This window comes from Salvia miltiorrhiza, chromosome 4, assembly GCF_028751815.1.
Source record: "Salvia miltiorrhiza cultivar Shanhuang (shh) chromosome 4, IMPLAD_Smil_shh, whole genome shotgun sequence".
NCBI lineage: Eukaryota > Viridiplantae > Streptophyta > Magnoliopsida > Lamiales > Lamiaceae > Salvia > Salvia miltiorrhiza.
This window is the reverse complement of record NC_080390.1, coordinates 25,325,145-25,613,502: the sequence shown is the minus strand read 5'-3', so window position 1 is coordinate 25,613,502 and position 288,358 is coordinate 25,325,145. Positions and strand designations below refer to the sequence as shown.

At 38.1% G+C, this 288,358-nt stretch overlaps 10 protein-coding genes, 1 non-coding gene and 2 pseudogenes across 11 annotated transcripts; 11 read left to right on the top strand and 2 right to left on the bottom strand.

Annotated features, from left to right (window-relative positions):
• The first annotated feature begins 27,139 nt into the window (after positions 1–27,139).
• LOC131023208 (uncharacterized) lies at positions 27,140–27,973 on the top strand. Its single transcript, XM_057952749.1, has one exon. The coding sequence runs from the start codon at positions 27,140–27,142 to the stop codon at positions 27,971–27,973; it is 834 nt and encodes a 277-aa protein (XP_057808732.1).
• A 4,079-nt stretch (positions 27,974–32,052) lies between these two features.
• LOC131023207 (uncharacterized) lies at positions 32,053–34,524 on the top strand. Its single transcript, XM_057952748.1, has 3 exons — positions 32,053–32,635; positions 33,078–33,923; positions 34,012–34,524. The coding sequence occupies exons 1-3, from the start codon at positions 32,525–32,527 to the stop codon at positions 34,522–34,524; spliced, it is 1,470 nt and encodes a 489-aa protein (XP_057808731.1). The 5' UTR covers positions 32,053–32,524.
• Positions 34,525–34,952: 428 nt separating this feature from the next.
• LOC131023205 (uncharacterized) lies at positions 34,953–37,579 on the bottom strand. Its single transcript, XM_057952747.1, has 2 exons — positions 35,481–37,579; positions 34,953–35,403 (listed from the first exon to the last, which is right to left on the bottom strand). Exons 1-2 carry the CDS (start codon positions 37,577–37,579, stop codon positions 34,953–34,955), a joined length of 2,550 nt encoding a protein of 849 aa, XP_057808730.1.
• Positions 37,580–41,646: 4,067 nt separating this feature from the next.
• Positions 41,647–43,150, top strand: LOC131019984 (uncharacterized). Its single transcript, XM_057948622.1, has 3 exons — positions 41,647–41,750; positions 41,960–42,313; positions 42,398–43,150. The coding sequence occupies exons 2-3, from the start codon at positions 42,143–42,145 to the stop codon at positions 42,818–42,820; spliced, it is 594 nt and encodes a 197-aa protein (XP_057804605.1). The 5' UTR covers positions 41,647–41,750; positions 41,960–42,142; the 3' UTR covers positions 42,821–43,150.
• Positions 43,151–43,225: 75 nt separating this feature from the next.
• Positions 43,226–44,606, top strand: LOC131023204 (uncharacterized). The gene is made up of 3 exons (XM_057952746.1): positions 43,226–43,798; positions 43,872–43,955; positions 44,001–44,606. The coding sequence occupies exons 1-3, from the start codon at positions 43,226–43,228 to the stop codon at positions 44,604–44,606; spliced, it is 1,263 nt and encodes a 420-aa protein (XP_057808729.1).
• An 8,011-nt stretch (positions 44,607–52,617) lies between these two features.
• LOC131019983 (transcription factor MYB25-like) lies at positions 52,618–55,932 on the top strand. Its single transcript, XM_057948620.1, has 2 exons — positions 52,618–53,029; positions 54,670–55,932. The coding sequence occupies exons 1-2, from the start codon at positions 52,768–52,770 to the stop codon at positions 55,671–55,673; spliced, it is 1,266 nt and encodes a 421-aa protein (XP_057804603.1). The 5' UTR covers positions 52,618–52,767; the 3' UTR covers positions 55,674–55,932.
• A 29,595-nt stretch (positions 55,933–85,527) lies between these two features.
• On the top strand, positions 85,528–89,180 carry LOC131019982 (uncharacterized). The gene is made up of 2 exons (XM_057948619.1): positions 85,528–86,579; positions 88,715–89,180. Exons 1-2 carry the CDS (start codon positions 86,182–86,184, stop codon positions 88,944–88,946), a joined length of 630 nt encoding a protein of 209 aa, XP_057804602.1. The 5' UTR covers positions 85,528–86,181; the 3' UTR covers positions 88,947–89,180.
• Positions 89,181–133,270: 44,090 nt separating this feature from the next.
• Positions 133,271–135,385, top strand: LOC131019981 (uncharacterized). The gene is made up of 3 exons (XM_057948618.1): positions 133,271–133,663; positions 133,793–134,137; positions 134,684–135,385. Exons 1-3 carry the CDS (start codon positions 133,388–133,390, stop codon positions 135,299–135,301), a joined length of 1,239 nt encoding a protein of 412 aa, XP_057804601.1. The 5' UTR covers positions 133,271–133,387; the 3' UTR covers positions 135,302–135,385.
• A 14,504-nt stretch (positions 135,386–149,889) lies between these two features.
• On the bottom strand, positions 149,890–221,054 carry LOC131023203 (uncharacterized; annotated as a pseudogene).
• A 1,459-nt stretch (positions 221,055–222,513) lies between these two features.
• On the top strand, positions 222,514–222,620 carry LOC131024059 (small nucleolar RNA R71). Its single transcript, XR_009101653.1, has one exon. It is a non-coding gene; the product is annotated as a small nucleolar RNA R71 (small nucleolar RNA).
• A 21,314-nt stretch (positions 222,621–243,934) lies between these two features.
• On the top strand, positions 243,935–249,077 carry LOC131019979 (7-deoxyloganetic acid glucosyltransferase-like). The gene is made up of 3 exons (XM_057948617.1): positions 243,935–244,502; positions 247,842–247,948; positions 248,063–249,077. The coding sequence occupies exons 1-3, from the start codon at positions 244,028–244,030 to the stop codon at positions 248,867–248,869; spliced, it is 1,389 nt and encodes a 462-aa protein (XP_057804600.1). The 5' UTR covers positions 243,935–244,027; the 3' UTR covers positions 248,870–249,077.
• A 15,200-nt stretch (positions 249,078–264,277) lies between these two features.
• Positions 264,278–266,985, top strand: LOC131019978 (7-deoxyloganetic acid glucosyltransferase-like). The gene is made up of 2 exons (XM_057948616.1): positions 264,278–265,017; positions 265,929–266,985. The coding sequence occupies exons 1-2, from the start codon at positions 264,522–264,524 to the stop codon at positions 266,852–266,854; spliced, it is 1,422 nt and encodes a 473-aa protein (XP_057804599.1). The 5' UTR covers positions 264,278–264,521; the 3' UTR covers positions 266,855–266,985.
• Positions 266,986–282,849: 15,864 nt separating this feature from the next.
• LOC131019977 (7-deoxyloganetic acid glucosyltransferase-like) lies at positions 282,850–285,335 on the top strand (annotated as a pseudogene).
• Positions 285,336–288,358: the final 3,023 nt, after the last annotated feature.

Genomic DNA, 288,358 nt, shown 5'->3' with positions numbered 1-288,358 from the left:
GAAGTGTTGTGTGGAATAAAACAATAAGGAAGATGGGTGTGGAGTGAATAGTGTCGATGTTTATGTGAGTTAGAATAAGGAAGTAAGTGTGGCTTGGTATCGGGTGTTGGTTTTTGTAATGAATCTCTGATTTTTGCTAATTAAATACTTGTCGTATTTATATAAATTAAATCCTCAATCTTGAGATTTAATACGTGAAAGTCGGAATTAATTCGCGACTTAATACCTTAACTCATATAACGCGAAATAATAAAATTATTATGCATATGATCTCAAGTTATAATTCTAGCAATTTGATTTAACTAACACGATTTATAAAATCGGTTATAAATCTAAAATTCTAATATTATTGATTAAATCAATAAACTGGTAAAACAAAGTCTCAAACGTATAGTTAAACCAATAAATTTAATTATTGGTTTCATTCATGACTGAATATTAAATCGCAATTCTGTATCTCTTATACAGGTTTTTGCTGAAATAATATTATCTAGATAAAATTATATCCATTAATAATTATATATGCACAAGAAAAATATAGTAATTATGCACATATTTAATCTAATATGTATTTAAAAGAGCGGGGCATCACATCTTCTGTAACCTTCACGAAGCCCAACCTCTCAATTTGATCCAAGATTTTTGTTCCCTATCTCTGTTCCGGTGGATTCACATTGCAAGTTTTATTCTTCAAGAATGAAGTCTTATTTCTCCTAAACACATGGTTACGAGGTAAGAACTTCCGATGATTGTCAAACCACGATTGTTTTCCACTCTTCGGTAGGGTGAATGCTTATGTATTCTCCATATAGTGTGGACAGGCCAATCTCCCAGCTATACCCCACCCAGACAACATAACGTACGTTGGAAAATCACTTATAGTCCATATAAGAGCTGCCCGCATGTGGAAATTTTGCTTCACAGATACGTTGTAAGTGTTCACACCTACGTCCCACAAATATTTCAACTCTTGTATAAGTGGCTGCAAGAATACGTCCAACTTCATCTTTGGGTTAGATGGCCCAGGCACGAGAACTATGAGGAACATGAATTGTTCTTTCATGCACAACCACGGAGGTAAGTTATATGGCGTGACAATTACCGACCAAGACGAATATTGACGTCCTGATTGTGCAAATGGTGCAAAACCATATGTATAGAGGCCTAATCTCACATTTCTGGTCTTTTGAGCAAATTCAGGATAAACTGAATTCAAGTGTTTCCATGCCGGAGAGTCTGTCAGGTGGCGCATAACCTTATCGTCTGTTGAAGTCTCATGCTAACGCATATTCTCGGTTGTTGTTGCAGATGCAAACAACCTCTTCTGTCAGGGCGTCAAAGGAAAGTAGTGCATCTGTTTAGCGGGAACAGGTTTCTTTCGTAATATTCCAGATGCACGCCGTGTCTCCTTATATCGTGACTCGCCGCAAAAGTTATAGCTGTGCAACTCACTATCGTCCCCCCAATACAACATGCAATTATTAACACAACAATCGATCTTCTCTACCGGCAAACCCAAACCGCGCAGAATTCTCTTCGTACTATAGAAGTCTTCTGGACAGTTGTTATCCTTCGGTAAAGTCATTTTAAACATCGACGACAACTGATTGTAGCATCTCTCTGACATGTGGTTTTCAGCCTTTATGCTCATGAATCGAGTCATCCAGGAGAACTGTGAGTAAGTATCACAGGATGGGTGCAATGGATTATCGGCTGCGTTCAACATGTCATAAATCTGTTGAGCGTCATGATTGGGCGGCTCCTCCAAATTTGGAAGATCTTGGTAATTACTAGGTCCAGCATGATCATGCACCATCCTTTCTTAGTTATTATATGGCCCATCATCCTCATCCATTACTTGGTAATTACTAGGTCCAGCATGTTCTGTCGGCATATACCGTGATAAACACAGGTTGTGTAATTGAGGACAAATCCACACCTACTAACATGTTCTCTGACTGTAGGTACAGATAAAAAGGCTGCATTCTTGTACTTCTTACACGGGCACCTAATGTTATCTTCCCCATCTGTGTACGCCGTTTGATTTATCGCATACTCAAGGAAACTCTCAAGCCCCGTTAGAAATGCAGAACGATCATTGTATCTCGCGTACATCCACATACGATTATCACTTATTCTTGCAAATTCTAATTAAAAAAATAAATAAAAGATCATAAATTACTTGAATCAAACGAAATTTCGACAACATAACCCCACTATCCTAAATACCAAGTGCTCGACCTTACCAACAGCTATAGTGACCATAGTGGTCCTAATTTACTAAGCCTAGACTAGGTCTACCCGGCCCCCATTGTTGAAACAATACAATACATATAAAGCCATAAAAATAAAGTAATTAAATTAAAAACAATAATTTGTTGAGAGAAGATCCTTAAGAAATAATCAATTTCTATCCCAAAGGGAGAAGATCCTTAAGAAATTGATTAAATCTATCCCACAATATATAATAACATATCATTTCATCATAAACACATACTAGCATACTTAAAATTCAATTAATCATACTTAATTTAACAAAATTATCTAACATAAATAAATCTCTAACAAATTCATACTTAAAATTAATCATGCTTTATAATTAATCAAACTTTAATTTAATTAACATGAATTAGATTCTAACAAAATAATTGTAAAAACATATTTAAAATTAATCTAATTAACATTAATTAGATTCTAACAAAATAATAGTAAAAACAAATTTAAAATTAATCTAACAAATTAATCTAACTAATTTAAATTAATCATACTTCACATAATGCAAATTAATTAAAATTAATCTAATTAACGTTAATTAGATTCTAACAAAATAATAGTAAACACAAATTTTAAAATTAATCTAATTAACATTAATTTTAATCTAACAAAATAATTAATAAATAAATAGAATAGCGAGAACGAGAGCATACGGTAGTGGTCGGTGGCGGGGCGGTGGCGGTGGCGGCAGCGGCGTCGTCTAACTGAGACAATAAAGAAAGAAAATGAGATGTGAAAGTGAGAGAGAAAGAGAGAGAAAGAGGACCTGCAGGGGTGGCTGGCCGGCGGCAATGATCTGACGGCGACGGCGACTGGAGGTGGGGTGAGGTGGATCGGCGACTGGGGGTGGGGGGTGCGGCAGGGAGCATGTGGGGGGGAGGGCTACGTGAAAAGGGGATCTAGGAAGGGGAGACGCGATTTAATTTAACAAATAGCGGCGGCAAAACGCCGCCGGTAATTACCGACGGCGTTGCCACCGGTAAATAATATCCACAATTAAAATTAAACTTAAATTAAATTATTTTATAAATACAAGCGGCGATCATGCCGCCGGTAAATTAAAAAAGGCGTGTCACCTTGTTTGCCGTCGTTGTGCCGCCGGTAATTACCAACGGGAGCTCCGCCGCGGGTAATTCTGGCCGGTATTTCGGCGTTTTTTTATTGTGAACTCAAATTCACAACCAAGATAACTAATTGTTAATTTGAGTTTTAAAACTCGAATTCACAACCAACACTAGCCGTTCAATTGTGAATTCATCAAGCTGGTTGTGAATCCGAGTTTCAAAAATCGGATTCACAACTAAGACAACTAGTTTTGAATTCGAACTTTAAAAATCGAATTCCCAACCAATATATATTCGAGTTGTGAATTCTAGTTTTAAAACTCGAATTCTCAACCAACCCTAGCGACTTAGTTGTGCATTCATCGAGCTGGTTGTGAATTCATGAACATTAATAACAGAAACTCACTTCCACAAAAATTTGACAACACACAACTTCAAGTATTTGATTAAATCTATATCAAATTTTCTATCACTTGTACTTTTTTATTTATTTATTATTGGAAAAACTAAATTTCAAAAGCATCTTGGACATCCTTTCTTCCGGTGAAGAAGTTGGTAAAATTAGAGTCCTCTAATGAAGGTAGTGTTGGGAACATAATGAAATATCTTAATCCTTGTTTTGATGATACCAAAAATCAATATGTTTTTTTGTAATAGACTAGAACTGCTCGAACTCAAGTATTAGAGTTCTTTTTCTAGTTTAGGTGCTGTTCTGAAGACTGAAGACTGAAGAACGAAGGACTGAAGACTGAAGACTGAAGTTGCCGACTGAAGCATCAGTCGAAGAATCAGTTTTGACTGATTACTTAATGCGTGCCACGTGGAATCAGCGGACTGATACTAAAGTCAAGTATCAGTTAAACATTCTTCCTCGGACTGAACCTCCAACGTTCAAAGGAAGCCACATACTCCAGAAGTACAGCCGCATTAAATGCAGAGATCTCAGGATCGTCCTTTCTCTGCAGAGGTCATTCCTCTTTGGTGATTACCTTTTCAGAGATGTCGCATCTCCTGCTCTTCAAGATAGCCGTTCTCACCAAACAAGGAACCTCGAAGATTGAAGCCTCAGCCCAAGTTCAAATTACTCTCTAACGGAAGAAATCTTGAAGACCTTCTCCGCCAACGGATCTATTCAAGACTTCTCCTATAAATAGTGCTCGAGGATCACTTCAATCTTCACCGATTCAACAACATAAGCTGAAACTCTGTCAAAATTGTTTCTCAGCTAAAGCCCAGACTCTCCAAAGTTTGAATCGAAGAAAATAATCCCAAAGTAAAAAATCAGTCACTGCTGATTACATAAATTCTCTTAGACCTTAGGCAAACCTTGTTTACCTAATGCCTAGGTCAAACTAACTGCAAAGAACTTGTTCTTTGAAGTTTGGTTGGCAAGTTTTCAAACCTCCCTTCAACCGACTGAATCGAGTGTTTATGTTGTAAAGGAGTTCAGAAAGGTGTTCTGTCTCCGTTAGATCCTAGTGCCCAGTGCGTGCTAGGAGTGATAAATCCAACAAGGTGTGTTGGTACTGAAGATTGGATCTTCAGTTGTTTCGGTTGTGTGCACCTGTAAGCACATGTTCAGGTTTGCAGTGCACCAGCAAGCACTTGCCGAGTGAAGTTGTTGGTCTGATCAACCGACCGTGGATGTAGGAAGTATTTTCCGAACCACGTAAAAATCTTTGTGTTATTTACAGCTTTCAGTATTTACTTTCTTACTTGTGCTCTTCCTTTCGTAAACTGAAAACTGATTAATTGCAAAGAGAAACTTAAGACTAACAACGTGCTCAACTCACAGGCTATTGCGAAACAAAAGTTTTCCGCTGCGTGTGTTATCAGCCTGACTAATCTATTTTCTGATAGTCAGCAAGATTTATAACATCTCTGTTTATCAAACTCGACTGAAGCCTTACGTGCATCAGTTAAGTTCTTTTGACTTAACTGATAACTCCTTACTGAAGAGTATTCAGTATCAGTCGTCAACCCTGTTTTGGTCAAAACTCTTTTCAGTAAACAGGTGTCTGAGTTTGTGTTTGAAGTTTCGTTTTGATCTCTTGTAAAGATCAAAAATAGCCTATAGGTGTATTCCCCCCATACACCTATTCGAGACCCTCCGGACCTAACAGGTAGAGAACTGAGGTAGAGTGAAAAGATTCTAATACTGAGTGGACTTGTTCAACTTCGGGACTTTGAAGTGCTAGTGCACGTGAACTCAGTCTCCGACCTACTCAACCCCTTCCTAACGGCGTAGATGAGAGCGGTTCAGTGCAAGAACCACAACAAACATTGTATATATACAGTAGGGAATCAATCTCTTCTTTTATTTTTGTGTGGTTTTCATGAGCAAACCAATTCTTTTTTGGTATTTGATTTCGGCACAAATATGAATAATTCACGAAGAAAAAGGGAAGGGGAGAGAGAGAGAGACTATTCACGAAGAGAGAGGGATAGAAGAGTGATAGAAGAAGTATATCAGATTTTTAGCACCGGCCGGAAACGAGCTAGGAACTCATGAAGAGAGTAGAGAGAAAGAGAAAAGAGATATCAGATTTTCAAAAAAATTGACGGGAATTCATGGAGAAAAATTCAAATATATCGATGAATTCAATTTTCGTAGCATGGGGTATATATGTATTTTTTTTTCACAAAAAGTGGTTAAATTTTAAATTTTTTATGTGACTATATATATATATATATATATATTATCATATTACAAAATGAAACAAAATGAAAAATTTCTTACATTGACTCATTATATTATCTTTTTGTACTCTATCTGTCAATAAAAATTATGCTCTTTTTGTCATTTGACTGTCTACAAAAAATGTGGCATCGTGACAATAAAAATGCTAATAGACACCGATTAAAAATCGTTTTCATACGTTTTCCCTTGTATATTCAACCTCATTCACACATAATATTTATTATAAAAAAAAAAAACTCAATCATTTAATGTATTAATTTTGATAGGTCTCTTTTTCTCCATTTAAATCTAATATGAACCTATAGGGACCATTTTGGTGAAAGTATTTCAATAAAAAAAATAGTATCAGACCGTTTAATGCAAATGTTTTATACAAAATAGAAATTAACAATTAGAAAAAGAATAAGTAGTTGGGGTTTGTTGAAATCTTGTTGGTTACATGCAGAAGTATGTACTAATTAAGCATATAGTATAACATAATAACAAGGTGAAGGTACATTTGTCTCATCTTTAGTGTACATGAATATATCTTCCACCCAGCTTTGCAACCCATTTGGTGGAGCAGTTGGACTTTTGGAAAAAGATAAAAATAATACATTACAAAAGTTTGCAAATTTACGTTTGCAGTTTACACATTTATTTATAGCCGTTAATAATTAATAATGACATGCATATATATTGACATATCTCATGCAGTACACAAAAAAATTCACTGTTACAGTGCCAGCTTCCACTCACAGTTCTTATTTTGTCATTTTGCCGTTCAATTTATTGAGCAACTGTTTTTTGCTTTTAAGATTAACCACTCTAGTTGGTGGATTATAAATATTGATAATTCAAAAACGTCCACGCATATGTACTTATTTCCATTTTCTCAAGCACACATTAATTCATCAATATATCGATTTAATTAAATGCAATTTGACACTTTATCATATTAGGATGCGTTATTTTTTATGAAAAAAAATGTCTAAATTAAACATATATACCTCTATTCACATAATCTTTTTGGAATAAGATGAAAAAATTTCTAAGAGTCTATTTTTTTCACTCTAATTCATTATAATATCAAATGAAATGTTGATTGATATAATTATTTTTTTATATTTTAGAATTTTTTTCTATTTTAAAAATATGAAATAAAAAAATGAAGACCACGTACTAAATTAAAAATAACTCGCCTTTAGTATTCAACAAACCTGAACACATTTAGAAAGATAAAATATGATGTGTAACGCGCGTTTATCAAGAATTCATACCTCTCTTATCAATGTATAATAAGTATCATCAAATTAATCTGATTCATGCATATTGAAGTTCGACAATCAACATCAATAAGTAGAGTTGTACACAATTGCTCCAAAATTTGAAATGGACATGTGATTAAGTAGAGTTGTACACAATTGCTCCAAAATTTCAAATGGACATGTGATTGATTACTCCCTCGGCCCACCGTATGTGAGACCTTTTTTGGGCACGAAAATTAAGAAAGGTGTATTTTGTGTGTAGATGAAAAAGTGAAAAAATGTTTAAAGGGAAAAAATTTTACTCAAAAAGGAAAGAGTCTCACTTACAGTGGGACGCCCATAATAGAAAGAGTCTCAGATACAGTGGGACGGAGGGAGTAATAAATAATTTTAAAGATTAGTTTACGACGAATTCAAATATGAAATATTTAATTTAAGCATTAATCACATTATCATTAGATTAATACAAACGTACATATTTATAAATTTTTTTTAGGCAACATGTTACTAAGATTATGTAATATGTAAAGCTTTCATAATAAGATACTGTACATGAAATACTCAAGAATTATAAGTTAGTATTTTATCATTTTTTTTAAAACTTTTGATTAGTAGTAAAGAATTAGGTGGAAATGCCCACATTACTAACTTATATACTTCCTCCCTCCATCGATATCCCACTCTAATAGGCATATTTCTTTTGGTCACACAGATTAAAAAATTTATTTTTTAGGAGAAAAGTAGTATGGTCCACACCAATTAAGTACATTACTCAAAATGAAAGACAAGCCTATTCTAATAAGACGTTTCAAAAAGGAAAATGAGCCTATTAGAATGGGGAAAATACATATTTATATAAAATATGCAGAAAATAGTCAGCTTTAAGTAAATGGACAAGAAAGTGATGAGTTCCCGACCGGCTAATCCATTCGGCCAGCCGGCGGCCGACTTGCTAATGAATTTATCTGCCGAAAAAATCATTTTGAGCCGTCAGAGTGTCACCTGTTTTCATGCAAGTTTTATGGCATCTAAGTGACTTAAAAATAAATACCTTATTTTCTTCATGTTTTTATAACAGTGGCATTAAAAATGGGTAATTTTACACATTGTGAGTAAGGGAATTTGTGGTGTTGGATGAAGTGGAATTTGTAAAATGATGAAAGAGAGAAAAAGGACCACAGTTGGCGATGAGTAATGGCAGCAGCAGTCTGTCTCCCTAATTTAGAGTGAGAAGCATTGCATGAAATTTTGATGCCATAGTTTTTGGTTTAACATCTACCATGTGACCTCATTACACTTAAAGGACCACTCTGCTGACTCCTCCATATATTGTGCCACACTGTTTAACGAATAAAAATTCGTCAGACCATGCTCATATTTATATTTATAATTTAGGTGGTATTTACGATTCAAGTATATATGAATATTCATCTGCGAGAAGCCCTTTTTATTTTTGCCGATAAAACAAACTCGTAACCCATTAGCCGATATGATGAATGCGCTTTAAGATATACTAGAATAAATAGTTATAGTGAAACAAAAAGATAAAGATATATAAAGAATTTTTTTAAAAAAAGTTAAATATTTTAAATGAGAATATATAATATAATGACTTAGTAATTAAAATTAATTATAATATATAATTAAGGTGCAAATCCACCCCTGAAGTAGATGTCCCTACAGCATTTACTCATCATTCTCGACCTTGGCCCAAATACCCACAGAGTCCATAAAAATAGTGTAATTTAATCCAGCCCACAGACGGCCGTTTGTCATCCGTCTACTTAATTTTTTTTTACTATATTTTGGAATGGAACCTACCACCAACGACTTGCAATGGTTCTTTAATTTGGGCATATTTTTTAAATAGTATGAACCCTAAATCACGATTGCAGCCTCCAAATTTGAGAGAAATCAACGAAATTTGGTTGAATTAGCTTAGGGCTTCTTCAGGATATTAGTATTCGAGCTTACAACATGAGTTTGAACTCAGGATGTGGGTCTAGCTAGTCGCGTGGTCGACGGCAAATGGAGAAGGATATGAGGGTAATTCCAGGTATTGTCGTTGCGCGCGAGATTGAAGGCAAGGGGTTGAAAGCTCCAAGAATCACCTCATGGACAGAGGACAACCCGAAAAGAAGGTTCTATGGTTGTAGAAATTGGAAGGTATATCACTTGTTTTCATCACTTGTTTTGTAGACGAAAAATTGTGGATTTTTTTAATGGTATGACGAACCAATGTGTAAGAGAGCTAGGGAAGCTATAAATGAATAGAAGAAGGAAAATATGAAGTTTGTAAAGATGCATGAAAGTCCCCCCCCCCCCCCCCCCCCGATATGGATGTGGAAACTGAAATTAGTCATCTTTGGGATGTAATGGAAGGTTTGAAAGAAGAATCAATGAGAGTTGGAAAAATAGATTCGTTTTGTTGGTTTTGATTGTATCTTCGTTGGTGATAATCTATGTTGTTCTAGCATGAATGTGGTTGTGTGTTGGTTGTTAATCTTCCATCCTAATGTATCTTGGTATTGTTGCAATGAATGAATGAAATAAATTTCACAGCTTTGACTAGTTTCAATATTACATGGAACGACATATATGAGATCAAGTAATCTGAAATTCAATTCATTGAGATACTCTGAAATTGAAAAAATAATATGAAATTCATTCCAAATGTTGTAAACTGTCACATATCCAAAAACGAAAAAAAAAATGAACTTCCACAAACTATTTTGAAAAAAAAAAACTATTGAAATTGATGAGTCATAGCAAAACCCAATGCTAAATGTCATTTCAACTAGTTGTTGTAGAACCAACATGTGAAATGACATTTTTTTCTCTAGGTGATCTTCTGTCTTTCGTCTTGGAGCCTTGATGGCTTTGGTGCATGTTTCTTCGCTTTTGAGGTTCCTCCAATTGAAGTGGTTGGGCCACTCTTCCTCTTTTCCTTCCTTATCTTAGCTTCATTTGGTATAGGAAATCTTGTGTTTGGATCACTATCCCTTGGTGTCTTCATCTTTCACAATTGATTGAGATCCTCCGGGCTATGAAACCAACCAAAGAACACCTATTTAGTATAATATTACATGACAAATTCAGTGTTATAAAGGCATCAATATTGAAACTTACATTTATGATCGGTTTTCCAGTGTCAACATTGACATAAAGACCTATTCCAGCTTGTGAGCCTCTTCTTGTCATGTTCCTTCTTGACTTTGAAGATGTAGAAGCTCATGAACTCTTAACTACACTCATTAAACACAAATTTATTAGGTATATAATAAACTGGCTTATTTAAGTTTAGAGTTCAATTCATTCATACACGTGCAGGCCTTTGAGAGCATGCATCCTTCTTGTAGCTTGTACTTCCACAAAGGCTGCAATGTTGAACCTTCCCCTTTCTTGACAGTTTGTATTTTAGTTTTGGCTCATTAGGAGTTCTCACTCTGTTCTTCTTTGGCCTTCCCACATTCTTTTCAACTGGTGGAGGCTCAATGGCATCCTCCTCTTTCACTGTCCAGAACTTCACACTTGGTAGAGTTTGAATTGCATGTTCATAGCACTTCCTGTAAGTATCACTATGACACCACTTGCTCATGACAAATAGAGGGTCCATAGAGCTTGGGTAAAATGCAACAATTGCATGAGAGCAGGGGACACCAGTTAATTCCCAAGCCCTACACGTACACTTTCTTGTATCTACAAAAATTATATGTTTATCATTTCCCTCACTTGCTTCATACCCATAATCTCCACTCCAGATCACATTACACTCCATTGAGTCACTCTTGTTTGCTTCAAACAATTTCATAGCATTTGGACACCATTCACATTTTCAATGGTCCACAACAGATTTCCTATCCCTTATCCTAAACATAGCTAATATCCTAATGTCTTCTAGCATGCTGATGATTGGTTTATGCCTAGCATCAGACATCTATATATGGCAGTAAGTTTGTAGTCAAATCTCTTAGGTAAAGCACGCATAACTTTTCTTACCAGTTTCTCTTAAGATATTCTCTCACCGAGAAAGAAACTTTCGTTAGCAAGAGCAAGGAATTTACCATGAAAAGTGCTAATAGTCTCATTCTCGTCCATATTTAATTCTTTAAATCTGGTGGCCAATTGCTGAAGACGTTGTTTCTTGACTTTAGAGTTTCCTTCATAAGTACCCATGAGTACATCATAGGCTTATTTTGCAGTAGCACACATGGATATAAGAGCAAACACATCCATGGTAACAACATTTTGAATTGAATTTAGCGTTTTTTTATTAGCATTTGAGGCAGCTAATTCAATCGTTGTCCATTTGTTTCTGGGCTTGGGTTTCCCTCCGTCATCACTTGGAGCAGTCCATCATTCTTCAACAAAAGTCCAGGCATTCTCATCGACAGCACGAATGAAAGAGATCATTCACATTTTCCAGTAAATATAGTTGCTTCCATCAAGTAAAGGTGGTCTGGTGACTGAACCGCCTTCTTTTTGTGTTGCCATAGAGAGATAAAAACAAAACACAACAGCAGCGGAAAAGAAAGGATAAATAATCCAGGAATCAGCACCGATAACTTGGTTGATCCCACTGAGGTATCCAATAGCCATTTGTCTCACATACACATAAAGTTAGAACTCGTATAGTGACACAAACAGAAATTCGTGCAGAAAAGTAAAGAACACAAGAACACCAAGATGGTTACCCAGTTCCGTGATAAAACACCTACATCTGGGGGGCCACGCCCAGTTCAAACAGTTCACTAGTGATTATGAGATATACAAAGGACTTACACGCGAAGACTCGATCTTCCTAGCCTCTATATCTTCCCAAACCGTCACCTCCGTGAACAAAGGAGAGCAAGATAGAACTTACTCTGTAAGCGTGACTGCAACTCAATCCACGCTCAACACCAATGCAAAATATCACTCCAACGGGCTAGAGTTATATACAAGAACATAAACGAACTCACGCTTAAAAAGAGAATAAGCGTAAAGTAATAGCACATATGCTCTCAATATGCACGAAAATACTCTCACAAAATAATAAGAATATCAATAATTGCAGTAGCCGACTCTGTCCACTTCGTCTTCAATATATATGTAAACCCACAAAGATTTTTGGTTGAAGTAGGACACTTGGGAATAAACTTGCAGCACAAATTAGGGTTCACAGAAACCCTAGGTAGAAAGACCCCAAGACAATCTGGAGAACCAATAGATAAATATCCGAAGATAAGCTCAAGTATATCTCCAACAATATCTCCAAAACTCGCAAGTATAGGCTAGCTGATAGGGAGTCTCCAGAAACTTGTAACATCGGAAGCAACTCATTATGAAACAACAAGTAGAACTCATGGAAATACTCCTTCTAATCTACACAATGACAACAACATAGAGTATAGAAATACTCTAACATATATATATATATATATATATATATATATATATTTATATATATATATATAGGAGAAAGTTCAATAAAAATATAAATATTTTCAGAGAAAGGAGACCAAATCTTATGCGTTGATCTTATATATATATATATATATATATATATATATATATATATAAAAACTAATTATCAATATAATGTATTCGGTTTATGATGATCCCAAAAACCTTGATGTATATATAAATTTTTTAGACTAATGAGACTCATTGTTATCTCTAAAAATGTAATAATGTCGTATCAACTTGCTAAATTACATAATATAACATCATAACAGGTTGACCCACAAATTTTTAAAAAAAGTTTCCACAATAGAAACACATTGAGCGCCTAAACCAACCTAGCTAGTTGGGAACATTTGTTGGGGGACAGAAGAAATGGACGACGTACGCCGAGATGCCTCTTTTCACATGAAAATGGATCAGAAGAGTCGGTGTTATATGATTCTTACAGACTCTCTTCTTGCAGAACGAAAGATCAGCTTTTATTGGATAATATTTGAGAGATTATTGCTACTGCTCGAGAGACGATTTTGATTGATGTCAACCATGCTTATAGATTACTTAACTTTATTTCTTGGATCTTGTTCGCGCCCGATTTGTTGGACTGTGTCTTTTTTTTTCTTTTTTCTTTTTAATTAGAATTACAACCGAGTGGGATTGTTTTGAGCCAACAAATTAAATTTAAACTTGACTTGAAAAGCAATATATTTTTCAAGGCATGTACGTGTCGAAAATTAGTCTTAGAATTTTTGGTGGCAGCTTTGGCTTAGATTATGGGTTTTAAAAAGATAGAGTTAAAGTGAGTGTCTGGAATTATTGTTTGGCAATGCAAATCCCAAGTTACATTTAAGGACATCAGATGCCATGAAATTGTAATCAGCATCCCAAATTTCTATTTGTGGGGATCTTATGTCTGCCTATATTTGTAGCTACCTCTTTTTCCTTTTCATTTTGCCTTTTTGTGTTTTTGTGGTCATTCATGTTTTGCAAGAAACTTTAATACTCCATTCGTCCCATTATTCATGACACGTATTCTTTTTTGGATTGTCCCTACATGGCTGATCACTATTTTATTAGCAACAAAAATACCGCAACTAACACGGTGTAATCGTAGCACAGAAATAGCAAGCAGAGTATCGTATCCACAGAGACTGTAAGACGAAATCACTCTATCTATTCCCTAAACAGACCCTCACAGTATGCAGGTAAACGATTATGAAGAAGATTTAATTAACTAAAACTAAAACGCAATAAATCTAAACACGTAAGAAATATCAAATAATAAAGACAACTGATCCTAGGGTAGTAAATTCATTAACTAAATCCACATAATAAATCTATTAATCCTATGTACCAGTTTAATCCAGTTATGATGAGAGATCACTTAATTAATCAATTACTCTCGCTAGAGCAGCAACGATCGTAGATTAGTAAATTATCTATCTCCGTTAGGTCTCAAGAAAATCTACTAACTCCCAATAGCTCCTAAGAATAGCTCCCTATGATCCACCTATCTCCGCTAGGTCTCAAGGTTAAAATCATATCATACATTCCTGAATCCGCTAAACAGTTATCTCCGCTAGGTCTCAAACCGAATAGCTAAACATGCAAACTATTGATCAGATAATTCACAAGAAATTAAGCACCAGGAATTATGAATCATAAACTGGAAGGCACAAAGGTATTAACAAATAAATCACATAAATTCAATCAACTATTTACAAACCCTAGAATCAGCTAAAGGAAACTAGCTAGACATGCTGAAATAAAACATAAACATAATTAAAAAGAAAGCAATAATAAAAACTGAATTATATAAAAACTGAATAAGAACAATTGTAGCAGCTTGAATCTTCAATCTTGTGGAAATCCAATCCAAGCAGTAAAAACTGGAAAGCAATAAATTCTAAAGCTATGAAATTGAAAAACTAAAGTTGGGAACTAAAAAACTAAAGCTGGGAACTCTAGATAGGTCAAAAGAAGACCTATTTATAGTGTCAAGGTAAAATACAGTGTTTGAAACCCAGAAGAACTCCAAAAACGCGCAAAACTGAAAAATTCGGGTAGCCGGCGACCTTCCCGGCGACCCATCCGGCGGTCGCCGGCCCAAGCACAAAAATCCTTCATCTGGCGGTGATCGCCGCGTCTTTTCCAACGTTCCAGAAGATCCGGCGACCCAGGCGGCGGTCGCCGGTCAGGTCGCCGGAAATCCTTCTTCGGGCGGTGGTCAACGGTGTTTGACCGCCGGGTTCTGACTGCTGCGCGCGATGTTTTCGTTTCGGCCATAACTTTCTCGTCCGAACTCGGATTTATGATCCGTTTGCGCTCACGAACTCGTATCGAGATGATCTACAACTTCTATTTCAGGACATTGTTCCAAATTCGAACTCAATAAATCTGCAAATTCCTTCAAAGTTCGAGTAAGATTCATGTTTCACAAGATAAAGCAAATTAAGCACAAAACAATCATCCAACACTCAATTTCCTATAAAATTAACATCATAATAACATTAAAAACCATGGAAACATGAGTGTTATCAATGGCACGTTTCTATTTTGGAAAATAATGAGGGTTCACTTAAGCGTTAATTTAATCACTAATTACCTACCTAAAACTCATTTCCTACTTCCCCTCTCTCTCTCTCTCTCTCTCTCTCTCTCTCTCTCTCTCCCCCCCTACCAGCCACCTCTCTTCTCTTAAAAAATTCTCGGCCACCACTGCCCGTCGATCTGCTGCCTCCACTGCCACCACCGCCCATCGATCTGCCACCTCCACCGCCACCACCGCTCGTCGATCTGCCGGCCACCACCGTCATTTCTCTCTCCCTCTTCTCTATGCGTCGCCTCTCATCTTCTCCTTCCTCCAACGCGCCGCCCTCCTCTAGCACGTCGCTTTTCTCCAGCACCGCCTCCATCGTCAGCGACATGGTCGGCCTCACAGAGAAGAAGCCTCTCCCCTTGATTTGTTTGGTTTGTGGATATGTAGATTCGAGAGGAGGCCGTGGATTTGGGGACGAAGGGAAGTCGGCGGTGAGTTTGGGGATTTAGGGCTCCGATTTGGGGATTTACTCGCGTCGTCGTCCTTTCACCATCTCCCACTGCCATCGTCCTTTCACCGCCATCGTGCTTCCACCGATTTGGGGATTTACTCGCGTCGTCCGCGTCCGCCGTCCACCCGCGTCAATTTGCGCACCACGCCTTCTCTCATCAAAATTCTTGTGTTGATTTGATTATAGAAATTTTTAATTTCGATCTTGTTTGGAAATTTGGTTCTTGGAATTTTGCTTGTCGATTTGGACAGAGGGGCTGATGAGGCGGCGCTCGCCGGTGGCGCCGCCACCATGTACCGGTCCGGCAAGAGAGAGGTAGTGTGTGTGAGTGTGTGACTGCGTGTGTGTGTGTGTGTGTGTGTGTGTGTTAATTAAAATAACACTAGACATATAATTTCCCTTAATTCTGCTCTCCTTAATCTCCGTGCCGAAAAGCAACGTCCCATAAATAATGAGATGGAGGGTGTGAGGTTGGCCCATTTCTCATTTATTCTCTTCTGTTGTCTGGGCCAACTTTAGGGCCCAGAACCGAGCCCACTTCTTACCTACCCCATCTCCCCCTCTGATATACCCCACCCCAGCCCCACTATCTCTCTCACTTCACTCTGCGCCGCTTCCCTTACCCTAATTCTCTCTCTCTCTGACTCCTCAACTTCTCCACCCTCTCACCGCCCTTTTGCCTTGGTTTCTTCATCGCCTTCAATGGCGATTCTCTCTCCCGTTATACTACTGCTCTCATTTATATCCCTGATGCTCTCTCATATGGGGAGAACCGGATTATCAAAGTGAGAAAGGCTCTGCTATTCCTTTCAAGTGTGTAATCATTTCTTTGATAGTACGGGATTTCCTGTGTGGGTGGTGGTCTCACCGGGCTTTCCTGTTCACCGGAGCCCTGTTTGGTGGTTACTTGAGAAGATCTGAGCCATCGGAGTTCTGTTTTCTGGCTCCTGCTGTTGGTGGCTCTGCTGGGCTGAGATCTGAGAAGCCGCTCCTCCATCCATCTCTTGGTCTTGATCATTCTGCTGCCGGAAGGGTTGCTGAGTACTAGGGGAAAATCTGAGCCACACTGTGTCCCGAGGACACTTTTTCCCCTTCTCTGAACTCTATCTTTTCTTTCATCTTCTTTCCTTTATTTTATCACTTTCACTTGTTGTCTTTCTCCCTTGTGCAGATTTGAAGAAAAGAAGAAGGAGTAGAGAAGAGAAGTCGAAGATCTGCAAAAGAAGAGGAAGATCAAGTGCTTGAGCACGAGTGGGGAAGACAGGAGGTTCAGGAAATAAGAGGTGTAACCCTGGCTAGGTAAAGATACCCAACAGTGGTATCAGAGCCACGGTGACCTAGCCAGGGCACCCTCCGAACACATCTTACCTACCCCACCGCCCTTTGGCTGCGCCGATTCGCTCCCGACGAGCAAGGAAAAGGGTAAGTCCAACTCTTCCCCCTGGAAGAGTTTGGTTCTGGTAAATCGGCTAAAACCCTAGCTCCTAGACCTAGGTTTGGTTCAAGGTGCTGCTTTTTTTTGTGTGTCTTGCGTTCCTGTGTTCTTTGTGCTTCCGCTTTGCTTAATCCGGCTGACCCTTGGTATTCCAAACCAAGTCCGGACCTTACTGCTACGGTCCAGTTCGTCTGGATTCTGCTTTAAAGGAGTCTCCTCGTGCGAGTATCCTGGATAACTTTAAGGGAAGGGTCTGTCAAGATTGGTTGTGTGATTTGTGTGTTCAAATCTTGTGCTTTCTGCTGATATGTGAAGTTCTGTTTGTTTTCTGTGTTAACTCTTGTTGAAGTTGTCTTCTGTGGAGTTGTGTTGACTTTGAAAAGTCATCTGGAACCTCTAGGGTGACCAGTGCGACCCTTGCTCCGCAGATATATCTGTGCTGAGATCTGGGCTCTCCACTGCTCTGTAACCCTAAGTGGTTTCCCCAGGTCTGTACTGACCTGCTCTGTGCTTCTCAGTGATCTTTTCATTTGTACTTGTCTGCCTGCTTGTCTCATCTGCATTCATCATGAATAACATGCATGTTGTACCATTCAATGGCAGAGATGATTTTCATGACTGGAAAATCAAGATTGAATGCATTTTGGTTAAAGAAAAGGTTAAAAGGGCCATAACCACTAAAATTGATGAGTCAGTTACTATGCTAGGATGCATGAAATGAATGACAATGCAAGAGCCACCATCTTGCTGAATTTGTGTAGTTCTGTGGTCAGAAAAGTGTCACACCATGCTTGTGCTAAAGATTTGTGGGATGACTTGAATGCTATATATGCTGCACCATCTGAAGTGTCAACTTGGTCTTTGCAAAATCAGTTCATGTCTTTTCAAATGGATTCCTCAAAAGATGTTGACACTAACATGGAAAATTTCAATAAGTTGCTCCGTGATTTAAAGCTTGCTGGAGATGACTCCATTGAAAAATATGCTCCCCAGATTCTTTTAAACTCCATACCTGAGCTTTTTGTTGAAGTAAAATCTGCTTTGAAATATGGTGGTGCAAAGGTCACTTGTGATATGATCATTAATGGGCTTAAGTCTAAGGAAAGTGAGCTTAAAATGGCTAAGTCAAAACCTATGCATGGTGAAATTTTGTATGTCAACAAGAATCAACCCCAGAACTTCAATAGGGGTCAGAACTTTGAAAACCCTAAGGACATAAGATCTGATAACCAGAAAGGTGAGAATAGGGGTCAAAGTCAAAACCAAAACAATGACCAAAAGCCTAGGAAGGTATGCTGGAATTGTGGAAAACCTGGACATTTTATAAATAGATGCAAACTTCCTAAGAAGAAAAGGCAATTTGCCCCTGAAGAGTCTAATCAAAATGCCAACAATGTGTATGAGGATGATTGTGTGTACATGATGCATGATTATGACTTTCAGTTCATCAGTTACTCAAATGCTATTTCAAAAACCATGAGTTCCAGTGAATGGCTCATTGACTCTGGCTGCACTTTTCATGTCACTCCTTTTGAGCATATGTTTCATAATCTCCAACCTGTTAAATCTGGGCATGTTGCATTAGCTGATGGACAGAACTGTGAAATCATGGGAAAGGGTGATGTGTGTTTAAAGTTTGAAAATGGAAAGCTTCTCACTTTAACTGAAGTCAGATTTGTTCCCAACCTGAAGTTCAGTTTGTTGTCTGTGTCTCAAATTGCTGATAACATGATAACTGGATCTGTTGATCACTTGAGTTTTAAATTCAAAAAGGATTCTGTGCCTTACTTCTCTGCACTTAGGAAGGGTAACTTATATGTTGTGCATGCTGAGTCTGTACCTTTGCATGTTGCTAATGTAGTTCATGAGGATAAGTCTGCACTTTGGCATGCTAGACTAGGACACATAAGTAACAAAGGCATGGAGATTTTGAAAAAGGCTGGTTCTTTTGGAAATGATAAGATTTCTGACATCACTTTTTGTGAACCTTGCATTTTGGGAAAACATCATAAGTCTGCATTCCCTGCATCTGTTCCTTATCCTAGAAAGCATGTTAGCACTGAAATTCTTGAGTACTTACATGCTGATGTCTGGGGCCCTGCAAAGGTGCCCACTCATGGTGGTAATGTGTATTTCCTATCTGTGATTGATGACTTCTCCAGAAAAACTTGGGTGTTTCTCATGAAAAACAAGTCTGATGTGTTTGAAAAACTGACTAAATGGGCTGTTCAGATTCAAAATCAAACTAGAAAGAGGATTAAATGCATTAGAACTGATAATGGTCTTGAGTTTTGTAATCATGCCTTGGATAATTGGTGTTCTAAGTCTGGTATCATCAGGCATATGTCTGTTCCCTACACTCCACAACAAAATGGAGTGGTTGAGAGGATGAATAGAACTCTCCTTGAGAGTGTTAGGAGTCTTCTTGTTGCCTCTGGTCTGTCCAAACACTTCTGGGGTGAAGCACTCATGACTGCTGTCTATCTGATTAATAGGTCTCCATCTGTGCCTTTACTTGGTAAATTGCCTGAGTCTGTGTTCTGGAACAAACCTATTTGTCTGAAAAACTTGAGAGTCTTTGGCTGTGCTGCTTATGTGCATCAAAACCCTGATAAACTTGAGCCTAGGGCTAAGATATGCATCTTTCTTAGGTATCCTGAAGGAGTTAAATGGTATAGGTTGTGGGATAAGTCTGTTCCTGGGTTTAAAACTTGTATTAGCAGATATGTTTCATTCAATGAGTTGAGTTTCCCATGCTTACTTGAATCCTCACACTCTGCTGCTCCAAGTGAGGTGGAGAACTTGAATACTTTTGATCATGCTAGATATGAGTTTATGTTCACACCCTTGGTTCTTTTTGAGGTGGAACCTCAACCAAACCCTGAACCAATCCCTACCCCTGAACCTATTATTCCTGAACCTGCTGTGAATGAGCCTGCCCAAAATGATGTGCATATGAGTGAAAACTTGGATAATTATCTACTTGCTAGAGATAGAGAAAGGAGACATGTAAGGCAGCCTGCTAGATTTGATGACTATAATCTGTCTATGTATGCTTTTAATGTGTTCAATAATGTGGATCATACTGAACCTTGCTCCTACTCTGAGGCTGTTAATTCAGAAGAATCTGATAAGTGGTTAACTGCTATGGAATCTGAAATGAACTCTTTGCATGGCAACAATACATGGATTTTGGTTCCTAAACCTGCTGATTGCTCTATAGTTGAATGCAAATGGTTGTTTAAGATTAAAAATGAGGTGGACCATGTTAGATACAAAGCTAGACTTGTTGCTAAAGGTTTTACACAAAAAGAGGGCATTGATTATAATGAGATATTTGCTCCAGTTGTGAAATTTACTACTGTGCGCATCATGCTTGCTCTCTGTGCTCATTTCAACTGGGAATTGAAACAAATGGATGTCACTACTGCCTTCCTACATGGTGAACTTGAAAATGATATTTACATGAAACAGCCTGAGGGTTTTGTTGATAAAAACTTTCCTGATCATGTGTGTCTTCTCAAAAAGTCCTTGTATGGTTTAAAACAGTCTCCTAGACAATGGAATTTGAAGTTTGACCAATGCATGAAAAGTTTGAACTTTGTTAGGAGCAACTTTGATCATTGCTTGTATCATTTGGGTGGTGAGTCTCATGTGTTCCTACTTTTATATGTTGATGATATGCTCATACTTGGTCCTTGTTTGAAAACCATACAGCATGTTCAGAAATGTCTATGTGATATGTTTGACATGAAAGACTTAGGGGATGCCAAGAAAATCCTAGGCATGAGCATAGAAAGAAACAGGGAGAATTGTACTATTTTACTGCATCAATCTGATTATGTGAAACAAGTTCTTCTTAAGTTCAACATGGTTAATTGCAATCCTGTCAATGTGCCTCTTGGATCCCATTTTGAGTTAAGTAAGAAACAATGCCCCACTTCTGATTCTGATCTTGAAGAAATGAGAAATATTCCTTATGCCAATGCCATAGGCTCTGTTATGTACCTGATGATTAGCACTAGGCCTGATATTGCTTATGTTGTTTCTTGTTTAAGTAGATACATGTCAAATCCTGGTCTCCCTCACTGGGAAGCTATGAAATGGCTCTTCAGATATCTTAAATCTACTATGAATCATGGTCTGTTCTTCTCTAAGTCTGGAAATGGTGTCAAGTGTGTTGGTTATGTGGATTCTAATTATGCTAATGATAGGGACAATAGGAAGTCTACTACTTCTTATGTGTTTACTTTATGTGATGCATGCATAAGTTGGAAGTCTCAGTTACAAGGCATTGTGGCCTTATCTACTACTGAATCTGAGTATATTGCAGCTACTGAAGTTGTAAAGGAGGCTATATGGTTAAATGGTGTGCTCTCTGAGATTAAGTTTGTTGATGATAAACCTGTGCTCTTCTCTGATAGTCAGTCTGCTATTCAGTTATGCAAAAATCATGTCTTCCATGATAGAACAAAACACATTGATGTTAGGTATCACTTTATCAGAGTTGTTGTGGAAAAGGGTGATGTGATTCTGAACAAGATTCCCTCTGAATTCAATCCTGCAGATATGGGCACTAAGTGCCTACCAGTTGCAAAGCTGGAATCTTGCAAGGGGACCTTGAACATTGGTCCTGACTGAACCTCTGTGCTCCTTTGTGTGACAAGTTCAGCCTCTGTGGCTGCTTGTCTCTTTCTTGTCTTCCTTTTTTTTGCATGTTGCTTCGTTTTGCCTTGTTCTGGTTTGTGTGTCTGCTCTTCTCCTTGTCTGTTGTTTGCTCCTGTATCTGTACCTTGTGTGTTGAGTCTTGTTGTGTCTTCAATGATAACCCTTTGGGTTTGAGATATGGTGATTTTCCTTTTGGATTGATCTCTGTGGTTTGAGATTGAGTTAAATATGCATAATATTTCTCTCACCCTCTCTTGTCTTGACTTTGTGGCAGATGAGAGTAAAAATGGGGGCTGTGATGATAACTCATACTCAATGGCTGATCCTTCCATGGTGACTAAATGATCAATGTGCCAAAGGTGGATATGTGAGGTTGACCCATTTCTCATTTATTCTCTTCTGTTGTCTGGGCCAACTTTAGGGCTCAGAACCGAGCCCACTTCTTAACCTAGCCCATCTTCCCCTCTGATATACCCCACCCCAGCCCCACTCTCTCTCTCACTTCACTCTGCGCCGCTTCCCTTACCCTAATTCTCTCTCTCTCTGACTCATCAACTTCTCCACCCTCTCACCGCCCTTTTGCCTTGGTTTCTTCATCGCCTTCAATAGCGATTCTCCCTCCCGTTATACTGCTGCTCTCCTTTATATCCCTGATGCTCTCTCATATGGGAAGAACCGGATTATCAAAGTGAGAAAGACTCTGCCATTCCTTTCAAGTGTGTAATCATTTCTTTGATAGTACGGGATTCCCTGTGTGGGTGGTGGTATCACCGGGCTTTCCTGTTCACCGGAGCCCTGTTTGGTGGTTACCTGAGAAGATCTGAGCCATCGGAGTTCTGTTTTCTGGCTCCTGCTGTTGGTGGCTCTGCTGGGCTGAGATCTGAGAAGTCGCTCCTCCATCCATCTCTTGGTCTTGATCATTCTGCTGCCGGAAGGGTTGCTGAGTACTAGGGGAAAATCTGAGCCACACTGTGTCCCGAGGACACTTTTTCCCCTTCTCTGAACTCTATCTTTTCTTTCATCTTCTTTCCTTTATTTTATCACTTTTATTTGTTGTCTTTCTCCCTTGTGCAGATTTGAAGAAAAGAAGAAGGAGTAGAGAAGAGAAGTCGAAGATCTGCAAAAGAAGAGGAAGATCAAGTGCTTGAGCACGAGTGGGGAAGACAGGAGGTTCGGGAAACAAGAGGTGTAACCCTGGCTAGGCAAAAATACCCAACAGAGGGAGTATTACACTTTGGTTGGTTGTAAAAATGAGAGCACAGTAATCATTTCTTTTTCTTTTTAATTGGTTCTTTAATTTGTAACCCATCTATCTATATATTATCATAACTCAAGTTTTCTTGGACCCTCAACTATCAAGTTACTATATTCTATTTAACTACTTTAATTTTATCTTACTTATTAGTATTTTTATACAAATGTTTTAACGTGAATATTGATCCATCCATATCCATCCATGTCGTGAAAGATACAACAGAATAACAAAATTTTAATGTTCTAAAAAATCCTTATAAGTGTAGTCTGTGTAGATATTTATATATATTTTTTCTATAGAAATAGAGGTTTTTGATCCTCGTAATAAAGATTTTTGCATGTTATTTTCTCTCATGTTGTCTGTTCTTTATATTCTCTCTAATTTACAACAAGAAACAATTAATTTATTAGCTCGATACCCAAAAGAAATTAAAAGTTAGGGGCTCAATGCAGAAGAATAAAAATTGGGCGAGGTATAATTCAAAAAAAAAATGGGCGAGGCAAAATAGAACAAAATTTAATAGTAGGCAAAAGAATAAAAAAAAGAAAAATCCGTGTGTTTACTATATTAATAACATTATCTATATGTTATTCCAAAGAGTAGTGCTATTTGGATGAAATTTGTCCGAAGAAAAAAAGTTAAAGATTTTTAAAAAATGATTTATTTAAATTTTTTGATTCAGATTAAATTTAAAAAGAAATTAGTCAGTTTTATTGGTTTCTCAACATATTTCTCAACGTAGTTTTTTTTATAATTTTTTAACAATTTTTTAAATCGTTATTATTTTTTTAGTTTTTTTACTTTAAAAATAATAAAAAATAAAAAAGTTATTAAAAATTACCAAAAAACTACAATGTGAAGAAAACAATAAAATTAACTATTTCTTTTAACCAAAAATTTTACATAAATTTATTTTTTAAAAGATTCAACTACTATATCTTATCCGAATATATTTTGTCCAAATAACATTATCTATATATATATAATAACAAAATAAATCATATCCTACGTGGCGTCCTATAATCACTTCATTCTAATTTTCCTCGATTCTCATTCATTCTTTTAATCACTTCGTTATAATTTTTCTCAATTCTCATTCATTCTTATTTTTTCTAAATTTTAATCAGTTTCTATATCTAAAAACTATTAAATATCAAAAAATTATTATATTAATATTCCTAATAACAAAATAAATCCTATCCTACGTGGCGTCGTATAATCACTCCATTCTAATTTTCCTTAATTCTCATTCATTGTTATTTTTACTAAATTTTTAATCAAATTCTAAATCTGAAAACCATTAAATATCTAAAAATTATTATATTAATATTTCACAGATCTTGCACGAGTCTATATTGGAGCTAGACTCTCTTCAATGCGGGCAGAGAACCGAACTCCTCTTGATTTTAACTCTAAACGAGAGTAGGAACACACTGAACACAACAAATGAGGATTATCCAAACAAAATATTAGCAAAATATAAAACTGCACTCCCTCTGTCCAATTACAAATGTCACATTACTTTTGGACACGGAGATTAAAAAATATGTAGAAAGTGGATAAAGTGGGTTAGTGAAAATTATTTAAATATTAGGTATAAAGAGAGAATATATATTGCCAAAAAAGAAATGAAATATTTGTAATGAGACGTCTCATTATGGAAAGTGGGACATTTGTAATGGGACGAGGGAGTATTTAACACATCATTTAGCCAATCATCGTAATTAAAATAAATTGGGACAACATTTCATGCACGGAGAGAATATTTAAAATTTTAATTATTACTATTATTTAAGTTGTTAGAATTCCATTTACTAGAGAGTTGATCATTATAGATGATTGAATATGATTTCAAATTTGACGATGTTGTTTAAAGTTTGAGACGAGAAGGTGCTCATAATTCAATTTTCATCTTTCAAGTTTTAGAGATGATGCTCATAAGTAAGAGGCGAGATTACCAAGACTTAATTATGATATTTCAAACTCTAGACGAGATGATGCACACAAGTCAATTATGATTTTTCAAACTGCAGATAAGATAATGCTCAAAATTCAGTTATGGCGTTTTAAATTTCAGACAAGATGATGCTCAAAACTAAGTTGTGATTTTTCAAGTTCCACATGAGAGGGTGCTCAAAATTCAAAGATGGCATGTCAAGCTCTAAACGAGATTATTCTCATAACTTAATTATAGTTTCACAAACTTTAGACAAAATGATACTCACAAGTAAGTTATAATTTTCAAACTCCATACAAGATGATGCTCAAAAGTCAGATGTGGTATTTCAAACTCTAGAGAATATGATTTTCAAAATTCTGACATTCGAATGTCATATGTGGTCTTTTATCTGGTCTTATTATGTCCATATGAGATGATACTCAAATGACATGTTTAATTAAATTATTTCTTATATGTCAAATTTAAAGAATTTGTAAAAACTTAATAAATATTATCGATATACGATTAAAAACATCAATCATACATCATATAATACTTCAAATTTACATATATTTTTTTTCTAAAATCTCGAATCCCGCGCCAACGTTTTATAAACTTCATCAAATGAATATTTATATAAAAATGTATTTCTATTATCACAACGTACATTTAATTAGAGAAAGTGATTAAGTTTAATATTATTTCAAATTGTACTATTAATTTAACTAGTATGCCCGCTCGTGCGATACACGACCAACATCGAAATTGAATGATATTTAAATATATATATATATATATATATATATAGACACACACACACACACTACATATTAAACATAATTTAAATATAAGTTAATGCAAATATGAATTTGAAAATATTTGAATTTTTAATTTTAATTTTTAAAATACCAATTAATTAATTTTAACTGATAATGTGTAAATATATAAATCATCAAATATCAAAAGCAATTATAAATGATAATGAGTATCATTATGTATCATATACTATTTTAAAATGTACAAAACTATTTATTTGCATATAGTTTAATAAATAAAATAAAATCAATAGATAAAAATAAAATAAGTTTGAGACTTTTAATTTCTATAACATTTTTATCAAATATAAATTAAAGCACTTATCATAACTTTTAATTTAATACTATATATTAAATATTTTATCATTATTAAATTACAAATTTTAGAAGAAAAAATAAGAAAACGAAAATAACAAAAATAAAATAGGAGTATAAAAAAGCTAAAAAGTTATTTTAGAGTGGAAACGATAAACAGGGAGTATTTGCTAGTGGAAAAGAGAGTTTTTTTTAGAGGCAAAACATAAAACATGAAATAATTGTGATAAGATAAAGGTAGCCGAAAAAATAGGCCTAATTAGTTTGACATAAAAACTGATTTTTAAAATTTGCGGGTAAATTGTTCCCGTTAAACTGCTTCTTTATATATAATATAGATTTGATCATATTAAATTAATTAAAGAAATAATTTATAAATAAACTATTTCATATGCTATAATAATAAAAATAATATAAAATAATTATAAATAATGACATAAAATAATTCCCGTCGAATTTTGACGGGTTAACTCTAGTTGTATTCTGAATCATGAAAAATGCAGTGGCAAAAGAAAGTACGAAATTCAGTTTATGGGAAGTAACAAAAAAATTGTGAGTTTAAGCTGCCTAATATGCTAGATCATCGAGGCTTTCCAGTTTATCCAGGTCACCTACCAACAAATATATTCAGTAGTAAATCTAGGGAGATGCAAGAAGTTTTGAAGAATTTATCCGGGAGAACGATTTGGAGGAAATTAAAACTCAAGGCCGGAAGTTTACTTGGTACAAACCAAATGGAAAGTGCAAGAGTAAGATTGATCGCTTCCTCGTAAATGAGAATTGGATGGTTACTTGGGAAGGAACGTCGGCACGAGGACTTCAACGTTCAATTTCGGATCACTGTCCGATTATTCTCACTACAAGATCGGAGGATTGGGGACCAAGACCTTTTCGGTTCCTCAATGCATGGGTGAATCATTCGGAGTTCGAGGAGATGGTCAAGCAGGTTTGGACGGAGACTAATGTGGGGGGATGGAGCTTTTTTGAGGTTAAGGAGAAACTGAAGAAACTCAAAGAGGCGTTGAAGGTGTGGAATCGGACTTCTTTCGGTGAGATTGACCACAAAATCAAAGAACTTCAGAAGGAACTTCAAGAGAAGGATAAGGTGGACGAACAGAGAGGTCTTGAAGAATCAGAGGTGATCAGGAGAAATGAGATTCAAGCCCTGCTCTCCCTTCAAATCAAGAATAAACAGATAATGCTGCAACAGAAAGCCAAAATCAAATGGCTAAAAGAGGGAGATACTAATTCGGGTTTTTTCCATAGGGCAATTCGGGGGAGACGGGTTAAAAATGAGATTGGCGGAATGATCTTTGAAAACTCGTGGATATCTAAACCGGAAGAGGTTAAAGCTAGAGTGAGAAATCATTTTGAAGCTTTTTTCAAAAGGAAAGAACGACTGATGCCTGATTTCCCCCTGGACTTCATGAGGAGGAAAATTTCAAATGACGAGAGGCAGTGGCTGAGCAGGGATTTTGATTTGGACGAGATTAAAGAAGCAGTTTGGAGCTGTTGTGGAGACAAGAGTCCGGGACCCGATGGATTTAACTTCACATTCTGGAGAGCGGCGTGGCACGTGGTTAAAGAGCATTTACTCCAGGTTTTGAAGGAATTTCACGAAAACGGAAAAATTCCGAAAGGAGGTAACGCCTCTTTTATTGTTCTGATTCCGAAGAAAAAGGGGCTGGGTCGATCGATGATTTTCGACCAATTTCTCTTATCACCAGCTTGTTCAAAATTGTGGCTAAAATCTTGGCTGAGAGATTGAAGAGGGTTATGGGGTCGATCATTTCCGATAATCAAAGTGCGTTTGTCAAGGGCCGCTTCATCCTAGATGGGGTGGTTATCCTGAATGAAGCTATTTTCGAGGCAAAAAAGAAGAGATTGAGTCGTATTTTCTTTAAGATTGACTTCGCAAAAGCATACGACTCTGTGCAATGGGATTTCTTGGATATGCTTCTCGATCGACTTAACTTTGACGGAGTTTGGAGGAAGTGGATTAAAGGGTGTTTGGAATCTGGAACGGCAAGTGTATTGGTGAACGGGTCATCGACGGGAGACTTCAAAATGGAGAGAGGTTTGAGACAGGGTGACCCGTTGTCACCTTTCCTTTTCCTTATTGTGGCGGAAGGCCTCAACGAGTTCATTGAAAGAGCAGCTGAGAGGCAGTTCCTAGTTCCGGCGAAGATTGGCAAGGATAAAGTGCCAATTTCACATCTGCAGTACGCGGACGATACTATCTTCTTGTTGGAGGCAGATGACAAGAATATGGAGAGCGTAAAGAAACTCCTGATTCTCTTCCAGTTCGTCTCTGGTTTAGCTGTAAATTTTGACAAAAGCTGTCTTCTGACAGTGGGAGTGGATGAGGCAGTTGAGAGGAGATGGGCATCGCTACTCATGTGCAAGATCGGATCCTTTCCGTGCAAATACTTGGGTACTAAAGTGGGGGGGCGCAGCAATGGTGTTGGAGATTGGAAGTTTTTGGTTGATAAAGTCTCAAACAAAGTGGCAAGTTGGAAGAAAAGACATCTTTCGCTGGCAGGGCGAATTACTCTTGTCAAATCGGTGTTGCAATCCATCCCGGTCTATCAATTATCCCTCGCTTTCATTCCTAAAGCGGTGATTAAGGAACTTAATTCACTGTTCTCCAAATTTCTGTGGGGAGGAGGTACACAGACGGGGGGTATCACCTGGTTTAAGTGGAATACCTTGTGCCTTAATAAGGATTCAGGAGGTCTGGGGTTTCGGAATATAGATTGGTTTAATCAGGTGCTGTTAAGTAAGTGGCTCTGGAGGTTTTTAGGGGAGGGGAAAGCTCTGTGGGTAAGGGTGATTAAATCGATTTATGGGGAGCTAGTGTGGGGGGAAGGGGGTGAATGTTCGGTGGCGGGAAGAGGTGGACAGAAAGGGTGGTGGCAGAAAATTGTGGATAAGGAAGGAGGAAGGAGAGATCGGTGGTTCATCAATAATTTGAGGCGAAGAATTGGGGATGGGCTGGAGACAAGCTTCTGGGAGGATGTGTGGGCGGTTGACAAACCCCTTAAGTTTGTGTTTCCGAGATTGTATAATTTGAGTCTGAACAAGAAAAGGTTGGTTGGTGAAAGCGGGTGTTGGGAGGGAGGGTCGTGGGTGTGGAGGGTGGAGTGGAGGAGGGAGTTAAGGGAGAGGGAGAAAGGGTTTGCGGAGGATCTCCGGTTGGTGATTGCTGATTTCGCTCCTTGTGTAGATGTAACAGACGGATGGAATTGGAAGGCGACATCAGATGGATGCTTCACAATCAAGTCGGCATATGAAATTGTGGCAAAAACAAGACAGGAGCAACAAGTTTTACCTTTAGAGATGGCAAAGGTTTGGAAGGCCCCAACACCAAATAAAGCCAAGGTGACGGCATGGAGATGTCTTAGAAACAGATTGGCAACATGCGATAATCTGAGTAGAAGAAATGTCCAGATCAGCGTGGAGGAGAGATGGTGCAATGCATGTGTTTATAATGAGGAAACGACGGAACACATGTTCCTACATTGCCCGAAAGCAGCGGCGGTGTGGGAACAGATCTTTCAATGGCTTGACATCAAAACGGCAAATCCGAGAGGTATATTTCAACACTTCATTTCTTTCATTGCGGCTGGAAAAAAGAAGAGAGAAAGAAGATTGCTTAAAGCTTTGTGGGCTGGAACAGTGTGGTTGCTCTGGGAAAGCAGGAATGGTAGTCGTTTTCAGGACAAGGCTTGGGATATTGATAGACTTGTATTACAGATTAAGGGGAGACTTTGGAGTTGGAACGAGGCCTACAAAATCATGGAGTTAGGAATCCCTTTTACTTCTTGGTGTTCCAAAGACTTCAAACTTGTTTTCTTGTTTTGATTGGCATTCCTGATGCCTTGATACATTTTCTTTCAATAAAAGTTTTACTTTACTGATCAAAAAAAAAAGTAAATCTAGGATGTGCCCTCTCCGATTGTAACTTTATCATCACGAAAGAAAGGATAAAAAATAATTCTTCATTTCTTCATTATTTTTTCTCATTTTCTAAAAAAATAAAAAGAAAAAAAAGATCATCATTTTCTATTTATCTTTTTTATTTTATGAAAGGATAATATTACCACACCATTTTTTATGTGATAATATTAACACACCAATTTTAATGTGATAGTATTATCCCTCTTTAAAGTGAAAATAAAAAATAAAAAAAGTTCAAATTTTCATTTTCAAAAGAAAGGGATAATTTAACCAAAGATAACACACCTTTATATTATACTCTCTCCGTCCTGTAAATGAGTATAATTTGGGAATGGTACAGGTTTTAAAAAATATTTGATAAATATTGTTTTAAAAATATTTGGTAGATAAGATGTTGAGTTGAGAAAATGACTCACTACTGTTTAGAAATGTGTGATAAATAATGTGTGGGGTCATGTTCCACAAATGAAAATGAAAATAGTCCTCCCTATGTTCTACTCTAATAGGCTTACTTCTTTTGGGCAATAAGATTAAGAAACTCAATTTTTAGGAGTAAAGTAGTGTGATCAACACCAATTAAGTGCATTTTTTTTTATTTAAAATGAAAAATAAGCCTATTCTAGAGGGACATATTAAAAAGGAAAACGAGTCTATTAGAGTGGGACCGAGGGAATAATACTTTCTTATGGGACAGAGAAAGTATATTTTTCTCGAACATCAGTTATTACTTCCTCCTTTCACAAAAAAATACAGTTTATTTTTGTCATTTTGACACGTCTACAATAATTAGTTTATTTTCATTTTTGAAAAATTTCTAGGATATGGTGGGCTCATTTCTCTACTCACAATACAATTAATTATCATTATTAGCATTATTTTTTAAGGGGGATCTCTTTTCCACTTATAATACATTAAATAATTTTTGTTAAAATCTATATCGTGTTTCATTGTAAGATTGTTTTTTTGGACGGTGGGGTATGTCTTAAAGAGAGTGATGAGAAGATGTATCATTTGATTTAGAGCATCTTACAAGCATTTTTCATTCTTCATTCTTATTTTCCCAGGAATATTAAATGATTTTTGGTTTTGTTTAGGGGGAAAACATTTTGGAAGAAAAACAGAGATCTTAAAAAATCTTAATTGTATTTCTAAAAAAAAAAAAAACTTAAATGTAAATTGCAGCAACTTTCCCAAGTTTGGAGAAGAACTCCGGGCTCAGTGTACGAGTAAATATTAGCCCAGCTAGAAAATAGATTTTCAGCCCAAATAAATAAAGGTATTCTTGGGCCAGAAATCCTAAATTTAATCAAAATTATGTGGCCTGAAATTCACTACATTAAAATACAATATTTTCTCCCTGTCCACTGTAATAAATTTTGTATCAAAAGAAATATCGATATATATGTCAACGTGAATTATTTAATTTCAGATATACCAAAGGCCTCTGCCCTTCCATCCCTTGGATAGATAGGGAGGGAGGGCATAGCTTTTGGTTTTTTCAAGTTGTCAAAGAGCTGAACAATGGTTTTTCGTTCAATTGAGAATGTTAAATGTGTTGAGAATTGAGAATCCGTCCAAACTGTTGTGACCAAGTTAGTTCATTTTGATAAACACGTCAATAATTTTTATGAACAAGTGTTTCAGTCCGGGGTTCAAACCCTTGACGAGATTTTTTTTTTCTTTAAGGTTGTTAGTGAGTCCATTGGTCACGTAAGGGGCAATGAAGAGTTGAGTGAGCTATTGTATTCTAATCTCATTGAAGTTAGGGACAAGTTTGCCAAGATTGAATTAACGAATAACCTAGCGAACTCAAATAATAGAATGTTCTTTGAATTCTATGGTTTTGATCCAACAGAATCACGTTCTATTTTGGGCGAGTTTTTTAAGTAGCATTTTTGATAAAATAAATAAGTTAAGTATCAAGGGTCATAAAAAAATAAGTTTTGTAGCACATTTTGACCTAAAGTGAATGATAGTGACATTTTGTCTTATATTGTCTTTACTCTCTCTCTCTTTCTCTTTCCACGGTTTCCTTCCACAGCCAAAATTTCGAAATTTTCGGCTTTCCAAGAAAAGTGGTCAAACAAGAATCTTCCATCTTGTCTTCACTGGTACACGGTAGCCCAAAAACCCTAGCCTCATTCTCAAATAATTCTCTTCACCATTCACGCCTTCTCTTCACCATTCACGCCTCATTCTCTTGAATTATACACGAAAACTATCATCATTCACGCCTAATTATACACGAATTCGTGCATCTTTCTTCTCTTCAATTCGTGCATCTTTCCATATAAACAATTAAGAACCGTGTACTCCATACACCATTGAAAAAATAGAAGAACCGTGCACTTCATACACCATGAGCAATAGTGATACTCAATCCGATTACGATGGGGAAGAGGCACAACATATACAACGTGGAAGTCGCCCGAGTACATCGAGGAGGGAAAAATACCCGACGCCGAATCCGGTAAGTAACCGTGAACTATATTTGTTAAAATTTGAATTTATGTGTTTTGTATTGTTAAATTGTGCACAAGAGTTGATTATTAGGTGTTTATGTATGGCATAATGTTGGCAATTTGCGAAATTTTGAATCTGGAAAGTAATTAGAACAACCGTGTACAACCGTGTATGGTTCTTCAGTACACGGTTGTACACGATTAGGTATTTATGTTACACGATTAGTATTAAATGATTTTCAACGTATAGATGTATTTTTCGTGCTAGATTTAACCGTGTACAACCGTACACGGTTTGTTCATCCGTACACGGTTGTACACGGTTGGTCTATAGTCTGAAACGGTTGTACACGGTTGGTCTATAATCGTACACGGTTGTACACGGTTGGTCTAGAATCTGTACACGGTTGATATTTTTTTATACTGATCATCATTTTGAATTAATTGCAGCCTCCGAGGCATGCTTGGTTACGTCCGTGCATGCAAGGTTATGCCGGACGAATCAATCACTATGTAAAGGACACGACACTGAAGGAAGTGGAGACCTGTCTGACGCACTACCAGCGTTTAGAACAATTTAAGAAAGGTCCGTTTGGGCATTTACTTCAGTTGAAGAGGCAGGATAGTGCGAATGCCGCACTGCACCATCTTCTTGCACGGGAGTTGTATGACGAAGCATTCGGTCCGTGGGAGAAGTGGTTCCACGTTGGTGGACACGACATTCGATTCGGCGCAGTGGAGTATTGTCTGGTGACGGGGTTGTGTTTCGGGCCATCCCCGCAGCGTTTTGATCCTAATGTGGATCACCGTGTTGGGAAGCATAGTCTATGGCACGGAGTTTTGAAAGGCAAGAAGGTGGAAGTGAAGGATCTGCGGAAGCGGTTCGTTAACCGCAGTCTGGGCAACAGTGCCCAGGATTATTTGAAGGCGGCCAATATTCTCGTGGCGTATGATCTCCTCTTCTGTCGGGATTATAAATACGTGCACGATTGGGTGTGGGCACTGGTAGAGGAAGATCAGAAATGGTCCGACTTCCCGTGGGGCTCTTACTCATTCCAGATGTTGTGTCATGGGATGAGTGTGTTGAAGAAGCATCCCAACGAGATTACCGGTAATAGGAAGACGTACCACTTCTATGGGCCCATATGGGCATTACAGATTTGGTCGTACGAGGCCATTCCGAGGTTGGGCCGCGCGTGTGGGATGCGTGACCCGAGGTTGCAGATGCCACGGTTGGTGAACTGGACGACTTGGAAGTCGGCTTCTGACTTCACCCACTTTTTTGATGCTCATGAGGTAATTATTGTTGTTTTTTACAGTTTCAATCCTTTTATTATGTTATGATTAACGAATAATGAGAAATGATCGATTCATCTTTGTGCAGGCCGAGTGTCACCGGACACTCGAACCGGTCGAGGAGGAGAATGATTCATGGTATTTGCAGACCCTGAGGCATCCAGAGCCTTTTTCTGTACGATACCATCCTGGAGGGAAATATGCCGGCTTGACAGAGCCAGTTGTACCGGAGCCGCCTCCTCCTGTTAGGCCTCCCCCTGTGCAGAGGATCACACAACGTCGACAAGCTTCAATGAGGTGCATAACTCGTTTGATGCCTAGATTGTTGCACACTGTGGGGTATTGGGATAACAATCCCAACAGGTTTGTCCATGCTGCTGATGCAGAGATGGCGTATGTGATGATGCCCCACAACCAGCAATTTGTGCAACAGGACAGCCTTAGTTGTGGTGTGTATGCATGTGCTTACTTAGATCGTCTGGTATGTGGAAAACCGAAACGGGAACGGATGAGAACCAATAGGGATGTAGAAAAATATCGCTACATGGTAGCTGTTAGGATATGGGAATTGTGTACCCCAATTCCCGCTGCTTTGATTTGATTATCATTTTGTCATTGATTTGATTATCATTGTGTAATTGTCATTGATTTGATCATTTTGTTGGTGTTTTTGGGGTGAATAAGGGCTCCCTGGGCTCTGTACACGGTTAGGCCCTAACCGTGTACCGTGGCTCGAAACCGTGCACGAAACCGTGCACGGAAGAACTCGGAACCGTGTACCGCACACGGACAGACCCTAACCGTGTAACCGTACACGGTTATGAGTTCTTCCGTGCACGGTTACGTGCACGGTTTCGTGAAACTGTACACGGTTAGGGTCTAACCGTGTACAGAGCTCATTCAGCCCTTGTTCACCCCCAAAACCCCTGTTTTCCGAATTTTAAAGCAAGTTCAACAAATACCAACAACAAAATCAGACCCCAAACAACAAGTAAACATCCAACAACATTCCAACAATTATTTTGAAGATCAAACATTTTGAGGACATGCATTCCTAGTGTGTGTTCCACTCCTACAAATGCCGCATTTCTTCTTTCGCCGCCTTCGTGCATCGGGTGGTTGCTCGACACCTTCCACCGGCACGTTCAAGTCCAATGGTCCCACTTGCGCTTTGCATCTCCGGGCATTGTGACCTCCACCCTTGCAACGTGAGCATACTTGAGGTCGAGAATTAGGAGTACCCGAATTAGGAGGACCCGAATTAGGAGGACCCTCAACTGCTGAACGAGCCCTACTCAACTTCGGTCGTCCCGCATGGACCGTGATATCCGGGGGTTTCACAACATAGGCTGATATCTCATCGGGCACATTCCAATACGTAGGATGTGGAACGGGAACAATACGCTCCATATATGTGGCCAACAGCACGGATTGTTTGAAATATCCTCCAACAAAATCCGTGACTTGCAGTCCTGCACGCCTAATAAAATGCAAAGATCAAAAGATAAATTTACAAAAAATTAATTCAATATGCAAAATTTGTAATAAATGAGGTACCTAATAGCGGCACAAGCATGACGACACGGAATGTCATCCAGGTCGAACTGAGCACAACTACAAGTCCGATTCTCGAGATCGACAATGTAGAATGCATGATCATCCTCAATACTAAACATGTGCGTCGTCGTCCCTCGAACGGCCAATTGTCGACCCGCTTCGACAGCCACATGCAACTTTCCCTCTACTACCTCAGTCAACTCATGTGACCTCGATGCAGCCGATATGCGTCGCCTATCGAACCATTTCTCCATAATGGCTCGATAGGTCTCGATCAATGAAGCAACCGGGAGGCGTCGTGCCCACAACAGTCTACTGTTCATCGTCTCGGCAGCATTCGACGTCATGAAGCTCGTGCGTCGTACAGGGCACTTGGACCTAGCCCATCTCTCCACACCAATAGTGTCGAGGCGTGTGTGCGCGTTGACTTTCAGTAATTGAAGCGCAGAAAAATACCTTTGAAAGTCGTCTGATCGATAGGAATATGCCGCTGCTTTGAAGACTGCAGCTACATGCTGCCCATAATGCGCGAGATTCTTCTGGATATGGTAATAGCACAACCCGTGAGGGACGTTCGGGTAGACACACTCCACAGCATTTCTGATGCTCTTGTGCTGATCAGACACAATCAAGAGATCATCCGGCTGACCAAAGCAAGTCCGCAGTCGGTGGAAGAACCAAGTCCAAGACTCGTCGTTCTCGATAGGACCAAGCCCAACTGCGAGAGGAAATATTGCTTCGTTCCCATCCTTTGTAACAGCGACGAACAAAATGCCGCCGTTCCTTCCCTTCAGATGGGTCCCGTCTACGACGATGACCGGCCTCAAGTAACCCTTCTCAAAGGCAGCCACGCTCTGTCCAAGTGCAACAAACATATGATGAAACTTGCCATCGTCCTTCATCTCAAGGTCGTATAATGTGCCGGGATTACTCATTCTCAGCATATACAAATACGATGGAAGCATCTGATACGAGTTCCCAAAATCACCATACGTCATCTCAATCGCGATGTTTCTTGCACGGAGAGCGAAGCTGTAATTGATCTCAATACCGAATAAGCGCTGCATCTCTGAAATCATCTCCTTCGGCTTCAAAACGACCCCCTCGCCTACCAATTTCCGTGCAAAATATCTTCCAACAACCCTCGCCGGAATCTGTCTCGGGGTAGTGCGATTCAAATCCGTGTGGCAGGTATGATCCATCACCACCTTGATCACTCTCCAGATCGATGCACTCTGAACGGCTCGCAGCATGAACGGACAACCGTTGCCATGCTTGCAAACAAACCACAAACGGGTCGTACTGGAACGATGCACGGCGTACTCCACGTGATTCTCCATATGGTACAGGCCAACAGCGATTGCCAAATCATCCTTCGACCGGAATAGAGCCCCCACTGATAATATCCCGCTCTCCAATACGTTAGAATCCTCCCAACCTAATGCCGGCGCATCATCAAAATCGAGGACTGGAATCCCCCAGTCACGTGCCTCAAGCTGCTGAACTCCAACACGAGGCTCGACATCGGGCTGATCATCCGATGTGAAATTCTGATGCCCTGTCTGTCTCCACGCTTCCTGTTCAGTCGACACTGAATCCAATATCTCTCTGCGTCGTATCGCCTCTTCTTCCTCATCCGAAGACTCGGACTCGTTTTCCTCCTCCTGCGACGATGAATCGTCCCTACTATCATCGTGTGTAGGGATACTTCTTCCAACGTCCGTCTCGATAGGAAACACAGTAGACCGATGTCCCTCATAATATACCTGCTCTTGAGTCTGAGGAATCGGAGCCGCAGATTGTTTGCCCTTCTCGATCACGTAAACAACGGGATATTTCTTATGCTCGGAAATCAGTCGGTTCAAATCCGAATCAGTCTTCAAAGCCACTTTTATTCTTCGCCCTTCGTCCGTGGTCGATGTGTAGAAAAGCATATAAGTGGATCGACCATCCTCGTTTAATTGATCGTGCACCTCTTGCATCAACTTCGCATGACAAAGGTCTTCCTTAGACATGTACACGACAACCTCATCGCCTCCTTCATACTCGGTTAATTTCCACTGACCACTGTGCCGTATAACGATTGCTTGAAACGACATCTGCTTCAAAACGACAAAAATACAACATTTAAATACACAAACAGGAAACCGTGTACCCCAATACATCAACTGAATATACAAACATGCTAAAAATAACCTCAAAATCATATTCAACCCAACCGTGTACAGCAAATTCGACCACCGTGTACAACCGTGTACACAACCGTGTATACAGAAACCCTAACCGTGTACAGCAGAACACTAAGGGTTCAAAAATAAGGTAATTTGCGTACAGAGTGTTTTTTTATGCCGTTTTTTAGTCCAAAACATGTAATAAGTCATATATATAACATAAATATTGAAATAAACAACAAAAAATCACTAAAACTCAAACCGTGTACAACCGTGTACTCAAGAACACAAACCGTGTACAGACGAAATTTAAAAAAAAATATGTATTTCACATACCTTATGTAATACAAGCCTTTAGATGATTTTTTTTTTATATTCGGAGCAACCGTGTACTACCGTGTATGTGTTTCGAGAGGATTTTCTTCTTCTTTCTTGTTCAAATGAGTGATGAATGAACATTTGGTTGGTATTCTTCATTAACTACCTACCAGCAACCGTGTACGGACCAATTAAGTTCGTAAATTTAAGGTTGTTTCCTTAACAAGTGTGTATGACTTTGAGTTGGTATAAATGCACCCAACAACCGTGTGATATGGTTTTAATTCCCACATAAAATCACGCCATAAATTCATGTGCACCCATAATATGTCACCCATAAATTCATGTACACAAGATATCAGCCTTATGGGAATCAAAATTTCTCACATAAAATCACGCCATTTTAACGTGAATAGAGAGAGAATCAGATTTTGGTTTTACTTTCTTATTTTTAAATCAAAAATAACTAATATGTCACTATCATTCACTTTATTGACTTGTACTTATGTACTTTAGGTCAAATGTGCTACAAAACTTATTTTTTTATGGGGTGTGATACAAAACTTATTTATTTTATTAAAAATGCTACTACTATGTATTGTCACTTCTATTTTCCCCCGACATCTACAATACTACAAGGCAGTGGTGCTGGTGGTCGTAGGAAATATGACCAAGAAAAGGCGATGATTCTTGCACAGAAACCTATGCGACTTCGTAGGAAATATCAAACGAGGTCGAGGGTCATCATGATTCAAGAAATTGCCCTACAAAAGAATCCTCAAATCTTAATTAATCCTAGAGTATGCCTTTTGTATTTATGCAGCACTTTCTTGATTTTAAAATACAATGCTACAACTATTATTTTAATTTTCAGAATAATTTTCAATGTGTTTTCATTTGAACAATGTGTTTTTGTTATTTGTTAAATGTTAATACTCCTATTTTGATCTCAAATTGAATTTACAGTTTTTATATGATATATTTGGCTCCAAATATGGTTTGTTAATGTGGTACGTTATTCAGATACGTAAGTAGTGTTTGTTCAACAGATGATACACATATTTTTATTCAAAATTGCCCCATGCAAATTAAATAACTTGCAAAAATAATGGGTGATTATTTAGTTTGTAGAAAATATACAACCCAATATGTTCATTCAAAATTGTTCCACGCAAATGAAATTTTCATTTTTATTTCTTATATCACTGCACTATTGAACAATCAATTATATATTTTTTATAAATTTCTTTTGTCGTTACCAAAAAAAAGAAAAAAAAATTCGTGCAGAGCCTCAATTTCATGGGCGGAGCCACACTATGAGGTGGTAGGGCGGCAATTGCCCCCCTCCCCCCCCAAAAAAAATAGTATACTTATTATATTAATATATGTGTATAATTATTATATATATATAAAAAAAAAGGTTTGCCCCACCAAAATTTTGAGACAAAAGGGGCAAAAAATGGAGATTGGAAAAAAGTTGACTTTGATAAACTACATTCTTTTTCTTTTGTCTAACGTGGAGATCGGAAAAAAGATAAATAAGTTAAATTTGCACCAATTAGTAAGTCTTGTAATGGAGATGGTGAAGACAAAAAGAGATATTGTGTATTTATTGATGTATAAGCTTATTAAACTTGCACTTGTTTTACCTGTGACAACTACAACTGTGGAAAGAACTTCTGTTATAAAAATTGCCAAAAGTCAGCTTCGAAATCGAATGGGTGATTATTGGATGAATGATTGTTTAGTTACTTATATTGAGAAACAAATTTTTGAGACAGTTAATATTACGTTGCTTTCAGAATATGAGTGATCGTAGGAAATTATTATAAAAATATTTTATTATATAATTTTTATAAAAGTTATTTTAAATTTTCTTTATTTGCCCCCCTTGTCTTTGGGGGCCTGGCTCCGCCCCTGCTCAATTTCAAACTTTTAATTCATTCGAATAAAATTGAAGTCCACTAAAATATCAAATACAGTTCAATATAATTAAACTTCGAACAAAGAGATTAATCAAGAGTTAATATATAGAAGTGTCCACTTTCATATTGTAAAATTAAAATCTAGCCTATGAAATAAAAATATTAAAAAATGGCCAATTTTTTAGCAAAAAGTCAGAAATACCCTTCCCTTAAAAATTAAAAAACACGCTGGGGATTAAGTTCTGAATTCGCACCTTATTCTTCAAATCTTCAACCAAAACTTCAAACTCTCTCTCTCTCTCTCTCTCTCTCACCGTCAACTTTCTCTCTCTGTCAACTTTTTCTCTCTCTGGAGCACCATCAACTTTTTGCAAACTCTAGCAATCAACTTTTGCAAATATGCGGCTGCTCCAATTGCTTGGTTATTGATTAAATAATGAGAAACCTGCATCACATGGATCGTTTTCTTTGGAGATATTTGAGTCGAGGTTTGATGTATTGAGATTCATCGAGATATTGGTGACAACTCATAAGATCGTTTGTTTCTATTTTTTTTATTCCCCCTATTTTTGGTTTTCAATAATTATTTCAAAAAAAAAAAAAGTTTGATGAAAAGTTGAATTGAATTGAAATTTGAATTATGTCTAAAACGACAATCTGATAAACATAGCAGTGATTTTTTATGTATTCTTTTTAATGTTCTTGAATTCACAACCAGATCTATGAATTCACAACTTAATGTTCTTGAATTCACAACCAGATCTATGCATTCACAACTTAATATTTTTGAATTCACGATCACATCTATGAATTCACAACTTAATATTTTTGAATTCACAACCAGATCTATGAATTCATAACTTAATGTTATAATTCACAACCAGATCTATGAATTCACAACTAAAACTCGAATTCACAACCAAAATAAATTCTAGTTTTAGTTGTGAATTCAAACTTTAAAAACTCAAATTCACAACTACTTGAATTCACAACCAAAAAATTCTGGTTGTGAATTCACAACCAAAACATTCTAGCTGTGAATTAAATTTTGGTAGTAAATTCATAACAAAAAATTCTTGTTGTGAATTCGACTATGTAGGGTTTAGGGTTTAGGGTTTAGGGTTTAGGGTTTAGGATTTAGAGTGGGTTAGAGTGGATTTAGGGTTTAGGGTTTAGATTGGGCTTAGGCTTGTGAATTCACAATCAAAAAATTCTTATTGTGAATTCGACTGTTTAAGGTTAAGGGTTTAGGGTTTGTGGTTTATAGTGAGTTTAGGGTTTAGGGTTTACGGTTGTGAATTAAATTTTCGTTGTGAATTCGACTGGTTTTGAATTTACAACCAAAAAATTCTTATTGTGAATTAAGGGGGGTGCATTCGTTGTGGAATTTGATGGATTTTTATGGATTTTAAAAGTCTAGGTGTATTCGTTCAAGACTTTTAAAAGTCTGCAGAAATCTGGGTGTATCGTTCAAGACTTTTAAAAGTCCATATAAATTTGGGTGTATTCGTTCAAGACTTTTTAAAATCCATACAAATCTAGGTGTATTCATTATTCCATTGACTTAAAATCCGGAATTACTTTCATGGATTTCATCCAAAAAATACACACGACGAAATCCGGCCAAGAACCACGAGAATTGAAATCCATGAAGTTTTGGAACTCAGCAATCGTTGAGAGTGCCGCTCGGTTGCCCCAATCGCTGGGCCCAGGCAGCCCAACCCACCCACGCTTTTTAAATACAGTTCTTCGGATTTTTTTTCCCTCATTCCACAGACGCCAACTCCAAAAATATACCACAGAAGCAGACTTCAAAAAGAAGACAAGTTTAGGGTTCTATATTAGCTTTTAGCCAGGTATTTTTTTCATAAATTTTATATCTTCATATTATTTTAATTATGCAATTTTTCTATAGCATGAATCTTGTACCTTTATAAATTGTTAGCAACTGTATGTTGTGTTTCTATTTCGTGTGAGTTGATTTCAGTTTTTTGTTGATGTTTTTTATTTTTTTATTTTTATTCATTGATATAGTACTGTATTTGTATTTATTTTTGGTGTCTAGTAATATTATTATGGGACTCTCAACCACAAGATTCCAAAAAAATGGCAGTGTATGAAGCATGGACAAAGGAACAAAGTGATGCCTTGTTAGGAATTCTGGTTGAATCTGCACATAGGGGATGGCGCGATAATAGTGGTTTATTTAGCAAAGCCACAGTAGAGGAAAGGATATTGCCTGTTCTGAATGAAAGACTTAGGTGCAATAAAAATTATAATCACTACCAAAGTCGTATCAAATGGTTTAAGAGCCGTTGGAATGCTTATTCAACACTCTTGGTTTAAGAGCCGTTTTGGCTATGACAACAACACCAAAAAATTCACGGCCTCAGTTGAAGTATGGGATGCGTATATAGAGGTAAATTTATTATCAATTATTTTTTAAACACAATGTTATTTAAATAATATAGTTAATTAATAATTTTCTTATTTATTATTTTAGGCTCACCCAAAAGATGCATACTTACGCACTGGGAGTTTTTCGGATTTTGAAGACTTGGGGCTTGCTGTTGAAAACGGTGTGGCTGTAGGAAGAAACGCAATTGGATTGGGAAGTGCTACTGATGCTAGGACAATAGGAGTTGATGAAAGTAGAGGTCCGCACATAGAGGAGTTGAATTACGATGCTGATAATGAGGCGTTTGTAGTACTGGGTCAAGATGATCCACCGTTATCCGGCTCCAAATCACCTTTGGCATTCACTGAAGTGCCTGTGGAGTCCACTCAGAGAAGAGCTCCCGCCAAAAGAAGCAGAGGCCAGTTTGAGACAAATTCAGGCCACACTGAAATAGTTCGCATCAGGAGTTCATGGCAGAAATTAAAAAAATCACTAGCACAATGGATCGAGTTGAAAGCCTCTTCGTGAAACGAGATACTATGCTGGAGAGAAGAGAAAAAGAAAAAAGTAATACAACTTGGGATGCTATCAAAGAAATTCCTGATTTGAGTGACGATGTCCGTATGAAAGCATTTGACTTGCTTGTTACAAAGTCACAAAAAGATGGATTTATGAAAATGACTGTTCCTGAACGTAAAAGATGGATAGAATCCAAGACTAGGGATTAGAGGATAGTTTAGTCATGTTTTTTGAACTATGTTTTTATTTTTGTTTCACCATCTTTTTATGAGTACATTGTTTTGTGGGTTTTATGTTTTAATACTTTATTTTCTTGATTAATGAATGGTTTTTATGAGTATTTTTAAAAGGCTATTTTTTGTTCGTCCCTTTTATTCTTATTTCAATTATTGTTTCATTGTTTTAAATGGCGGCATGAATTATGAAGATAAAATTAAAATTGCAATTGAAGAAGACATAGATGAAGAACTTGAGGATGAAAGTGAAACAGAGATGGAGATTGAACTTTCTGATCATGCTAGGCAACTGATGGAAGCAGCTAAGGTAGTTATCACTTTATTGGGAAATATTATGACGCTACATCCGACTGCTGACAACTCTCTGATGCGACGACCAAAGACTAGGGAAGGATTCCGTTTTATTACGAGAATGATGGATGGAGATCCGAGCCAGTTTCGACAGTTGTATAGAATGTACCCTGACGTCTTCATCAAATTATGCCAGATCATTAGGGAGAAAGCCCATGTGGATGATACACGATACACAACTGTTGAAGAAATGTTGGCAACATTTCTCATCATTGTAAGGCACAACGATCGTTATTGTAACGTTCGTGAAAGGTTTGGTCGTTCGCATTTTGCTGCTAGTCAGAACTTCAACAAAATCTTGAGAGCATTGAACACCATAGCACCGGACATGATGGTTAAGCCGACTGGCGCAATACCCGCTAAAACTCGAAAAAGTACCAGATTTAATCCTTACTTCAAGGTATAATATTTCTGCTCTTGTATTATATTAAATATTTTTGGTTTTTGTATAACACATTCACCTATTATTTTAGGATTGTATCAGGGCTATAGATGGCACTCATATCCCGGCCATGATAAGAGGTAGAGACGTGAGCTGTTATCGTAACCGTCATGGGGTGAATTCGTAAAATGTTTTGGCCGCTTGCAACTTTGATTTGCAGTTCATCTATGTGCTTAGTGGATGGGAAGGCTCAGCCCATGATTCTAAAATTTTAAGTGATGCATTGTCTAGACCAAACGGACTCCACGTGCCTCAAGGGAAATATTTTCTAGTAGATTGTGGATTTGCTAATCGTCGTCAGTTTTTGGCTCCGTTACGTGGCGTTCGATATCATCTCAAAGATTTCGGTGGTGACGGTCGTCATCCAAGAAATGCAGATGAGTTGTTCAATCTTCGACATGCATCATTGCGAAACATGATTGAACGAATTTTTGGAATCTTCAAATCACGTTTCACAATTTTCAAAACAGCTCCTCCGTTCCCATTTCAAACACAAGCAGAGTTAGTATTGGCTTGTGCTGGATTGCATAACTTTCTCCGAAAGGAGTGTCGTTCTGATGAATTTTCAGTCGAAGTTGAAGAAGGAAATGTTGCACCAGATGTTGAGAACGATGCAAACATTTTGGAATATCTTTCTCAAAGCCAATTGTCCCAGCGGAATGAAGCGAATATATGGAGAACAAATATTGCTAATGCTATCTGGCAAAATAGTCAAATATCTGAAACCGATCAAGACGATCAGGCGAAGACCGAAGATAATGTTTAGGGGGGTGTTTTGATGGATGTCGTTGAATTAACATTTTTTTTCAATGTTGGATTTTTTATGGATGTTGACGTTATTTTTAGATTTTTTAATGGATATTTGATGAAATCCACTGAATTGAGCATGAATTAGGGGGTACTTGTTTGGGATTTGAGTAAATCCTTCGAATTCGTGGATTCTGACTCACACTCCAGCGGCCGCTGGAGGCCAGAATAGGCTGGGTTCCCAGCGGTCGCTGGGTTCCCAACGTATTCTGGCCTCCAGCGGCCGCTGGAGTGTGAGTCAGAATCCACAAATTCGAAGGATTTACTCAAATCCCAAACAAATACATCCCCTAATTCATATTTTTGGGGTTGTTTATGTTACAAATTTGTGTATATTTTTTATTTTGACTTCATCATTCGTTATATTTATGTAAACTTGTATGATGATAAAAACATAATAACATGATTCAAATCCAAAACATGAAATCTAAGTATGTTTTAATGATAACATGAAACTCATTAATCAAATTCAAACATAATTCAAATCCAAAACATGAAATCATTCATGGATAATGAAAACAAACATTAATCATTGTTCAAATCCAAAATATTAATCATCAACCAAATTCAAAAGATAAAATTATCCAAACTCATAAAACAATGTCAACATTAAACCAAATAACAGAGATATAAAACATCGAAAATGTGGTCTCCAAGAATCCCACTGGCACTGCAACTCGGCAATCTGCGGGTCTTGTGCATCAAAGCGAGCATTCATATCATCCCTCATTGATGTCATCGAGGAGTCAAAATGAGCTTGGAATGCTCTCATGGAAGAATCAAAGTGTGTACGGAATGATGTGAGATCATTCTGAAACTGCTGATGGTAGTCTCTCGACATTGAACCACCGGCTGCTCGATCTCCATTCCCCTCGTCTTCTTCCTCTGCCTCTTCGGCTTCCTCTTCAGCTTCTTCTTCGTTCTCCTCTTCTTCATCATCACCGGCGGTTCCAGATGGACCGGCACCAGGATCATTTCGGGGACGACGGCCTGCTGCAATCTCGGAGTGTATATAGTTAACTACACAACTCATCTTCTCATGTGGAACCAGCGTGAATTGGTCAGAAATCAATTGAGCTTCTTTGAGCTCACCATAATCAATGTACTCACCATGCAGCTCATCCTGACCATCCCGAGGCCCCTCTGTCGCAGTAAGAACTCCAAACTTGTGTGCCAAACCAGTGATAATAGTATAGAAAGAAGCATGGGCAGCAAGGCGCTTCTTCGCCCGAATCATAGCAGCCCAAATAAATTGTGAGATGCACACTTTTGTGCCATCTAAAGCACAAGCCAGCAAAAATACCTCATATGCATTCACCTTATTCGCCTGCTTATTTCCAGACACATTATATGCAAGAAATTTATGAACAATAGACAACGCCGGATCCTTAATATACCCACTAGGCATACCCGAACTATCCCAATTATCACAGCCAGTCAATTGATTCCACACTTGATTAACATTCCATCCCCGAGGTTTATCAGATAATCCAAAAGTAGGGAAACCAAAAACAGCTTTCATTCTAGCCAAACTAATTTTATACTCTCGCTCATACATCCTAGCTTTAATCCATTTCATATCACCACTCATAACCACAGTAGTCATGAACTCATAACATAGAGGATCATACCCAAAAAATTCAATATCTCTAGCATACTCTTTCATCCCTAGATTATTCAAATACAAAACAACTTGCCGCTCAAGTTTCAAATCAATAACCAAGTCCCAATCCAAGTAATGTAGTTCATGTTAAATTTCTTAAATATTTCTCCCTCTAGTTCGGTTTGCAAGTCAAAGGGACATTCGTACCTTTCGCTCAAAGTTGGCTCCTCCTTGCCTCTACGGACGTTGGCGTTCTTGGTTCGGACCATTATGTCGTTGAAGGTGACTGGAGAGGGTGGTGGTATGGAAGGACTAAAGTGGTGGTGATTTTTTCGATTTTGGCTGGGAGGATTAGGATCTGTCGGCGAAAATAGAGAAATATGTGAATTAGGGCACCAGCGCCCGCTGAGTAGGTATATATAGGCCATATTCCTAGCGCTCGTTGGAACCCAGTGGTCGCTGGGTTTCCAGCGCTCGCTGGAACTCAGCGGTCGCTGGGTTTCCAGCAGGTGTTGGGACTCGGCGGGCGCTGGGTCTTTTCTAGCGGGTGCTGGTTCTCCGCAGGCGCTGGTTTCAGGAATTCAATTCCAAAATTATCCCGTAAAGTCTTCAAAAATCAGTGACAATCGGGGTGAAATCCAACCACGAATTCTTTGAAAGTCGTCTGGAATCTATATGAATTCCATGAAATTTAAATTCCATGGACTTTTTAAAGTCTGTGGAAATCCACAACGAATACACCCCCCTAAATTTAGGTTGTGAATTCGACTAGTTGTGAATTCACAACCAAAAAATTCTGGTTGTGAATTAAATTTTGGTTGTGAATTTGACTGGTTGTGAATTCACAACCAAAAAATTCTGGTTGTGAATTCGACTGGTTGTGAATTGTGAATTCACAACCAAAATTTTTTGATTGTGAATTCACACTGGTTGTGAATTGCGGGATTTTTTAAAGGGGTGATGTTTAAAGGGTAAAATGAAGTGGACATTTTTTAAATTTTTAATGTGAAGAGTATTTTGGTAACACTGGCCATTTTTTAATATTTTTATCTTAGTGGACAATTTTTAATTTTACAATATGAAAGTGGCCATTTTAAAAATCCACTCATTAATCAATATGTGAAATAAAAATTTTGAATTAAATAATGTCAAATGCAGTAATAGTTCGTTCATTAGTTTGTTGAAAGCGTCTTGTACGTAATTTATTAACATATTAGCTTGCATTACAAAATATACAATCCAATTTGTTCATTACAAAATTGTGTCACACATATTTTTTTTCGTCGTTCATTAAACGCATTAAAAGTTCGCCATAATTGCATAACTCAATATGTTCATGTTCAACTTCCACGAATATAATGTTTTTTTATTTGTTTCGTATGTTATTTATACATTCATCCAAAAAATATCTATTCGTACAGATGCTAAAAAAAACTTTTCGTCCAGTGAAATAAAATTATCAAGTAAACTTCTCACATACAAACGAACAAACGCACGTCAAAAAATACAACGAGACTATTGTCACTAATCAATTACTAGAATCCAATGTTTTCATTAAAAAATGTTAAAGGTATTGTGTCAACCACAAAAATATCAGTATAACCAAAGCATCGTCCAGTGAAATAAAATTATCAAGTAAACATCTCACATACAAAAGAACAAACGCACGTCAAAAAAAATATAACGAGACTATTGTCACTAATCAATTACTAGAATCCAATGTTTTCATTAAAAAATGTTAAAGGTACTGTATCAACCACAAAAATATCAACAAAAATATCAGTATAACCAAAGCATTTCATAACCAAATTATATTATCGACCAATCAACAACAAGTTGACGTTCAATCTCGGATTCTTGCAAACCTCACTATAATGATTCGACACTTCCTTTGCTACGTCTTTTCCGAATTTGTTTCCTTCCCAAACCACCAAAGTAGCACAATATCGTACTCGCATCATGCAAAGTTTTCTGTTCGGTGACACGGTTGACATGCATTTCCAATTAGGTGAACCATCCCCCATGAATGTTTCTAAGTGCCTCATAAGGTAAATTCCCGTGTCCTCTATATTTATTCTATCAGCCCACTTCATCTTTACAGCGTTTAACTTTACTTTGCTTACCGACTTTGCCTTTCGGTCCTCACTCAAAGAGTACAAGTAATCTGTCAGTAGACGACGCTGCAAAAAATAATTATTGGGAAGCCTCTACTAACACTTAATATCATTCAAACAAAATTTTGTAAAGCTTCCACTCACAAGACTGCTACAAACTTCCTCATAATGTATTCGTATCGTCAATCGACTCCACATCAATCATACTATCCAGTATGAGCTTCCTTTCCTTCTTCGTATCAACTGATATGACGTAGTACAGTTTCTCTATGATCACGGGAAGAAAAACTGCATATCATAACAGACCAATGTCATGTATTCCCATAAATACAATATTTTCTATGTACAGAAATTGATAGATAACTTACAATATTGACTAGATGCAACGGGTTATGTTGGTACATACTCAATTCAGACGACATTCTAATATTGAAAGTATTACTCTTTTCGTGGTAAGACAGCTCACTATTACTTACACAATCACTCTATAAAACCAGGTAATGTTAGTATCAACAAGAGTCACAATTCATTATATAACAGCTCACAATAAAAAATAAATAAATAAATAAACTCACGTAGATATTTGTGCTTGCAAAAAAGCGCAACGGTGAATCATTTGAACGCATATCCTCTTAATTATTCAAAAATAAACACCACGTATTTATTATGGTTATATCAACGATGCACTCTTTCTTCATTGATTGCATTTTGTATCTACTTATCTCAATGTTCTTGTGTGAAAATAGTATTTCAAACCTACACACATTAATCTTAGTCCATAATATAGCTAGATAACCTATTACGAATATAATCGAACATTGTACTCGTCACGCGTATTCGAATACATGTCGTATATAACTATCTCTTTCTCATGTTTTGTCACCCTCTTGGATGGGCATACTTCCCGTTGTACGAAAGGCGACCTAAATTTACTTGTTTTCACCCAATTTTTCGTCTTCTCAGTATTTCCAACCTTAAAGTCAGTATTGGTATATATTTCATCCTCAATCTTCATAGAATAAATGATTATCATATAGAACATACCATATATTTCATGTGTCTATGGTATGTTCTATATGATAATCATTTATTCTATGAAGATTGAGGATGAAATACATACAGGTGCACTTTATTGTCGTCTTTTTTTGAAACATTTTGGTTGCAACTTTGCATATGTGCATATTGATAATCTGTTTATCTAAAATATTATGATGTATCTATGGTATGTTCTATATGATAATCATTTATTCTATGAAGATTGAGGATGAAATATATACCAATACTGGCTTTAAGGTTGGAAATACTGAGAAGATTCTATGGTATGTTCTATATGATAATCATTCGGTCTCCCTGCCAAATGAACACCAAATAAAGCATGTTAGCCACCAACAAAATATAGAATACTCATTTTGGTCGAATGTAATATAAATTATCTCCCCGTCCCTTCTCTTTTTCCCTTTCAACCCAGTGCTAAGTCCCATTTTTGAAGTTTTGGCACTTATTATGAAAATTACAGAGCAAGCAAACATTACAAACTAATCACATTTCATGTACCAACATGTAATATTTCTACGTCATCCACATCCTACCTTCAGCTTAGCTTATTGCCTTTTGCAAGGACAACCTTGTCATCTTTTTCACTGGCTCAATCGGACATAATTCAACTGAAAGTGGGAAAAAATTAGAATGAATGAATATTATACATGAAATAAATATTGTTATAAACTTTAAACAAAAGCAGTTTTCATTGTTATGAACCTTCACGCTTTTTCTCTTGAATGTCTTTTTGTACACCTACGAACGAATACAATAATTTAATGAACTTTAAACCAAAGCCAATACCATGAATCGCATTTCTCTGTGCATATTTAAGCTTTAATAAAGCATCATGGAATACGGCATGGGTTGTTCTTGTATTCAAAGTTGGCAGTTTTAGCCTTCTGCCAGAAAAATGTCGACGAGCGTCAGGTTTCAGTCCACGACGAGGGGCATCTTACACCTTTTGGTATGGTTACTAGTTTTTTTCCACCTTAATCGTCCATAACAACACACCCATACATTAATGCACTTTGTTCCCTAGCCTTAACATCAGTCATCGAAGTCTTACTTGCTTTTGTCGATGCATTAACTACAATTAAAAAAATGAACCAAATTTTAATAATCTATTAGATTGTATAATATATAGATCCAACTAAATAGATATAGTATTTACGATTGGTGAAAATACCTTTCCCGATATCAACCATGGCAGTACGACGGGTTGAGCGGAATACGACTTTTGACTTCCCTAGTTGTTCATTAAACAACGGATGTTATTTTTCAGTTGGCAAGAATGTGCAATCAAATAAGTTCACAATTTATAAGTTCATTCAATTACCTTTATCGACATGTGTAGTGTGCGAAGAAATCAATTTCTTGCATTTTTTCTCTGGTGAAATTGACGTATCACTTGGTGTATCTGGTTTATAACACACATTAATTAATATAATGATCAGTAAAAGGTAAAAAAAATATATAATATTTTTCACAATTACCTGGGACCACAATATCTATTCTAAGCACATGAGCCATATCTATCAAACATAACCAAAGTTTATAATGAACTTAGACAAAAGACGAAATTATAACCAAAACTTAAACGGATTAATTTTCTATTCTCAGAAACACAACACAAAAATACATGTGATTATATTAGAAAACTATAACATGTTGATGATATATAAACAATATTTAGACATATGAAATAAATGTAATCGATTTCCTATTTCAAATAGTTTTGAAGTGTAATTGTCTCTTATACAATATTGTGTTAAATTGCTTATACAGACATTACATTATGTCGAATATTAGACGTTCATATCAAATTCCCGGCGAACATTCATCATTTATCACATCTTTTGAGTAAGGTATTCGTAGACGTTCATCGTCAAAATCATTTAAGATCACTACGGAAAATTAATCTTCTTATAAGTTTATAAACAACTACATCTTGGTGTACAAAATTGACAGAATAAGATGGAAAATTAGTTCACCAATCAATTATAATAAAAATTGATACATTAGATAAAACCTAAATACGTAGATCGTCACAACAGTAAGTAAAACGTCAATTTAAGAAGGGAAGTATATATCAATTTATAAACGTCTGACCAAAGTAATTGAATCACCGACCTTGTTCATCGACGGCATAAACTCCGCAACAAGGGATTGTCGACGGCGGAATTGAAACACCTTCGTCGATGGTAGAAATTCAGCTACGACGGAATTCAGCAACACGGGTTCATTGACGCCGCAATTGAAATACCAAATTGATTGGCGACGACAGAAGTTCAGCAACAAGAGTTCATCGACGGCATAGTTGAAACACCGAACCTGTTCGTTTAATTCTTCAAGAAGAATAGAAAATATCAAACACCTATAATCACAATTCATGGTATTGAAACCAAACTAGCTCCTCGAATGGAAAGAGATAGATATGCGGGATATGATCTTCTCCAACAAATCCGTTGAATTGTAAGTTTACCACTATGTGACCTTTTAACCGAAAATGCAATTTTCGGCGAATTAATAATGTCGATTAAAATAAGAAATCCTCTTAATCTCATCTGTCCATTGAATTTCAACATACGAACAAGATTTCTTCATCCTTCTATCTATAAGAGTTCTTTTCCTATAGAAACTGACCCTATATATGGATGGGTTAAATAAAAATATCTTTTAAAATATATTAAAAAGTGTTTATACCATAATCCTCCCTTTTTGAATTTATACATTTTAAATAGTTCGCATTTTATATGTTAAGAAGTGTTTATACTATAGTCCTCCCCTATATATAAATGGCCTATTGTTGATATATACCTAGAAAACGTACATAGAAATAGGTAGACATAACAAGTTCTTAACGAATCGGTTGAACCATTTCACAACTTCAAACAATCAAATGGATTCTTATTTCCGGTTGCATAAACACTGTTGAATGTTTTGGGACCTATCATAATCAACTACTTTGAAACATGTCAACAATTATTCAATTATTTCTCTAAATTTTTTAACAAAAACGCATCTTTTTAATAAACCCTGTTTCGGCGCACCAAAGCAAAAGCGGTTGGATGAACAGTGGGCCCCGGGATTGCAATTACCGCGCTAACCCTGACCCGAAACGACGCCGCATCGCCCGGCTACGGCATCCTATCGTGCATCACTGCCGAGGACACAGATGTCATTCTCGCAAAACCTTGTTACAAAACCGTCCATGGAGAAGTCGATGCAACTCAAAACTTTGTTTCGCATTTGCACCAAATTTGATTTTGCAGTTACAAAAGGCTGTTAGGTACGATTGCAGTTCAGTCTCTCGCAGCGCAACATTTAATTTCTCTTTCTCTTTTGGTGAAAGTTTTTTGGAGATGATGAATGGAGAAGCGGAGGTAGTTGAGGAGGAGTCGATGGAGGAGGGCGGCGGAGCAGAGGAGGCGGCGAAGGGGAAGGGGAAGGTGCGGGGGCCGTGGTCGCCGCAGGAGGACGCGATTCTCAGCGGCTTGGTGAGCAAGTTCGGGGCGAGGAATTGGAGCCTGATCGCCCGCGGAATCCCCGGGCGCTCCGGGAAGTCGTGCCGCCTCCGCTGGTGCAATCAGCTCGACCCCACGGTCAAGCGCAAGCCCTTCACTGGTAATATTTTCTTCGTTTTAATGTCTTTGAATGTTTATTTTGGTGTTTTGTAAATGTCTTGATAGTTTATTCTGTTTTTTTTTTTTCATAATTCCTATATGTGTTTGACAGTTTGTTGTAAGTGGATTAGTGTGTTAAAGTATTAAGAGTTGAAGCTTGGAAGGGCTACCTTTCCAGCAGTTGAGAAACAGGGTAAAATTGTGTGTGATCTACTCAGATTGTTGTGCTTCTTGATTATTAGTATCTCATAGCTCTAGTTGAACTCAATAACATGTGATGAAGAAACAGTTGAAAATGGAGAGAGTTCAATAAGGGTTTACATTGTTTGTGTTTCCACCAGTTGGAACTTAAGAAAACTCGGTCCATCTGGTTAACTAGGTTCATGATTTTGTGTGGTCCGGTATGGATAGGAGTTGCATGCACTCGGTTGTATGCTGCATTCTACTTTTACTTTCTTTTCTTTGATTTGCTTCGTCTATGACTAAGATGCAGAACTCATTTTCTTTGCATCCAATGCGTGTTTAATGAATTATGACATCAAGAGTGACTCCGGTTATAAGTCTATAGACCTTCAACCAAAATACCAACTTAAATAAATAAAACAAATGGATGACAAGGAGGACGTGGCAATCCACTTGTCTCTGGGAGTGATTACATTATATGCTGATGAGGATGCAAATCAGTCTAGTTACTTTTAAGTTTTAAGTTATAAGCTTGAATTTACTGATTTGTGTAACCATCTTTTCTTCTTCTGCATATTAATCCAGTTCTTTTAATTGTCTCACAAAGTTAATATGAGGAAAGAGTACAAGTATAGAAAGAAGAAGCTTAAAATCTTGTAGTTCAATATTCAGAGAAAGAGGTTAGTAGTGTTCTTTAAAATTTGAATAATAGTTGTATTTAATTTGACCATTTACCAACAGCAATTAGCTAAAGCTCAACTGACTAGCTATTGAAATGACAACGCGAGCTTCTTTGCTGAGAACAGTGACTTGACTGGAAGAGAAATCATGGTTGCCTATTTCCTGAACGTTATTGAATGAAACATGCTGTAAATATCAAAGAAGCTATCATATGTTCTCCATTAGTTGTTTGTCAGGGAACAATATCAAACTCATTGATTCCAAATTACCTTGTATGTATGCAAGGAGGGTGATGACTGGATCATATACTAGTATAAATTTGTAGGAATGTGATTAAGAAGCATTTTGTGTTCTCAATGTCAAGTTATGCCTCTGCTTGGTATTCTGGAGCTAAAACTGTTAATTTGCTTTAATTTTGGAGGCTCCAAACTTGCCTATTTACGTTGTAGTTTTTGGTTGCCTCTGGTCTTGGGAGGAGTTACGAATGACATTTCCTTTATCTGACATTTGGTCAGTGCCTTGTTTGAGCACTTCTACCAGTCACAAATTTATTCTTTTGTAATTCTTTTCTGCATAACTATAAAATATGTATTTTTGTGTCTGCATGCTTTGGAAGGAGGGATAAGGGGAAACTCATGAGTGGGGATGAAGCTATTCTTCTGTGTTTCCACCTGTAGTTTTAGCATTTTACTTCAAAATTAGGCTGTGGAACTCTGTTTCATTCTTGCATATTGTTCTAAATGGTGTAGTACTCCTATCATGTTTGTGCTTCTGCAGATGAAGAAGATCGTATAATTCTAGATGCTCATGCAGTTTATGGAAATAAATGGGCTTCAATTGCAAAACTTCTACCCGGGAGAACAGATAATGCAATAAAAAACCATTGGAATTCTACATTAAAACGTAATTGTGTCAAACATACGAGATCAACTCTAGCAGCTGGCCAGATGTTGCAGGATACCAGCACCAACTGGATGCAGGCATCTATAGAAGGATCCTCAACAGCTTCGTCTCTTAACTCGTTCAAATCAGAGAAAGCAGAAATATCGGTGACGCCCTATCAACCAAAATCACCCACTGCAAAATGTCATGCTCACGAACCAAATCAAGCCATTGTATCATTGAGGTTATCAGAAACGAAGGACATGAGACTGATGGAAGATCAACCAAACGAGTTTGGAGGGAATACATTTACATCCGCAGGCAGTTGTATTTTCAAACCAAGTCCAACCACTGTCGAAGCTATTCACCACTCTGCTCAAGGGACACAACCACCTACAGTCTCTCGCCCAGTTGCAAAGCTCGGAGCGTTCAATGTTTATAAAGACACGCCACCGCTCTCAGGGACAACACTGATGCAGACATCCGAACTGGATTCAGGACTATTCAAGTTTCTTGATGGCGAACTCGTGATCCCATCACAATGTGGGCATGGCTGCTGTTCAGCATCCACCAAGCATCCTTCTCACAGATCATTGCTGGGACCAGAGTTTGTTGAATACGAACAACTTCCCGCTTTCTCAAGTCGGGAGGAGTTGATGTCTGTAGTGACGGATTTGAATAGCATCACCTGGATCAGAAGTGGTCTTGAGGATACAGAGAGGCTCTCGGCCGATGCGGATGACTTAATGGCGCGTGCAAGGACCTCTGTGTTTATGGACATGGAAGAGAATATGGGAAATGAACGTTTCTTGTTTACTGGCACAACGAGAGAAGCGAGATCGACCCAGATGACAATGCCAGCATTCAATCTGCGAGCTCAGGTTGAAGGTTGGAGTTAATGTCTTCTTTATCTGGAAAATTACTTGTCAATTCGAGCAGGCAGCAATTTTGCATCATCCCTCCAATTCTTTGGAGAAGATCAAGAAATTTTGTTAGATTATTCAACAGCGGTATGTGGCTTTATCAGTCTTCTATTAATGTTAATGTTCTTTATGTATAGTCTCTCTCGTTGCATATAAATGTTGCGTTCGTTTGTGAACGAAATATGTAATGCTTAAATGAAACACAAGATTAACATCATGCATTAATTTTTATTAAGGGTGTGTTTACTTTGATTGAAAAGAAGAGAAAAGATATATTTTCATCCATTTTCCTTCATTTTCACATGTTTATTATGATGAAAAATTTTCTCCAAGCATATAAAATATTTTTTTGAGCAACCCTTTTTCACTCATTTGCTCTCCTGTTGGATAATATTATCTTAAGGACTCATTTTCTCTCTAATGTTGGATAATCTATATATACTATAAAAGATCAGTACAACGGTAACTTTTTACCGCCAAATTTTCTCTCCCATTATTCTCTAAAGTTAACCAACTTCTCTCACTTCTAACCAACTCACCGTCTCTCTCTCTCTATTTTTCTTTTTCTTTGCAAGTTTTCAATTTTTGTTTTGTTTTCTTTAATTTTTTTTACATTTAGAATTTTTTTCCCTAAAATTTATATAGTAAATTAATTAAAAATTTAATACGCATATCAAATTAAATATCATGACATGAGCTTTAATTTAATTTATAAAAGTATATAAAAACTTTAAAATAAAAAGAAGATATTCAAATTAATTTTTTAAAATTAATCTCTTTCTCTCTCATATTTTATAAAGGAAGTTAGTTTTTCATCTTTTTTGTTATTTGCATAAAATATTTTATGAAATCATGAAAATTATGTACATTTTATTATGCAAGACTACAATTATTTTTATTACTCTTTTATTTCAACTTTTTATTTTATTTTTTCACTATATTCATGTTTTAAACTTGCATAGTGTAGAGAGATACGGACAATAGTGCATTTAATTATTTTCATATATTTTGTCGTATGTTTGGATTGCTTCAATAGATTATTTCGTATTGGTTATATATAAAAATATGAAATTTAATGATATACAATTGAATTTTACATGAGTTTTAATTTTAATATTTTTTTAAAATCCAACTTGGTGTACGAATTTATATTGGTTTATTTTAGAATTCTTTAATCTAATAGGGAAAAAAAAGATAAATTCATAGATCTGTAATTTATTTTTCATGTAAAAAAAGTAGAATTGAACATATGATTTATATTTATTTAATTTAACAATCAATTTTTTTTTGTAATATATATATTTTTAAATGCAATAACTTTATAAATTCAATACAACATTCTCACATTCTTACGAAGATATAAGTTTCACAATAACCAATCCATATATAAACTAGGCATGTAAATAATTTTTATATAATATTTGAATCCCCTATATTATGAAGAATTTGTATTAAAAGATTTTCCATAAAATTTAAGGATACTTTTTATTTAAAATTTACCAACCTCCTTAAATTTTATAGTCTGAATACCTCTTAATTTCGATGTCCGTCGTGCATCGCACGAATGGGCATATACTAGTATTATCTTAAGTAGGGGTTTGAAAATATTTTTCAACATTTTCTCATCTTTTCATCTCTAGTAAACATATGATATAAAAAAATGAGAAACTGATCATCTTTCCTTATCCATCCTTTTCCTATGAAATTTTACAACCAAAATAAGCGCACTCAAAAGGTTAATCATAGTTTGCACTCGTAACTTTGACCGTTTTTTAAAATATGTCTCCCAACTTAATATTTTCACTTCAAAAATCTTCAATATTGGGAAAAACTTTATTTATATTCGGTCTTGTAGAATTTGGTGACGAAATGAAGGATAATTCATCCTTTACAATATGGCAAAGCCACGAAAGAAAATTATCAGTCCAAACCAACGGCTGATTACTATAGGCATGAAACACTCCAATGAGCATATTTTGTCTAGTAGCAAAAACCATCTCTCGAACGTCCTCCGGGAGGAACAAACAGTCATCCTCCGAGGAAGCCATGATACGGACTGCAAATAAGGAGTCCTTGTAGATCTCGATGAGACGGATATCAGCCTCCACAAAAACAATAATATTCGGTTTGATCTTTTTGGTAACTTGATAGAAATATAAAATAAAAGAGTTGGGAAAATAGAATTGTTTTTATATATATTATACTATTATGTATGTATAAAGGAAAAATAGAAGTGTTTTTTCTTAGGGTGCGTTCTCTTTGATTGTAAATTTATCATGGGAAAATGAAGGATAAACAAAATTTCATCCTTTAAATCCTTCCTTTTTTTCCCACATTTCCTACTTGACCCTTACACATTCCTCATTTACACTACAAATGAGGGATAATATTATCACACAATTTTTGGAGAGATAATGTAGAGGCTAAAATCTACAATTGAGGATGACGTCTGCACGTCCGGATCGATCGGGCACTAGCAACATGTCAACACAAGAACACGTAAGAGCCCTAGGTTGAGCACCGGGAGGGGGTTTCGACCGTAGAGCCTCCGACGCTCAAGTCAGTAACGGAATAGGAATAGCGAAGTGAAATAAAGAACATGATGAAATAAGAGAGAAAGACAGGCTGGAATGCGTGGTTATTCCAGGCTGTAGGCGGCGTCCGAGGGTGGAAACGGTGACAGTGTGTTGTGATAATGGAATATGGGAGGCGGAGATAGGCCAAGTTGGCTATTTCTGGCTCAGAAGAGCAATTAGCGTGGCGGCGGAGTAGAGAGAATTCAAGGAGTAGAGAGCAAGTAGGATTTTTCGTGTCCCCTTTTGATGACCTAGTCGGGCTGTTTATATAGTGGACATCCAGCCGCTAGGGTTTCTACAGTCTGGCCTCGTCAAGGCCCTTATCTCCCAGGTTGTTGCAATTTGGACGGAATTGCAAAGATTCACCCATCTGACCGCATCAGCTTGGTGGGAGACGTGTTTTAGGGTTTGACGACTGTGAGATGTTTTTTAGGGTTTGACGGCTGGGTCTGACCACCTTGTCAATCTAGGTTGACACAAACCCTTGGGCCGCATGCGATATATCCAGCTTGGTTGTGGATTCAAGTCGATCTATAGGTTATCGGGCTAGACGGACCGATCTTTTTGACTAATTGGGCTTTTTAGGGGTCGTGTCAGATTGGCGAGCTAGCTTGATGGGCTTAGGCTGTGTAATACCCCGTTTTCCTCGAGCTAAGTTTAGAATAATTTTTTAACTTAGATTTAAGATGATTCATGCCGGATTGAGAAAAAGAATTTATTTTAATTCCAACAAAAATGATTTACAAAAGCATTTGTAAATTTAGTTATTAAATTCATATGCATTGCATATTTATTTGATTAAGCATTCAAGCATTCCATGAGTTGAGATTTATTTTTCTTTTGGGCCTTATGTTTATTTACCTTTGGTTGATAAATGAGAGCCCAAACCACTCTTGACAAAGCCCAACCCATCTTGATTCCTAGATATTTTTCTCCATCTCCACCGCCTCACTATTCCCCCTCTTCAAATACACCTCCGCTGCACTCTCTCTCTCTTTCCAACCGAAGAGAACTTCAAGAACAATACCCAACGAATTCAAGAACAGCAGCCAACGATTCACCCAGCAACTCAAGCCAAGGTTTCACCTTTAACTCATTTGCTTCTTCACTTCACTTTTCGATCTTTAAACCCAAATATTCATGTTCATGTATTTGTGTGTTTTTACGAATTTTAGAATTGTAGCATCATAACTGTTAAAGGAAAGGATAAAGGTAGAGTCTTGTTGTGGAGTTGGCTGTGTGGGCGGATAAGTCGAGAGTAGAGGAGAGTGAGGGTGGCGGTCGTGGCTTGCTGCGGTTGCCGGAAACAGAGAGAGGTGACGGCGCTTCGCCGTTGCCAAGGAGGAGATCTGCGTGAGCTGTACTGTTAGGCTGAGAAAGAAAGGGGCGTGAGGTGTTCAGAGGTTGGGGGTGAAGAGCAGAGCAGAGTAGCGAGAGTTTAGAGCTGGGAAAGACCACCAGAGCTGGGAAAGCCAGGGCTGGAAAGGTCAGAGCTGGAGGACAGAGCAGAGCTGGAGGGCAGAGCAGAGCTGGATGGCAGAGCAGAGCTCGAAAGCCAGAGCTGACCATCAGAGCTGACCGCCAGAGCTGACCATCAGAGCTGACCCCCAGAGCTGACCACCAGAGCTGACCATCAGAGCTGACCATCAGAGCTGAATGTCAGAGCTGGAATGACAGAGCTGAATGCCAGAGCTAAAAGGCCAGAGCTAAAAGGTCAGAGCTAAAAGGCCAGAGCTGGAAGACAGAGCTCGGAGGCCAGAGCTGAATGACCAGAGCTGAAAGGCTGAATGCCAGAGCTGGAATCCAGAGCTGGGAAGCCAGAGCTGGTAGAGACCAGAGCTGGTTAACGTAACAGAGCAGAACGAACTAGAATTTTGTGTTTTTTTTTAAAACACTTCTTATATGCTTAAGTATGAAATGAGCCATGCATTGCATCATGTTTTAATTGGTTTTATTTTTTATAATTCCAATTACAAAAGAAGGATGAGTAAGAATATTGTTGGTGTTCTTAACTCAAGAGAAATGTTTTCAATTATTTATTCTATAAATTTTGAAAACCCGGCTAAGTGAATCATAGAATGTTAAGTACTTTACCGTGACTTAAGATTAGATTCAAGGAGACCTATTAAGAATAGATTTCTTGTAGGCTTTGAACGTCAGGAGGATTAGCACTGCTATTCCGATTCAGAGATAAGGTTAAACGACAGGCTTTGCCTATACAGGTGGGCTTACTTTCCAAATGTATAAAGTATGATTGAGTTATTAAGCTCTAAATGTTTCAAGTAAATGCAAATTATTTATTCAATGAAATGAAAACTGTTTATCCAATAAAATGTTTATGTGCACTCTGCTCTGTTTAAGGCTCGCCACAACGAATCAATTGAGGTTCTCTTATGGCCTAACACGTTATTTGAGAATTGTGTACACTCGTTAGCTGACTCGGTGGGTTGATCTCCATCGGGCACTAACTAAGAGGCGTTATAAGGGTGCTTGCTGGATGTGTTCCGAAGCATGTAATGTAAGGGCCTGCCTGGGTAGCGTCCCGAGGTCAAAGGTAAACTTGTCTGGGTTACGCCCTCAGTTCAAGTAAATGGGAGAAACGGATCCGTCGGTGGCTAAAAGGTCCGGGATCACAGCGAGTAACAGAAAGGGAGTGTGACATGTGCGCACAAAAGAAAGAAATGTTTTAACATGCTTAGAAGTTCTTTCACTTTAAAACCTTCTAAGTCATGTCAAGTATGATTGGATAAACTGTCTTTATTAAAATATGAAATGTTTCAGAAAATGCATGCCCACTAAGTACATTAGTACTTAGCCCAAAATTTCTTTCAAATGTTTTCAAGTTGGCTGGCTGGTGCTGACGGGACGGAGCTGAGGCTAGGGTTAAATTCCTATGTTAGACTTCCGCTGTAGCAATTACTCATATCAGTCTTTTGTTTTCTCAACTTAAGATCTTCATGTTGAATTCCAAATGATATACCTGACCGAGCTTAGACTCGTCACTACTAAATTTATGCTAATGAATGTCGGTTGTCAGAAGCATGAAATAAAACTTGTGATCCAAAGCGGCATAGCCCGACTTTCTATCCTATTTCGGTTTTTAACAAGGTTTTTCCCTTGTTTATTTCTATGAATTATTCACACCTCGATTATATTTATTCCTTCAAGAATTGGGGTGTGACAGGCTGAGTGTTAATTATTCAGCCTGACCGTTTAGATAAGTTGGGCTTGAAGCGGGATAGTCAACCTGGGTCGGTCCATGTTGATCTTGCAATAAGTATAATTTGATTTATCGGGTTGGACGAATAAGTTTCCTGAAGTAATTGGGCTAGCCGCATTATCGATCCAAGTTGGTTCGAAGTTTGTCGGGCTGGACTGACCGGGTTGCTTGGCCCATTAGTCCAGCTTGAAATGTTAATTGGGCTTGAGCCAAGTTGACGAATTTTGCTCACTACAGATAATATTATCCCTCATTTGTAGTGTAAATGAGGAATGGGTAATGGTCAAATAGGAAATGTGGGAAAAGAAAAGAAGAATTTAAAGGGTGAAATTTTATTTATCCTTACTTTTCTCATGATAAATTTACAACCAAAGAAAACACACCCTAAAGAAAAACAAAAGTGTTAGTTACATTCTTACACCCAAAGCATGCTCGAATTCTCAAAATTAGACCACATTTTTGACATTGGCTAGCATAAAGGACGTGCAACGCACGTATAATTAATGTCATTTTATCTTATATCTCTCATTGTTTTTTAATGTGCAGTTGATATGGTTTTCGTTAGTAATATTTTACTATTTTCAATTCGTACCAAAGTTTCATAAATATTTGATGATAATTATTAATATTTAAAAATATAATATTTTATACTATAATTATAAGTTAAAGTTAAAATAAACAAATTTTAAATAATAGTACAAATTGATGGAAAAGAAAAGACTCATCAACGTGGTATAACACTTATCTTCTATCTATTTTTCAGTTTGTAGTGTTCTGTAATGTCCTTGTTACTCCCTCCGTCTCCCAAACATCTTCCTAAGGGAAGATGTCACGAGTTTTAATAAAAATTAGTTGTGTATTTGATGAATGGAGAATATGTCCCACAAAAAGTAAAATTGTAAGATTAATAGTTAGTGAAAGTGGAGGATGAGTCCCACAAAAAGTTAAATTATAAGAGTAATCTAGATAATAATGTATAAAAGAAGAATTTTTTACCTCCAACATTTCCCTCCATTTTTCTCTCTCTTTCACTAATTTTTTCACTATTTTCTTTAATTTTTTTTCTAACCATCATTAAATTTAATTCATGAAAAAAATACTTAATATACTACATCATAAATTTAAGTTCGTGAAAAGATCTTTATTATGGTATAAAAAAATCATGAAAAATGAATTTAAAATAAAAAAAATTATGAAAAAATTAAAAATATTTTAATTTTTCTCTCTTCATTAGCATTTTACAACTTTTTAATTATATTTGTGTATGAAAATATTAATTTATTTATTATGACACTTAATACTCTATAATAATAATAATGTGTAATGTCAATTTTCATTATCAAATAATTTAAATTTATTTAATAACTATAATTATCATTATACTTTATACAAAGTTGAAAATATATGTTTCAAATTCAAAATTTTATTGAGTAATTGATGTGGATTATTTTATTTTATTTTATTATTAAAACATATATTTCATTTGTTTATATTTTAATTTTATTTAATATTTTTTCATTATTTAAGCATGTCATTTAATTTCGATGTTTGTCGTACATCGCACGAATGGACATTTTAGTAGTTAGTGAAAGTGGAGAATGGGTCCCATAAAAAGTGAAATTGTAAGAGTAATAATTAATAAAATTATCTCCGAAAATAAGTTAGGAAGATGTTTTAGGGACATACCAAAATAGAAATAGAGGAAGATGTTTGAGGGACGGAGGGAGTATATTATATACTTCGTCCGTCCCCCAAATAACTTCCTATCCTTTTTTAGACGTCCCTCAAATAACTTCATATCCATTTTGGGACATTACCCACCACTAATAATACTTTATATATTCTTACTTTTCAACCTTTTATCATTCCCAATATTAATTATAACACATTTTCACCATTTTCAATACTAATCATAACACTTTTCCTCCATTACCTACTTAACATTTTTTCCTTAAAACTCGTGTCGTCCCCTACTAGGAAGTTATTTAGGGGACATAGAGAGTATATCAAATAAATTTAGTGTAGTATCTAATGAATTAGTATAAATTTAGTGTAATATCTAATGAATTAGTATATTTTTATTAATATATAATATGTAATTTTACATGTACAATTGAAAAGTTACAAAGTGGTATAGATGCTCGGTGGATTCCGCTTTCGTCGCGTCCCAAAACTGAACGGGAGTGGGCATCATGCTGCAGAACTCAAGGGGAGAGTTTGTGGGTGCAAAGGTTGTGTTGGGAACTAAATGAAATATCATAATCCTAGTTTTGATGATACCAAAATCAATAGGTTTCACTTGTAATAGACTAGAACTGTTCGAACTCAAGTGTTAGTGCTCTTTTTCTAGTTTAGTTGTTGTTCTGAGACTGAAGACTGAAGCCGGAGGACTGAAGACTGAAGACTGAAGTTGCCAACTGATGTAACGATTAAGGCAAAGTCAAATACTGATATTTGACTAACCAGTCCAAGAATCAGTTACGACTGATTATTTAATGCGAGCCACGTGGATTCAGCGGACTGATACTAAAGTCAAGTATCAGTTAAACATTCTTCCTCGGACTGAACCTCTAAAGTTTAAAGGAAGCCACACACTCCAGAAGTACAACCGCATTAAATGCAGAGATCTCATGATCGTCCTTTCTCTGCAGAGGCCATTCCTTTTGTAGATTACCTTTCAGAGATGTCCTATCTCCTGCTCCTCAAAGTAGCCGTTCTCACCAAACAAAGGAACCTCGAAGATTGAAGCCTCAACCCAAGTTCAAATTACTCTCTAACGGAAGAATTCTTGAAGACCATTTCAGCCAACGGATCTATTCAAGACGTCTCCTATAAATAGAGCTCGAGGATCACTTCAATCTTCACCGATTCAACTACATAAGTTGAAACGCTGCCGAATTCGTTACTCAGCATTCAAAGCCCTTCCAAAGTTTGAATCGAAGAAGAGAATCACAAAGCCAAAAATCAGTCACTACTGATTACATACATTTTCTTATAACTTCGGCAAATATTGTATATCTAAAGCCTAGGTATAACTGATTACATAGAACTTGTTCTTTGTAATCTAGTTGGCAAGTTTTCAAACCTCTTTTCAATCTACCGAATCGAGAGTTTGAGTTGTAAGGAGTTCATACTAGTGCTCTGTCTCCGAAGAGATCTTAGTGCCTAGTGTGCGCTAAGAGTGAGAAATCCAACCAGGTGTGTTGGTACTGAAGATAGGATCTTCAGTTGTCCAAGTTTGCTGTGTACCCGTAAGCACACGCCCAGGTTTGTTGTGCACCCGTAAGCACATGCCCAGTGAAGTTGTCGGTCTGATCAACTGACCGTGGATGTAGGAAGTGTTTTCCGAACCACATAAAAATCTCTGTGTTATTTACAGCTTTCAGTATTTAACTTCTAACTTGTGTTCTAACTTTCTTAAACTAAAAGCTGATTAACTGCAAAGAGAAACTTAACTATTGACAACATGTTTAATCTCACAGGCTATTTTGAAACAAAAGTTTTTCGCTGCGTGTGTTATTAGTCTAACTAACTGATCTATCTTCAGATAATCAGTAAGATTCATAACATCTCTCTGTTTAACAAACTCGACTGAACCCTTACGTGTATCAGTTAAAGTCTTTGACTTAACTGATAACTCTTTACTAAATAGTATTCAGTATCAGTCGTCAACCTTGTTTTGATAAAACTCTTTTAACTAAAAAGGTTGAGTCAGTTTGTATTTCAAGTTTCTTTTTCAAAAATAGCCTATAGGTGTATTCTCCCCCCCCCCCATACACCTATTCGAGACCTTCCAGACCTATCAGGTTGTTAAGTGGGCTGGTCTGTGGAAGGTGGTTCAGGGAGAAGCGATGGGTGTCTGCGAAGCTCTGTCTTGGATCAAGGATAGGAGCCTAAGTATGGTTGAAGTTGTTACAAATAGTAAATTGGTGGCAGATGCTCTTGTATCAAATGGAAGTGATAGCTCTGAGTTTGGGGATATCATCTATAGTTGCAGACAGTTGCTCATAAGTTTGGATTATGTTAATGTTTGTTATGCTAAAAGAGCTACGAAGCGCTTGTGATGTTATGGATATGTATGTTTAGGATGAACCTCCGACTATTGTGAAGGGTCTTCTTCATGGTTCATGCGTGTGTTCTTAATAAAACGCTTGTCTTTGTTGGAAAAGAAAAATATTGCTTAAGAAAAAAAATTAATAAATATTTTCAAATCTTCCGTTTTCAAAATCAATTCATAGAAGTAACTATTGTTATTTTTGTGTAACCAATAATTAACCGTATGATAAAAATTAATGATCAAATTGTTCAAAAAACAAATTAAATAAATTATCCTTAATTATTTTGCCTCATTGAAATTCAAATAAGATGTTGCAACATTAAGAAATTAAAATATGAAATAATATTTTAATATATTCAATTACAAATATCCATAAATATATAATTATGATATCTTTAATATTAAAATATAGCTATATTTTAATGATCCATCCTGTAGCTAAATATTTATAAACAGAGTGATTGTATGTATAATACTAGAAAGTAGTCCATCGAAATTCAATAGGAATTATAAATATTATATAAATTTGTGGAATTATCTAATGTAATTTTTGATTTATGAATTCCATTTCACTAAAATTAGGTGCTTTTGAGTCTAAAAAAATCACCTATAGCAGAAAGCAATAAGAACACAGAAATTTACGTGGTTTGATCATAAGATCATCTACGTCCACGAGGTTTGGGGGTATTTTTCACTATGTTTTGTGGAGAGACTACATTGTACAAATATGATCGTTGGTTCATGCTTGAATAATGAATATATGCCTCTATTTATAGGCAAAATACTAAGAATTCTAGTAGGAATTGGACTCTATTTAGACTTATAATAGGATTATAATTCTTCATATTTATCCTCTTTTTCATGATAATCTTCTTCTTTATCTAGAATTTGATAGTCTTCAAGATAGCTCTAAATCTCGAAAAATCAGGGCTGCTAGACCATGAACAACGCTGTTATCGTTGGATTGGCCTTAATCTCTTGGTCTTCAAGGGATGCATATTTTTGTTCTCATCAGCTTCTCTCCTCTAGTCTGGTCAAAACCCGGCAACTCTGATGTTTGGGCTAGACTAAAGAATTTCAAGTGGTGGGGTTGAATTCGGCGTAACAATGTTGTTGCTTCTTTTCCTTGATGTCTGCATTTTTCCCCGGATGGAAGGGACGTTGTAAGGTGTACTTTTGAAATTGCAGGGCTGAATACTTTTGGACAGCTTTGATCTTCGTCTAGAATCTCTTTGCAGGGTTGCGACCTTGGTCTTCAAAATAGTCTTCTCGATAAAGTTGCATCACGTTTTTGGATTGAAGCATAGGGATTGTAAAGCTAGGCTGCATCATTGTAACTGAACCGCTATGGCTACATTGTCAAGGCTATGCAGCTCTGTCGCAGCTTAGTTCATGTGTTGATTTTGACTTTGACCTTCTATTTTCGCCATGTTGAACACATTTGAAACAACTCACAAATGCACAAAAATTGTTGATTTTTTACCATGAATCAATTACAAGACCCTTAAGCCTTCATTTTCGAATTGAACTTTATGAAATTAAGTCCACCAATAGAGGTGCACAAAACTGTCCTCAAGCCTGCATTTAGCATCAAGATATTTCGATTGCATGAATAAGTATATAATAATTTTCAGGCTTGTAGAAGAGCAATGGTTAGATATTTTAATCTTGTGAAATAGCAAAGATGTGATAACGCCTTAGGAGTTGTTTTTAACTTGCGACAAATATCCAGACGCGTATAACAAGACCAAGAAAGTCGAGAAGATATAATAATTTACCAAGAGCTATTCTAGAAAATCCATTGATTCGAGATTGTTTTTATTTTAAACTCTTGATTTATTCGTCTACTACTAAGTCATTCAAAGCTTTATTTCCCCTCTTTGTTACATGCATTAAACTTACTTGGGGCTATCTTTTCTTTCATTTGTTTCACTTTTGCATGTTTCTCAAGATTCGTAAGAACTTAAGAGAGTTTATGGAGATATAGACAAATCTGAGAAGGCGTAATCAAGCCTATGAAGTCTTGAACATACCTTTGAAGGACGTAAACGTGTTCCAAATGTACTAACAGGATTGTTAAAGACATAGATATGTTTGGGAAATATAGGCAGGCCTGTTGAGGAAAAATCATTGGTGAATTTGTAAAGGGCTAGATAATCTTGGCAAGATAGAGTCAAACCTATAGAGTCGTAAATAAACCTGTTTAAGGCTTAGATAAGCCAATGAAGGTGAAAGCAAACCTGTAGGGGCGCAATCGAGCCCGCGAAGGCGTGATCAGACCTGCGAAGGCCTAAACAAACATGCAAGGGTTTTGGCGAGACATTGAAGGCGAAAGCAATCCTGTAAAGGTTTTGGCGAACCAATGAAGGCGAAATCAAACCTGTTAAGGCTTTGGTGAGCCGATGAAGGCATAGGCAAGCCTGTGAAAGCTTAGATAGGCCAATGAGGTCAAAAACAAATATTTTTTTTATCAATGGGTGATCGAAAAAATAAAGAGTTGAACAAGAGATATGTGTCGTTCATTTTAAAAAATAAAATGTATGATTTCATTTAATTAAAATCACGTGATATTACAAGTTAAACTCTGCAATTTATTTTTATTTTTTATATTTATAGAGAATCAATAATGGTTCTCCGATTAATAATTTTTCAATTAGTCATTTCGATGCTTAATAGATATGTAATTGTCCATCTAATATTAAATTTAATCAAGAAATAATAATAACAAATATGTTAATATAAATAAATATAAAAATGAGTGGATTTTGAAAATAGCCTATTTCTTTTAGTAAACTTAAAAATTACCCACTAAGATAAAAATTTTAAAAAATACCCACACTTACCATTTTAGCCCCTCAAACGCCACCCTTTAAAAAATTCCCAAATTTCACAACCCAGTGAAATTCACAACCAGAATTTTTTGGTTGTGAATTCACAACCAGTCGAATTCACAACCAAAATTTTGGTTGTGAATTTGAGTTTTAAAGTTTGAATTCACAACTAAAAACATTAGTTGTGAATTCACAACTAGCAATAGAGTTGGTTGTGAATTTGAGATTTAAAACTCGAATTCACAACTAAAATTCAGTCATGAATTCATCAAACTGGTTGTGAATTTGAAAATTCATAACCAAAATAACTAGTTGTGAATTCGAGCTTTAAAACTCGAATTCACTATCAGGATTTATTTTGGCTATGAATTCAAGTAGTCGTAAATTTGAATTTTAAAGTTTGAATTCACAACCAAAAAAACTAGTTGTAAATTCGAGCTTTAAAACTCGAATTCACAACCAATATTTATTTTGGTTGTGAATTCACAACCAGCAATAGAGTTGGTTGTGAATTCAAGAACATTAAGTTGTGAATTCATATATCTGATTGTGAATTCAAGAATATTAAGTTGTGAATTAATAGATGTGGTCGTGAATTCAAGAACATTAGTTGTGAATTCACAAATCTGATCGTGAATTCAAGAATATTAATCAATTTTCAATCCCCAGTCACAAGAAGTCACCCAAAAGGAGAGGGAGAACTATGAACACATTACATTCACAATACATAATTTATTATCAATAATTCAAAATTTCATATATTAATTAATAAAATGAGTAATGTTAATTAAAAACCAAAAATTTAAATGTTTGCGATTATCCATAAAAACAAAAAAACAATACAAAGTAAATTGATTTAGTAAAACTAAAATCCCTAAATCACCGTGAGACTAATGAACAAAAATTGAATTATGCATTAAACAGATCCGCCATTCTTCACCGCCTGATTAGTTCCAACAACAAATATTCATGCGTTATTGAAAAGGGCATCTGCAACTGCTTGAACCAATTTGGTGGCCTGTTCAACTGTTTCCTTTACAATCTCCTCCCTATTACACAAATAATACACAAAATCCAAATGAATTAAGCAAAACAAATACTAATACTTGGAGAGAAAATTCAGCTCGCCTGGAATAAACATAAATATAAGAAGAAGAAACCTGGAAGTTGGGGTAGACGCGAATTGATGGCTCCCATCGAAGGCCATAAGGTTGCCCAAATCGATTTCGTATTGTGCTTCCTCAATTTCAGTCACTGTGTGTGTAACAGAGAGAAAGAGAAAGAGATAGAGGCGAGAGGGTAGAGGTAGGCGTTGAAGCGGCAAAACCCCCAAAACCCCACAGATTTGCAAGAATTAACGTGCCCCTATTCTTAACCGTCGTTCCATTTTCGATCGCCGGGAAGAGAATAGAAGGATAGAGAAGAGAAAACACAGTTTCCTTCTCATCCAGCTGCTCATTCTTCGGCTCGGCATTGTTAAAACATGGTATAAACATATTTACATAACTAGAATACATGATTAGGAGGTTGAATTGTTTGTGTTGTATTGCTTGATATTGTTTCTGTGAATTACATCTACCCTTTATAGGGCTGAAGAGCAATATACAAGGAAAGTTACAAACTAGGAAACTCTAAATCATTGATCTTGATTTGATCTCCAATCAATGTAAATGATTCTTTCCTTTCCAACACTCCCCCTCAAGTTGAGTGACATGATTTCTGATGCTCAACTTGTCGAGAACTTCTGTAAAATTCTTGGTATTCACAGCCTTGGTTAAAATGTCAGCGAGTTGATCTTCAGATCGGACAAATGGTAGTGCCACAATACCACTTTCAATCTTTATCAACCTCAACATGTTTCGTCCTGTCATGTTGCACTGGACTTTTGGATATACTGATGGCTACTTTGTTGTCGCAAAATATTCGACATGTCTTGGTTGGATTGAGGCCCAATTCTGTCAGTAGTCTTTTTAACCAAAGTACTTCAGTTACACCACTTTTGATGCCTCTAAATTCTGATTCAGCACTTGAGAGTGCTACCACTTTTTGCTTTTTGCTTCTCCATAAAACAAGATTACCTCCGATGAAGGCAAAGTACCCAGCAGTCGATTTTCTATCAACAGGATTTCCAGCCCAATCGGCATCAGTGTAGGCATGTATCTCGAGATGTCCAGTCTTCTTGAACAGCACTCCATAATCAAAGGTACAATTCTGAGTGCAGCTTCCAAGTGGTCAGCTTGTGGTTGGTGCATAAATTGACTCACAACACCAACTGCATAGGCAATATCAGGTCGGGTATGAGAAAGGTAGATGAGTTTTCTCACCAGACGTTGATATTATCCTCGATCAGCTAACTCAGCTCCTTTCACAATTTGTAGCCCATGATTTACAGTAATAGGAGTTTCTGCTGGCTTGCAATCTAGCATTCCTGTTTCTGCTAGAAGATCTAGAGTATACTTCTTCTGGTTGATGAAGATCCCCTTCTTTGATCTGAGAACTTCAATTCCGAGGAAGTATTTTAGTTTTCCCAAGTCCTTCATCTCGAATTCTTTGAACAAACTTTCTTTCAACTTCTGAATTTCATCTGTGTCATCCCCTGTTATGATCATGTCATCAACATAAATAATCAAAAAGGAAATAAGATCACCTAATTTCTTTAGAATAATGTGTGGTAAGAGTTGCTTTGCTGGTATCCAAACTTCTTCATAGCTGTGGTGAATCTCCCAAACCAGGCTCTTGGAGACTGTTTGAGCCCATATAAGGTCTTCTTCAACTTGCATATCTCACCATCTTCGAAATCATCTGAAAAACCTTGGGGTATCTCCATGTAGACCTCCTTATCTTCTTCAAGTTCTTCATGAAGGAAGGTATTTGTAACATCGAATTGATGGAGATCCCAGTCTTTATTAGCAGCAATGGAAAGGAGGACTCTAACGGTGTTCATCTTTGCGACAGGTGAGAAGGTCTCTTCATAGTCGATCCCATACATCTGTGTGTATCATTTTGCAACTAGTCGAGCTTTGTAACGCTCAATAGAACCATCCAGTCTCCTTTTGATTGTGAAAACCCATTTGCATCCTACAGTTTTTTTTCTTTTTGGCAACCTACACTTTTCCCATGTGTGATTTCGGTTCAGAGCACTTATCTCTTTCTTCATAGCATTTCTCCAATGCACGATCTTGAGTGCATGTTCTGCTGTTTGTGGGATCTCCTCATCATATAAGGCTGCTTCATAGGCTGATGCATTTTTGGATAAGTTTCCTTTGGCGATATTCCCAACTGAGTATCGGGAGTTCCGCACGATCTTCTCTGGGGTATACCGTTTAGGAAGCACACCCCGATTACTTCTGGGTGGTAGCACATATCTCCCAGTATCTCCATCTACTGTATTATCCTCATGTTCTTCTTCAATGACTTGAGAAATATGATCAGTATAATCAGAAGCCACAGTAATAGGTTCAGAAGCTCTTACCTCAGATATCAGTGGCGGAGAAGATATCGGCTCACGCAGTGGACTAGATTGTTCTGGAGTGGATTAAACATGCTTGGTGGCAAGGCTAACTTTTTCTGTTGGGTCTGCTTCCGGGCCTGGCATTGGTAACCAACTTAACAGGTTAATCTCACTCTCTTTCTCACTCTCCCCCTGACTGTTAAGGTAGGCACTGTAAAAATACTCAGTTTCAAGAAAGTCGCAGTTCATGGTGGTTATGATTTGACGGGTTTTAGGATTGTAACATCTATAACCTTTTTGGTTAACACCATACCCGACAAACACACACTTAATGGCACAAGGAGAGAGTTTAGTTCGTTCATGCTTGGGAATATGAACGAATACGGAACTACCAAAAACTCGAGGTTGAAGAGTAAGAGCGAGAGGTATATCAGCAAGAGTGGATAATTTATGTAATGGAGTTTGAAGTTGGAGAGTTCTGGTGGGAAGGCGATTTATAAGGTAAACAGAGGTGGCGACAGCTTCAGGCCAGAAGTGGGTGGGTACCTTAGACTCAAGCATCATAGCACAGGTCATTTCAAGGATAATTCTATTTTTTCGTTCAGCAACACCGTTTTGTATGGGAGTATGGGAACAAGTGGTTTGATGAATTATCCCTCTTTGTTGACAGAAGTCCTGCATGGATCGATTGACAAACTCCCCTCCCCCATTATCGGTTCTAAGGGTCTGGATATGTTTTTGAAATTGAGTTTAAATCATTTTGAAGAAATGAGTGAACTTTTCAAAAACTTGAAATTTATTTTTGAGAAAATACACCCATGTCATCCTAGTGCAATCATCAATAAAGAGCAGAAAATATCTAAAATCTTGACCCCCCACAACAGGTGAAGGACCCCAAACATCAGAATAAACAAGAGAAAATATGGAGTTCACTTGTGTATCATTAGGCTTAAAAGATTTTCGGTGGCTTTTAGCTAAAACACAAGTCTCACGAGATAAAGTCTCAGTTTTCACTAATTTAGGAAATAAAAGCTTAAGATACCCCGTGGATGGATGCCCTAACCGACGGTGCCAAAGCCAGGCTTCCCGGTCAGCAGTTCCGTGAGCCAGCATCACCTTACCTTGTTGAGCTATCTCATCCACATAGTACAATCCATCCCGCTCAGTGTCACGCCCAATAATCTCTCCCGTCCTGATATCCTGAAGAAAACAAAAGTGGGAATGCATTATCATGGTACAATTGAGCTCTTTTGTAACATGGCTAATAGACAACAGTTTATGAGAAAGAGATGGAACATATAGACAATTTGAGAGCCGTAGTGTAGGAGAAATTTCTATAGTTTCGGCTCCTTCAACACGAGTCAAATCACCACTTGTAGTTTGAACATGTGTTCGGTGGGATATTGATGACTTAATAATATCAGTTTTATCAAAGGTCATCGTATCAGTAGCTCCACAATCAAAAATCCACCCTTCCTCTCTATCCCTATTATCACAAGAGATTTGATATGCAGCGGAAAAATTTAGGGACTATCTACATAATTGGGGAGTGATTTTAGTATTATGTAGAAGATTGGGGTTTTTCTGGAATTTACGAGAACTTAGGGGGGCAGTTTGCATAAGATGGGGTAAGTTTTGCAATTTAACAAAACCTCGGGGTAGCCTTTGTATTTTATTGAAACTTAGGGGGGCAGATTTTAAGGGATGGGGTAATTTTTGCAAATAAAGGGAAGAAGGAGGGTGTAGTGTGAAAACACTAAACCCTATACCTAATTTTAATTCCTCATTCCCTTCTGCAGCCGCCTCCCTCTCACATCTGCTCCTTCCATTCTGCCCAGCCGTGAACTTCCGATACGCGGCCACAGCCGTTGCTCTCCCGGCCACCGCCGTTGTCCTCGCAGCCACCGCCTCTACTCCGATTGTTTGCTGTAAGTGGACTCGAGCCACATGCTGAATGAGGCTGTTGACCTCGTCCTCGGGGTTGGAGAGCGAGGTGCTGCCGGCCATGGAGCTCTCCATGAGGTGGACGGCGGCCTCGGCAGATCTGGGGCGAACACGCTCCTTCTTGGCGAGGTGGGATTTCGGGTTGAACGTCGGAAGAAGCTGCTGCAGCTGCTGTTCAACATCTGCTGCTGAAGATGGGGTGGAGAAAAACTCGTTGGAGACGCGGGTCGAGCTCCCGGAGCGGTACATCTTCAGCTAGGAATTTGAGAATTTGGGAATTTGAATTTGAAAAAAAAAGGCTATTGCTGCCTCGATTGTTTTTAGGTATTTGGAACAGTGATGAACTATTTCTGAGTTCCCAGAATCATGCCTGCTCTGATACCATGTTAAAACATGGTATAAACATATTTATTTAACTAGAAGACATGATTAGGAGGTTGAATTGTTTGTGTTGTATTGCTTGATATTGTTTCTGTGAATTACATCTACCCTTTATAGGGCTGAAGAGCAATATACAAGAAAAGTTACAAACTAGGAAACTCTAAATCATTGATCTTGATTTGATCTCCAATCAATGTAAATGATTCTTTCCTTTCCAACAGGCATCGCCACCGCCGGCACCTCGCCGAGATTTGCAGGGAGTAGTATCTACGCTGATATAGAGAGAGAGAGAGAGAGAGAGAGAGAGAGAGAGAGAGCGACCGTGCGCTACAGAGAGAGAGAGAGAGAGAGAGAGAGAGAGAATTTGCCCATTTTTAAGGAGGGGCATTTCAGTCTTTTCGCGAAAAAATTGGGTAAATTTTTATATTTTTATCGTAGGCTAAATTTTAAATTTGCTAAAAGAAAGTGGGTAGTTTCATATATTGACTCTATAAAAATCCATACAAAAACATACTAAAAATTAATAAATTTAAATCATATTTGAAATTCTATTTTTAAGATATATATATATATATATATATATATAATTATCTATAAATTTATATTCATATAAATTTCACATTAAATTTTTATTTTTAGGCTAGAGAGTTCTAAAATGAACAAATATAAATTTTATCTTTTTAGTAAAATATAAAAAATAATATCTAATGAAAAAAAAAATATATATATATATATATAGAGAGAAAGGGAGAGAGAGAGAGAGATAATGGAAGAGAAGAAAAGAGCCGAAACATTAAAAGAAAGGAGTAATGAACCAGGAGGATAAAGGAGAGATGTCAGATGAGAAAGAAAAATAAATTAATTTTGTGACTTCAAACGATAATAATTTTTTCATTTTAAATTTATTTTTTAAAAATTTTACATCAAATTAAAGATCATGTCATTATCTTTAATTTAACATCCATATTGAATATTGTTTATGAATTAAAGTTTATGTTTTTTGTAAAAGAATTAAAATAAAATAAAAAGTAAAGAGAGAAAGTTTTTTTGTAAAAGTAAAGTTCATGTTTTATATTACTAGATAGATTATAAAATAAAATTTGGCATAAAAAAAGCTAGTTATTGAAACAAAATCAAACAGAATCATAATAAATGATGATACCAAACTATATCATAGAACAATTAAATCAACATTTAATAACCACACACTTTCTCCATGTGGAGCCTAAGGGTGTGACACGTGGCAAAGGCCTTCCAAGCTAAAATTCGCACAGGTGTAAAATCGGAAATAAAAAAATCGAATAAAAAAATTATTTTTTATTTTTTTTACTTCTTTCTTTAGATTTCTGAAATGATTTTCATGCATATTATTACACAGAACCCTGCATAATTTACACACAAAAATGCATTTTTACCCACCCCCAAGCCAATTTTTTTTTTTTTTCACAAATTTGATTTTTTGACTGCCGCCTCCTCCCCCCCCCTTCCACCAATTATTTATTTATTTATTTATTTATAGAAAAATTCATTTTTTTGCACACTTCATTAACACCAGATGCATGGTTTATTGACACAATAAGAATGAGATTCCTTGCCCCCCACCCCACCAATTTTTTTTAAAATTTTTTTATTGACTAATTTATTTATTTTTTTTTGCTAGGTTCATAAACACAAGATGCATGGTTCGGTTTTTTTTTAAAAAAAAAAAAATTGGTGGGAGGGAGGCAGCGGACAAAAAATTAAATTTGTGAAAAAAAAAATGGCTTGGGGGGAAGGGGTGGGTAAAAATGCATTTTTGTGTTAAATTATGCATGGTTCTGTATAGGGCTGTCTAATTGGTTATCGGGTTTTGAATAATCCGTTAACCGAACCGAAATTCCCGGATTTGGGTATCCAATAAATGAATTTTTTGGTTATCGGTTCGATTTTGGGTATCATTTTTAGAAAAATTTCGGGTATCGGTTAACCCGATAACCGAAATAATCGAAAATTATTTAATAATTTATTTAATATATATATTATATACATTTTAATTATTAATTCATTAATTTGTTTTTTAATCGATTTTTAGGTAAAATAAAATTATGATATATTTAAAGTATAAGAATGAGCTTTAGCTAGTAGATAAGTTGCTTTGTGTATTTTTTGGAGACTAGGGTTCAAATACTCTATCTAGCAAATTATTGAATTTTAATTTTTTAAATGGGCATTTTGGATACCCAAATAACCGAATCGGGTAACCGAAACGGTTATTGGGTAACCGAACACCTGAAACGGTTCGGGAACGGTTAATGAAATATGGTAATTTCGGATTCGGGTAACCGAAAATTTGGGTACGGGTAATCGAACCCGAACCGACCGACAACCCTAGTTCTGTATACTAATATGCATGGAAAATATTTCAGGTTTTTTTAAAAAGTATATATATAAAAATAAAAAATAATAAAAAAAAGTTTTTTTTTATTTTTTTTAAGTATTCAAAAATTATATTCTGATTTTACCCCTAAGCAGATTTTGCCTTCGAATGCCTTGAAAGCTCCTTGCCACGTGTCACTCCCTTAGTGCTCCACATGGAGAAAATGTGTGATCCTTATTTAGTTCTATATACTACCTAAGGGAAGGGTTCTACCTAGGGATGTCAATCAATCCTGAAACCCGTGGGCTGGCCCGATTAACCCGTCAATCCGAGAGGGTTAGGGTTGAAATTTTTTAACTCGATAAAAATTATAACCCGACTAGCCCGTAACCGAATAGCCCGACACCCGATGGGGTCGGCCCGACTAACCCGATGGGTTAGCCCGAAACCCGAATACTTAACATAAAATATTTTTGAGATGCTTTAATTCTATGAGTTCAAACTATTGTTGGATATTTTATTTTATTTTCTTTAACAAAGTTGAACATTTTATTGTTACCAACTTATTGTATATGTCATGTAATCTTTTTTTTTTTTTGAAACAGTATATTTCATGTAATCTTGATTTTTTTTCTTCAATATCTTATATTTTTGCATTTCATTTTACACACATCTATCGGGAAGGAAATCAGGTTGCGGACTTAATGGCGAATCCCTCACGTGAACAGGGATGGTGGCCTCATGAAATTGAAGAAATAAAGCATGCTGCCCGGAAGGATATGGCGGTACACTCGTTTGTACGTATTTCCCGCTGATGTCGGGGAGGGTGGTTGGTCTGCAGGGAGCGGTGTGTTATTACCTGTTCTGGCATAGGTTTTGGTTGGCACGGTCTGGGTTGATCGAGGCTGGGGGCGAGGTGCTTTGATCGAACATATGGTGGGTTGGTTTTGTTGTTCGGTTCTTCTGAACTATTGGAGATATGTGACTGCGCTTCTTGTTAACCTTCGGTCGAACACTTGGTGGGCCTGGGGGCGCGGTATTTTGATCGAACACATGGTGGGCTGGTGTTGGTGTCCGGTGCCTCTGAAGGCAGGCGGTGATGGTTCTTGGCTCTCTTGCTTGCAGGATTGCTTGCTCTGTGTTTGGTGTGGTAGTGACTTGTTGGGCAGATCGTGCAACCAGGAGATTCACGAAGCTTTAGTTTCTGGCGACGGCTTCACTCCGGCCGAAATTATTAGCTTGGTGGATTGTTTGCTCGGTGTTTGGCGTGGTTGCTTCTTGTAGGGAAGATCGCGCATCCGTCTTCTTCACGGAGTTTTAGTTTCCGGCGACGGCTTCATTCCGGCCGAAACTATTACGATTTTTGTTTGGGAGGTAATCTCGGCGACGGAGTATAACCGGCCGTTGTTTTACCTCTTGGGTTTTTTTTTTTTGGTTTGATTGTAAGGTCACGGCGACGGCGTCTTACCGGCTGTGCTACTTACTTTTGTGTGTCGTTTTTGTTCGAGCTAACGGCGACGGAGTCTAACCGCCCGTATAGCTCTCCTTTTTGGGCTATTTGGCGACGGCGTATCACCGGCCATTTGCCCCTGCTTTGTCTTTTTTGCGGGGTGAGAGCCGGGTTGGTTTGGGGACGATGGTTAGGCCGGAGTTCCGAAAACTTACCCTTCCGCTCTCTCCCCCTCCTTTTTGTTTTTAGACGAGTACTCTTTTTCCTTTCTACGGTTTTTCCCCCTGGGTTTTCCGTAGAAAGGTTTTAATGAGGCTCGGCCCTTAGTCTGCTTTTCTTGTGATTTCAAGGGTTTTTTTAGGCTTTCTTTTTTAATAAAATCGTAATTTAATAATATTTTTGCATTTCATGCTTGCTATATAATTTATATCATTGATTTCTATGTATATTTTATACAATATACATTAGATGATTAAGAATAACAAAATATAAATGATTATTTTATTTTTAAGCCTTTAACTCGATTAGCCCGATGGGCTATAGCTCGAAACCTAAACGTTTAGAGTTAGGGTTGAAAATTTATAACCCGATAAAATCCTCAGCCCGATTAACCTGCACCTAATTAACCCGAAACCCGATAGAGCTGACCCGATTGACATCCCTAGTTCTACCAGAACCCAACCATATATATATATATATATATATATATATATATATTTATATATATGTCAAATAGATTTAGTGTAATATCTAATGAATTAATATATTCTTATAAATATATAATATGTAATTTTATTAAATTAATTTGTAAATAATTATTGGCCAAGCGGTAAGGAGTTAATGCCTAAGACCTTTTGGTCTTAGGTTCGAGTCTTTTGTGACGCGGCCTTTTAATTTCTTTTTTTAATATTGTAAATTTATCAAAAAAAATTATAAATAATTAAAATATATACTAGGGATAAAATAAATAATCTACATTTTTTTAGAGATGTCAATCGGGCCAGCCCTATCGGGTTTCGGGTTAATTGGGTGCGGGCTAATCAAGCTAGGGATTTTGTCGGGTTATAAAATTTCAACCCTAACCCTAAACGTTCGGGTTTCGGGCTAGCCCATCGGGCTAGTCAGCTTAAATGTGTAAAATAAAATAATCATTTGTATTTTATTATTTTTAATGATCTAATGTATAATGTACAAAATATACAGAGAAATCAAAGATATAAATTATATAGCAAGCAGGGGTGTCAAAATGGGCCGAGAATGGCCCGGCCCGATAGGCCCGCCCGTAGTTTTGGCCGGGCTGGGCTAGGATTTTCAAGTCCCAAAAAAATCCGGGCCTCCCTGGCCCGGCCCATGCTGCCCGCCGGGCCACGCGGCCCGCGGGCCAAAAAGCCCGCCGGGCTTTCGGGCCCAAATCGGCCCGTCAGTATATTAGGTGAAAATTTTAAAAATTTATATCTCCTCCCTAATCCCAATGGACCCAACCCAATCTAAGTCCATTTCTTCAATTGACGACAATGACGAGTCAAAGTCTAACTTAAGATTTAAATTACCAATCAATATTAAATTATTTTTACTTGAAATATTTATTTATTTTTTATTATTTTTTGTGGTTGTTATTTGATTCCAATTAATTTGATTGCTGTATTAATTCATTTGTGAATAAATCGTTTTCAGTTTTTGTTGTTTTTGCAATTAATTTTTGTTTTTTACTTGTATTCATATTGTTTACATTTAGTTTTAGTCATATTTGTTTACATTTAATTTTAGTCAATTACGTAATTTAGATGTAGATTGTTTAAGGCCCTTTTTATTTCATCGAATTTGTCTTCAATTTTTTTCTTTAAATTTGATTTAATTTATTAATTTTTGGAACTATATATATATATATATATATATTAATTTATTAATTTTGGCTCGTTTTGGCCCGGCCCGCCCGGCGGCCCGTATAGGGCCGGGCTGGGCTTCATTGTTCGAGGCCCGCTGAAATTTTGGGTCGGCCCGGCCCGGCCCAAAAAATTGCCTAGGCCCGCTGGGTTGGGCCGGGCCGGCCCGGCCCGCAATGTTTGACAGCTCTAATAGCAAGCATGAAATGCAAAAATATAAGATATTGAAAAAAACATCAAGATTGCATAACATATAAAATAAGTTGGTAACAATAAAATGTTCAACTTTGTTAACGAAAAAACAATAAAATATCCAACAATAGTTTGAATTCATAGAAGCAAAGCATCTAAAAAATACAGAAAAGTGAAATGATGAGACTTTATAATATTTTGTCATTTTTTTATTTTTATATCTAAATATTTAATATTAAGTATTCGGGTTTCGGGCTAGCCCATCGGGTTAGTCGGGCCAGCCCTATCGGGTGCCGGGCTATTCGGTTACGGGCTAATCGGGTTTGTAACTTTTATCGGGTTGAAAATATTCAATCCTAACCCTCTCGGGTGGCAGGTTAATCGAGCCGGCCCACAGATTTCGGGCTAGATTGACATCCCTAATTTTTATGTTCAAGGTACTTTTATATTTATATAGATGATAGATCCATGAAGATCAAATTTGCTTATGATTTCCAATATATTTATAATTTTCGTTGGCATAAAAAATCCACATAGAATATGTACTCCATTAAAAATAATAAATGGAACTTTTTTCGAGTTAATTACACTTATATACCTAAAATATGCGTGAAATTTAAATTGATCATTAATTGAGTAACATGTTTGAGAAATCCTCTATTACTTTTTATTGAAACCACAGCGATAATGCACATGAATCTTGATTAAAAACCTTAATTAAGTAACGACATTGAAATGGGACACTTCCATTACTCTCATTTGCTAATAGGTCCCATCTTTTGGTTTGATGTTTTTGGATGACATCTTTATCACCATTCAGATATTATTGATTTGATAGGTAATATACGTCTTCAACTTTATTTTGCTCTTAAAATATTAATAATATGGTCATGTAATTTGATAAGACCATTAATAGATTGGATACATTGCACTTAAACGATTATATATGGCAATTCGACAAATAACACACGAAAATACGAAGCAATCTTCCTCAAATTATTCTCATTCCGTGTCATGAATCATGATCCCCTCTCCATGTAACTTTATAATTTTGTCTTTTATTTATTTGGACTTTATAATTTTGTCTTAGTAATAGTAATCATAAATTTTTATTCTCCTTAGAGTCACCCCCTCCATAATGGAGGACTCTATATAGGATACTATAAATTTTAATTCTATTTTTAAAAAGTCGAATTCAAAAGAAATATCAAATTTTAAAATAAAAAATTTCATTAAATTTAAATTTAAAAATTATGAAATTTAAAATAGAAAAAATTAGAAATTAAAAATTATACTAGTGGTTCCATTCTCGACGTTTCATGATCTCCTCGCACATTGCGTTATGCATGGCTAATTAAGTTGGCCTCATTTGCGAAATGTCGAGGGCAATAATTTGGCATCGACTACGTCGCGCTTTATTTTATGAAATCGTCGAGCTTCTCAATGAATTTTTTCATTATATTAACGTACTTCCCGTGTCCAAGGTCGTCGACGGCAACTCAACCTTTTACCTTTCCCCTTGTCACGTTTTGCCGCCTTTTGGCCTATAGATCTAGTCGTGACGCACGAATCAGAGGATGTAGTCATGTACCCCCTTCCCCCCGCGCCGGGGGTATTCTTCATGCGCTTGGTGGAATGCATATCATCGCTGATGGAGGGGAATTGTTGAGATTCGCGAAGAATACACCACGCCTAGAAGTATTTGAAAAAAGCCACAGTGTTGGTTTGATATATTTCTTGGGCATGTTGGGTGATTTGGTCATCACTCTTGCTGTTCTCCCTATTGCTTCAGCATTTGTTGTAAATTGCCTCCCAAACCTTCATGTCATTTTGCACACGTTGGAAGTGTGACTTTATTTGTTTGTTATCGTGTCGGGGTGCCAGCAGGACTTAATAAAAGATTCATTGAAGCGTCTCGTCATTTCTCTACAATAGATGAGTGCCTTTTGGTCTTGACAACATTGAGGGTCGCCTCGGCCCATAGTTAGCAAATTAGCTTGCTCGGTCTCCGACAGGGTGTAGCCAGCGTGTAACTTAGTCATCTTCTGGAGCGCAAGAATCTCGGCAACTTCGTCATCTTGAACAAAGTGAGTTTCGTTCAAGTTGATAGCCACAAGACCTTGAGGGTTGAATACATTGGAGACTTGAAAAAACGACGAAAAGTCGAGAGAACAAGAAGTTGAGATCAGTGGTGAATCCGGTTGGTTAGAGAACCAATTGTTGAAGTCATGTTTCAAAACTTTCAAGAGAAAGAACCAAAACAAAACTTAAATTAGAAGAAGAAATGAAGAAGTATAAATTTAGTTGTGGTATGAAAAATGAATAAAAATAAGAGGTATTTATATGTAAAAAAATAAATATAGGAAAAATGTTGTTGCACAACGTCGACTATTTAACAAAAAAATAATAAATAAAAAAACGCAAACAGTCAAATTTCAAATTTAATTTTTATTTTTGATTGACACGTGCGTTACAAAAATTCACCACACTCGATTTTTAAAATCGTGCCACCATTCCAGCCTCCAAGCCTGCCAATGGGGCGGGGCTCGCCGAGGCTGACTGGAGCCTCTCAAACGAACCCTAGTGCACATGCTCTACCAACTCTCAACCATTACGCCTACACACACAATTGCCCACATACCTATATTTGGGTATACATTATATTACGCTAGTGAACCAGTGGTTGCCTAAATGCTTACCAAAATTGGGGAAGGTTGTGTCCCATTATATTTTTATTTTATATTATTTAAAATTATTATTAAATAATAGTATTGTATTATTTACCTTAGCATATTTAATTATTTACGTAATTATAATATATATGTCTTAATCGTTTCTTTGAACGGTATTTATGTCTAATAAATTTTGTAATAATGATTAACACGAATAATTTATTTAATTTAATATATGAATATGATTTATCCCTAGCTCGGGCCCGGTTGGACTTTGACTTTGATAGTTGGGACCCATAATACTGAAGGGCCCAAGCGTATTGTTTTAATAATTATATCCATTGAAAATTAAAATTATTATGAAAAATACTCGCTCGTTCCTATTACAAATTTCCTAATGTAGATAATAAGATGTTTCATTACAAATGTTTCATTCTTTTTTGACAAATAATCAAAAGATTAATTGATTAATGGATCCACCACCTACTCTTTCTCTCTATACCTATTTTTACAAATTCTAATTTATTTCTCTCTTTTCATCTATTCACTTTATCTACTAAATACATAATTTTCATGCTCAAAGGTAATGAGATATTTGTAATGAGACCGAGAAAATAAGATATTTTAGTGCATGATTTTTTTGGGTATAATATCTGGTGTTAATCATTGACATTACAAGGAGTACATTTTTTTTTTGAGACAAAAGTCGGAGATTCATTTATTGTAAATCAGCAAGAGCAATATCTCGAAGCCAAATTGGGAAACTTGACTTCCAGATTATTACATCGGAAACAGAGAAAGCAAAACGAGCTAGCTCGTGAGCAGCTCTATTGGCTTCACGTCTAGCGTGAAAAAAACCAAGAACCACGTTCTCCCTCGCATGTTGAAACGCCTCCCACAACTCGTCACAGAGATCGGAGCCCCGGGACTCTTCTTGAAGCACATGAATTGCCAGCAGGGAGTCCGAAAATAGGACGACCGGACCATAGTCATTCCCGAGACAGAACCCAATCGCTGAAAGCATGGAGTGGAGCTCACCTATGAGCACCGTGGGGGAATGGCTGATTCTTTGGCAGGCTGCAGCCACAATGTTGCCCCTGGAATCACACAAAATGAAGCCAGCGCCCCACCTTTGTCCCCCTTCCTCGAAGGCGACGTCCACGTCTAGCCGGAGGACATCAGGCGGAGGGGGATACCACCGTCGCTCCCCTTCGAGAGGCAGAACGCGATCTGGAATCGCAGAGTGCAACCTCGCTTTCTTATACTCATCTAACCAGAGCTGGCAATCCTGCAAATCAATAAAGGAGTACATTTTTAACCCAATATTTTCATAAATCCTTAATTTTGTATTCAAAGATGGTGCAAACAATTGGAGATAACCTAGTATAAATTTTATGGTGGGAAAATAAAATAAATATCATTCTTACAATCGTCATCACTAAAGCCTGGAGGCTGCGCAGCCCATATGGGAAAAAACAAAAAAGCGAAAGCAAAATTTTCTTTTACATGTACACTTGCATAATTATGACATTTATACTAGTGTAAGTTATTTTCATCAATCTTTAAATATTAGTATCTTAAATTTATACTACGAGTTTATCTTTTCCCGTGTTTTGTATTTTAATTTCCATGTGATATACAACTTTTTATCGCATTTACGATTTCAATATAACTTTCAAAATGTTGTAATTATAACACATTTTTTTTTTTGCAATTATGACATCACCAAGCAAAATGTAAAAATATCATTTCAAATTTCATAAATTATTACTCTCTCTATCCCACAAATTGTGACACAGTTTTCTATTTTAATATGTCCTAATATTTTGACACATTTTTATAAAAGTCAACAATTAACTCTTGAAAAATTATGAATTTTACTATTTTTATTCCATTTACATATTCTCTTTAATTTCAGTGTCCAAAATAAATGTTTCATAAATGACAGGGGTCGAGAGTAGTATTTACTAATTACTCCCTCCGTCCCATGAAGCGTGACCCATTTCTTTTCGGCACGGGAATTAAGAAATTGGTATTTTGTGTGTTAAGTGTGGTAGGTGAAAAAGTGAAAAGGTGAATAAATGGTAAATTTTTTGCTATTTTTAAAAACAAGTCAAGCTTCGTGGGACAACCCAAAAAGAAAAGTGGGTCACGCTTCGCGGGACGGAGGGAGTACTACCTAACATGGCTCGCCTCAATATGTAAGTGAAGAGATACACCGTAATTGTGCGCTTTACGTTTTAGCAAAGATTCTAAATTTTTATAATCGTAAATAATTGAAAGGTTGTGTAATTGAAATATTTAAGACATTATTAGTTTATTACACTATAACAGTAAATATGATGAAAAATTGTGTTAAATTTGTGAATTAACCTCTTTTTCATATGTAAAAATTAAAAATGTACTACCTCGATTCGCAAATAAAGTATACAACAATTATCTTATTTATCGTCTATAAAAAGTAATCATATTTTCATTTTTTTTGATCGGTAAAATTAATATTTTATTTAGATAAAAAGCAAGGCACCAGGGATGCCAATCAAAACAAGAAGGAAAGATTGAAACCCTTTGAGCACCACATGGTGAAAGGGATTCTCAACTCCAAAACTTTATATACCTCATTCCAACTCCAAAGTCTACCCTTGATCTGTAAAACAAGTCTCTCAATATCCCAAATCTTTCCTTGAAAACGACTCTCGTTTCTTTTTTCCCATAGCATCCAAACTGTTCCCACCCATAACGCATTTAGCAATCTTCTTCCTTTCTTCTTTTTGGCAGCAGAGATGAAGGAAGTGTAGTAATGAAGAGTACCTCTAGAAGTAATCATATTTTCATATTTCATAGTTTTACAAATACTCTTCTAAAAATCAATCAACTGCAGCCATTTTATTTTTACACGATGAGATCCTTGATCTACTAAACATAATAGTAATTATTTTATTAAAACTTGTAGAGAATCAAACGTTGTATACTCTTTGTAGGAGGTTGTAGTAAGAGGTTGTATATTTTTGGAGGTGGGCAAATGTGTTCATTTATCAGACGGCGATACTATACTTGTGTGTGTGTGTAATCACTAATCAGTAGACGCAGTAGACGTAACTACTGAAAATCATAGGTTTAGATACTACACCAACTATAAATTCCGCCGAAGAATTGGCCAAAAAGATCCGTAAAGGTTTATTATGACGGCCGTATTTCTCCCTACCGACGCTCCTGTTTCACTGCGTGTTTTTCTCTTTACAGACAGCTGATTCCCGCTCTGCTGATTTCATTTTCTTTTGGGGGCTGTCTTGTTCCCTTCTTCTGTCTCTCTGTAGTCTGTCCCATCAACTGACACCCTAAAGTGAGCGAACTACAGTAGCTACCCCATTGCAATAATTCACCCAAGAGAGAGAGAGACTTTGGTGTTATTAATGATCTTGATAGTACTTAGCATTTACATGAAGATTCCTCATCTGGGCTTACTCAAAGATGCAATCTTTACAACAGCCCAGTAATAGGGATTTAGAATCAGCAACTGATTCCGATAATGGCGGAGGAGGCCGCCGCCGAAGTGACGCCGGCGAGAAAGGTGCACTCGAGATTGTGGGTGTGCCGGAAAACGACAATGGTGCTGAGAAGGAGAGGAGACGATCCAGTGTGTCGGAGTGCACAGTAGAGATTGTGGATCTGGAGGTGGAAGGTGGAGCTGGGGAAACGAAGGTGCATTTGGGTAAAATTGAGAGGGATTGTAGGATATGCCACCTCAGCATGGATGCAACCAATGAGGATTCAGGGTTTCCCATTGAGCTGGGATGCTCTTGCAAGGACGATTTGGCTGCTGCCCACAAGCAATGTGCTGAGGCTTGGTTCAAGATTAAAGGAGACAAGTAAGTAAATTCAGGAATAATTTAATCTTTCAAGATATTCATCTCCATTTAGTACTTTTTTTTAAACCTTGATTCGACTTTGTGGCAGCTTTTTTCTTGATTTGTTTATATTTCTTGAAGATTGAAGTGAACTGTTTTGTGCTTTGTTTCTGGTGTTTGTGTTTTTGATTGCAAGATGTTAAAGCTGCTGAATTGGGGGATTGATGAGGTGTTGTGTCCTTGATTGTTTTAGGTTTATAATTGTTTACGTAATTTAATAATTTAAGTAGAACGCCGAAAGGTTCACCATATGGGAGATAGATTGGAATGTTCTTCTTTGGATCTTTTGTAACTTTAGCTTTAAAATAGAGGAAAAAAGAAAAGGCCACTAGGGTGTTGGACAAAGGGGAAAAGGGGGAAAATGATTTTGGAAAAGAAAAGCACGAAAGCTCGGTTTTATCAACTAGGAAGATTCTCTGATTCAGAGGGAAAAGATGTAAGCACTAGGACTGGTTTTGATAGTGAACTATATTTGTTTCTTATTGTAAGAATCTAATCTTCTCTTTCAATTGTGGGCTTGCTACAATGGTAGTTTTTCGCTTTTGTTATTATTTGAGATCCTATTGAAATTCCATAAGTTGATAATCAGTCAGGAAAATTTTGAGTTATTCGTTGTGGTTTATAACCTGAATTCTTTGTTACATGGTTTGCTGAATCATTCTGGCAGTATATCTATTTGCCTTTCATCCTATTCTACATTTACCTTGTCGACTATTTATTCTCATCGCAAAGTATGACTCGTTTGCACCTCATCTCTTTTCCCTATCATATAAATTTTGCTAAAAATGTTACTTGCAAGTAGGATCATTATCTGATCTAGTAGTTTAATATGGTGTATCTGGATCAAACTTGAAGGTTTCTGATCGATGGTTTACTGAATCCTAGTATATCTCGATTATCTGGTCTGTCCTGATAATATATTCTTGAGACAGTTTATTATCACAAGGGCTCGGGAAGAAGTCGGGGTTAATAAAAGAAAAGCCATTGCATAATTTTGTTAAAAGGATTCATACTTCGAATCAATAACAGATGCAACGTCGAAGAAATCTAGGAGCTGCATTAAATTAGGAGGAAACTGAAATACAACCTAAGGAGTTGAAAGTTTTGTTTCTGAACATGAAAATCCTCAGCTAGCTGAATATAACTTATGCGTATGGATGTTCAGATGTTATGCTTGTATCAAGTTATTCTATTGAATGAATCGAAGGTAGCTGCTTACGGGTGACCAATGAAAAACGGGTCTATGATCTTTCCACTTATAATGCTTGAGATCTCATGGCAATCTTTTTGCATTAGCACAAATTACAGATTTTTTGAAGGATTTTAGATTGCATATCCTGAGCCTAGGCGTTTGTTTTTTGCTTATTAGAGTTAGGTTTTCTTTCTTGGTTAATTTGTAATGCAGTTTTGGTAGGAGTCTATCATCGTAGATCAGATTATTTGTTACAGCGTGTTCGCTGCGAAGGATTTCTCTTTCAATAGTATTCGTTTTATCACCACGTTAACTCTATCACAAAAGATGTCCTACACTGAAACTCTTTTATATTGGTTTTCATAGTCCTGTTAAGTATTTCAGTTTAGGTTAAGGCCTCTTCATTTTTAAACAAAAATAGACATGAAATTTCAGATATCTCTTGTGTGTTGCTGTAATTGAGTATGTGGATTTGGTATTGAGCATATTTTTATTCTTAACTGGGATCATATACAATCAGTATTAGTTCTTCGTTGCTTTGATTGATTAATACAAATAGGAGATCTAGTGCAACATGAATGTTCTAACTATGCATGTTAACTTCTTCTGTGATCGTTCACTTTCTTCTATCTCTACTCGTAACTAGAATCTCCATAGGTCGAACGCATCAAAGTAGTATATCTTGAAGAACAGGATACAAGATGTTTTTGGTCAATTCACTGTAAATTACTTCAAAACACAGAGCTTGCTGATTGGAAATGTGTGCTGAGTATTTCCTACTTGATGGAAAAAGGTGGAAAACATATATTTTCACCATTTTTCACTTGTTTCACATGTGGTGTCGGGTGGATAATTTTCTCATTTACCCAAGATTCGAGAACATTGATGCGTGTATGTTGTACAGAACATGTGAGATATGTGGATCCCTTGCACAAAATGTGGTTGGGGTGACTGAGGCCGAGCTGGCAGAGTCATGGAACGAGGCGAGTGATACTGCTGCTGTTGCTGCAGCATCCTCGCCCTCATCTCAGTCGCGGAACTTCTGGCAAGGCCGGCGCTTTCTCAACTTCCTGTTAGCTTGCATGGTGTTTGCATTTGTCATATCATGGCTCTTCCATTTCAACGTGCCCTCGTGAGACTCGCGGAGCTGATCGAGTCGTGAACCGGTAAGTGCCCTCTCATATTCTCTCCATCGTCGACCCGTTGCCCGCCTTGCTTTTTCACGCCATTGTGTACATTAATGATAGAGGAACAAGTGTAATTGATGTTATCTAAGTTCAAAATTTGTGCTGTTATTTTATCTTATTCTATGAGCTACTGCCTGCAGTCTCTCTTGTAATATGAATGGGAGCAGTTCCATTTCTGAAAAAGGGTAATTGCGCATAAATACATAAACTGCCGCTCAATTTTGGTTTTGTATATGAACTAAAAAATTTGCCTCCAAATATACGAATTTGTAATTGTTATAAATTTTCACTGGCGAATTAATGCTCTATCTTGACAAGGTGAAGTGTCATCTAATTACATCATTAGTACATTGGTTGTTCAAGCCATATAAATATTTTAGGTATCCACTTTAGAATTAATATTAATTTGAGGACAATTGACAATTGTGTGAAAAATTAGAACAATTTAAAGTTGGTGTATTTTTTGAGACAAAAGTTTTAATTTATGTGCATAATCATAATTGAGTGGAAGTTGGTGTATATAGACGTAATTAGCCTCTATGCAAAACGCGTTATATTTGGACTTATGGTAAAGTCGGTATTGTTGGAGGGGGAGTGTTGCTATTATTCTTTGGTGCTGTTGGAATTGACTTCCAACACCCAAATTTGTGTGTATATTGTGTAAGCACACACGCATATAAATATGAATAAATTGACCTTGTTAGGGGTGTCGCGGTTGATATCAAATCAAATAGTTAGTTTCAAACTTGATAATAACTTAAAATGAAGTGGAGAAAGCATGACTTATTTGAGTGCGACCGGACTTGAGAATCAAATCGGAATTCTCGGTTAAATATGTTTGCTTTTGTGTGCGGTCCTAAAATGAAAGCTTCCATAGAAGTCGGTAGCTTAGAAGTTTAGGTTAATAATAACAAGCTCAAGTATGGTCATATAATAAAATGAAACAAAAACAAAGGAAGCAAAAATAAAGATTTTTATTTCTCATATTAATTCTCTAGTTCCTGACTTTGTGCTAATACTCATTGAATGTTACTGGTAAAAACAGATCGTAAGAAATAAATTAGATACTGAGCCAAGCAAGTCCAAAATTCTTACGTGACAAGCTATTAGCACAAGTTAGCTTTCATTTGAGAGAAAAATAAAATAAAAAATGAAATAGGAAACTGGAAGAAGAAGATTTATCCTTATCCCTTGCATGACACTAAAAAACAGCCAACATGTGAGAACTCTGGTTTCATTAATAACTATAGCCTATAGGGATGTACTATCTATATGTCAATAGAAAATTCCTCTTCATCTCTTATGTAAAAACACTGTTACATACAATTATAACTAGCATTTTCATTTGTGCAACGCACAAAAAATATTTTTATATTTTATTATATATAAAATTGATTATCATTTGATTATTATATAAAAATTCTAAATATAATTAAAATTACTATAATTTATGATAAATATATTTTGGTTTAATATAATAAAGAAGAAGTCATATTAATAAAAAAATGATATTGTGAAAAAAGAAAACAATATAAGTTAAAAAATAATTGAAAAAAATAGATTTATTCAAAAAAAAGAGGAGAGAGGAGAGAGGAGAGAGGAGAGAGAATTTTCTTAAGTTTTAATCTTTAAATAAATATAATTTTTATATTTTAAATCCAATATTTACATAACATATATCAAATTAAAGCTCTTGTCATAATCTTTAATTTGATATGCATATCAAATATTTTATAATTAGTTGAATTTCACAATTTTAAAAAAGAAATAAAATATAAAAATAAGAAGTTAAAGAAAAAGAAAAAGAAGATGTATAACTTATAAACATACTTTCAATTTTATTCTAACTACAAAATTAAGTGTTGATTTGAAATCAATTTGAAACTGAAAACTCCCTTTTTAATATAGTATAGATTTACAACACTAATTGTTAGGTGCGGCCGGCCGCATGCTTGCTACATACAATTATAATATACAACACTAATTATTAGGCGCGGGCTTATTAGGTGCGGCCGGGTCGCCCGCGCCCCAAACTCACACCCCTGACCCGCGCCTCTGACCTGCACCCCTTTGACTCGCGCCCCAAATTATTACATTTGTTTATAATAATTGTTATGTTTAATAAGCATAAGATATACATTTGTTCGCACAAATGTATACTTATGTTAGTATAAGTAGTTAACATCAATATTGTGAAGAAATGTAATGTTTCAAAAACATTACCTTTCTTTATAATAAGCATAATTATAATAAATATAATATTTTTGAAACATTACATTTCTCCATATCAATTATTACATTTATTTATAATAATTATTACTTTTAATAAGCATAAGATATACATTTGTTCGCACAAATGTATACTTATATTAATATAAGTAGTTAACATCAATATTGTGAAGAAATGTAATGTTTCAAAATATTACCTTTCTTTATAATAATAATTACTACTTTTTATTATAACAATAATTACTTTTGATTACAATAATAATTACAATAAATATAATATTTTTAAAACATTACCTTTCTTCATATCAATTATTACTTTTTATTATAACAATGATTACTTCTAATAAACATAAATAATTATATTATTATTTGATCAAATAATTATTATCGTAAGGAAAAGTAATTATTGATATGTATAATGCTTTATATTGAATGAAGGTAAATATTTATATTAATATAAGTATACATTTGTGCGACCAAATGTATATCATATGCTTATTAAAGTAAATACTCTTTGGAAGTCGGCTTGTTTCAACTTTACTTTTTGGAAGTCGGCTTGGGAGATTGTCAAAGAGGATCTCGGAAAGGTGCTGAAGGAGTTCCATTCAAACGGAAAAATTCCAAGAGGGGGAAACGCTTCCTTTATTGTTCTCATTCCTAAGATAGAGGAAGCTGGAACAATTGACGAGTTTAGACCGATTTCTTTGATCGGTAGCCTGTACAAGATAATTTCAAAAATTCTCGCTGGAAGGATGAAAGAGGTGATGGGGTCAATTATCTCCGATAATCAGAGCGCCTTTGTCAGAGGTCGTTCTATTCTTGACAGGGTGGTTATTCTGAGTGAGATGATCCAAGAGGCGAAGAAGAGGAGATTGGGCAGGATTGTTTTCAAAATCGACTTCGCCAAGGCTTACGATTTAGTTGAATGGGATTATCTTGATTCCATGCTCGACCATCTGAACTTTGACCCACTTTGGAGAAAATGGATTATGGCGTGTCTCTCCTCGGCGACGGCCAACGTCCTGATTAATGGCTCGACTTCAGGGGAGTTCAAGCTTGAAAGAGGTTTATGGCAGAGGGACCCCATGGCTCCATTTCTGTTCCTTATTGTCGCGGAAGGGCTTCACACGTTGATCTCAAGAGCAGCGGCAAAACAACTCTTGTCTCCGGTGACGATTTGTAAAGAGAAAATTCAGATTACTCATCTTCAGTACGCTGATGATACGATTTTCATTCTTGATGACAAAGAAAGGAATGCTGGGGTCTTGAGAAATACTTTACATCTGTTCCAGTTTTTGTCGGGCCTTGCGGTTAACTTCTCCAAGAGTTGCATTATGGGCATCGGTGTGAATGAAGAGGTGGTTAGCAGGATGGCCGCAACTCTCAAATGCAAAGTGGGATCCCTACCTTTTAAATACTTAGGGATCAAAATCGGAGGCAGGAAAAACTGTGTTGAAGATTGGCAGTACCTTGTGGAGAAAGTTAAAAAGAAGATCGGGGGATGGAAGAAGAGGAAGCTCTCACAGGCGGGACGCATCACTTTGGTTAAAGCAGTCTTGTTCGCAATACCGATTTACCAGCTCTCTCTTTCTGTTATCCCAAAAACCATTCTGCGAAGCCTCAATTCTATCTTCCGGAAGTTCTTGTGGGGTGGGAACGGAAATGAGGGATCGATTGCTTGGATTAAATGGAAGGATCTGTGTAAGAATAAAGAGGAGGGCGGGCTGGGTTTTAGGGACCTTGAAACTTTTAATTACGCCTTGGTGGTTAAATGGTTGTGGAGGTATCTTACGAACGGGGAGGCTTTATGGGCTAGGATCGTTACCTCGATTTATGGGATGGTGGAATGGGGTGAGGAAGGGATTTTTTGCAAGGGAGCCAGGCGGACAAGGGGAAGTTGGTGGGCAAAAGTGTTAGCTCTAGGGGGTGAATCGGGAGAGGGGGTTTTCTTGGAGAATTTGTCACGATGTATTGGAAACGGGAAGGACACAAAGTTTTGGCTGGATAGATTGATGGGAGATAAACCGATTAGATTTGTCTTCCCTAGACTTTTCTCTCTTTGCACTAACAAAAATGCGTCGATTGAGGAGTCCAGAAAATGGGTTGAGGGAAGATGGGTGTGGGATTTTCAGTGGAGAAGGGTGTTGTTTGATAGGGAGGAGGAGATGACTGCTACTTTTCTCCAGTTCATTTCCGGCTGTACCCCAAGTCCAGGAAAGATGGATGAGTGGAGGTGGAAGATGACCAAGAGTGGAGAGATGACAACCAAATCAGCGTATGAAACGTTGATGCAGATCAGAAACTTCTCGACCCCAGCTCCTCACTCAAACGCGATTTTGGCAAAGGTGTGGAGTGCACCGACCCCACATAAGGTTAGAGTGACAGCATGGCGGTGTCTGAAAAATTGGCTGGCCACATGCGACAATATTGTTAAGAGGAGAGTGCAGCTGACAGATGCTGAGGAATGGTGTAATGCTTGTGTTGGGAATGCTGAGACGGCGAACCACCTTTTCCTTCTTTGTCCGAAAACCCAACAGGTTTGGGATGCAATCGAGTCGTGGGTTGGGATCAGAACAGCAAGACCGAAGGATTTGACGAAACATTTTTGTCAGTTCATTAATTTTGAAAGAGGTAGAGAGAGTGAAAAGGCCCTCAAAGCGTTATGGATGTGCACGATATGGATTTTGTGGAAACAAATAAATGAAAGCAGATTTGACAATCAAGTTTGGGAGGTGCAAAGGGCGGTTGCAGAGATTAAAGGTCGGCTGTGGAGTTGGAGTAAGATTTTTAGGCTTACTAAGTCGGAGGTTAGTTTCTCGTGTTGGTGTTCTTGTAATTTTCTGTTTTCTTCTTGTATTGATTTTTAGGTACTTCTGGTACCTTTTGATTTATGAATTTCTCCTTTTCTGATAAAAAAAATTAAAATAAATACTCTTATTAGGGTTTAGTGTTCAGGTTTTAGGGTTTAGGGTTTAGAAAATATAATACTCCCTCCGTCCCACCATTTTAGTCCATTATTCCATTTTGAGATGTCCCAAAAAGATAGTCCACTTTTCTAATTAATACTATATAAAAATATTATTTTTACTAAATTAACCTTATTTAATGCTCCACTTAAATGTGAAAAGGATGTGTGAAAATAATAAATAAGGGTTTAAAAGATAAAAATATAAAAATTAAATGCATTTTCTTAATATGTGTGAAAAGTGGGAGGGGACTAAAATGGTGGGACGGAGGGAGTACTTTATATTGAATGAAGGAAAATACTTATATTTACATAAGTATACATTTGTGTGAACAAATGTATATCTTATGCTTATTAAAAGTAATAATTACTATAAACAAATGTAATAATTTGAGGCGCGGGTCAGGAGCATAGGTTTGGGCATGGGGCGACACCAACCTAATTTACAAATAGAGAAACAAACTTTCTTCAGTTCCACTTCAAATATCTTGTTTTTTCTAGGTTATCCTATTTTAAGTGTCTTATTCTAATTTAAGAAAAAAATAGATCTAATGCTTGCTTGTCACCTACTATATTTGATTAATTGAATGAGAATTTTTATGGCTTATTATCTTTTAACTTTACACAACTCCACTTAATAATTTAATTAACATCCTTCTAAATAATTGTGTCCAAAACAAATAATACACCCCAAGTGAAACGGAAGAAGTATTTTATATGTTTATAAAAAATTAATATGTTTGTACACTATCAAGAGCTACTCTCAACTTTTAAACACACTTTTAAGTGATTAAGGTAAAAAGCTAAAACTATTTATAAATTATTAGTACTTCTTTAACCTAAATAGGTAAATTAACTAACACTTTAGTTTGTACACTATCAAGAGCTACTCTCAACTTTTAAACACACTTTTAAGTGATTAAGGTAAAAAGCTAAAACTATATAAATTATTAGTACTTCTTTAACTTAAATAGCTAAATTAACTAACACTTTAGTTTTAACGATGATTTACACAACCTATTACTTTTTGGGTACCTACGAGAAATTAAAGTTGTATAGAAAAGTAGGAAAACTTAAAAATCTCTAGAAATCATCTTGGACTGGGCCGCATTAAATCTTTTATCAATGATACTCATTTAACAATACGGATAAAATAATGAACACTAAACGACTAACATTACCAATTATACAGTGAATGACAAATAAAATACCTGAGTTGAATACATGAATATTACTCTTAATTAATTGGACTCAACCAATCAAGGCGGATTGGTTGAACAATATAATACACCAATATTCGCTATAACGGTAAACGAGCCTAGTTCAACCGAATACTAGCAGATTCGAGCTCTTCATTTAAATACGTTTGAGAATTGGCTCGAGTTCGATTTAAGCTTTTATCTTGTTGATCGAGTATGGTTCGTCACTCACTTACAGAGCTCTAGTTCGATTCGAGCTAGACTCGCGTGATACTCGATAATGTTAAATTCGAGTTCGATTGGCTCGTTAGATGTTCGTATATATGATGTTCGAGTTTGAACTCGTTAAAATTTTAGAAAAAGCTTCTTAATTAATATGTTACTCGAGCTCAAAGTCGACTAGTTTAAGGCTCGTGTACTAACTCGACTGAAAGTTCATTTGAAGGTTCGTGAACAGGCTGACAAACATGTTTGCGAACAATCAAAATCGAACATGTTCGCGAGCTCAACAAGCCGAGTGTTGTTAGGTTTGAGCTCGAAATTAGATTCGAGCTCGGCTCATTTACTATCGAATCGAGCTCTGAACGAGTTTTTTTAGCAAAGTCTCGAATAGCTTGCGAGTAGCTCTATTCATTTACAACCCTAATATTTGCCGTTGATTTTCTATATATATATATATATATATATATATATTATATATATATATATTAGTCTATAATATAAGACTAAATTATAACCGTAGATTATACATGATCTACGGCTGGATTTCCATTTGAATGGGGTGTATAATGCATTTAATAAAAGAAATTGTGCATACGCGTTGGTGACGTAAGGGTATAATTGCCCATATGAAATTGACCTTCCAAATATTCTTTTTGGTCGTTCCGATTCTCAAGCAACAATTAAATAGGTAATTTAAGTTTTGTAATCATTACATCTCGGTATATTCAAGGGATTGACGAAATTATAATAGTAAATGCATGGATCTTTTTTTGTATGAATAATATGGTTGAATACATGAATTTTTTAAGAGTGGTTAATGCATGTTTTGTTGTGTGTATTCGGCCGATTAATTTTTTTAGTTGTGGACTTTATTCATCTTCATCCATGTATATGCACGAATTTGTATGAATTTTTTACGCGAACACTAAATATCTTGAGCAATAAAATATTGATCTAAAAAAATATGAATTCAGGAATGTACTGTAAAAATATTATTATTAAGTGAGTACTCAGCACATGAATAATTAGATCTATTGTATGAATTTTTTGTGATGATATTTTAGTTGTATAAATGTGTTAGTACTAATTTTTCTGTAATTTATTATTGATGTCGGCTCTCATGAATATTTTAGTTCAGCTGAATGAATTCTAAAAATCATAGTACATGAATTAATCAGTATGTAATCACTCTATGAATAAACAGATTTAGTAGTATGAATTTTTTTTTTGTTTTATCTGAACAATAAAATTAGACTGATTTTTTTTTTTCATTCTACTATCTTATGGGTTAGTGAAGAAAACTCACGATTTTTTCAATCTGTTATCAAACCTGCGAAATATGAGTTAATAAAGATATGGAAAAAATATGGATAACTGAAGATATGCAAACGTGATCCCCTAAATTTTGGGAATATATTAATTAAGGAAATGTAATTACATTATTAACCCCCTAATGCATTTCAGATAATTCATTCGAAACAAAATCTGGCCGTTGATATAATTGAGATCAAGCGTTGAGATTGGGTCTTATTTTATAGCATAAGAGTGAGTCTTATTTTAGCGCAACCCTATATATATATATATATATATATATATATATATAGGGTCGCATTCAATGAAGACCATTCCTTAGATAAAGAACAAAGACCAAATCAAGACCATTCATCTCACTCCAATCAACGGTTCATATAATTTCCTGATTTGATTTTTCATATAATTAATTATTGGTTTATTACCTTAATTTAATTCGAAAAGGGCATATATGTCCACTCAAATCCACTGAAATGTGGGATCACGTTGAACAAATTCCGAAAATTTCTCTCTTCCCATTCTGGGACCTGATCTGTCAATGAACATAACAGGTGAACATTAGTATGTTCATTTGTTTTTCGACGAACATATCGACGAACATTAGTATGTTCATTTGTTTTTCTACGAACATATCATCCAGCATTAGTATGTTCATTCATTTTTATACCAACATATCAACGAACATTAGTACGTTCATTAATATTTTTTACGAACATTAGGTTCAAACTCCTTAATCAACCAAATTTTTCCATTATTTTTGCAGAAATCAACCAACATAATTTATACAAAGGTTCTACCTTTTAACACCCAACTGGACTTTACAACCAACATAATTTAGTACGTTCATGGACGAGAAAATAACTCCTCTCTCCCATCTCTCTCTCTCTATAAAAAAAATCAGATTTTTGGGAGGAGAAGCGGCAGATATAAGATTGGAGGCTACAGATTATGGACGGCGGTGACTGGAACTCTCCCACCTCTCTCTCTCTATATATAAAAAAAATCAGATTTTTGGGAGGGGAAGCGGTAGATCTGGGATTGAAGGCGGCAGATCATGGACGGTGGTGACTGGAACTGGTGCGAGAAGGCGGCGACAACTGGAGGGCGGTTGTCATGGCACCTGCGGTGGTCGCCGGAGATCCCGGAGATCGAAAGAAAATGGTGCAGATTTAGGGATCTAGGGTGCGGTGGCCGTGTGTAGTGACCCGCTCTTTTATATATTTTTTAAATCCAGTAATGCGTGTTTATTATTGTTCATCAGTGAATGAAACCAGTTATTATCCTGATATGAATTCAGCTGATGATCCTGAATTTATATTGTTAAAACAGTCAATGATATTATTTTAGAGTTATAACTGACTTAGCAAAGTCACGTTATTTATTTAAGCAAGATGGAACTAGATTTTATTTTTTTATATATATAATTACTTAAGTCGTGGATTATTTTCGACTCGTGAGTTAATTAAATCTGCGGATTTAATTTAAATATTAGAACAACAAACGAATTAAATCTACGGATTTAATTTAGATTCATTTTATAACTTATCGATTTTAGCAAGAAATCACATGACGAAATACGAGATTTATGTAAATATACAGTATCAAGCAGAATCGAAGCCAGTATTTTATTACAGTTACAGAATCACCGAGACTTAGATAATACATCATTAATCCTTCTCTACATTTTTTTTTCTTTCTTTTTCTTTCCACCAACCTTTGCTCCCCATTTCTACCACCACTACCACCACTACACTTTGCTTTCCACTCCACCAACTATCCCCACCACTACACTCAATTATGCAACGTAAATCAATGCTAATCAGCCTCCAATTCACTATCCTCCTCATTCTGCACTTGGAAGCTTTTGGAGGAGGAGAAATCCTCATCCAGTGTCCTGCCAACTTCAAGGTAAGCTTTGGCTTAAACTCTCCATCTTCTTCCATGATTTTACCTGTATTCATTAAACAACAACAAATACTACCATTTTCAGATTCAATCATTTGATACCAGTTAACACTTGAAAGAGGGAGAGATATAGCAGTTCAAATTTTGCCAAACTTCAACAAGATCCAATCAGCTTATTTAACTCAGCAACAACAACAAACCTCTAATCATTTTCTAGGTATATACTACTGTTTCAGTTCATTTTCTCAACTCATTCAAGCCACATATACTGTCATCATATCATAGCATAATCGATCATCTATGAAGTGCTTAAGGAGATGGAACGAATTGTAGGCATACTTCACTATACTTTATAAACACAATGAGATTTCTTAACTTCTTAGTAAAGAAGGAATTATATGCTTCACTTTCACTGCACTCCAGAATAGCATTTACGAGAACTCACGACCACAAAAACTAGGACTTTTATTCGAATGGAGATGAGTTACTTAGCTTTGGGAAAAATGGGCCGACTGCCCAAGCAACTGCCGAGCCCCAACTGCCGGAACGGAGTGAGAAGGCGGCGAACTCTCGTTGTCCAGCCTGCATCAGAGTAACCACGACGCCAGCCGGAGAAAGAGAAGGGCGACTGCCCCTTGGCGGTGGCAGCCTCTGGATTGCTACCTGCCGGACGAACACAGGGAGGGGAGCACGGAGACCTCGCCGATTCTAGAACCCGGCGGCGGCGGCAAGGTGCTAGCGAGATTTGAAGGCGACAGCTACGGCGTTAACAAGCTAGAGGGGAAGAGGCTGACCGACTCCAGAAATCGGAGCAACGCCAGCTTGAGGCGACAACGTCGCCGAAGATTCCAGTAGCAGCAGCTCCGGACAGCGGCGATGGCTCCAGGCGGCGGCGCTCTCTGATTTGGGGAGGAAATCAGGGCTCCCTTTCGTTTTGCTTTCGTCCGTGAATCGAGAGGGAGAATAGAGATGTGAGAAGGTGAAGGCGGCGGCTGGCTCGCCGGTCTTCCACGGACGGCAGCGGCGGCGGCACCCGCTTCGGCTGAGGCCGGATCGAGAGGGAGAGATAGGGAGAAGGCTGACCACCAGCAGCGGCCGACGGCGGCGCTCCTCCAACGAGCCGCTGACCACCGAACGAGCAGCAGCAACTCCAGGCCGCGACTCCAGGCGAAGCAGTAGCAGCTCCAGACGACGGCGACGATTTCTAGAGTAGGACTCGGCTGGGTTTTGCGTGAGAAAGGGAGAAGGAGGACGACGCCGGGATTCGACGCGTCGGCAGACAACGGCTAAACAGCCGGAGAAGCGAAGCCGGTCAGATTTCAGCCGGAGAAGAAAAAGAAGATCGCTCGTCGAGTTTGAGGAGAAGGGGGCAGCGGCTCCTTCAGAAAGAGAAAGGCGAAAGTGTATTATGAGAGAGAGAGAGAACCGAGATGTTTGGGGGAGAAGGATTTGGGCTTCTTTCCTTATTTATGAAAATTGGGCTTTGCTTAATGGGCTTGTTATTTAATTGATTTGGGCCTTCTAGTTATTATTTTATTGGGCTTTGTTATTTATTTTCAGTGGGCTTGAGTTGGGCTGGATTATTTATTAATTTTGGGCCGATTTTAAATTATGAATTGGGCTTCTGAATTTATTTATATGGGCCGATTTTAATTACTGATTGGGCCTCTGAATTTATTTATTTTACTCAGATGGGCTTTTATTACATTATTTCATTGGGCTGAATTTATTTAAATTGAAGGCCATCTATTTTATTTGGGCTGTTATATTATCTTCGTTGGGCCTCGTTTGATTTATTTAATTGAGCCCAGCTAATCAAATTATTTATTTATTTGGGCCAAGATTTATTTAATTACTTGAGTTGATGAATTATTTCAATTGGGCCTCTCATGTTAATTATTCAAGCCCACTTCTACTTAATTAATTATTAGGCTGCCTTATGTTGAGCCTTTTAATTATTTAATCTTATAACATTACTTGTTCCTATTTATTAAGCCCGATTAATTATGAGGTTATAAAGCGAATAAGTTGAAGTATTTATTTATTTTCTATTGACTACGAGGAATGGGGTTTATTTAATTGACGGATTAGAACACCCTAAGAGAACGGATTAATTTTTATTAATTATCCGGCTTCATGAGACGAGACTTAGCTTTTGTTTAAATCCGATAGCTTGGATTAACAATAGAAATTCCCTGAGTATTATTTCAGAATAATAATTCATGCATAAGGATCATGCATAGTTAAATACACATTCTCATTTGAGGATTTTTATTCGAGCAAATATCTTATATATGTACATATATTCTCGTAATAAAGGTCAAGGGCGAGATTGATAATCTGTTGAGGAGCTTTTGTATCACAGAAAATCACTATCAGGTGGGCATTACTTTTATATATATCAAATGAGTTTAAATGTTACGTTCAAGCAAGTTATTTCATGACTAAATTAATTGAAGTTATTTCAAATATTGTCTTGCCATAAAATGTTTCAATTTCAGTATGATATCTATCTGATGTTACTTTTATCATGTAATCGAATTCGAGTCTTGAGCAGTTGATAGCTATCCTGCCAGGACTAGTGTACACCAGTGACCGTGAGTCATCTAGCGGGTTGGCCGGTCAAGTGACCGTGAGAGGTGGCCACCTCTCCGGCACAAAGTTCCAGATATGATAGATTACAAGAGAACTTAGTCTGCAGACGAACTTTAAGAATCACAAATGAATTTAGTAAGCTTGGGCCTTTAGCGAAAAACTCCCTTGCTGTACTGTTTATGATGGCATGACAATTTACAATTTTACGAAGCATGTTATATTTCATAGTAGGCATATGTGCCCACTGAGTACTTTTGTACTCAGCCCTGCATGTATTTTTAAATGTGCAGGTTGAGCTGTAGCCGATGGTGATGAAGTAACGAGCAGGAACTTCTTTTGTCTTGACATTATATATATATATTTTGAAAAACTCTTGGGTACATGTCTTCATACATGTAATCAGAAACCTTATTACTTCCGCTGCGTACTCAAAGAAGTCTTATGTTATTTTGGCTAAGTCGGAAATATCCGAACTTACTAGTTCAATCGAATCATTGCAACTAAACCTTCGTTATATATATTAGATGTTTTCCTTCGTTATTAATGAAAAGTACGATCCTTCTCTATTTATTTATTTCCCTTTTCTACTCCCGCTTCTTATCTCCCTCCCTTAGTCATGGTTTCCGGTTTAAGTATCCTTAATTAAGTCCGGTCGTGACAGAGTGGTATCAGAGCAATTCGTTTGCTCTGAACCCAAGAGTTACCCAATTAGTCCTAAATTTGATATTAGTATAAAAGAGTCAGTCAACAAAAGCTCATCACTTCATCACATCGTCACGCTCAACAAGAAAGAAAGAGGTAATGATTTCTTTTATCAAACGTTGGAAAGTTCACGTTTCATGCGAATGTACAGATGCTTATATTTAAGTTTTATGTCTTATTGATTGATTAGATATCTCAATAAACTTAGAAATATTAAGAATGCATGATCACTGTTACGAAAGAACAGTAGAAGGCAGAAATTCAGTTATCTTTCACTATAGCCATAGTGAAGAGCTAAGCAAGAGGAAGAACATCAAATGTCACTTGAAGAGACACGAGAATTCAATGAAAAAAATGCAATGAGACGAAAAGAAGAGTGTCACGCATGAGTCTGTGATACGGGCATAGTTCCTTATTCAGACTTTTCGCCCGTGATAAAATACCGAACCAACTATTGATTGACCCGACAAGAACTTACTTGAGACATTGCTCATAGTGATGAGTAGCTAGCAGTTGCGTAATGAGCTAAGCCTCATCTCAAAACCCTCAATTATCACCAGTTATGGTGTGAAGAGAACCTTCATGATTTATGATTGAACTTCAGAATTAGACTCACATAGAGTCATAAAGCTTTATGTAAAGATGTTATAGTGTTGCAATTAGAACTGTCACTTTACAACTTCAGATATTCGGAACTTTTTACTACAGTTACCAATTACATTACACACGAGCATGATTTAGAACCCCTATTGATTATGATTGTCTACTACAAACCGGAAAGACGAGATGTGACGTGGGTAACTAGAAGTTACCGACCATTATAATTGACCAGAGAAATCTATACAAGTGCGTAAGACGAGAGGAGTTTCCGAAGATGGTTTGGAGTTTAACAAGAGCTAGAAGTATCGACAATGGTTCGATGCTAAAGTCAATATATTGAGATTCTAATGAGACCCTGAGGGTATACTCAAGTTAAGTATACATACCTTAGCTGATCAGGGACATTTCCCGGCTAGAACGTCTCGAGTGAAACATCCAGTTTAGTAATCAGAATGAAAGTAATAACTAAAGTCGTTCCATGATTTAGTATTGTGTGTGGTGACACATACCTTGCAAAGATGCTCAGAGATGCAAAATCCATTTCCTGTAAAGGCGTGAGAGAGTGCTTCGAATTATATAAATGCATTTCAAGCGTTATGAGAATGAACGCTCAATGCTAGAAGTAACATATTAAGATCGTTTAGATTGTTGAGTAAGTTTGAATACTGTGGAAAGGTCTTACTTCGCTCATAGAAGATTTTAGGAAATGATGTTGATTATAGAAAATAGACTTCAATCTTGAGAATCTCTAGAACATTCTCAATGATAGATTTTAGATATTAAAAAAAAAGTGGAGATTTTATAACAGAGGTACCTTTTGCAGCTAGTGATCAAGAATTTCCAAGTTCGGAAAAGTATTTCCGAGTGACTGAGAAGTAGTTGTGTCGGACCTGGCCAGTCCACATGGCCAAAATCTCAGTAGTCGTCATATATGGGTCTCTAAACCTATATATTTAAACTTTCATCTGAAAAACCAAGCGGGTTCAGATTATTAGGTCATTTCGTTTCGATCTTTTAGTCAACTCATTTCTACCCTAAGGTCATTCATTTTCAATTGTTTGACAAAATTGTTGAAACATTTTGCCAAATTGTCTTTTGTGACTTAAATCATTGTGGTTTATTAGTTGTTAGTAGATTTCCGGTGACCTAAAGACAAACAAGTATTCACCAGATTAAATCCATCTAGCACGTATGCCTCGACCGAAGGGTCAAGCACGTGATCCAACTAGACCATCTCTTATGGATTTAGTAGAACGTTATTTGTGTTTTTTCCGAAACGTTGATTGTTCTGATGCTTTTTATGCCCTTATGCTGGCTTAGTTGTTTGACTAGTACTAGTACTGAAACGCTGGTCCACAGGGCGTAATGTGACTAAGTTCTTTTGTGATAACTGCTAGACAACCAGTCCACCACGTGTAGTGCTTGAATAGATGAATAGATCTATATCCAAATGTTAATGAAATAGTCTTTATAGATGTAAATTTCCTATGTCTATTCAGCAACCTATTTGGTCTTTTGCGGCAAGTCACTTCTGCCACGTGTTACTTATATGCTTGCATGAGAAAGAGTCCGATCAAGATTTGAGAATCAAGAAACAATTTACAGAAGTGATGATATACATCTGTATGTTTTATAATGCGTTAATGACTATATGTCAACTCATCAGTATGCCACCAAATGAGGGTGTCCGAGAGGAAAAAAAAAAAAAAAATTCCCCGAGATAATGGAAAAGGCCCAGTACCGGGGCCAGAACAAGCCCCACTAACCACACAACAAAAATGTAGAATAGAATAATTATTTCTACGAGTAAACCCACTTGTCTTCGATAAGATAGGAGATCCTACGAAGGCTGAGAAGCTAGTGAGCGCATCTTCAATTTCTTACACAGGAACGTCTCGCGTATCCTTTCAACTGACTTATGGTGGGAAGCAAGGAGGAAGACAATGACACCTGAGCAGTTAGGGAATTTAACGTGGGAATAGTTTAAGACTGGAATATATGACAAGTATACACCCAAAAGCTATAGCAAAAAGAAAAGAAATGGAATTTTACAATCCGAAGTAGGAAAGAACAAAAATTACTCCATACGACATGATGTTCTGTGATACGTCAAGTTATGCGCTAGAGCAAGTAGACACATATGAAAAGATGGTTAAAAGAATTCTGTATCGGACTGAGGCACGAGATTAGAATGGCTTTGGCAAGCCATGGTGGATCGTCTTACGTGGAGTCGCTTAGTAAAGCGTTAGGCATTGAGGCAACAATATTGGGAGAGAGACCAGCAACTGCGCCTACGTCTGCACCTCCACAGACTCGGGCTCAAAACTTTTGAGAAAGAAAAAGAGAATGGGATATAGTAACCTTGGCCAAGCTAAGAAAAAGGGCCATGGCAGGGGCAGACGTCCCAACAACGTGGCTATGACACCTCAAAACAGATGGGGGATAACAAGTATGGGACTCCACCCTGCCCAAAGTGGAACAAGAACCATGGGAAACTCTCCAGGACTGGTAATGAAAGTTGTTGCATAGCAACTGGAATGAACATTATACAAATCGTTACCCGAATAAGTAACAAAGGGAGGGTCTCAGGCTAAACTCGCCTGTTCAGACTCTGCATTTGAGCAATCCAAGCTTTGCCCAACCATACCAAGAGCAGTAACCACGCCAACGATAGCAACAACAACAATAATAGCACATGTGTGCTTGAATTTGGAGCTGAGCATAAAAAAAATTATTCAAGTTGGAGTGAACAACTCATATGTTATGCCGATGAGAGACATATACATAATTTTAGGAATGGAATGGCTAGTTGAGAACTATGCCACCATCATTTGCAATGAAAGTTAAATTTCTTTTCGACCACCAGGAAGGGAGTCGTCACATTTCCACGGAATTAGCATGGGGAGAAGAAAAATGATCATCTCCGCTCTGCAAGCAACGAGAATGATGAATAAAGGACACCCAGCCTACCTCATGTATTTACACGGAGAATCGGGAACCGAAAGGAGCATAGAAGATGTAGCAATTGTACGGGACTTTTCAGATGTATTTCCAGATATTCTGCCAGGGCCGCCACCGGATAGACCAATTGAGTTTACCATTGATTTGGAGCCTGGGGCAACTTCCATTTCAAAGGCACCGTACCGAATGGCTCCTAAAGAGTTGGAAGAACTCAAGATACAACTTCAAGAACTTTTGGATCTTGGATTCATTAGGCCAAGTGTATCACCTTGGGGCGCACCCGTACTTTTCGTGAAGAAAAAGGATGGCACATTGCGAATGTGCATAGACTATAGAGAACTAAACAAAGTAACACTCAAGAACAAATATCCTTTGCCAAGGATAGATGACCTCTTCGACCAGCTCAAGGGAGCAAGCGTGTTCTCGAAGATTGATTTGCGGTCTGGTTATCACCAGCTGAAGATTCGACCAGAAAACGTACCTAAGACGGTGTTTCGAACTAGGTATGGCCACTACGAATTTGTAGTTGTGCCATTCGGGCTAACCAACGCGCCAGCCGTATTCATGGACCTCATGAATCGAGTGTTCCATCCGTACTTAGACAAATTTGTCTTGGTATTCATAGATGACATCCTGATCTACTCGAAGAACGAGAAAGACCATGAGAAACATCTGAGAATTGTCCTAGAAACGTTGAGGACGGAGCGCCTTTATGCCAAATTCAGCAAGTGCGAGTTTTGGCTCAGCGAAGTCACTTTTTAGGACATATTGTGTCATCAGAAGGGATTAAAGTGGACCCTGAGAAAGTGCAAGCGGTGCGCGAATGGAGATCGCCTACTAACCCTAATGAGATAAGAAGTTTCTTAGGATTGGCAGGTTACTATCGGAGGTTTATGGATGGATTTTCCAAAATTGCAAGGCCAATGACGCAACTACTCAGGAAGGGAATAAAATTTTCTTGGACAGAGGAGTGCGAAAAGAGCTTCCAAGAACTCAAGGAAAAGTTGACTACGGCACCAGTGTTAGCCGTCCCAACAGCTGATAAGGAATACGTGATTTACACAGACGCGTCCAAAAATGGACTTGGCTGCGTGCTGATGCAAGAAGGAAGAGTGATAGCATATGCGTCACGACAGCTTAGGCCACATGAACTGAATTACCCGACTCATGATCTGGAGTTAGCTGCAGTGGTGCACGCACTAAAGATTTGGAGACACCACCTATATGGAGTTAGGTGCGAGATATTCACAGACCACAAAAGCTTGAAATATTTTTTCGAGCAAAAAGGACCTCAACATGAGACAGAGGAGATGGCTCGAACTAGTGAAGGATTATGACTGCGGTATTAACTACCACTCGGGTAAGGCCAATGTAGTAGCTGATGCATTGAGCCGTAAAACTCAATCTAGGTTGGGATGCCTCGTCACCCAAAAGAATGAGCTCATCAAAGAGTTTGGAAAAATGAGCATAGAAGTGGTTAAATCACCAGGGACGATAGCAAGCGTTGTTGCAACGATACCTAGCTTGAGAAAGATGATTGTAGAAGCACAAAGAAAAGACGAGAAAATGGAGAACTACGGGAAGCAGTAAGGAAAGGAGGAGTCAAGAATTATCAAGAAACATCAGATAATGCTATCCTCTTTGAGGGAATGATATGCATCCCCCACGATGATGAGCTTAAGGATAAAATCATGAGTGAGGCTCACGATACCCCTTATACTGCCCACCCTGGGAGTACTAAGATGTATCAAGATCTAAAGAAGCATTTTTGGTGGGAAGGCATGAAAAGAGACATAGCATCCTTTGTAGAGAGATGCCTAGCTTGCCAATAAGTGAAGGCCCTACACCAAAGGCCATATGGAAAGCTACAACCATTGGAAATCCCAGAATGGAAGTGGGAACACATAGCAATGGATTTTGTGACCAGTTTGCCCAAAACAAAGAGAGGAAACACTGCCATTTGGGTAATAGTGGATCGACTCACAAAATGTGCTCATTTTATACCAATACCGATCACACACGGGTCAGACAAGCTAGCTCAGTTGTATGTTCGAGAGATTGTACGCTTACACGGTGTACCCGTGTCAATCACTTCAGACCGAGACTCAAAATTTACTTCTAGATTTTGGATGAGCTTACAAAAGGAGTTAGGCACGAGGCTAAATTTCAGCACCGCCTTCCACCCATAGACAGACAGGCAGTCTGAAAGGACAATTCAGACCCTCGAAGATATGTTGAGAACAGTGGTGTTAGACAGGGGTGGGAGTTGGGAAGCAGTGCTGCCGTTGATTGAATTTGCCTATAATAACAGTTACCAGGCGACTATCGATATGGCACCATATGAGGCATTGTATGGAAGAAAATGTAGATCACCACTTTATTGGGATGAAGTGGGTGAAAGGAAAATTTTAGGACCGGATGCGGTCAGTGAGATGATTGAGATAGTTCGCCAGATCCGAGGTCGAATAAAGGAGACGCAAGATAAACAGAAATCTTACGCTGATGCACGCCGAACTGAATTACAGTTTGAATTAGGAGACAAGGTATTCCTGAAAGTATCTCCCTCCAAGGGGATAATTAGGTTTGGTGTCAAGGGAAAGCTCAAACCTCGGTTTGTAGGACCTTATGAGATTTTGGAGAGAATAGGCCCAGTAGCCTATAGGTTGGCATTACCGCCAAGTTTTGGAAACGTTCACAATGTTTTCCACGTATCACAACTCAGAAAATACGTTTTCGATCCAAAGCACGTAATCCACCAAGAAGAGATGATCTTTTGCCCAGACTTGAGCTATGAAGAGAGACCAGAGGTCATTCTAGATCGAAAAGTACAGCAACTCAGGAATAAGGCAATCACATCAGTGAAAGTTTTATGGAGACACCACGGACAAGAGGAAGCCACGTGGGAGCTTGAAGACAAAATGAAGGAGAAATATCCCGAACTGTTTTAGAATAAATATGCAAATTTCGGGACGAAATTTTTGTTAAGAGGGGTAGTATGTAGTGACCCGCTCTTTTATATATTTTTTAAATCCAGTAATGCGTGTTTATTATTGTTCATCAGTGAATGAAACCAGTTATTATCCTGATATGAATTCAGCTGATGATCCTGAATTTATATTGTTAAAACAGTCAATGATATTATTTCAGAGTTATAACTGACTTAGCAAAGTCACGTTATTTATTTAAGCAAGATGGAACTAGATTTTATTTTTTTATATATATAATTACTTAAGTCGTGGATTATTTTCGACTCGTGAGTTAATTAAATCTGCGGATTTAATTTAAATATTAGAACAACAAACGAATTAAATCTACGGATTTAATTTAGATTCATTTTATAACTTATCGATTTTAGCAAGAAATCACATGACGAAATACGAGATTTATGTAAATATACAGTATCAAGCAGAATCGAAGCCAGTATTTTATTACAGTTACAGAATCACCGAGACTTAGATAATACATCATTAATCCTTCTCTACATTTTTTTTTCTTTCTTTTTCTTTCCACCAACCTTTGCTCCCCATTTCTACCACCACTACCACCACTACACTTTGCTTTCCACTCCACCAACTATCCCCACCACTACACTCAATTATGCAACGTAAATCAATGCTAATCAGCCTCCAATTCACTATCCTCCTCATTCTGCACTTGGAAGCTTTTGGAGGAGGAGAAATCCTCATCCAGTGTCCTGCCAACTTCAAGGTAAGCTTTGGCTTAAACTCTCCATCTTCTTCCATGATTTTACCTGTATTCATTAAACAACAACAAATACTACCATTTTCAGATTCAATCATTTGATACCAGTTAACACTTGAAAGAGGGAGAGATATAGCAGTTCAAATTTTGCCAAACTTCAACAAGATCCAATCAGCTTATTTAACTCAGCAACAACAACAAACCTCTAATCATTTTCTAGGTATATACTACTGTTTCAGTTCATTTTCTCAACTCATTCAAGCCACATATACTATCATCATATCATAGCATAATCGATCATCTATGAAGTGCTTAAGGAGATGGAACGAATTGTAGGCATACTTCACTATACTTTATAAACACAATGAGATTTCTTAACTTCTTAGTAAAGAAGGAATTATATGCTTCACTTTCACTGCACTCCAGAATAGCATTTACGAGAACTCACGACCACAAAAACTAGGACTTTTATTCGAATGGAGATGAGTTACTTAGCTTTGGGAAAAATGGGCCGACTGCCCAAGCAACTGCCGAGCCCCAACTGCCGGAACGGAGTGAGAAGGCGGCGAACTCTCGTTGTCCAGCCTGCATCAGAGTAACCACGACGCCGGCCGGAGAAAGAGAAGGGCGACTGCCCCTTGGCGGTGGCAGCCTCTGGATTGCTACCTGCCGGACGAACACAGGGAGGGGAGCACGGAGACCTCGCCGATTCTAGAACCCGGCGGCGGCGGCAAGGTGCTAGCGAGATTTGAAGGCGACAGCTACGGCGTTAACAAGCTAGAGGGGAAAAGGCTGACCGACTCCAGAAATCGGAGCAACGCCAGCTTGAGGCGACAACGTCGCCGAAGATTCCAGTAGCAGCAGCTCCGGACAGCGGCGATGGCTCCAGGCGGCAGCGCTCTCTGATTTGGGGAGGAAATCAGGGCTCCCTTTCGTTTTGCTTTCGTCCGTGAATCGAGAGGGAGAATAGAGATGTGAGAAGGTGAAGGCGGCGGCTGGCTCGCCGGTCTTCCACGGACGGCAGCGGCGGCGGCACCCGCTTCGGCTGAGGCCGGATCGAGAGGGAGAGATAGGGAGAAGGCTGACCACCAGCAGCGGCCAACAGCAGCGGCCGGCGGCGGCGCTCCTCCAACGAGCCGCTGACCACCGAACGAGCAGCAGCAACTCCAGGCCGCGACTCCAGGCGAAGCAGTAGCAGCTCCAGACGGCGGCGACGATTTCTAGAGTAGGACTCGGCTGGGTTTTGCGTGAGAAAGGGAGAAGGAGGACGACGCCGGGATTCGACGCGTCGGCAGACAACGGCTAAACAGCTGGAGAAGCGAAGCCGGTCAGATTTCAGCCGGAGAAGAAAAAGAAGATCGCTCGTCGAGTTTGAGGAGAAGGGGGCAGCGGCTCCTTCAGAAAGAGAAAGGCGAAAGTGTATTATGAGAGAGAGAGAACCGAGATGCTTGGGGGAGAAGGATTTGGGCTTCTTTCCTTATTTATGAAAATTGGGCTTTGCTTAATGGGCTTGTTATTTAATTGATTTGGGCCTTCTAGTTATTATTTTATTGGGCTTTGTTATTTATTTTCAGTGGGCTTGAGTTGGGCTGGATTATTTATTAATTTTGGGCCGATTTTAAATTATTAATTGGGCTTCTGAATTTATTTATATGGGCCAATTTTAATTACTGATTGGGCCTCTGAATTTATTTATTTTACTCAGATGGGCTTTTATTACATTATTTCATTGGGCCGAATTTATTTAAATTGAAGGCCATCTATTTTATTTGGGCTGTTATATTATCTTCGTTGGGCCTCGTTTGATTTATTTAATTGAGCCCAGCTAATCAAATTATTTATTTATTTGGGCCAAGATTTATTTAATTACTTGAGTTGATGAATTATTTCAATTTGGCCTCTCATGTTAATTATTCAAGCCCACTTCTACTTAATTAATTATTAGGCTGCCTTATGTTGAGCCTTTTAATTATTTAATCTTATAACATTACTTGTTCCTATTTATTAAGCCCGATTAATTATGAGGTTATAAAGCGAATAAGTTGAAGTATTTATTTATTTTCTATTGACTACGAGGAATGGGGTTTATTTAATTGACGGATTAGAACACCCTAAGAGAACGGATTAATTTTTATTAATTATCCGGCTTCATGAGACGAGACTTAGCTTTTGTTTAAATCCGATAGCTTGGATTAACAATAGAAATTCCCTGATTATTATTTCAGAATAATAATTCATGCATAAGGATCATGCATAGTTAAATACACATTCTCATTTGAGGATTTTTATTCGAGCAAATATCTTATATATGTACATATATTCTCGTAATAAAGGTCAAGGGCGAGATTGATAATCTGTTGAGGAGCTTTTGTATCACAGAAAATCACTATCAGGTGGGCATTACTTTTATATATATCAAATGAGTTTAAATGTTACGTTCAAGCAAGTTATTTCATGACTAAATTAATTGAAGTTATTTCAAATATTGTCTTGCCATAAAATGTTTCAATTTCAGTATGATATCTATCTGATGTTACTTTTATCATGTAATCGAATTCGGGTCTTGAGCAGTTGATAGCTATCCTGCCAGGACTAGTGTACACCAGTGACCGTGAGTCATCTAGCGGGTTGGCCGGTCAAGTGACCGTGAGAGGTGGCCACCTCTCCGGCACAAAGTTCCAGATATGATAGATTACAAGAGAACTTAGTCTGCAGACGAACTTTAAGAATCACAAATGAATTTAGTAAGCTTGGGCCTTTAGCGAAAAACTCCCTTGCTGTACTGTTTATGATGGCATGACAATTTACAATTTTACGAAGCATGTTATATTTCATAGTAGGCATATGTGCCCACTGAGTACTTTTGTACTCAGCCCTGCATGTATTTTTAAATGTGCAGGTTGAGCTGTAGCCGATGGTGATGAAGTAACGAGCAGGAACTTCTTTTGTCTTGACATTATATATATATATTTTGAAAAACTCTTGGGTACATGTCTTCATACATGTAATCAGAAACCTTATTACTTCCGCTGCGTACTCAAAGAAGTCTTATGTTATTTTGGCTAAGTCGGAAATATCCGAACTTACTAGTTCAATCGAATCATTGCAACTAAACCTTCGTTATATATATTAGATGTTTTCCTTCGTTATTAATGAAAAGTACGATCCTTCTCTATTTATTTATTTCCCTTTTCTACTCCCGCTTCTTATCTCCCTCCCTTAGTCATGGTTTTCGGTTTAATTATCCTTAATTAAGTCCGGTCGTGACACCGTGGCTCCACCTGCGATGACGACCGTTACTAAGGAAGGAAGGGATGGCGATTTTGAGGAGAGAGGGACTGATGTGGGGGAGCGGCGCTGCTGGTCTGGCGCGGCTTCGCCGGAAAAGAGACCTCCATTGTCAAGTATGTGAGAGAGAGAGGGGGGGAGATAGAGAGAGAGAGAGAGAGAGTGAGAGGAATCAGATGTATTTGATTAGAGAGAGAGAGAGATATATATGAGCATTTAATAAGGTATAGATAGATAGAGAGAGAAATTAAAATGACCAATTTAACCTTCTGACAATAAAATAAACGAAAATTATTAAAAAGTCCAGCCAAATCAAGACCGTTGGATATTTTAGAATCAACGCACATGATTTGGTCTTCATTCTTTATATAGGGGAGTGGTCTCCATTGAACTCTCCCCTATAGGAAGAGGTTCTAATAAAAACCTCTGTTAAAATGAGAACTAGGAACCTAATCTTGACCTTTTAAATATTAGATCTAATGGTTATGATTTAGTCAACAAAAGAAACCGTGCATCTATTATATTTTACTGTGCAATTAAAAAATATGCAATTTATGCAATTGAAACCAACAATGCAAAATACTCAAGCAAATTTAAATTGTGCATCTACGCAATTGAAACTGTGCATCTATGCAATCGAAATTGTGCATCTGTAGTTTAATCTCAGCCCTCTATTTTTATTTAAATCAATGGTTTTAAATTGGTTCCTAGTTTTCATCTTAAGAGGGGTTTTTATATTAACCCTACCCCTCCCCTATATATATATATATATATATATATATATAGGGTTGAGTTCAACAGAGAATTATCTTTTTATTCATCATGAACAAATCTATATATTTTACGAACAGATCAACATAAATAATGAACAGATGTATTTTGTAAAAATAGAGAAAAACTCGCCACCAGCAGGATTCGAACACGGGGCAAATTGTTGTTCATGCGGTACATTGATTTGTTCAACAAAATTATAGATCTGTTCGTTTTTATTTTACGAATTCTCTATTCTCCACAATATTTAGCTTCTCTATTGAACCCTTCTCTCTCTCTCTCTCTCTATATATATATATATATATATATATATATGGGAGGGCTAAAATAGAAACACTTCTCAAAATATAAAATATAAACAATTTTCAGCCCTTAGATCTTCAAGATCTACGGTTGATTCGTAACTCTTTTGGATGAATTCATGGTCCTGGGTTCGAATCCCAAAGGTAGCAAAAATTTATTTTTCACAATTCGTAACCATGTTGGATGAATTCGTAACCCTGTTGGATAAAATTCATACATTAAAAAATGTTTATATTTATATTTTAAGAAGTATTTTCACTGTAGCCCTCCCCTATATATATATATATATATATATATATATATATATATATATATATATAGGGGAGGGATCCATGAAGAATTAGTATAAGAGAGAGAATGAAGAATTATTATAGAGCGTTGGATTTAACGCATCTAACGGTTATTATTGAAACTGATTTCAAAATTAAAAATTCTGAATATTCATTAAACATGTATTTTATTCTTACTAAAGGCTAAAACAGTAACTTGAAGAATGAGGTCTTATGATTCCGTAAGAGCACACGTCTTTCATCATTTTGTATCCCAAATTTCCTCCATGATTTTCGCTTCCCGTCTCATCATCTTTGAGTGGTTAGTTCGAATATTAAGGATTCATCTTCCTTATGAAACCCACACACACCAGCACACAGTAACATACACACCAGCACACAGTAACATACACACACGCACGCACGCACAGAGCGCCGCCCCCTTCTACCCCAGCGAAGCCACGACCACTGCCTTCGTCCCAGCCATCTCCCTCTCGAACTCACCTCCATCATCTCCTATATCCTCGACTGAACATAAGCGGCAGAGCCTAGATCTTGATTATGCATTGCAGAGATTTTCCATCTTGATTTATGTTCATTGAAAAATGTATTTTATTCATTAAAGAATTGTATTTTGTTCATTGCAAATTTGCAATATAGTACTGTTCATTAAAAAATTTGTTATATTCATTGAAACAATGTGTTTTATTCATTGTGAAATTGTGTCATGATCATCAAATTTTTTGGTTTTGTTCGCTATTTTATAAAAAATGGATTTAACATAAAACTTTTCGAATGAACGCCATAAAATTATGAACATTCAAGTAAAAAAGTATGAATAATGATATTTGATTGAGATTTGTAAAAATATTTAACATAAAACTATTCGAATAAGTGTAACAAAATTACGAACATCTAAATAAAATATTCGAATATTTTTTGCAAACATACAATATATAACATAGAGCTTTTCAAATAAGCGTAACAAAATTTCGAACATCCAAATAAATATTTGAATTGTTTTTTTTTTGTTGATATAAAATATTTAACATAGAATTAAAGGCCTAACAATCGAAAATATAAAACAAAATATTCAAATTTTTTGGTTTTGTTCGCTATTTTATAAAAAATGGATTTAACATAAAACTTTTCTAATGAACGCCATAAAATTATGAACATTCAAGTAAAAAAGTCTGAATAATGATATTTGATTGAGATTTGTAAAAATATTTAACATAAAACTATTCGAATAAGCGTAACAAAATTACGAACATCTAAATAAAATATTCGAATATTTTTTGCAAACATACAATATATAACATAGAGCTTTTCAAATAAGCGTAACAAAATTTCGAACATCCAAATAAATATTTGAATTGTTTAGTACTCTCTCTTTCAAAAATATCGAAAATATAAAACAAAATATTCAAAAATATTAAATATTGAAATAAATACCGTGAATGAAACTTTGAAGTTGCATATTTTTTTTATAATATGCGATATTGATAGATACAGCCTTATTTAAAAAAAATATAATGTGTTCAATATTAACTTGCAAAATAAAAAAGGAAAATAAAATTAAAAATAGCAATAAACACAAGATATGTCTTTGATCTACCAAAAAACAAGATTCTGTCAACTCCTATCTAATTCGGGACGGTTACATAAAATAATAAAATTACCTAATTAACCTTTAATATTATTTTTATAAGAATTAATGCTAATTATCTCAACCATCAGATCTCCAATATCTAAGGGACGAAATCAATTCTTCATTCTCAAAATACTTACCATTCTCTATGGATCTTCTCCCTATATATATATATATATATATATATATATATATATATATATATATATATATGTGTGTGTGTGTGTGTGTGTGTGTGTGTGTGTGTGTGTGTAGGGCTGTCTAATTGGTTATCGGGTTTTGGTTAGAAATTTCTGGGTTTGGGTATCCAATAACCGAAATTTTCGGGTAATGGGTCGGTTTCGGTTATTGATTTTAGAAAAATTTCGGTTATCGGTTAACCCGATAACCAATTCGGGTTAACCGAATAACCGAATTTTCTTTAATTAATTATTTAATATATATATATATATATATATATATATATATATATATATATATATAGCATATATATTTTAATTATTAATTGGTAGAAATTAAAAATTAATCCTACTCACTCCTCAACAGTCAACTGTCCGTCCCTCTTCCCAAATCCTGGTCTCCCTTCCCTCTTCAATTGTTCGTCGCCGTCCGCCGCCTCCGTTGGCTGCCCTCCGTCCGCCGCAAAATTAGAGAAAATTGGGGCGCACTTGCTGTGTGCTTCTTATTCTTCTTCTCCACAAGATCATAGTCAGTTTTTGAAACAGGGGAAGCGGCTTGAAACATTAGAATTCATTAGAAATAAGGGAAGAGGCTTGAAACATTAGAATTCATCAGTTTTTGAATCAGTTTTTGAAATAGGGGCGCACTTACTCGTCTTCATCATTCTAGCTTCTGAAAATATATTTTATAATAGATTAGAGCCTAGTGTTGAATAAAAAAATAAAAAATAAAAAAGTCACTTCGAATCAGTTTTTGAATTGCTTAGTGTGAGCTTAGTGCTGCCAATTTTAGAATTGCTAAGTGCGAGCTTAATTGCTTAGACGCAGCTATTTTTGCCTAAGTATGACCAAAATTTAGTTTTTAAATGGGTATTTCGGATACCCAAATAATCGAATCGGTTAACCGAAGCGGTTATTGGGTAACCGAACACCTAAAACGGTTCGGGAACGGTTAGTGAAATATGGCAATTTCGGGTTCGGGTAACCGAAAATTCGGGTACGGGTAACCGAACCCAAACCGATCGACACCCCTATATATATGTAAACACCGGGTTAACGTTCACGAACTTTTATAACTCAAAGAACTACACAAAATATGCTAACAGCTGAACTAAGAAAATAGACGGATTAGAAGTAACAAGGAGAGAAATAAAACTGATTACAAGAGAAATAAAAAACTAATGCAATAGCTGAGTTGAGTAGAACTCTTCCAGCAAGAAGAAATTCACCCCGATAGTGCTCTCAGTTCCGATGATTCTTCCCCAAAGGTAAACCGGCTGCGTCTCGGCAGGAATGAGTGTTTCTTGGAGCTTGGATAATAAGGAATATGTTTAAGAGAAGAGATATGAGAGAATCGAGCCCGAAAATAGTGAAAAGACGAAGATTTTGAGGGCGGGGTGAGAAGAGGGAATTTCGGCGGTCAAACGCCGTTGACCGCCGAGTTGGTGAATTTGAAGGCACGGATCGGCGACCAGTTCGGCGGGCGCCGTTTCGATCACCGAATCCCCTAGACAGATTTAATGAAGGATTCTTGGAGCTCGGCGGTCGCCGAAGTTCAGAGGCGTTTGAGAGGAAGTTCGGCGGTCGCCGAGTTTGACCGTTGTTTTGAGAGTTTTTGCGGAATTTTATGAATTTTCGAGTTATTTTCAATTTTGAACTTTGTTTTTACCCTAAGACTATAAATAGATCCTCTTTTGACCTATCTAGGGTTCCACACATTACATTCTAGTATTATAGCTTTAGTTTTATATTTGTTTTCCAATTTTCAAGGCTTGGATCAAGATTGAAGATTCAAGTAGCTACAATTGTTCTTATTCAGTTTTATTCGATTTTATTTAATTCAGTTCTTTCAATGTTTTTATTAATTATGTTTATGTTTTCTTTTATTGTGTAGTTTCGTTTAGCTGATTTTAGGGTTTGTAAATAGTTGATTGAATTTGTGTAATTAATTTGTTAATACTTGTGTGCCTTCCAGTTTATGATTCATAATTCTTGGTGCTTGATTTCGTGTGAATTATCTGATCGATAGTTTGCAATTGTAGCTATTCGGTTTGAGACCTAGCGGAAATAACTGTTTAACGGATTCAGGAATGTATGATATGATCTTAACCATGAGACCTAGCGGAGATAGGTGGATCATAGAGAGCTATTCTTATGTGCTTTTGGGAGTTAGTAGATTTTCTTGAGACCTAGCGGAGATAGAAAATATACTAATCTACGATCGTTGCTGCTTTAGCGAGAGTAATTGATTAATTAAGTGATCTCTCATCATAACTGGATTAAACTGGTACATAGGATTAATAGATTAATCGTGTAGATTTAGTTAATGAACTTACTACCCTTAGGATCAGTTGTTTTTATTTATTTGATTTAGAAATTTACATTGTCTTTTCTTTTGTTTGCATTTTAGTTTAAGTAATCTTACAATCAGCAATGATGCACATAACTTTAAAAGAACCCACATAGACACAAAACCATGAAACCAGCGGATCCACACAAATACGTCCACAAACAATTGTGTGCGCCTATTTAACCTGAATTTTTTACAAAGATGGACAGCATTTGTCAAAAAATTCCGATGAGCAGTGTTCATGCACGAATTTCTTCACGTCTTAGACTCAGTTCACAAATTTTCCACAGACGGCACCAGGCACTAGTTGATGAGTTCAATTATTACACTCGTTGATTAAGAAGAGGATGGTTCACCTGTAGTGTGCGGTGAATTGAGAAAATAGCAAAAGTAATGGAAGCAAAATATAAGGTTGTAGTATTATTGATTGCGTGTGTCTACAATGGTGAACATATCTCCTATTTATAGAGATTTACAATTAGGGCAAATAGGTAAATTCCCAGCTGATAACGACCCTTAAGTTAGTTAGGAAGATTCTTTGATAAAAGGTGTCAGTGGTTCACACGCCTTTAGCCCATTTTCCAGTGCAGCCGTCAGCTCTGGACTTTTCTTCGTGGATATGTCAACCCTGTTCAATGAAGCGAATTATCTCTGCTATGTTCTCACCCTGGTCTGTGCTTCTCCTTTGGTCATGTCAGACCTAACTCTCTATGTGGTAGAATTCCTTCATAGTGGCTCCGGGGCATCTGACTTACGTGCTCTTCACGAGGGATATTATTAAGACTTTTCTTCACTCCGTCCTTGCCAGGGCTGGAACCATCGCTGCTGCCAAGTTCGCTCTATACATATTTTACTCCTCATCAGTTGTTACTTTTTCCTTGTGCTTAATCTCTATTGCAACTGAAACTGATATAAGTAAAGAGAGAATTCTGTAAACTGACAACTCAACCTTCAAAAAGGCTATTTTGTAAAAGATTATTTTTCTGTTGCGTGCGTTATTGATTGAACAAACGAATCTTTGATTTGTCTGTGAGATCCATAACACCTACCTGCTTTAAGTCATACTAGACTGAAGTTTAACCAAGATCAATTGTATATTGATCTATGTCTTGAACTTAACTTTCTTCAATCCCAGTCTAGTGCTTGCTCTCGAACTTGAAATACATTGACTGAAATTTTGTGTCGTCTTATCCTTACTGTCAGTCAAGACTACTTTCAGTTTATGAGAGTGAGTTTTTCAAAGAAGCTTTAAATGTTTTAAAAGTCAAAATTAGCCTTTTGGTGTATTCCTCCCCACCCCATACACCAGTTTCGTAACCCTCATGGATCCAACAATTGGTATCAGAGCAGGTTATTCGCGAGAACAGACTGCTTTGTACTAGTTCTTACTGAACTAGATCCTATCTTAAGAGGGTTGTCATCGTCTCGCTCTCATCTCACTTTTGCGTCTAGTTTTCAAAATTTACGTCATCCCTGTTCTGCCACGAAATAATTGATGCAGAACATCCTTCTTGTTGATGTTCTCATTGATCTATATGAGATGTTGAAGTTCCCCTCTCAAGAACTTTCACACATCGCGTGACAAGGGATGATCTCTTCTTCAATGACGCATCGAGATGATTCTCATTTCTCACGAAAGATAACATTCTTAGTATAACTTTTTCCTATATATATATATATATATATATATATAGGGTGTGGTTCTAGAGAGAACTACATTATTTGTGAGAACGGGAGAACCATCAAATCTAATGCATCCACTGTAAAAATTAATGCATTCGCTGTTAAAATTAATGCACTAAAAAATTAAAAAAAAATGCTCCCTTTAGGATTCGAACCCAGGATCTACATTCATCCAACAAGATGATGCATCCACCGTAGATCTTGATGATCGAATGGCTGAAAATGGTTCTCCGGTCTTCTTTTATTTATGGTTCTTTCTTGAACCTCTCCCTATATATATATATATATATATATATGGAGATGTTCAAGAAAGAACCACTAAATAAAAAAAAACGGAGAACCATTTTCAGCCATTCGATTATCAAGATCTACGGTGGATGTATCATCTTGTTGGATGAATGCAGATCCTGGGTTTGAATCCTGAAGGGAGCAATTTTTATTTTTATTTTTTTGAGTGCATTAATTTTTACAGTGGATGCATTAGATTTGATGAATCTCACGTTCTCACAAATAATGTAGTTCTCTCTAGAACCACACCCTATAGTGGTTCTAGAGAGAACTACATTAGTTGTGAGAACGTGAGATTCATCAAATCTAATGCATCCACTGTAAAAATTAATGCACTCAAAAAAATAAAAATAAAAATTGCTCCCTTCAGGATTCAAACCCAGGATCTGCATTCATCCAACAAGATGATACATCCACCGTAGATCTTGATAATCGAATGGCTGAAAATGATTCTCCGTTCTTTTTTTATTTATGGTTCTTTCTTGAACCTATATATATATATATATATATATATATATATATATATATATAATTTATATTTTACATTTTCTCCACAAAGCCTAAGAAACTAGAGGAAAAATTGGAAAAATACAAGCGCTGCTCTATTTAGATTTTAGAGTTTGAAATTTGTTATCTCTCTTGGCTCTCGCGGTTAGCCGACTACCGCCCGATTAAGGCATTGCCCCATTTGACCGCTCCAGGCTCCATTCACCGCCACACTTTGAAAGTGGTATTGCTCTGTTCTATTCTCTTTTCTCGGCTCTCATCTCACTTTCAGCCGTGCCATCGTCGGGCCGCTCAATTGGCTGCAGCGGCGTCGTCTTCAGTGCCAGTCTCTCCCCTCTGACGTTGTCCGTCGCGCCAGTCCACCACCCGCTCAACCTTCTGTGATGTTTCTCGATGATGTGTTTTCTGCGTTCTGTTACAGCAGCTCATCCTCTCATCTCATGTGATCTGTTTCGAGTCACCTATTGTGATGTTTCTTGTTCTATTTTGCTGTCATTGCGTATGCAAAGGATTCCAGTCTATGGCCAAGCATTTTTGGAGGTTGCCACTTCAGTTCGGCTTGACCCGAAACCAAGGCTCGATCGATTCGGTCGATTTTGGGGCGCTTCTCATACTCTTGTCGGTTTGGGTCAATTTTATAAATATAGAATTCTCGATTTTCAGTTTCGGCGGTTTTTGGGTTGGTTCGATTCGAACCGAATGCACAATCATGTGTATTTGTAAGGATAAAAAAAAATAAGGAAAAGAAAATGGACATACTAAAAGAGAAAGTGTCCCATTTTTCTTGAACGTCAAAATAATAATTATGCCCTAGTAACAATTCAAAATATTACCGTTAAAAGATCAATAATTATTTGGTACTAATTAAACTTTAGTTATCCCCAATTCAAAATATTATTATCGTTAAAAGATCAATAATTTTGGTACTAAATAAACTTTAGTTATCCCCCAATTAAAATGTCAATCACGTTATAATATATTTTTCTGTATGAATTGCAGATTATTCTTCAAATTTTTCCTCACATATAAATTAAAATGCTTGTCTCCTCTCAAAAATTAAAAAAAAGAAAAAGACATGGGTCGAGTGTCGTCCTTATTAATCAACCTCGTTTTTGTGGGTCGGTCGCACGTGGTGGCTCCAGCCGACAAATTGTATGTCGATTAAAGGTCAAATTTTTGAATTAAATAATTATGTTAAGTTAACATTAACATGCATGTTACAACATAACTAATAATTTTCCTTGTAGTTAGAGGTACAGTCACCCTAGCCTTAAATTTCAGGTCTTAATAATTGTTTAAGGGCCAATCTTCCTACTCTTTGCTTCATATACCTCAAGGAGAAAACAAATTAAATTATGGAAAAGATTGCGATTTTATTCTTGCAAGCATACTATTATTCTTTCTAATAATTTAGATCTTACTTTGACAGTACATGTCTCAAACCGATGCTAAATAGATCGAATATATGATGAGATTTTCTGTTTTTTGTTCGTTATTTTGTAAATATTCAATAATATCCACCGTGTGTGTGCAACAATACTACGATAAATTTGTGCCAAATAAAATATATGGGAATAGTTTAGATATTTGTGAAAGGTAGCTAACATGTAACTTACACCTGACATATCTTTGTACGAGACAATTACTCTTTAGATGAGACAATTTCTCTACTCACAATACACTCAATCATTTTTATTAAAATTTGTGTCAGTCCTTTCTAAAATTATTTTTTGAGGATGTTAAGTTAATTGCTTGTAAATTCAACGTTTTCATGAATTCGGGATTACACCTGAGCTTTTCTTTTGTCCCTCATGATACATAACTTTTCTTTCTTTTTTTCTTTTTTTCCAAACTTTGGTTTGGTCGTTGGTTTTTTCCAATTTTAATTTGACATGACCATCAAAAATGACATGCTGGACACATCAGACAGCCAAGTGAAATGGCTAATTGTCTGTACATCCATTTTTTTTTCTTTCAGGAATTCAACTTGAGCTTTTTTTCCCCCGGAATATAACCTTTCATTTATTTATTTATTTTGATATGATCTTTGATTTTTTTTTCCTAATTTTAATTTGATCTCGTCATCGAAGATAATACGCTGGACACACCAGATGACCAAATAAAACGACGTTGTCCCATTTAAAAGGAAACAACATCGTATTTCATTCTCATTTTTACTTTTTTAAAATCAAATTCACAAGTCTATATTGGAAGCCTTAGGCATATGATAATATTGGAAATAACAATTTTTCAGTATTATCTTGTTTCTTTCTAGTATTATAGCGATTACCATGTTAATTTCACATAAAATAACGTTGCTTTCTTTTAAGTAGGACGACATCATTTATTTGGCCGTCCGGTGTGTCCTGTGTATAATTCCCGATGGCCACGTCAAATTAAAATTGAGAATAACCAACAACCGGACCAAAACTAGAAAAATAAAATAAAATGAAAGGTTATGTATCCTGAAGAAAGAAAAAAGGTCTGGTGCAATTGTCGAATTCCTAAAAATGTTTTGGATTTAAAGTGAATTAACACTTTCACTTTGCCGTCTAGTATGTCCAGTGTGTCATTTTTCAATGGTCACGTCAGATTAAAATTGCGAAAAAACTAACGATCGGATCAAAATTAGAAAATAAAAATAAAAATGAAAGTCTATAGCTAAGGTGCAATTCCCAAATTCTTGAAAATATTTTGGATTTACACGGAATATATAGGGAATGGTTCCAATGAGATCCTTCATATAAGGTGAGATCTTAGATTGATTTGTAGGTGTTTATTTAATGTATCATATGACTGATATTTATCTGGAGAGAAAAAAAATTTACATGGGTTCGAATCCTGGAGGGAGCAAAATTTTTACTAACTTTTTGAATATCGTTATTCAACTTTATTCATCATTATATATTGGTTTATTCATTAGTATCACATCTTAAGAGAAATAGAAAATCTCACTATTCCTATATATATTCATGTTGCAATATTTAAATTATTTATTTGTGTGAACACCTTCATAATATAATGAGTAATATCATGTGTAACTGTTTTTTTTAACTAAATTGTACCTAAAATTGCAGTAGAACTTTGAGAAAAATGTTATTTGGTAGTGTAGAAAATAGAATGACGATAAATGGAAAAGATGCAGAACCGAGGCAAGAATAAATTCTCTCTCCGTAAGGCAAAATTACTTCCACTTTGTGCTTGCGGATCTACAGTAATTGCCCCCAAGATACAACGGTTTAGGGATGATAGACGAGTCCTTAGCACTAGGAGTTCGCTATCCGGTCGAACGGCTTGATACTCAGGACTAAGTATGTAAACTAAACCAATATGACAAATTGATTATCTGAATTCGTTGGTTTGTTTAATTTCATTATGGAGGACCCTATTTATAGTAGTCCAGGGGTTTTCTTGAACTGACGTGACTGTTTGGCCAAACAGGTGGTCCGAATTAGCGTGCCTCTTCGGTCTTTAACCGCGACCACGTGGTTTGGGCAAACAGGTGTTCTGAACCATCGTGTCTCTTCGGTTCTTAACCGCCGCTACGTGCACTGCTTGGGCAAACGGGTGTTTCCGAACCATCGTGTCTTTTCGGTCCTTAACCACCGCCACATGCACTGTTTGGACAAACAGGTTCGAACTAGTGCTGCCAAGGGCCGCCCGGAACCGGCGGTTCGACCCTGAACCGGCCCGCCAGTCAACGGTTCCGGCCCGTACCGTTGACCGACGGGCCGGTTCAGGGCCGAACCGCCAGTTATCCGGGCCGGTTAAGGGTTACATTTCGTTCGGCCCGGAACCGCCGGTTCCAGCGCGGTGGCCGAGGAGAGCAGGGCGCAGGGGGCAGGCTGGCGTGCAGGCAGCAGCTGGGGGGGCAGGCAGCGTGAGTGGTGTGGGCAGGCTAGGCGCCTAGCTAGGCCTTGACCGGCCTGCCATCTCTCTCTCTCAATTTCAAATTCAAATGTTATGTTTTATTTTTTATTTTACTTTTATCAAATTTTCAACATTATAATTATACTTTTCCCCACACAATTTTATCTAATTTACATTTTCCCCCACCCAATTTTATCTATAAATACCCCCCTTCTTCCACCTTCAAAATCACTCCATTGTATTAACAATTCTACACTCTCCTCTCTTCTACTTCTAATTCTCCTCCATTCTTTATGTGCTATTGCTCTTGCTCTATAATTCTTTAGCTATTCTCTTGCTTATTCAATTGCTTTACTTTATTGTTCTTGCTTTACATTATATTACTACTAGTACTACTATTAAGTACTAAATACTATACTATACTATATATTTCAATTACACTATCACTACACTCACTTGCTCCTTTACTTTATTGTTCTTGCTTTACATTATATTATTACTAGTACTACTATTAAGTACTAAATACTATACTATATATTTCAATTACACTATCACTACACTCACTTGCTCCTTTAATTTATTGTTCTTGCTTTACATTATATTACTACTAGTACTACTATTAAAGTACTAAATAATATACTATAGTATACTATACTACATTATATATTTCAATTACACTATCACTACACTCACTTGCTCATTTACTTTATTGTTCTTGCTTATTATTCTCTAACCTCTATTATCTATATTCTCTTCTCTACTTGTTTATTTGTTATCATGTCTCATGGTCGTGGTAACCGTGGGAAGTCTATCAATGTCGACCACGAAGAAGATATTGATAGCACTCCCACTTCTCCCGAGTTTACTCAAAATGTTCAAGTTCCATCATCATCCTCTAGGAGAAGGGTGAAAATTCCAGTTGAACGAGGACCATACAACGCACGCTGGGAGGCTGCCGATGAAGCATATGCTAGACAACTTCAAGAAGCGGAGGATGAAGAATATGCACGTAGAGTTCGACAACTAGAGGCGGAGGAGGAAGCCGACCAAGCACGTCACAACGTTGAGGAGGAAATCACTCCCACTAAAGGCAAGGGTAAGAGTAAAACACTTTCTTCTAACATTTTCATAAAACATTTTAGGAGGGAACCCGCTCCTAAACATCCAAATGATGCTCCAAATGCTCCCGAGAGGTTCATTGCCTATTGCAACTATTGCAACGCTACTTATCAATGGAAAGCGGGAGGGGGTTATGGCACCCTCATAAGGCACATGACGAACCAACACACTGTCGAGTTTGGAATCCATACAACTCAAACTCAACTACATCCCGAAGCTACCAAACGACAAGGTAATGAACAAGGTAATGTTTTATGGAAATATGACCAACAAAATGCTCGAGATTACATGGCTCGTTATGTTTCAATGGAGCATTTGCCTTTTATGCATGCCGATAAATTTACTTTTGAACATACTATGAAAAATGCTTATAATCCGGCCGTCAAAAAAATTGGTCGAACATCTATGTGCAAAAATATTAAGCGACAAGCCGAAGAAAGAAAACGTGATTTACGAAAACATTTTAAGAATTTAAAGCAAAATTTTTCTATATGTTCCGACATATGGAGTGATTCTTTCCAAAGATATTCTTATATGGGTATTACTTGTCATTGGGTTGACGAATGTTGGTTAATTCAAAAACGTTTAATTGCATTTAGAGATTTCAATGAAACACATAATGCTACTAATATTGCTCAATTGATTGTTTCCGTGTTAAATGAGTATCGCATTTTAAACAAGATATTTTCGGTTGGATTTGATAATGCATCCGCCAACACCGCCTCCATTCCCGAGTTACAAGCCGCGTGCGCACCCTCTTTTGAAGGTAGGTATTTTCATGCTCGTTGTATTTGTCATATTTTAAATAGATGTGTACAAGATGCTTATACTCTTATTAATAATGCTGTTGATCCCATTAGACAAGCCGTTAATATGTTGCATAGAAAAGCCGCTATTGGCAAAAAATGGCAAAAATATTGTCGTCACAAAAAAATTCGATATACAAATTTTGTTAAAGATATTTCTACACGTTGGAATTCAACATTTGGCATGCTTGCATCTACCATGGAACATATTGAGCATCTATGTGATTTTTTTTTAGAGTAACTCCCGAGGCTAACTTGCTTTTATTGCCCGCTTATTGGAAACAATGTGGTAGTTTATTTCAACTTTTAAAGGTTTTTCAAAATGCTACCACGGATTTATCCGGTGTTTATTATTGTACTAGTATTAAAGTTTTAGAACATTGCATGTTTATTGGTATTGCTTTAAATGATTGTTATAAAAGAAACGATTTGAAGGATGTATCATATCAAATGATCATTAAGTGGCTTAAATATTTTCTTGAAATTCCCGATGTTTTTTTAATTGCTAAGATTTTAGATCCTTCTATGAAAATTGGTGGTGTTTATCGTCTATTAGAAATTTATTATGGTGCCTTTAGAGAAATCTATGAGTCAAGATTAGGAAACAATGAAATGCTAGAATGGTACCTTCCCAACTTAGATGATATTAAACATAGAATAGATAACACACTTAGAATTTTGTTTAATGACTACGAACAAAAATATATTCTTGCAAACCCCTCATACTCTTCAAGTGGCACTTCTAGTTCACAAGGTCAATATGGCTCCTCCACCTTAGGAAGTAGTTTTGATCAAAACGAATGGGCTCAAGCCGCTTATTCATTTATGAATACACAAAGGAGCTATACTACTAACGAGCTAGATATATATTTGTCTAGTACATTTGCTTTCAAGCCTGTAGGTGGTATACAATTTGACGTCTTGAGATGGTGGTCCTCCCACGAGAGGGAATATCCCATACTCGCCACCATGGCCAAGGAGTTACTCGCGGTCCCGGCCTCCACGGTCTCCGTCGAGCAAGCATTTAGCGTTGGTGGGCTTGTCTTGGACGAAAGAAGAAGCACCATGGATCCTCGAAACATGGAGGCCACCATGTTGCTTGATGATTGGTCCAAAGCCGAGTTGCGCCAACAAGAGAATGAATGGGATCAAGCCGACGAGAGCCCAAACGATGAATTCACCGAGTCCGAACGATCCGAGCCCGGCGAGGACTACGATTAGGTAAGTTAAGGTAAAAGAACTACGTGGGCTTTGATTCTTCATTATTCAATGAAGATACGTAGGCCACTCAATTTTAATATTTATATTAAAATTGAGCTCAAGCCCTTAATTTTTTTAATTTTTTTTCCCCCCTGTTAGACAACTCTCTTTCGGAATTTATTGTAAACTTGTAATGAATTAGTTATTTAGTTAGTGTTACTTTGTTTACTTATTCAATTTTGAAGATTGTAATTTGTATCCTTATAACATTTTTTGTATACATAGAATAAATTCAAGTTTTAATCATTATTTTGATTGTCAATGACTCAATGTGTTACAATTATTGTACTTTTATTGTATTTCAATTTTCAACACAAGTCATTTAATAATAATAATAATAAAAATCACAAGCATTACTAAAGAATTAAGATGACATAACAAAATATTATGTAAAAAATATATTAATTGTCATGTTTATAAAATATAAATTTTCAACAAATCATTTAATTTAAAAATATGACATAAAAGATATTACATGTTTATATTTTCGATTTCACACATGTTTATATTTTATATTGTAAGTTGAATTAAAATTTGGAAATTTCATCACAAATCATTTAATTTCATAAAATATACATTTTCAACACAAGTCATTTAATTTTAAAATATGACATAAAAACTATTACATGTTTATATTTTCGATTTCAACACATGTTTATAATTTATATTTAAAGTTGAATTAAAATTTAGAAATTTCATCACAAATTCACAATCATTTAATTTCATAAAATATAAATTTTCAACACAAGTCATTTAATTTTAAAATATGACATAAATCATTTAATTGCATAAAAGGAAAAAAAATATGACATAAATCATTTAATTTCATCACAATCATTAAATTTTCTACACAAGTCATTTATATTATATATTTTAAGATTTAAGTTGAATTAGAGTTTTGAAATTTCATCACAAATCATTTAATTTCATAAAAAAGAATACAAAAATAAATCTAAAAAAAAAAAAAAACGAAAAAACCGGAACCGCCGGTTTTCGGCCCTTGAACCGCCGGTTCTCGGCCCGGACCGGAACCGCCGGTTCAGGGTCAGAAAACCGGCCCTTTTACTTTCATCCGGGCCGGTTCAGGTTCGCCGGATTTCGGACCCTGAACCGCCGGTTCGGGCCTGGAACCGGCGGTTCCTGAACCGGCGACACCACTAGTTCGAACCATCACTATCTTTGGGCATTAATTACTCATTCAATTCTTTATGGATTTGAATAAGTAAATATACCAAATTAATCTACTCAATATGTAGATTCCAAAAATATCATTTAATTTAATCAATTACCAATGTAATTATGGCATTAAATAAGCTATTTATTCCAACAAAAAAAGTATAGGAGGTCGCGACTGCGATTATGGGACACGGTGGCAGCTATGTTCTTCAGGAAAATTAACAAAAAGCTTCTGAACTTCACTACTCCGTACCAAAATCTAATGATAAGGCCAACCCTCCTCACAAACTCATCACACAAACCATGAAAATAAGTCTAAAGTGCATTTTACTTAACAAAATACTCAAGACAAACATGCATAAAAACACACAGTCAAACACTGTGTTTGACTGTGAGTTTGCTCCTCTTTAAAATAGTTTTTTATTAATATAGTATGTTATGTGAATGCCTATTTTGCTAACTTTGTAGTTAAAAAATGAGTGTTTTTTAAATTTGAATAAAATTCTATTAATTTTGAGTTTGTTTGATTTTACAGCAATGGATGCAATTCAAATAATTGACGTCTCTAACTTATAATAATTAAATTGAAATAATTTATGTTGTACTAATTTTAATTTTAATTTTAATTTTTTTTATAATTATCATTGTGAATTAATGTTAATCAATATAATTTATTATATTTTTTATTATTAAAGTAAATAAAATTTAAGAAAAAAAAATTAATGGACGAATTTGACCCAACGACCTCATAATCTGAATGGGATTGGGTTTAACTTTCGAATGCTTGATAGGCCGAGCTGGTTCGACCCGCCCGTTTGGCCACTATTTTGTTTGAAGCGCCATTTTGCGACCATTATATTATATATATAAAAGTGCATGATTATTTATTATTTGGCGGAATTGCGGGCACATATCTGATATCCTGATTATTTCTACGATTTATTTTGTCTTAGTCCTCAGTTTAGATTTATGAGTCTTTGAAAGATGCTTTTGGTCGACCTTGCAACGTGGTATCGATCAAATCGCCTCATATTTAATAATTATTTATGATTCAATCAAAATTGTAGTAATTTGATTCGCCAGTGTAATTCTTTCCAATCATGCGAATTGGGCGATACATTTTCCGCAATCTATTTATTTATTTAGTCCTCGATCATCTTGGCTCTCCAATGGTACCTCTTTGGATTATGTATTATTTTCTCTTAGAGCATTCGTATTGAACTTATTTGATAGCTTATTTGATAGTAGATGACTATATTCAGTAGAAGAGGCCACATTGAGGTTATTTGATAGCCTACTTGATTTTTTTAATTTTGATTTTTATACTTTTCATTTAAATGTAATTGCTTAAATTTAAATAACACAATTTAATTCAAATTTAAATTGCATTAATTTAAAATCCTACAACATACCAAAAAAAAAAACCTAAAGACATAATTTAAAAATACTTAATTAAAACCTAAAAAAACATAATTAAAAACTACATAAATTAAAATCCTACTCTAAATAAGTCCACGACACTTGAGCACTTCTTGGACCATGTAGTTGTGCAATGTTCTTTGTGCATCTGTCATGTGCGTCGTATCCGTGCCGAGGAGCTTCATATCGAGCTCCTCCCTCTTGAGCTCGTTCTTCTTGGTGTACTCGGCGGTGATTGCTTTCAAGTTCTGGTCGGACTTGTCCAACCTCTCCACCAATTCGGGTGGAGCCTCCGAGCTCTCCGACGCCTTTCCCTTCCCCTTCGCCGCTCTCGCCGCTGCCTTGTTTCCAATTGGCCGGGAAGACGGGATCTCCTCGCCCGACGCCGAGGTGGTGAATTCGCTCGTCTCCGTAGTTTTCGTCCTTTTCGAGGAATGCACGTCTTCCTCGAGGTACATCGACCTGAACTTGTGGTTGTTCCGAAGAATTTTCCACGCGTTCCAATAGTTGAACGCGCTCTTAGTTGGGCTCCTACCTTTGAAGCGGATTTGGGCCTTGTCCCGGAGCATGTCGTCCGAATAGCTGGAAAGCCACTGGGCGCGCGTTTCTGTCCAAATTGCCTCCCAGAGCCGCACATCCGCGCTCACTCGGGCCCAATGCCCTTGAATTTGGCGGTGTTTGAGGTTGGCGCCGGTGAGGGGGTTGACACGGTCGAGAATCCGTGTCCGGTACGCCCACCCCCCCTTTTGATTGGCCCCACAGATGGTGTCGTTGGTCTCCTCCGTCCAAATTTGGACGATGAGGTCCGTCTCCTTGAGGGTGTAAGTATGACGGATAGTCCTTCCTTCCGCCGTCGCCGCCGCCGCCTGCTTGTTATGCTTGATCTTTTAGGCGATTTCCTTCCTCCGGCTGCTTTTCTTTGATTTGGCGGCACTATGGGCTGCCTACGGCGTCTCCTCGCCGATTGGAGGGTCATCCCCCAAGTTACATCCCTCCAAATTGGATGATAGTCGCCGGAGAGATCGGGGCACCAATTTAGATCATAGTAGTTTGGGTTGTGTGGATCCATGAAAATTGTAGAGAGAGGAAAAAAGGTTGAAGATGATGTAGAGGAAGAAGGTTGAAGATGGTGGAAATTGTACAGAGAGAAAGAAGGAAGAAAGGGTTTTAAAGAAGAGAAGAAAAAAGAAAAAAAAATTAAAATCGGTCAAATATTGATTTCCAAGACTGCCAAACGGTCACAATTTTCAATTTTCAAAATTTGATATTTTTTTTATTCGGCGCGTGCTAGCACGCGCCCGCAATACCGCCGCTCGTGGGCTATACTCGAGCTATTGTGGACTCCTCGAGTAGGAAGGGGTTGCATCGCATTACTCGATGCCTCCTCTACTCGAGTAAGAGGCATCGAGTAATGCGATGTGGATGCTCTTAAAACATTAAAAATACAATATACAAATCATATCTTTTTTTTAAATTACAAGAATTATCTAAATATAATCAATCATACAACCCGCACGAAGGCGTTGTGCGTATGAGACTTTAACACCAAACAATACAAATTGCACGCAGACAAAAATACAACACCACCTAAAGTGGGAAAATATCACTGCACGCAGGCGGGATTGAACTCAAGATCTCTCACAAAAGAGAATTTTTGGGTGCCTTAATTTTGCCACTAAAGCAATGTCTCATTTACTTATACAAATAATATCTAAGACTACAAAAAAATTTAAATGATTCGCACAATAATCAAAATAGTAACATAATAGATAAAATCCAAAGGTGTTAAAAAAAGGGATAAAATTCAAACAATTTTTAGAAAAAATAATCTACTCTTAGGGTGGTGCGTTTACTTTGGTGGTAAAAATTTTATTGGAAAATGATGGATAAGAAAAGATAAAAAAAAAATATTATCTTTTTTCTCATTTTTTTTTATTCTATGTTTACCAGAGATGAAAATATGAGAAAATATTCACACCCTTACCCTAGGATAATTTCATCCAACAATATTGGAGAGAAAATGAGTTGCCCGAAGAAAATTTTCCATAATAGTAAATATGTGAAAATGGTAGAAAATGAGTGAAAATATACCTTTTCTCTCATTTCCATCAAAATAAACACACTCTTAATGAAAACCTAACTTAAGATCCCTCACCAATCAGAGATTTTGAGTGCTGCATCAACTTTACCAATTGCGCTATATCTCATCGGCTCCTCATTGCATTACTACATTTTACTTTATTATTGTTAAATTTCATATTTTTTGCAATACCTTAAATTATTAAGTGCGATATACACCTAATTTTAAACTTAGATGTTAACCAGTTAGTTAATAAGGTTTAACTCAAATAACAAAAATGAAGCATCAAAAACTCTTTGTGTGAGTAATGGTCCCTTCTGCGTGCGGATAGTTTTTCCATCTTTGTGTGGTGTAGAGGTCTCGCATGCGTGCGGATTGCTTATTTGATTATATATTATATATACCTCTTTTTATTGAAGAGGTTTAATTTAAATGATAAAATTAAGACACCAAAAACTCTTCTCGATAAAAAGGTTAATTATTTAATTCACACGTACACGTGAATTTTGTAATTTCATTTTATATAGATCATGGTCTAGTTCGAAAAAATTGTGAGTTTGCACCCCCAACGTAAAAAATTTGACATTTAACTTAGTCTTTTACCTTTTATTGTTACGAGCATATAATCAATTTATTCACTTAATTTTTTATTAGAAAATAATTATTTGATATAATTTTAATAATAGCACACCAGATTGCGAACGTGAAATCTATATTATAATCTGTATAACCGACGACACACAAACATAATTATGTGGGAACAAATGATATTATTCCCATCCCATGCTTGACAAAGTTAATTGGACTATTATGCCCCAAACTTAAAATAACAACACATTGTCTCTCGTGGGGAAGGAAAGGAGCATATAAAGATTGAGCCGCGCGGCCATCACACTCACGTTGTCTTCACTTTTCCCTCATCTTTATTACATACACACACCAAACTCAAAACCAACACACATTCTTCTTCTTCTTCTTCAATGAGAACCTTGTGGCCCAACCTCGCCGGAGACGACGGCCTCGAGACGGTCCTCGAGGTCCCCATCCCCGACGAGATGTTCGCTGCCTCCTCCAACTCCGGCAAGTCATGGCGGGCCATCAGAACCTGGCTCAAGAGCCCCCGGCCTTCGCTCGACTACGAGAGGCGCGCCGTTGAGATTCAGTTCTTGCTCGGCGTCATCGGAGCTCCCTTGCTCCCTCTCCCACTCTCCTGTTCTCATTCTCTCTATGATCGCAACATCAAAGCCCACCCCATCGTAAGTAATCTCGGTTATTACGATTTTTGCAATCTTACCCTTTCAATCTGATATGAATCAAGTAAAACTATCTTAATTATCCAAAATTGGAATCCATCTTAATAAACAATGATTTCATGCGGTGTGCAGGAAAAATCGATGGCTTCATACATAGTCCAGCAGTATGTGGCGGCTTCAGGGGGCGAGCACGCTCTGAACTCGATCGAAAGCATGTGCGCGGTGGGGAAGGTGAAGATGGCGGCGGCAGATTTGAGCAGCGACATTAGGAAGATAAAAAGCATGAAGAAGGGGGCGGGCGAATTGGGCGGATTCGTGCTGTGGCAGAAGAGCCCCGCGCTATGGAGTCTGGAGCTCATGCTTTCTGGCTTCAAAATCAGCGCCGGCTGCGACGGCAATGTGGCGTGGCGGCAGACTCCGTGGCAGCACTCGCGCGCCTCCCGCGGCCCACCGCGGCCTCTCCGCCGCTCGCTGCAGGTACTCATTCAATAGTCAATTTGGATTTATTTATTTTCGGTCAAATTAATTTGTTGCTAGTTTCTAACTTTGACAAAAGGCATGTTTCAATTTTCCAAAAAGGATTGCCTAATGCGCGATGTATGTTTGCCTAATTAGAAGCTTCATCGTATGAATAGACTTCATCATAGTCCAAAAACGCGCATATGTATGTTTTCACCATCAAATATTTTAATTATTGTAATAATTCATAACCACGAAATTCATTCGTAGACTAACACTATTTTACCTATAATTCACAACCACAAAACTTATTAGTTGTGAATTGACTCTACTTTGACTGCAATTAACAATCACAAAAAAATATTCAATCGTAAATTATGGCTAATTCATGCGAGACAAGGGGAAAAGAATAACTATTTTCTTAATCTATATCTTTATAATACTAGTAAAATAGCTTTTTGATATATTTGAACCCTTTTCTGGTCACTTCATGAGATTAAATGTCTCTACATATATCAAGAAAAGAATGAGTAATTGATGTTGTGATTGAATGTTGTTGTTTAGGGGCTGGATCCGAGGGGGACAGCAGACTTATTCTCCAACTCCATCTGCACCGGCGAGAAAACAATCAACGGCGACGACTGCTTCGTGCTAAAGCTAGAAGCAGAGTCGTCGACGTTAATGGCGAGAAGCAGCAGCAATGCAGAAATAAACAGGCACACAATCTGGGGCTATTTTAGCCAGAAAACGGGCCTATTAGTCCAGCTAGAAGACTCGCAATCACTAAGAATAAAATCCGCCGGAAAAGAAATTCAATGGGAGACCAAAACCGAGTCGTTGATCCAAGACTACAGAGCGATCGGAGGAGTCAACATCGCTCACGGCGGCCGGACGACGGTGTCGCTGTCGAGGTTCGGCGGCGACGACGCGGAGAGCTGCAGCAGGAGCAGAATGGAGGAGATTTGGAGCATTGAGGAGATCGACTTCAACGTGAAGGGGCTGTCGACGGAATGCTTCCTGCCTCCTGCGGAATTGAGAATTGAATGGGGTGATGATTGCGACGAGGATCGCTTCAGGTGCAAGGTTTTGGATAAGTACAGTAGGAGCTGTGCTTCGAGAAGTGGGAAGAAGAAGGTGGTAGCCATTGATGAACAAAATGATGATCATGATCATCACTTGTAGATTATTTTTCCATATATACTCTTGCTCACTTTTGTACATAATCTACTCAAATACTTATATAATTTTCAACCTTAGTGAAGCATATTTAATTTGTGTGTTCAATAAACGAATAAATAAAGTTGAAATAAAAGAACAACGACTTGCAGATTAGGCAAGATGATAAACACAAATTCATGAGAAAAGTACATAAGAATATTGTTATTAATTTAGAAAAGAATATATCGACCATTTATGCCACATAGACATTTTATTTCTCCACTTCATATTAATTTTAGAACAATTGAGAATCATGAGAAAAATTAAAACAATTGAGAGGTCGTTTAATAAGAGGCAAGATTCTTCAAAAAAAAAAAATAAAAAAAAATAAGAGGCAAGATTTTTAATTTATAAACAAAGTAGAATTTGGTGTATTTAAGCTAATTATTCCTTTAAAAAATAAGTCATTTCTTTTTTCTTTTTCTTTTGAGAGGAAAATAAGTCATTTCTAATCATCTGTTTAGCCGCAACAGGTAACAGTTCAAATGTTTACATAAAGACAAAATAATATTGCAAATATAATGATAAAATGTAGAGTAAGTTAGGAATCGTAAAGAAATAAAAAGGACTAATAATATTCCTACACTTTGTTGGACTCAAAATCCATTCTTCAACAAGCTAGTAGACAGTCCAATAGTCGAAGGCCCAAAAATGTAGCGTTTATAATGATATACGCTTTGACATGGGATTCGATGAGATAACTAATACTATAAGGTAAGCGAGAAATTCCGAAATCGTAGAAATTTCATTGGATTATCATATGATCGGTGTGCAAGGTTTTTTGTCACTTTATTTGGGTAAATATCATAAAAATCTCTGAACTATACTTACTTTATTAAAAATAATCTGAAATTTTCGAAATGTTTTCCAAACCCTCAAATTATTAAGTTTTTATCAAATATATCCCACATTTATTTTTCGATCACCAGAAACGTGATGTGGTTCGCCGTATGCCACAATGTAATTTATATTCTATTTTTTTAAAATGACATGCCAAAAACAACTTCGTTTCGTACCATATTCTATCGTGTTTATCCCTAATTCTAGGTTATTAGCGTGAATTTCAAACACGGTAGAAGTGAATTTTAATTTCAGAGTGGATTTTTTTTAAAATGATATAATACGAAACGACGTTGATTTTGCCATTGCATTTTAAAAAAATAGAATATAAATTATATTGTGGCATCCGGCGAGCCACATCACGTTTTTGGTGACCGAAAAATAAATGCAGGATGTATTTGATAAAACCTGAAAGTTTGAGGGTTTAGAGAACATTTTGAAAATTTCAGGGTATTTTTGATAAAAAAAATGGCATACTTCAGAGGTTTTCATGATATTTACTCCTTTATTTGGGAGATTTCATTTCTCTGTCATAATTAACTCTGTAATCTTTATAAATCATCAGCTCTAACCGATCATATTTCATTCTCATATTTATTTCTTTCTTAAGATTTTAAGCTGCATCTTACTTGTTGGATTCAATTATTTTAGTTTTATACTCAAATTGCAAGCGCAAGCGATTTGTGATGTAAACTGCCGCAAATCTTTCTCATATTTGCTCACTTTTTTTATAATCCCACCATTTGATCGACACTAACATAGATGTCTTTCCAAAGGATGGCGTCCCTTGGTCAGTGATCGCCTCATGTATGTTGTTCCTACTTGACGAGTTTGAATGCGGCAATCCTTGTGAGGGATACCCTGGAGGATGGAACAGATAATACGACATACACTAAAAGAAAATGCGTCTTTAATGATCAATTCGATCGTTAAAAAACTGATGATATATTGTCGGATAAAGGGTATCCTTCGAGCCGAGAAAGGATATGCCGAGCGGCGGCGAGTCCGGCTCCTATTCCTCCCGATGATGTATTGTCGGAGTTGGCGGGTTAATCTGTTTCTTTTGGCAGTGGTGGTTGTCCAGTAATGTGGCTGGACTTGCCCCTGCTCCCTATGGCTACCCTCATGAGGCGAGCCTATAGTGGATAGTTGTTTCCGTCTAGTTTGAATCCGAGCGTAACGTTGTCGAAGTTTCGCACTAGATTTTTCATCTATAGAGTCAATTCATTTGAAGCTGTTGAAGATGAGTTGGTGGTTTGGATCTTTCTTGTCATTCTGTACTCTTTTATTTGTGTTTCAAGAAAGGAAAAAAAAAATAAGGCTACTGCCTTGATCAATTCAAAAAGGCCGAGAAAAGGTTTTGGAACGATGATGATCTAGTTCTGAGTTCCTAGGATCATCCCTGCTCTGATACCATGATAAAACATGGTATAGACATAGTAATTTGTAAATGAAGAACCGAGAAAGGATTGAGGGCACAATGATTGTATTGCATTGCTTATCTTTATTGTGAATTACAACCACCCTTTTATAGGGTTGGAGAAAGTTGTACAAGGAAAGCAAATAATAGGAAACAATAAATCAAGGATCTTAATTGAAAAATTGATCCTTGAATCTTGTTGATAGATTCTTTCCTTTCAACGATTGTATCGTAGAATGAGTTATGTATATAATTTCCACCTGTATTTGTTTAGAACTATGGAATTGCTATTCTATGGGTTTTCCATTTATGAGCAACTCATCAGCATACGGTGTACTTGTTGAGAAGAGTAAATAGAAGCTGAAATTGGTACCTACTTGGGAATCTGTTGTTGCGCTTGTTTGTGTGCTGCAAGTCGTGTCTTAATGTTGATGCAACCCGGTTTTGGTAAACGTGGTATCACTTGTTTTAGCAAAATGGGTAAACATGGTATGTCGTATCTAACTTATCTCAACACTAAGTCGGTAATAACCTGCTGAGTAGGAAGTGTTTTTGCAACGTGTTGGCTCAACAGCTAATTTGGATTAACTAAGCTTAATAATCTGAATTTAATCAATTGGGGGATTAACTATTTCACTAATTAAAAGTGAATTGGACTTTTCTGTTAATCTATAAACCCTAAGCCCAATTATCATATAATAAAATCTCGGCCCATTAAATCTATCATCAAGTAATTGGGGTTATGTCATTGTGATTCTCAACTCACACTAAAGTCCAGCAAATCGTTTAAATTCTTATCTTAAATCCTATTTCAAGGCATAACTCTCAATACCGAATAGATAATACTTTCTCTGTCCACTAATTCATGACCTAGGGGAGGAAACACGAATTTTAAGAAAAAGTGTATTGTTTATTAGTTGAGTGGAAAAAAGAACTCACAAAGTGTATTGTTTATTAGTTAAGTGGAGAAAGGAACCCACAAAGTATATTGTTTATTAGTTGAGTGGAGAAAAAGTGTATTGTTTATTGGAACTCACCAATTAAAAAATATATAAATTGTTACTAAAAATTGGTAGGACATGAATTGGTGGACATACCAAAAAGAAATGTAGGACATGAATTAGTGGACGGAGGGAGTAATAAAATAATTAATGTTGATGCAACTCGGTTTTGGTTTGGCATTATGATGGATTGAGATATCGACATATCGTCTCACCCCAGTGTGGTTTACCCAAATGAGCATCTCTCATTAACATTTATAATTCCAGGTTGAATCCTCAATTTCATTATATTGGAAGAGCTAAGGTTAGATTTAACTTGAAATGGATGTGAAATATGTGTTGGGCAATAATGGCATTGATGATGTCCGTTGGCTCTGTTCTTTAACCGACTATGAACTTGTAAGCTTAGTCTCTTTTTGGGATTTTTTTTGTTCGTGCTAGAATTTTATTGTACTAATATGGGTTTTTTAAATGATAATTTCTTGCAATAGGATTTGTTAATTGGCTTAAAGAATTTGGTAAAGATGCGAGCCAAATATATAAAAGTGGCCAAGAAGCTTTGGCAAGGAAGTTCGACTTGCGGATATTGCGGACCTTCAGTATGTTCTTGCTTATCATGCTTCAGTGTTGTGAAATCCTGATATATTATATACTATAATATTCATCTAATTGTTTTGGAATTAGAAAATATTTGGCCTAACATAAAATTTGAAAATTTGTTCTATGTTGTATTCAAAGTCTAACTTGTTCAGTAACATGTTTTATAATTATAGGTAAAAGTGTGTACTGCTTCCATTCCATGCAGCAAAAGTGATACTGTAGTTGGGTTTTGGGAGCATCGCTTAAGACTAATGAGTTAGTATAATATCAAGACTTTATGTTACTGGTTTCTTCTGTTGACTGATCGATGTTAGTCGAAAAGGTAGGAAATTTTGCGGGAAAACTTTAAGGGGTTGTTGCTTTCGAAAATAAGATTCCCACTTCTATATAGTAATATAATGTTGAAGTAAAAAGGTGCTTCTAGCTAATTATAAAAAACCACGACCTGGCCCTCAATTCAAAGTTTAAGAGTTTGTAGAGGTTTTAGGATTTCCTTCTGTGGCTTTCAAGGATTCCATGTCGTTCTCAGTGCCCTTCATTCTTAGTGCCCTCAATCCAAGGACCTTTCCATCCTGGACCGATTTAGCCGACCCCTGGCGACTGGTTGCAACCATAACTTTAACATGTATATCGCATTGTGGCATACCAAGGATCTTTACCATCATAAACCCATTCAACGGGGCCCTAGCGATATAATTTAATGTAACTCACATATGGTAAACACATAATATTAAAATGGACAAAGATTAACCACAGCATGTACTGAAATAAAACCCACACCTAAAATTTGAGCTTTGAAAATTAACTTGAGTAGTTCAAATCAAAGTCAACGTCTTAGTCGTGCCGTACCTATTCCCATAAAATTAAATGTAATCTGATAATATCTAAAAATAATTAACATATAATTTAATATATATATATATATATATATATATAGAGAGAGAGAGAGAGAGAGAGAGAGAGAAAAGTTAAACAGAGAATGCTAAATATTTAGAGAATAGAGAATTCGTGAAATAAAAATGAACAGATCTACAATTTTTATGAACAGATCAATGTACCGCATGAACATCAATTTGCCCCGGGTTCGAATCCTGTTGGTGGCGAGTTTTTCTCTTTTTTTACTAAATACGTTTGTTCGTTAGTTATGTTAATCTGTTCGTAAAATGTATAGACTTGTTCAAAATGAAATATATAATAATTCTCTGTTTAACTTGACCCTATATATATATATATATATATATATATATATATATATATAGGGTTAGGTTCAATGAAAAAGGCCTAAATGTAAGAAAGAAGAGAGAAGTAATCTCATCCGTTGATCTTATCTAATCTAACGGACATGATTTGTTCACGCCATGTTCAACGAATTTTTTCGTTGAACATTCGTGAACATATACAATATTTTTGGGGGTTCTGGGTTTCGACCCCCCATATGTTCAACGAAAAAATTCGTTGAACATGGCGTGAACAAATCATGTCCGTTAGATTAGATAAGATCAACGGATGAGATTACTTCTCTCTTCTTTATTACATTTAGGCCTTCTTCATTGAACATTGGCCTATATATATATATATATATGTATGTATATATATATATATGTATACATATAAAATATGCGAATACATAAATAGCGGAAAATTTATTGGGATGATATAATAAGGAAACTATCGAAACATATATATAGGGAGAAAAGCTTATAGGTTAGCTTGTATGAGTCAAAGGTCTACTGCATAGACTTAGCTAGGGCTGGTAAACTGGTCGGTTCGTTTTAACCGAACCGATTTACCGGTTAACCGGAACCGATTAAGGGCCATTTCCCTAACCGATAATCGAACCGATTATTGGACCGGTTAACCGATTAACCGGGCCGGACCAGTTAATCGGTTAACCGATCAAACCGATTAATTCACGATTTCTCAATTTGTCCGAATTTAACCAGTTAATTCGGTTAACCGATTTTTATTTAAAAAAAAATTCAAATTTGTAGAATGTGTTCAATAGGATTTGAACTCTTAACCTTTGAAAGAAAGAATAAGGTCTTATCCACTGCACCAACTCATAACTTATTAATGTATTATTTAAATTAAAATATTAAAATATAAATTAATTAATTTAATATAAAATAAACCGGTTAATCGGTTTAACCGGTTAACCGACCGGTTAAACCAATCAACCGATTAGTGATGAACACACTAACCGATAACCGAACCGAACCGGTAAAAACTGGTTATCGGTTAACCGAAAACCGGTTTTTTCGGTTCAGTTACGGTTAAAACCGATTAACCAGAACCGTTTTACCACCCCTAGACTTAGCTGATCAAACACTTGATTTTATGGCATGAGAGACACGTGGAATTAAAGGTAAGAGTAAGCTATGCTATCTCTAAATTGCACATGTGTATACTTGACAAATAAAAAAATAAAGAAAATGAAAATAGTAGTATAATTAACTTTCTCTTAGTTCATTAAGTAACTAATACATATACATGTATTTATATATATATCGAACTAGACTTTGTCTAATGCATGTACATCTCATGCATTTTCTTTTTATAAGTTACATATAAGTATATATTATTATTATTATTATTATTATTATTATTATTATTATTATTATTATTATTTTTACTATTATTATTATTATTATTATTATTATTATTATTATTATTATTATTATTATTATTATTATTATTTAATTAGGAGCACGACTAGACTAATAAAAATCAAATAAATAAAATATTTTTCAAGTATTTTATAAATTAATAGTTCAATAATTTTCAAATAAAATTTGTAAAGAAAATAAATGGTTTTGGCCTGAGACAGTCTGGCTGAATGTGAAAACCGGAGATGACATTTTCATGTGGCAACGGCAATGGAATGTCCATGGCATGCGATCCGGACTGGTAATTCAGAATTATTTTCGGGTTGCGACGAAATTGTACCTGAGCCTGTATGAGAACCGTGTGCAGCTGAGGACTAGTCTCACGTTTTCCAAGCATGACCACGAAACTATAGGTGACATCCGTAGCAAGATCTTCACTAAAACCAGACTAGTGGTCGCCACAAAGACCAGAGAGATCCAGTTACTTTAGGTTTGCGCCATGTGGAGGAGATCCACATTGGTATGGATCAAACCTGCGGTTTTAGACATATCACTTCTGATCTGAACCAAGGTGCGACTGATCCTCGTACACAGTTTTCTCGCACTCTTGGTATCCTGATTGATTAAGTGTGTGTCACTTTCCTGACTACTGTTATTGAATAAGTGAAGAATTTTATATTTGACACAGATAATTGTTATCTTATATTTCATCACTGAATTTTAGATGTTGCCATAGCCAAGTTTACTATAGTCTTTATATGTCTTTAGAACATAACAGAATTTTATATCTTGCCACTGCTCACTATGAATTTTAGATGTTGCTGCAGCCAAGTTTACTACATATTATATAAAATAGCTCTAACAAAAATAGTAGCATTAAAATGAAGATGAAATTATTTTATAGTTGGAGCCTTATCAAATGAATGATCAAGATTTTGACAAAACCTTTTTATCTAATGAACACAATTATCTCTTTAAAGTTTTCACCAAAATACCTAGATATTTTTCTTTCAAATTTTCTATTAGTGTGCAAAGAGTTTTTGGAACTTTTAATTATATATTTTTTATAGATCAGTATTTCACAATATATTTTTTGAGACATTAATTAGTTGCAAATCACGAACTATTAGTGAATTTTGGTATTTTTCCAATTCTATAAAGTTGTAATGCTAATAGATAAACTTTAGTCAATTTCGAAATTTGTCATGAATTTTAATTTCACTCAAATAAAAAATGATATGGCAAAATTAAAGTTGATATAATAAACACACATTATATTAATAAATGGACAAATAAATTTGATCAAATTCAACCAACAAACAATTAAAATTTCAGACCAAAATAATAAATGATGTTCCCCCAAAAAAATAGAATTAATTTACAATTGTAGTTTAAGTGGATTTTTTTTATCATTCTGCTATTATATAGATAAAATGAACTTTCAAATTCTAACACTATGAATAGGGTGAGAAAATTTAAAAATAATATTTTCAAATTCATAATTATTATAATATCCTATATAGAATAAGTTAATTTAATTACACAAATTATATTAGAATCGTATACATCGAATTTGACTACCCTATTTTAATATATACCCATACGTATGCGAATATCTGCACTTGTAAGATACATGCCAGTTTTATATTTAAATTAATTACCTTTAAATAAAGAAATATGCAATTATCTACACAAATTATTAAAATTAAAATTGAAAATCTATTAATTGATACTAAATTAAGTTGATTAATTGATTTAAATATAGCATGTATTTGATTAATTGATTAATTGATTTGTCCTTTTTCTGTATTTCATTTGTTTGCGGAGGATCTTGATTCTGCATTTTCTGAAATTGTGAATTCATATGGAATTTGCTCATACCAAAGAGGGGATGAATTGCTTATATATTGGGAATGGGAACAGATCAAGATTTATTTATGTTTGCGTCAGTTTAGTGCATTTTTAGAGGAAATGGGACCTTACGATGTGGTTACTGTGTTCAGTAAATATTGAGATTATTGTTCATAATTTTTTTTTGAGATTATTCAATGAAAATTATGTTATTTTCATAAAAACTTATGTTCATAAAAAAAATTATGAGATTATTGCGTAAATATTGTTCTCTTCAATGAAAAATTTGTTATGTTCATAAAAAAATTGAGATTATTCATTACATAATATATTTCTGAATAAGATAATTGATATTTGATTGAGAATCATAAAAATATTTAACATCAAATTTTTTCGAATAAGCTTGCTAAACTTAGGAAAATCCAAATAAAATATTAGAATGAAAAATATAATTGATATTTGATTGAGAATCATAAAAATATTTAACATCAAAAATTTTCGAATAAACTTAATAAACTTACGACGAAGATCCAAACAGCATACTAAATTCAAAATAAAATAAATTAATTTAACTGCAAACTAAATAAAATTCAATCATTATATAATACGAATACATGTGTTTATGTCGATCACGGAATGAATGTTTCAATAGACGAAATTTTAAATATTTCTTTTCGTGGTTATCAAATCGTAATAGTGGATAAACTTCAATCATTACAAATTGTCTGATGTAATATAAAAGGAAAAAATAATAAAAAAATCTGTAATACCCCGTTTCCTCGAGCTAAGTTTAGAATAATTTTGAACTTAGATTTAAGATGATTCCTCTGCCGGGTGATTCCTCTGGCGAGTGATTCCTCTGCCGAGTGATTCCTCTGCCGGGTGATTCCTCTAGCGAGTGATTCCTCTGGCGAGTGATTCCTCTGCCGGGTGATTCCTCTGGCGAGTGATTCCTCTGCCGGGTTGTTCGCAATTTTATTTACACGCCGCAAGTGTACGGGTGCAATTGTATATAGTGGCAAACAAGGTCGAATCCACAGGGACTAAGGGTTATCAATGCCTACTCTTAATTACTTTACTCTATCTGGAAAAACGAATTTTAAAGGTTTGATTTTGGAAAACAAACTTAAATTAAAATAAAGAAACACTGAAAAGAAATCAAGCTGTGAAAATGCGAAGTAACAGAAGAAAGAGAGTTTCCCAAGGCAAAGGTTTCAACAGATTCTCCTGACTAACACGTTTGATTCAATTAATGAGATAATTCCTAAGGCAATCTCAAAGTTAATTCATACCCACTCCCGTGGCATACAAATCGTTGATTACATGCAAGGTTACCATCCCTGGATCACACTTCTAACATGTAACTCCTAAAAGTTCCTAGGATTAAAGCCTTCACAATTATTAATTCCCTTTAGAATTAAAATAAATGTGTTCTATGTTCTCAGTTCAGGTAATAATTATCATCTCCCGATCTCAAATTAAAACCTATGATTATGCTAAATTGGTGATCAAGCAATAAAGCAAACAGTTATAACAAGAACATAGAAAGGAATAAACATCTCAATTAATTAAATCAACAGTCAGAAATTTGAATCATGTTTAGCCACACATAGACATATGACTAACAATCACAATCTCAATAAAACTAATGAACATTAAACAATGAAAAACCGTAGAGAAGTCGATGATCTTCAGTCTTGCTCTTGCTCCGTGTCTCACAGCTCTCAGGAAAAATCAGAAAATGATAAAAGGTGTTTGGAGTAACCTAAAGGATGGTATTTATATGCCCTAGGTCGTCTAACTCGAAAATACTCCAAAAATCGCATTTAAGGTGAAAAAGCGGAAAAGTGGGCAGACTCGGCGCCTCGCGCGGGCGTCGTCGCGCGGCTGCATGGCTGGGCCGCGCGAGCTCGCGCGGCCTCCTCGCGCGGCGCGCGCCTGGACCGCGCGGTCTTCCAGCGAGTTCTGCAACGTCGCGCGGCTGTGGCATGCGGCCGCATGCCCGGACCGCGCGACTTCCCGGCGCCGTCCTCGCGCACGGCCGCGTGTCCTCCGACACACGGACTTCCCGGCGCCCATTCTTGCTCATCCGATGCCCGATTTTAGCCCCGTTCGTGCCTATGGACTCGTCACTTCGCGTACTCCACTACGCTTCATCCAAATCTTCACAAATCGAGTCCAATAACCTATAAAAACAACACGAGCACGGACGAGTAGTCTATTCCACACAAATTTAACATTTCAAACCAAAGACACTCAAGAACTCGATGAAAACACCCAAAAACTATGACTAACGACAAAGAAGATGAAAAATGCATGTAGAACAACCCCCCAAACTTAAACCATTGTCCGTCCTCGGACAAAACAAAGATGAACCACAGATGAATCGACAAGAGCGCAGAGAAAAGTGGATAACCTTGTGGCTTCAGATTTATCAACGAAAACAACAACATGCACTTGTGTCTCCTATCATCAAGACATGACACTCATGACAAACTTCAAATTATGGTCTCAATGACTCGCAATCCTTACCAAAAAGATAAAGAATATACGAACTCTCAACTCTCGAGTGTATCAATCAAAAAGGACGTGTACACGCTCAGTTCAAGCTAAACATGTACTCATCCATAAGCTTGTCAATCGTCTCACCTCTCCACCACTAAATGTGTTCTCCTATAACCAAGATCAAAAAGGTCTTTATTGAGGGTTGTAATGTAGGCTCTTTGGTAAGGTAGGATATGTTTGACTAAGTGACTCAAAGATGCAAATCAAAGTAACATCATCACCAACCTTATAGCATTCTTGCTCAATTCTATCTCCACCTTTCACAAAACCAAATTTTTCAATATACCACAACACAACAATTATCTCCCATGACAATATGACCTTCTAATGTATCCTATGTACCCATTTTTTTTTTCAATTTTCTCACTTTTTTTTTTCTTTTCTTTTCTTTTCTCCTTTTTTTTTTTCTTTTTTTTTCTTTTTTTTTAGACTTGTAGGATACTAGGATTTTTCCAATCAAAGACAAAGTTCATAAATCATGATCTCACACCTCCACAAACCAAATATCCTATAGCAACAAACTCCAAGTTCCCACCCACGGCTAAACCAAATAAAAATGGATAATAAAAGCTCAAAGGGGCGAAACTAGGATCATATAGAGTAAAAGGACAAGTATGGGATATATGGGCTAGCAAAGATGGCCTTCTATCATCTCACAGTTATTAAGCACACTCTGTGACCTCGAGGGAGAAACCAAGACAAGTTCTAGCGAGAAACAAGCATGCTTGAACAATCACTCAAGAAACAGAAATAAGACTGTGGAAAATAGTGACAGTCAAGGCTCAAATCTCACAGCTTATAACATTGATTGCGAACACATAGAGACCACGTTTATCATTTATCAATCATGCTCAATCTCAACAATGTCAACACAAACACATGCAGTTTTACCATTTCAAAACAGAAATCATCATAGGCCAGTCATCCAACTAATCCATGCACATCTCATCTTTTCACCAAGGCATCAACACAGAGCGACAAACAAAAACAAAACTGACAACTTCTCAACAAAGCAACGACTCTAACCAAAGCAAACAAGACTCAAAACAACTAACACAAACTAAAAAAAAAAAGCAAAGCAATAAAGATAGAGTGCCCACACAACCACATCCCCCCAAACTTATTCTCCACAAGGAAGAATAAGTTTGAAAAGGAAGTGTAGGGCACGGAGTCGAACTCACCGGGGCCGGCGGGTCCTGAGGGTCCTGCGGCGGTCCTGGGAAGGCTCGCTGCCAATCATTCATCAACCTCATATACGCCGCATGTTGGCGCATATACTCCTCATGTTGCCGTAGACGGGCAGCGCGCTCAGCTTCAAATTGGGCATCAAAGTAGCCCTGTTGCTACCTCTGGAATGCAGCGAATTGAGTGTCCACATGGCCGTACATGTTGGTTTGCAGGTTTTGGAAACCTGCATCCATGTGGCCGTACATGTGTTGCTGCATCGTGGCAAAACCGGCATCCATGTGGCCGTAGAGCCGCTGCTTCATGGCATTGAAATCGTATCCAACGGGCGGCGGTGGAGGTGCATGGTGGTGGGGAAAGTAGGATGAAGTCCCCGCCTCAGACTCTTGGGGCAAGTCGCCCCCTGCTTCATAAGCTGCTTCCTCCTCTGCAGCTTCATCTCTTGCCGCTGCCCGTCCTGCCTGTGCTGCCGGTGCGCGCTGGAGTATGAGGTTGAGGTGCTTCGGGGTGTTCAGCAGCCAGTTCGAATGATCTGCCACATCCAGCACAGTGGTCAAGTGCGGGTTGGGCAATGGAAAGTATAGCTTTGGCTTCAAGACCCAGTATAAGTTCCGACCACCCGTGATGTGTCCCGCTGCTTTTAGCACTTTTAAATCCACCAAGATTTCTTCAGAAACCGCGGTCTCCGTGATCTCAAGTTCCAAGTCGAGAGCAAGGGCGGTGACAAATCCTCCAATGCCAATGGAGGCGGTCGGGGAGGTGAGCTGACTGTGAAATTGATATAGCAACTGAGGGGCTAAATCAATCTTGTCACCTGTGAGCATACAGTTCAAATGTAGCAATTCGTCAGAACGTAGGTTGCCCACATTTTCCCGAGCGAAGTAGTTGTAGGCCATCACCCGCTGTAGGTATCTGAATACCGGGTTTCTTAATGCTTTGGCCTTTGCACGGCCAGTGACAAAGTGCTTGGAGTCCTCAAGAGTTAAATCAGCCATGGTGGCCCATAACGTCTGCGGTTGAAAACCGACAACACCATAGATCCCGCTCCGCGGACTTTCAAGAACGTCATTGAAATTGTTACAGGTCAGCTCGTAGTCCGTGTTGAGCAAGCGGAAGTGGCACTCCGTGGGAATGGTTCGATCATATTTGATCTTCAACGTTGACAGGAACTCGATCGTGAGAATCCGATAAGTGCGCCAATTCCCTGTGAAAACCTGTCGAAGTCCTGCGCGATCGACCATAGCCCAAACATCATCCTGGATGCCCAACTTCTCCACAGTGGTTGGATAGATGTACTTTGTGGGCTTGACCGGGATGTGGATGAGCTTCTCCCAGTTCTTCAGTGAAGCATCATCAGGGAGTTCCATACCGAAGTGGGCCGGTGAGAACTCCGAAACCGGTGGCGCCGCACGATTGGTTCTGGATGACGACCCAATAAGCTTGCCCTTTCCCTTGGCGGCCCGGGTTGCTTTCCCTTTTGGTGGCATGCTGGGAATACTGCAAAACCCAAACATGCTGCATTATAAACTATCCCCCAAACTTAAATTACACACACAAGAAGAATAAAATCAAGGCACATCAAGCCACCACCCAACACACCAAAACAATTCAAAGGCCAAACTCATGCGTTGCTTATGCTTAAAATATGTAGCATGTGATTAAGAACATAAGCTAGAACAATATAGAGCATAGGAAGAAGGCCAAAGAACATCATCCCCCACATCATAGCATAGGAACCAAATCCACACCAAGAGCTCAAATTGACCAACAATAAAGTTTACCCATGATAAATAAGACATTCCTAAGCAGTAATACGTCCAAATACAAGCATATAATCAAGAGAAATCAAGAGAAAACGAGAAATCCCCAATTAAAGCCCTAGTTTGGAACTAAGAAAATAAATCATGGAATAAAACAAAACAATCGGTCAAAAGCTAGCAAATCATGCCAAGAATTGAAAAACATAAGTAATTTGGGCAAGAAAAACATACCTTGGATGGATTGGATGGAAGAAAATAAGAGAGAAATATGAATTGGGGTGTTAGTGTGTGAAAAGTGGGTGTTGTGTGTGTTAAAATCGTGAAAAGAGGGATAAAAGGGGTTAAAAACCGAATAGGGCGGGTTCTGGCGCGGGTCGCAGCCGGGTCCGGGTCGCGCGGCCGCATGGCTGGCCCGCGCGATCTCGCGCGGGCTCCTCGCGCGGCCGCGCCCCTGGACCGCGTGAGCTTCCCAGATCAGCTGACTTCCTCGCGCGGGCTCGACGCGCGGGCGCACGCCTGGGCCGCGCGGTCTGGGCATTTGACTCCTCCAAAAACATATTTTTTTTCTCTTTTTTTTGGTTTATACCTGCAAAAACACAGCAAACAACAAAAACGAACAAAAGTAAAACGAAACTAAAGTACTAAAACTAAGGAAAAACTCACAAACTTTGGGTTGCCTCCCAATAAGCGCTATTTTAACGTCGATAGCTCGACGCTTCATGACTCAACAATCATGAAGATCAATGACGTCCACCGTGTGGACTTGATCCGGGCTATAGTAAGCCTTCACTCGCTGCCCATTCACTCGAAACGGCTCATCTCCTTCTTTGCTCAACTCAATCGTTCCATTAGGAAAAACTTGGGAGATGGTGAACGGTCCCGACCACTTCGACTTCAATTTTCCCGGAAACAGACGAAGACGGGAATTGAATAAAAGAACTTGATCTCCTGCGGCTAACTCTCGCTTGAGGATCATCTTGTCATGAAACCTCTTCGTCCTCTCCTTATAAATGCTAGAGTTTTCAAAGGCTTGATCACGAAACTCCTCCAAAGCACTCAAGTGAAGCATCCTCTCTTTTCCAGCCGAATGAAAGTCCAAATTCAACTTCTTCACCGCCCAAAAAGCTTTGTGGGCAAACTCCACCGGCAAGTGACACGACTTTCCAAATACCAATTGATATGGAGACATACCTAAAGGAGTTTTGTATGCCGTGCGATACGCCCAAAGAGCGTCATCTAGCAATATTGCCCAATCCTTGCGACCTCCATTCACAGTCTTTTCCAGAACTTGCTTAATCTCACGGTTGGCTAGCTCGGTTTGTCCATTTGCTTGAGGATGATATGCCGTAGTGACACGATGCTTTACTCCATTCCTCTTCAACAAGCTCTCCAACCATCGATTGCAGAAATGTGATCCCCCATCACTTACTAAGGCTCGCGGCGCTCCATATCTCGACAAGATGTATTTCTGCAGAAATTTCATCACCACCTTTGAATCATTCTTGGCGGTGGGAATGGCCTCGACCCATCTCGACACATACTCTACGGCCAAAAGGATGTATTGGTTCCCATAGGATGAAGGGAACGGACCCATAAAGTCGATCCCCCACACGTCGAATAACTCAACCTCCACCACGCTAGTCAAAGGCATCTCATGCCTCTTAGAAATACCACCCATACGTTGGCAACGATCACAACGAGACACGAAAGCGTGGGCATCCTTAAAGATGGAGGGCCAATAGAAACCACTTTGTAGGACTTTGAAGGCGGTTCTATTGGCTCCAAAATGGCCTCCACTCGGTGATGAATGACATTGAGTGAGGATCGGTCCCCACTCCTCTTCTGGCACACAACGGCGAATCACCATGTCAGCGCATCGTCGGTAAAGAAATGGTTTCTCCCACATGTAGATCTTCACATCATGATAGAATTTCTTCTTCTTATAAGTACTCAAATCCTTGGGTGGAGGATATTTGGCGGCCAGGAAATTCACATAGTCGGCATACCATGGTATAGGCGAGCTCACTTGCAAAATCTGCTCATCCGGGAATGTCTCCTTGATTGGAACTTGAAGTTCCTCTCCTTCCACCGGATTCTCTAGGCGAGAGAGATGATCGGCAACCACATTCTCACAACCACGACGATCCCGAATCTCTATATCGAACTCTTGCAGCAGCAGGATCCACCGAATGAGTCGTGGCTTGGCATCCTTCTTATCAAAGAGGAAGCGGATGGCTGCGTGATCGGTGTAAACAATTGATTTCGTCCCGATCAAGTATGCACGGAACTTGTCAAAAGCGTACACAACTGCAAGCATCTCCTTCTCGGTCACTGTGTAGTTCGCCTGAGCTTTATCCAAAGTCCGGCTGGCATAATAAATGACATGAAAAATCTTGTCCCTCTTCTGACCCAACGCAGCTCCAATAGCAATATCACTGGCATCACACATCAACTCGAATGGCTGCGTCCAATCCGGAACAATCAAAACAGGAGCTGTGACCAAGGCTTTCTTCAAAGTCTCAAACGCAGCTATGCAAGCATCATCAAAACAGAACTTGACATCTTTCTCCAACAGCTGACTCAACGGCTTAGCAACCTTTGAGAAGTCCTTGATGAAGCGGCGGTAAAATCCGGCATGACCCAAAAAACTGCGCACAGCTCTATCATTGGTTGGTGGCGGGAGCTTCTCTATGGCAACAATCTTGGCTCGATCAACCTCCAAACCTGCAGCTGAAACTTTGTGGCCAAGAACAATGCCCTCTCGCACCATAAAATGACACTTCTCCCAATTAAGCACCAAGTTAGTTTCCTCACAACGAGCAAGCACAACAGATAAATTCTCTAGACAATGATCAAAAGAACTACCAAACACAGAGAAATCATCCATGAAAACTTCCATCACACTCTCAATCAGATCATGGAAAATAGCCATCATGCATCTTTGGAACGTAGCAGAAGCATTACACAAACCAAAAGACATGCGACGATAAGCAAAAATCCCATATGGGCAAGTAAAAGCAGTCTTGTCTTGGTCTTCCGGGGCAATCATAATTTGATTGTACCCAGAATAACCATCAAGAAAACAGTAAAACTCATACCCAGCCAATCTATCAAGCATCTGATCAATAAAGGGGAGGGGAAAGTGGTCTTTCCTAGTAGCAGCATTCAACATGCGATAATCAATGCAGACTCTCCAACCAGTAACCACACGTGTAGCAATCATCTCATCAGACTCACCCTTCACAACAGTCATCCCCCCTTTCTTAGACACCACTTGGGTAGGACTGACCCACTCACTATCAGATATAGCATATATAATCCCAGCATCAAGCAATTTCAACACTTCTTTCCTAACGACTTCTTGCATAATAGGATTTAAGCGCCTTTGAGGTTGTGCTCTAGGCCTAGCATCATCATCAAGCAAAATCCTATGCATGCAGACACTTGGGCTAATCCCTTTCAAATCAGAGATCGACCAACCAATAGCAGACTTATGCTTTCTCAACACACTCAACAAAGAATCCAATTCACAAGAAGTAAGATGAGCTGATACAATTACCGGATACGTCTCACCATCACCTAGGAAAGCATATCTCAAGTGATCCGGCAACGGCTTCAACTCAAGCTTTGGGGCGGTCCCCTTTTCCTCCTCCATCTTTTTCTTCTCCTCCTCGGTGCGCAGCTCCAGAAATCATCCTCTCCTCGGTGCAATCTCTGCAACACTCTCCAATGCACTGCAACACTCAAACAACTCATCAGAAAACAAATGCATATCAAGAGGAAAATCAAAATCAGTAGAGAAGAAAAAATGAGAGATGCAAGCCTCAAGAGGGTCGCCGAGACCCTTCCATGAAGATGGTGTGTCACAGGAATCAACTAGGCTCAACAACTTGCACTCCTCCATGTCAATATCTTTCTTCTCATCATAAAACTTCAAAGCTCGATATATGGAGAAGGTATGGCTCTCATCATTGACTCTCAAAGTGAGCTCCCCATTAGCCACATCTATCAAGGCGCTTCCTGTGGCCAAGAACGGTCTCCTTAGGATCAACGGGATGGTCTTGTCCTCCTCAAAATCCAGCACCACAAAGTCAGCTGGGAATATGAACTCATTGACCTTCACCAACACGTCTTCCACTATCCCCCGTGGGTACGTCACCGACCTATCTGCCATCTGCAACGCGATCGACGTCGGCTTCATCTCTCCAATAGCCAACCGCTGGAAAATAGATAAGGGCATGAGATTAATGCTTGCCCCCAAATCGCAAAGTGCCTTCCCAAACTGCTGGCCTCCAATGATGCAGGAAATAGTGAAGCTGCCTGGATCTTTAAGCTTGGCTGGGAGCTTCTTCTGCAAGATCGCACTACACTCCTCATTGAGGTTCACCGTCTCGAACTCTCCCAACCTCTTCTTTCTAGAGATGATGTCCTTCAAGAACTTTGCATACTGTGGCATCTCCTGCAGCGCCTCCACCAATAGAAGATTGATGTGCAACTTCTTGAAGATCTCTAAAAACTTGGAGAACTGCTGCTTTACCCTTTCTTTCTGATGGCGCTGAGGGAACGGCAAAGTCACTGTTGCTGGCGAAGTAGTCTTCTGCTTTTCATTCTTCTTTTTGCCAGAAACCTCAACGGTGACCTCCTCAGCTTCTTTCTCATCAACCGGCGACACGATCTCGTCCTCAGGCATCTTGGGTCCCTCATAAGTAGTCCCACTCCTCAAATTGATTGCCTTGCAATGCTCCTTGGGATTAACAGTTGTATTGCTCGAAAACTGACCTTGTTGGTGTAGATTTGTAAAAGCATTGGCCAGTTGACCCAATTGGGTCTCGAACATCTTCATCTGGGTCCCCACAGCTGCAGCATTGGACTCCAACTTTTCCATCCTCTCATCGGACTTGGCCACGAACTTCATTAGCAACTCCTCAAGATTCGGCTTCTTCTCTTCATTTATCACTCCGTTGGTAACCGAGAAGCCTGGTGGAGGTTGAATTGCATTATTGGGATTCCCATATGACAAATTCGGGTGTGAGCGACCTCCTTGCTAATATTGTTGTCCTCTATTGTAGCCACTCTGCTGCCCACGCTGGAAATTCCCGAAGTTCCTCCCATGAATGAAGTTGGCGTCTTCTACGCCTGTCAGATCCTCCACAGCTGGTTCAGGATTTCCCATAGACATTGCTGAAATTTTTGAGCTCAGCTCTGCCAGCTGAGTCGAGATCACTGCCAAAGGATCTGAGCTAGATGCTGCAGCAACTTTCTTCAGCTGCACCCTCTCGGACGGCCATTGGTAGCTGGTAGCTGCCATACTTTCTATGATCTCCATCGCGTCCGCACTTCCCTTCTTGAGTATGGAGCCTCCAGCTGCTGTGTCCATGAACATCCTCGTGCGCTCTCCGCAAGCATTGTAGAACATGACGACTAGAGTCCCTTCATCAAAGCCGTGGGACGGGCACTTCCTCAATTTCTCTTGATATCGTTCCCATGTTTCTGCTAATGATTCACCTTCAAACTGCTGAAACTGAACGATGTCCATCTTCAGCTTCAAAGTGAGACCAGGAGGGTGAAACTTTCGCAGAAACAGGTGTGCCAACTCTTCCCATGCTGGATTGGCACCCAATTGCAGAGTATGGTACCATGACTTGACCTTATCCCGTAGTGAAATGGGAAATATACGAAGGCGAATGATATCATCTGCTACGCCGTTCATCTTTATAGTACTGCATAACTCCAGAAATTGTCTCAAATGCACATTCGGATCCTCTATGGCACTACCTCCATATTGGTTCTGTTGTACCATGGTAATCAGCCCAGTCCTTAGCTCGAAATTATTTGCATTGACTCTGGGCGGCTCTTGGTACTGGTACAGTGGAGTAAATGCCTCATCAATAGGCGGCTGTTTCTGCTCAGCAGCATTTTTCTGAGCATCCAACACCGCCTGCAACTGCTCTCTCAATGCACGGACTTCTTCCGCAGTGGCCATCGTCTTGAGTGTGGCTTTAGTTTTCTGGCGGAGTGAAGCTTCAAGTTCCGGATCAAAATCTACTAGAGGTAAATTTTTAGATCTTGTGTTCATAAACCACCTAAACAATCCACCAGTTTCAAATTAGAACCACAAGAAAGAAGTAAAGAACTTAAATAAATAACAGAAATAAAAATCCAGAGTAGTATTAAACAATTAACAGAATAGTACTGATAAAAATCAGTCCCCGACAACGGCGCCAAAAACTTGTTCGCAATTTTATTTACACGCCGCAAGTGTACGGGTGCAATTGTATATAGTGGCAAACAAGGTCGAATCCACAGGGACTAATGGTTATCAATGCCTACTCTTAATTACTTTACTCTATCTGGAAAAACGAATTTTAAAGGTTTTATTTTGGAAAACAAACTTAAATTAAAATAAAGAAACACTGAAAAGAAATCAAGCTGTGAAAATGCGAAGTAACAGAAGAAAGAAAGTTTCCCAAGGCAAAGGTTTCAACAGATTCTCCTGACTAACACGTTTGATTCAATTAATGAGATAATTCCTAAGGCAATCTCAAAGTTAATTCATACCCACTCCCGTGGCATACAAATCGTTGATTACATGCAAGGTTACCATCCCTGGATCACACTTCTAACATGTAACTCCTAAAAGTTCCTAGGATTAAAGCCTTCACAATTATTAATTCCCTTTAGAATTAAAATAAATGTGTTCTATGTTCTCACTTCAGGTAATAATTATCATCTCCCGATCTCAAATTAAAACCTATGATTATGCTAAATTGGTGATCAAGCAATAAAGCAAACAGTTATAACAAGAACATAGAAAGGAATAAACATCTCAATTAATTAAATCAACAGTCAGATATTTGAATCATGTTTACTCCCTAAACCCTGGGAAAAAGGGATTTAGCCACACATAGACATATGACTAACAATCACAATCTCAATAAAACTAATGAACATTAAACAATGAAAAACCATAGAGAAGTCGATGATCTTCAGTCTTGCTCTTGCTCCGTGTCTCACAGCTCTCAGGAAAAATCAGAAAATGATAAAAGGTGTTTGGAGTAAGCTAAAGGATGGTATTTATATGCCCTAAGTCGTCTAACTCGAAAATACTCCAAAAATCGCATTTTAGGTGAAAAAGCAGAAAAGTTGGGCAGACTCGGTGCCTCGCGCGGGCGTCGTCGCGCGGTCGCATGGCTGGGCCGCGCGAGCTCGCGCGGCCTCCTCGCGCTACCGCGCGCCTGGACCGCGCGGTCTTCCAGCGAGTTCTGCAACGTCGCGCGGCCGTGGCATGCGGCCGCATGCCCGGACCGCGCGACTTCCCGGCGCCGTCTTCGCGCACGGCCGCGTGTCCTCCGACACATGGACTTCCCGGCGCCCGTTCTTGCTCATCCGATGCCCGATTTTAGCCCCGTTCGTGCCTATGGACTCGTCACTTCGCGTACTCCACTACGCTTCATCCAAATCTTCACAAATTGAGTCCAATAACCTGTAAAAACAACACGAGCACGGACGAGTAGTCTATTCCACACAAATTTAACATTTCAAACCAAAGACACTCAAGAACTCGATGAAAACACCCAAAAACTATGACTAAACGCGACAAAGGAGATAAAAAATGCATGTAGAACACGGGTGATTCCTCTGATGCGTGATTCCTCTGACGAGTGATTCCTCTGCCGGGTGATTCCTCTGGCGAGAGTGATTCCTCTGGCGAGAGTGATTCCTCTGGCGAGTATGATTCCTCTGGCGAGAGTGATTCCTCTGGCGAAAGCCATCTCGCTGCTCCCTGTGATTCCCCTGGTATCACCATTCCTCTACTCTGACAGAGAAATCACCATTCCTCTGCTCTAGTGCGGAACTAACTTTAGAGAGAGAGGAGTCAAAGCAAGTGGATAAACATAGTTAACGGATAAGATATTTTGTGCAAGTGGATAATTAAGCATGTATTATTTATCCAATACTTGATGGCTAAGTAAATGGGGTTAAATAAAACAACACCTTTCTCTTTCATCCCTCATAACAGATGTCTTTTTCCTCTCTCTTCTCTCTCTCCTCTCTCGACTGTCATCACCCAACACCATTGATGAGATTACTCCACCCTTCTCGGCACATTCATTATCCCTTCTGTAAGAAGTTAAACCATCAACTCCTCATTCAAGCAACAACAAGAACGAATCTCAACCGAAACCTCTTAAGGTTCCCTCTTGAGCCCTTATCTCATTTACTCAACTGTAAATTCAAGCATATCAATGGTGTCATTCCAGTAAACCAACATACCAGTATAAGTTTTTGCAAGTGCATACACTCTGTTCGTATATAATTTTACAAGCATGACATGAAATTGCATTTTTATTTTGCAATAAAAGTATTTATAATTTAATTGGTTTTATTTATAATTCCAATTACTAAAGAAAGATGAGTAAGAATATTGTTGGTGTTCTTAACTCAGGAGAAACGTTTTCAATTATTTATTCTTTAAATTTTGAAAACCCGGCTAAGTGAATCATAGAATGTTAAGCACTTCACCACGACTTAAGATTAGATTCAAGGAGACCTATTGAGAATAGATTTCCTGTAGGCTTTGAACGTCAGGAGGATTAGCACTGCTTTTCCGATTCAGAGATAACGTTAAACGACAGGCTTTGCCTATACAGGTGGGCTTATTTTCCAAATGTATGATTGAGCTAATGAGCTTAAATGTTTCGTGAAATGTAAACTGTTTATCCAATAAATATTTTTGTGCACTCTGCTCTGTTTAAGACTCGCCACAACGAATCAATTGAGGTTCTCTTATAGCCTAACACGTTATTTGAGAATTGTGTACACCGTTAGCTGACTTGGTGGGTTGATCTCCATTCAGGCACTAACTAAGAGGCGTTATAAGGATGCTTGCTGGATGTGTTCCGAAGCATAGAATGTAAGGGCCTGCCTGGGTATCGTCCCGAGGTCAAAAGTAAACTTGTCTGGGTTACGCCCTCAGTTCAAGTAAATGGGAGAAGTGGATCCGTCGGTGGCTAAAAGGTCCGGAATCAAAGTGAGTAACATAAATGAGTGTGACAACTGCGCGCAAATTAAGTATATATATATAAAATGAAATGTTTTAACATGCTTAGAAGTTCTTTCACTTTAAAAACCTTCTAAGTCATGTCAAGTATGATTGGATAAACTGCCCTTCAGATTATGAAATGTTTCAAAAGTTGCAGCCCACTAAGTACATTAGTACTTAGCCCAAATATTTTCAAATGTTTTTCAGGTTGATGCTGGTGTTGACGGGGAGAGCTGAGGTTAGGGTTCAACTCCGTGTTTTAACTTCCGCTGTAGTACTAGCCTTTATTTGTCTTTCGTTTCCTTGACTCAAGACATTATGTTATGACTCTAAATGATATCTTTTGATAAGCTTAGACTCTTGACTCTTAAGTATTTTGATTAATAAATGTTGGTTATCCGAGGCATGAAACTAAACTTGTGATCCTGAAGTTGTAATGTTTGTCGATGGATTAGTATCGTTTGGATATCTGTCTCTCTTCATCCAAAGGGGCGAAGCCCGATTTAACAACCCATTATTCATATTTTACAAGGTTTTTCCCTTGTTCATTTCAATGATTTAGTTGCACCTCAGTTATACTTATTCCTTCAGAAATTGGGGCGTGACAGAGTGGTATCAGAGCATAAGTTTTCTTTCATGTCTCTGATAACCAAAAGCTTCTAATGTTGAGTCTAGATTAGTACCTCTAGACTTCTAAGCAAGTTGTTGAACCTCAGCTCGCCGTCACACTGCCGCAAGTAAGGTACGTTTTAAAAGTTTCAAAGTTATTAAATATTTTGAGAGCTTTCAAGAAGTGCGCGCTTACAATGAATGATGCTATATGAATTGCCAATCGCTTTCATATTGTTATTTTGAGTCTTCGACTCATATAACCAAGTTAATATCGTGTTAGGGACTACCCGAACCCTTAACGAATCAATGATAAATGGTCGAGTTAGATTCCTTGAATCTTTCCGGCAAAAGCAAAGTTTTTAAAGAATGGGACATTTATTGTCCACGTGTTTTAAAGGTTTCAAAAGAAACAAACAAATGAATGAATGAATGAATGAATGAAGTTTATGTTATCGTTTTAGGTTCAATGCCTATACGATCAGAATGTTGGGTCCTCTTACAAACTGTTTGAGTACCACCCAAGAATACCTTGGGAATGTTAGTCGTGATAGCTCCGCTTGATCGATTTAAGTAAGGACTGGTATGATAGAGACGTTAAATATAGATACGTTATAACGTAGAAGCAATGAGATGAGATTAAGAATTCACTTAAGTACTCCACCAAAATAGATCAGTTTCCACATAAAGTAGGCCTTTCACAGGGTTATACTATAGAAGCGATATACCTTGTGTATATCTATGTAGGTATGCATGTGGAATGAGTCTCACTGTTGTGTTCTTTTCGTCCGTAATTCAGAATGGAAGATGCGCCAAGAGGACGCGGTAGGGGATGAGGACGTGGTCGCGGACGTTGACACACACCCGTCGTGCGGTGCGGACAAAATACCTGTGTATGCCCAGTACAGATAGTACACGCTCCTACGTCTCACAACAAGAACTTAGTCTTAGCGGTAAGTGTAGGGTCGAATCCCACAGGGAGTGAGGAACCACGTTGTTCTCCAACGACAAACTGAGGTGTCACAATTCTCAATCTGTATACTCTGCACAAGAAATAAACAAGATCAATAATAACAAGGGGGTGAGGTTATTTGGTTAGGTCATAACTGTTGTTAACATTCGTTTCGGTCATAGGCATATTGATGATCCGTCCATGATCCTTATAAACCCAAGGCGTGGCCCAAAGACATTGGGGCGTTTCAAGGGTTTATAATTCACATTTAGGATGGTTGATCCCATTGTGGTCACTTGGTCCGAAGGTCACACAATCCCCAGTCACAAGGCAGTGCTTCACTTCTCCTTAAATGGTAGTCATACCCGTTACTCACCAAGTATGGCCCTCATCAACCTTCTCTCCCGAGGTCCCCAACTCTGCGCTTTGAGTGACACATGCCTCCTGGACACAACCATTTTCGGCTTTGTCAGCCGACCAGTCATAGACATGCTACGGCGCCAAGATTACTTTCCTCGTTTGATAACCATGGCTTTATGCCTCGTCACAGTTGATGGATAGTCTCTAGAGAAGCCCAAGACCGAGGAAGGACAGTGTATCCCATCAATCCTTTCCCCACCTTCTGGATCTACAACGCCTTTTGTTGACGCTGCTCAGCTACTCGGTCTTGGGTATACCGATCATTGTATCTTGGTACACCCTGGCCTTTGCTTGACACGGACAGCGTTTTACCGAATGGAGATCAACCGTTAGGCCCCTACTGCCCATGGTTTCGAACAGATCCTTTCGGAACCATGAGATTCAACCGAAGGAACAAATGCCTCACGAATGTTTTACATGTTAACAACAATTATTTCCACCCCTAAAACCTCACCTAAAGAATTACTCACACATAACAGAATTCATAAATGCAAAATAGATTAAACGCATGATGGAGCAAAAGGAAATACTGGAATAGATAAATAATACCTAGGCTTCAAGCCTTCGATCTTGTTCAAATGCAACACACAACGGAAATAAAGAGAATAGTACTAAAACGTAAATTGTTTGGATGCCACACACGGCAAATTAAAGTAATAGCTAAGTAAAAACAAAAGTTCAAGTGCCAAGCGTCTTTGCACGCTGCACACCATTAGTCTTTTATACTGCCGAATGGTTGAGGTCTAACCCTAGCTACGCCAGCTCCAAATCTTCGTCGGGATCTTCTTTCCTTAATTAGCTCAATCTTTGATTGATCCGATTGAAGATGGCTTCCAGCTTCAAGCTTAGTCAACCTTTCCCATTCTTCCGATCCTTCCAGTTTCTTCTTTCATCTTCCACGTGCTTCTTTGAAATCTCCGAGATTGACTTTCCTTTCGTGGCTCTAGCTGTCTGCTTCTTGTGGTAACGGTCAGATGGATTGCTCTCTTCGGTGTGGTTCATACCAGGTGGGTTGCTCCAGGTTCCCATGCCCCAAGTTAAATTGGAGAGGTACTTGTTGGCCGAAGCTCCATGCTGGTAAACATGACTTAGCAATCTGGGCTCGGTAATGCCCATTCTGACCGCATTTCCTCCGTTTCCGCTCCACTGACCTTCCTTCCTCCACAACTTTGTTTTTCCCCCGGACAGACCTGTACCGACACAAATAAAGAGAAAAATAGGGCCAAATGGCCCAAAAGTCGAAGACGCATCACACCTACACACTTAAAGCATACTTGCCCTCAAGTATGTAGGCGGATTCACAGAAGACACGGACGAAAAGGTTGAAAGAAAAGAAATAAAACTAAGAGACACGAAACTTGCATAGATTTCAGGATCAGATCATACCAACATGCATCATTCAGTTTAGTCAAACCACAAACACGAGTAATGATCATACATAAAGCGTGATGGTAGTCTTTCTTCTCGCTCAAGCACCGTGCTAAGTGTTTACACTCATAATTTGCTGTGCCAGTTCTTCTAAGAGTTTGATTGAAGACTACGAGTTAAGCACACTAGTCTGACTCATCAGAGGGTCTTTGTTGGGTTGTAATGGGGTATACGGAGCTAAGGTGAGGTAAATATGGTTCAGTGGCTAATTTCAGTATCACCCTTACTCAATATACACGTTCAGTACAGCTACAACCAACCCTTTATTCCCCCGTTTTCAATGGGGCTCATCTTTTCTTTGATTCTTTTGTGGGCAATAATTTTCATTCATCAGACAATTTTTTTTGTGCCCAGATTTTCTTTCTTTCCTATAATTCCTTGTTCACCATTTTATTCACTTCATAAATTCTTTCTCCTAGATATAGCAATAGCAAGGCTCAAGAAAGAATGATTTCGGCTTAAATTGGCATACAAGGGATTCTTTTCATATTAAACACAAAGAGAAATCTGGGGCCCTAAATCAAAGAATCGTGCCCAAATCACACAAGTCATGTACTAGTAAAATGAGTCTTCAAACAAAGTCTAGATTTCCTAGTCACAGCAAATTCTCACCAGAAACATGCATTTTTCAATTTGGCCCTGATCTCACCGGTGGGTTACTCTCAGTGACCTCACAACTACCATCATGCATTTCATACTCAATCCACCAATTCATACCAAGACTGAAATCAGCATGCACAATCTTCCACCATCAAACAATGCAAGTAGACTCGACTCAAACACAGATTAAACAGACGCCAAAACAAGAAAAACAAAAAGATAAAATAAAACCTAATCTACGAGTTCAGGGGAAAGGTACTTAGTCGTTTCGGTCGGAGGACCTTGCCTCCGCATCCAGCCGGTCCATGATTGCTTTGAAGCCAGCATCCATAGCCTCCCTCAGGGTTGTGATCTCCGCGCTCAGCATCAGCAGCTCGTCCTTCACTTCCTTCATCTCTGCCAACAACATCATGCTCTCGTTGCTGATAAGGCGGGGTGCATCTTGCTCTAGTGGCCTCCTCGGTACTGGCCCAGCTGCTGCTCCCTCAGGATACACCAAACGGTATCTCCCGCCTTCATCTGCTTCGACCACCCTCCATCGCACGAACCTGCCTATGTCCAGAAAGCGACTTTCAGCCAGAGCTGCGTCGTCCGGGTTCTCTGTGTCGAACTTAATGAGCTTTTCTGCCAAAATGGTCACCAGTGGGTAGAGTGAAAGGAACTTGTTGGTATGGGTTACCCCATACTGAAACTGAAGTGCCACGGTGAACCCGAAGTTCACCTTTTTCCTCTCCATCATGCACCACAACAGGAAGACTTCCTGTTGGGTGACCACATTGGAACCTTCGAGCCGGCCGTAGATGTTGTAGGCCAGCCACCTGTGGCAGATCTGTAGGGCGGGGTCCCGAATCTCGTTCGACTTGCTGATATTTTTGACATACTTGCTTCCGGTAGACAACAGTGACCAGTAATGGTCAATCTGACTTCTCCACTCCGGTGTGGCTATGGTTTCTGCCTGCTTGTACTCCTCGTCGCAGACTTCTGTGGTTTCAATCACCCCCAGGTGGATATTCAGCTCATTGATCGAGAGCGGGAATATCCTACCTTGCATCTGGAAGCGCAAGGTACCTGGGGTCTCAATTGTGTAGTTTCCTTTGGGCTTAAACTCAACAGTGCCCATGAACTCCTCCGTTAACTTCTGGTATGCCTTGGGATTCCACTCCAGCACCTTCTTCCAACCAATGCCCTCAAAATAACCCTCTACTTTCTCCTTGATCCCCAAGTCCTCCAAAGCTTCGGTAACTAGAAAATACCAAGGGGTAATTTCTCTGTTTTGTAGGACGGCATACCTCGGGCTGTCTCTCGGTATGACCGCTCCTGAAGCAGTGGGGCGTATCAGCCCCTTTTGCTTTGTAAGTTTCGGCTTTGTGGTAGTGGCTGTATGATGCGACGCGCGTGCCCGTTGCCCGGCGCGCGGTATCAAAAATATTTTGTGTATGCCCTAGACGGACAGTACACGCTCCTATTGCTTGCAACCAAAGAATAGTCTTAGCAGCAAGTATAGGGTCGATCCCACGGAGAGTGATGAACTACTTTACTCTTCGGGTGCACAAATTGAGTTATCACGATCTTAACCTGTTTATCTGCACAAGTAAACTTAAACAAAGATCAAATATAACAAGGGGTAAGGTTTACGGTTAGGTCATAACTGTTGTCAACATTTATTTCGGTCATAGGCATACTGATGATCCGTCCATGATCCATATAAACTCAAGGCGTGGCCCAAAGACATTGGGGCGTTTCAAGAGGCTATACTTCACACTTAGGATGGCTGAGTCCATTGTAGTCACTTGGTCCGAAGGTCACACAATCCCCGGTCACAAGGCAGTACTTCACTCCTCCTTAGATAGTAGTCATACCCGTTACTCACCAAGTATGACCCTCACCAACCTTCTCTCCCGAGGTCCCCAACTCCGCACTTTGAGTGACACATGCCTCCTGGACACAACCATTTCCGGCTTTGTCAGCCGACCAGTCATAGACATGCTACGGCGCCGAGATTGCTTTCCTCGTTTGATAACCATGGCTTTATGCCTCGTCACAGTTGATGGATAGTCTCTAGAGAAGCCCAAGACTGAGGAAGGACAGTGTATCCCATCAATCCTTTCCTCACCTTCCTGATCTACAACGCCTTTTGTTGACGCTGCTCAGCTACTCGGTCGTGGGTATACCGGTTGTCACGCCCTGGTATGCCCTGGCCTTTGCTTAACACGAACATCGTTTTACCGAACGGAGATCACCCGTTAGGCCCCTACTGTCCATGGTTTGGCACAAATCCGTCTGGAACCACGAGACTCAACCGAAAGAACAAATGCCTCACAAATGTTTACATATTGACAACAATTATTTCCACCCCTTAAACCTCACCAAGGGAACTACTCACGCATATTGAAAAACGTAAATGCAAAATAAAATAAACACATGAATGAAAGGAAATTCGAAATACTTGATATAAAAATACCTAAGGCAACAACCTTGGCTTTGTTCGTCACAACGGAATTGAAATACGAAAAGCAAATAAAGTGTTTGGTACGAAAAATGTAAAAGAACTAAAAGTAAATTATTTTCTTGGTGAACTAACTAAAATCTAAGTCTAGAAGAGCACTAAAAATTCGTCTATGAGTTGTGAAAACTGAATGTAAAACTCCTAAAACTACCAAACTGCCCTCTGCCAGCCACACATGCTGAGGTTTATATAGCAATTCGGTAAACCCTAGTCGGCAGACCAAATCTGGCAGATTATTTCCTTCCATATTTAGCTTGATCCTTGATTTGATTTGATAGCTAATGGATCTCCAGCGGATTTGGGGTTGATTCCACATTATTCCAGATCCTTCCATTGCTAGAATTCGCCAGAATCTTCCATGCAATCTCCTCCACACGTCTTTCCATATATAGCTCCAGCTGTTGACTGCTGTTGATGGGAATGGTCATACTAGCTTCTTTCTTCGGTTAGCCTCATACCAGGTGGTACACTTCGAACGTTCCCGCGCCTCGAATTGTTCTGAGGGGTACTTCGCCGAGCTCTCTTCCTGGTTCATATATAGCCCATCTGTGTTGACTGCGACTATTGTTATGGCCTTACCAACTGCTTCCTTCGGTTAGCCTCCCACCAGGTGGTACACTTCGGAGATTACCGCGCCTCGAATGGTTCTGAGGGGTACTTCGCCGAGCTCTCTTCCTGGTAAGTTTCACTTCTGGAAGCTTGGATAGTTTTAGTCCGGTAATGCCCATTCTGACCATATTTCGTGCATATGCCCTTTTCCGAGGTTCATCCTCTTGAATACCTGTTTTCTCCCCAAGACGACTCAAACAAAACAAAAGAAAGAGAAAAATAGGGCCAAATGGCCCAAAAGTCGAAGACGCATCACACCTACACACTTAAACCATACTTGCCTCAAGTATGCAGATGGATTCACAAAAGACACTGACGAAAAGAGAAGAAAGAAAAGAAATAAAGACTCAAGACACGAAACTGCACAGTTATCAGTTCAGATCAAACATGCATGCATCATCCGTAATGTCATACCGCAAACCATTGAGCAGAAAAATCACATGTAGAGATAGCAGTTTCTCTCACACACTCAAGTGTATGGTTAAGTGTATACTCTCATACTATGCTGCATTAGGTCACCTGTAGGCTTGATCATGGATTCATAGCAAGTGTTCAAATTTGTATAATTCATCAAAGGGTCTTTTAAAGGTTGTAGTGGGGCATACGGAGTGGAGGTAAGGATTTCTGGATAAGTAGTTTAAAACTTGGTTCCAGTCATACCGACCTATCTTATTCAGTACTGACACACCCACTTCATCTTCTCCCTTTATTTTTGGCACGAAATAATTTAACTTCTTCAATTCAAGCAAATTTATTATTTCATTTTTGTGCCCAGACCTTCCTTTCTCAAGTTATGATTTTTCACTTAGAGCAATAAGCTTCCCTTTATCTTTTGCATAGTGTGGAAGTCACACCTTTTCATCCATTTCAATTCAAGGGTTTACAAAAGAGATAATTCGGCTCAAAGTGGTTTAGCAAAGGTTTATCATTTAAAGCTCAAGGAAATAATTCTGGGGCTCTAGATTGAAGAAATTGCCCTAATCATGTAAATTATACCAACTAGCTCAAATCTATTAACAAGTTCTAGGGTTACCAAGCAGCATAGTCACACAGAAAATAAATGCAATTTTGGCTCAGATCTCACAGGTGGGAGTATTCAGTATGCTCTCTACTGCTATCATGTGATCATGCTCATCATACCAACAAACCAGTCAAACCAAATAGCATGCATGAATCACCAATACCAACAACATGTGCAGACAGACTCTAACTCAAGACTCAAAAGAAAAACAAAGACTACACTAAGGAGAGAAAACTTATTCATGGAGTGTGAGGACTCGGTGGAATGCATCCCAAATGTCCAACGAAATTTCCTTGACATCAGTATGGCGTTGAGATCATGTGTAGCAGCTATGGAGTGGTGGAGAGTGGGCGAATGAATTTCCCGATCCTTCAAAATGCAAAGGTCTTGCCAGTCGGGCAGACCCTGACCAATCATACTGTTGATGCGGTAATCCCTTGACCACCCTTCATGTCTCCACCGATCCCACCTACACACTTTGCTTCGCAAAGTGGGTTTTGATCTTCAATGCATAGGGTCCAGCTCAACTCTTCTGCATGGTTAGTCCTCCAAGAAACACAAAACACAAGGAAAATAAAAAAAAAACATGAAACTAAAGCAGTAATGGTCATACCAGCGACCTTATTCTGGGTTGCCTCCCAGTCAGCGCTCTTGTTTATTGTCTCGAGCTCGACGTTGTCCATTCCCTCATGCAACATAGGGTTTTACGAGAAAACTTTTCTCCATCATCGGTATGCCTGGATCAAAGACTTGCCTTCCAATTTCCTTGCTTACTCCAGCACTACCGTATGCCTTGCTCCATTCCTCATGGTCTTGTTGCATCTTTGGTTCAACTTCATCTTCAGATCGAGATGGTCCAACCTTGTTTCCTGGGGTTTCCTGGCTGAGTTCCTCCAAAAAATATGATTCCAGCCACTCTTCATGTTTGGCAGCATTAGTAAGATCTTTCAGCAACTCCTTCTCCGGTATGACCGCCACCACAGATTCTGACTTTCCAGCCTTTTCCATTCTTGCCTTCTTCTCCAAATGGCTGGCATTTTGAGTTAGTGGCCGTTTTTGATTATTTGCTTTCTCCAAGATATTCGGCCAAGGTGGTGCGGTAGTTGGCAGTTTCTGGGCAATCTCTTCTGTATGAGCTTCTCTGACAGATTCTTCAAACGTCGGTATGCCTTTTCCGGTTGATTTAGCTGCAGTGCTTGGCGTTTTGAGCATACTGACATGCTGCTTTTCTGAATTATTCTCCTCTTGCAGTGTTGCTCCATCAGCTTCTTCGGTCAGATCGATACCAGCCTTTGTTTCAGACTCGAAGAGTTCAGCATCCTTTGCTATCGCTTCCATTAACTCCTCCCAAGTTGGTTCTCCTTGTGGTTCTGGTTGGGACGAGGGTGTCTGTGATATGCCCTGTACTGGAAGCAGTTGTTGATTTTTTCCTTCTCCATATCCCCACTGGGAGCTTGGATCTTTACTCCATTCAACATTGTAAGAGTGAGAGAGTGGATCATACTTCTCGTGCTGGTCATCATTTTTTCCCATAGCAACATCTTCCATTGGTCCATCCTTTAGGGAGAAAGGGTATCCATCAGTCTGATGCTCGGTCATGTGGTCTGGGCCACACTGACGAACATTCTCCGGTGTGATCAAGACTACGACAAGTTGTTTGAGCTCTATGATCTCATTCTTCCACTCGTTAAGGTTGCCATTCTCCACATTCTTTGGTGCTTCCAGATTGCATTCATATGCTCCCAACTCCGTAGCCATACATTCAATGACTTGCAAAACATCTTTGGGTGTCTTGTCAAACATCGAACCTCCACATGCCGCAATAACGAGTTTTCTCTCGTATTTCTTAAGTCCCATTATGAAGTGCTCCACCAGATTATATTCAGGAATTTGATGGTGTGGGCATTCTTCCAATAACCCTTTGAATCGGCTCCAATACTCGTAGAATGATTCGAGCTCTCCTTGTTTGATGTTCTGTATGGTCCTCCTCATACTGAAGACTTTTGCTGCTGAGTAATACCGCTCTAGGAACTTTTGTTGCATCTCAGCCCATGTGGTCACACTGCCAGCGGTCAAGCCATAGTACCAATTCCTTGCCCTACCTTGTAGTGTGAAAGGAAACAAGAGCAACCTGATGTATTCTCCCATGGATGCCTGGTTATCCTCCGTAGAGCATATCATCTCGAAGTCTCGGAGATGTGTGATTGGATCATCTTCAAGCATGCCATGGAATTTGGACATGAGTTGGATCAGGTCTGTCTTCAGCTCATACCGGCCTTCGATGGTCGGTAAGGTTATATCGCTGGGCTTCAGGTTCAGGTTAGCCGGGAATGCCAGTTGACGCATGGTCTGCGGGGCAGCAGTTGCCATCCCGCGTCTCGCCGTACCGCGTCTCACAGTAAGCGGAAGATGAAAAGTGAAGAGTAAAATTATTGCGCGTCACTCCCCGGCAACGACGCCAATTTGATGCGACGCGCGTGCCCGTCGCCCGGCGCGCGGTATCAAAAATATTTTGTGTATGCCTTAAACGGACAGTACACGCTCCTATTGCTTGCAACCAAAGAATAGTCTTAGCAGCAAGTATAGGGTCGATCCCACGGAGAGTGAGGAACTACTTTACTCTTCGGGTGCACAAATTGAGTTGTCACGGTCTCAACCTGTTTATCTGCACAAGTAAACTTAAACAAAGATCAAATATAACAAGGGGTAAGGTTTACGGTTAGGTCATAACTGTTGTCAACATTTATTTCGGTCATAGGCATACTGATGATCCGTCCATGATCCATATAAACTCAAGGCGTGGCCCAAAGACATTGGGGCGTTTCAAGAGGCTATACTTCACACTTAGGATGGTTGAGTCTATTGTAGTCACTTGGTCCGAAGGTCACACAATCCCCGGTCACAAGGCAGTACTTCACTCCTCCTTAGATAGTAGTCATACCCGTTACTCACCAAGTATGACCCTCACCAACCTTCTCTCCCGAGGTCCCCAACTCCGCACTTTGAGTGACACATGCCTCCTAGACACAACCATTTCCGGCTTTGTCAGCCGACCAGTCATAGACATGCTACGGCGCCGAGATTGCTTTCCTCGTTTGATAACCATGGCTTTATGCCTCGTCACAGTTGATGCATAGTCTCTAGAGAAGCCCAAGACTGAGGAAGGACAGTGTATCCCATCAATCCTTTCCTCACCTTCCGGATCTACAACGCCTTTTGTTGACGCTGCTCAGCTACTCGGTCGTGGGTATACCGGTTCTCACGCCCTGGTATGCCCTGGCCTTTGCTTAACACGAACATCGTTTTACCGAACGGAGATCACCCGTTAGGCCCCTACTGTCCATGGTTTGGCACAAATCCGTCTGGAACCACGAGACTCAACCGAAAGAACAAATGCCTCACAAATGTTTACATATTGACAACAATTATTTCCACCCCTTAAACCTCACCAAGGGAACTACTCACGCATATTGAAAAATGTAAATGCAAAATAAAATAAACACATGAATGAAAGGAAATTCGAAATACTTGATATAAAAATACCTAAGGCAACAACCTTGGCTTTGTTCGTCACAACGGAATTGAAATACGAAAAGCAAATAAAGTGTTTGGTACGAAAAATGTAAAAGAACTAAAAGTAAATTATTTTCTTGGTGAACTAACTAAAATCTAAGTCTAGAAGAGCACTAAAAATTCGTCTATGAGTTGTGAAAACTGAATGTAAAACTCCTAAAACTGCCAAACTGCCCTCTGCCAGCCACACATGCTGAGGTTTATATAGCAATTCGGTAAACCCTAGCCGGCAGACCAAATCTGGCAGATTATTTCCTTCCATATTTAGCTTGATCCTTGATTTGATTTGATAGCTAATGGATCTCCAGCGGATTTGGGGTTGATTCCACATTATTCCAGATCCTTCCATTGCTAGAATTCGCCAGAATCTTCCATGCAATCTCCTCCACACGTCTTTCCATATATAGCTCCAGCTGTTGACTGCTGTTGATGGGAATGGTCATACTAGCTTCTTTCTTCGGTTAGCCTCATACCAAGTGGTACACTTCGAACGTTCCCGCGCCTCGAATTGTTCTGAGGGGTACTTCGCCGAGCTCTCTTCCTGGTTCATATATAGCCCATCTGTGTTGACTGCGACTGCTGTTCTGGCCTTACCAACTGCTTCCTTCGGTTAGCCTCCCACCAGGTGGTACACTTCGGAGATTACCGCGCCTCGAATGGTTCTGAGGGGTACTTCGCCGAGCTCTCTTCCTGGTAAGTTTCACTTCTGGAAGCTTGGATAGTTTTAGTCCGGTAATGCCCATTCTGACCATATTTCGTGCATATGCCCTTTTCCGAGGTTCATCCTCTTGAATACCTGTTTTCTCCCCAAGACGACTCAAACAAAACAAAAGAAAGAGAAAAATAGGGCCAAATGGCCCAAAAGTCGAAGACGCATCACTGTACTGGAGGTGGGTTTCTTTGGCGCCAAAACCTCCTCAGATCTGGAGCTATCCACGGTCTCAGTTCTCTCCGGATTTTCCTCGGTTTGCTTGCTTTTTCCCTTCTCAGCGGGGGTTGCTCTCCTAGTTCTGCTCTGGATCTCCTTGCCTTTCGTCTTACTTCCAGCCGTCGCCGGTCTGGTCTTCGTGGGCAGAGGGGGTTTGGTGACGTCCAACTTCCTTTTTGCTCCGACCCTTGCCACCTTGCTTTGAGGGGTGAAGGCCTCCATCTCAAACTCTTGGGTGGCCTCCTCTCCTTCTTCTTCTTCTCCCTCTTCAGACGCCGTCGCCGTCTTCCCTTCCTCGAGAGATGGCGCCTGTGGTGCAGGGAGGATCGGAGTGGATTCCCGCTCTTTGGCAGTTCGAGCGGGAGTTGTTTTCTTCAGAGCTTTCCTAGGCTTTTTCACCGGTGGGGTAGGTGCGACCTGTTCTTCCTCAATGGCCTTTTCCGATTTCTCGACCATTTCCCCTGCCGCCTCTTTTTCGGCCTCATGCTCCTCTTCCACAGGAACGTCTTCTGGCCCTATTTCCTCTGTCTGACTGACCACGACCGGAACTTCTGTAGCTTTGGTAGATGTTTCCTCGGATGCGGTTCGTCTGGTGGTCCGTTTAGTCGGAGGTCGGGGCTTGGCAGCCTTCTTCTTCGCCGGGACTTGAGTGCTCCCGGAACCAGTTTCACCTTTTATTTTCGCCATTGCGGGTGCCTAGGATTGAGAATGTGCTTGAGAGGTTAGGGTTTTGGGGTAGGAAATTATGGGACTGGGTGGTTTTTAAAGTGGTACGAGCAGTTACTGAAATTGAAGGCAGTGGAATGTGGTGAAGATCGTGTGTAGCGGTTATGGAGATTTAGGGTTTTTGGGAGAAGTGGGGGTAGTGTTTTAAGGGAAGTGGGGGTGACGGTTATGGCAGATTTTAGAATTAAGGAAAGAATAATCTCCCCAAAATTTGAAATTCAAATTTTCCTTCGGAAACCCAAACGTTTCCATCACATCATGTCCGTCTGCTGCATCCGCCTTTCTGACGTCATCCTTCCTCGGTTAGCCCTCTTCTGCTTGCAAAACTCCCAAAAGTGGGTTTGAAATCACCACTGGGCCTCCGCCCTTATGCTTTCGCCGGCCCATTTCTCCTGCAAGTCAGTGCATCCAAACAAAACAAAACAAAATAAAATAGAAGAAACAAAAAGAAATTCGGTAAAGACCATACCGAAGATACCACACTGGGTTGCCTCCCAGCAAACGCTCTTGTTTCTCGTCTTGAGCTCGACTCTTCTTCACTCGTTACTCGTACTCAGGGTCGAGAAGGTGGCATTCCTCCTTCTCCTTTTCTACTTCAGCAAGCTCATGATAGGGCTTTAGGCGATGCCCATTCACCACGAACGTATCAACTCCATTGTGATCATACACTTCAATGCTTCCGTTTGAAAAAAATTCTTTGATCACGAATGGTCCTGACCACTTTGAACGAAGCTTCCCAGCCATCATCTTGAAGCGTGAATTGAAAAGTAGGACCTTTTGTCCTACCAAGAATTCCTTCTTCCTGATCTTGGCATCATGGATCCTTCTGGTTCGCTCTTTATAGAGTACCGCATTGTCGTAAGCTTCCAACCGAAGCTCTTCTAACTCACTCAGCTGCAACTTTCGTGTTTCTCCAGCTAGAGTCATACTGAGGTTAATCTGCTTGATTGCCCAGGACGCCTTGTGTTCGATTTCCACAGGCAAATGACATCTTTTCCCATAAAGCAAACGAAACGGGGACATTCCAATGGGTGTTTTGAAAGCAGTTCTGTATGCCCACAACGCATCCCCTAAATGATCACTCCAGTCCTTGCGGTTGGGGTGCACCACCTTTTCCAGGATGCTCTTTATCTCCCTATTGGAAATCTCGGCTTGGCCATTCGCTTGGGGGTGATATGCAGTGGTGACCTTGTGTGTCACCCCCATATTCTTGGTTAGCGCTCTGATAATGGCATTACAAAAATGAGACCCCTGATCGCTGATTAGAATTTTGGGTATACCATATCTCCCGAACACTTGTTCCTTCAGGAAACCTGCCACGGTATGAGCATCATTACTTGCGGTTGCCTTGGCTTCAACCCACTTTGATACGTAATCCACTGCCACCAGAATGTATTCGTAGTTCTTTGACCTTGGGAAGGGCCCCACAAAGTCAATCCCCCATACGTCGAAAATTTCGACCGGCATGATTGGAACTTGTGGCATTTCATCCTTTGCGGTAATACCTCTAGTCATCTGGCATTTCGGGCAGCTCTGTACCCATTTTCTTGCATCCGCAAATATCGTGGGCCAGTAGAATCCACTTTCCAAAATTCTGTGGGTCGTGCGCTTTCCTCCAAAATGACCACTATTTGCTGTTCCATGACACATGTCCAAGATTTGGGCATGCTCATCCTCAGGTATGCATCTCCGTATGACCTGATCTGCTCCCGTTCTCCAGAGATATGGATCCTCCCAGTAGTAGTATCGTGCTTGCACGAGTAACTTCCATTGTTCGAACCTTGTCAATCCTGGGGGTAACTCCTTGGTAATCAGGTAGTTAGCTATGTCCGCATACCAGGGTTCCTGCTTGGTTAGAGCACACAGTTCTTCTTCTTCCTCTAAGGTGCTCATGGAATATAGCTTCTCGTCTGGAAAGGTATCGGTAATGGGCATACCATCATCCTCTTCCAGTTGCAACCTGCTCAAATGATCCGCCACAAGGTTCGCAGCTCCTTTCTTGTCCCTCATTTCTATATTGAACTCTTGTAACAATAAGATCCACCTGATGAGTCGAGGTTTGGATTCCTTCTTGGCCATCAAGTATTTCAACGCGGCATGATCCGTGTAGACCACCGCCTTTGTTCCCAAAAGGTAGGAACGAAACTTCTCTATGGCAAACACCACCGCCAAGAGTTCTTTCTCAGTAGTGGTATAGCTGCACTGTGCCGGATTCAGTGTTTTGGATGCGTAGTAGATCACGCAACTTTCTTTGTCTTTCTTCTGCCCCAGTACTGCTCCAACGGCGTGGTTGCTGGCATCACACATGATCTCGAATGGTAAGTCCCACTCCGGAGGTTGAATAATGGGGGCTGATACCAACTTGCTTCTTAGAATCGTGAATGCCTCCTTGCAATCATCATCAAACTCAAACGGCACATCTTGTTGAAGAAGTCTGGTCATGACCTGGGCAATCTTGGCGAAGTCTTTGATAAATCGCCGGTAGAAGCCTGCATGGCCAAGAAATGCCCGTATGTGCTTTACGGTTGTAGGGTAGGGCAATTTGGCGATGGAATCAACTTTCGCCTTGTCCACTTCAATTCCCCTTTCTGAAATCACGTGCCCCAGCACTATTCCTTCCCTTACCATGAAATGGCATTTTTCGTAGTTAAGGACCAGGCTCTTCTCCACACACCTTTTTAATACAAGCTCTAGATGTTTCAAACATGTGTCGAAAGAGCTCCCATATACGGTGAAGTTGTCCATGAAGACCTCAATGCAATTCTCCAGCAAATCGGAAAATATGCTCTTCATGCACCGTTGAAAGGTTCCTAGTGCATTGCATAGTCCGAATGGCATTCTCCGGTATGCAAATGTTCCAAATACGCAGGTGAAAGTGGTTTTCTCCTGGTCTTCATGTGCCACAAAGATTTGCATGTATCCAGAATATCCGTCTAGAAAACAGTAATAGGCATTACCGGCCAATCTCTCCAGCATCTGGTCGATAAAGGGCAATGGGAAGTGGTCTTTCCTGGTTGCATCATTCAGTTTCCTATAATCAATGCAAACTCTCCATCCAGTTTGCAATCGGGTGGGCACAAGCTCGCCCTGATCATTCTCCACAACATGTATCCCAGATTTCTTCGGTACGACATGGACTGGACTTACCCATTGGCTATCGGATATGGGATAGATGATTCCCAATTCCAACAGTTTTAGAATTTCTTTCAATACCACTTCCTTCATGACCGGGTTCATCTTCCTTTGAGAGTCTCGAACGGGTTTGGCTCCCTCCTCAAGGTAAATATGATGCATGCATTCCGTGGGACTGATGCCTTTAATATCAGCTAACGTCCAACCGATGGCTTCCCTGTTTTCTCGTAATACTCTGACCAATCGGTCTTGCTGCACGACGGTTAGATCAGAACTGATGATAACTGGTAGCGTCTCTTCTGGTCCCAAATAAGCATACTGCAAATGCTTAGGTAATTGCTTGAGCTCCAAAACGGGTGCTTTTTGAATTGAAGGTAACAGCTTCTCGTTCTGCCCATACTGAGCCAATAACTCCGGTTTGCTTGCCTCTGTTCCCCCAGCTAGATAGACCTCCTTGATTAATTCCTTGATCTTCTGGTCTACCTCAACCTCGGCTTCTAAAGTGCTTTCTCGGAGAGAGTAAAGCTCCATGATGGCTTCCTTCATCTCATCATCCTCCATATGTTCTGCATCCCGATCAGTCAGACCATACTAGATCACCTTCTCTGTAGTATCCCTGGAACCAAAAACAATCCCTTGTTCCTGCACCAAAGGTTCAAATACATCGACCATGTCTACCGTTTCCCTTGCCTGTTTCCTCTTCATGGTCTCATAGATGTTGAATTCCACTTGGACTCCATCGAATTCACATGTCAAGATTCCGGTTTTCATATCGATCTTAGTTCCAGAGGTCATCATGAATGGCCTCCCCAATAATATGGCATTCTTTCCTATTTTGGGTCCGGTATCTAGAACATAAAAATCTGCTGGGAAAATCAAATCCCCAACCTTGATCAGTACGTCTTCCACCACTCCTTCAGGGTAAGCGTTGGACCTGTCAGCCAACTGTATGACCACACGGGTGTCCCTCATCTCACCAATATTCAATCTCTTGTATACAGCCAATGGCATCACATTGATGGAGGCTCCCAGATCCATCATCGCTTTATCCATGTTGGTTCCTCCTATGTTGCACGGAATGGTGAACATCCCTGGATCCTTTCGCTTCGTGGGTAGCTTCCGTTGGATCACCACCGAAACACTTTCTCCCATCACGTATCGGACTTCTTCCTCCATTTTGACTTTTCTTGAACAAAGATCTTTCAAGAATTTGGCATATTTTGGAATTTTCCTGATAGCATCGAGTAGAGGTATGCTCAACCCAACCTTTTGAAACATCTTCATCATTTCACTTGCTTCCATTTCTCTAGCTTTTTGTTTCAGGCGTCCTGGGTAGGGTGCCTCGGTTGGGTTGCTACCTCCAGCTTGCTCATCAGTTGGACCTTTCCCACTCTTACTCCAGCTTCCTCGAAGCAATTCAGCCTCTGCTAACAATTCTTCCTCCTTTTCCTCTCCTTCAGGAAACTCGGTTAGCACTACTTGGGCATGCTCTCTGGGGTTGATTCCCACGGCTGGGAGTTTACCAGCGTTCTCCTCCAGTTTGGCCATTGCTTTAGTCAAGTGACTAATTTGCTGATTAGTCTGGTTCATCCCGGCACGAATTTCTTTGCGAAATTTATCACTCTCCTTAGCCATGCTTTCGATGGCTTCTTCCCAAGGTGCTCTCCGATGTGGTGGTTGATAAGGGGGTTGATGTTGATTCTGGTTGTGGTGCTGAGGTGGTCCCAACTGGTACTGTTGTTGATGCTGGTTCTGATTATACTGAGGACGTTGCACTGGTGCGCCCATATTGTTCTGCTGTTGGGGCTGACCATCTTGCTTCCACCGAAAGTTGGGGTGATCTCTCCACCCCGGATTGTAAGTGTTTGCATAGGGATCATACTTTCGTGGATTCCCATCATGTCCTCCAATGGCATTGACATCAACAATATCCTCGCCAAAATTTGGGCAATTTTCAGATTGATGTCCTGTGGCATCGCAAAGGCCACACTGGCGAATCTTCTTCGGTATAGTCAAGCCCGACAGAAGTTCCTTGAGTTCGTTCATGCTCTTCTCCATAGTTTTCTCCAGTTTAGACATCTCTTCCTTCTCTTCAGCTCTCCTCGGTTTTTCCAGATTCCTTACATGTCCTTCATCGCGTGATTCTTCTGCCATGGTGCCTAACAATTGGAAGACCTCCAATGGGGTCTTACTCATCAACGATCCATTGCAGGCTGCTAGGACCAAACTGCGATCGTTCTTCCGCATGCCTTTTACAAAACTCTTCACCTGATCTTTTGGAGAGATTTGGTGATGAGGACAATTGCTTAACATTCTCTTGAATCTCGTCCAGTATTCATAGAAGGATTCTAGCCCATCTTGTCTGATGCTGCGGATATCCCATCTCACTACTAGAAAAACGCTCATAGATAACGGATTTTATCCGTTATCTATGAGCAAAAAAACCGTTGTGTATAGTGGTGTTATCTATTCTATACGTCATACACAACGGTTTCAAAACCGTTATGTATAGTAGCATAGATAACGGTACGATGCGTCATACATAACAGTACGCATCCGTTATCTATAAAGGTTATACATAACGGTTTTTCACCGTTATGTATTAAGATTTTTCCGTTATGTATTAATTTTTTTTTTATTTTTTTTTTATTTTTTTTATCATAGTTAACAGTTTTTTACACTTTTTATAACGGTTTTAACCGTTATCTTTGATAGAATACATAACGGTTTTTCACCGTTATGTATTAAGATTTTTCCGTTATGTATTAATTTTTTTTTATTTTTTTTTTATTTTTTTTATCATAGTTAACAGTTTTTTACACTTTTTATAACGGTTTTAACCGTTATCTTTGATAGAATACATAACGGTTTTTCACCGTTATGTATTAAGATTTTTCCGTTATGTATTAATTTTTTTTTTTTTATCATAGTTAACAGTTTTTTGCACTTTTTATAACGGTTTTAACCGTTATCTTTGATAGAATACATAACAGTTTTTTGCACTTTTTATAACGATTTTTTGCACTTTTTATAACGATTTTTGTAGTTTTTATAACGATTTTAACCGTTATCTTTGATTAGAATACATAACGATTTTTTGCACCTTTTATAACAGTTTTTTTGCACTTTTTATAATTGTAGTATATTTTTAAATTTTGCAATTTTTATAAAACGACAAAATGATAAAATCAACAATAACAATTTTATATATCATCCGAAATATTCATACATTACCATCCAAATGAACCAAGTATCAAGTATACATCATCATTGCATATTCGATTCAAAATTGAAAGTACCAACTATCTTATAGCTAAAACAAAAATCTATCATACTATGTATTCTAGCACTAAGTCCTCAAGAACTAGTTGCTCTTTCCTGAAATCCTTCTTCCTCATGAAAGTAATCTGCAATAGAGATTTAGTGAAAAATGAAGAATGACCGCTACCTTCAGAATTATTAAAGTGACAAACTAAAAAAATAGGCACCAAGATAGGCAATCGTATGAGGTAGCTTAAAGTGCACCTGAGCCCTTCTTTTCTCTTCCATCTCTTCTTGAGGGCTTCGTTACTGCACCTCAGCCGAGCTTCTTCTTCACGCCACCACGGAGGCGGAGGACCAGGTGGAGGTGGACTCCTTCTGGGAAAGGCGGACGAGAGAGCGACAGATCGAGGCACGACGAACTGGGGGAGAGCAGCATATGCCCATCTCAAGAGTTCATATCTAATATGCCAGCCAACAATATACATAACTCTCTCCAAAACCAATTTTCTTCTAAGTGAAGGAAAAAAGTACCTTCGACGCTGTCGTATTTGCTCTCTTTCCTCAAAAGTGCTGCTAGGATCGTAACATCCCAGTAAGAATTCCCAAACTTCACCACTAATTGATGGGTGAACACCCTATTATTTGTCAAATAAAAATAAAGAATTACTTTCAAAACCATAATTTTATTTAAAATTCACCAGGAAGGAATCACAATAAGTATAACATTCTGGTATTTTGATAATTCAGAAATAAAACTAAGACATAACAGAAAGCAAACAAAACATAGGACTAGAAACATTCTCTCCTGGTAAATTAACATTTTCCTCATGGGAACTACAAAATCCCAAACAGCTAAAAGGAGAAACATTATCCTTGCATATTAGGAGTAAAAAGGAAATGTAAAATATAGTAGGAGTAAAAAGGAAATGGCACTTTGAAATCGTAAACAGAAAGAGTTAATCAAAAAAGAAAGTCAATGATTACCAAGCTAAATACTAAATGGTAGCCGTTTAATCAAGCTAAATGTCTGGTTTAAGGCATTCAAGCAGTAGAGTTAATCAAAAAAGAAAGTCAATGATTACCAAGCATCTCAGGCAGGGGAAAGTTACAGCAGACATCAAAATTCAGTAGAATCGTGGTAAACACAGAAACTTGATTTATATAACTCAAACCTGTAGAAACAAGTAAACCACATTTCAAACATCAGATTCTATCTTTTCAACCAAGCTTTGTGTGCTATCATAATTAATTACGCCAAACTTACATTCCTACTCCGATGAATATAAACAGATACAACTTTCCAGTGAAGATCGCCTGCACCATCAACTTACATTCCTACTCCGGTGAATATAAACAGATACAACTTTCCACTGAATGTTGAAACACATAATTAGACAAGACAAGTACCTTAAGCAACAAATCCATACATTCAAATGAACGAGCCTTGATTGCACACACAAGAGGGGTCTCCACTCTCCACAACTACATAACAATTACATGGCTGCAAAATAGAAAGCAGCAAAGGGATTAATCAAAAGAGCAGTATAAGAAATATAAACTTCCAATAATACTACATATCCACCAGCTGCCAGCATATTTTCATAAGTTAATTCAGCAATCTCACAAGATTATATCAGTATATATGATTGGTTAAAATAGCAAATTTGACCAACTAAGAATAATGTTAAATTAGTAAATGAAAGGTGAAAACCAAAATATAATGCTTACCTACCACAAAGGACAAGTCATTGACGTAGATGAACAAGATTGCCAGCGTGCACTATATTGATCCATTTTACTATGCAGTTATTACAAAATTTATCTGAAACATTTTAGCTTAAACATCAATGGATAATTGAACCACAATATACCTTATTCTTTCTGGATAAAATTCCAAAGCAGCAAATTCACAAATACAGCTTGAAATAAAGGCTAGACAGCATACAAAGTCTTCTCATCACTATTCAGTCGTATCACAAGCTTGGATTTCACACATATAGATCTTCAAAAAACCCAAATAAGAACACACTGCAACTACAATTTCATGATTGTTTCTGACTAATTACTAACACTAAATTGAACTAATTCCTACAGAAACTGAAAACAAATAGAAATACAGTCCAACCTAGACTTTTTGACTGCATTCAAAATACTGAAGTATCTGAAACTTATGTTCTCTAGCAAGCTATCTATAACAAATGCATAACGAAACCCCACCCCCGTGGGCTCAGGGCGTTACACTATCCTTCCCTGAGCTCATAGCTCGAAAACCCCCAATTCATCCCTCAGCAAATAACCAGAACCTAAATCCACCCCCAATCCAGCCTATAAACCACTAAACGATATAAGCTTTAAGCGCCTTAGTGCATAGAGAAAATAACATGAAGATGCCATCTGCAACACATATGTACACCAAAGAAAACAGTCTGTAATCCAATCAATCTTTGAACAAAATAAGAAATTACCATAAACGAGCTCTCTGTGGAAAGAGAAAGGTGGGCCGGTGGCATCGTTTCCGCCACTGCTCGCCGGGAGTTGGAGGAGAAAGAGAGGTGATTAGGGTCTGGTGTGCCGGCGGCCATGGCTGCTGCCGCTCATTCAGTTCAGCGACGGACATCCTCTTTCTCAGCAACAAATCAATTGGAAGCAGAAGAAGATTTTATCCCTCCAGCTTCATTTGAACCCTAGCTTTGGCATTTCCACACAATTGAGATTCGAATCGTGTGATTGGGCAAGAGGGATTGAGGAATTGAAAGGGGTTTGGGCGTGTACAGGCTGCGTGAGAAGAGGTCGGCGGAAAAGGGCGGCACGAAGAGGTCGAAGTCCTAGGGTTCTAGATTTGGGGTTCTGTGGAAGACAAAGAAGGGAGACAGAGCATAGAGCCGTTGAAAGCGGCGGCTCGCCGGATTTCATCAGAGGCCATAGAGAGAGGCGATGAGGGTGAAATGGCAGCGAGATCGCGAAGAGAGAGAGAGAGATTTGGGGAGGAGATGAGACGCAGCGAGGGTGGGCGGCAGCGGCGCGACACAGCGCGACACGGGTGGGCGGCGACGGGCTGGCTCGGGGCAGCGGCGCCGGCGGCGGAGTCAAGAGGGGAGAGAGAGTCGAGAGAGACAGGGAGGAAGAACAAAACTAGGGCTTCTAGTTTTGGGGGGGTTAATTTCTAAATTTTCTAATTTTTTTTCTTTTTTTTCACTTTTAATATTCAATTTTTGGTATTTAGATTTCTAATTTAGATATTTAATTTAGATTTTATATAAGTGTTAATAAAATAAAAAAATGTTATGAATTTTTTATTTTTCAAAGTCCATATCTAGGAATAAATTCAAATTTTAGGATAAATAATTTATTTGTTACTATTTTTTAATATAATATAAGATAATATAATATTATTTTAAAAAAATTAATAAAAAAAATTATACATAACAGTTTTTAGAGACGCTCATACATAACGGTTCAAAAACCGTTGTAAATGACTCTTATACATAACGGTTATTTAACGTTATAAATAAACCGTTATAAAAGATGGTCATAGATAACGGTGGCACAACGGTTTTGTAATACCGTTATGTATGCAACTAATAGATAACGCAAAAACATAACGCATTTGTTCAAACCGTTATCTATGCATATAGACAACACTACATAGATAACAGATTTTTCGAAAACCGTTATCTATTCCTAAAAGTGCGCTCATACATAACGGTTTTTGAAAAAAACCGTTATCTATGCACTGTTATGTATGTAAACTTTTGTAGTAGTGTCTCATCCGCTCCACTCGTGCTGCTGGGAATAACTCTTCCAAGAAAGCCTGTTGCAGTTGTGCCCATGTAGTGACACTGCCTTCGGGCAGGTCATACAGCCATCTTCTTGCGTTGTCGACCAAGGTAAAAGGAAAGAGTATCAACTTGACATACTCTTGCTGCTCATCAGTTGATTGGTGCATGATTGTCATCTCGAAATCTTGGAGATGGGTATGAGGGTCATCTCCTGGGTATCCATTGAACTTCGGTAAGATCTGAAGCAATGAGGGCTTCATGTCATACCGACGAGGTGCGAACGGATTTGCGGGTAGGGTGATTCCGTTCGGCCTCAGGTTGAGGTTAGTTGGGTATGCCAACTGTCGGAGGGTCTGCTCCGGTACGGCTTCTGCTTGTTCAGCCTCTGCCATAGCTTCGCGTCTCGCTATTCGAGCTCCTGCGCGCAGTCGTCTTTCTGTACGATCAGTATCAGGATCAAACACCAAAGCTCTTACAGCTCTACGAGTTCCACGCATACACCAGTAGCGGAAAATGGAGTGAGGAGAGAACAAAATTGTTGCGCGTCATTCCCCGGCAACGGCGCCAATTTTGACACACACCCGTCGTGCGGTGCGGACAAAATACCTGTGTATGCCCAGTACAGACAGTACACGCTCCTACGTCTCACAACAAGAACTTAGTCTTAGCGGTAAGTGTAGGGTCGAATCCCACAGGGAGTGAGGAACCACTTTGTTCTCCAACGACAAACTGAGGTGTCACAATTCTCAATCTGTATACTCTGCACAAGAAATAAACAAGATCAATAATAACAAGGGGGTGAGGTTATTTGGTTAGGTCATAACTGTTGTTAACATTCGTTTCGGTCATAGGCATACTGATGATCCGTCCATGATCCTTATAAACCCAAGGCGTAGCCCAAAGACATTGGGGCGTTTCAAGGGTTTATAATTCACATTTAGGATGGTTGATCCCATTATGGTCACTTGGTCCGAAGGTCACACAATCCCCGGTCACAAGGCAGTGCTTCACTTCTCCTTAAATGGTAGTCATACCCGTTACTCACCAAGTATGGCCCTCATCAACCTTCTCTCCCGAGGTCCCCAACTCTGCGCTTTGAGTGACACATGCCTCCTGGACACAACCATTTCCGGCTTTGTCAGCCGACCAGTCATAGACATGCTACGGCGCCGAGATTGCTTTCCTCGTTTGATAACCATGGCTTTATACCTCGTCACAGTTGATGGATAGTCTCTAGAGAAGCCCAAGACTGAGGAAGGACAATGTATCCCATCAATCCTTTCCCCACCTTCTGGATCTACAACGCCTTTTGTTGACGCTGCTCAGCTACTCGGTCTTGGGTATACCGATCATTGTATCTTGGTACACCCTGGCCTTTGCTTGACACGGACAGCGTTTTATCGAACGGAGATCAACCATTTGGCCCTTACTGCCCATGGTTTCAAACAGATCCTTCCGGAACTATGAGATTCAACCGAAGGAACAAATGCCTCACGAATGTTTTACATGTTAGCAACAATTATTTCCACCCCTAAAACCTCACCTAAAGAATTACTCACACATAACAGAATTCATAAATGCAAAATAGATTAAACGCATGATGGAGCAAAAGGAAATACTGGAATAGATAAATAATACATAGGCTTCAAGCCTTCGATCTTGTTCAAATGCAACACACAACGGAAATAAAGAGAATAGTACTAAAACGTAAATTGTTTGGATGCCACATACGACAAATTAAAGTAATAGCTAAGTAAAAACAAAAGTTCAAGTGCCAAACGTCTTTGCACGCTGCACACCATTAGTCTTTTATACTGCCGAATGGTTGAGGTCTAACCCTAGCTGCGCCAGCTCCAAATCTTCGCCGGGATCTTCTTTCCTTAATTAGCTCAATCTTTGATTGATCCGATTGAAGATGGCTTCCAGCTGCAAGCTTAGTCAACCTTTCCCATTCTTCTGATCCTTCCAGTTTCTTCTTTCATCTTCCACGTGCTTTTTCGAAATCTCCGAGATTGACTTTCCTTTCGTGGCTCTAGCTGTCTGCTTCTTGTGGTAACGGTCAGATGGATTGCTCTCTTCGGTGTGGTTCATACCAGGTGGGTTGCTCCAGGTTCCCATGCCCCAAGTTAAATTGGAGAGGTACTTGTTGGCCGAAGCTCCCTGCTGGTAAACATGACTTAGCAATCTGGGCTCGGTAATGCCCATTCTGACCGCATTTCCTCCGTTTCCGCTCCACTGACCTTCCTTCCTCCACAACTTTGTTTTTCCCCCGGACAGACCTGTACCGACACAAATAAAAAGAAAAATAGGGCCAAATGGCCCAAAAGTCGAAGACGCATCAGACGTGGCAGGGGATTCGTCCCTGAACAGCCTGTTCCACAAGTAGCACCGAATCGTACTGCTGAAGAAAAGTTTCGTAAGGAAAAGCCTCCAACGTTTGATGGTCTGGGTGATCCCACGGACGCCGAGAAATGGGTCAGGGCAGTGGAGCGAATTTTCAGCTACATCTGTTGCGAAGACGGGGAGAAAGTGACTTGCGCGTCTTACCAACTGGTAGACAAAGCCGACTTCTGGTGGGAGTCGGTGAGGCGCACAATGACTGAGGAACAGTGGAAAAATTTCACTTGGGAAGATTTTAAGAATGAGTTGTATGAGAAGTACATACCGGGATGCTATAGACAGAAGAAACAGAACGAGTTCTGGAATTTGAAGCAGAGGGCTGGGACAGTGACTGAGTATGACAGGGCTTTTAACCAGTTGTCACGATATGCACCAATGTTAGTGGACACTGATGAGAAGCGCGCAGAGAAATTCAGGAATGGACTGCGCCACGAGATATCGATCTCCCTAGCGAGTCAGGAAGGTCTCACTTATGCACAAACACTGAGCAGGGCTCTCACCATTGAATCATTGCTACCAAGGGAGAAAGGAAAGGCTCCTGGAAACTCTGGTTTTATACCACCTCAAGATGGTGGTAAAGAAAAAAGGAAATGGAACGAGAGAATGGGTGGAAACCCTGGAAATAGAAATGGATTTGGGAAGAAACCATGGGCTGTAAACCAAAATCAGAATCAGCCTCAGAACCAACAACATCAGGCAATTATTAAAACACTTTGCCCAAAGTGTCAGAAACTCCATCTGGGAGAATGCCTGAGAGGAATGAACGTCTGCTTTACCTGCGGAGAAACTGGGCACTATGCTCTGGCATGTCCAAGGAAGAGAGGACGAGCACCGCAACAGCCACAGAACCAGGGTCGTGGAGGACATCGGGGGCCGCCCCAAAATGCTAGGGCCATATGCCCTTAACCAAAATCAAGCAGCGGGAAACCAAAGAAACTTGGCAGGTATGATTAATGTCTTTGACGTACCGATAATAGCTTTGTTTGATACTGGAGCGTCCCACTCTTTCATTTCACATGCTGCTTGTAAGAGATTAGAACTGACTCCACAATTGGCTGAGACAACTTTAGAGGTTAGCACCCCTGGTGGTGGAAGATTGGCTGCTAAAGACGTTATCTCGAATTTAGAGCTGAACATAGGTGCTGAAACGTTTAAGGCAAAATTGTATGTCATCGCTATAATAGATTTTGACATGATCCTAGGGTTGGACTGGCTTACACAAGTCGGTGCCACGATACTGTGTAACGAGAGAAAGATCTCTTTCCAATCCGCTGGAAAGGAGAAAGCAAGTTTTCATGGCATAAGAATGGGAGAAAGAGTACCAGTGATTTCAGCAATGAAGGCCACGAAGATGATGAGGAAGGGAAAATGTCAGGCTTTCCTAGTCAGTTTGACAGGAGAACATGAAGTAGAGAAAACGATCGAAGAAGTTCGCGTAGTTCGAGAGTTCAAAGATGTCTTTCTTGAAGAATTGCCCGGTTTGCCACCAGACCGACAATTAGAATTCACGATAGATCTGGAACCTGGAGCAGCACCAGTGTCCAAGGCACCATACAGAATGGCCCCGCCGGAGCTACAAGAATTGAAAGTGCAACTACAAGAATTGTTGGACCTAGGTTTCATACGACCAAGCGTGTCACCGTGGGGAGCACCAGTCCTATTCGTCAAAAAGAAAGATGGTTTACTAAGGATGTGTATCGATTATAGGGAATTGAACAAGCTCACGATAAAGAATAGATATCCTCTTTCGAGGATAGACGACCTGTTCAATCAGTTGAGAGGAGCCGCACTACTACAAAAGTTTACATACATAACAGTGCATAGATAACGGTTTTTTTCAAAAACCGTTATGTATGAGCGCACTTTTAGGAATAGATAACGGTTTTGAAAAAATCCGTTATCTATGTACTGTTGTCTATATCCATAGATAACGGTTTTTGAAAAACCGTTATGTTTTTGCGTTATCTATTAGTTGCATACATAACGGTTTACAAAACCGTTATGCCACCGTTATCTATGACCATCTTTTATAACGGTTTATTCATAACGTTAAAGAACCGTTATGTATAAGAGTCATTTACAACGGTTTTGGAACCGTTATCTTTGAGCGTATCTAAAAACTGTTGTGTATAATTTTTTTTCATTAATTTTTTTAAAATAATATTATATTATATTATATTATATTAAAAAATAACATATAAATTGTTTATCCTAAAATCTGAATTTATTCCTAGATATAGACTTTGAAAAATAAAAAAATCATAAAATTTTTTTGTTTTATCATTAAGTAATACTTATATAAAATCTAAATTAAAAATCTAAATACCAAAAATTGAATATTAAAAGTGAAAAAAAAGAAAAAGGAAAAAGGAATAGATTTTGCCTTAGGTTATTTCACCTAAACATTTTCGCGCCTAACACCTTCGATCCCGCGCTGAATTTTTCGTTCCTTTGCAATTTTCATTCGTCTGCAAGTTTGGTTCCTCAAAATTTTCGTTCGTCTGCAAGTTTGGTTCCTCAAAATTTTCGTTCGTCTGCAAACGGAGGACCGTCGTTCGCCCTTCCTCTGCCTGTTGCGCCGCCACCCCTGCTCGCCGAGGCGCCGCCCTTCATCTGCTCTCAACATCTGGTCGCCGTCGTTCAGGAAATAGAGAAGCTGACGTCCGCAAAAGGGGGAAGCTGACTTCTGCAAAAGGAGGACGGCCGTTCGCCCTTCCTCTGCCTGTTGCGCCGCCACCCCTGCTCGCCGAGGCGCCGCCTTTCATCTGCTCTCAACATCTGGTCGCCGTCGCCCGCCCTTTCGCTTTTCGTTGCGCCGCCGCCCATTCTCTTTTCGCCACGGCGAGCCCCTGCTTTGCTTTCTGCAGCGCCAGCGATTCCAGGTTCAATTGAACTAGGGCTTTTTAATTGTGAAATTAATAAGTCTCGATTGAACTAGGGCTTTATTTGTATGTTTACATTCTTTATTTTTGCTCCAAAGATGATTTGATTTATGATATCCTCTAGTATCCTTTTCTATTGATGACAAAGTGCATATTCCAATTACAACGGAGATGCATATTGTTGTTTCTGCAATCTGCAAATTCCTTTTCTTAAGCACTTCATCATCATATGTATAATTCTCAGCATTGTCAACATAAACCTGGGAAAAGGGGCAAAAGTAGCATCGACCAGTGATGTAAGACTTCTAAGCTAACATCCCTTCAGCCTGAATGAAACTCTTCGATGATTAATATCAACCAGAGTGCCCATATTAAAAAATAGATTGGCAAGATTGCCCCTTCTAATCCTACTTAGGCAGGCCCAGGTCCTTGTTGGCCATCAATTAGCCATTTGGTCCTTATGTGCAGCTCACTGAGTGCATATGACATTATACATACACGACCTGAAAATAACTCATCTAAGTGATAATTTCCAAGTTCAGACACAATAATGTTACCCACATATTCTGAGAGGTGCTCTGCAGTTTATCTAAGAATAAGAAAATAACTACATGATTTTCAATTAAACTAACTAAATTTTCAATTTGTGTGTGTTTGTTGACGTTTCATGTGAAGCCCAACAGAACTTTCGCATCTTCAAGAAATCATTATGTGTGATAATTAAACTTCCTAAAAATGGAGAATCCTTAAAATTTTTGAACAACTTTCCTTTTGATCTTGTGATAGGTTTATCATTTACATTTATGTTGTTTTAGGTTTGAAAGCACACGGTGATAGAGAGATTGACAAAGAGATAAGCTTGAAGGTGAGTTTTATATCCTCTTGCTTTTAGTTTTGCACCATGGCTCAACTGGCAGCCATGGTTATGTAAATACCCTATATAGATTTTAGAAGGAATCTAGGTGCTCTTAGTTTTGCACCATGGCTCAACTGGCAGCCATGGTTATGCATGAATATCATAGATAAGCATGTATCTAGGTAGTCGATATGGAGAGTAGGTTGGGGAATGGCTCGTTCCATTCCATTTGTTGCTGTGGTGATGGCTTGGAGCCGATTATATGTGCTATGTGTGTTTGTGCTGTGTGTTTTGATGCTTACACTTTAGTTTAGTTTGAACATTTATCATGAACATGCTATAGATTGTAAAATATGGTGTTGTGGGCTAGCAGATATAAGGAGAAAAATAGCAAAATATATAATTTGAAACGAGAGAGGAAACACATGGATTGTGATTATTAACAGAACCAAATCAAATCTTAGTACTTAATAGTATTAGTATCTCTCAACTACCAGTTTTGTACTGCACAGCAAATATCTGTGCAATATTTATAACTGGACTAATTACACTTCCATCACAAATCTGAGTCACAATACTAGAAAGTTAGAAACAGTAACTTTCCCGTTGATAGGAGTATTATTTTTCTGTTAAGACTTAAAATCATATTAGCATTAGATACCAATTAAATCAGTTGACTGATGGCCAATTAAATCCGAGACAGATTCTAGATATAAATCCAATTAACTAAATATGATATTTGAAGTACAACTGGAGAATCTTAAATAAAATAATTTAACAGTTACTAATTATTACATACACTACTGTATAGGTTTATTATGTGGTTACTAATTAATTATTTGATAAACTGCCACTATTTAGGTACATTACGTGGTTACTTACGGAATTGATAAAAATGAATAAATTATGGATGTCAAAGAATAGATTATCACAAGAGTATGAGGACGGAGTTGAAGCTTTTTTGAATTTTGCAGTCCAAAGTGGTTGTGATGCTAACTTAATCTCTTGTCCTTGTGCAAAGTGTGCTAACACTAGGAAGTATAAACGTATTGTCGTAAAGGGTCATATAATAATGAATGGTATGGACATGACATATAAGAAGTGGCTATGGCATGGTGAAGGGCAGACATCATCTCTATCAACACATGATACTAATCGGGTTGGACAAGGGGATACGAGATGTAGTGTTGAGGAACCAATAGATATGATTCACGATGCGTATGATGTCTATGAAAATAACCCAACCCATTTTCAGACGTTGCTTGAAGACGCTGAAAAACCTCTATATCCTGGTTGTAGTCAATTTACCAAGCTATCTGCCACTATTAAATTGTACAATTTGAAGGCGAAACATGGTTGGAGTGATAGTAATTTCAATGATCTATTGAAATTGGTAAAAGAAATGCTCCCTGAAAGCAATTCCATGCCTTTTTCTTTGTACGATGCAAAGAAAACCTTAAACACCCTAGGGTTAGATTATGATAAGATTCATGCCTGCCCCAACGATTGTATTTTATATCGGAAGGAGTATTTAGATTCAAGTGATTGCCCTACATGTGGGATGTCAAGATGGAAGGTGAATAAGAAAGGTAAGGCTATGCCTTGAGTGCCGTCAAAAGTTCTGTGGTATTTTCCTCCAATACCAAGATTTCGAAGAATGTTTCGTACTCGGGAAATTGCGAAAGAGCTAGTTTGGCATGCAGATGAAAGAAAGCGTGACGGTAAGTTGCGTCATCCAGCTGATGCACCGGCTTGGAGATTAGTAGACAACAAATGGCCCGATTTTGGCAACGAACCCAGAAATCTTAGATTAGCTTTAGCTACAGATGGTATGAATCCACACAATATGATGAATTCTAACTATAGTTGTTGGCCTGTTGTACTTGTCACGTACAACCTTCCTCCGTGGTTATGCATGAAGAGAAGATTTATGATGCTAACTCTATTGATTTCTGGTCCCAAGCAACCCGGGAATGATATTGATGTATACTTGGCACCCCTAATTGATGACTTGAAAGAGTTATGGGAGATAGGCATCCAAGCATATGACGCACATCGTTCACAAAGCTTCACACTTAGATCTGTTCTATTATGGACAATCAATGATTTTCCTGCCTATGGAAACTTGTCTGGGTGTTCTGTTAAAGGATATAAAGCATGCCCGATTTGTGCAGATCAAACTCATTCTAAATGGCTACCGTACAGTAGAAAAGTATCTTATACAGGACACCGACAATTTTTACCTGAATCCCATCCATACCGAAGGCAGAAGAAAGCGTTTGACGGCGTACAAGAGTTGCGGGCTGCCCCAAAACCTCTAAGTGGCACAGAAGTTTTTGAAAGAATGCAAGCATGCAATTGTGTGTGGGGAAAAACAAAGGGCAGAAAAATATCAGATGAAGTGAATTCTAAGAAGAGAAAGAAAAAGGATAAAAAAGAGCAAAATGAGACAAAAGAGTCAGTTGGTCCTTCCGTAGGCAACTCATGTTTCAAGAAAAAGTCAATTTTCTATGAGTTAGAGTATTGGCAACATTTACATGTTCGTCACATACTCGATGTGATGCACATCGAAAAAAATGTTCTAGAAAGTCTAATCGGTACATTGCTGGATATTCCTGGGAAAACCAAGGATGGAGTTGCTGCGAGAATGGATTTGGTACACATGGGTGTGCGAAATGAGTTAGCACCAACTGTGGTTGGGAAGAATACATGTTTGCCGCCTGCATGTTATACACTTACTAAAGAGAAGAAGCGCAAAGTCTGTACTTCATTTCTTGGAATGAAGTTTCCCGATGGATATTCTTCAAACATTAGTAAGCTCGTATCCATGAAGGATCTGAAACTTAGTGGATTAAAATCACATGATTGCCATGTATTGATGCAACAATTGCTTCCAATAGCTATTCGTGGTGTTTTGCCTAAGCATGTGAGGATTGCCATTACTAGGTTGTGTCACTTTTTTAATGATATATGCAATAAAGAGATAGATGTGCCTAGGTTGGAAGTAATTCAAAAAGACATAGTGACAACTTTGTGCCTGCTTGAGAAATACTTCACACCTTCATTTTTTGACATCATGGTACATTTAACTGTACATCTTGTGCGTGAAGTTAAATTGTGTGGTCCGGTGTGGTATAGATGGATGTATCCTTTTGAGAGATACATGAAAATTTTGAAGGGGTATGTACGCAATCGTCATCGACCAGAAGGGTGTATTGCCGAGTCATATATTGTAGAAGAGGCTGTTGAATATTGCTCGGAATACTTAGCCAATACATACACTATAGGGATCCCATCTTCTAATCTTAAGGACAACCTGACAGAGTCTTCATCAAGAGCTACAGTAAAAGTAATCAGTGATGAAGAATGGGAGCAAGCTCATCGTTATGTGCTAACAAACGATGCCGATATTGATCCCTATATTGAGTAAGCTTGAACTATTAATTTCATTTTTCAACTTAGTGAACAAAGGTCAGATCACTCTAAATCCAATAACTTCTATAGGGCTCACATGGCACATTTGACAACAATGTTTCCTAAGAAAGCTAAGATGAAGAAATGGCTTCAAGAGGAACACAATAGGCTTTTTATTACTTGGATGCGTGAGCAAGTAAGTACTCTATTGGAAATTATTACTGTTTATGTTATAAAAAATTAACTTATATTATTCTTTAACTTGTTTGTAGGTTGCAAATACAGCTATCGACTCTAGATTGAGATTTCTTTCTTTTGGGCCTAGCAAACGTGTAACACAATATGCTAGTTACACTATTGATGGTTTTGTTTTTAATACAAAAAACCGTGATGATTTTAGAGTGGCTCAAAATTCTGGAGTTAGCATACATGCAAGTGTTATGCAAGTTGCCAGTTCGAAAGATAAGAATCCAATTGTTTGTGACATGTTATTTTATGGAAGAATTGAGGAAATATGGGAGCTTGATTACACTGCATTCCGTGTTGTAGTATTTAAGTGTAGTTGGGTGGACAACAAAAGTGGCGTAAGAGTGGATGATTCTGGCTTTACCTTAGTGAATTTGAATAAATTAGGGTACAAGACAGATTCATTTATATTAGGTAATCAAGCTAAACAAGTGTTCTACATTCAAGATCCTGAGGATGAAGCATGGTCTGTAGTTCTTGCTAGTCCCAACAAACGATACACTGAAGAAGTCAATCGTGATAATATGGGAGACATTTCTGTCCAACTCCAAGGTTTTTCAAGAACAGTGCCTGTAGTTGATTCAAACAATGCGTCAGATGAAAATGAACCACCATGTGTGCGTGAAGACTGTGATGTTATTTGGGTTGACAATGCTAATATGTAGTTTGGTATGAGTTTTGCAATATTTATTTATTTTTTTGCACCTAATGATTATATAGTTATTTTTACATGTTTGTTAAAATAATTGTTGTTGCTAATGATATACATTACTGACCTTGTCCAGGGAGTGCTCATTTAGGAAGCACAATTGTCGATTCTAAAATATCATTACTAGTGCTACAAAACCTAGTTTGATAGGCGATTCAATGAGAACTTGAGCTTTCCTGCAGGTGTTTATGAAAGATTAAAGAATGTTATTATTTTCTCTTACATTAATTATAAAAGCAAATGGTGAAGAATTGACCAAAGATCCTTCTCTCATACTTGATACTTGTTTGTCATCGTTTTCTGATAGTGAGAAATAACTGCATCATCTGGTGAAAGGAACCTGTATCTTTTTCCAATCTGCAGTCAAATTGAAGTTTTCCCTCTTACTTTAATGTCCCCAACAAATGTTTGCTATTTAATGAACATTTTGCAGTAACTATACTCTCTAAATTCATATTATTTGTTTTGTAGACGTCTGATTTACACGGTGATGAAGATATAGACAGAGCTGTGATGTGGAAGAAAGCAAGACTGACCAAGGACGGAGAAGTTCAGAATGATAACTTGAAGAATGCTTTCGAGAAAATAGTATGAAATTGCATTATGTTATTTTAATTTAAATTATTCATTAAATTGGACAAATGTTTTAACCATTTAATTGCTTAAAAATAACAAGATGACTGCATAAGGGAAAAGGAGGAAGGCCGAGTTGATTCTTCATCTTGTTCAAGCGATTTGCTATCACGTGCCCTGGAGAAACCTGAACATAGTGGCCGTGTGCGAGGTTTAGGGGCAGGGGTGAAACCCAAATCATTCTTTGAAACACCTAGAGTTAAGAAACAAGAAATTGATGAGAAAGCGCAAACTGAGCTGGAAGAAGCAAAGAAGCAAATAAAAGAACAAGATGGACGCATACTTGTTCTAGATAAAGTGATCTACGAGTTAGTAAGCAGAATTGGAAAACTGGAATCGAAGGTGGGTGATAAGGACGATAAGTCTGAAGGATTAGGCAGCTGTTCTGTGATAAAGCCTCAAAAGATGCAGATTGAAAACGATGAAGACATGAAGGTGGTTGAAAACGCTGAAGACATCAAGGTGGTTGAAAAATCAGTTGGGTAATTTTTAATTCTTTCTAGCAGCCTATTAATATTAATTAATACTTCTAACATATATTGTGTTGTGTATTTAGAGACCTGATAAGAAGACACGTGGAAAAAAGATTGAAAACGATGAAGACATGAAGGTGGTTGAAAACGCTGAAGACATCAAGGTGGTTGAAAAATCAGTTGGGTAATTTTTAATTCTTTCTAGCAGCCTATTAATATTAATTAATACTTCTAACATATATTGTGTTGTGTATTTAGAGACCTGATAAGAAGACACGTGGAAAAAAGATTGAAAACGATGAAGACATGAAGGTGGTTGAAAACGATGAAGACATTGAGGTGGTTGAAAAATCAGTTGGGTTGGAGGTATTATGTGAATACTTTTGAAAAATATTTTTGGTCTTTTCTTCCTTTCATCTATTTTTGGTCTTTTCTTCCTTTCTAATTGATGTAGGGGAAGGTGGTTAAATTACTTGAAGACGGATCCAAAAAACTTGTAGCTTACGGAACGGTCATGGTTACTGGAGATGTCCTTCACGGATCTCCCTTTCCTAAAGACTACTTACGTGTGGCGATTGATGAGGTTGTTGATGATAATGCACGATTACCCAAACCTATTTCAGATGACATGGTTACAGTGGGAAATGCATTAGGAACCCATGTAGCATGGCCTACTCATTTGGTGGTGGAGAAATCAATTGAGGTAATTTTAATTCTTTCTAGCAGCCTTTTAGTATTAATTAATACCTAACATATAATGTGTTGTGTATTTAGAAACTTGATAAGAAGACACGTGGAAAAAAGATTTTGAAAGAGTCCGCGGTGAAGAATTTGTCATCATTGCCTTCATCATTAGTAGCACTATATTGTATGATGGAGAAGTCATTCGCGGGTGAAGGAATACGTCTTCCAATAGACTTTGAAATGTTTGGGCAAGATCTAAAAATTTGGATTCTCTTGAAGGATGATGTGATTCCCTTTTGTAATCTGGAACCGATTACAAGGAACAGCATTATCGCATACATTTGGTAAATATCTTATTAAGCTACTATCATTTATAATCGGGATTTCTTATCTAAGTCTGAAATGATTTGTTGACAGCCATTCTTATGGAAAGATGAAGACAGAGGGAAGTCTTGGGAGGTTTATGTTTGTGAATCCATTTATTGTATCTCAAAATCGACAAGACTCAACCGAGACAAGAGCCCGCAAACTAGCAGACAGGTTACTTCAGGCTTTATCAAATCAGCTGGTACTCGTTCCTTGCAACGTGGGGTAAGTGAAAATGTTAAGTTAGTAGTTAGTGTGGTATATGTTTTCGCCTCCTAATCCAATTTTTTTTATAAAATAGTGGGCATTGGATTCTGACAATCATTGATCTTGAGAAAGATCGTGTCTCTTTGATGGATCCAATTTCTCATCGGAATAAAGATACCCCATGGAAACTCGTCGTTGACACGTAAGTCTTACACACTTTAACTAATCATTTTTGTTATTGATTTTTATAGCTAATATGAAATTTCTGGTTGCCTTTGATTTCAAGTGCGATGAATATTGTGAATGCACGCAAGGGAAAAAAATTCAAGAAAACAGCAAGTTGGGAAGTGGTTAAGGTAGGTATAATTTTCTATTTATGGCTATTACAACTTAATTATGTTTGTTATTGCCAAGTTCCCTAGCTAATATGTGAACTGTAAACTGCCACTTATTGGCTGCTCTTGTTGGCTGAAAATCATGCATATGAAGGGGTAAACTGCCACTTATTGACTGCTCTTTTTCGGATTCTTGAATCTTGATAGGGTCCTATCCAGCCTGATGCATCTCAATGTGGATTTTATGTCATGAAGTTCATGAAAGAGATCATAACACGCTATGAACTTAATGCCTACACGTCTCTATCATCGATGGTAACTATATATATTATACTCTTCATCATTTAACTTTCTAATAGAACTTTTGTAATTATTCGTAAAATATATTTATGTACGTATTTCTTTTTACAGTTTAAGAATGTTAAGACATACACCGAAGCTGAAATCGATGATATTCGTGAGGAATGGGCAACTTTTGTGATAAAGCATGTGTTTGCTTGAACTTTAGGTATGATAGCGATATGTTAATGTAAATTTTCTTAGGTGCAAGCTATGGATAATTGAAAGCTGTTGCATTTACATTCATGAAATCCTTTAACTTAATGTTTTATTTGCATAAAAATTTCACATTTTGACTGCATGAAGTTGGTATTATGCAGGAATGGAGCAGATGATAGGAAAGATAGAAGTTCCCGGGAACTACAATCCTTATTTACAACAAGAAGACTACAACATGGATGGATAACCGTATAGATCTCTTGACTTGTGGTATATGTGCTTTATGAACTGAAAATATTAGTTTCTTCTACTCGAACTCGGAGAATGCTGACCTTGTCGTCTTGAACTGCATTTTGTCTGGCCTCGTTGCTTTAAATTACTCATGTATTGGACTGCATTTTGCCCTGTAGATTAACAGATCTTACTTTTGAATCTTTGATGATTGTTTTTGCAACTTCTGAATGTTAATATTATGTTCTCAATGTTATTTTATTATTTGAATTTTTTTCTTTTGAGTTTTAGATATAAATAAAAAGCAAAATTGAGAATATATAAAAAAATATGCGGAAAACTGTTATCTATTACATGCAAAACTGTTATCTATAATAAAATAGACAACAAAAATTAAAGGTCATACATAACGGTTAGTAACCGTTATGTATGATAACAATAACGAAAATAATCCGTTATGTATGTGGAGACAAACCGTTATGAATGAAAGTCATAGATAACGGATGTAAGTGTTATGTATCACAATATAAAACCGTTATCTATATCTTACAATGATAACGGTTTAAACCGTTATAAAAAGTATAAAAAACTGTTAACTATGTTATGAGAAAAAAGAAATATTATATAATAGATAACGGATTAATTCTAATACATAACAGTCGAAAACCGTTATCTTTTTCTTACAAAGATAACGGTTTAAACCGTTATAAAAAGTATAAAAAACTGTTAACTATGTTATGAGAAAAAAGAAATATTATATAATAGATAACGGATTAATTCTAATACATAACAGTCGAAAACCGTTATCTTTTTCTTACAAAGATAACGGTTTAAACCGTTATAAAAAGTATAAAAAACTGTTAACTATAATATGAAAAAATATATATTATGGAATAGATAACGGATAAATTATAATACATAACAGTCGAAAATCGTTATGTATAAAGAATATAGATAACGGTTTTATAACCGTTATGTATGTGTGGTTATACTGTTATCTATTCCCTTCATAGATAACGGTTTTATAACCGTTATGTATGTGTGGTTGTACTGTTATCTTTTCCCTTCATAGATAACGGTTTTTAAACCGTTGTGTATGACACCTATAATAGATAACACCACTATACACAACGCTTTTTTTGCTCATAGATAACGGATAAAATCCGTTATCTATGAGCGTTTTTCTAGTAGTGGCCGGTGTGTTTTCCAAAATTGACCTAAGATCTGGTTACCACCAACTAAGAATGAAAAGAGAAGACATCCCAAAGACAGCGTTTCGAACGCGTTATGGATATTACGAGTTCACCGTGATGCCTTTTGGTTTAACGAATGCCCCAGCAGTCTTCATGGACCTGATGAACAGAGTTTTCCATCAGTATCTCGATAGTTTTGTCTTAGTGTTCATTGACTACATCCTCATATACTCTAAGACTGAAGAGCATCACAAGGAACACTTGCGCATCGTACTCGAAACCCTGCGTAATGAGAGACTGTTTGCCAAATTCAGCAAGTGCAAATTTTGGTTGAAGGAAGTGATGTTTCTCGGTCACATAGTGTCGACTGAAGGAATCAAAGTAGACCCCGCCAAGGTCGAAGCGGTCAAGGAATGGAAGGCACCATCAAATGTCAATGAGATTAGAAGTTTCCTCGGGTTAGCTGGTTACTACAGAAGATTCATCGAAGGATTCTCAAAACTGGCTAGGCCAATGACTCAGCTTTTGAGAAAATGGACTAAATACGTTTGGTCTGAAGCGTGCGAACAAAGTTTTAAGGAGCTCAAGACTAGGCTGACTACTGCACCAGTGTTAGCAATACCAAAAGAGAATGAAGAATTCGTGGTGTACACTGATGCCTCGAAACTAGGATAGGGTTGCGTGTTGATGCAAAATCAGAAAGTGATAGCATACGCGTCTCGTCAATTGAAACCCCATGAGCTTAACTACCAAACTCATGATTTAGAACTAGCAGCCGTCGTGCACGCGCTGAAGATTTGGAGACACTACCTCTATGGAGTTAGGAGTGAGATCTTTACAGATCATAAGAGTTTGAAGTACTTCTTCGAGCAAAAGGATTTGAACATGAGACAACGAAGATGGCTCGAATTAGTAAAGGATTACGATTGCACCATCAGTTACCATCCAGGAAAAGCGAATGTAGTAGCTAACGCCCTGAGTCGAAAGACGAAGGCTAAGCTAGGGTATTTCATCACCCAGCAGAAGGAACTGATTCGTGACTTCGCCTCCCTCAGTTTAGAGATTGTTCATCCTTCGAACGCAGTATCGGGTTGTGTAGCTGCCTTGATAGCTAAACCTGATTTGAGAAAAAGAATTGTGCAAGCACAAAGAGAAGATTGGTTCTTGGAGAAGATGCGTCTCGCTGCAAGAACGAATGAAACGAAAGGATTCTCTGAAGCACATGATAACGCACTTATGGTTGGTGAAAGATTGTGTGTGCCACATAAGGAAGAGTTAAAGAATGAGATTATGAGCGAGGCTCATGATACTCCTTACACTGCACATCCAGGCAGCACAAAGATGTACCAGGATTTAAAGAAAATTTTCTGGTGGAAAGGAATGAAAAGAGATGTAGCCTTGTTTGTTAAACGATGTCTCACTTGTCAACAAGTGAAGGTCGTGCATCAGAGGCCGTATGGAATGCTGCAACCACTACCAATCCCCGAGTGGAAGTGGGAGCACATCAACATGGACTTCGTAGTGAGCCTACCGAAGTCGGCACGTGGAAACACTGCAATTTGGGTCATAGTGGACCGATTATCAAAGACAGCGCACTTTCTGCCAATTCAAATGACTTTTGGATTGGAGAAACTTGCAAAGTTATATGTCAAGGAGATAGTACGCCTTCACGGTGTACATGTATCTATCACGTCAGATTGTGACACCAGATTCACATCGCATTTCTGGAAAGGTTTACAAGAAGCAATGGGCACTCAGCTGAACTTCAGCACAGCGTACCACCCTCAGACTGACGGGCAGTCAGAAAGAACAATTCAGATTCTAGAAGATATGTTGCGAACGATTGTCGCAGATAAAGGTGGAAGTTGGGAGGATTTGTTACCTCTCGTGGAATTCGCTTATAACAACAGTTATCAAGCAACAATTGGAATGGCTCCATATGAGGCTTTGTATGGCCGAAAATGTCGATCACCACTTTACTGGGATGAAGTGGGTGAAAGAAAGCTGTTAGGTCCTGAACTGGTCCAACAGATGGTTGAGAAAGTCGACCACATCAAGCAAAGAATCAAAGAAACTCAAGATAGTCAAAAGTCTTACGCTGATAAACGCCGATCAGAGTTAGAATTCAATGTTGGGGATCGAGTTTTCCTCAAAGTTTCTCCCTCAAAGGGAGTTATACGTTTCGGAAAGAGGGGCAAGTTACGACCCTGTTATATAGGACCTTTTGAGATCCTAGATAAGATAGGCCCCGTAGCCTATAGGTTGGCTTTGCCACCCAGTATTGGAGACGTGCACAATGTATTCCATGTCTCTCAGTTAAGAAAGTATGTGTTTGATCCAAAACATGTGATTAAGCACGATGAAGTGGTCCTAGCCCAGGACTTACGTTATGAAGAGAAACCAGTCCAGATACTTGATCGTAAGGTTCAAGTTTTACGGAACAAGAACTTTGTTCTTGTCAAAGTGAAATGGAACCATCACGGGATGGAAGAGGCCACATGGGAACTTGAAGATTCAATGAAAGTCAAGTATCCCGAGCTAGATTACCAAGGTATGTAATTTCGGGGACGAAATTTTCTTTAAGGAGGGAGGGATGTAATACCCCGTTTCCTCGAGCTAAGTTTAGAATAATTTTGAACTTAGATTTAAGATGATTCCTCTGCCGGGTGATTCCTCTGGCGAGTGATTCCTCTGCTGGGTGATTCCTCTGGCGAGTGATTCCTCTGGCGAGTGATTCATCTGCCGGGTGATTCCTCTGGCGAGAGTGATTCCTCTGGCAAGAGTGATTCCTCTGGCGAGTATGATTCCTCTGGCGAGAGTGATTCCTCTGGCGAAAGCCATCTCGCTGCTCCCCGTGATTCCCCTGGTATCACCATTCCTCTGGTCTGACAGAGAATCACCATTCCTCTGCTCTGGTGCGGAACTAACTTTAGAGAGAGAGGAGTCAAAGCAAGTGGATAAACATAGTTAACGACTAAGATATTTTGTGCAAGTGGATAATTAAGCATGTGTTATTTATCCAATACTTGATGGCTAAGTAAATGGGATTAAATAAAACAACACCTTTCTCTTTCATCCCTCATAACATACGTCTTTTTCCTTTCTCTTCTCTCTCTTCTCTCTCGACTATCATCACCCAACACCATTGATGAGATTACTCCACCCTTCTCGGCACATTCATTATCCCTTCTGTAAGAAGTTAAACCATCAACTCCTCATTCAAGCAACAACAAGAACGAATCTCAACCGAAACCTCTTAAGGTTCCCTCTTGAGCCCTTATCTCATTTACTCAACTGTAAATTCAAGCATATCAATGGTGTCATTCCAGTAAACCAACATACCAGTATAAGTTTTTGCAAGTGCATACACTCTGTTCGTATATAATTTTACAAGCATGACATGAAATTGCATTTTTATTTTGCAATAAAAGTATTTATAATTTAATTGGTTTTATTTATAATTCCAATTACTAAAGAAAGATGAGTAAGAATATTGTTGGTGTTTTTAACTCAGGAGAAACGTTTTCAATTATTTATTCTTTAAATTTTAAAAACCCGGCTAAGTGAATCATAGAATGTTAAGCACTTCACCACGACTTAAGATTAGATTCAAGGAGACCTATTGAGAATAGATTTCCTGTAGGCTTTGAACGTCAGGAGGATTAGCACTGCTTTTCCGATTCAGAGATAACGTTAAACGACAGGCTTTGCCTATACAGTTGGGCTTATTTTCCAAATGTATGATTGAGCTAATGAGCTTAAATGTTTCGTGAAATATAAACTGTTTATCCAATAAATATTTTTGTGCACTCTGCTCTATTTAAGGCTCGCCACAACGAATCAATTGAGGTTCTCTTATAGCCTAACACGTTATTTGAGAATTGTGTACACCGTTAGCTGACTCGGTGGGTTGATCTCCATTCGGGCACTAACTAAGAGGCGTTATAAGGATGCTTGCTGGATGTGTTCCGAAGTATAGAATGTAAGGGCCTGCCTGGGTATCGTCCCGAGGTCAAAAGTAAACTTGTCTGGGTTACGCCCTCGGTTCAAGTAAATGGGAGAAATGGATCCGTCGGTGGCTAAAAGGTCCGTGATCATAGCGAGTAACAGAAATGAGTGTGACAACTGCGCGCAAATTAAGTATATATATATATATATATATATATATAATGAAATGTTTTAACAAGCTTAGAAGTTCTTTCACTTTAAAAACCTTCTAAGTCATGTCAAGTATGATTGGATAAACTGCCCTTCAGATTATGAAATGTTTCAAAAGTTGCAGCCCACTAAGTACATTAGTACTTAGCCCAAATATTTTCAAATGTTTTTTAGGTTGATGCTGGTGTTGACGGGGAGAGCTGAGGCTAGGGTTCAACTCCGTGTTTTGACTTCCGCTGTAGTACTAGCCTTTATTTGTCTTTCGTTTCCTTGACTCAAGACATTATGTTATGACTCTAAATGATATCTTTTGATAAGCTTAGACACTTGACTCTCAAGTATTTTGATTAATAAATGTTGGTTATCCGAGGCATGAAACTAAACTTGTGATCCTGAAGTTGTAATGTTTGTCGATGGATTAGTATCGTTTTGATATCTGTCTCTCTTCGTCCAAAGAGGCGAAGCCCGATTTAACAACCCATTATTCGTATTTTACAAAGTTTTTCCCTTGTTCATTTCAATGATTTAGTTGCACCTCAGTTATACTTATTCCTTCAGAAATTGGGGTGTGACAGAGTGGTATCAGAGCATAAGTTTTCTTTCATGTATCTGATAACCAAAAGCTTCTAATGTTGAGTCTAGATTAGTACCTCTAGACTTCTAAGAAAGTTGTTGAACCTCAGCTGGCCGTCACACTGCCGCAAGTAAGGTACGTTTTAAAAGTTTCAAAGTTATTAAATATTTTGAGAGCTTTCAAGAAGTGCGCGCTTACAATGAATGATGCTATATGAATTGCCAATCGCTTTCTTATTGTTATTTTGAGTCTTCGACTCATATAACCAAGTTAATATCGTGTTAGGGACTACCCGAACCCTTAACGATAGTTTCGTGTTTGGGACTACCCGAGCCCTTAACGAATCAATGATAAATGGTCGAGTTAGATTCCTTGAATCTTTCCGGCAAAAGCAAAGTTTTTAAAGAATGGGACATTTATTGTCCACGTGTTTTAAAGGTTTCAAAAGAAACAAACAAATGAATGAATGAATGAATGAAGTTTATGTTATCGTTTTAGGTTCAATGCCTATACGATCAGAATGTCGGGTCCTCTTACAAACTGTTTGAGTACCACCCAAGAATACCTTGGGAATGTTAGTCGTGATAGCTCCGCTTGATCGATTTAAGTAAGGACTGGTATGATAGAGACGTTAAATATAGATACATTATAACGTAAAAGCAATGAGATGAGATTAAGAATTCACTTAAGTACTCCACCAAAATAGATCAGTTTCCACATAAAGTAGGCCTTTCACAGGGTTATACTATAGAAGCGATATACCTTGTGTATATCTATGTAGGTATGCATGTGGAATGAGTCTCACTGTTGTGTTGTTTTCGTCCGTAATTCAGAATGGAAGATGCGCCAAGAGGACGCGGTAGGGGACGAGGACGTGGTCGCGGACGTGGCAGGGGATTCGTCCCTGAACAGCCTGTTCCACAAGTAGCACCGAATCGTACTGCTGAAGAAAAGTTTCGTAAGGAAAAGCCTCCAACGTTTGATGGTCTGGGTGATCCCACGGACGCCGAGAAATGGGTCAGGGCAGTGGAGCGAATTTTCAGCTACATTCGTTGCGAAGACGGGGAGAAAGTGACTTGCGCGTCTTACCAACTGGTAGACGAAGCCGACTTCTGGTGGGAGTCGGTGAGGCGCACAATGACTGAGGAACAGTGGAAAAATTTCACTTGGGAAGATTTTAAGAATGAGTTGTATGAGAAGTACATACCGGGATGCTATAGACAGAAGAAACAGAACAGTTCTGGAATTTGAAGCAGAGGGCTGGGACAGTGATTGAGTATGACAGGGCTTTTAACCAGTTGTCACGATATGCACCAATGTTAGTGGACACTGATGAGAAGCGTGCAGAGAAATTCAAGAATGGACTGCGCCACGAGATATCGATCTCCCTAGCGAGTCAGAGAGGTCTCACTTATGCACAAACACTGAGCAGGGCTCTCACCATTGAATCATTGCTACCAAGGGAGAAATGAAAGGCTCCTGGAAAGTCTGGTTTTGTACCACCTCAAGATGGTGGTAAAGGAAAAAGGAAATGGAACGAGAGAATGAGTGGAAACCCTGGAAATAAAAATGGATTTGGGAAGAAACCATGGGCTGTAAACCAAAATCAGAATCAGCCTCAGAACCAACAACATCAGGCAATTATTAAAACACTTTGCCCGAAGTGTCAGAAACTCCATCTAGGAGAATGCCTGAGAGGAATGAACGCCTGCTTTACCTGCGGAGAAACTGGGCACTATGCTCCGGCATGTCCAAGGAAGAGAGGACGAGCACCGCAACAGCCATAGAACCAGGGTCGTGGAGTGAAGGAATATTAAATTGAATTAATACTCGATTGCCCGATGATCATTTCTTGGATTATTATTAATTCATCATACAACGATTAATTCCTAACATGCTCCTATGAATTTAACAGCTGCACTTAGGTGTTAGGAAATACTTACTTGGGAATTGGATGCACAGATGATTGATGATCGCGTCGAATGATTCAGACTCCAGCTCCGATCTTCTCGACTGTATCCCGCTCAATTCCCAACGTTGGATGGACAACGAGCTATGAGAACTCCCAAGACAGAAAGGCCAATCACGTTCCTGCGCCTCCCTCTGCTCTCAAAACCCTAATATTTTATCAGTGTATTTTCCTGAGAGCTGACAGCTGTATTTAAAAATACAGAAAAGAGAGAGAGGAGGCGCCACTTAAAGTGCTAGGGCCGAAAATCTGTCTTCTTGGGCTAGGAGACATTGGGCCAGCCCAGGGACCAGATACAAGGAATAAAGATGGGCCTCAAATAAATTAATTTATCTATGGTCAGCCCAGACCATAATTAATTTATAAATATCAGTTCATTCCACTAGAGAACCGATACTGACTTACCCCTTTATTGCCGGTGATGAGTCGGGGCTTGTATTTAGACTTATTAAATCTCCGTATTTAAAATATCCGACATCCATTAATTAATTAAAGCTCTGACAGCTTAAATTAATTAATCTCTTAATAATTCCTTAAGCAGTACCACTCAATCTTTATTATTACGCCTGAACTTAATCAACCTGCAGGGTTTAGCGTAATAAACCTTATTGAGCTCCTTAAGGGGATGTCATTATCCTATACCGGATACGGGTACTAATACAGATAATCAAATATCATATATTAACCGCTATCACCCAAGATACAGAGTACTCGAGTTAGTATATAACTTTCACCCATAGTAAGTCAAAGTGATATACGAGTTAACATATATATCTGAATACTTATTAGTATTAAGATTTATGAGTCACCGAGATCTTGATTCTTCACTTAAGTCAGATAGAAGAATACATCTCAAACTGTGGTCCTATCAATACGTAATGACGTACCAGTATAGACAAGTAGCCAAGACAAACTACTTCCATCTATACTGCAGCCTAAACCAATAACTTGTCCTAGAGTTATTTCGGCTGTGATCATATTATATCTCTTAAGGTTATTCCAATTATATGGTCTTCTGTGATCTACAACACACCATATAATCTACTTATACAGAGATAAAGAACATACATATGCAATCATGAACACAATCAGATAGGAGATAAGAATAGTGAATAACAGGAATCATTGTATACAAGCATAAAGTTCTTGCTTTCAGTATACAAATCCAACAATTTCCCACTTATACTAAAGCAAAACTTTTAGTATACAATGTGTCTAAATACTAGCTATTACAAAACTTCACTTCATCTCTCCCACTTATACTGAAAGTTTTTCTCTAAGTGGGTGGCATCAACCGCAATCCCATCCCTCGAGCATGCTTCTCATAGGTCTTTTGCGGTAAGCTTTTCGTGAAAGGATCAGCTAGGTTCTCCAATGTATCAATCTTTTCTACTAGCACATCTCCTCTGTTTACGATTTCTCGTATGATGTGGTACTTTCTCTCTATGTGTTTTGACGCCTTGTGGCTCCTGGGTTCCTTAGAATTTGCCACTGCACCCGAGTTATCACAATAAATTATGATACTCTTAGGCAAATTAGGGACCACTCCTAGATCCAAGAGGTAGTTCCGGAACCATACAGCCTCCTTAGCAGCTTCCGAAGCAGCTACATACTCGGCTTCCATGGTGGAGTCTGCAATGCACTTCTGCTTTGCACTCCGCCACAATACGGCTCCACCTCCCAAGGTAAACACATAACCAGAGGTAGATCTCTTCTCATCCCGGTCAGCCTGGAAATCCGAATCGGTGTAACCCAAAGGAAATAGACTGTCTGACTGGTAAACTAGCCTATAATCTCGAGTCCGTTTCAGGTACTTGAGAATATGCTTTACCGCAGTCCAGTGTCCTGGTCCAGGGTTCGACTGATATCTTGCAACCATGCCAACGACATAGCAAATATCAGGTCTCGTGCATAGCATCGCATACATGAGGCTACCTACGGCGGAAGCATAGGGTATCTTCCTCATCTCCTCAACCTCACTAGGCGTCTTAGGACACATGTCCTTAGACAGAGGAATGCCATGTCTAAAAGGTAGCAAGCCTTTCTTGGCATTTTGCATGCTAAAACGAGCAATCACAGTATCAATGTAAGACGCTTGAGATAAGCTCAACATCCTTTTCTGGCGATCACGAACGACCTTGATCCCCAGGATGTACGCTGCATCTCCTAAGTCTTTCATTTGAAACTGTTCGGATAACCACTTCTTTATGTCCGATAATAGCTTAACATTGTTGCCAATGAGGAGGATATCATCTACATAAAGTGCAAGGAAAACCACGTCACCATTGGCATCTAAACGGTACACGCAACTTTCGTTCTCACAACGAGTAAATCCATAGGATTTAATGACCTCGTCAAAACGTTTGTTCCATGACCTCGAAGCTTGCTTAAGTCCATAAATGGACTTCTTAAGCTTCCATACAAGATGCTCTTCGCCCTTCTTCACAAACCCTTCAGGTTGCTGCATATAGATGTCCCTTCCTTCTTCAAGGAAACCGTTTAAGAAAGCGGTCTTGACATCCATTTGCCAAATCTCAAGGTTCATGTGGGCTGCTATGGCAAGGAGTATTCGGATAGACTTGAGCATGGCAACCGGCGAGAAGGTCTCATCATAATCTATACCCTGTTCCTGGTATAACCTTTCGCCACCAGTGTAGCTTTAAAAGCTGCGACTTCGCCATCTGAATCTCTTTTTCTCTTGTATACCCACCTACTACCTATAGCTAGGAAGCCATCTGGTAGTTCGGTCTTCTCGTATACATCCATAGCACCCATGGATTCTATTTCAGAAACCATGGCCTCGTACCAAGAATCTGCATCTTGATCTTTCATCGCTTGTCTAAAGTTGTCAGGGTCGATATCCTTTTGTTCATCAACAGGGAGAAGATCCGAAGATTCTCCCAAGAACATAAATCGATCGGGTTGAACTACAACCCTCCCACTACGACGAAGCGGTGGTGGTACAGTTGTGACAATGGTTTGTGCAGGGTCCTGTGGTGCATTTACTTGCACACTTGGCTGGGGTGATGGAATCGCCTGTCCATTGCCTTCGATTTCTTGAAGGACAATCTCGGACTTAGACTTGTGATTACTTTCATAATCGTGTTCCAAGAATCGTGCGTTGGTGCTAACAACCACTTTCTGATCCTTCGGATTATAAAAGTAACCACCTTTCGTTTCCTTAGAGTATCCTATAAACAGCATTAGTTCGCATCTCGGCTCCAATTTCCTCGCTTCCTTGTCTAGCACGTATGCAGGACAACCCCATATCTTTATATGATTCAAGCTGGGCTTTCGCCCTGACCATAACTCAATAGGAGTTTTAGGAACCGATTTGGACGGTACCCGATTCAGCAAATAAACCGCTGTTTCCAAGGCATATCCCCAAAACGAAATAGGCAATGATGCATAGCTCATCATAGATCGTACCATTTCCATAAGAGTCCTGTTTCTTCTCTCTGCTACACCGTTCTGTTGGGGAGTACCCGGTGCAGTCAATTGGGATGTAATCCCAAAATCTGACAAGTATTGCAAGAACTCGTTCCCGAGGTATTCGCCACCGCGATCAGACCGCAATGACTTGATAGATTTACCCGTTCTCTTCTCCACCTCCGCCTTGAATTCTTTGAATTTCTCAAAGCATTCAGACTTGCGTTGAAGAAGGTAAATATACCCATACCTTGAGTAATCGTCAATGAAAGTGACGAAGTACTCGTACCCTCCACGAGCTCTAGTGGACATCGGTCCACACAAGTCAGAGTGAATCAATTCTAACACATCCGAGGCCCTATTCTCCTTTGCCTTAAAAGGCCTTGCCGTCATCTTTCCCTCTATACAGGATTCGCAGGTTCTAAATGGCACAACTTGAAAGTCTTTCAAGATTCCATTTGAAACGAGCCTTTGGATCCTATTTAGATTGATGTGGCCTAATCTTAGGTGCCAAGTATGTGTATATTGTTCATGAGAATAATATTTTCTCTTATTTGGATTTGGAAGAATTTGTGATGTAGATGCAACATGGACAGAGTTATTCATTGGACATGTAATAGTATAGAGAGAATTGTTCAAAATTCCAGAACAAATAATCTTGTTATCTCTCATGATAGAGACACCCCCATCAAAAGTAACAGAATATCCATTCAAAAACAACTTTGAAACAGAAATTATGTTCCGCCGAAACTCCGGCACATATAAAATATCTCTCAAAACTAAAATGTCATCACCAAAACATAAAGATAAATCTCCAATAGCAACAGCTGCGACCTTCGACGCATTGCCCATGGAGATGGTGATCTCATCACTTGCTAGCTCCCTTGTTGGGTTGAACCCCTGCAAGGTGTAACAAACATGGTCAGTTGCCCCTGTATCCACTACCCACGAATGAGTAGAAAACGAAGCTAAACATGTTTCTGTTACTAAAACTTGTGACGTACCTTGTCCCTTTGCCTTGAGCACTGGACAATCTTTCTTCCAATGCCCAACCTTGCCGCACTTGAAGCACTTTCCCTTGGCTGTCGGCTTGTTCACGCTGCCGCTAGGGCCATCAACTTTGGCTTTACCGCTCCCACTAGCCTCATGGTCATGCTTGCCCTTTGGACCTTTCCACTTCTTTTTCCCGCCTTTCGACGAAGAAGTAGATCCCTTGGCAGCAACAAGGACCTCTTTCCCATTGCGCGTGCCCATGACCCCCTCTGCCGAAACTAGAGCATTCAATAACTCATTAAGAGTATAGTTGGCCTTGCTCATAACGACATTGAGACGGAAATGCTCAAAAGTTTTGGGGAGAGTATTGAGGATGATATCGACCTTGGCTTCGCCTTCGATACCCCCTCCTAGCAGATCAAGCCTGTCAAACAGATTTGTCATATGCATGACATGATCGTGCACCGAGCTGCCCTCGCTCATTTTACAAGATAAGATTTCTCTCATCAAGTTAAAACGAGCAGACCTCTCGGACTCCCCATAAACCTCGCTGAGGTTTAACATGATGGTCGCTGCGTCATCCATGACCTGATGCTGGAGTTGCAAATTTTGCGACATAGTCATCATAATATAGCACTTGGCCATATTATTCGACTTGTGCCACCTTTTATGCGCCTCACGTTCCGCATCAGTCGACTCATCAGTTAAGGCCGCGGGACGTGGAGTGGTAAGCACAAAACTGTGCTCATCAGCGTCAAGAATATACATAATATGGCGTTTCCATTCGGTGTAATTTGGACCGGTGAGAGGATTGTTTGCTAGAATGTTAATAATCGGAGACATAGACATATCTGAAAGTAAACAAATAAACATGTAAGAACGTGAAAGGCATATAGTTCGTAACAATAATATTGTAACCTTTTGATAAAACAATATTAATGAAACCTCCAACGGCTCAAAGAATACCATGTGCAAGCCACGTTGGGTGGACGTTTACACATGAACTCCTCAACCAGACTATTTACCTAGTCATTTAATTTCCATCCATGTCAACTTAACCTTTCGACAAAGGAAATTAATAGTTGGCACCTTAACTAGACCATATCATCATCAAGAAGGGACTCCTTTGGGAGTTGTACATTGTACTTGATATGATATCTAAGCAATGACCACATTTTAACCTTGAAAATTAAATTCTCGAAATTAGCATACTCACTAGGACCATGCCGCTTTCAATTTAATTTTCTTGGTTATCTTATTTAATTCCATTCTCCAAAGTACTTGTGAAAATTACACAAGTAAGCCACGTTGGGTGGACGTTTACTGCATAACTCCCACTACTTTAATGGTTTAAATATTTTTATAGAAACCTCTTCTGACAAACTTATGAAAAACAAATATGAAGTAAGCCACGTTGGGTGGACGTTTACTTATATTGCTAATCACTTTGTCTAGAGACCGCATGTGGAGGTCTAAAATAATTTTTAATTACTATAAAAATTATTAAACTGCTTAGTCTTTTTCTTTCAAAAGGTTTGTTATGCTCAAGCACATAAACCTAAACATGCTTCTCTAGAACGCAACATGTAAATCATGCTCGCAGAATTCTAAAACATGCTTAAGAAAACGGCAAACCTACTAACATGCTCGCCTAAGCGCAATTAAAAAACAAATATTAACAAGCAAAGACGTGCAAAAAGCAGGTAAAGAGCATAAGGGATTAACAACCACGACATGCAAAGAACAGTAATAAAAGAATTAAAATTCTTCGTGACCCATTCGTGGAAACCCAACATCTATTCTATTACAAGCCCAAAAACAGAATAAAACTTGGCCCGAACACATGGGCCCGTCAAGCTAGGGTTTGGGCCCCCTTGGGTTGAGAAACAATCGGCCACCTAGGGTTTGGAACCCTAGGCGCCGCCGCCTCCAGCCAGCAACAGCAGTCTACGGCGGTGGCTGCCCCACCGCCGGTCTCCTCCTTGTTCTCGGCTCCGGCAGCACCAGCCTCGGCAGCAGGCGCAGCAGCGGCCCGGGCAGACAGCCGAGCAGTGCGGCGCTGGGCGCGCAGCACGCAGCCAGCAGGCACGTGCGCGCACGGCCCACGCACGCCCAGCCCTCGCCTCGATTCCAGCCGCAGCAACGCACGGCGGCAGCAGCACAGCAGCAACTCCAGCGTGCGGCAACGGCAGCGGCAGCAGCGGCAGCGTGCTGCCCGCCGGGCGCGCAGCGCGCAGAGCGCGCAGGCGCAGCCCCGGGCGCGCACCGCCCCTGCCCGCTGCCTCCCGTCGCACGCCTTGCCCTTTTTCGCCTCGCCCCGCGCGAACCGCACCTGCAGCAGCAGCCCTCGGCATCCGCGGCACTCGGCGCTGCTCGGCAGCCCGACCAGGCGCGCGCGGCACAGCGCGCAAGTGCTCGTGCGCACGCTGCCCTCGGCGCCGGCAGCCCGTGTCGCGCCGTGCTGTCCCGTCGTCCTCCCACCAAACACCGTCCCTCGTTGTTGATTCATCGTCATCCTCGTTTCGTTCTTCAATTTTACAGATTTACAACGGAAAAACAAATACAATTGAAATCCTAATCTAACCACGGATTTTCTCGTGGTGAAAAACGATTACAACGTCAAACGACGTATCCCACGAATCAACGAATCACGAAGAACAACAGCAGTTAAAAAACAACGCACATTATTAATCGTACACAAATTAATAATAGAGCCAAGAAATTAATCCTGGGCTCTGATACCAATTGAAGGAATATTAAATTGAATTAATACTCGATTGCCCGATGATCGTTTCTTGGATTATTATTAATTCATCATACAACGATTAATTCCTAACATGCTCCTATGAATTTAACACCTGCACTTAGGTGTTAGGAAATACTTACTTGAGAATTGGATGCACAGATGATTGATGATCGCGTCGAATGATTCAGACTCCAGCTCTGATCTTCTCGACTGTATCCCGCTCAATTCCCAACGTTGGATGGACAACGAGCTATGAGAACTCCCAAGACAGAAAGGCCAATCACGTTCCTGCGCCTCCCTCTGCTCTCAAAACCCTAATATTTTATCAGTGTATTTTCCTGAGAGCTGACAGCTGTATTTAAAAATACAGAAAAGAGAGAGAGGAGGCGCCACTTAAAGTGCTAGGGCCGAAAATCTGTCTTCTTGGGCTAGGAGACATTGGGCCAGCCCAGGGACCAGATACAAGGAATAAAGATGGGCCTCAAATAAATTAATTTATCTATGGTCAGCCCAGACCATAATTAATTTATAAATATCAGTTCATTCCACTAGAGAACCGATACTGACTTACCCCTTTATTGCCGGTGATGAGTCGGGGCTTGTATTTAGACTTATTAAATCCCCGTATTTAAAATATCCGACATCCATTAATTAATTAAAGCTCTGACAGCTTAAATTAATTAATCTCTTAATAATTCCTTAAGCAGTACCACTCAATCTTTATTATTACGCCTGAACTTAATCAACCTGCAGGGTTTAGCGTAATAAACCTTATTGAGCTCCTTAAGGGGATGTCATTATCCTATACCGGATACGGGTACTAATACAGATAATCAAATATCATATATTAACCGCTATCACCCAAGATACAGAGTACTCGAGTTAGTATATAACTTTCACCCATAGTAAGTCAAAGTGATATACGAGTTAACATATATATCTGAATACTTATTAGTATTAAGATTTATGAGTCACCGAGATCTTGATTCTTCACTTAAGTCAGATAGAAGAATACATCTCAAACTGTGGTCCTATCAATACGTAATGACGTACCAGTATAGACAAGTAGCCAAGACAAACTACTTCCATCTATACTGCAGCCTAAACCAATAACTTGTCCTAGAGTTATTTCGGCTGTGATCATATTATATCTCTTAAGGTTATTCCAATTATATGGTCTTCTGTGATCTACAACACACCATATAATCTACTTATACAGAGATAAAGAACATACATATGCAATCATGAACACAATCAGATAGGAGATAAGAATAGTGAATAACAGGAATCATTGTATACAAGCATAAAGTTCTTGCTTTCAGTATACAAATCCAACATGGAGGACATCGGGGGCCGCCCCAAAATGCTAGGGCATATGCCCTTAACCAAAATCAAGCAGCGGGAAACCAAGGAAACTTGGCAGGTATGATTAATGTCTTTGACGTACCGATAATAGCTTTGTTTGATACTGGAGCGTCCCACTCTTTCATTTCACATGCTGCTTGTAAGAGATTAGAACTGACTCCACAATTGGCTGAGACAACTTTAGAGGTTAGCACCCCTGGTGGTGGAAGATTGGCTGCTAAAGACGTTATCTCGAATTTAGTGCTGAAACGTTTAAGGCAAAATTGTATGTCATCGCTATAATAGATTTTGACATGATCCTAGGGATGGACTGGCTTACTCAAGTCGGTGCCACGATACTGTGTAACGAGAGAAAGATCTATTTCCAATCCGCTGGAAAGGAGAAAGCAAGTTTTCATGGCATAAGAATGGGAGAAAGAGTACCAGTGATTTCAGCAATGAAGGCCACGAAGATGATGAGGAAGGGAAAATGTCAGGCTTTCCTAGTCAGTTTGACAGGAGAACATGAAGTAGAGAAAATGATCGAAGAAGTTCGCGTGGTTCGAGAGTTCAAAGATGTCTTTCCTGAAGAATTGCCCGGTTTGCCACCAGACCGACAATTAGAATTCACGATAGATCTGGAACCTGGAGCAGCACCAGTGTCCAAGGCACCATACAGAATGGCCCCGCCGGAGCTACAAGAATTGAAAGTGCAACTACAAGAATTGTTGGACCTAGGTTTCATACGACCTAGCGTGTCACCGTGGGGAGCACCAGTCCTATTCGTCAAAAAGAAAGATGGTTCACTAAGGTTGTGTATCGATTATAGGGAATTGAACAAGCTCACGATAAAGAATAGATATCCTCTTCCGAGGATAGACGACATGTTCGATCAGTTGAGAGGAGCCGGTGTGTTTTCCAAAATTGACCTAAGATCTGGTTACCACCAACTAAGAATGAAAAGAGAAGACATCCCAAAGACAGCGTTTCGAACGCGTTATGGACATTACGAGTTCACCGTGATGCCTTTTGGTTTAACGAATGCCCCAGCAGTCTTCATGGACCTGATGAACAGAGTTTTCCATCAGTATATCGATAGTTTTGTCTTAGTGTTCATTGACGACATCCTCATATACTCTAAGACTGAAGAGCATCACAAGGAACACTTGCGCATCGTACTCGAAACCCTGTGTAATGAGAGACTGTTTGCCAAATTCAGCAAGTGCGAATTTTGGTTGAAGGAAGTGATGTTTCTCGGTCACATAGTGTCGACTGAAGGAATCAAAGTAGACCCCGCCAAGGTCGAAGCGGTTAAGGAATGGAAGGCACCATCAAATGTCAATGAGATTAGAAGTTTCCTCGGGTTAGCTGGTTACTACAGAAGATTCATCGAAGGGTTCTCAAAACTGGCTAGGCCAATGACTCAACTTTTGAGAAAAGGGACTAAATACGTTTGGTCTGAAGCGTGCGAACAAAGTTTTAAGGAGCTCAAGACTAGGCTGACTACTGCACCAGTGTTAGCAATACCAAAAGAGAATGAAGAATTCGTGGTGTACACTGACGCCTCGAAACTAGGATTGGGTTGCGTGTTGATGCAAAATCAGAAAGTGAAAGCATACGCGTCTCGTCAATTGAAACCCCATGAGCTTAACTACCCAACTCATGATTTAGAACTAGCAGCCGTCGTGCACGCGCTGAAGATTTGGAGACACTACCTCTATGGAGTTAGGAGTGAGATCTTTACAGATCATAAGAGTTTGAAGTACTTCTTCGTGCAAAAGGATTTGAACATGAGACAACGAAGATGGCTCGAATTAGTAAAGGATTATGATTGCACCATCAGTTACCATCCAGGAAAAGCGAATGTAGTAGCTAACGCCCTGAGTCGAAAGACGAAGGCTAAGCTAGGGTATTTTATCACCCAGCAGAAGGAACTGATTCGTGACTTCGCCTCCCTCAGTTTAGAGATTGTTCATCCTCCGAACACAGTATCGGGTTGTGTAGCTGCCTTGATAGCTAAACCTGATTTGAGAAAAAGAATTGTGCAAGCACAAAGAGAAGATTGGTTCTTGGAGAAGATGCGTCTCGCTGCAAGAACGAATGAAACGAAAAGATTCTCTGAAGCACATGATAACGCACTTATGGTTGGTGAAAGATTGTGTGTGCCACATAAGGAAGAGTTAAAGAACGAGATTATGAGCGAGGCTCATGATACTCCTTACACTGCACATCCAGGCAGCACAAAGATGTACCAGGATTTAAAGAAAATTTTCTGGTGGAATGGAATGAAAAGAGATGTAGCCTTGTTTGTGGAGTGATGTCTCGCTTGTCAACAAGTGAAGGCCGTGCATCAGAGGCCGTATGGAATGCTGCAACCACTACCAATCCCCGAGTGGAAGTGGGAGCACATCAACATGGACTTCGTAGTGAGCCTACCGAAGTCGGCACGTGGAAACACTGCAATTTGGGTCATAGTGGACCGATTATCAAAGACAGCGCACTTTCTGCCAATTCAAATGACTTTTGGATTGGAGAAACTTGCAAAGTTATATGTCAAGGAGATAGTACGCCTTTGATCACTATTATTATAGCAACAAAAACTGCAACTAATCAGTATAATTGTAGCACAAAACAGCAAGCAGAGTATCGTATCCACAGGGACTATTATGACGAATCACCTTAAGTAATCCTAAATAGACTCTAGTAATATTCAGGCAAACGAAAGAAGGAAGGTTTAATTAACTTAAACTAATACGCAAATAACAATAATTAAAATCACGTAGGAAATATCAAGTATAAAAGACAACTGATCCTAGGGTAGTAAATTCATTAACTAAATCTATGCAATAAATCTATTAATCCTATGTACCAGTTTAATCCAGCTATGATGAAAGATCACTTAATTAATCAATTACTCTCGCTAGAGCAGCAACGATCGTAGATTAGTAAATTATCTATCTCCGTTAGGTCTCAAGAAAATCTACTAACTCCCAATAGCTCCTAAGAATAGCTCCCTATGATCCACCTATCTCCGCTAGGTCTCAAGGTTAAAATCATATCATACATTCCTGAATCCGCTAAACAGTTATCTCCGCTAGGTCTCAAACCGAATAGCTAAACATGCAAACTATTGATCAGATAATTCACAAGAAATTAAGCACCAGGAATTATGAATCATAAACTGGAAGGCACAAAGGTATTAACAAATAAATCACATAAATTCAATCAACTATTTACAAACCCTAGAATCAGTTAAAGGAAACTAGCCAGACATAGTAAAATAAAATATAAACATAATTAAAAAGAAAGCAATTGTAAAAACTGAATTATATAAAAACCGAATAAAAACTGAAGTAGCGACTTGAATCTTCAATCTTGATCCAAGCCTTGAAAACTAGAAAGCAAAATATTCTAACGCTAAAAAAAACTAAAATATGAATGTTGAAAGCTCGGGTATCAGGGTTGTGTATCTCTCGAATAGGTCAAAGGAGGACCTATTTATAAGCTTCAGATTTCCTTCGAATCACCATGGAAGTTGCCATGCAAAGTAGAATTCTAAAGGTAATAGAATCGTGTGAAATAAGGCAACTCTCCAGCTGGATGCGCGCTCCGGAAAAACTCTCCCACTCGCGCCGAATTCGCAGCTCTCGCCAGAGGAATGGATGTCACCCGGGAAACGGGTCGCGCCAGAGAAATGACGATTTCTCTGGTATCGCCAGAGGAATGGTATCGCCAGCGGATTCATGATTTCTCTGGCTTCTCGATTCCGCTGTAATGAACTTTTGCTTGGCTGCTCTACTATTGACTCCTCTGGTGATAACTTCGCTACACTGGCTTCTCGATTTCGCTGACTCTAGAGAAATGGTGATTTCTCTGGCGATTGATTCCTCTGTACTGGTGAGTTGATTCCTCTGACTCTGGCGCTTCTCTGCTCTCGAGATGTCGGTTCCTTTGTTCTGGCATTCTTCGCTACTATGGAGATTGGTTTCTCTGACGCCAGAGGAATGGTGATTTCGCTGCACTAGACTTTGATTTCTCTAGCGCTGGACTTTGATTTCTCTGGAGACCAGAACACCTAGAAAACGCCAAATTCATCCAAACTTCTCCAAAATTGTATTTTTCCATCTCGAAAGCCTAAATCTCCTGCAAAGCATAAAATACACCATAAACGCACCAACTTCCAGAAGATTATCTTAAAATACGCACATACAAACCATTAAAAATAGTGTAAATTAAGCATAAATCAACTCCCCCACACTTAGCCTTTTGCTTGTCCTCAAGCAAATTCTATATGAATTCTAGGAAGAGATTGGTTTCAACAATGATAATTTCCATCTAAACATTCACAAAGTCAATTCAAAACTTTACCATCAACACACATCTCTCGATAATGCAAGTAACTCAAAGTTTATGAAGCAACAAAAGAGTAATGCGAGTAATTCGATCAGACCCAATTCTCCGCTAAAAGTGAATTCCCTAATGTGATCGCCTTTATAATCAATATCACCAATTGTTACACTTTGTGTGCTTTGAGATTTCGACAGTTGAGCCATAATTCATGAAATAAAACCATTTGGATGTAATCCAAAGCCTTTTCACGTGGTTTCCCATGCTCATAGTTAGACTAGAGGAGCAGAGACTCAGAGCTATCACGTTTTCAGAACAGGCCAGATGTTTCAGAGCTGGCAACTTTGAAGTTGGCAATTCGTCCAACATTTTTCACAGATAAGATACGATCGTAGGCAATCACAATGACAACACTCCTTCTAGCATCTACCGGACAAATCACGTTTTACTAACTTACAAAAGTATTGCAACAAAACTCATAATTCTTTGCACAAATAAGAAACATATATCAAAAGTAAAACAAGAATATCCTCCATTCATTCACAAACCCAAAATGCACATTGAAAACCATCTTCTCTTCTACAAATTCATAAAAATTAGCCAGATTCGAGACCAAAAACTAAGCATAGAAAAATCAATTTCGCCCAATTTTTTTTTTTGAAAAAATTAGAAGCTCCAAAACAAGCTCCAAAACACCACTCCCCCACACTTAAAACATGCCATGTCCTCAGGGCGTAAAAGAAATAAGAAGAGTGTAGAAAACATCTCTGATTATCGGCAATGAAAAACTGAATCCTTCGTGCGAGGTGGTGAAGAGGGTGGGTTTGCGGCCTCGGCAGAGCAAAGAGTGGCTGCGCTGGACAGGTGCAGCGTGAAAAAGTGCAGCGAGGAAAATGGCCGCGCTAGATAGGTGCAGCGAGGAAAAAGGCCACGCTGGACATTGAAGACCTTCCGAAATCTGCCAGAGAAACACCTGTTCCTCTGGCGGTGGCATGAATAAAGCGAGAGCCTCGCAACTTCCAAGCTCAACACCGTACGAAAACCCGAACAAAACAACAAAACACAAAGAACAAAACGAAACTGAAAGGAAGAAAGAAAAAAAACAAAAACGGTTGGGTTACCTCCCAACAAGTGCTTAATTTAACGTCTAGAGCTCGACGATACCTCAACTCATGGGTCATTGAATTTGACAACTTCAAGACCACGATCCATGTTTGACTTGAAGTATGGTTTGAGACGATGACCATTGACAGTGAAAATAGTGCCATCAGCGGCAAACAACTCATACGTCCCATTCCAATTGCTCTTATGCACCATATATGGCCCTGTCCATCTTGATTGCAGCTTGCCAGGAAACAAACGTAATTTCGAGTTGTATAGGAGTACCTCATCTCCTGGCATGATTTCCTTGGTGCGGATGCTTAAATCATGGAATTTCTTGGCCCTCTCTTTGTAGATGCGGGAACTTTCATAGGCCTCATTCCTCCATTCATCTAACTTCGTCAATAGATCTCGCCTTGTATGACCAGCCTCCTTGAACTCCAAGTTGATTCTCCTCGTCGCCCAATATGCCTTATGCTCAATCTCAACAGGTAAATGACATGACTTGCCGAAGACCAGTTGATAGGGAGACATACCAATTGGAGTTTTGTAATCAGTGTGATATGCCCAAAGAGCATCATCTAGGTGCTTCGCCCAATCCTTCTTGTTAGCCACACTTTTTTCCAAGATTTGCTTGATCTCTCGATTAGCCAATTCCGCCTGTCCATTAGCTTGAGGATGATATGGAGTCATCACCTTGTGCTTTACTCCATACTTCGCCAACATGCTTGCTAGTAACTTGTTGTTGAAGTGCGACCCCCCATCACTAAGCAACGCTCTCGGTGCTCCGAACCGAGTCAAAATATTCTTTTGCAAGAATTTAATGACTACCTTGGAATCATTGGTGGTAGTTGGGATCGCCTCCACCCATCGGGACACATACTCCACAACAAGCAAAATGTAGGAAAAACCGCAAGAAGCAGGGAAAGGACCCATGAAGTCAATTCCCCACACATCAAACAGCTCCACCTCGACAATGATATTATACGGCATCTCATCCTTCTTGGTGATATTGTCCATGCGTTGACATCGATCACAAGACTTAACAAAAGCATGGCAATCTGCAAAAATTGAAGGCCAATAAAAACCGCTATTATTTATCTTCACGGCAGTGCGGTTGGCAGCAAAGTGGCCTCCACTAGGTGAGTTATGGCACTCTTCAATGATCTTTGGCCATTCATGCTCTCTAACACATCGCCGAATAAAGCCATCGGCGCACCTCCGGTATAGGTAAGGATCCTCCCAATAATAAAACTTGACATCATGGAGGAACTTCTTCTTTTGATAGTGCGACAATCCCTCGGGAAAAGCTCCAATCACCAAGTAATTGCTATACTTTGCATACCAAGGATCCTTAAATAGCATAGCCCAAATCTGCTCATCGGGAAAAGACTCATTGATGGCCATCTTCGGATCATCTCCTTCGATCGGATTCTCCAATCGAGACAAGTGGTCGGCTACCACATTCTCACACCCCTTTCAATCGCGAATCTCCATATCAAATTCTTGAAGCAACAAAATCCATCGAATCAAGCGGGGCTTGGAGTCCTTCTTTGTGAACAAGTAACGAATGGCAGCATGATCAGTGTAGACAATTGAATGAGTTCCAATCAAATAAGAACGGAACTTATCGAAGGCATATACCACCGCTAGCAGCTCCTTCTCCGTGGTTGTGTAATTCCTCTGAGCAGAATCCAAAGTTTTACTAGTGTAGTAAATTACCTTGAACAACTTATCTCTCTTTTGCCCCAACACAGCTCCCACGGCCCAATCGCTAGCATCGCACATCAACTCAAACGGAGCACTCCAATCCGGCGTGATCAACACTGGCGTAGAAATCAGTGCGGTTTTCAATTTCTCAAAGGAGACGCGGCATTCATCGGTGAAGACAAACTTCACCTCCTTCTCTAGTTAAGCACAAAGTGGCTTGGACAGCTTGGAGAAGTCTTTGATGAAACGCCTATAAAATCCTGCATGCCCAAGAAAGCTCCGCACTGATTTCACAGAAGTAGGCGGCGGTAACTTTTCAATGACCACGATCTTAGCACGATCCACCTCCAATCCTTGGGCAGAAACCCTATGCCCCAAAACAATGCCCTCACGAACCATGAAATGGCACTTTTCCCAATTGAGCACGAGTGCCGTCTCCTCACAACGCTGCAACACTTGAGCAAGATTGTCCAGACAATTATCAAAGGAAGATCCAAAGACAAAGAAATCGTCCATAAATACCTCCATGATATTTTCAATCAACCCATGGAAAATCGCCATCAGCGCTGGAAAGTGGCAGGAGCATTGCAAAGACCAAAAGAAATCCTCCTAAAAGCAAAGATGCCATAGGGACAAGTAAATGCGGTCTTATGTTGATCCTCCGGGGCTATCATAATCTGATTGTAGCCCGAGTACCCATCCAAGAAACAGTAGTACTCATATCCTGCCAAACGGTCAAGCATCTGATCAATAAATGGCAAAGGAAAGTGATCCTTACGTGTGGCTGCATTCAAAGCTCGGTAATCAATGCACACGCGCCATCCTGTGACCAGCCTCGTAGCTATGAGCTCATCTCTCTCATCTTTAACCACAGTCATGCCTCCCTTCTTAGAGACAACTTGCGTCGGGCTTACCCACTCACTATCAGAAATGACATAAATAATGCCGGCATCCAACCACTTCAGCACCTCCTTTCTCACCACTTCTTGCATAGCCGGATTCAAACGTCTCTGCGGCTGCACCTTAGGCTTGTATTCCTGCTCCAATAGAATACGATGCATGCAAATAGAAGGACTAATTCCTTTGATGTCAGAAATAGACCATCCTATAACAGACTTGTATTTCCTCAAAACTTGCATCAACTTCTCCAACTCCAACGGAGATAAATAGGCAGAAACAATAACAGGAAAGTTTCATTGTCACCCAAAAATTGGTACTTCAAATGCTCTGGAAGCGCTTTCAGCTAAATTTTGGGTGCGGCCTCATCTCTGGACGACTCCGCTGGCCTTGTTGATTCCGCTGGTGACAACTCCGCTGGCCTTGATGATTCCGCTGGCGATGATTTCACTGGCGATGATTTCGTTGGCGATGATTCCGCTGGCGCAGGGAATTCTTTTTCTTTTTCTTTTGCCACCGATTTCCTTCCCCCATCAACAGGTTTGTGAATATCCATGTAAGGCACAGGATCGATGGGATGTCTCTCTACGGCCTCCAGCTCTGCAATATAATCTAAGATCTCATCACACGCCTCATCAAGTTCAGAGTATGGATATAAAGACCGTGTGATGCACTCCTCCAAGGGATCGTCTACAGCTGCAGGAAAATCTACCACAGATTCAATCATGTTGCACTCATCCGGCTGCGGCTCGGCTGGTTTTCTCATAGCGTCATAGATAGATAAAGTCAATTTTTCATCATTGACTCTAAATGTGAGATCTCCATCCTGAACATCAATAAGAGCACGGCCGGTAGCTAGGAATGGACGCCCCAAAATCAATGGAGTATTCTTGTCCTCCGGCATGTCCAAGACCACAAAATCCGCAGGGAAAATAAACTGCTCCACCTGCACTAGAACATCCTCCACCACTCCCTTGGGATATGTGATGGAACGATCTGCCATCTGCAATGCAATAGAGGTATGCTTGATATCTCCTATCTCCAACCGGTTGAAAATAGAGAGAGGCATCAAATTGATGCTTGCCCCTAAATCACAAAGAACGCGGGAGAAGTTCTGCCCTCCAATCACACAAGCGATAGTAAAGCTGCCAGGATCCTTCTGCTTCAATGGTAGCTTCCTTTGTAGCACTGCACTGCATTCATCTGAAAGATTTATCGTCTCATATTTTCCCAACTTCCTCTTGTTGGAGACTGCATCCTCGAGGAACTTGGCATAGCTTGGCATATCTCTCAAAGCATCAAGTAAAGGAATGTTGATATGAAGCTTTGAAAACATCTCCATGAACTTGGCTAACTTCTGGTCTATCTTCGGCTTTGCCAGGCTATTCGGGAAGGGTGCTACAGGCTTGTACTCCGGTCTAGGGAACGAAGGGGTAGGAACCTGCTCCTTAACAGCAGAAGAGCTCGAATCCTTCTTAGGGGGAAGCGTCTGTTTCGCTGCAAGCTCCTCCAAGTCATCATCGTCGTCCTCCACTACTTTGCCTTTTCCCTTGTCATTCCGTTGCTCTGCAGAGGAATGGTGATTCCTCTGCTCTGTATGATTTTGATATTGAGTTCCGCTCCTTAGATGAATCGCATTACACTGATTTTTGGGATTAATTTCAGTGTTGCTAGGAAAGTGGCCCGGCTTGTGCTGTGCAGCTGCTTGGTTAGCCATTTGACCAACTTGATTCTCCAAAATCTGCACTTGCTTGGACAGTGCTGACACATTTTGCTCCATACTGAACATTTTGGTTCCCAAGTTTGCCGAGTTTGTCTCCATCCCGGTGACCTTCACCAATACTTGCTTCATCATTTCCTCCATTGAATCTTTCTTTGTCTCATTGATGACTCCCCCACTAGAAACAGAAAATCCAGGTGGAGGCTGCAAAGCATTGTTGGGATTTGAATAGGAAAAATTTGGATGGTACAGTGGATTTCCGCCCTGATGTCCCTGATAGTTTGGCCTATGGAATTGGTACTGCCGCTGGACAAAATTAGCATCTTCAGACTGTGCCACATCGGATAAAATCGGCTGCTGAGGGATTTTGGCTAGCAGTGCTTTTCTCTCCAACTCATACTGCTTTTGAAGAGCTTCATATTTCTCTTTAAAATCATCTCTCTCCTCGTTTACATCTGCAATTCTTCTCGTAGAGTTTCTATCATTCGGCCATTGATAACTGTTGGAGGCCATTTCTTCTATCACACGATAAGCCTCCTTTGTATTTCTATGGAGAAGACATCCACCTGCAGTAGCATCCACCATACTTTTTGTCAGACCAGTCAAACCATTATAAAAGTGAATGATTTGCTGATCCTCCGTGAAACCATGTAGTGGACAGTTCCTGAGCAGCTCACGAAATCTTTCCCAGGCATCATGAATGGTCTCATCTCCTAGCTGGGAAAAGTGAGAAATCTTTGCAATGATTTTCTGAACTTTAGAAGCAGGAAAGTATTTTGCCAAGAAAGCTCTACACAAATCCTCCCATCCAGTAATAGCACCTCTGACCAAACTCTTGAACCACTCCTTTGCTCTGTCTCTGAGAGAGAATCCAAACATCTTCATTCTGATGGCATCTGGTGGCACTCCATTCTGCTTAATAGTGTCACAGATATCTAGAAACTGGGTAATGTGAGCATGTGGATTTTCAGAAGCCGCTCCACTAAACTGTTCAGCTTGCACCATGTTTATCAATCCCGGCTTCAGCTCGAACGTGTTAGCCTGCACAGTTGGTCCCCATCTGCCTCCTTGAAATTGATCAACCCGAGGCTGATACATGTGATTCAGTGGTGGCTCTGGTGGAGGAGACCGGTTCCGCTCTCTCTCTCTTCGTCTAGCTGCCTCTGAAGGTTTGTCACGGCTCGCACAAGAGTTTCAAGGTCCATGTTATTCTGTTGCTCTGCCATTGCTTGCTTCTTCTTTTCGCGGTTGTCTCTTTTGTACTGATTTTCGATTTCCAAGTTCAAAGGTACTAGATGTTCCTTTCCTTTGGATCTCGTGATCATACACGCCTGAGGCAACAAACAAAAACAGAAATTTAAAAACTAAAAAAAATAAAATAAAATAAAAACTTATAACGCCTGAAATAATGCTTAAGTCTAATCAGAAATATTAAAGTAAATTCTAAATAGTCCCCGGCAATGGCGCCAAAAAGTTTATCACTATTATTATAGCAACAAAAACTGCAACTAATCAGTATAATTGTAGCACGAAAACAGCAAGCAGAGTATCGTATCCATAGGGACTATTATGACGAATCACCTTAAGTAATCCTAAATAGACTCTAGTAATATTCAGGCAAACGAAAGAAGGAAGGTTTAATTAACTTAAACTAATACGCAAATAACAATAATTAAAATCACGTAGGAAAATATCAAGTATAAAAGACAACTGATCCTAGGGTAGTAAATTCATTAACTAAATCTATGCAATAAATCTATTAATCCTATGTACCAGTTTAATCTAGCTATGATGAAAGATCACTTAATTAATCAATTACTCTCGCTAGAGCAGCAACGATCGTAGATTAGTAAATTATCTATCTCCGTTAGGTCTCAAGAAAATCTACTAACTCCCAATAGCTCCTAAGAATAGCTCCCTATGATCCACCTATCTCCGCTAGGTCTCAAGGTTAAAATCATATCATACATTCCTGAATCCGCTAAACAGTTATCTCCGCTAGGTCTCAAACCGAATAGCTAAACATGCAAACTATTGATCAGATAATTCACAAGAAATTAAGCACCAGGAATTATGAATCATAAACTAGAAGGCACAAAGGTATTAACAAATAAATCACATAAATTCAATCAACTATTTACAAACCCTAGAATCAGCTAAAGGAAACTAGCCAGACATAGTAAAATAAAACATAAACATAATTAAAAAGAAAGCAATTGTAAAAACTGAATTATATAAAAACCGAATAAAAACTGAAGTAGCGACTTGAATCTTCAATCTTGATCCAAGCCTTGAAAACTAGAAAGCAAAATATTCTAACGCTAAAAAAAACTAAAATATGAATGTTGAAAGCTCGGGTATCAGGGTTGTGTATCTCTCGAATAGGTCAAAGGAGGACCTATTTATAAGCTTCAGATTTCCTTCGAATCACCATGGAAGTTGCCATGCAAAGTAGAATTCTAAAGGTAATAGAATCGTGTGAAATAAGGCAACTCTCCAGCTGGATGCGTGCTCCGGAAAAACTCTCCCACTCGCGCCAAATTCGCAGCTCTCGCCAGACGAATGGATGTCACCCGGGAAATGGGTCGCGCCAGAGAAATGATGATTTCTCTGGTATCGCCAGCGGATTCATTATTTCTCTGGCTTCTCGATTCCGCTGTAATGGACTTTTGCTTGGCTGCTCTGACTATTGACTCCTCTGGTGATAACTTCGCTACACTGGCTTCTCGATTTCGCTGACTCCGAAGAAATGGTGATTTCTCTGGCGATTGATTCCTCTGTACTGGTGAGTTGATTCCTCTGACTCTGGCGCTTCTCTGCTCTCGAGATGTCGGTTCCTTTGTTCTGGCATTCTTCGCTACTATGGAGATTGGTTTCTCTGACGCCAGAGGAATGGTGATTTCGCTGCACTAGACTTTGATTTCTCTGGCGCTGGACTTTGATTTCTCTGGAGACCAGAACACCTAGAAAACGCCAAATTCATCCAAACTTCTCCAAAATTATACGTCTTACATACTGTATAAAAACCCTAGTATAAAGAGAGAGGGAGAGAGAAAAAGACTAGTGATAGATCCATTGTCCTCAACACGAATTGAAAACCACAATTCCATGGCCATTGCCACATACTACTCGAGCGTCGGGGTGACTGTTTCCGCGCGATAATGATGAGGAAGACATGGCAATGTTTTGTCTTCAAAGGCTGGCAGTGGTTTGGGGATTTTTTGGTGAAGAATCCCTAATTTCAGTTTGATTTCATTTAATCCCCAAAGAAAATATAAAATGACGATGTTTTATATTATGAATTAAACATTATCGTTCATTTCGCCGAAAATTAAGCCTACGTGGATTTCCGATTGCCATGTTAGCATAAGTTTAGGGGAAGATTAATTTTATGGAAAAATTAATAATCGGGATTAAGTTCATGGATTTTAATGAGAAATTTTTAGGTCATGGGAAAAATGTGAAACGGGCGAAACTACAGGGATTTTGACGCTATTTGCCCAAATAATTATCGGTAAAATAGTATAAATTAAAATTTAAACACATACGAAGTAGTTGTTATCATGCTTATTCAAGTTATTTGGCACGTATTCACTCACGATTCACTAATAGCACAATTGTTATCAGCTTTTTTTATAAAATCGAAATCTAATTAAAATAGGGTTAATGTGCAGATAAGCCCCTGTAGTATAGGCCACTATAGCGTATTGCTCCCCATATTCACTGTGTGTGCAAATAGGCCCCCAAAGTTCGAAAAATCGATCAATTAAACCCCTTTGACTAACCGTTGTTAGTCAAACGTTAGTCAATTTTTTTTAACCCCCAATTTCTTTCTTCTTTCAATTTCTACCCCCAATTTCTATCCCCAATTCCAATTAAGCCCTCGCCAACATCTCCATCGGCGCCGCCAATACCCTTTTCCTCAATCCGGCGCCGCCATCATCGCCGCCACCACCGAGGTGCAAGAAGCACACCGCCTACCTCAGCTGAGATCGGCGCCTCCTTGTATAATCGAGATTAAGAAAGGGAACTGTTGTCTAGAGATCTTCCCAATGTTTAGAGAGGATTGTTGTCCCAACAACTTGCATGTATAATCGGCAAATACGAATATATGTGGAAAATTAAGGAGTCGGGAAGCCCACTGAGTCGATCACGAGTTCTGCTGCGCTTTGAATTTCCCATATCGTAGTTTACATAGAATGCAGAACGTTTTCAGCAGCAATACGCAAAAAAAAGACAGATACGAAAGAAAATAATTAGCTCATTTTAATCTTCACATGGATTTTCAATATCTGTGTTTATTTTTTCTGTAACTTTTTTCCCATCTTTGAGAGATTTAAGGAATAATATTGATGGAGAACTGAAAAAAAAAAAAAAAAAAAAAAAAAAAAAAAAAAAAAAGAAGGCAACTGAAACTAACCTTTGATCCTTGTTTCTTCAATTCGCAAATACGTAATGCCTACGCAAATAATTCCATCGGCTTGGGGATTCAATTAATAGCTGCCCCAGAAATCCCTCTCCAAATTTCTGTCACCTTTAATCGAACACCTGGTGTGCGCCTTTGTGTGTGTAAAGTTGTGGTCTGTTTGATGTCAATGATGGTTACGGCTGCACCGGCGAGGGCGGCGATGGTGAGGATTTAGGGAAAAAGTAGGAGGCGTTGCTGGTGTGGATCTGTTAAGGTATAATTATGCGGTTAGGTTATGTATAATTATGGCTGCTGAGGTCGGCGGCATGCTTCTTGCACCTCGGTGGTGGTGGCGGCGATGGCAGCGCCGGATTGAGGAAGAGGCTACCGGCGGTGCCGATGGAGATGTCGGCGAGGGCTTAATTGGAATTGGGGATAGAAATTGGGGGTAGAAATTGAAAAAAGAAAGAAATTGGGGATTAAAAAAAATTGACTAACAACTGTTAGTCAAAGTGGTTTAATTGATCGATTTTTCGGACTTTGGGGGCCTATTTGCATACATAGTAAGTATGGGGAGCAGTACGCTATAGGGGCTTATCTGCACCTTAACCCATTAAAATAATGAAACATTATCAATCATTGTTATAATTTTTGTTGAATCAACATTATAAAATTAAATTTAATAAATCCATCAATTTTATTTATAAAAATAAATCAAATCTTATTTGCAAAGTTATATAGAAATAATGAGTGTAACTAAATTTCTTACATAATATTTTTCACACCCCTACCCTAGGATAATATTATTCAACACTGGAGAGAAAATGAGTGAAAAAGAGCTACCCGATAAATATTCCACCATGTTTGAATTTTTTTTACATCATAATAAATATGTGAAAATAATATATATATATATATATATATAGGGAGAGGTTCAAGAAAGAACCATAAATAAAAGAAGACCGGAGAACCATTTTCAGCCATTCGATCATCAAGATCTACGGTGGATGCATCATCTTGTTGGATGAATGCAGATCTTGGGTTCGAATCCTGAAGGGAGCATTTTTTTTTTAATTTTTTTAGTGCATTAATTTTAACAGCGAATGCATTAATTTTTACAGTGGATGCATTAAATTTGATGGTTCTCCCGTTCTCACAAATAATGTAGTTCTCTCTAGAACCACACCCTATATATATATATATATATATTTTCTCATTTTCCATCAAAGTAAATACGCCTTAGAATTTTTGTTTTCCCCTTCGAAAATGACACTAAGAAAATTACGTAGCTTAAGTTTCTTGTTTTTTCTCTTCCCCTTTTTTCTTTGGGCACGCCACGATTTCCAAAAGATGGACATTACTATTATTGTGAATAAATTGGAGGGGGAGGGGTTGAAAATCTCATTTGGCATATTCGAGTAATACCTTATTCTCTTTGCAAGAAACCAAACTGAATAATCCATGATCAAGTACACAAATACAATTTAATTCAATGGGAGATCCAATTTTGTAGATATATGCTTTTAAAGATATGATGGCAGATTCAATTTGTTTTGTTTATCTCGGGAGGCCACGTGTGACGTTTAACGAGACCATGTGTTTTTGAATTTTATTGTATTTGCCAGTGCGATTGAGAGAGAATAGTGAAAGAAATCACGTGCAGTTAACAATCTCTATGATTAAATCTTTAGTGGGGATTGTCAATTTAAAAACGAAATTTTCACTTATTTTGCAAATTTCACACAATATGTAAAGTTTTTTTTTTTTGTGTAAAGTATTGCAATAATGTTACCGTATTTTAATTTTCTGTAAAATTTATACTATATTAAAAAGATAGTTTTCAATTTGAAATCAATTTCAAAATTGAATGGCAATTTGTAGTTATAATAAAATTGAAGGTTTATGTTTAAACTATATATTTTTCTTTTTCTTTTTATTTTCTTTAACTTCTTATTGGTTGTTACATTTCTTTCCAAAATTGTGAAATTCGATTAATTATAAAATATTTAATATGCATATTAAATTAAAGATCACGATAAGAGTTTTAATATGATATATTTTATGAAAATATTTGATTTAAAATTTAAAAATTAAATTTACTTAAATATTAACGTTTTATAAATTTCTCTCTCCTCTCTCATCGTTTTTGAATAAATATATTTTTAATTAGTACTCCCTCCGTCCCACCATTTTAGTCCATTATTCCATTTTGAGATGTCCCAAAAAGATAGTCCACTTTTCTAATTAATACTATATAAAAATAATATTTTTACTAAATTAACCTTATTTAATGCTTCACTTAAATGTGAAAAGTATGTGTGAAAATAATAAATAAGGGTATAAAAGATAAAAATATAAAAATTAAATGCATTTTCTTAATATGTGTGAAAAGTGGGAGGGGACTAAAATAGTGGGACGGAGGGAGTAGTATTTTATTTTTAAATTTTTTAACTTATTTTTTTTTGTTTTCGTTATACATAATATCAAATTTTATAATTGTGAATTCTTTTTTATTTTTTCAATATTCAATTCAAATATATTTAATTAAAATTAATTTTTTATTATATTTATAAATATAATAATTGAATTCGTATTAATTATATATAATTATAAAATTAAAAATATTTTCCCGTACAATGGATGCAAATGATAGTTAAAATTAAAATTTGTATCGGATTCCCAAGAAACTGTCGATGATGGGAATTTCGGAAAATTTGGATAAAGATACGTTATTTATATGGAAGTTCATTGGGTATGGGGAATTTTTAGTTTGTTTGGTTTCAGATTTATAAATTATAGAACTAAAAAAGAAGTAGAAAAAAAGTTACTAGAACATAGAATATTCAAAATTGTTAAATGTAGAGTCGCAGTAAGAATCTGATATATTTCAACATGGAAAATTTGGATAAAGATACGTTGTTTATCGTGGCTAGCTAAAATGACAAATTAATGTCATCGTAATTACTAATTAGCTGCAAATTATTAAAGTGATGCAAACATCCAACTACATTATTTAATGCATCGTTCATTTAAACCATTTAAAAATATTTGTTGTCGCGTCATAATTAATTTGGGTAATTAGCAAGTGTGCAAAAAACAAGAAGAATTAAAATTTAGATATTTAGATTAATCATAATTTTTAGTTGATATGCATAATCAGAATTTGGTGAAAGTTAATATATTTAAACACAATTGTGTATTCGTTTTTGTTAATTTATAGTAAGTCATGAGTTTGTTGGATGAATGAATTGTTTTAAGTAATTGAGAGGTGTGTATATATATAAATAGGCTATGGCAACTAATCTTGAGGGTCTTGGATACGATGATAAACTCATTGATTGACATAGACGACAACTATAAGAAACGCCGCCGGCATGGAAGGCGCCATAGACTTGGACGATACACCACATGCCCCTTTCTCCAATCCTATCTCAACTGCTCAAACATCAAGAAGATATATAGGAGCTGCATCAGCATCGCTGTGATGAATAGTAGGTTTGTAGGTTTAGTTGTGATAGAGTTGTGGTTAGGGAGGTTATGGTGTTATGCCAAGGTGGCTCCTTTGATCCACAATATCAAGATTATGAAATTGCATTTGCCAATAATACAACAAATTATATATGACAGCTGCAGATTTTCATGAAAATAAATAAATTAATGTGATTTTTCCGTTTTGAAAATGTGTACGTAGCCTTTTATTTAGTGAAACCCCGAAATATGTGTAAAAGGCTACCCATGGTTGGAGTCCGATTTCCGAACAATGTGTCAGAACCGGGTACACGATCAAGATATTACAAAATAATATTTTGAGAAATTACAACTCAAAATAATTGAAATATTACAAAGTAAATAATTTGAGAAATTACAACTCAAATAATTTGATACAACTGAAATACACTGTGTAAATAAATTATACGTATAAACAAAATCGAGTCGAGATGAATCTCTTCCCGCAAGAAGATTATCGCCCCGGTAGTGCTCTTCGGTTTGGCGTATCTTCCCCAAAGGTAAAACGACTACGTCTCGGCGGATGTAGCACCACAATCCGGCGAGCTCCGGCGAACTGAATAAGGATCGAAAACTGAGCTAGAGGTGGAATGCAGAATGCAGACTATTTTGTGAGTTGTGAGTTGTGAGTTTTTCAGAGTAAATTCTAAAGCTCACCACACACCCATATTTATAGGTGTTAAACCGAGTGTGAACGGATCGGCAGTCAACTCCGGCGGCTGCGGTAGGTGGCCGCAATCGTTGAACGCAGAAGTTGAAACAGTCAATTCCGGTGGCTGCGGTAGGTGGCCGCAATCGTTGAACGCAGAAGTTGAAACTGATTTTCCCTCTTCAACATCCAAACTTTGACATACAATATCTCACTCACCGGAAATCGGTTTTGAGACTTCAAGTATATCACGTTGATCTACTCGAGATGTAGATTAACATCCAATTATTATTTTAATTAAATAATAAATATTTAATTAAATAATAATTTTCAGATTTGGCATAAAACCATATTTCCAACAATCCCCCACATGAGTGAGAAATCAGTATGCGTATGTATGCAGACATTTAGCTCAGTCTTCTTAAGAAACAACATTGCTTTTGGAAAGGTAGCTTGTGGCTTTGAACCTGCCATAGTCAATGTTATCGAGTATACCGGCGGCCTAGTGGATTGTGTTCCTTGAACTAGTCCTCCTCGGTGTATACTTAGTCAACAATATTGACACAATATTGCTTCAATCCTTATTCGTTCTCACGTTTGTGTCCATTACAGGCCTTGGAACACCTCTTTGGATTCATAAGTGTTTCAATTGAAGCGGCCCCACTTTACACTTACATAGGTGACTCTTAACTCAAGTATCCTGCTATACTTGTCCTCTTCGAGGAGTTCTAGAGTCATTAAAAGTCAAAGACTTAACCTCACCACGTGCAGGTTTCCGAACACTCACTGTTCTACATGGAATAGGCAATTCGAGTGTTCAACACACGGATTTTCATAGCTTAGTTGTCCCATTGAACCAAGTTCTTGGGATCCTCCAGTCATCATGGTTGGGTTGCCACTATGATTATCCTTAATTTGTGGACTTCAAACCCATTCCCCCTAACAGTTTATACATCTGATCTCGATGGATACTTTTTGTCAAAGGATCCGCTATGTTATCAATTGATCTTATATAATCAATTGTGATAACTCCACTAGTGATCAAATGTCTCACGGTATTATGACGTCGACGAATATGTCTCGACTTACCGTTATACAAATGATTTTGTGCTCGTCCGATAGCAGCTTGACTATCACAATGAATTATTACGGACGACACAGGTTTCGACCAACATGGAATATCCTCGAGGAAATTTTTAAGCCACTCAGCTTCTTCACCAGCTTTATCCAAAGCTATGAATTCTGATTCCATGGTCGATCTAGCAATACATGTTTGCTTCTTGGATTTCCAAGACACAGCACCACCCCCCACAGTGAATACATAACCGCTCGTTGAAAACGAGTCTTTGGCATCAGATATCCAATTTGCATCACAGTACCCTTCAAGTACAGAGGGTTCCCTAGTATAATGAATCGCATAGTTTTGAGTATATTTCAAATATCTCAAAACCCTTTCAAGAGCTTTCCAATGTTCATTACTAGGGTTAGCTGTAAAGCTGCCCAACTTGTTGACCGAGCATGCTATATCGGGACGAGTGCAATTTGTTAGATACAACAAGCTCCCAATAATCTTCGCATATTCTATCGCGTCAACAGGTTCTCCCTTGTGTACACTCAAATGCACACTAGGTTCCCATGGTGTCTTAGCTATTGGCTTGTCAAAAGCGTTGAATTTCTTTAACACTTTCTCAACGTAGTGAGATTGTGTTATAGTAATACCATCAGGTCTTCTTAGAATTTTAATTCCAAGGATAACATCAGCTAAGCCCATATCTTTCATGCTAAAATTTTTACTTAGCATGCCTTTGGTTTCTTGAATCACTCGGGAATTACTTCCCATGATGAGCATGTCATCTACATAAAGACAAACAATAACAAATCCGTTATTAGAATTCTTAATGTAGACACATTTATCGCACTCATTGATTCTGAATCCATTTGACAACATTACACTGTCAAATTTTAAATGCCATTGAAGCGGTGCTTGCTTCAACCCATATAAAGACCTTTGAAGTTTGCATACTTTGTGCTCTTGCCCAGGTACTACAAACCCTTCAGGTTGCTTCATATATATTTCATCTTCCAACTCGCCATACAAGAACGCAGTTTTCACATCCATTTGGTGAATCTCGAGATTGTGCAAGGCAGCAATAGCGAGAAGCATCCGAATAGATGTTAGTCTGGTCACAGGTGAATAGGTATCGAAGAAATCGTACCCTTCTTTCTGCCTGAAACCTTGAACGACAAGTCGGGCTTTGTACTTATCTATAGTACCATCAGATTTGTACTTCTTCTTTAGGATCCATTTGCATCCTAAAGCTTTACTTCCAGGTGGTAGATCCACTAACACCCAAGTATGATTCTGCATAATGGAATCAATCTCAATATCGATGGCTTCTTTCCAGAGAGCTGCATCTGAGCCAGACATAGCTTCTTTAATCGTCACCGGTTCGCCATCTAGCATCAAGACAACATAATCCGGTCCATAGACATTAGCTTTTCTAACTCGTTCCCCACGTCTTGGTTCTACATCCATAGGTTTAGACCTTGGTCTTTTCCTATTAGGTGGTACATGATTAGAACTTGTGGCATCATCTACTTGAGTAGAATTACTTGCTACTTCCATAGGTTTAGAACCTGTAGCATCACCATCAACTCCATCATTAGAGTTCGATGTACCTTTATCCTTGTGAGGATAGATATTTTCAAAGAATATAGCATTCCTTGATTCTATCGTTGTCCCAACATGTATATCAGGTATCTCCGATCTGTGCACTATAAAACGATAGGCACTGCTATTAAGTGCATGACCAATGAAGATACAATCCACCGTTTTAGGTCCTATTGTAACTTGCTTTGGTAAAGGCACTTCTACCTTGGCTAAACACCCCCACACTTTGAGGTATTTATACGAAGGTTTCCTTCCTTTCCATAGCTCATAGGGAGTTACATCTTTCCCTTTGAGTGGAATCTTGTTCAAGATATAGTTGGCCGTTAAGACAGCTTCCCCCCACATGTTCTGGGGTAATCCTGAACTAATCAACAAGGCATTCATCATCTCCTTAAGAGTTCGATTCTTGCGTTCAGCAACGCCGTTAGATTGTGGTGAATAAGGAGCCGTCGTTTGATGTATTATACCACTTTCGTTGCATAATTCAGCAAACGGAGCTACGTATTCTCCACCTCTATCACTTCGAACCATCTTAATTCGACATCCAAGTTGATTCTCGGCTTCATTTTTGAAGTTTCTAAAAGCTTCAATAGCCTCATCTTTACTTTTCAATAAGTAAAGGTAACAATACTTTGTGCAATCGTCTATAAAGGTGATAAAGTACTTCTTGCCACCTCTAGTTTGCACGAACTTTAAATCACAAACATCGGTGTGAATAAATTCCAATGGTTGAGTGCTCCTTTTTACCGATTTAAACGGTAACTTAGCCATTTTGGCTTCAACACAAACTTCACATTTTTCTTGTGAGTTGTATTCATCAACTTTTAGTAAATTCATTTTTACTAATCTCTTTATAGCATTTAGATTAACATGTCCAAGTCTACAATGCCATAAATCAGAACACTCAATCAAGTAAGCAGAAGAAGTTGATGCATCTTTATTGATCTTAGCCTTGGCAGGCTTACAAGCTCTTACACCAAGTTTGAAAAGTCCTTCGGAGGCATAGCCTTTCCCTAGGAACTTTCCCCACTTGCGTATTACAACATAGTCAGACTTGAAAAACAATTCAAAATCCTTATTCGTAAGCCTAAAGCCCGAAATTAAATTCTTTCGGACAGTTGGAACGTGTAATACGTCTTTTAATGTGATCTCCACGCCCGACGTGAGTTGAAGAATCACATCTCCCATGCCAAGGACTTGGGATGTCCGTTCGCTAGCCTCCATTATCGTTTTGTTTTCCACTTCTTTGTAGTTGTGGAACAACTCACGATTTATGCATATATGGACGGTAGCGCCGGTATCCACGAACCAAGCGTTCGGGTTGTCCACATGATTCACCTCGGAGATCATGGCAGCAAAGTCATCGTGGTTCCAATCGTCGAAGTCCTTCTCGACGTTGTTCACGTTGCCATTTGCTTTCTTCCGCTTTGGCTTGCGGCAGTCTTTAGCCATGTGACCTTGTTTGTCACAATTAAAACATACACCATCAAACTTTGATGGTTGACTACCGCTTTGCTTTCCTTTACCCTTATAATTAGGGTTAGGACGACCACGTTTGTTGGAGGGACCGACTTTCTCGGTGAGATTGGCCTTTGCCTCCATCGGAGCTTTTCCCTTTTGATCACGACTTCTCACGTGATCCTCCATTTGAAGCTTGGATAACAATATCGGCACGGACATCTCCGAGCGCTCATGCTTCAAAAGGTTTTGAAATTTCCTCCAACTAGGAGGTAATTTCTCTATGATGATTGCAACGAGCAATGCATCCGCCAAGGGCATCCCTTCGGCTTGAACCTCATGTGAAAGATTTTGGAAGTCTTCCACTTGGTCCATCAATGGTCGGGAGTCGACCATTTTATATTCCAACCATTTGGCGACTACATACTTGGTAGTATTCGCCTTATCCACTTGATACTTTAGATCAAGGGCCTCCCACAATTGTTTCGCGGTTTCATGAACCTTGAAAACACGATAGAGCCTTTCGTCCAGAGACATGAGAACGGTGTTACGGCACAAGTAGTCGCCGCGGCACCAGTTCAAATATCCGGCACGAGTTTCTTGGCTCGTCTCCCCTTCACTCGGGGTTGGAGGTTTATCCTCCATCAAGAATCCGGCAAACCCCACGGTTGTGAGGTAGAATAGCATCTTTTCTTGCCAGTATTTTGAAATTCTTGCCCGAGAACGTTGATGGTTTCTCGGCAAGACCAATAGTTCTTGATGTTTGCAATGGGGCCATGGTTGACGATGAAGCCCCCATCGAGGAAAACATTGACGACGTGGTTGAAGCAATGGTTGCAGAGGTGGTGGAGCCGTCCATATTGACGTCGGTGTGAGCCATTTCTCGAACGTGTATCAACGGCAGAGAAATAATCTTCTTGCGATTGTCAGAACCGGGTACACGATCAAGATATTACAAAATAATATTTTGAGAAATTACAACTCAAAATAATTGAAATATTACAAAGTAAATAATTTGAGAAATTACAACTCAAATAATTTGATACAACTGAAATACACTGTGTAAATAAATTATACGTATAAACAAAATCGAGTAGAGATGAATCTCTTCCCGCAAGAAGATTATCGCCCCGGTAGTGCTCTTCGGTTTGGCGTATCTTCCCCAAAGGTAAAACGACTACGTCTCGGCGGATGTAGCACCACAATCCGGCGAGCTCCGGCGAACTGAATAAGGATCGAAAACTGAGCTAGAGGTGGAATGCAGAATGCAGACTATTTTGTGAGTTGTGAGTTGTGAGTTTTCAGAGTAAATTCTAAAGCTCACCACACACCCATATTTATAGGTGTTAAACCGAGTGTGAACGGATCGGCAGTCAACTCCGGCGGCTGCGGTAGGTGGCCGCAATCGTTGAACGCAGAAGTTGAAACAGTCAATTCCGGTGGCTGCGGTAGGTGGCCGCAATCGTTGAACGCAGAAGTTGAAACTGATTTTCCCTCTTCAACATCCAAACTTTGACATACAATATCTCACTCACCGGAAATCGGTTTTGAGACTTCAAGTATATCACGTTGATCTACTCGAGATGTAGATTAACATCCAATTATTATTTTAATTAAATAATAAATATTTTATTAAATAATAATTTTCAGATTTGGCATAAAACCATATTTCCAACACAATGCACATCACAGGAGGCTATTATTGTTAATAAAAGGAGCGGGGTGGCGTTGAAAATCTAATACGACATTTCAGATTTATTCTATATATTTTTTATATTTCATTTTCATTTTCTTTGTATATTTTTTTCTTCTCAATTTTAATTTATATATTTTATTTTAATTTTATAATTATTAATTAAGGTATATAACTGATTTTTTTATCATTTAATTTCACTTTTATTAGCTAATAATAGGTTGATAAATTCAAATATATGATTTTTTTTTAATTTTAATTTTTTGAAATAAAAATTAAATATAATTCCTAATATTATAAATAAGTTCATTTTTATATAAAAAAATTATTATTAAAATAATAGATATCATAGTCAAACGTGACAACATACACAAATCAAACTTTTCTATTTTGTTTTTTCGCAATTGAGGCTTTTGATTTTTGTCGAGGATTAAAAACTTGACACGAATTAGAGCATTCGCATTGGGGGTTCCTTGATAGCCTACTTGATAGCCTACTTGATAGTGGTTGTGTTATTGAGTAGGTAGTGCTGCATTGGGGTTCCTTGATAGCCTACTTGATTTTTTTAGTTTTTAAAGAGGAGAGAGAAATTTTTAAAGAGGAGAAGAGAAATTTTTCAAGTCATCGACGCCAACCATGCAAATCAACCAACAACAGTTGTCGATAATGGTTGATAAGTCAGGGCTGAATCTGCCGAAAGTTTCCAATAATTTCTCTAGTCATAGCCATGAAGAATGTCACGACAAAGAGAAATTTGCTGCTGAATCTACTAAGGGTGTGGCTGAGGAATCTACGCCGACGACATCCAATACTAGGGTTCCGAATTTGATCAATGAAAACAATACTAAGAATGCATCGGCGACGGAGCTTCATCGGCCGAGCACCACTTCTTTTGCTTCGCTTCTGAGGAGACCCCGACAAATTGAACGTACGCCGGATGTGCTTGTTCATCGCTTCACTTCGCTGCAACCGGATTTCTCTGGTGAAATACCAACGCTTAGGGTGCCAAAAGAGCATCTGCTGCCCAAGATAAATCAATTTGAGCATGCTTTAATTGGTCGTCTTCTCCTTAGGAAAGGAGAGAAGCCGCGTCTCCTCACGGATCTTAAACGTGATCTTCAGGTGGCTTGGAATTTTGACAATGATTGGCAAATCATCCCCATGGGAAAGAGCTTCTACACTATTAAATTTAATACCGCTGAAGACAAGGCGTTAGTTCAGAAAAGCACCTCTTGGGAGTTACCTTTCGGAACCATGCGATTACGCGAATGGGTAAGATTCTTCGATCCCTATAAAGAAATTTCCTCACTTTGTGAAGTTTGGATGTGCATTTATTATTTGCCCTTAGAATTTTGGACTCTGGATGTCATTACGGGTATTGGAAGGGCGATGGGATCGCCTATTAAAGTTGATGGGGCTTCTGCACGTGGTGCTGCTGGTCATTATGCTAGAATTTTGTTGGAAATTGATCTCTCGCGTCCTCTTCCGGAGGCTTTGCTGGTTGACGGGGAAGAACGTTCCTTTCACGTCGAATTTGAATTCGAACAACTCCCGGCCTTCTGCTCTAAGTGTAAGATCACTGGACATTCTATTGATAACTGCAATAGAATGAAGAACAATTACAAGGAGGACAGCAGGAAGGGGAAGGCCAAAGACATGCCGCTGGGTAAAGACAATGAAATAATTAATAAGGGAGCTGCCAAGGATGTTAGGGCACCTAACTGGAAGCCTAAATCTTGGGACCAGAATAGGACTGCCCAAGCTCACAGACCGCAGATTATCACTGAAAATCAGTTTGGGGTTTTGGAACAGGTGGCTGTCGAAGAAGAGCAGATTATAAATCAGTTGGGGGTTTTGGAACAGGTTGCTGTTGAAGAAGAGCAGATTCAGACACCGCGGGGAACAAAGAACCACAATCAGTCGTTGGCTTTAATTGATAGGAATATTGATTTTGAGGAGGTCAATGGAGATAGATTGACATCGGGTCCGGATATCTTACAGGCGATCACTATGCCGGTTTTGGAAGAGAGAGATTGGGGAGACGAGTCTAATGGGCAGTCGGATGTTGGCAATACACTGCCTGAAGCAAATTCACAACAGATCGTTATTTTTGAAAGTTCGGACAATCAGGATAAAAATTGGGAGAAACAGGAAAGGATGATGGAAAGCGCTATCAAAGCTCAGCGGATAGTGGAAACTTTCAGGAATTGTGAGGCGGAGGCGCAGGTGAAAAAAAGGGGGAGACCGCCGAAAGATTTGGCGGCAAAGAAACCGATGATTCGTGGGGAAGATAGTATCAAGAGTCGTCTCCGAAAGTCGGTGGAGCAGCAACCTAACCAGCAACCTAACCAACAGGCTGAAGATTTCATCAAAAATAAACTTTACAAAGCTTGGGAAGCAGGAGATAAACCTCGAGATTTCATTATTACGTCAGGGAGCTCGAAGAATGACAGAGCCCTGAATAATGTGGCGGCCAAGAGTTGGGCAGCTGAAGTGGAATCGGGTGAAAACCCGAACACGAATTCTCAGTCTTTATGATGAATGTCCTCGTATGGAATGTCCGGGGCCTTACGGACGAGTCCAAACGAGTTTTAAAGGAGCATTGCGACTCCTTCTCCCCTGTGATTGTTGGGATTATTGAGCCTAAGACGAATCTCAAGAAGACTTATTCAAGATTTTGGCGTTCTCTGAATCTTATTCCTTGTTTTCAAAATTCAAGACACAACATGAGTTCGAATATTTGGGTTTTTTCTCATCCTTCTGTTACTCATGATGTGATTTTCTCCTCGGAGCAGGTGGTTATCATGAACTGCAGATGGTCGACGTGGAATTTTAAAATCGCGGTGGTGCATGGCGTTAACACGTATGCTGGCAGACGTCGTTTGTGGTTGGATCTTCTGGATCATATTGATGGTAATGTTGTCTTTATTGGCGATTTTAATGCGGTGAAAGGCGCCCATGAAAGAAGTAGTGACTGTATGCCTAACTCTACTTCTTGTGCGGAGTTCTGTGATTTCATTAAAGCCTCCGGTTTCATTGAGGCGCCTACGGTTGGTCTGCATTATACGTGGTCTGGTCGTAGATTTATGCCAACCCATGTGGAGTCTCGTCTGGATAGAGCGATTTATGCTGACTCTTTTGCGAATCTCTGGAGTTCGGTTTTTGTTCAAGCTCTTCCACGTATTACCTCGGATCATTCGCCGCTTGTTCTTCATTGCATGGTGGATGCTCCTCCTCGCCATCGTTTCTTTAAGTTCCTTAACATGTGGACCTTACATCCGGATTTTCTCAATACGGTGGAAGGGTCCTGGCATATGGATACCGAGATTGGTTGCCCGATTTTTAAAGTTATGCATAAATTAAAGCGTCTTCGGCAGGTTCTTCGCGAGTGGAATCGGAATGTTTTTGGAAATGTGGATTCTTGTATCATGAATACTCAACAAGAGCTTTTGGAGATTCAAGATCAGATTGCCAGGGATGGTTACACGGAGGATCTCTTTGATAAAGAAGTGGAGGCCCAAGCTAAGATCAACGTTGTGCTTTCCAGGCAGAGCTCACTTTTACAGCAAAAAAGTCGGGTGTCTTGGCTTCAAGACGGAGACAGGAACACGAAGTTCTTTCATGCAATGCTTAGGTTTCGTCGTAAACCTCACATCGTTTCTCACATGGAGATCAATGGTGTTATGAATTATGATCAGACGGCTATTGGAGATCATATCGTGGATTTTTTCTCTTCTTTGTTTTCGACTAGCAGCCATACTAATACTGATATTACGGCAGTGGAGGCGGTTATTGAGGAGATGGTTGAAAATCGTTATAATAATTCGTTCATTCGTTTGCCGGATGAAGAGGAAATTTCTGCTGTGGTTTTTCAGATGGAGCCGAACAGCTCACCAGGGCCAGATGGTTTCTCGGGTAAGTTCTTTCAGCATTGTTGGTCGATTATTAAAGTGGATATTTGGTGTGCTGTTCAAGCTTTTTTCAGGAATTCTTATCTTCCTCAAGGCTGTAATTCTAATACCTTGGTGTTGATCCCTAAGAAAGATGTCGTCAATTCGGTCTCGGATCTGAGACCGATTGTTTTGTCCAACTTTCTTTACAAGATTATTACTAAGGTGTTGGCGTCTAGACTGAGTCAGGTTGCTGCTGTTTATGTTTCCCGTCATCAGTTTGGTTTTATTAGCGGCCGTTCCATTCACGATTGTATTCTGATTGGGTCGGAAGGAGTGAACTGTATGCATCGTACGAGCCGTGGTCAAAACATGGCTTGCAAGATTGACATCAAAAAAGCTTTTGATACTCTTAACTGGGACTTTCTGCTTAACGTTCTTCGTGTTGCTGGCTATGATCCAAAGTTCATTAGTTGGATTGAGATTCTGCTTCATTCGGCTAGGATTTCTATTCTGTACAATGGTCAGCTTAAAGGCTATTTTGCGTGTTCAAGGGGTGTTCGTCAGGGCGATCCTCTTTCTCCGATTCTTTTTGGAATCGCCGAGGATATTCTTGGTAGGCTCTTTGCAAATTGTGTTAGCGCGGGCACCCTTACACCGATGCAAATGAGACAGGGAATTAATTTTCCCACTCATCTTTTATATGCGGATGATATTCTGGTTTTCTGTCATGCCACGGTCACGAACGCTCATACCATTCAGAAAATTATGGAGTATTATGGTCAAATTTCTGATCAAATTGTTAGCCAGGATAAGTCGCAAATTTTTTTTACTAGCAAAGTTCCATCTCAGACCTGCAGGGCTATACGAAGCATATTGAGGTTTTCTCAAGGCAATTTTCCGATTTCTTACCTTGGGGTTCCTATCTTTAAGGGCCGTGTGCGTGCTTCATATCTTCGACCGATACATGATCGTGTGATCAACAAGTTCGCGAGATGGAAGGGATTACAGTTGTCGATGGCTGGGAGGATGTGCCTGATCAGGTCGGTTATCCAAAGCTCCCTGACGCACTCCATGATGGTTTATAGATGGCCGACAGCTCTTATTAAGGAGCTCGATGCGTGCTGCCGTAATTTTCTTTGGACTGGCAACATCAAGCAAACTCCGTCTTGTTCTGTGAGTTGGAAAAGGGTCTGCTCGATTAAGGAGGAGGGCGGACTCGGGGTAAGGTCGTTCGAGCTCATGAATAAGAGCTATCTCATGAAAATGGCGTGGAAGGTGGTTGGTGGGCGTGAGTTCGGATATGATTTAATTAGAGATAGATATCTCGATCGCTTTGGGCGTAGTAAATCTCTGGTGGCTGCTTCTACTATCTGGATGAGCTTACGTGAGGAAATTGATGGTTTGGTGGCGGATTCGTACTCGTATATTGGTGATGGCGCTTCTACTTCGTTCTGGTATGACGACTGGCTTGGGTATAATCTTTTGAATAAATGCGGTATTCCACATTTCATGCTTCCGTGTCTTACTCAATCGGTGGCAGATTACTTCTATGATGGGGTCTGGCATTTCACGCAAGCCTTTGTTAATGTTTTTCCTGAGATAGTGTGTGATATTTTGCTCACTCCTCTGGGCACTGACGGAGATGTGCGTTTCTGGAAACCCTCGTTGCACGGGAATGTCACTACTGCGCTGGCCTTCAACAAGCATTGTCATCATTTTCCGAAGGTGTCTTGGGGTTCTTGGCTTTGGGAATCCTTTGTTCCGATTCGACGTTCCTTGATATGTTGGCGTCTTCTTCATAATAGAATGCCGACTTATGATCGCCTTATCCGCTACGGTATGATCACGCCTAACGTTTGTTTGCTTTGCTTAAAAGGAAGTGAGTCTCAGGATCACCTTTTCTGGAATTGTGAGCGTGTGAAGAATATTTGGGTAACGTTCCTTGGGTGGTTCAATTTCAATCAAGGGTTGCAAGAGAGTGATATTCATAGTTTTTTGGTGGTAGCTTGGCAGTATAAACTTAGTCCCCTCATCGGTAATTTCTGGAAAGCGGGTATCATCACGGTCATCTGGGCCATTTGGATGCAGAGAAACAATTGTATCTTTGATAATCAAAAGTTCGAAGCACGTCGTGTCATCCACACTGTGAAAGTAGCTTTCAAAGAGATTGATAATAACTTTGCTAAATTAGGCTACATGTGGAATTCTTGGTCGGATTATCTGATTCTCCGGGCAGTGGGTGTTAATACCAGGAGTGCTCCTCCTCCGGAGTTTGTGGAGGTACATTGGTGGCCACCGGTGGCGCCGTGGATCAAAGTGAATACTGATGGTTCAGCGACGGGAACTCCGGGCACTATTGCTGCAGGTGGGGTGTTTAGAGATAACTGGAATGTGGTGCGTGGTTGTTTTCACTTCAAAGGTGGCTCGGGTTTTGCCTTTGAAGCAGAGCTACTGGCAGTTATCTCGGCGATTCAAATTGCTCACAATCGTGGATGGCACAGACTTTGGATTGAAGCCGATTCCACCTACGTGATACTCATTCTTAATTCTCGTTCTTTGAATGTGCCTTGGCGTTTTAAGGCGGCGTGGAATAGGATTTTAAAGATGTTAGATGATTTCTCGCTGCAGGTTTCTCACATCTTTAGAGAAGGAAACAAGGCGGCCGATTTAATGGCTAACCAACAACGTTCGGAAGGGTGGTGGCCGCACGAGATTGAGGAGATTAGGGCTGCGGTTCGTCTTGACATGGATTCGCATAGCCATCTGCGTCAGAAACGGTAGTTGGGGCTGATGTGTGGCTGTTTGGTTCTAACCGCCCGTTTAGTTTTTTTCGTGGGGTGAGAGCCGGGATAGTTTGGGGACGATGGTTACGCCGGAGTTCCGGAAACTTTCCCTTCCGCTCTTCCCTACTTTCGTTTTGTGTTTAGACGAGTACTCTTTTTCCTTTTCACGGTTTTTCCCTCTGGGTTTTCAGTGAAAAGGTTTTAATGAGGTTCGACCCTTAGTCTGCTCCTTCTGTGCTTTCAAGGGTTTTTTTTTAGGTTTTTTCTTTCCTTTTTTTATATAAAATCGTCATTTAATAAAGAGGAGAAGAGAATTAAAAAAAAAAGAAAAAAAAAAAAGAAAATCACTCGAGCATACTCGAAAACTCGAGTAGCTCCTCCCTGCATCGCCTACTCGAGTGCAATACTCGAGTTCGAGTAAGGCATCGAGGATGCCGATGCCAATGCTCTTATATTCAATGAATAAAGGTACAACGTTATTTTGCAAGTATTACAAGATAAATCACTAACTTGTAATCATATCAATTTTAAATAAATGCAAAATACTCTCTCCGTCCCTTAAGAATATATTATATATTGGGATGACGTGGGTTTAAAAAAAAATTGATAGATAATGTATTGAGTAGAAATGAGTGGTTGTGGTTGAATTGATTGCGAAATTATATAGAAATAAGTGGCTGTGTTTAAAAAGAAAGAGTGAGGTCACGTCCCAATATAGAAGTGCTACGTACGCTCTTATGGGACAGATGAAAATAGAAAATGTGATACTTTCTTATGGATCGGACGGAGTATCTTTTTATATTTGTAGGAGTTGCAACTGATTGTGTATTTTCGACTTCAATTAAATATTTGTTTCCTCCGCAACCTGATAGTATGGTGAGCATTTTCTCCGCGTCAGCGCCGGCCACGTCGGCCTTGGATCCACTGATTAATTATGTCTACTTTAATTATTTTGAACAACTTGCATACTTATACACTTGACTTTCATAATTGGTATCGACTGTAACAACTATTACAAGTCCGATTTAACAATTTTTTCAAATTATTAATTGAAGAGTTTATAACTGCGGAAACAAAAGCATATCCGAATCAAATATGGCTCATGTGCTTATATTTCCTCTGCCTCTCCAAGGCCCCATCAACGGCATGCTCAGACTCGCCGAGATTCTGTGCCTCCAACACATCAACATCACATTCATCATCACTCAACACATCCACCGCCGCCTCCTCCATTCCTCCGACATTCAAGTAAAGTATCACGACACCTTCCACTTCCAAACCGTTCCCGATGGCCTGCCCGAAGAGCACCCGAGAACCATTTTTGAGTTCTCGGAGCTCATGCAATCCCTGGGGGCCGTGGCCCCCTCCATTTTGCGCAAGATGCTGACGTCTACTGATGCCGGAAAGCAGGTGAGCTGCATCATTGCTGACGGCCTTCTGACTTTTGCTACTGATATAGCTGCTGAGATTGGAATCCCACTCTTGTATTTCGATACCATCAGCCCCTCTGCGATTTGGACCTACATGTGTCTGCCTAAACTCATTCAGGCTGGGGAGCTTCCTTTCAAAGGTTTCTCAAACTCTAAATCTTTTCTTTTAATTTCTACCCACTTTTCATAGCTATCATGTTAAACATACACATTTCTATAAATATAACACGTACATTCTACCCAAATTAATTAACTACATTAGCCTCAATCATTCTGCTGCAAAATAATTGAATTATTTTTACATTAGCCTCAATCATTCTGCTGCAAAATAATTGGATTATTTTTACATCTTTTTTCATCTAAAGTGGATATTTAATTTTAACATATCAAAAATGGATATATGTATGGTTTAACACTTTCTTTTCTTATATTTTCGACATTCCACATATTTATTATATTTTATTTTATTATCTTTAAGGGGCGTTTACTTTTTAGAATTAGCTTTAATTGATCTAATCCCATTCACTAAGATGGATTACCACTTTGGAATATCCCAAAATCTTTGGTAATTTCTAGCATTTGAGCTAATTTTGCTTGATTTCTATTCTACTGAAAGGGTGAGATTGGAGAAATCTCAATCTTAATTAAATCTTGAATGATAACTTTTTTAATTAATTAAGCTTATACATCCAAAAAATCATGCGTCGAGATCTAATTGTTGGACTGTACTCATATTATAATTTTATTAATCTTTGGTTTGTGTTTCAATTTCCACATAGATATACTATGACAATAGCTTTAAAGCCTTAACACAAGCTCCCCATTTCTTGAAAGAAATGTTGACATTTTAGGGAAGGGGAAAAAAACGTTCGCAACGTGCATGCAAGGGAGTATTTTCTGAAATAAGTAGTTACAAGTTACCAGCTGCTTCAATACAAATTCTAGCCCTTTTTTCGTCTCTCTTTTCTTATTTAATTATTTTATTAAGGTGGCAAACATTGAACTAATGTAGAATCCAGTATACATGCAAGAGTATCATTTAATTAACACTTCAGATTCTTCATAACGAAACCACCACCCTCGATTTCCTTGGCGGTGGACGTATTTTAATTCAGATATTCTTAATTTGGAGATAAAACACATGTGACAATTTCTAACTATATATACTATATGTATATTGTATATAGTAAGTATTAAGTGAGAATGACCAGATTAATATGGTGAGAATTTAGAATGAATTTAAAATATTAGATATTCAAATCCTACAACTGATATTAATGTACTTAAATTTATTGTATAAAAGGAAAACGACAAGTAAGTCAGTATAAATATACGAATAATCCAAATATAAATTTACGAATAAGCCGTCTGTTTGCACGAATTAGTCTTTCAAACCTGGGTTGAAATCCTGTAGTGAGTGAGTTAACTGGATACGCTATTAATTTGTGCATTACAAACAACTTATTCGTTTATTTATATTGACTTATTTATTCGTTATTCTCATTTATCATGAAAAATAGTTACTCACTATAACCTAACTATATACTCCCTCCGTTCATAAAAGAACTTTCTATTTTTCATTTTTGGGACGTCAACAAAAAAACTTTCTACCTATTTTCGGATTATACCTCACCATTTATAACTACTTACTTTTCACTTTCACAACTTCCAATATTAATTATAACACTTTTTCACCACTATCAATACACTCAACAACCTTTTTTCTTAAATCTCGTGTCACTCTCACCTAGGAAATTCTTTCGTGGACGGAGGAAGTATATATATATACACTATATATATATGGTGCACTCCGGTGAGACCCCCTACATTTCGTGAGACACTGAGTACAATGAATAAGACATATATACTGATGAATAAAGCAGTATATACACTATATACTGATGAATAACATATATACTAATGAATAAGGCATTATATACTGATGAACAATGCAGTATATACTGATGAATAACGAAATTTAAAATATTTCGCTCCTTCCAGGATTCCAATCCTGAAAAAAAAAGTCTCCCTCTAGGTATAATATCAGCCATATGATTGATAAAATAAACGCACGAGATCGTGTCTAAGATTTCACTAAAAATGGGGGGTCTCATTGGAGCGCTCCCATATTATATATATATATATATATATATATATATATATATATATATATATAGGGGAGGGCTAAAATAAAATACTTCTTAAAATATAAAATATAAACGATTTTCAGCCCTTATATCATCAAGATCTACGGTTGATTCGTAACCCTGTTGGATGAATTCGTGGTCCTGAGTTCGAATCTCAAAGGTAGCAAAAATTTATTTTTCACAATTCGTAACCTTGTTGGATGAATTCATACGTAATCTACATAAAATTCGTACATTGAAAAATATTTTTATTTTTATTTTAAGAAGTGTTTTCACGGTAGCTCTTCCCTATATATATATATATATATATATATATATATATATATATATATATATATATATATATATATAGGGTTGACTAAAATAAAAAATAAGAATAATTTTCCAGCCCTTAGATCATCAAGATCTACGGTTGTTCATCACTTTATTGGATGAATTCATAGTTCTGAGCTCGAATCTCATAGCTAGCGAAAATTTTAATTTTCAAAATTCAGACATTTACACAGTGAATTTATACGTTTTCTATATAGAATCGTACATTTTAGCTAGATCGTATTTTATATTTTAAGAAGTGTTTATAGCGTAGCGTAGCCCTTCCATAAATATATAGAAAGGGGATTACTGAAATAAAAACTCATTTATAGGAACCTAAGGTGGATTCATCACTTTGTTGAATGATCATGATAATGGATTGAAATCCCATAGGGAGCGAAAATTTTAATTTTTGAATTCATACATTTTCAAAATGAATTTATACATATTCCAAGGAGAACTCATGAGAGTTAATGATTTTTGTTTTTTGGAACAAACATTCGAGGGGTGAGGGATTAGGCAGACCTCCAACCTGTAAACAAAACATCAGCCAATATTTTATACATGGCGCTACCCAAAACTGACAACGCCCAACAAAAACCACAAGGAAAAACAGACATCAGACATAACAAAACCATCCATAGATGTAGCCCAAAACTGACTGCATCCAGAGGACAAAAGAAACAACATAAAAAAAGGAATAGACCAAAAATGAACTAACTATCAACATGATATCTGAATCGAAAGTTTCATAGTACCTAGTATAATAGAGGTTTATAGCCTAACTAACTCCACCCTTGATAAAAAAAATATTTAAAGGATTTTTTTTAGGATTCAATAGCTAATCCTTTATTTACTAAGATGGATTGAAATTTTGGGATATCCCAATGCCCATTTTAGCTAATTTTGTTAGATTCATTTGTACTTAAGAAATCCTTATAATGAACATTAAAGATATTCAATTATACGCATCTTCTCAATTATGAAAAGGAAACACCCTCTATTATTTTTGTGTGATAGACGACAACCTAGACGAGACTATTAGAAACATCCGTGGCATGGAAGGCATTATGAGACGCCGCGACCTTCCCGACTTCTGCCGCACTATGAACTTCAAGGATCCTCAGGTAGATCAAGATTATTCTTTTCATTTTAAAACAAGGATCAATATTGTTCCCATATTTCCCTTTTTGTTAGAGGGAATTCTTTTACCAACTGAATTGCACTGTGATGTTCTGTAGGTCGATCTAGTTTTAAAGCAGGTCCATCACATGCCCATTTCTCAAGGGCTCATCCTGAACACTTTCCAACACCTAGACGCATTAGTCTTATTTCAAATGCTCAAACTATGCCCAAACATCTACGCCATTGGCCCCCTCCACACACACCTTCAATCAAGCGACATCATCTCCTCCAGCATTTGGCAAGAAGATAGGAGTTGTATCTCTTGGCTCGACAAACAGCCCTCGAACTCTGTCGTGTATGTCAGCATCGGGAGCCTCTCATTCATGACAAAAGATGAGTTCCTAGAGATTCTACATGGCTTGGTGAGCAGTGGATCAAGATTCTTGTGGGTTCGGAGACCCGGTTCGGATCCTGTGTCGAATGAGGAGATTCCTACGAAGTTATTGCGAGGTATAAAGGACAGAGGGTGCACGGTGAGTTGGGCTCCGCAAAGGGAGGTGTTGGCTCATCGGGCCGTTGGGGGGTTCTTGACTCACAGTGGATGGAACTCGACTCTAGAAAGCATAGTTGCTGGAAAACCGATGATTTGTTGGCCTCATTACGTGGACCAACAAGTAAATAGTAGGTATGTGGGAGAGGTGTGGAGGCTGGGTTTGGACATGAAAGATATTTGTGATAGAGTTGTGGTGGAGAAGATGGTGAGGGAGATTATGGAGTTGAAAAAGGATACGTTCTTGGAAAGGGCTCGAGAAATGGCGGACGCGGCCAGGTTGAGTGTAAGCGAAGGCGGCTCGTCCAACGCAGATTTGGGTCGTTTGATTAACGATATCAAGAATATGAATTTGTGCACGAAATCCAACTAATGTGTGCATATTTTGGCCTAGTGATAAAATCTTAATGTAACACCTGATGTGATTATTATCATACAATTGTGAAATTGGAGTCAAATATTCTATTGGAAGAGATAGTTGGCATCATGGGTAAAACTCAAATTTCATTGTATAATTTTTGGGTTGTGTTTTTAGTACTTTAAGTAAGATAAAGAAATCTTAGAATTTTACTACTATTTTATTTTCCTCACTCACCAAACTTCCCACCACGTATGGACAACTAATTTCAGAGGAGAGAAATGCACCAGATCGAATGTCCTCAAATCAGACATGTCTTCGTTCTCGATGATAAAGAAAATAAATTTGAAATTAAGGTGATCAAATTGGATTTTGAGATGCCTTCAAACTTGAAATCTCAAACTAACCTTTATGTTGAAGAGAATAATAACCAAAGAGCCCATATAATAATTGTTAGGGTTAATTACATACAATTTACTGAACTTTTAATAAATTAATTATTCTCATTTTACACATAATTTTAAATTAAAACTATTCGACTACTCCCTCCGTCCACGAAATGAGTACCCATTTGTGGACGGCACGGGTTTTAAGAAATGTATGGAGTGTAGTGTGAATAGTTTAAGGGTCCCACTTTTTGAGTGTATTAATTAAAGAGATGTGTGGGGTACACTTGCCAAAAAGGAAAATGGGTACTCATTTCGTGGACGGACGAAAAAGGAAATATGGGTACTCATTTCGTGGACGGAGGGAGTAATATTTTTTTTTCTCATTTTGCATATTCTCCCATTAAAATAACTAGAGATTTATAGCCCGAAAACATAGGAATAACATTCGTTAATTTGCTTCAAGTCCTGAATACGAACCGAGCCGAGCTAAATAGCTCTAGACGAATTCGAGCTATAAAATGAGCTCGAGTTCGATTCGTCTACATAATACTCCCTATGTCCCACTTATAATGGCACACTTGCCTTTTTGTTTGTCCCACTTATATTGGCACTTTCCAAAAATAGTATGTGGTCTCTACCTTCTCTACACACATTAAACAAATGGTCCCCACCCACTTTACACTCTCAACCCCTTATTCTTAATCTTCGTGCCCAAAGTAAAAGTGTCAATATAAGTGGGACGGAAGGAGTATTAAGCTCGAATTTGGTTCGAATTCAGTTCGTTAATTATTCGTTTATCTGAGCTCAGATTTGGCTCGATTTTTGAGTCCGATTTCAAAATTGAATTCAAATTCGATCTCGATTTCAAATTCAAGCTCAAATTGAATTTGAGCTTGGTCCTTGAATTGATAATAAATATACCTATTATGTAGTTCATTCCACAAAATAAAATCACAAAATAAATCTACAAAAAGTATAAAAATTACATAATAAACTTAATTTCATAAAACATGGCATTTGATCTTGAAGCTCCTTGCAAATCTCATCCTACAAATACCAAAAATATTCAAATTATATACATACACACACACACACACACACACACACACACATATATATATATATATATATATATATAAACCACAGATTAGTAATACCAAAAATTAGACAAATTCAAAAGAAATAACTTTACAAATATTCTTCAGAAAACTCTTAAGACATTTTGAATTCTTTGATGTCTTGAGTGTAATCCTTTAGAAAGACATATAGAAAAATTTAGATATAAGAATATATCAATAAATGTAAGAAAAAAACATGAAAATAAATAATAATAATAATAATACCTTATTTTTCCCCTTAATCCCATAAGTAGCTCGCAACCAATCCCTGCCACAAAGTAACATTTGCACCATATCCACTGCTAGAGAGGCTCGATATGGCTCTATAACTCGACCACTCGCACTAAAAGAAAACCCTGAAGTAACAGTAGTTATTGGAATGGACAACACATCACAAGCCATCCTTGATAATATTCTAAATTTTTTACTTTTCAACTTCCACCACATAATCACATCAAAATGACCAGGCTCTTTCCATTTCATGACTTTTTCTTAAAAATATGTATCCAAATCAGATTTCAAGTCTTCAACATCATCAATAGATAGAAGGTGATTTATGCTTAATTATTCTAATTTTAGGGGTTTGCATGTGCATATTTTAAGTTAAATCTTCTGAAAATTGGTGCGTTTTATGGTTTGTTTTATGCTTTGCAGGAGATTTAGGTTTTATAGATGGAAGAGTGTGATTTTGGAGATTTTGGATGAGAAATGTATATTCTGGCGCACTCTGGTGTTCAGAGCTGAAAAGCCAGCGCCAGAGCCGAAAAGCCCGCTGCAGAGCAGAGCAGAGAAGCTCGCCAGAGCAGAGCTGCGAGGATAGCTCTGTAGTAGAGCAGAGCTGACTTGCAGAGTCAGAGCCGAAATCTCCAGAGCTGAACTTCCCTAGCAGAGCTGAAATCTCCAGAGCAGAACAAACTTGTCAGAGCAGAGCTAAATCAGCAGAGCTAAACTCGACAGAGCTGACTACGCGCCAGAGTAGGGCTGGTAATCGGTCCGGTTCGGTTATAACCGAACCGGTTTACCGGTTAACCGGAACCGAATTACAGTCGAACTAATAACCGAAAACCGAACCGAATTACAGTTTGGTTAATCGATTAACCGGTCCGGTTTAACCGGACCGGTTAATCGGTTAACCGAATTAACTGGTTAATTCCAACAAACCTCTTGCAAACCCAAACTGTACACAAACCCAAACTCTCTCTGCATCTACGGTTTTCAAATTAAAGTTTTAGAAAGCAGCTGCCGCCTTCTTTCCCTTCAGCCCGCCACCGTCGTCGGAGTTCGCGACACCGAGGACGTCACGCGGCCTCACCTGACGGATCCCGCCGGTCGTCGGCGCGTTGGCGTCCAAGCCAGAGTCAAAGAGAGAGGCGCTTCAGAGGAGGAAGCGTGTTCGCCGCGACAGAACAAGTCCGCCGCTGTGCAGGCCGATGAGCATCAACCTCGCCGAATTGTGTGAAGGCAGCGGCGATCTGCGATGAAGGGGAACTAGGGCTCAGTTTGGGAAATTGAGAAAGGAGCTTGAGAGGAAAGAAGACGAAGAACGGAAGAAGAGGGCGGCGCCTAACAACATGGACCAGTCACCAGAATTCCCAGCGCCCGGTGGCGCGGCCGATTTTGGTGTTGCGTGAGAGAGACATAGGTGGCAGACATTGTTCTGTCCGTGAGCTTTGAAATGTGGGAGAGAAAAGAGGGATGAAAAGGTTTGAGCGTGAATTGAGTGAGAGAGAATTGGGCTTTTGATTAGGAAAAGTTGGGCCGCATTCTTAGAAAAAAATTTAATAGAGATGGGCTGATTTTTTAATTCTAATATAATAAAATATAAATTTATTAATTAATTTAATAAATAAACCGGTTAACCGACCGGTTAAACCGATTAACCGGTTAATTGGAAATATAGTAACCGAAAACCGAACCGAACTGATAAAAACCGATTATCGGTTAACCGATAACCGGTTTTTTCGGTTCGGTTACGGTTTTAACCGGATAACCGAAACCGGTTTACCAGCTCTACGCCAGAGTGAACTTGGCAGAGCAGAGCTAAAGATCGACATAGTCAACTTTATAGAGCTGAACTTTGCAGAGCTGACTTTCAGCTCTGCCTTTTTCAGAGCTCTGCATTATACCTTTCTAGAGCCGAGTTTCCAGAGTTAGCCAATTTTCGCTAGAGTGGAGATAACTTGCAGAGCACGATTTTGATGGACTTTCCTTCTCTTACACGATTCTATTTCCTTTAGAGTCCAATTTTGCATGGCAAGTTTGATGGTGATCAAGATTGAATTGAAGTCTATAAATAGGGCATTGCTATTCATTGTAAAATAATAATCCTTTGCCCTAATCTTTAGTTTCCACTAGGCAACCAAAGACTTAGGTTTATTGCTTTCTTAGTCTTAGCTTCGAATTATGTTCTTAGTTAGTTTGTTATAGTTCTTTTAATTCATGTTTTAGATTAGTTCCCGTTTAGAGTTATAATTACGTGACAGATTACTTCTCGAGACGTTTTACGGTATTTCTTAATCAAGTTTATTTATTTGCTTTTACTTGCTTTCTTTAAATTACGCACTTTAAATTATGCACTTTAAATTATGCAATTTAGTTTATGTGTTTTTATTATGCTTTCCTTTAAATTATGCAATTTCGTTTCTGCCTAGTTAGATTAGATTAGAAGCTTTAATTTACAAGCCTTTAAATTCCTAGTTAGTATTTAAATTCTTAAGTTTAGATTTACTTTAAGTTGTTTAATTCTTGCCTAGGGTTTTAATAGTTTTTCTTAATTTACAAGTTTTACAAGTTTTTATAATCAACGTTTACTGCTTTCTTGCGATACAATTAGAAGCCCTTAAAGATCTTCCTTGAGAGATGACACTGAGTCAACTTATGATCGCTAGGATGTCCTTGTTCTATTGCAAGTCAACTTAGAGGTGTTTCTAGGAAGACCGACATAGTTACTTGGATTAGATCCTATCAAAACACTAGCATTGCCACTTTCACTAGCACTAACATCAATTTCAGTACTACTACTTCTTCCAATAATAAGACTATGACTACTAGCAGCTCTATATTCCTCAACATACTTATAATAAAGATTATTTAATGTCTCACGAACTATGACTTTAAATAATACCCCTTCAGCTTCAAAAAAGAATACTTGAGCAGATTCTGTTGAGTCATCATCTAACGCTTCGGCGCAGAAAACTTGAGGAGGCCGACGTCCGTCGACTACCAAATGCTTCTTACACTGCACGAGGAAAATCACGAGTTCCCAGGGATACTAGGGAGCCTAGATTGCATGCAGTAGGCATGGAAGAATTATCCGGTGGCGTGGCAAGTAGCATACACTCAAGGTGATCAGGGGGAGCCAACCATCATCCTCGAAGCTGTCGCATCCCAAGACCTGTGGATTTGACATGCATTTTTTGGGACTCCTGGTTTAAACAACGACATCAACGTGCTCAACGCATCAACTGGAAGGAAGGGCTGCACCGATCACATTTCAAAGCCAATGACTCTTACTACAAGAGTGGGTACTACTTGACCGACGACATCTACCCCGATTGGCCTGCTTTCGCGAAGAGTCCTCCATTTCAGTCGGACGGGAAGAGTAGAAGATTCAAATTTGAGGCATGAAACGGCTCGCAAGGACATTGAACAAGCTTTCGGCGTGCTTCAAGCTCGTTGGGCATTCCTCAAAGGACCAACTCATCTTTTGAAGAAGGAGGAGTTGAGCGATATCATGTTCACGTGCATCGTTTTTCATAATATGATCATCCAAGACGAAGGAGAGCATGCAATGGGCCGGGAAGAAGACATCATTGATGAAGCTTCAAGTAGCTCAGTCGCAGCTCGTCCTCGCACCAAAGCTCCGCCAAAATTTCAAGCGCATGTGGCTCGACAAGCCTCCATGCGAGACTGCGACATTCACGTTGGCCTCACTTCAAATTTGAAGCAAATCAAGTAAAAATCAATTTTGAAGCAATAAATTCAATAAATAAATAAAAAAAACCTGAACTGGACGGAAACTCATGGCGGCAGGGGTTGGTGGCGGCGGCGGGTCTCTGGCGGGATTCGACGGCGGACGTTGGCTCTTCACGGTGGCAAGGGCTTGGCGGTGGTAGATCTTCACAGCGGTGGCAGCGTTGGTCCAACGCAGAGGAGAACGCGGATATGGCTTTCGAAGGCAGGGAGACGCGGGACGCGAAGGAGGCGAACGCGGCAAGCGGTGGGGATGGCCCGGTCGCCGGTGATTGGGAATCGGAGGCGAAGATTTCTGGTGTTTTTCGAAGGGGGAATTTTGTGAAATTGAAGGGGGAGATCTGCCTAAGTAATTCCATCTTTTTATTATTTTAGGGCCCACCGACGAATAAATTCGTCGTTAACTCTGTCGCCACCACCGACGGAAATTTCATCGCGAATTTAAATTTTAAAATTAAAAATATTAAAAATTAAATATCGTACCGACGGAAAACGTCCGTCGGCACTACCGACGTAACAATTTATGTCGCTGATTTCAATTCAAAAATTAAAAATATTAACAAATAAATTAATTAACGACGGCATGATGTTCGTCGGCAGTACCAACGAATCAGAGTCCGTCGCTGAGTTCAATTTAAAAAAAATATTAAAAAAAAATCGACGGACAATCGTCCGTCGGTTCTTTTCCATCGGAAGTCCGTCGGGGATTCTGTCGATAATTTCGTAGGAATCTTTCTCGGCATCGCTTCTTCAGATTTTGTCGGTAATGTCGACGGTATATCTGTCGTTTACTCCAAAACTGTAAATTCATCGTTGTTCCATCGTTAATGCGTCGGTATTCTGTGACAAAATGTTTTCTGTCGGTAAATTCGTCGGTGTTCAGTAGCTTTTCTTGTAGTGTTTTGTCTCGTTTTGGTCCGATTGAGCTGTAAAAAAATTATTATATATTTTATTTCAATTATTATACTCCCTCCGTCCCTAAAATAACTTCCTCTTTTTCCATTTTGGGACGTCCCCCAAATAACTTCCTCTTTCTTTCTTTCCATTTTTGGAAACCTACCCCACCACTAATAATACTTTATTTATTCTTAATTTTCACTTTTCACCACTCTCAATACTAATTATAACACTTTTCACAACTTCCAATAATAATTATATCACTTTTTCTTCATTATCAATACACTTTACAACTTTTTATTAAAACTCGTGCCGTCCCCAAAGAGGAAGCCATTTCAGGGACGGAGGGAGTAGTTTTTTTAAGTCTTTCATTTTATTTTAGTTAATGTAATGTTGAATTTTTAATTTTAATGAAATGTTGAATTTTAAAGTAGAAGAGCAAAAATGAAATTAAATTAAAATAAAGATTATAGCGCCTCTTATAGAGTCAATGTACTGGAGAGGAGAGACGCTAAGGTGGGGACCATCAATTAGCGCATCTCCTTAGCTCCTCCCACTGTAGATACTTTAAGCTATTCTTTCTAGGAGTAGTTAGTAGCTGCTATATTGAGTATTCGATATGCATTGAATAAATTATGTAGTTTCTAGGACGAAGCTGAGCGGATTCGATAGGAGGGTGAATAAGTATTATGTCATTTCTCAAAGAAATTTGAATCTGACCAAAACATTTAACCTCACTAGCTAATTAATATCCATTTTACGATTTAGATACTTTAAACTATTTTGGGTAAATTACATGAAAATACCCGATCTTATGCCAAAATTTGATTTTTTGACAATCTTTTTGTAGAAAAAAAATATAACGACCTTGCAATCGATTGTAATGTCGGCTCGGAGACATTTTCTCCCCCCAAATCGATGTTGAGGTGGATCTCCGGAAAGCTTAGAAGGCTAGTCGGGCTGGCTAATGAAACGGTGGTTTCCATTTGCATAAAACGGCGTCGTTTTAGCAAGAAATAAATCGGTTGCAATACATATAAGGATTAGGGATTCAATCGAGCTTATCTCACCATCTCTTCTTCCCATTGTTCTCTCCTCTCCTTCGACATAATTCTTCCAAAAATGCATCCAATTTCTAGAAACGACGTCGTTTTGGTCCCAATCGAAAACGACGTTGTTCAGTCCTTGCACCCACACCAGGCCACGAATACAACTAATTTTTATCACATCGGATAAAGCCCACACATAAGTAGAAACCCTAATTGAATTTAGCCGAAAAATGTCTTCGGACCGACATTGCAATCGATTGCAAGAATGTTATATTTTTTACTACAATTAAATTTTTTTATCAAAAAGTCAGATTTTAATATAAGGTCAGATATTTTCATATAATTTCCCCAACTATTTTTTAGGCACTGTAGTTTGTATTTCATAGACTATTGTATTCTTTTTCCTTGACCATAAATTATATATATAATCTGAGGTAATGTTTCAGATACTTTAAACTATTTTCTAGATATTGTAGTTTGTATTTCATAGACTATTGTATTCTTTTTCCTTGATAATAAATTATTTATCTAATCTGAGGTCGAAAAACATTAAATATACACGACAATAGCACAGACAACAGAATATTTAAATGATGAGATTTGATTCCTGGGTAAGCACTAGGTTTTTGGCACATCACTGAAGATCGTGGTATCGTCTAAGTCCAATGGACCGTGATATTCCAAGAAATAAATATTAAACAAATTCCACAAACAAACAAAAATAGCCACACATCAATCTTGAAGAAGTCAATCAAAAACAAAATTAAAGATTTTGTGTGTCATGTGAAAGGTCATAAATCATAATGTAATATACAAATCTATAATGCTTATGTAGACAACTTTGAATCTTGACTTTTAGTGAAGTCCGATTCTGAATTATCAATAAAATAATCTGGTAACGGAACGCCGGTGCCGGAATTACACGCCGGCGATGGCTGACAAGCGGCAGAGCTGGAGGATGTAACCTCTTTTCATCTAGAAGCCAATATTTTTCAACCAAAAAATGTAAATTCTGTTCCTTAATTTATTAATTTTTTTTATAGGATTGATGTATTGGTTACTAGTCGAGTATATGTAATTTCTTAAAGAAATTAACCGAACAAAATCTCAAATCAATCGAGTGTGGCCGGTATACTACAGAAAATAAAAGCAAAATGAATAAAAGTACATAAGAGAAATGAAAAAAGAATACCCTACATATAAATGATATTGATACTTTATAGCTAGGTAGATTTATTGCACTAAATTTTCTTCATTTAAAATTTAGTATATTAATTTTGGTGTCTCATTTTCATTTTTTATTAATTTTTAAAATAATTTTCCAATTTTAATTTAATTTGTATAATTTATTTTAATCTTATAACTAGTACATTCGCCCGTGCAATGCACGGCGAACATAGTTTTGCATCAAAATTAAATGATGTAGAGTGTGTATCGGTTAAGCGATTAGGGGTTAATGTCTAAAATCGAAGGTCTTGGGTTCGAGCCCCTGTGGCGCGGCCTTTAAATTTCTTTATTTAATCAAGTTAATTTATCAAAAATAAATAAATTACATGATGTATCAAATAAATAAAAAATAAATATTAAATATAGTTAGAATATAAGTAAATGTAAATTATTTTTTGTTAAAAAATAAAATAATCTACATCAATTACTCAGTAAAGATCCTTAATTTTATTTTATAATTTCGAAAAGTATCATTTTTAATTTTCCATCTATTTGATGGAAAACTTTATTTTCTTCCTTAAAATTATAGAATAAACACATCATTCAAATTAAAAGAAACGAAGAAACAATAAAAAAAGAGTTTTCACATCACAATATATAGTTTTAAAACATAAGCTAATCATGCATAAAATTAATTTTTTCTAAGTTAGCTCATTACCTATGTCATCTTATTAGAAAAGCTTCAATTGATAAGTAGGAAAATAAATTATATTATTAGAATTTATTAGAATACTAATAGAGGAGTTGAATAATTATTTGATACCAAATCAAAGATCTTGCATTCATCTTTAATTTAAGATATATATAGAATATTTTTTATAAATAAAATTTGATTTTTTTTAAAAATCATCAAAATATGAAAAAGAGAATATGAGAGAAAGAGAGAGAGAGAGAATAGAAAATTGAAGAATGCGTATGATGAAAGAGAGGAAAGAGAAAATATATGGGATATGGGATTTGTTGAGTTTTATAAATACCCTTTGATTGATTCTTTAATTACAATTTTGCCACAAACTGTGTTTTCATATAATAAATAGATTATTAATTATGACTTATTATTATTATTATTATTATTATTATTATTATTATTATTATTATTATTATTATTATTATTGTTGTTGTTGTTGTTGTTGTTGTTGTTGTTTTGTTGTTGTTGTTGTTGTTGTTGTTGTTGTTGTTGTTGTTATTATTATTATTATTATTATTTAATACTCTCTCCGTCCAATAAAAATAGTCGCATACCATTCCAGTATCCGCTTTGATTCATGCAGCTACTATGGTAACAGCTGGCGTTTTCATGATAGCAAGGTGCTCCCCTTTATTTGAATACCCGCCTACGGCTTTGATTGTTATTACTTTTGCAGGAGCGATGACGTCATTCCTTGCGGCAACCACTGGAATATTACAGAACGATCTAAAGTAGTGTTGGGAACCCCATGGAATATCAGGTTTTATTTTGATGATACCAAAATCCTTAGGTTTAATTTGTAATAGACTAGATTTGTTTTGAACTCAATTGTTAGAGTTCGTTTCTAGTTTAGTTAGCAGTTCTGAAGACTGAAGACTGAAGACTGAAGGACCGAAGGACTGAAGGACTGAAGACTGAAGATACCAACTGAAGTATCAGTTGAAGAATCAGTTCAGAACTGACTACTTAATGCGTGCTTCGAGGACTCAACAGACTGATACTAAAGTCAAGTATCAGTTAAACATTCTTCCTCGGACTGAACTTCCAATGTTCAAAGGAAGCCACGTGCTTACACGTACAGCCGCATTAAATGCAGAGATCTCAGGATCTCCTTATCTCTGCAGAGGTCATTCCTATTTGGTGGCTACTTTATCAGAGACGTCACATCTCCTGTCCCTCAAGAAAGCCGTTTCCACCAAACAATGAACCTCGAAGATTGAAGCCTCAGCCCAAATTCGAATTGCTCTCCAACGAAAGAAATCTTGAAGACGTTCTCCGCCAACGGATCTATTCAAGACCTCTCCAATAAATAGCGCTCGAGGATCAACTTCAATCTTCACCGATTCAACGACCTAAGCTGAAGCTCTGCCGAAATTGCTACTCAGCCCAAAGCTTAAACTCCACAAAGCTTGAATCGAAGAAAAGAATTCCAAAGTCAAAATCAGTCACTACTGATTACACACATTCTCTTAGACCTTAGGCATATATCTGTTTACCTAGAAGCCCAGCTCAAAACTTGCTCCAAAGAACTTGTTCTTTGAAGTTGAGTTGGCAAGTTTTTCAAACCTCCTTTCGCAAGAAAGAAACCGAGTGTTTGAGTGAATAGGAGTTCAGGAAGGTACTCTGACTCCGTGAGATCCTAGTGCAAGGTCGTGCTAGGAGTGGGAAATTCGACGCAAGTGAAGCGTGGGTACTGAAGTAAGGTCTCTTCAGTGTGCACCCGGTAAGCACACGGTTTCAATTTGCAGTGCACCAGTTAAGCACTTGCGGAGTGAATTATTGGTCTGATCAACCGACCGTGGATGTAGGAAAAGGTTTTCCGAACCACGTAAAACTCTCTGTGTTATTTACAGCTTTCAGTCTTTCCATTCTTATCTGTGTTCTTACTGTTTATAAACTGAATACTGAATAACCGCAAAGAGAAACCTAAGACTAACAACGTGCTCAACCAAGGCTATTCTGAAACAAGTTTATTTCCGCTGCGTATGATATCAGTCTGACTGATCTATCTTCTGATAGTCAGGAAGATTTATATCATCTTTGTTTTAGCAAACTCGACTGAAGCCCTTACGTGCTTCAGTTAAGTTCCAGTGACTTAACTGATAACTCATTACTGAAGAGTTTTCAGTATCAATCGTCAACCCTGTTTGGTCAAAACTCTTTTCAGTAAACAGGAGTCATAGTTTGCGTGTATAGTTTCGTTTTGATCTCATTCTAGAGATCCCTCTGTTTTTAGAGGAAATCGACAAAAATAGCCCATAGGTGTATTCCCCCCCCATACACCTATTCGAGACCCTCCGGACCTAACAAGAGGGTCATAGCTTAACCTTTTCTTTTTTCCCTTGACCGATCTAGACTTCTAATATCAGAGTCAAAAGTAATAGCTTTGAGTTTCATGAGGCATTTCCCCTTCGGACCCTTGTTTTTTTGTTCTTCTTTGTGTGAATTTCCTCATTTATTATGAGTCATTGAAGTGTACTTCGCTGGCAAAGTATCATAAAGAGGAGCTACTAGAAGGCGCTAATCCAGCGTTCTAACGAGACTTTCCAAATCGCCTTGGTTTTTCCAAGAAATGGAAAGGGACTTTCCACAGCTGTATGCACAATGATTAGATTTTGGTGCATACAGAGCGAGTCGAAGTGCGTAAGCCCCTGCCATTTGGATCGGAGAATTTATGGAAGAAATCGGGTTTTAAATTCCCAGAAACCACACGATTATATAGCCAAAGGGAATAGGCCGGGGTTTAGTTCAGGTTAGAGCTTTGCCCGGGGATATCGCATTTCCGATCCATTTTGGGTTGTCCCACTATAAGTGGCCTAAACCCAAAATAGTAATATTTTGGGTTTAATTAAGCCCATTTTACACTATTAATTAACTTACTAATTAAAATCTACTTCTATTATGTGTAACCTAACCCTAGCCTCACTCATTTCTTTTCATCACATTTCTCCCTTGCCTCCCTCTGCCCGTTGCACTATGAAAAGGTAGGTGTCATCCGGATCTCCGTAGTGGATCCTTTGATTTGAGTGATACATGAGTGCTGAGTGAATCCATTGTAGAGTGATATACACGAGTGCTTGTGAGGTGGTGAGGTCCTATTTGGTTTTTACTAACCTTTGTTTTTATGTGTCAATATGTCAAAGAAAGATGAGCAGGTTTCAGGTACGGAGGATCATACTGTTATTGATCCAAAGACGAAGTTCATAATGTAGCCACTTCGATCAGAATTGGGAAATATTCTGAGATCCGAGTTGGAAGGGGTGCATGAAAATATCGACCAGATCGAGTAGTCTCACTCCAAAGATAACAATTTCACTCGAGCAGGAGGCCGAGGCGGCGACAGACGAGGCCGTGGTGGTGGAGGAGGTCGATTCCAATATCGTCAGTACGGGGAGCATGGAGATGATACAGATTTTGGTGAGGAAGAGGATTGGCAGAGAGATGGCAGTAGGACTTGGCAAGATAACAATCTGGGCAACATCAAGATGAACATTCCCTCATTCCAAGGGAAAAATGATCCAAAATTGTATCTTGAATGAGAGAGAAATGTGGAGCTTCTGTTTGACTGCCACAACTATTTAGAGCTCAAGAAGGTGAAGCTGGCTGCGATAGAGTTCTCAGATTATGCACTTGTTCGGTGGGATAAGATGGTGACGAGTAGGAGGAGAAACGGTGAACCACCAATTTAGAATTGGCATGAGATGAAAACTGTGATGAGGAAGCGATTTGTGCCTAATCATTACTACCGAAAGCTTTTCAACAAGTTGCAGAATTTGAAGCAGGGCAGTAGGAGCGTAGATGAGTACTACAAGGAGATGGAGGCTGTCATGATTCGAGCCAATGTTATGGAGGAACGGGAGGCGACTATGGCGATATTCCTAGCTGTTTTGCATTGGGATATTCGTGATAAGGTGGAGTTGCAGCATTATGTTGAGTTGGAGGATATGGTGCACATGGCCATCAAGTTAGAGAATCAGCTCAAGAGGAGGGGCAACATCAGCAGCAACCAGAGACAGAATCAGGGCAATTGGAGGCAATCCCAACCAGTTTCTAGTGGTTCATCGTCAAAAGGGAACCAATGGAAGAAGGAGACACCGCCGAGAGATGACAAGAAGCCGTTCTTTAGATCTCGAACAGAGGGTTCAAATTCAACAAATCTGACAGTTTTCGATGGTCGAAATCGAGATAAGAAGTGCTTCAAGTGTCAAGGATTCGGGCATATTATGAGTGAGTGTCCAAATAGGAGACTTATGATCATCAGAGATGACGGCGAAGTTGTGAATGATGGTGAGGAGACCGATCCTGATATGCCAGTCATGAAGAATGTCGATTATGATGAGGAGATTGAGGAGATTTTCGCACCTGCTGGACAGTTGATGCTATCTAGGAGAGCTTTGAGTTGTTAAACTCAATTTGATGAGAGCGAGCAGCGGGAGAATCTCTTTCACACGAGATGTCCTGTTCAAGACAAGGTGTGCAGCGTGATCATCGATGGAGGAAGTTGCGCGAACGTGGCTAGTAGAGCCATGGTTGAGAGATTGGGGCTGACCGAGGTGGAGCATCCCAAGCCGTACCGTTTGCAGTGACTGAATGAGACCGGCGTAATCAAAGTTACGCAGCAAGTGAATGTTTCTTTTAGCATTGGGAAGTATAAGGATGAGGTATTGTGTGATGATATTCACATGCAAGCGAGCCACATCTTGTTGGGGCGTCCGTGGCAGTTTGATAGACGCGTGACTTATGATGGCTTCACCAATAAATATTCATTTGAATATAAGCAAAAGAAGGTGTCGCTTGTTCCTCTCACTCCTCAACAAGTTTATGAGGATCAAGCGCAATTGCAAAAGGAGGCGGAGAAGGTGAAGTCCAAGGAGCAGCCCGTAGTTAGAAAGGAGAATGGATTGATGCATAATTCCCTTCTTGCAAGGACTAGTGATTGGAAGTGGGCCAAGAAGGAGGAAAGGCCGATCATTGAGTTGTTGGCCAAGGGGAGCGTGAGAAAGAGTTTGAAGGTGTTTGAACCTGATGCTTGGGAATGGTTGCATATATGCACGGACAAGTTTCCTTTTGATGTAGGTGACTATTTGGATTTGAGGACAAATTCTCTTTAAGAGGAAGGGAATGATGCAGCCCAAGGTTCGTCGTTGAGGAAGTAGGAGTTGAAGAAGAAGCCATTTGGAGATGGTGGAGTTGGCGCCCCATGTTTATGTTTGATTTTGATTTATTTGCATTTGGGCCGAAGTTGGAAGACTTTATTTATTTTATTTTTAGCTTTGTTATTTTAGAGCCCAATAGTCTAGCTTATTGGGTATTTTCGAATTTTAGGGAACAAGGGCCTTGTTTGGCTCATTAGGGTTTATTTAAAGTTGTTTCCTTATTAGACTAGGTTTAGTTTTTGCCTATATATAGGGCTTTAAGGTGTTGGCCGAAAATTGAACCTATTTTTTAATCAAAACTGTGAGTTTTATTATCTCTTGAGAGTTTTTCGAATTCCTCTTGAATATTCCAAGAGAATTCATCTATCGGCGTAACGACGAGTCAACCAACCCTCGTCGGGTGTCATTCATCGTCCCCGAGTTGCTGCGTCAATGTCATGTTGGGGTTTAGGGAATTCAATTCGCCTAAATCATTCTGTGGGTTAGATTCAGAGGTTTTGGGATTCCATTCATCTATTGGTTCGTTGTTCTAAGTCTTCCGTTTTGCGCGTCGTTTGAACAATCTGGCCAAGGATCGTATCACATGGACACCTTGAATATCTACATAGTTTAAATGATTGTTGTACTAAACGATATAGCTGGATGTTTAAGCTACTTCAGCTAACCATCACGATATTAATTGACCGACAAATTAATAACCATGTCAAAATTTTAAACATTCGAAAATTTGTATAGTTCAAGACATTAGAATTTATTCCCTTCATCCCATTTTAAGTGACATGTATTCTATTTTGGGACGCCCCATTATAAGTGGCTTGTTTTCATAAATGAAAAAATTTAATCCTTAAAAAAGTGTGGGTCCTATCACTTTTAACAAATTTACACCTTCTACTTAATTCTCGTGGCGAAAAGTTTTGAGTCATTTATAATGGGATGGAGGAAGTAATAAGATTAAATATACAAAAAATTATGAGATGCTATATCCTATCCAGAATATCAGATTGGCTCACTATTAAAGGAGGCAGAAATAGGCATTGAGGCTCTGCTCCAACAAGCAACGTTAACACAAACACGACCAATAAGTCAATAACTGTAGCATAAATAGACTCATCAAACTCGAATTACACTACAAACCTCTCAACTGTAGTTCAACAATTGACCTCAAGCTCCAATGGCTAAATCAGAAGCAGCAGTATTGTGTCCTCACGTTATGATATTCCCACTGCCGCTGCAGGGCCCCGTGAAGTGCATGCTCAAACTCGCCGAAATGCTGAGCCTCGCCGGCATCCGAGTCACCTTCCTCAACAGCCACCACGTCCAGCGCCGCATCCCCGACTCCGCCGCCTACTTGACCACCAAGTATCGCAACTTCCGTTTCCAAACGCTCCCCGACGGCCTTCCCGACGACAATCCCCGCACGGGCGATCAGATACTCAACCTCTTGCAGTCCATGGAAGATGTCTCCCAGCCTCTGTTCCGCCAGATTCTGCATTCCGCCGCCACCCCCGTCACCTGCTTGATCGCCGACGGGGTTTTCACTTTTGCTGCTCGTGTAGCAAAGGACGCCGGACTTCCGCTCTTGTATTTCGACACCATTAGCCCATGTGGTTTGTGGGGTCTTCTCTCTTTGCCTACCCTCATTCAAGCAGGGGAGGTTCCTTTTGCAGGTCTCTCTCTGTCTCGCCATTTCTTCCTCTTTCCCAATTTCTTTATTTGACTTCATTTATTCAAATACTTCTTTTTATATTCTAAAATTAATACATGGTTACGAAGATAAAAATAAAATAGAGATATTTTTTGCTTAAAGTACTATTTTGACCGTAATTCACAATTAGTGTAAACTTCGTGCATGATTGTAAATTCTTCGCAAAATAGAGCCAATTTACAATTAAAAAGCTTTGTGACTATTAATTGTAAGTAAAATATGGAATATTTATGACTAACAAGCTTTGTAGCTGTGAATCATCGGTAAAATAGGACCCGTCTACGACTAAGAAGCATTGTGATTGTGAATTATAGGTAAAATAAGACGACTACAGGTCTAAGTTAGAAGTATATTTTATTAGTGAATTAAAGACAAAATACAATTTATTCACTATTAAAAAGATTCTTAATCATGAATTGTAGGAAAAACAAGGTTAATTTGCAACTTATAGCTTTGTGATTATTATTATATATAATAAAATAAAATTGTAAGAATTACTTCTTTTTTCCTCCCCCTATTCAAAACATGTGTCGTTTTGTGCAACTTCAATTTTTTAAATACAAACCAATATTCTAATATTTTACCTCTCCCCATTCCATTAATTATTACCTTAAGTAGCTCACCTCAAAATTCACATTCTTCACCATTCGTCAATCAAAAATTTTAAAAAATATCAAGAGAGTAATTTTTAAGAAACAAGAAATTTTCTTAATTTGTGTGCAGAAATTTAGAATGACATATAATATGAATAGGGGAGTGTATTTTTTTGTTTATCTAGTTACTACTTTTAATCTTTAATTACAATAGCTAAATGGCTTTTTTTGTTTATTTTTGCATGTAATTAATTTAATTTTGATATTGGTTTGGCAAAAGATGAGGAGCTAGACGAAGTTGTAGGCGGAATGGAAGGAGGCGTGATGAGGCGGCGCGATCTGCCGAGCTTCTGCCGAATCAAAGACATGAAGGATCCAATAATAGAGCTAGTAATCAAGGAAGCGAAGCACATTCCCTTAGCTCAAGGCCTCATCTTCAACACGTTCCAACACCTGGATGCTCCGATCCTATCCCAAATGCTAAGCATCTGCCCCAACATCTACGCCGTCGGGCCCCTCCACGCCCACTTGAAAACCAGGCTCGCAGCCGACGCCGCCTCCAACAGCATTTGGGAAGAAGACAAGAGCTGCATTTCTTGGCTTCACAGTCAGCCACCAAAATCTGTGATTTATGTCAGCATCGGAAGTCTTGCTGTCATGACAAGGGTCCAACTGTACGAGATTTGGCATGGCTTGGTGAACAGCGGGGCCAGATTCTTGTGGGCCCGGAGGCCCGGCTCGGTGTCCGGGTCCGAGCCTGATGACGAGGTTCCTTTGGATTTATTGGAGGGGACAAAAGAGAGAGGGTATGTGGTGAGCTGGGTCCCACAGGAGGAGGTGCTGGCACACCCCTCGGTGGGCGGGTTTTTGACGCACTCTGGATGGAACTCGACTCTTGAGAGCATCGTTGCTGGGAAGCCTATGATTTGTTGGCCGTTTCATGCCGACCAGCAAGTCAATGGCAGGTACGTGGGGGAGGTTTGGAAGCTAGGTTTGGACATGAAAGATAGTTGTGATAGGGTTGTGGTGGAGAAGATGATTAGGGAGCTTATGGAGGTGAGAAAGGATTTCTTCTTGGAAAGGGCTCATGCTATGGCCAAACTGGCTCACTCCAGCGTGGGCCCGGGCGGCTCTTCCTCTCTGGATTTCGATCGTCTTATTCAAGATATCAAGATGATGAACATACCTATGAACAAAATATTATGAGTCTCCTATTTAATCATCGATTCTCTCGTCGTTTGAAAAATAAAATATTGATTCTTCACATTGAAGTTGCACGTACACGATATGCTATTGAATTGAATGAGAAGATTATTTTCATTGTCTTTCAAACAAAATTAAGGTGTTTATTTCATTATAATTCAGACTGGTATTCTTCTTTTTCATATATTATGATGTCAATTCCAATTTTCATCACCTGACTAAATAAACATGCTTGAATTTTATCTCCAAACAAATTGCCTTTTTGTCTCCAACTAAAACAAAATAAAACGATAATTTAATACAATATGGTTCATAGGAAATAAACTAATTAGAACTTAACACGTTTATTAACCACCTGGAAAGCCGACAAACAATAGAAAATGATCCGATATCTGTCCTAACTATCATATATGTAAAGTTGTAATCTCTAAAACACGCTTTATGGAGGGCTTAAGTGAATAAGCGATTTATGCTCAAGGACTTAGTTGCAAAGGGGGAAATGAATCTGTTACTTTTGCATGGATCTCCCAGATCGAGTCCAGAAGCTTCAACGGCGGTGATTTGGCATAAGCTTAGTTTTTTAGCTCTTTGATTGTGGTAGTTAGAGTTTGATGTGAATTTCTTATTCATTTTTCTGTATGAGGGAAAATCAGAGTGAAAACAAGGGAAAGGAGAGAAGAACTTCATTCATACTGTGAGTGTTTTGTTTGAGTGTTCTTGCCGATCTCTGTACTGTAATCTTCTTCATCTTGATTCAATAAAGCATTCTAGTTGACCCCCGTGGATGTAGGTTCATTCGTGAACTGAACCACGTAAAGATCTTGAGTCTCTTTCGTTTCGTTTTAGATTGCTTTTCAATTGGTTTGAATTGTTATCTTGGAGCTAAGATTAACAAGTGGCGCCGTCTGTGGGAACGAGAGGAGAAAATCTTGGAAGGTCTCGCGGGATTGAATCGATGTCGAAATACGAGATTGAGAAATTCAATGGAAAAAATGATTTTGGTTTGTGGCAAATCAAAATGAGAGCGATTCTGACATCGCAGGGTTTGGCTGTCGCATTAAAGGAGGAGAAACTTGAAGCAGTTGGTGTTGATGGCAAGAAAATCGATCGAACTGATCTATTGGAGAAAGCTCACTCTGCTATCATTTTGTGCCTTGGCGATAAGGTACTCAGAGAAGTAGCTAGAGAAGGAAGTGCTGCAGCCGTATGGAAAAAGCTTGAAGATCTATACCTCCAAAAGAGCCTAGCTAGCAGACTTTATCTCAAGCAGAGGCTGTTTTCATTCAAGATCTTGGATGAAAAGGAGATGTCTGATCAATTGGATGAGTTCAACAAAATCTTGGATGATTTAGAGAGTGTTGATGTAAAGATTAGTGGTGAAGATAAAGCCATAATCCTCCTAAATGCGCTACCTAAGTCTCTTGAACACTTCAAGGACACAATGCTATATGGGCGAACCGATGGCATCGATGCAGAGGAGGTCATCAAAGCCCTGAAATCATAGGAGCAGCAGAAATCTTCAGATCTTAAACAAGATTCTATTGCTGAAGGCTTGAATGTAAAATCCAAGCAAAAGAAGAAATCAAAGAAGCCATACACTGAAAATAAGAAGGATGGCCAACAAAAGGGGAAGGAAGCAGAAGAAACTAGAAAATGCCATTATTGCAAGAAGGTTGGGCATTTGAAGAAAAATTGCTTTTCCTGGAAAAAGAAACAGAAGGATAGCGGGCAAAATCATGAATCTGCTGAAATCACAGAACATGTACAAGATGCAGAGATGCTGAATGTTTCAAACCATGTGGTTGGGGAGAGATGGATTCTAGACTCAGCTTGCTCATTCCATATGTGTCAACATAAGGAATGGTTTCTGGATCTAAAGGAGGAGGGAGCGGGATCAGTCATGCTTGGCAATGACAATCTATGCCCAGTTCTTGGGATTGGAAATATCAAATTCAAGATGCATGATGGTGTAATCAGAATTCTTCAAGGAGTAAGATACATTCCTTCACTAAAGAGAAACTTGATTTCTTTGGGTATGCTGGAAGCCAAAGGGTGTGTTTTCAAGTCAGAAAATGGGGAATTGTTGGTATCAAGAGGATCTGTTACTGTGATGAAAGGCATAAGGCAGAACAAACTATACTATCTTGATGCGGTCACCATGGTTGGGGAGTCTGAAGTAAACATGGCAGATGGGTCCATGCTATGGCACTCAAGGTTAGGACATGTTGGTGAGAACAGTCTCAATGAATTGCTTAAGCAAGGAATACTAAAGCATCCCACACCCTTTAGAATCAAGGATTGTGAGGAATGCATTCTTGCTAAAAGCAAGAAGCTCCCTTATCCAACTAGCAAGATGGTGAGCAACTCCCCACTGGAATATGTGTCCTGTGATTTGTGGGGAAAGGCAAGAACAGAAACTATTGGAGGTGGATAGTATTATCTTTCTCTCATCGACCACTACTCAAGGAAGTTGTGGATTTACATATTGAAGAATAAGTCTGACACTTTTAAAAAATTTGAGGAATGGTACAATGAGGTTCACACAGAGAAAGATATGAAGCTCAAGTATTTGAGGACAGACAATGGCCTAGAGTTTCTGTCAGATGACTTCTCAGAGTTTTGCAAAGCAAAAGGTATTAAAAGGCATAGAACTGTGCCTGGTAACCCTCAGCAAAATGGCCTGATTGAAAGAATGAACAGGACCATTCTTGAGAGGGTAAGAGCTATGCTATCTGAAAGTGGTCTTTCCAAAAGATTCTGGGGAGAGGCAGCTGCTACTGCATGCCATTTGATAAACAAATCTCCCTCTTCAGCTATTGGTTTCAAGACACCTGATGAGATGTGGAATGGCAAGGTGTCTGATTATTCATATCTAAGAAGGTTTGGCTGCCTTGCATATGCACATATTAGGCAAGACAAATTAGAGCCAAGGGCACTTAAATGCATTTTTTTGGGATATCCAAAAGGTATAAAGGGCTACAGGCTGTGGTGTTTTGAACCACGAATGCAAAAACTAATCATCAACAGAGATGTTGTGTTCAACGAGAACAGAATGCCTTGCATTGAGAAAGCTGAAGAAAAGCAGAAAGAGGATGAACAAGTTCCACTGCAGATGGAGCTTGAAGGAGAAAATGAGACTCCATTGCAGGTGGAGTCTGATGAGGAGTCTGATGAGGCAGATGCTGATTCTGATACAGAAGAGAATCTAAACAACTATCTTCTGGCCAGAGATAGAACAAGGAGATCTGTTCATCCTCCTGATAGATATGGGCATGCAGATTTGATTGCCCATGCTCTTGCTACAGCTGAAGATATTGATTTCAGTGAGCCTAAGACTTACAAAGAAGCCATGAATAGCAGTGAAAAGGAGCAATGGTTGCAGGCAATGAGAGAAGAATTGGACTCTCTCATGAAAAATAAGACTTGGATTCTGGTGCAAGCTCCCAAGAATTACAAATGTGTAAGCTGCAAATGGATATTCAAAAAGAAGATTGAGATAGATGGCAGTGTAAGGTTCAAAGCAAGGCTTGTGGCAAGAGGATTTACTCAAAAAGAAGGAATAGACTTCAATGAAGTGTTTTCCCCTGTGGTTAAACACAGTTCGATACGGATTCTCCTAGCTATTGTCATACAATAAGGCCTGGAACTTCAACAACTAGATGTGAAGACTGCTTTTCTTCATGGTGATCTAAAAGAGAGCATATATATGTATCAACCTGAAGGTTTTGTGTCAGCAGGAGATGAGAGCAAGGTATGTTTGCTCAAAAAGTCACTCTATGGTTTGAAGCAAAGTTCTAGGCAATGGTATCTTAAGTTTGACAAGCATATGACAGATATTGGTTTTGTTAGATCGAACTATGACAGTTGCGTATATATAAGAAGAAATGATGCTGGTGAAGTTACTTATCTCTTATTGTATGTGGATGACATGCTTGTGGCAAGCAAAGATGCATCTGAAATTGAGAGACTAAAAGAAGACTTGAGGAGAAAGTTTGAGATGAAGGATCTGGGGAGTGCTAAGAGGATTTTGGGAATGGATTTATTCAGAAACAAAGAAGGTAATCAGCTTTGGTTGGTGCAACATGATTATATACAAAAAGTTTTGAAGAAATTCAACATGGCAGAATCAAAGGAAGTCTGTACACCTCTGGGGCAGCAGTTCAAACTCTCAAAATCTCAAGAGCCAAAGTCAGATGCAGATAAGAGATTTATGGAAAGGATTCCTTATGCCAACATTGTTGGAAGTGTCATGTACACTATGATATGTACAAGACCAGATATAGCTCATGCTATAAGTCTTATTAGCAGGTTCATGGCCAATCCTGGTAAAGAACATTGGTCTGGATTAAAGTGGATATTAAGATACTTGAAAGCTACAGCAGGCCATGGTATTTTATTTGAAAGAATAGATGAAGATGGTGGAGATAAGCTGCTTGGTTATGCTGATTCGGATTATGCAGCTAATAAAGACACTAGAAAGTCTCAGTCTGGGTACATCTTCACATTATATGGAGCTGCAGTTAGCTGGAAGTCGGCTCTTCAATCAGTAGTAGCTATATCCACTACTGAGGCAGAATATATGGCTCTAACAGAAGCTGCAAAAGAGGTCATTTGGTTGAAGGGCATTTTATCTGAGTTTGGAGTGAAACAGAAGTGTGTGGTTGTCAAATGTGATAGCCAAAGTGCTATACACTTGGTAAAGCACCAAGTCTTTCATGAAAGAAGTAAACACATAGATGTGAAACTTCATTTCATAAGAGACATTGTGAATAAAGGTACTGTTAAAATTGAGAAAGTATCTACTGAAGAGAATGCCGCTGACATGTTAACAAAGGCCTTGCCCTCGGCTAAGTTTAAACATTGCTTGAGGTTGGTTCATTTGTTGAAGAAGCTGTAGTCAGTTGGTGAGGGGAGCCCTGTAGTGGGGCTGGTTTTTTGGTGGAAAGCTAGTGGAGTGTTTTATTCGATTAAGGTGGAGAAATGTAAAGTTGTAATCTCTAAAACACGCTTTATGGAGGGCTTAAGTGAATAAGCGATTTATGCTCAAGGACTTAGTTGCAAAGGGGGAAATGAATCTGTTACTTTTGCATGGATCTCCCAGATCGAGTCCAGAAGCTTCAACGGCGGTGATTTGGCATAAGCTTAGTTTTTTAGCTCTTTGATTGTGGTAGTTAGAGTTTGATGTGAATTTCTTATTCATTTTTCTGTATGAGGGAAAATCAGAGTGAAAACAAGGGAAAGGAGAGAAGAACTTCATTCATACTGTGAGTGTTTTGTTTGAGTGTTCTTGCCGATCTCTGTACTGTAATCTTCTTCATCTTGATTCAATAAAGCATTCTAGTTGACCCCCGTGGATGTAGGTTCATTCGTGAACTGAACCACGTAAAGATCTTGAGTCTCTTTCGTTTCGTTTTAGATTGCTTTTCAATTGGTTTGAATTGTTATCTTGGAGCTAAGATTAACAATATACATAAAGTTAGAACTGAACATTGCCCTCACCTAGCTATATTAATATATTATAAAAAATGCATTTCCGACACAAATTATGTATAAAAAAAATACAGCTCAAAAATCTGTAAAACTGTTCTTTCCTCTGAGAAATTAAACTATCAATTATTTGGCAGACTGGACCAAATCCATTGCACAAACACAAAAATGCAGAACAAAATCGTGCAAAATTATGAAGTTTGTTTTTGTAGGTGGGCACTAGGTTTTGGGACATCATTTAAAATTATGATTTTGTAATTTTAGGAAAATACTATCCAAAACACTCATAACTAAAGTATACATAGATTAATGTTTCCTGGGTCAATACAAGTTCCAAATCAACCTTTGTAAACACATATTTATGTATTTAATTTAATAAATACAAAATTACGTACAAATTTAATATTTATAGATCAAATGTATTTGTGTGGATTGCTATCTCTATTTGTTCCTATGATTCTTCTTTTCAAGTTGATTCTTGGATGGTCTTCTAGTAGTCATTGAGATTTGTTGGAAAAATATACCCTCGATCTTCTTGGACTTCATCTTCAAGCTTTATAATTAACATTGACATGGAAGACTTTGACTTGTTTCCAAGTATACATTGAGCTTCGAGCTTTATAACGTTGACGTAGAAGACTTCATCATGTTTCCCAAACATATGTTGAGCTTGACTTGATCTTTAATTCCAAAGTATATGCCGACGTGGAGGATTACGCCTTGCTTCCAAAGTATATGTCGGTGTAGAGGGCTTCACCTTGCTTCCAAAGTATACGCCGATGTGGAGGGCTTCGGCTTGCTTCCAAAGTATGCGTCGAGCTTCAAGCTTTATAACGCCTACGTGGATGACTCTCGCCTTGTTTTCGGATCGAACGCTGGACTTGACTTGAGCTTTGAACTGCTTTCGTGAAGAACGCCATGAATCTCGATGGGACACCTTGAGTATTAAAGAGAACTTCGTTGTAGAGAATTCTCCTCCAATTCTTGAGCTCTTGAATTATGATTTTGTGTGCTTATAACTAATGTGGAGACCCCTATTTATAGTTGTAGGAAGAGTTAGGCTTTGGCCTTGAGCCCACATGATTATGGGCCTAGGGCTGACGTGGCACGATCCTATTGGCCCTTGAAGATTGATATATATATATATATATCAATATTAAGATTTGACTTGCTGCTAAAGAAATTGATCTCTATCTTTGTGATATGGTATAATAACTTTATCAATAATTTATCATATATATATTGAATAAGATTTCCAAAATAAATAAAATATAAAATCAATAAATATTTAGTAAAAAATCATGTGCCTACAAATGCCCCCTTGTGACTTGTTCATGGACGACTTGTCGTGGAAATGAACGAGTCTCGATAATTTTGAATTTATTAGACAATTTATACTCATATCATGGAGTTCTTGGATTCAAACTTGTGAATAATTTATACTCGTATTCAAGAGTTTTTCAATTTGAATTTGAATTTGGATAGTTTATGCTCATATCAAGAAGTCTTCAATTTGAATGTGTAGACATTTATACTCGTGTCAAGGAGTATAATAGATAGGGACTTTGAATTTGGAAACCTTTTATACTCGTGTCTAGGAGTCTACATTTGAATTTGAATTTGTAGACATTTTATACTCGTGTCAAGGAGTCTTTCAATTGAATTTGAATTTGTAGACATTTTATATTCGTGTCAAGGAGTATTTCACTTGAATTTAAATTTGTGGACATTTTATACTCGTGTCAAGGAGTCTTTCAATTGAATTTGAATTTGTAGACATTTTATATTCGTGTCAAGGAGTATTTCACTTGAATTTAAATTTGTGGACATTCTATACTCGTGTCAAGGAGTCTTCAACTTGGATGATTCTTTTAGATAGTTGTTACTCATATCTAGGACATAATTGATAGTTTAGGCTCTTATCAAGGAGCATAATATATGTTGCATCGTATATTGGAAGATGAACTCATGACTAGATACACATTCTCTTCTTCTTCAATTGGAGATTCTTCTAAAGATTTCTTCATCAAAATAAATACAAAGTTGCAGCAAGCATAAAGGGAAGAACACAAAGCTATCTCTCTTTTCATTAACTCGACCCTTTTACAACTGCAACAGTGGGCTCCTTCAAAAACCCCAAAGGAAAGATGCAAAAGGAAAGTTGCAGAGAAGGAAAAAAATGCGCCGCTAGGGCACAAAATTAAGAACTGGGAAAGAATGGGAGCTGCCAAATACAAGGTAGAGGATTAACTTATTGGGCTATTGGGCCAACAAACAACACTGTGTAAGAATGATTCTTGGGATGGACATTCTTAGAGACAAAAAACGGAGTTGTTTGTGGCTAAATCAGAGAGAGTATATACTCAAAGTTCTAAGAAGATATCATATGAACGAGTCAACGTCAGTTACAGTTCGTTTAGCTACACATTTTAAATTGTCTGTTAATTAAAAACCCTTTACTAATGAAGAAAGAAATGAGATGGAGATCGAAGATTCCATATGCAAACATAGGGGGAAGTGTCATGTACACTATGGTCTGTACAAGACCAAATCTTGCACACTCCATAAGTGTGATTAGCAGATACATGGTTGAACTTAGAAAGCTGCACTGGAATGCACTAAAATGGATTTTGAGGTATCTGAAAGGAAATGTTGAAGTGGACATTATTTTCAAGAAATCTGTAGCTAATAAAGATGGTTTGTTAGTTGGCTTTGTTAATTCAGATTTTACCGCAAATCAGAATTCAAGGAAGTCGATGACAAACAGGTTATATTTTCAAAGTATTTGGATCTGCCATATTTTCAGACTATCGATAGAACAGACGAAAAATAAATGTGAGCCGGTATCAATAACATGAAGTGAGATTGTACAACAACGTTAGACCACATCCATGCCTCAAATTATGTAATACAAAATAATTTAAAAACAAAGCAAGACTATATACACAAAAGCTAGAGTTGGACCACATTCGTGCCTCAAATTATGTAAGCCAAAATAATTCTTGAAAGGGTAAATGCAAAAAAAAAAAAAAACAAACAAACAAGTTTTTACTGACAAATGTGAAAAACACATTAAAAATGGTTAAAAGGGTCTACCTTTCAGACATTTCTCCAGGGATTTGCGGTCCCAGATGCCACCTACAATCCGACAGCCTGCAATTCTTTATTCTCTCAACCAAATCCCACCCACAATCCTCGAATAACAGCGACAAGTCGTGACTCTTGAACTCTGGAACCTTTTCCCACTTACAATAAGGTAATTCTAGGGTTAAAGTGTAAATGTGGGTGATTTTTGGTAGTAAATACACGACACTGATGAAACGACGTCGTTCTAACTTAAACAACGTCGACTAAGGCTTAAAAAAAACGACGTCGTGTAATTTATCGTTCCGACAATGCCACCCTGGAATATCGGCTGCCAAGTCATGCCAACTCAGCTTTAAGTATGCCGCGTTTGTACGTCGGGGGAAAAATCAAACGAATTTATCCGGTGATGCATTTAAATGCCAAATTTAAAAGTCATGATAAATTCCTGAATTTGGTAATTTCTCGTGAATTTATCGGCAATTAACCCTTTTATTTTTATAATAATAGTTAAAATATCCTACTAATAAGATTACAATTTTTGTAGATAGAGGGTATATTATGTTTTAAAATTTCAAATTTTAATGATAAAGGTTAATTAAAGTTTGTTATATAATATTTTTATTTTTATAATAATAGTTATACAATAATAATATTATTAATAAATAAGATACAACAAATTATGAGAAAGTGTAACATCCGCTTAATTTAGGTCGTTTGATATTCTTATCAAAATTTTCTCATATACCATCATATTGGGGACAATAATTGTTCAACAATTCAAAATGGAAACGAAACCTAAATAATTTATAGGGAAAAGTTGAATTCTCAAGTTAAAGATGCATCGAAAAATGCAGAAAAAAAGTATATAACTAGATCACGAATCAATTAGAGTGCTAGTAAAAGGTATAAACAACGCCAATAGGCAAATGAAACACCACACTTTTCTAACAAAACTATGATAAAACAAAATGAATCCAAATAATTTAATTAGAGGGAGTTGACTTGACTTCTCAAGATAAGGATGCACCGAAAAATGCACCCAAAAGAAAAGTATATATCTAGATCGCGAATCATGAAGAGTACTCGTTAAAGATATAAAAAAGCCCACTAGGCAAAAAACCACAACATTTTTCTAACATACTATGTTAAACAAGTGGAAAGAGATGCATTCCATACAAACAGCTATCATAACAACCAATTAGGTGCCCAAATTCCAGAGCATTGGATATTTTTTTAACTAGTGTATAACCCGTCGAAATTCGACGGGACTTTAAATTATGATTTAAATTATTTGTGTTATTTTTATATAATCCATTCGTCTTAGTAGAATAGTCTTGTTTCTTTCCGGCACATAAATTAAGAAACTTATTTTTTAAGTGTAAAAGTGTGTAAAGGTGTATAAGGCCACAGTGTTTGTAGTGTAAAATCATTACCAAAAATAAAAACATGACTATTTTAAGAGATGTCCCGAAAAGGAAAACATGACTATTAGAGTGAGACGGAGAAAGTATAATTATTTTTAATTCATTTAACTTAATGTATTAAAGTTTAGTTTATATTAATCTCAACTATATTCGTCAATTAAATGTTAAATTTTTTGCTAAAATAATAAAAATTATCCTTTTATATAAATTTTGTAGTATAATTTTTCTATATTGACGGATAAAAGTTAATCTCAACTCTATAAAACCAGAGGATCATCAAGATCTCAAAAGAGAATATTTGACTTTTAAACGCCAAACTTTTGAGCATTATCTCGTCTGTACCCTGAAACACTATATCTGACTTTTATGAGTCAATCATTTGAACATCACTATCTAATGCTTTAAATATCATGACTCACTTCTAAACATTATTTTCATTAGGAGCTTGAAAGACCAAGACTAACTTGTGAGATTATACAATCTGAAACTTATAAGATCATAACTTACTTACAAACATCACCTTGTATGGAGCTTGAAAAAACATAACAGAGTTATGTGCATCATCTCATTTGGAGTTTAAAATACCTTAACTAAGTTTAATTCAAGCATCATTTCGTTTGGAGTTTGAAAGAATAAAACTGGCTAGTAAGCATCATCTTGTTTGAAGTTTGAAAGACCATAACTAAATTCTGAGAATCATCTCGTCTAAGGCTTAAAAAAATTGATATGAGAATCAAATTATATCATATCAATTTATATGAGAATATTTATTTATCATAACTATTCTCTATCATATGTGGCATTCTCACAATTTAATATTTGCTTCACCCTCAGTTATGCATTATCTGGCATTTTACATTTGTTTTCATCTATTCCTTATTGAGTTTATACAAAACTTTATCAATTCATAACCGAAATAAAAGGCTCAATCTCCATGAATACATTAGCTCATCTATCTTTCCCATGTTGATATTCTATTAAATTTAATCATGGAAAAAAATTAGATAAAGAAATACTTGTAATATGTATTTAAAATAAATAATTTTCCATATTTTTTTTTATAGTTGCAATAGTTTTTCACAGTAAATTTATATTAAACTTCATAATACAAATTCTAAAAAAAATTGTAAATAGATTTCAATATTTGCAAACCTAAATAAAAGTATAGACGTTTTTGAAATAATAGGTCCGTCAATTGATTGTTCATTTTTTTCTAAAATAATAAAAATACCCGTTTATATAAATTTTGTACAATTTTTCTATATTGACGAATAAAAGTTAATTTAAGATCTCATATGTCGTATAAGCATCATCTCATCTCATCTCTGTAATACCAATCGATCATCAATAACTTGAAAGACAATATTTGACTTTTGAACGCCAAACTTTTGAGCATTATCTCGTCTGGACCTTGAAACACTATATTTGACTTTTATATGTCAATCATTTGAACATCACAATCTGATGCTTTAAATATCATAACTCACTTCTAAACATTATTTTCATTAGGAGCTTGAAAGACAAGGACTGACCTGTGAGGGCCTGTTTGATATGGGTTGATAGGTAGGATAAATTAAATTAATACAGGTTAGTATGATGTTTGATATCATGTTCTATTAATGTGGTCAACTCCTACTTAATCCTATTTCTACATGCTATTTTGTGGGAATAACCCATACTAATAATCCGGCCATCCCCCCTCGGATAACTTTAATACTGCGAAGTTGGATAAAAATTCTGCTACCCTTCCTCACGCATATCAATGCAAATGCCCAAGTAATGGTGGACACAAATGATATTTTTAAAATTATATGAGGATAATTTTGGTATTAGATAATATAATCCAACATAATCCTATGGATATCAAACACAATATAGGATTAAGTAGCCATGATTTCAAACACCCATGAAATAATATAAATCCACACTAATCCACACTAATTCCTCAAGATAATTTTAATCCTAATCAATCCTAAACTGCAAATCAAACGGCCCCTGAGATTATACAATCTGAAGCTTATAAGATCATAATTAACTTCTAAACATCATCTTGTATGGAGTTTGAAAAACCATAACAGGTTTATGTGCATCATCTCATTTAGAGCTTAAAATAACATAATTGAATTTCAAATATCATTTTGTTTGGAGTTTAAAAGAATAAAAGTGGCTAGTAAGCATCATCTTATTTGAAGTTTGGAAGACCATAACTAAGTTTCGAGAATCATCTCGTCTAAGGCTTAAAAAAATGATATGAGATTCAAATTATATCATATCAATTTATTTAATATTTCAATTGGTAAATTTTCATAAAAATCAATGCGTAATTCAACTTTTATAAAATAAAAAAAGAAATATGCAAAATATCTTATTTTATGACCAAAGTAAAATGAATAAATAATTTATTTAATCACTGGTATTTATTTTTAAAAATAAAATTAAAGAATTTTTTATTTAACCAAATAAATTTGATCAACTTGAATTGACAAAGCAATTCAAATAGTATTAATCTCAATCATTCCACTAATTAAATATGAAATTTTGGGTTGGAGAGTAAGAGCATCCTTTTATATAGATTTAATTTTGGTGAAATCTCATAAAAAATCATTGTGGGGTGAGAAAATTTAGATAAATAAGAATGAATAAATATTAAAATCTTTGGAGAATTAGGATAAATAAAAATGTAAAAATATGGTGATGCAACATAGGAGTATTCCATTTTTTATTATATATGTGATGATATTAATATTTATTCTCGTCCCAAACCCATATAATAATACCAATTAATTTCTAAGATTTGTTTTAATTTATAAAGTATGTATATAAATAAATATAATATAAATCAATAATTGGGTAATGATCTTGATAAAATTTCAATTAATAAGAATCTATTTATTTCAAATACATTTAAATATATTTTTATTATTTTTTCAAAGTTAAGTGTCTTTTTATTTAGATTTTTAAATGACAAAGTTTAATAATCATTTTATATAAATTTGAATGGTGAGATTTAATATAGATTCAATATATATGAGAATGTGTTAGATCAATTTAGAAATGATAATTTATTTGAAATTATTTTTTATGATCAAATTAAATTGAAGAATCTATTTATTTTAAATGCATCTCAAAAGTATCCTTTTATTTATGTTTTTTCATAGTGAAGTTCAATTTAAGATCAATGCAGGAATGATAAAATATCAACGTGGGAACGATGATAAGCTAATATATGAATGAAGATTAGGTGTTTTATTTAGTGTAAAAATATATATGAAATAATTTAATTTGAAAAAAATGTCATATATGAGAATGTGTTACATCAACATATTCTTACAAAACTTCATCAATTCTACACCTATTATTACCATAATGATATATCTTAGTATCATTTTTATTTTATTTTATATGACGAAATTAAATTGAATAACTTATTTATTTAAAATACATTTAAGTATTATTTTATTTTATATGACCAAATTCAAATAGTTTGAATTCTGAAGTTTAATATAAATTTAACGGGAAAATTACTATTGCAACTATAAGAAAATGTGAAAAACTATTTATTTGAAATACATGTTATAAGTATTTCTTTATCTAGATTTTTCCATGATTAAATTTAATAGAATATCAATGTGAAAAGCTAGATGAGTTAATATCCTCATGGAGATTGAGCCTTTTATTTAGGCAATGAATTGATGAAGTTTGGTATAAATTCAATGTGGGATAGATGAAAATAAATATAAAAGTGTCATATAGTGTAAAATTAAAGGTTGAAATTTCAGTTCAAATTTTTAGATTTTGAATTATGAAGTTTATTATAAATTTAATGTGAAAATCTATTGAAGTTATAAAAACATGTGAAAAACTCTTTATTTGAAATACATATTATAAGTATTTCTTTATCTATATTTTCGAATGATTAAATATAATATCAATGTGGAAAAAGTAGATGGGCTAATGTCTACATGAAGGTTAAGCCTTTTAATTTATATAGATTATGAATTGATGGAGTTTAGTATAATTTCAATGTGGAATAGATGAAAAAAAGATGTAATTAAGAATGTCATATATTATAGAATTGAGAATGATCCAAATACTAACTTGTGGGCCGGAGTGCCACATAGGATAGAGAATGAAGGAGAGACCTTCAATATGTATTCTATTTAATAATAGATTGATTAATAACCTTTCGATTTAATATAATAAAATTTTGAAACAAATTTGTGAGATTTTCCTAGACAACATCCTCATAAAAAATATAATTAAGGTAATATTTAAATGAGATAACAAAAGGTCAATAACCAAGGTCCAACAACTAAAAAAAAGTCGATTACTAAATTTGATAGTTTGTTTTTTTATAAACAAATTAAATATATAAATAATTGTCTTTATTTCTCAAATTAAATAATATTATTATGAATGAACGTGCTTATTATAATTTAGAAGCTTCTTGTTTTCCATACATATTCATTACCACTTAATAGACCACATGCAGGCTGAGAATATAACCTTTTTTCAACTTAATCGCCATAACAACAGGAGTTATATAAACCTTAAAAAAAACACTAAATGTAAAAATACTTTAAAATGTGTTCTTTCTCGTATATTAATTGTTCATGATATATATTTCACTTTTTAACGTCGCACGTACACTGCTAAAAAATTTTGTCTAACAATAAAGTATGAAAAAAAAGCATGTCAAGTTCATAGGAAGAGGTAAACTATAAATCATGTATACATGTAATTAAGCGCATATCGGAGCTTTATACACACTCATTCAAGACAATATGATTTTTTGTTGTTGTTCTTATAATCAGTGCTTTGCTTGTGACATAAAATTCTAAAATAAAATAAAAATAAAGCAACAAACAGAGGAAAAATCTCTCAAACTATATTACTAATACAAAAGAATTTGAACTTCGTGGTTATAGAATACAAATATTACACAACAGTATAATACAATACCACCAAAACATGATACATGTAACCAACTTTTTTATGTATTTAATTTTGAAGAAAGATGGGATTGATGGGATATATATTATGCAAAACTCTTGACGTTGAGCTATTTATATACTATCTGCATTAGATGAAGCTTCTCTGATCCGCCACGACCATGATGCTAGAGAGCGAGGTGATGTCGAAGCAGCTCATCAACAACACAGTTGGAGCCAACGTATACAACACACACACATATATATATATATATATATATATATATATATATATATTGTTGGATTATTAAGTAAATATATTTATGAATATTAATTGCATTTAATATAAAATCTGATTTATAGGAACTTAATAGTATAATAGAGAGAGAGAGATAGAGAGAGAGTCTAATTAACAATACTTACTATACTCGAATGAACTCATCATGTATGGTGGACGCATAATTCTAGGGAGATAATTGTGCAGTGAAAAGAATAGTATTAGTAATGTGATTCAACGCATAATTAGACTTGTAGGTCGGTTACGGAAGAAGAGATTTCAAAGAGATAGAAACATGCAGTCATGCAGAATACTTGTGGGAATTCAAAGAGAGGTAAATAAAGATCATTGAGAGCGCCACGTAGGATAGAGAATTGATGTGGGCTCTCAAAAATGTATTCCTTTATATAATTGATAGATGTTGGAGTAGTTGTATGAAATACACAAATTTTGCGCGTGAATTAAAAATATTCTCTCTAAATACATAAATTTCTAATCGTTGTGATTTTCTAGACGACTGTAAACTATCCTTAAATAAATACTGTAATGGACTATTTCTGTATGATTAATATATATATATATTTTTTTTATCAACTGTATAATTAAAATATTCATAGTTGAATATGTCATTAATTTGCCACCTCAATTAATCATAAATTCATGACGATATTAATTCATCAAAAATTAAAAATCGGATAAAAATCAAAACAATCACTATAAGATGTCATATTCAACAGCAAATTTTTTAATTCATATATAGACAAAATAGATTTAATTATATTTGTGCAATTAGAAGGCAATAAAGTATTTGTATTTTGGGTGGAGAAAAAAGGAGTAGATAGTGGAGTGAAGAGAAGATAATGATTGTTGAAAGAAAGAAAAATGGAAGAGGAAAGAGCATCCTCACCTCATGTCTTCATATTTCCTCTACCTCTGCAGGGACCTGTGAATTGTATGCTGAAACTCGCGGAGATTCTATGCCTTGAACACATCAAAGTCACATTCCTCAACACTGATTACATCCAACAACGCCTCAACAACCACTCCAACGCTCACATTCACTTCCAAAACTATCCAAACTTCCGCTTCGAAACGGTCCCCGATGGCCTGCCGGAGGATAATCCGCGCACCGGCGGCGAGATACCGAACCTTCTGGAATCCATGGACACTGCCGCCGTCCCGATTTTCCGGCAGATGCTGCTCAACTCTGGCGCCACTTGCTTGATAGCCGATGGGATCTTCACCTTCGCTACTGATATTGCGGCGGAGATGGGAGTTCCGCTTCTCTACTTTGACACCATTAGTCCCTCTGGGTTTTGGACCTACCTCTGTTTGCCCAACCTCATTCAAGCTGGGGAGCTTCCTTTTAAAGGTTTAATTGCCATTTTTTTAATTTATTCATTCATCTTTTGTTGTGATTAGGTATTTTCAGTTGATATTAAGGGCAATCCTATGCTAGTTTTTGTTTTAGGACTTATTACGAGAAAATGAGTGGAAAGAAAAAAGATGAAAAAAAATCCATCACATCTATAGGTTTCATCATTTCTATCTCATGTTAGGGCGAAAACAAAAATATTGACCACACCAATTCTTCTTCTCGTAATAATGTTATTACACCAATCCTTATAATAACATCTTTACAATTAAAGTGAAAAGATGGAAAAGATATGTCATTGGAAAACTCTCCATTCTAATTGGGAGAAGTTATCTCTTTCTACAAAATACTCCATATATGAAAAAGTTAGAAAAGAGGGTATACTACTGTTTTCCACCATTTTCCACGAAGGTACGCTCTTTTGGAAATAAACGAAATGATAATTTTATTTACTTATTTATTTGTGAGTTTTCTTTCTTTCACGGAAAATTTGTGAGTTGAGCAGTTAAGTTAGTTATAGATTGAACAAGATATCTCCAAACTCAAACTTGCATTTTCCCTTTGTTGTTGATGATTTAGTGATTTACCTATATACTTTAGGTATAAGTAAGGGTTATATTCTTACTCTCTTTGACAACCTTGGTTTATTTGACGGTACAACATAAAATGAGTGACTTCAGTAATCACATCAGTAGACATATGATAGAAGTTTGATCTTTCACCATTTGTGTTTGTAAATTAAGTTCATATGTTATCTTTTTGGTACAGATGACAACTTAGATGAGATGATAAGAAATGCAGCCGGCATGGAAGGCATTATCCGGCGGCGCGATCTGCCGAGCTTTTGCCGCACCAAGAATCTCAACGACAGCATAATCCAACTAATTCTGAGCGAGGCAAAACACATCCCTCTTGCTCAGGGCCTCATCTTCAACACATTCCAACACCTCGAGGAGCCCATACTATCTCAAATGCACAACATCTGCCCCACCATGTACGCCGTGGGCCCGCTCCACGCCCACCTCAAAGCCAGACTCCTTGCTGCTCCCACCTCCTACAGCATATGGGAAGAAGACAAGTGCTGCATCTCTTGGCTCCACAAACAGCCCTCCAAATCTGTTATCTATGTCAGCATCGGCAGCCTTGCTGTCATGACAAAAGCCCAAATGTATGAAATCTGGCACGGCTTGGTGAGTAGTGGGGCAAGATTCTTGTGGGTCCGGAGGCCCGGTTCGATCACCGGGCTAGGCTCGGATCCCGATGAGATTATTCCCCCGAGCTGGCTCGGGGGACGGAGGAGAGAGGTTGTGTAGTGAGCTGGGCCCTGCAGGAGGAGGTGTTGGCTCACCCGGCCGTTGGAGGATTCCTCACGCACAGTGGATGGAACTCGACTCTGGAGAGCTTGGTCGCGGGGAAGCCTATGCTTTGTTGGCCGTATTTTGTTGACCAACAAGTGAATAGTAGGTACGTCGAAGCAGTGTGGAAGATTGGTTTGGACATGAAAGATAGTTGTGATAGAGTTATAGTTGAGAAGATGGTGAGAGAGCTTATGGAGTTGAGGAAGGAAGAGTTCTTGCAGAGGGCTGAGGAAATGGCGGAGTTAGCCAAGTCTGCCGTCAGCCCCGGCGGCTCTTCGTTTGCAGATGTGGATCGTCTCATTGAGGAAATTAAGATGATGAGGATAGCAAAAAAATAGAGCTATCTAATTCTAGTGATGTATGTAAAAGTTGAGCTAATAATAAAAAGGGAAGAGTTAGGTTATAAACCCTTTTAAAATATAAACCATGCATAAACTCATACTCCCTCTGTTTTTTTAAGTGTCCTATTGAGAAAAAATTATTGTTCTTTTTTTCCTATTTCAAATTTGAGAATGAACAAATGATACTTTACCCGTTTTCTTTAATATATATCATAAGTTAGCAATTATTTTTGTGCAAGAGCCATTCCAAATTCTTCATGCTTATTTATAATTGCGTACATGTAACTAAAACAATCGATTGGTTCATGTTTGTTTGTAACATTACAAATTCTTCTCTTTTTTTTCATCAAATAATTTTTTCTTAGGCAAAACAAACTACTCTCATTATTTATCCATTTTATGTTAGATAAAGGAAGCCGTTTAGCTAAAGGGGCATGTGATTCCAAGAAATATTATTTGCCAGAAACGTCGTTCCAAATGTCGAGCAAGCTGATGTTTTTTCTTAATTTTAATTACGACATATAGCTAAATAGAACATATGCGACGTTTTCATTATATTGTGATGACAATGTATGAATGTTTTGGATGATATATAATATATGTTATTGATGTCAATATCATTTTGTTGTTTTAGAATTATTTATTTATTTTTTGAGATTAATAACAGAAAAAAATTTAGAAAAAATATTAAATTGTCATGTATAAAAAAGATTACAAAATAAAATCGTTGTACAATACAACGTTACCGATGATAATTAAATTATATATGTCATTACGGTTTTTTTGTAATTTTTAATAACGGTAAGTAACGTCATGTATAACAGTTGTAGATAATGGATATTAGTGTTATGTACGAGGATATATAATTGTTATGTATTTCTATCAAAGATAACGGTAAAAAATCGTTCTCTTAAAGTATAAAAAACTGTTAACTATGATGAATATATATATATATATATATAATACATAACGATAAAAGGTATTCTTTAATAACGGTAAGAAACGTTATGTATAACTGACAAAGATAACGAAGATTTTTCGTTACGTATGAACGCATCAAACCGTTATGTATACTACTTTATATAACATTTTTTTTGTTCCGTTATGTATGAGTGCATCATACATAACACTAGTATACACAATGGTTCTTTAGGGTCATAGATAACAGAATTTCTCCGTTATGTATGAGCATTTTTCTAGTAGTGATGAATCAAATCCATTCATTTTAGAAATAGATTTCGGTACTAAGATGGAGAAGGAATTTGTAGATTGGTTCGCAAAATATGTGAGATACTATTTAATTTAATGTGTTTACAAGTACACTTTATACAAACTCACATAACATCAATGTTTGTCTAATTATGATAGGTCCAACATCCTTCTAGCAAAGTCACAAATAAATACATTAGGGACCTTGCAAAAGGGGCACTAAAAGAAATGAAGACATCTCCCGATTATAATATCAATGGATACAAATTTCACACACTAGTGCATGGAACATAAAGAGCCGGCATGAACATTAGAGTTTGCATAAAGGGTAAGACGTATGACCAAAATGAGCTTGATTTTTACGGGCCTTTCTAAAGGTGTGCCAGTTGGAGTATCCAAGTCTACCAATAAAAAAAACGACATTATACAAGTGTGAGTGATTTGATCCATCACATAATAGGACATTGGTACACCTAAATTTTAAATTGATTTCACTTAACCATTTGAGTAGGTACAACAAATATGAACAATTTGTTCTACCATACCAAACTCTTCAAGTGTATTATTGCTCGTATTTGAAACAATCCAGAATGGATTAGTAGGAAGTTTGTAAGATCAAAGCTAGATCTAAAGTGTAACACCCCAATTTTCTTAAACTTTTCAAACTAAAAACTTGAAAGAACTAATAGTTAAAAATAAAATTTCTTGACTTTTAAAATTTAAACTAATTTAAAAATCAATTTGCCAAAACTAAAGTAGTAACATAAAATAAGAACGATCAACTAAAACTTAATAAGTCCAACTTAAATTCTATGAAAATACTAAATCTCTAGTCATTCTCGACTTCCATGGCCACCTCGACTCCAAAACTGCAAAACTGAAAAGATAAGGGGGTGAGCATATTGAAAATATACTCAATGAAGAATCATGCACATATTCACATACGCTTAAACATGCAAATAATTCACATTGTCATACACATAAACTGCAAATCTGATGGGCGAACTGAGAGCCCCTTGACAAACATAATCATAGTTTGAGTCGATGGCTTAAGTCCCATGACCAAAGACATACATAGATCAATGGCTTAGGTCCCATGATCGCACATAACATCATAGATCAATGTGGCTTAGGTCCCATGATCGCACATAACAACATAGATCAATGGCTTAGGTCTCATGATCGCACATAACATCATAATCATAAGATGCATGTAAACAAGTAATCAAACGCGATAATAAAAACATATAAAACCATATGAATAAGCGTAAAATCCCTCACCTTAAACTTGAAATTGATGTAAAACGATGATCCTCATTCCACTTAATTAACCAATAATGAGCTCGAGTAATCCTTTCTTATAGCATCTAATACATAATTATTATATCAAGGTTTGTGTGTCCCCCCTCCCCATGTCCGTCTGTGACTTATATATATACAAATTATGGGGATAACTTTTATAAGCATGAATGTAATTTGAATAAATCACTTAGTTTTTCATATATATACGTATCTATAGCCTATAGGTAATGTGGTTTATATAAATCTTTATGAAAAGAAAATATAAAAATAATAATAGCATAATTAGTTTCCTTGAAGAATTGGGGGTTTGATAAAAAAATCATATGTTATCTACTAATGATAGGCCGAAAGAGTAATTAGAAAAAAATGTAAAAGACATCAAATTCTTCCCGTAGGTATAAACAAAAACAATTATATATATAGTTTTGCTTAATAAGTAAAGTCACCCTTTTCATTAAAAAAAACACGTCTTTCTTTTCTTAGATAAGTATATATGTATATATGGTGGTTCCATGCATATATAATCCATTATTTATTATAATATCAAGGCCTATAAAAAATTAGACAATATAAAATAAATGTATGTAAAATACTAATAATTTGGCTTCTATAATTATCTAAATAAAATTAATGGTGCATATCTATATGTATCATGTAATTATCGAAAAATAAGCTATTAAAGAAAATACTAGAAATTCAACTTATATAATAAATCT

Coding starts and splice junctions, on each gene's coding strand:
- LOC131023208 (XM_057952749.1), top strand. CDS start 27,140: ATGGTCAAGCAGGTTTGGACGGAGACTAATGTGGGGGGATGGAGCTTT.
- LOC131023207 (XM_057952748.1), top strand. CDS start 32,525: ATGAGCAATAGTGATACTCAATCCGATTACGATGGGGAAGAGGCACAA. Junction 32,636..33,077: donor AATACCCGACGCCGAATCCG/GTAAGTAACCGT, acceptor AATTAATTGCAG/CCTCCGAGGCATGCTTGGTT. Junction 33,924..34,011: donor ACTTTTTTGATGCTCATGAG/GTAATTATTGTT, acceptor ATCTTTGTGCAG/GCCGAGTGTCACCGGACACT.
- LOC131023205 (XM_057952747.1), bottom strand. CDS start 37,579: ATGTCGTTTCAAGCAATCGTTATACGGCACAGTGGTCAGTGGAAATTA. Junction 35,404..35,480: donor CATGCTTGTGCCGCTATTAG/GTACCTCATTTA, acceptor GCATTTTATTAG/GCGTGCAGGACTGCAAGTCA.
- LOC131019984 (XM_057948622.1), top strand. CDS start 42,143: ATGAAAGACTTAGGTGCAATAAAAATTATAATCACTACCAAAGTCGTA. Junction 42,314..42,397: donor TATGGGATGCGTATATAGAG/GTAAATTTATTA, acceptor TTATTATTTTAG/GCTCACCCAAAAGATGCATA.
- LOC131023204 (XM_057952746.1), top strand. CDS start 43,226: ATGAATTATGAAGATAAAATTAAAATTGCAATTGAAGAAGACATAGAT. Junction 43,799..43,871: donor GATTTAATCCTTACTTCAAG/GTATAATATTTC, acceptor CTATTATTTTAG/GATTGTATCAGGGCTATAGA. Junction 43,956..44,000: donor GTTATCGTAACCGTCATGGG/GTGAATTCGTAA, acceptor TTTGATTTGCAG/TTCATCTATGTGCTTAGTGG.
- LOC131019983 (XM_057948620.1), top strand. CDS start 52,768: ATGATGAATGGAGAAGCGGAGGTAGTTGAGGAGGAGTCGATGGAGGAG. Junction 53,030..54,669: donor CAAGCGCAAGCCCTTCACTG/GTAATATTTTCT, acceptor GTGCTTCTGCAG/ATGAAGAAGATCGTATAATT.
- LOC131019982 (XM_057948619.1), top strand. CDS start 86,182: ATGCAATCTTTACAACAGCCCAGTAATAGGGATTTAGAATCAGCAACT. Junction 86,580..88,714: donor TTCAAGATTAAAGGAGACAA/GTAAGTAAATTC, acceptor TATGTTGTACAG/AACATGTGAGATATGTGGAT.
- LOC131019981 (XM_057948618.1), top strand. CDS start 133,388: ATGAGAACCTTGTGGCCCAACCTCGCCGGAGACGACGGCCTCGAGACG. Junction 133,664..133,792: donor ACATCAAAGCCCACCCCATC/GTAAGTAATCTC, acceptor TGCGGTGTGCAG/GAAAAATCGATGGCTTCATA. Junction 134,138..134,683: donor CTCTCCGCCGCTCGCTGCAG/GTACTCATTCAA, acceptor GTTGTTGTTTAG/GGGCTGGATCCGAGGGGGAC.
- LOC131019979 (XM_057948617.1), top strand. CDS start 244,028: ATGGCTCATGTGCTTATATTTCCTCTGCCTCTCCAAGGCCCCATCAAC. Junction 244,503..247,841: donor TGGGGAGCTTCCTTTCAAAG/GTTTCTCAAACT, acceptor TTTGTGTGATAG/ACGACAACCTAGACGAGACT. Junction 247,949..248,062: donor TGAACTTCAAGGATCCTCAG/GTAGATCAAGAT, acceptor GATGTTCTGTAG/GTCGATCTAGTTTTAAAGCA.
- LOC131019978 (XM_057948616.1), top strand. CDS start 264,522: ATGGCTAAATCAGAAGCAGCAGTATTGTGTCCTCACGTTATGATATTC. Junction 265,018..265,928: donor AGGGGAGGTTCCTTTTGCAG/GTCTCTCTCTGT, acceptor GTTTGGCAAAAG/ATGAGGAGCTAGACGAAGTT.